At 50.9% G+C, this 259,314-nt stretch overlaps 2 protein-coding genes across 2 annotated transcripts; both read right to left on the bottom strand.

Moving 5' to 3' along the window:
• Positions 1 to 761: 761 nt before the first annotated feature.
• LOC123844460 (uncharacterized) lies at positions 762 to 172,272 on the bottom strand. Its single transcript, XM_064592561.1, has 68 exons — positions 164,329 to 172,272; positions 154,290 to 161,726; positions 150,792 to 150,845; positions 149,475 to 149,635; positions 144,645 to 144,715; positions 142,758 to 142,923; positions 142,538 to 142,672; positions 141,728 to 141,908; positions 139,605 to 139,735; positions 134,152 to 134,255; positions 131,782 to 131,947; positions 127,929 to 128,114; positions 127,644 to 127,796; positions 126,079 to 126,223; positions 123,855 to 124,013; positions 123,197 to 123,321; positions 119,905 to 120,099; positions 116,748 to 116,903; positions 115,925 to 116,109; positions 114,809 to 114,991; positions 113,648 to 113,739; positions 112,028 to 112,191; positions 109,673 to 109,832; positions 109,471 to 109,550; positions 105,245 to 105,431; positions 104,294 to 104,449; positions 103,796 to 103,929; positions 102,488 to 102,646; positions 96,814 to 96,994; positions 92,346 to 92,557; positions 90,464 to 90,652; positions 89,893 to 90,032; positions 88,748 to 88,910; positions 88,549 to 88,635; positions 85,450 to 85,587; positions 85,239 to 85,358; positions 84,074 to 84,166; positions 75,109 to 75,326; positions 73,101 to 73,294; positions 63,874 to 64,182; positions 62,893 to 63,122; positions 62,647 to 62,808; positions 61,677 to 61,754; positions 50,905 to 51,112; positions 47,947 to 48,113; positions 46,696 to 46,808; positions 46,281 to 46,362; positions 42,884 to 43,021; positions 41,154 to 41,316; positions 39,026 to 39,153; positions 38,321 to 38,461; positions 36,660 to 36,773; positions 36,435 to 36,563; positions 35,588 to 35,749; positions 33,374 to 33,538; positions 30,998 to 31,166; positions 30,394 to 30,578; positions 30,073 to 30,165; positions 29,696 to 29,894; positions 28,419 to 28,558; positions 28,241 to 28,338; positions 25,160 to 25,341; positions 23,447 to 23,652; positions 23,118 to 23,295; positions 22,303 to 22,412; positions 22,020 to 22,133; positions 21,725 to 21,866; positions 762 to 1,895 (listed from the first exon to the last, which is right to left on the bottom strand). The coding sequence occupies exons 2-68, from the start codon at positions 154,384 to 154,386 to the stop codon at positions 1,753 to 1,755; spliced, it is 10,068 nt and encodes a 3,355-aa protein (XP_064448631.1). The 5' UTR covers positions 154,387 to 161,726; positions 164,329 to 172,272; the 3' UTR covers positions 762 to 1,752.
• Positions 172,273 to 172,666: 394 nt separating this feature from the next.
• On the bottom strand, positions 172,667 to 201,263 carry LITAF (lipopolysaccharide induced TNF factor). The gene is made up of 4 exons (XM_045874981.3): positions 201,180 to 201,263; positions 180,852 to 181,076; positions 178,052 to 178,208; positions 172,667 to 174,272 (listed from the first exon to the last, which is right to left on the bottom strand). Exons 2-4 carry the CDS (start codon positions 181,069 to 181,071, stop codon positions 174,164 to 174,166), a joined length of 486 nt encoding a protein of 161 aa, XP_045730937.1. The 5' UTR covers positions 181,072 to 181,076; positions 201,180 to 201,263; the 3' UTR covers positions 172,667 to 174,163.
• Between the last annotated feature and the right edge of the window lie 58,051 nt (positions 201,264 to 259,314).

The following is a 259,314-nucleotide window of genomic DNA, read 5'->3' on the forward strand; positions in this document are numbered from 1 at the left end:
TTCATTTTTAATTCTTGTTTCTTTCTGTGCTTCAGTCTGGATAACTACCATTGACCTATCTTCAAATTCACCAATTGCTCTCTTGGGCTGTGTCCAGTCTGTGGTTAAAATCCTCTGATAGGGGCGCCTGGGTGGCTCAGTCAATAAACGTCTGCCTTCGGCTCAGGTCATGATCCTGGGGTCCTGGGATCGAGCCCCGCATCGGGCTCCCTGCTCAGTGGGGAGTCTGCTTCTCCCTCTCCACTCCCCCTGCTTATGTTCCCTCTCTCACTGTCTCTCTCTCTGTCAAATAAATAAATAAATAAAAATCCTCTGATAGATTTTTCATTTCAGATATTTGTATTTTTTCAATTCTAAAACTTCTATTTGGTTCTTTCCTAGAGTTTCCATTTTTCTCTTAAATTTCCATCTTTTCATCCATTGTCCCGTTTTACCTCCAAATTCTTTAACATATTTTTCAGGTCTTTGCCTATTCCAGCATCTGGGTCATGTGTGGATCTGCTTTTATTAATTGTGTTTTCCTGTTTCACACAGCTAGTAAATTTGGATTGTATGTTGAACATTGTGGGTGACATGTTCTAAAGATTCTGGATTATATTATCTTCCTCTAAAGAATGTTGCTTTTTTTTTTTTTAAGATTTTATTTATTTGTGAGAAAAAGAGCATGAGTGGGGAGGAGAGGGAGAAGCAGGCTCCCTGCTGAGCAGGGAGCTGGATGCGGGGCTCAATCCCAGGACCCTGGGATCATGACCTGAGCTGAAGGCAGACGCTTAAGCAACTGAGCCACCCAGGCACCCCAAGAATGTTGAGTCTTGTTCTTGCAGACAGTTAAATTGACTGACTAATCACCTTGAACGTATCAAGGCTTGGTTTCAGCTTTGTTAGAATGGGTCTATTTGAAATCCCACCTCCTCCTCTCCCAAGTTCTAGCATATGACCCCTACTCCTAGGGTATGCTCTAAACTCTTAAGGCCTGGCTTTTTTGGGGGTGTCAACTGAAAGCCTCGGATGATTAATCAGAATCTTTCCCCCTAGGGTTGGAATTGTATGACCTCTAATATTTCTGTTCAGTTTACTTACCGTCCCCCCAACACACACATCCAAGCTGTTTTCCACTAGACCTCAGAGTCTCGTTCTGCACATACACAGCTTAGGATCTGGCCAAGGATCTGAGGTGAGCCTCTATGCAGATTTCTGGGGCTCCCTCTGTGTGGCTCCTTCCTCTCCTGTGCTTGCCCTGCAAGTCTTAGGTGCTCTAGCATCTTTGAACTCTGATCTCTCTTACTTCCAGTTAACAAGACCACTGATCTCTGTTTGGGCTCTACATCCCTGCTTAGTGTCAATTCTTTTTCTCCTTTCTAAAGAAAGCCATGGTGAACATGGACTTCATCTCAAGTACTTTTCTTCTCAAGATCTGCAGCTCTGTGCTGCACTCTCCAATTCCTACAGATGATTATTTTGTGTATTCTGCTTAGTTTCAGAGTTGTTTAAGATGGGAGTGGTAATAATCCACTGAGGCTGGCTTGCAGACTTTTAAAACTTTTTATTAGATCATAAAACATATATATTCTGGATTTCTGGGGTTTGAGTCCTGCTTAGAAAGGACTTTCCTACCAAGAGATGGTTAAAAGTTTCTTTGGGTTTTCTTCTAGTACTTTAACAGTTTGATTTTTTTTTTTTTTATGTTTAAATCTCTGACTCATCCGTAATTCATTTGGATGAAAGAAAAAGGTAGAGGGGCACCTGGGTGGCTCAGTCGTTAAGCATCTGCCTTCGGCTCAGGTCATGGTCCCAGGGTCCTGGGATTGAGCCCCGCATCGGGCTCCCTGCTCGGCGGGAAGCCTGCTTCTCCTTCTCCCACTTCCCCTGCTTGTGTTCCCTCTCTCGCTGTGTCTCTGTCAAATAAATAAATAAAATCTTAAAAAAAAAAAAAAAAAGGAAAGAAAAAGGTAGAGGGGTCTAACAGTGTTTTTCCCAGATGCTACCAAGTCATTCTAATACCAGTAACTAGAGAGCACTTCCCTCCACTGATTTGAAATGAATTCTTTCCTTATATGTTAAATTCCTGAATGTATTATGTGTATTTTTCACTTCTGTTCCATTGATACATTTTATATACCTTTTCATACATATATTTGTTGGTATGAAATTGTTTTAATTACTATAGGATCATAATCTGTTTTAGTACCTAATAGTGTTAGTTGTTCTTTTATTCTTTCAGAAATTTTCTGGTTATTGTTGTTGTTTTTAAAAATTTCATGAACTTTAGAATCAGCTCATGTAGTTGAAAAATTATGTGTGGGCACATAGATCCCAGTGGGGTATTGTCGTTGAGATCATATTTACATGTTACATTTAAGAAGTTGCTTTTTTAGTGGCTTTATTTTTATACCTTCAAAATCACCCATTTTAAGTGTACACTTCAGTGATGTTTAGCGAATTTATAGAATTGTGCAGCTATCCCTGTGGTCCAGTTTTAGAACACTCCACCCCAAGAAGAGCACATGTGCCATTTGCTGTCCCTCCCTATTCCCCCCGCCAGCCCCAGGCAGCCGCCCTCCCACTTTCTGCCTTTACTAGTTTTCCTTTTCGGGACATTTCATGTAAATGCAGTCCCACAACCTGTGGTCTGCAGCATCTGGCTTCTTTCACCCAGCCTACTGTGTTCGAGATTCGTCTCTCTTGTAGTGGGTACCAGTAATTCCTTTTCACCTCTGAGCAGCCTTCCATAGCCCAGACACACCACACCTTGTCTGTTCATTCATTGCAGTTCGTGGGTGCTCGTGCACATCTTCATTTCTCTCGAGTAGCAACCTAGGAGAATTGCTGAGCCGTATGGCAAAAGAGTGTGTAACCTTTTAAGAAATTGCCAACCTGTCTTCCTTCCAGAGTGGGCACGTCATCTCACACCCCCACCACGTGTGAGGGCTCCAGTTGCACATCCTCCCCGACACTCAATATTGACAGTTACACCTTTCTCACATTGAGTTTTTTCTAGATAAGAACATATGCAGTACAGCTTTCTTTACATTTGAAGCCTTTTTTCTCCTCCAGGGGCTTTAAACAGATCGCTCCATCTGGATTGTATACATTCCAGTGCATTTGTTTCTGGCAGTTTTCTTTTTATGGAGTGGGGGTTGCTGTTGGAAACGGGACATTTTCTTTTGTTAACTTGTCCAACTGCTTACTGTTTGTACATAGGAAGGCTAGGTATTTGGGTACGTTGCTTCGATACCCTATCCCTTAGTGAAATCTCTTTCTGTCTGCCACATTTTTCCATTTCTTCTTTTGGACTCTCCAAAGTAAACACAGTTATTTCTCTCCTTTCTTTCTCCTCAAATTTCTTTTTTTTCCCCCCTCTTAACTACTTTCATCAGTTAGAATCATCCAAACAAAATAGTAGTGATAGGGGGCATTCTTTAGTTCCAGAGTCTCATGGAAACTTCTCTTGCTTCCAACCATTACAGATGATGCTGATTTTTGGCTTGATGGATGTGTGAGTCTATGTGTGTAATTTTATCATGTTAAGAAAGCATCCTTCTTTCTAATTTGATAAGAGATTTTGTTATAAATGGTAAATTTTGTCAAATGCCTTTCAGCATCTATGATGAGCATGATTTATCTCCTTTAATACATTAATATAAAGTAAATTAAAAGATGTCCTTATCATACTGTACAAGTCTCACTCGGTTCTGGTGATTTCTCCCTTTAATGATCATGGTGGATTTTATTTGCTAATACTTTATTTGGGATTTTTGCTTTGATTTTTATGTAAGTGAAGTTCATCTGTGGTTTTCCTTTATTGTGCTGTAATTGTTGGCTTTCTATATAATGTCCCTGATAAAAAACTTGGAAGTGTTTCTTCCTCCTCTAGTCCCTGGGTCAATTTATTTTTTATTTTTTTATTTTTTTAAAAGATTTTATTTATTTGCCAGAGAGAGAGAGAGAGAGAGGGAGAGCACAAGCAGGGGGAGTGGCAGGCAGAGGGAGAAGCAGGCTCCCTGCTGAGCAAGGAGGACCCCAGGATCATTACCCTAGCTGAAGGCAGACACTCCATGACTGAGCCACCCAGGTGCCTGCCCTGGGTCAATTTAAATGGCATTGAGATTAGCATTCCTAAAGGTTGACTTTACGTTGGTTCCTTCACCTGGGAAAGGATCCATGCCTGAGGTTTCTCCCTTCCCCTCCCACCACGGGGCTTCAGGAATGGTGGTATCTCTGCAACAACCTTCCCAAGTTTCTTCTGGTATAGCTCTTTTCCCTTTTTGGTATGTTGGGGAGGAAAAGATTTCCTCTACCTTTCACAGATTCTTCTGGCTGGTCTAAGAATTAAATTGACATGAGACAGATTAACAGGAGGAAACCAAATTTAATTTTATATGTATGGGAATCCACAGGAATACACAGGAGAGGTTCAAAGACAGAAAGGAAAAATGAGGTTTATATGCTGTCCTGAGCTAAGAGACGGGATGGGGGTCTGGGGCTTCAAAGGGGGAGGAGGGCATTGGCAGGGCAATAAGAAGAGCAGATGTTTGGTAATGAGATGTTTGCCCTGCCATACAGATGAATCATGCAGATAAACTTTATCTCTGGTAATAGCCCTTAGTCTGGGAAAGACTCCTCAGTTTGGATTCTTCTGGGTACTTAGGGAGGGGCAACATTCTCTTGAGCTTGCAGGGTCTCAACTGCTTTCAGCGCAAAATAGTTCATGTGCCAAAGTTGCACATTTTGTGGAGACTTGTTCTGAACCCCTTCAGGTTCTTGTTGGTACTTCCCCACCCCACCCCACCCCACCCCCCGCCCTCAGAAAATCTGTCTCCTCTAGGCCTTCAAATTTGCTTGCCTAGACTGTGGCCTCGACAGCCCCTTCTTGTCTTGATTAGCTTAAACCCCCTTCCCCACGACCAAATAAAATAAGTCTTAAGTTGACTTAAAGTTACCATTTTTCTCTTAATTTTTGAAAAGTTTTACATTCAGAAAATGCTACATTCTTCCAAGTTGTTCTTGGAGAAATAGACTAAGATATACATCATCTCCCAGAGCCCCTGGGGCAACAGGAAGTCACTGGAAAGCGTCCTCTGCATTCAGCAGCCAAGCATCGGCTCCACTCCTCCCCTGAGGGTGGAAATGCTGGCCAGAGAGCTTCAATATGACCTCACTTCTACCTCCTTCCCTGTCTTTAAAGAATAATCCATAACTGAGGTTAGGTAATAAAAGCTCACATGGCTTTCCCCAAGATGTGTGTTGACTGGGTCAGTTTCCTCCTTACTTAGACAGTGGTCAAACATAAGCAGTTTTCCCTCGCCCCCTTTTGTTGTAAAACTCAGGCTTCACTCAAACCATCTCATGGAGACTAGATCTGTGAAAAAAAGAAAAAAAATGTATTGATACTTGCTCTTTATATGCTTTAATTTGGTCGGAAGCCCCACAGATGGCAAGAACGGGACTGACAGGGGAAGGGTAGCAGAAGGTGCCACCTGAAAATATGCCCCATGGGGATAAGGATTTGAGGCGCTGGGAAGAAGCAGACTCAGGAAAAGCTCTCCACCCTTCCCCTATTTGTCTAGAGCAGTACTAAATTTATAAAGATTTCTCCCTCCCCTACCTACCTGGAAGGGCACAGGTTAATCCCTGGAGAGAACTCGAGTCCCTTAGCATCACCAGACGGATCTGCATAACAAAGCCGGCTAAAGACTAGCCTTAACCACCATTAGTTTCCCAGTATATCTATCTTCCCTCAATGTTCTGCCTCTAGAAGCTCGAAGTCCTTCTGCTTTGACTTATCTCTTCTCTAAAAATGTGTTGTTCTTTTGTTAACTCTCTCTTTCCTCTCTCTCTCTGTTACTCATGTGAGTGTTCCCATGTGCATGCTTGATGCACATGCTAATAAACTTCTGTTTTCCTCTTGCCAGTCTGTCTCTTGTCAGCATAATTGACAGGACCCCAGCCACAGAACCCAAGATGGGTAGAGCAAAAACATTTTTTCCCTCCCCTACAGAAGCTTCCTCCAAGAAACGACCTGCATGTTATTCTCCCTGAAGACAGAAAGCAGCTTCAAGTAGGAAGGGGTCACCTGCCTCCTCCGTCCTCTTCCTCACCCTCCTCTGTCTCCACCTTCCCCTTCTCCCTCTAGGCTTCTGTCCCTATAAACAGGTACCACTCATGGCTACCCCCAACCCGTCTGATTTCAGAAACAAAAAAATTCCCTTGAGCCTGTATTTCCTTCCTACTATTTTTTTCTACTATAGTAAAATGCACATAACCTAAAATTTACCATTTTTAAGTCTCTCATCCAGCAGCATCAGACACATTCACAATGTTGTACAATCACCCCCACCATACATTTCCATAATGTTTTCATCTTCCCTGAGACTCTATACTCATTAAATACTATCTTTCCATTCTGCTCTCCCTTTCAATTTTTTTTTTTAAAGATTTTATTTATTTATTTGAGACAGAGAGAATGAGAGAGAGCACATGAGAGGGGGGAGGGTCAGAGGGAGAAGCAGGCTCCCTGCCGAGCAGGGAGCCCGATGCGGGACTCGATCCAGGGACTCCAGGATCATGACCTGAGCCGAAGGCAGTCGCTTAACCAACTGAGCCACCCAGGCGCCCTCCCTTTCAATTTTTAAAAATCTCTGGGACAAACAGCATCATACCAATTATAAAAGGCATCTTTATTTTTTTTAAGTTTATTTTTCTTTCTAAATAATTTTTTTTTTTTTAAACAGGCTCCACGCTGGGCGTGAAGCCCAACACGGGGCTTAAACCCATGACCCTGACATCAAGACCTGAGTCAAGATCAAGAGTCCTATACTTAACCGACTGAGCCACCCAGGTGCCCCTAAAGTTTATTTTTCCTTTTAATGATCTCTATACCCAATGTGGGGCTCAAACTCCCGACCCTGAGATCAAGAGTCACATTTAGAGAAAGGGAGAGAGGAAGCATGTGGGGTGCGGGCAGGGCCAGAGCGGGAGAGAGAATCTCTAGCAGGCTCCACACCCCACTTGATCTGGACCCTGAAATCATGACCTGAGCCGAAACCCAGAGTCAGACGTTTAACTGACTGAACCACACGGGCACTCCCAAAAGGAATTTTTAAAAGAAAAAACTATCGCCTACAGTGTGATCACTCTTCCTATATGAGCTGTTTCCATTTTCCTATATTCCCTACCGGTTCTTGTCCATATGTGGTCATTCTCAGTGCAGATTTTTATGCAGTCTTGTCTTCCGCTTCACTTAGAGGCTAATCTTTTTTTCATGTTAATATATTGCCTCATGTTGGACTTGACAAATGAGTTCAAGATAGTGTATCAAATTAATAGACCACAACTTTAAAAAATCATTTCCCTGTTAGCGGTCTGTAATTTTTCATCATTTTGAATAATGAAGTTATTTTGAAATTCTTGCGAATCATTCCTATTTCCCCTCCCTCCCTGGTTTTGGATAAAGTCCCAGGAGTGGGGCTTATTAGGTCAAAGGAATGAATGGTTTTAAAAAGACGTTTAAACCCACTCCTGAGGTACTAATTCAAACTGCCAGTTACAGAATTTGAGGGCTCTGGTTTTGCCCACAGCCTCACCAGTTCTGGGTATTATTACTTAAATACCTACTCTGCAGCGTAATAAAACTATCATTGTTACTTTCATTTGTATTTGGTTACCAGTAAAATTAAATTTTCTGCCTAATGTTTACCCCTTAGCTGTATTTCTCTTCTTTTGCCTGTTCTCTCCTTTACCAAGTCACTCCATGGAGACTGGATTTTTAAAAATTTTATTTGGGGGCGCCTGGGTGGCTCAGTTGGTTAAGCGGCTGCCTTCGGCTCAGGTCATGATCCCAGGATCCTGGGATCAAGCCCCGCATCGGGCTCCCTGCTCGGCAGGGAGCCTGCTTCTCCTTCTCCCTCTGCCTGCCTCTTTGCCTACTTGTTCTCTCTCTCTCTGTCAAATAAATAAATAAAATCTTAAAAAAAAAATTTTATTTGTACCTGCTCTTTATATGCTGTAGAACTGTTAATAGGTATTTTCAATGGAATCATTCCCTGTCCCATCCATTTTTGTCTAAATTCTGCATATGTGCATGCACACCCAGCCATACACTCCAAATTGCAAAGTGTTGGTGTCGTCAAATCTGCCTTGAGAAAGGAGAACTGAGCTTCCCCTTTGGGGTCTGGGCACATGCCCAGCCTACTGCTGTCTTCCTGGTAAGTGCTTGGTTGGGGACAGAGCGTGGGAGGCAGGTTGGGAACCTTCTGCAGTTTCCTGTCTGGACCAGAAATCACCGATCCTTTGAACAGATCTAGAAACTGAGATCGTGTGGTTATAAATCAACTGCGCATCAACCTCTGAACTGCTCAGCCTCTGCCCAGCCCCCCTCCAACATTCCAGTGATTTGCTTTCCACTATGAACAGTCTCGTTCCTTCCTTTTCTTCCTGGGCCAAGTTCCCTGCAACAAGGCCTAGCATAGTGCGCCTGACGGTTGTGGGTGCATTTCTGATCATGTGTGACATGGCTCATCGGGCATTTTACTGTGCAGTAAGGAAAAATGAATAAGCACTACGGATGTGTCTTGGCACAGGGCGAATGTGCACTTGACTCTTCCTGTCAATGGTAGACTATATAGAGCACAGCTCTTGCAAATGTAGGAGGTGGTGGCTGATGCTAGCCGCCTTGAGGGTCCAACGGGCCCAGATCAGTGCCAGCCTAGCCATCGGCTGGTTGGATGACCTCGTGTAAGTCCGCTGGGCTCTCTGAGCCTGCTTCTTCCATTACATGGGGTCATACATGCCTCACTGGGCTACTGTAAGGTCTAAGAAAAGATCAAACATCTTTCAAAGAGTAGTGCCTGGACTCTGGGGTCTTTCGGTAACCCATGACAGTATAGCCCACACTCAACAACTCAGAGCGCCCCTCCCCTGCCACGTCCCTCCAGCGTGTGGGAATGCACTGGGCTGGCCCCATTCACTCCATCTTCAGAAAACTCTCAAACTCTCTATAGAGTTCCTTCTAAACTTTATTGAGCATATGCTGTGTGCTGGGGATTTATGTGTGGGGAGGCCTGGGCAACTGAATCTGGCATCTCATATTCTGGTCGACCCATTCCTGGTGTCTGATGCTTTGCCCTTTGTTCCAGAATCGGGACCTTAGGACTCTGGGTACAGAGAGCTTGGGGGGGCGGTGCTCCTACTGGTGGGCAGATTTCACAGCCACCCAAGCCTCCTCTATCATTCCAGTGGATGATTAGCCCCATCAATCCAGTGTTTGTGTTAAGGGATTCTGCCAGATTTATTTTTCAGTATAAAATTTAAGGGACAAGTCTGCCTTCCCAAAGAAAGTGAACAGCTTTGAAGGCTGTATCCTTGGGGCCTGGGTGCCCCTAGCAGGTGTTTGTGAAAACCAGCCCCTCAAAAAGGAGGCCCTCTCAAGTGCCCCCCAAAACAATTCAGTTCCAGATTCAGTATCTACCCTAAAGAGGGACACTCTCCCACCAGGCCTATGATGAAGGAATTGGGGACCATCAGTCCACTTCAAGGAGCCTCATGTCTTAAGGGAGATGCTGTAGAGGGCAGGGAAAGCCAATCCCGAGCTAGGAAGACCCCAGGGCAGGCCAGGCTCACACAGTGGAGGCCTCAGACTTAGCAGCTGAGCAAGAGAAAAAACCTCTTGCACAAGAACAGTTGCTGGAATGGAGGTCCATCTGCAGAGGTGGGCCCAGGAGGCCAGGCTATCTCCTAGAGAGCAGTGCAGGTATAAAGGAAGGTAGAGAATCCTCCCGACCAGTTGTGAACTTCATTGTCCCCAGTAGTATTTTGAAATCCTCGACTCCAAGCTCTCCTTTGCCGTATGTGGAGCAAGTGTGATCCCTGAACCTCCTGGCGTTTCATGCTGGTGTTTCTGTCCCAGCCAGGAATCCTGGCCTTGCTGAGGAGCTGGGATTGGTGGGAGAAGGTGAAGGAGTCTGAAATCTTTGGCCGCCTGGTGCTGGCTTAGGCACAATCTCAAACTGGAAAGAGAAGAGAAGGCCGTGCTGTGCGCCCAGAGGATGGGGAGCTCTTTTGGCAGTCCCCAGCAGCATCAGGCCCAGGGGAACCCTCATTAAAAGGACCTCTCCCCCTTTGGAAAAGAGCAGGAGGTATGGTCAGGTGGTTCCCTACACCTGCGATGCAGAGAACCAAGACATGGTGTGCCCCCAACCTCGACGCCACCCTGGGGTTCCCAGCCTAGGGAGAGGGCTGAACTCCAGCACCCAAGGCTTTGGGAGCACGGGGGATGCACCCAACCCAAAGTGGGGGTGAAGGGAAGTTCAGGGGGGTCATGCCTGAGTTGACTCCTGAAGGATAAAGAGAGGATATCCAGGTCACCAAAGCAGCAGGGACATTCAGGTGGATCTAGAGTATCTGGTGACCTCTGGGTGGTTTCCCTCCACTTTCAGAGCAATCCAGCCTCACCCCTGGAATCTGTGGCTCACACCAAAGTATGGATCTCTTCAACTTAGAAGTGACGGACCCTGGGCGCCCTCCCTAGGCAAGTCGCCATTAGCAGGTGAGTTTATAAGTTGTTCTTTCAGATCTCTTGTCCTTAATTGTTTTCTGGTCTAGGCGGGATGGGGTTGACAAGAGTGTGCAGTAGAAGCAGAGATAGCGTATCTTTTCTGGCTGCTGACTTCACACGGCTTCTGATGTGTCCCCACCCAACCGTGATGGAAAAGTCTAGACACCAAACATGTCACAGCATCTGCTTCTGAGGTGGGGAGGGGGGGGTTCCTGCCTATTGGTCATGGGTTGAATTTCTTAAAAAATGAAATATGAACGTTAAAGAATTCTATTCAATGCCTTTTCTGTCCTCTACAGAGATTATATTTTTGGTTCTTTTCCAGATGAGATATACTTTTAAGATATTTTCTAGCTTTCTGCCAAAATGTTCAGTCTGTTTCAGATAAACCCAGTTATAAATTCCCACGTGTTTGGGTGTCCGTCTGTCTGTGCCGGTTCTTGCTCTTAGAATTCTGGCTCCTTAAATGTGTTCATTTTTTTTATAGTTACCTCACTTAGAAGTACAGCGCTTATTGGTGTATCACCATGCCTAGCATGGAGTGGGTGCTCCGTAAACGTTCTTTAACTTAAAAAATTTTAATTACCACGTATAAGTGCACAGGAAAGCGCTCTTTAGGACATTCATAGTGTTGTGCGACCATCGCCACCATTCACCTCCAGAACTTTTTTTTTTCATCCTGCAAACCTGAAACTCTGTCCCCGTTAAGCAACGGCCCCCATTCCCCCCTCCACCAGCAGTGGGAGACTTTGTCTCCATGATTTTGATTATTCTAGGTGCCTCCCAAAAGTAGATTCATGCAGTATTGGTCTCTTTGTGACTGGCTTCCTTCATTTAGCATAATGTCCTCAGGGTTCGCCCATATGTAACAAGTGTCAGAATGTCTTTCCTTTTTAAGGATAATGTTGCATTGTATGTATCACCCATTGGCTTATCCATTCATCTGTGATGGACTTTTGGGTTGCTTGTACCTTTAAGCTATTGTGAATAAAGCTGCTACAAATATGGAGGTACCAAAATCTGTTAGAGTCCGTACTTTCAATTCCTTTGGGTATATACCCAGAAGTGGAGTTGCTAGATCATATGGTGATTCTATGTTTAATTTTTTGAGGAACCATCATAATGTTTTCCAGAGTGGGTGCATCTTTTTTTTTTTTTTTGGCATGTCCACCAAGAGTACACAAAGGTTCCAATTTCTCCACATCCTTGCTAACACTTATTTCCTTTTTTTTTTTTTTAATATAGTAGCCATACTAATGGGTGTGAGGTGATAGGTCATTGTGGTTTTGATTCACATTTCCCTGACGATGAGTGATATTGAGCATCTTCGCACATGCTTGTCAGCTGTCTGGATGTCTTCTTTGGAGAAATGTCTATTTGGGTCCTTTGACCATTTTTTCCTAACATTTTTCAGTTTATTTTTAGTAATCTCCAATGTGGGTTTAAACTCATGACCCCAAGATCAAGAGTCACATGCTCCTCCTTTGACCATTTTTTAATGAAGTTGTTTTGTTGGTGGTGAGTTTGCAGGAGTTCTCTATATATTCGGAATATTTACCCCTCATCAGATAAAATTTGCAAATATTTTCTCCCATTCCATAAGTTGCCTTTATACTTTGTTGATTGTGTCATTTTGTGCACAGAAGTGTTCAATTCTGATGAAGTCCAATTTGTCTGTCTTCTTTAGATGACTGTGCCCTTGGTGCCAAATTCAGTGTCGTGAAACTTTCCCCCTGTTTTCTGAGGGCTTTATAGTTTCAGTTTTTATATTTAGGCATTTGATCCATTTTGAGCAAATGTTTGTATGGGGTATAAAGGAAGGGTCCAACTTCATCCTTTTGGATGTCGACACCCATCCCCGCCCCCTGCCCTGCCTCCCCACTATTTGATGGAAAGATTGTGCTTTGTCCATTGAATGGTCTTGACACTCTCGCCAAAAATCACAAGAGTTTCCTTCTGGGCTCTCTATTCTATTCCATCGGTCTGTATACCTTTGTGTTAATACCATACTGCTTTGATTACTGTAGCTTTGTTATAAGTTTGAAACCAGGAAGTAGAAGACCTCTAACTTTGCTCTTTTTCAAGATTGCTTTGGCTATTTGGGGGCCCTTGAGAGTCCATATGATTTTTAGGATGGATTTTTAAAAAAGATTTTATTGATTTGACATAGAGACAGACAGCGAGAGAGGGAACACAAGCAGGGGGAGTAGGAGAGGGGGAAGCAGGCTTCCTGCTGAGCAGGGAGCCCAATGTGGGGCTCGATCCCAGGACCCCGGGATCATGACCTGAGCCAAAGGCAGACACTTAATGACTGAGCCACCCAGGTGCCCCAATTGCTTTTTTAAATTTCTGTAAAAAAGGGCTATTGGGATTTTGATGGTGATTCCTTTAAGTATTGACCTCCTAATGAGTAGTTTTGACATCCTAATGAGTAGTATTGACATCCTAATGACACTAAGTATTCCAATCTATTAACACGGGATATTTTTCCATTTATTTCTATCTTCTTTAATTTCTTTCAGCGATGTTTTATAGTTTGCAGTGTACAGGTCTTGCAGCTCCTTGGTTAAGTTTATTCCCAAGTATTTTATGTCTTTTAATAAGATGGTAAATGGAATTTATTCTCCTAATTTCCTTTTGGTTAGTGTATAGAAATGCAACCAGTTTTTGTGTGAATTTTGTATTCTGCAACTTTGCCAAATTTATTAGTTGTAATAGAGTGTATGTCTGTATAATCTTTAGGGTTTTCTGCAGGTACATAGGTTTTATATATATTTATATGTTCATTTTGTCCAAGAACAGAGATAATGTCTTCCTTTCCAATTTGGATGCCTTTTTTTTTTTTCTTGCCTAATTGTTCTGGCTAGCACTCCTAGTAGTATATTTAATAGAAGAGGCCAATATAGACATCCCTGTCTTACCCTGATCTCAGAGTAAAAGCTTTCAGTCTTTTACCATTGGATATGTTATCTGTGGGCTTGTCATGTGTGCCTTTTATTAGTTGAAATTTCCTTCTAGTCTGTTTTTTGAGTGTTTTTATCATGAAAGGATATTGAATTTTTGTTCAAATGTTTTCTTTGCATCAACTGAGACAAGCATGTGGTTTTTGTCTTTCATTCTGGTAATGTGTTATATTCTATCAAATGATTTTCCTATGTTGACCCGTCCTTGCATTTCAGGAATAAATCCCACTTGGTTGTGGTGTATAATCCTTCTAATACACTCTTGAATTCTGTTTGTTAGTACTCTTTTCTTTTCTTTAGGATTTTGCATCTATATTCTTCAGGGATATTGGTCTGTAGTTTGTTTCTTGAAGTGTTTTTCTCTGGCTTTGGTATAGAGGGAATGCTGGCCTCATAGAGTAGATTTGGACATGTTCCCTCTTCAATTTTTTGTAAGAGTTTGAGGAGGATAGCTTTTCATTCTTTAAATGCTTGATAGAATCCACTAGTGAAGCCATCCGGTCCTGGGCTGGTTTTGGGGGTTTTTTTTGTTTTGTTTTTTTTTCCTTTGTGAGGAGGTTTTTAGTTACTGTTTCAATCCTCTCACTAGTTACAGGGCTGTTCAGATTTCTATTCCTTCATGATTCAGTCCTGGCAAGTTAGAGGTTTCTAGGAATTTATCCATTTCATTTAGGTTGTCCAATTTGTTATACAATTGTTCATAGTACTCCTAAAATCCTTTTTATTTTTGTAAAAATTGGCTGCAATGTCCTCTATTTCATTTCTGATTTTAGGTGAATCCTCTTTTTTTTTTTTTTTTTTTAAGATTTTATTTATTTATTTGAGACAGAGAGAATGAGAGAGAGAGAGCACATGAGAGGGGGGAGGGTCAGAGGCAGAAGCAGGCTCCCTGCCGAGCAGGGAGCCCGATGCGGGACTCGATCCCGGGACTCCAGGATCATGACCTGAGCCGAAGGCAGTCGCTTAACCAACTGAGCCACCCAGGCGCCCTCTTTTTTTTTTTTTAATTAGCCATTCTAGCTAAGTTTTCTCAGTTTTATTGATCTTTTAAAAAAAATTTTCTCTTTATTCACTATTTCATTTATCTCTGAATCTTTGTGATTTCCTTCTGCTAGTTTTGGGTTCACTTTTTTTAATTCATTAAGGTGTAAAGTTAGGTTGTTGATCTGAGATCTTTTTTCATGTAAGTATTTATAGGAAAAGAATGTAAACTTCCTTCTTGGCACTGCTTTCTCTAAATACCATGGTTTTGGCATGTTTTTTTTTCCCCCCATTTCATCATACTTTCAAGATACTTGCTCATTTACCTTGTGATTTATTTGACCCATTGGTCAAGAGTGTTGTTTAATTTTGCACAGTTTTTGATTTCCCAATTTTACACTTGCTATTGATTTCTAAGTTTCTAGGAATTTCATTCTTTTGTGATTGGAAAGATAGATTGTATGATCTCAGTTTTCAAAAATTTATTAAGACTTATTTTTGGGGGGCGCCTGGGTGGCTCAGTTGGTTAAGCATCTGCCTTCAGCTCAGGTCATGATCTCAGGGTCCTGGGATTAAGCCTCACATCAGACTCCCTGCTCAGCAGGGAGCCTGCTTCTCCCTCTCCCTCTGCTGCTCCCCCTGCTTGTGCTCTCTCTGTCAAATGAATAAATAAAATCTTTTGAAAAAAGACTTATTTTGTGGTGTAGCATATGGTGTATTCTGGAGAATTTCTATGTGCACTTGAGAAAAATATATATCCTGCTGTTGTTGGGTGGAGTGCTGTATGTTTGTTAGATCCAATTGATCTGTAGTGTTCAAATTGTCTATTCCCTTAATGATCATCTTTCTGGTTGTTCTATCCATGGTTGAAAGTGGGTGGGTGGGTTGGGAGGGTTTAAGGTCTCAATGTGGAACTATCTTTAAAAAAAATAAATTATTTATTTGAGAGAGAGAGAGAGCATGATTGGGGAAGAGGGGCAGAAGGAGAAGCAGACTCCCCACTGAGTGGGGAGCCTGATGTGGTGCTCAATCCCAGGACCCTGAGATCATGACCTGAGCCAAAGGCAGATGCTTAACCAACTGAGCTACCCAGGCGCCCTCAATGCAGAACTATGTTTTTCTCCCTTCAATTCCGTCCATGTTTGCTTCAGATATTTAGAAGCTCTGATGTCTGGTGCATATATACTTATAATTGTTCTTCTTGGTGAATGGACCCTTTTATCATTACATAATGTCCTTTCCTGTCCCTTGTAACGGTTTTTTTTTTTCTTTTTTTTTTAATCTTAAAATGAAGTTTTAATTTTACAAATAGTTTATTGAAAATAAAGACAAGCTTTTCAGAATAATCTGAAATAATTCAGAATATGCTGGTGCCACATTTTCTCTAATTGGATCCTCTATAATAAGTTAATTATATATTAATTCGGATTGTTTCATCATCATCACCAAACTGATACTTATTTCCTTGTTTGGATTAGTACTTTTTTTTTTTATTCTTATGTTAATCCCCATACATTACATCATTAGTTTTAGATGAAGTGTTCCATGATTCATTGTTTGTGCATAACACCCAGTGCTCCATGCAGAATGTGCCCTCCTCAATACCCACCACCAGGCTAATCCATCCTCCCACCCCCCTCCCCTCTAGAACCCTCAGTTTGTTTTTCAGAGTCCATTGTCTCTCATGGTTCGTCTACCCCTCCGATTTCCCCCGCTTCATTCTTCCCCTCCCGCTACCTTCTTCTTCTTTTTTTTTCCTTAACATATATTGCATTATTTGTTTCAGAGGTACAGTTCTGAGATTCAACAGTCTTGCACAATTCACAGCGCTTACCAGAGCACATACCCTCCCCAGTGTCTATCACCCAGTCACCCCATCCCTCCCACCCCACCCCCCACTCCAGCAACCCTCAGTTTGTTTCCGCAATTAAGAATTCCTCATATCAGTGAGATCATATGATACATGTCTTTCTCTGTTTGACTTATTTCACTCAACATAATACCCTCCAGCAGTTCCATCCCCGTCGTTGCAAATGTCAAGATCTCATTCCTTTTGATGGCTGCATAATATTCCATTGTATATATATATACCACATCTTCTTTATCCATTCATCTGTCAATGGACATCTTGGCTCTTTCCATAATTTGGCTATTGTGGACATTGCTGCTATAAACATTGGGGTGCACATACCCCTTCAGATCACTACATTTGTACCTTTGGGGTAAATACCCAGTAGTGCAATTGCTGGGTCATACGGTAGCTCTATTTTCAACTTTTTGAGGAACCTGTTTACTGTTTTCCAGAGTGGCTGCACCAGCTTGCATTCCCACCAACAGTGTAGGAGGGTTCCCCTTTCTCCGCATCTCCGCCAACATCTGTCATTTCCCGACTTGTTAATTTTAGCCATTCTGACTGGTGTGAGGTGGTATCTCATTGAGGTTTTGATTTGGATTTCCCTGATGCCGAGGGATGTTGAGCACTTTTTCATGTGTCTGTTGGCCATTTGGATGTCTTCTTTGGAAAAATGTCTGTTCATGTCTTCTGCCCATTTCTTGATTGGATTCTTTGTTCTTTGGGTGTTGAGTTTGATAAGTTCTTTATAGATTTTGGATACTAGCCCTTTATCTGATATGTCATTTGCAAATATCTTCTCCCATTCTGTCGGTTGTCTTTTGGTTTTGTTGACTGTTTCCTTTGCTGTGCAAAAGCTTCTTATCTTGATGAAGTCCCAATAGTTCATTTTTGCCCTTGTTTCCCTTGCCTTTGGCGATGTTTCTAGGAAGAAGTTGCCGTGGCTGAGGTCGAAGAGGTTGCTGCCTGTGTTCTCCTCTAGGATTTTGATGGACTCCTGTCTCACATTTAGGTCTTTCATCCATTTGAGTCTATTTTTGTGTGTGGTATAAGGAAATGGTCAAGTTTCATTCTTCTGCATGTGGCTGTCCAATTTTCCCAACACCATTTGTTGAAGAGACTTTTTTCCATTGGACATTCTTTTCTGCTATGTCAAAGATTAGTTGACCATAGAGTTGAGGGTCCATTTCTGGGCTCTCCATTCTGTTCCATTGATTTATGTGTCTGTTTTTGTGCCAGTACCATACTGTCTTGATGATGACAGCTTTGTCATAGAGCTTAAAGCCTGGAATTGTGATGCCACCAGCTTTGCTTTTCTTTTTCAACATTCCTCTGGCTATTCAGGATCTTTTCTGGTTCCATACAAATTTTAGGATTATTTGTTCCATTTCTTTGAAAAAAGTTTATGGTATTTTGATAGGGATTGCATTAAATGTGTAGATTGCTCTAGGTAGCATTGACATCTTCACAATATTGTTGGATCCTATTGGCTAGTATTTTGGTGAGAATTTTTGCATCCATGTTCATCAGGGATATTGGTCTGTAATTCTCCTTTTTGATGGGGTCTTTGTCTGATTTTGGGATCAAGGTAATGCTGGCCTCATAAAATGAGTTTGGAAGTTTTCCTTCCATTTCTATTTTTTGGAACAGTTTCAGAAGATTAGGTATTAATTCTTCTTTAAATGTTAGGTAGAATTCCCCTGGGAAGCCATCTGGCCCTGGGCTCTTGTTTGTTGGGAGATTTTTGATGAGTGCTTCAATTTCCTTAGTGGTTATGGGTCTGTTCAGGTTTTCTATTTCTTCCAGGTTCAGTTTTGGTAGTTTATACATCTCTAGGAATGCATCCATTTCTTCCAGATTATCTAATTTGCTGGCATATAGTTGCTCATAATATGTTCTTATAATTGTTTGTATTTCTTTGGTGTTGGTTGTGATCTCTCCTCTTTCCTTCATGATTTTTTTTTTTTAAGATTTTATTTGACGGAGAGAAACACAGCGAGAGAGGGAACACAAGCAGGGGTAGTGGGAGAGGGAGAAGCAGGCTTCCCGCTGAGCAGGGAGCCTGATGTGGGGCTCGATCCCAGGACCCTGGGACCATGACCTGAGCCAAAGGCAGACACTTAACAAATGAGCCACCCAGGCGCCCCTCCTTCATGATTTTATTTGGGTCATTTTTCTTTTTGATAAATCTGGCCAGGGGTTTATCTATCTTATTCTTTCAAAGAACAAGCTCCTAGTTTCGTTGATCTGTTCTACTGTTCTTGTGGTTTCTATTTCATTGATTTCTGCTCTGATCTTTATTATTTCTCTTCTCCTGCTGGGTTTAGGCTTGATTTGCTGTTCTTTCTACAGCTCCTTTAGGTGTAGGGTTAGGTTGTGTATTTGAGACCTTTCTTGTTTCTTGAGAAAGGCTTGATTGCCATATACTTTCCTCTCAGGACTGTCTCTGCTGTATCCCAAAGATTTTGAACAGTTGTGTTTTCATTTTCATTTGTTTCCATGAATTTTTAAAATTCTTCTTTAATTTCCTGGTTGACCCATTCATTCTTTAGTAGGATGCTCTTTAGCCTCCATGTATTTGAGTTCTTTCTGATTTTCCTCTTGTGATTGAGTTCTAGTTTCAAAGCATTGTGGTCCGAAAATATGCAGGGGATGATCCCAATCTTTTGGTACCAGTTGAGACTTGATTTGTGACCTAAGATGTGATCTATTCTGGAGAATGTTCCATGGGCACTAGAGAAGAATGTGTATTCTGTTGCTTTGGGATGGAATGTTCTGAATATATCTGTGAAGTCCATCTGGTCCAGTGTGTCATTTAAAGTCTTTATTTCCTTGTTGATCTTTTGCTTAGATGATCTGTCCATTTTGGTGAGGGGGGTGTTAAAGTCCCCTACTATTACTGTATTGCTGTCAATGTGTTTCTTTGATTTTGTTAATTGGTTTATAAAATTGGCTGCTCCCAAGTTAGGGGCATAGATATTTACAATTGTTAGATCTTCTTGTTGGAATGACTCAGTATGATATAGTGTCCTTCCTCATCTCTTATTATAGTCTTTGGTTTAAAATCTAATTTGTCTGATATAAGGATTGCCACCCCAGCTTTGGGTGGCAATCCATTTTTTTTTTTTTCTGTTAAATTTGAGTTTACCTAGGGCGCCTGGGTGGCTCAGTTGGTTGGGCGACTGCCTTCAGCTCAGGTCATGATCCTGGAGTCCCGGGAGCGAGTCCCGCATGGGGCTCCCTGCTCAGCGGGGGGTCTGCTTCTCCCTCTGACCCTCTTCCCTCTTGTGCTGTCTCTCATTCTCTCTCTCAAATAAATAAATAAATAAAATCTTTAAAAAAAAAATTTGAGTTTACCTATTCTAGATAAGAGTCCTTTGTCAGATATGTGGGTTTGTAAGTATTTATCTTTCCGTTCTCTTAAAGAAGGTCTTTCACAGAACAAAAAAATTTTAATCTTGAAATCTATTTTTTGGTGTGCTACTCACTTCACTCAGCTTTGCCTGATGTCTTTCAGAGGTACATTTCAACCTGTAGGTTCAGTTGATTGAATGGCTAGGAAATGATTTAAACACTCTTTCTCAAATCAATCTGGCCAGATTGTACTTAACCTACGTCTTGAAATTTATCAGCAAAGGTGTTGAATGACTTTTCAAAATCTCTACTGGATCTGTAGTTTTGACTTCTTTTTCATTTCTTCCTATTTCATTAATTACTCTTTAATTTCTCCCTCCTGCTTCCTCTGGTTCACACGGAGGATCAGCCAACACTTACTGTAATGAATGGGAATTAGACTTGGCAGTCGTTGCCAACACTCTACTGTTGCAGCACAAAAACAGCCATGGATGCATGTGAATAAATGTGTGGGGCTCTCTTCCTTGAGTGAGTCTCCATCAGTGGGAAAGATGGTTTCAGATAGCGCAGTGCTAAAAATCTGTTTCACCTTTAACATTAAATCATAGTTAAGCTGGGTATAAAATCTAACGTGACAGTTGTTCTCTTAATGCTTTAAAGGTGTATATTCTACCATCTTCGGTCCTTGCTGGTGGGAGATTGGTTGTCTACTTGTTCCTTGAAAGATCACTTCTTTGCCACTCTGATGTGTCTTAATCGGGGTTGATTGACAGTATCTGGGATACCTTGTGCTTCTGGAATCTGAGGAGTTCCAGTTCTCAACCTCTTTATTTTCCCATTCTGAAATTTCTGTGAGACTCTCTCATATTTTCCAGTTCATTAATTTTTTCAATATTTTATTTATCTTTAGAGAGAGTACATGTGGGGGGAAAGAGAATGTTAAGTGGGCTCCATGCTCAGTGTGGAGCCTGACATTGGGCTTGATGCTGTGACCCTGAGATCATGACCTGAGCTGAACTCAAGAGTCAGATGCTTAACCCACTGAGCTACCCAGGCACCCCAAATCTGGTAAGTTTTAAATTTCAGTTAATATATGTATTTAATAGTTTCAAATTCTAGTATCTTTCTTTGACCAGATTCTACTCCGGTTCTGTGGAAATCTCAGTGAGGACCTGACATTGGGGTGGGGGGGCTTCTGTCTCTGCCTTGGCCAGGCCTAGCAAGAATTCTGCTAGGTCAATTTAGCCAGAATAATAGGTTACCTTGCCATCAGCCAGGGTTCCTCTGATCAGTCTGGGCTGCCTCCAGCAAGAGTCCTGGCAGGTCGGGTTAGCCAGAACTTCACCATCCCTGATGGTTCCTCTTGGTAATTTTCCATCCACAGACGCCCCCCCCCCCCCCCCCCCCCGCTCCTTGGCTGTCAGTCCCCACTTTTCCCTGTTGTAATCAGAGCCTGATCTCTCTCCCCTGTATGGCCAAACCCCATTGCAGTGGTCCCTATACCACTGTGATAGTCCCCCTGAATACAGCCTGCCTGCCTGGTCTTTTCCAAGCATCATGAGTAATCTTTCCTTTAACAGAGGTCCTTTTCCTGTTGTTTGGGGCAGTCGCTGACTTCCAGCCCTGTGCAGTGGAGCTTCAGCTGTGGGAATCATGCACAACAGTGGTTGACCCAGGGCTTTCCGGACATTGGAGAGAGTGTACATTCAAACCCCTGAAGAGCAGATCTGTGGTTATACATTTTCAGGAGGTGAGTTTATAGTTGTCTATGGTATTGTCTCCTGTGTCAGAGGTCCCAGGGCTCATCAGCCTTGGCTTGGGCAGGGGGAGGCTTTGGGCCTCTTTTTTCTAAGTACTCCTTTGCACAGAACTTTGTTTTGACTCTTAGCTCCTGCCAGGTGGACAGGCACTCGGTTGTCATATAATGAACTAAGTAAGAGAAAGGAACTAGTTTTCCCTCTGGGAGGGAAGGCAGGGGTCAGCCAGGTAGGGGTGAGCTGGATGGCTGGCGGGGTGGCTTACCGCACTGCGGAGGAGGGTCCAGGGGCACGAAGCCCCGGGCACACAAGTGGATGTAGGCGGCCGCCAGGTTACAGGCAGGGTGGAGCTCCTGGGTGCCACAGGTGTCCTGGATGCACAGGCTGAGGAATGGCGTGGGGTCCACCTGAAATCCAGCACCCACAGTCACGGTCCTTGTGCGTTATAGCCTTGCGAGTAGCACAGGGGAGGGGCAGAGGCAAGATAGGGGTCAATTTGGGTCCCTTGGTCTATCTGCTGCATGGCTTCTGCTGGGGTCCAGACCCAGCCTCACACTCACCACCCTGAAGCAGTTCCCCAGGCAGGAACGGGGGTCCTGGAAGAAGGCCCAGCAGGTGGGGCTCCAGCCTGGGCACTCCTGAGTTTTCTCCATGGCCCTGCAGTCGCCACCCACCTAGTGAGACAAAGCCCAGACTCAGGCCTGCCGCCTGGACCTCCTCCTTCTTGGGCAGCTTGGACAGAGAAGCTGTCTGCAGAGTACACATGCCCCAAGCCAATCTCTACCCACACAGCCCCCGGGACACACGACCCCCCAAAGGAGGAGGGCTGGCGCACCAGCTCACCTGCCAGGCGAGGGCGAGCTCCTCCAGGCTCTGGGCCGCTGTGCCATCCGGCAACATCAGCTCATTGCCCGCCTCATTGTCATTGGTACCCAGAAGGCCAGCAGACACCCCTGTGCAGAAAGGGGGCCAGGTGAGAGCCTGTCTGGGCCCAGGTTCCAGGAATGCCCGAACCCTCCACACCCGACGCCCACACCACCTCCTGGGCTCTAGGCCTTCATCAGAGGGAGAGGAGAAGGGAGCAAAGCATTTGTGTCCCTTTTGGGACCCTCCCCATGCCCACCGTCCTCATCTCAAGTGGCCTGGGCCGACGGGAGAGCTGTTCTGGGGCCACCCTGAACCCGGAGTCGATGTCCCAGAAAGGAGGTAGAAAATGGGTCAGAGAGCCCCGGGCTTAAATCCGGGCTGTGAGAATGGTGGCCCGTACATGAGCTTCAGTGAGGTCATCCAAACCATAGCCAACAATGGGGAGGAGAAGGGGAGGAGGCGGCGACCGGGGTATTACAGCTGCAGAGACAAGGCCAGTGGGCACCGAGCCGAGCAGGATCTGTCCACCTGCAGTGGGGACGGTCCGAGCACTGCCATGACCCAGCAGGGAGACATGGCCTTGGACCTCCTTCCCATCCTGAGCCCTTCAGACTGTTCTCCTGCCTGCTCAGCTTGTAAGCCCCAAAGATCAACGGCAGCCTGAGGGAGTCCCTGGGCATCCTGCCCCCAGTGTCCCGAGGACCCCAAGAGTGCCCCTGGCTGGGGATCTGCCAGCCTCTGCAAGGCCGACCCCACTGGCTCGGAGGCTGCTAGCTGGGACCCAGACCCACCATGGAGCCAGAGGCCCAGAGTCAGGCTGCAGAGACCGGCTCGGACATCACAGGTGACGGAGATGCCGTCCTCACTGGTCAGCTTGATCCTGGGGACATCCCTCCTCATCTTGGCAGGAGGCAGATCGACGTGCAGACAGCTCTCCATAGGCGAGGAGGAATCATACAGCCTGTATGTCTGGGGGCCAGACATGGGCTGAGCAGACAGGTGGCAGGCAACGTGGGGCACCAGGTGGGAAGGGTCTGGGGCCCAGGACATGGGCGTGTGGATGTGACAGGAACGTGTCATCCTTCTGGGCCCCCTGCCCCTCCCACTCTCGCATGCTCACCTTCAGGCTCGGGTAGAGCACCAGGGTGGTACGGTTCAGCTCCACGGACAGGGATGGGAGCCCCGAGTGGTCCCGGTTCAGTGTCAGTGAGAACGTGTCGTGGGCAAAGTCCTTGGCCAGCAGCAGACGGCCACAGTGGACACCCAGGCTCCACACCTGGCCATCAAAGGTCACCACATACCTGGCCCCGGCCACCACAGCATGGTCTGGGAAGAAGAAAGCCCAGGGCAGGTAAGATGGCTCTGCCCGCTCTGCCCGCTGCCCTGGGGGCCCTGAGCGCAGGGGGTACTCCAGGGCATCCAGAGCCTTTCTGGCCTGTGACCCCTTGGGCAGCCTACATGGGGGGGTCTATCCCCAGCTCTTCTCCACCATCTCCAGCCAAGTCGACAATAAAAAGAAAGGACTGATACAGGATTCCTTTCATACGAAGTGTCCAGAGTAGGCAAATCCATGGAGCCAGGAGGTAGACAGGTGAGAGCCAAGGACAGAGGGTGACAGCTAAGGGACAGAGGACGCTTGTGAGGTCATGAAAATGCTCTACAACTGACGGCAGTGGGAGATGTGAACCTCTGAATATATTCAAAGCCGCTGAATTATATGCTTGAACTAAACAGTGTGGTATGCGAATTGGGGGTCAATGAAGCTATTGAAAAATAATCACTATAAAAAACACACAAAAGTATGACCAAAGGCTCCATCTAATGCAAGGAAGGTACCATGGGGGCCTGGCTCTGCCCTCCTCCAGGTGGGCAGAAGATGGAGACAGGGACAGTGTGCCCCACCGGGCCAGTTCGGCTGCTGAGCAGCGACTTGGGCTAGAAGTGGGGGGGCACTAGGGGACACATACCCAGGCCAGGGGGCTGCTGGCCCAGCCAGCCTCACGAGGAGGGTCCTGCATGCCCCTTCATCAGCCATCAGAGCTCAAGGTCACGGGCCAGCCCAAGGCCACATAAGTACGGAACTCCAAGGCCAACTTCAACCTCACCGTGCTGCCTAGCAGAGAAAGTACCCCTGACCCTAGGAGGGCGACCGCTTGCCCCGAACCTCAGCCTTCCCACGTGGGCGGTACGAACCACACTGACACACCAGGCCTACCAGGCCCTGAGTGCCACACCTGCCTGTGGGCTTGAGGCCCACCCCAGCGCCAAGGAATTCGGCTCACAAACCACACGTGCCTGTCACCCAGAGGAGTGCGCCAGGGTGCCACCTCCAGTGCACAGAGGGGAAACCAAGTCCCAGAGAGGGGGGGAGACTCGCCCGGGCCACACTCGGGCACGAGCTGGATGCACACTCCCACGGGGCCCCGAGCCCCTGGAGCCACATCCGGTCTTGGCACAGCCCGTGGTGGCCGGCCCTGCCTGACCACGAGTCTGGACTCCATTAGCCGCCTTCCGGCTCCAGCTGGAGGTCTGCCTTTTGCGCCTCCAGCACCAACAAGGGGGAGGGAGCTGGCCTCGAGCCCCAAGCAGCTTGGCCCACTTCTGGGTTGGGCCCCAGACTCAGGCTTTCCTATGCTGGACGAAAGCCCGGATCTGCAGCCCGGTCCTCGTCCGCTATGACCTGGGACAGTCCAGTAACCTCTGGGCCCTGCGGTACTGGGCTCAGGTCCCGGGGGCCACCCAGGACCAGGCCCCTGTCTGCCCCTGCCACGCCCTGCTGCCCCATCCCACAGGGTTCAGGGCTTCCCGGGGAGGAGGGTGGCCCGAGACTCACAGTCGTGGGGGCTCTCCAGCAGGCGACGCTGGAGCCGGTAGTACTCGGCCCACACATTGGTCCTGGACAGCTCGCCGAGCGGCTGCAGCAGCTTCTCCACCACGTAGCCGGTCACCCGGGCCACAGCCAGGGGCTCGTTCCCCGCCGGCAGCAGGGGCAAAGTCACCCGCACCGAACAGTTCCTGGAAGGAGCACAGAGGTGGAGGAGGGTCCAGGCTCAGGGCAGACACAGCGGCCTCACTGGAAGGACACAGATGTCTGGGCTCCTGCCAGAGGGGGGGGGACGTACGTGCTGCCCCCCAGGGCCTTGGGTCAGGTCTATGTGAACCCTGAGAATGGGCCGGCCCACATCTAGGGCTCCTGGAGGTGGGGTGGACAAAGGCAGCAAACGCATCGGAGAAAGGGGAGGTCGGAGCCAAAGGGGACCTTGGGAGTTCGACCATCAAGGGAGGACCCTGAAGCTTTCTCAGGGCGGAAAACAGGGGTCACGTCGACTTTGTGGGGTCTGAAGGAGCAGAGAGGTCTCAGCACACGTTGGGCTTGGAGGAGATGAGGAATAGTTCATGCCCTCGACTGCGGGTGGAGGTAGGTGCCGGGGGTGGGGGAGGACATTTACCTCCCCCAGGAGGCCCGGAGGACCTGCAGCGGTGGGGCTGGAAGTGGTCTCAGAGGCCTCCCTGCCCCCCACACCCCTTCCTCAGCACAAGCACCCAGTGCTGACCCCTTGCCAGGACCTCCCCCGGGCAGGAGCCCCCTAACCGCACCAGTCAGCCCCTACCTTTGCAAACAGCCCCGACTAGTACATTCCTCTGCACACCAGCTGACACCGTGCCCCCTTGGCAGCTTCCCTCGGCCAGCCCACGTTGTGACAGCACCGAGAGCCCTGGTGGCCTGAGCACCACCCGAGGCACCGAGCACTGATCCAAGGTTGCCCAAGTCAGAGCTGGATTCAAGCCCAAGCATTCCCCCAGTCCCCACGCGCTGTGAGGTCGCTTGGCTGGGGCCGCTGCCATTCCGAGCCCCGCCCCCCCCCACTGCTGATGGGGCCCCAGCCTGGGAGGGGGAGGGGCGCACACACCCCAGAGCCCAGGCCTGTCTCTGAGGCTGGTTCTGCAGCCCCATCCGGTCCAGTCCCCTCTCTGACAACTCCCAGACTGTTGTACGGCCCAGACCTCAAAATAGCAGTTCCTACTGGCCGTTTCTAACTGCGTGTCCTCATGGCTTCTCAAGCTCAACGCGTCCAGAATGGCGCCTGACCATCCCCGCTCCTGCCACACACACTGAATAAAGGCCCCCGAAGACCTCCAAGTGCCTGGGCCCTAGGACTACGGGAACTGATGTGGCCAAAGGCACTTTGCGGGTGTGCCTAAGTGAAGGATTCTGGGATGGATTATCCGGGTGAGCTCATGTCGTCAGAAAAAGGGCAGGAGGAGGGTCAGAGAGACAAGATAGAAGGACAGAGTCTGGAGAGAAAGTGATGCTGTGGCTTTCAGCTTTGAAGGCGGAGGAAGGGTCTCTGAGCCAAGGAGCGCTGGTGCTCCTAGAGGCTGGAAAAGATAAAGGGGGTGGGTTCTCCCCTGGCGCCTCCCTGGGAGCCAGCCCGGCTGACACGTTGGCTGAGGCCACTGAAACGGATTTCCCAGACTTCGGACCTCCAGAACGACACGAGAATAAATCTGTGTTGTTTGAAGTCACTAAATGTGTGGGTCAAGGGGCTATGGAAGCAAGAGGAAACTGATAAAGCCCCCATCTGCCTGCCACCAGTCCCTCCTGCCATTTGCAAGGCCAAAAACCTCGGTGCCACCTGTTCCAACACCTAAGCCAATCTGTCAGCAAATCTCCAGGCTTGACCTTACAACACGTCCAGAATCTAAATACCTCGCGGCCCTTCCATGGCTCCCGAGTCTCACCCAGACACCCACAACCGAGGGCCACTCCTTACTGGGCTCCGCACTGCCATCCACACCACGCCCCTGCCCCCAGCCAAGTCTCACCACCAGGGCCAGAGGGATCTTTTTATTTTTTTTATTTATTTTTTGACAGAGACAGCGCGAGAGGGAACACAAGCAGGGGGAGTGGGAGAGGGAGCAGCAGGCTTCCCACGGAGCAGGGAGCCCGAAGCGGGGCTCGATCCCAGGACCCTGGGATCCTGACCTGAGCCGAAGGCAGACGCTAAACGGCTGAGCCACCCAGGTGCCCCCAGAGGGATCTTTTTAAATGGGATATACATCATGTCTTTTCTCAGCTCGAAACCTTTTGTGGGTTCCCATCACAGAGTAGAAATTAATGTCCTCACAAAGGCTCCAGGCCACCTGGATGCCCCTCAACCCTCAGGCTCTTGTAGCCTCCACTCCAGCCCCACTGGTTTCCTCCATACTCCTCCAGCAGGCCAGGCACACTCCCACCCCTGGGTCTTTGCACTGGCTGTGGCCTCTGCCTGAAACTCTTCCCATGATGCCCACAGGGCCCCCTCCCCCAGCTCCTTCCAGCCCTTGTGCAAATGCCACCTTCTCAAAGAAGCAGACCATGGCTTCAGCATGCCAAGGGTGCCCCCCACCCCACTTGTCCTGCCTGTTCTTCTCCAGCATTTACCACCCGATATACCAAAGCACAGGCTAGGAAACTATTGTCTCATGGGCGAGATCCAGCCCGTGTCCAGTTTCTGGAGGGCCTGCAAGGTAAGAGGGGCTCTTCTGTTTTTAAAGGATTATTGAAAAACAAAGGGAAGATGAAGGGAAAGACCACTGAGCCTACAAAGCCTGAAAACTTTTACCCTGAGGCCCCTCTGGAGGAAAGTGTGGCCGAGTACGGTGTAGATAACCTAGCTCTTTGTTCAGTGTGAGGATGGGGATGGGTCTCATTCACTGCTGTATCCATAGAACCTAAAACAGCTCTCACCCGGAGAACCTGTTCATCCAATACCCGTGGAATGAAGAATAAACCTCAACTTAACAGATGAGGACTGAAAATGCCCCCCTGGCAGGGTCGTCCTAAGGAATACACGAGACCAAGGGTGCTGTAGCCTGGGGCCCGGCCTGGGGCAGGGAGGCAGAGAAGGACGGTCCCTGGTCCCCAAGGTACCTGGCTGAGAAGCTGTACAGGGCCAGCAAGGGCTTGCAGAGCCTCCGCAGGGCCTGGGACAAAGTGGATTCGGCCCAAGACAGCATCTGGCGGGCGGCCTGCAGGGGGCGGGCGGGGAGAGCCATCAGGGTTCACCCCACCTGGCAGGCCCGCGTCCCACCCCCTCGCCCCACCTCACCAGCTCCATGGCTGCCCCGATGGGCCTGGGCCCCAGGGCCCGCCACAGCCGCACGGCCTCCTCAGCCCGCTCCCGCCACACCTCGTCCAGGGGCTGTGGGGTCACCTCCAGGTAGGCATCCTTCAGTGTGGCCAGGGGCCCTGCAACAGGTGGCCGCCACCCACCGTGAGCCCCCTCCCCATCCCCCACCCGGAGTCCTGACCTCAGGCCAGATGCCACTGCCTGCAGCCCAGACCCCGGCAGGGGGACCGGCCCCCTTGATGACCCAGGCCTCCAGGAAACAGGGCCTGTTCCAGGGAATAAGGTGGCGGCACGAGGGACTGCAGGGAAAGAGCCAGCCCGGCAGGCCCGAGACTTCCCCTCTGCAAGGCCTGTTCCCAAGGTCGGCCCTGGGCTGGCATGTGGGAGCCCGGATGGGAGGAGGGTTGCCACCACTCCCAGAACCGAAAAGAGGGCCTCGCTCTGCCCAAACCATTTGCAGGGACAAATGGCTTGTGCCCAACACCCCCTTTCCTCCGGTGAGTCCGGAATGGTGGTATGTGCCAGGGGAGGCTTCCTCCAGGACCAGCCCCCTAAGAAAACCCTCGGAGCAGGACCTCTAACGAGCTTCCCTGGCAGACCAGTGGTGGTCACCATGTGACGCTGGGGGAATTGAAGGCGTCCTGGGTGACCTCCCCAGGAGAAGATTCTGGAAGCTTGTGCCTGGTTTCCCTCCCTCACTCGGGCCTGGGCCCCTGTGCCGCTTCCCTTTGCTGATCTTGCTCTGTGTGCTTTCGCTGTAACAAATCCTAGCTGTGAGCAGGAAAATATTCCGAGAACTGAGCCCTAGCGAGCCACGGAAGCTGGGGGTGACCCAGAGACAGAAGCAGGGTGGGAGAGAAGGGCCAGCTATCGGCCCTGGTGCTCGTGTGGAGAGGCCTGAAGTTCCCAGCATCACTCGGAGGATGCTTGGGGCAGCGGCGACTTAGTAACCAGGACAGAAGCCTGAACCACACGGCCACGCTGGTGCTGATCACAGAACCAGAAATAGGCTCTGGGATCTTCCAGCACTGGGCCTAATAGAAATAAAGCTGTAGGCCCAAAAGAAATCAGGCAGGGACTGGAAAAAAAAAAAAAATAGACCAGCAGTCCACAAAGAACCAAGGCAGCGGGCATGAGGGATGTTAGCTTGGAGAGCTGCAGGGATGGAGGCAGCAGAGTGAACACGAAGGCTGCAGGCCCATGAGGCCCCGCAGGCCGGGAGGGCTCTGGGGTTGGGCCCTCACTCGTGCACTCACGTTCCAGCTCGTTCCGCAGCTGCTCCAGCCCCACCCGTAGTCTCTCCAGGTAGGGGGGCAAGTGGTGTATCAGCGCCTGCCTGGCCTGGCCCCATGGCGCAGCCACCGCCCGGCCACTCGCCACCACGGCTCCCAGTCCCCCGTGGGACAACTGCAGGAGGGGGCCCACCATGCTGTCCAGGGTGCCCGCCGGCCGCACCTGGGCAGGGAAATCGAGGCAAGATCGGTGTGAGGGTCTGGGGCACCCGGCACTCCAGAAGATCCTCACGCCTGGTGAGTGGAGGGCACAGGATGGGCCGGGGGAAGGGGGGGGCATCTCCACACAGCACCTCCCCTTCTCGAAGTGTGTCCCCGACCCCCTGGTGCAGTCTACCCACCAGGCGCCGGAACCTTTCCACGTAGGCATCCAAGCCTCGGATCTTCTTCTCTAGCTGGGCTCCCACCTGGGCCCCGATGGCTGCCATCCTGGACTGTGGGCACAGAGGGACAGGCTGGGGACTCCGGGGAGGGGGGTGCTTCCTGGGACTGGGGTGGACAGGAGGTTCTCGGTGCCGGCCATGGAGCCCCAGGATATGTTTGCATGCTACGGGGCTGCCTCTGGTTTTCTGGGCCTTGTTGGACCCAAAAGGCTCGCAGCCCCAGCACCGTGGTCTGGGCCCCAGGGAAAACAGCATCCCCCACCCCTGGGGCCGCCTCACCTCCACGCTGCCCAGCAGGGTTCCCGGACAGCCGTGTGCCTCCAGGCGAAGACTCTGGTTGGCAGCCTGCAGGCTCAGGCGTCCCAGGGGCTGCACGGGCTGCCCGCCGTCCTGGAGCAGGGCCTCCACCTCAGCCGTTTGCCTGTGGGCACATGCCCGCAGCACCACGCTCTCCTCTCGGCTCCCTGGGGCCAGGAAGGGTCCTGCTGTTGCCCCCGGGACTTGCCTGGCTGCCACCCGGCTGTCCACACCTCCTCCTCTCCACGGAGAGCTTCCTGTTAGCCCCAGGCCCTAGCGTTTGCAGGCCTGGAAGCGTACCACCCAAATCCGCTTCCCGACCCCCTGAGGCCTGGGCTCCTTCTCATCCCCCAGCCCATACCCACCTCCCATCTGCCCACCTGGACCCTTCTCCCAACCTCTCCTGACATCACAGCCCATACAGGTGGCTGCAGGGGGCTCACTGTCTCCTCCGAGCTGAGGGCGCCACGAAGTCCAAACCGGGTTCCCTGACTCCTCAACTCTCAACACCCCGATCTCTGTCCTCTCTGGGGCCCAGGTGGGCCCCGCCCCAGCCATCTGAGCAGTCCTCGCTGTCTCAACTCACCTTCCTCATGGGTCACAGCGGCCTGGAGGCAGCTCGGGGCCCGGGACACCGACAGCCTCACTTTCTCGTCCCCATTGTCCACAATTCCCTCTAGCTGGATGCTGGCCCGAGAAGCCGAGGTGGAGACCCGGCCCTGCAGGCCGAGCTGCTGAGCCTTGGCGCTGAGGATCTGCAAACAGGAGAGCAGAGAGCAGAGTGGGGCCTGGTCCCCCCGCTCTTGCTAGCCCCGGGCCCAAGGAGAGAAAAGGCAGCGCCCACCTCCTGCCCCACATCTCCCGGGGCACTGGGACCCCCACGTACAACCCCACAAGGTTCACTATCCCTGCCAACTGCAGAAAGTACCTACTAAATCCACATCTGGGGGCCTGATAAGCCAGGGGCACCCGCCATCCCCATGGCTTAAACATCGCCGACGCCAGGCCTCACCCCGGCGCCGCTGTCTTAACTGATCCGGGTGGCCCTGGGCCTTGACATTTTTGCCGTCCCTGGTGCCCAGCTGTTTCTACCTGCCGTGCTTTCTGTAATTTCAGGAGAAACACGGCAAATGCCTCAGCACGTTCAAGGAGCTGTTGTGGGGAGCACGGGGCACACAGTCCCCGAGCACTTTGTCGCGACCCTTGCAGACACCCAGCCTTGCAGGAGGGGGACTCGGGACAGGTGAGCTCTGAATGGACAATGGGGCTGGAGGTCACAGAAGGTACCCTGGAGGACCCCCTGCAAGGGGAGGCCTGTTGGGGGGAGGGGAGCCACCTCTGGCCGTGACTCAGCTGCCCCATGTTCGAGTCCAGATGCTGCTACCAATGAGCCGTACCACCCTGAATAAGTGCGTTGCCCTGTCTGTGCCTCGGTTTCCAGTTCTGTCAAATGACACAGGACGGTGGCCTTCGAACTTCCGCAGGAATCGGAATTACTGTGTGTGTGTGTTACAGGAGGGTGCCTTATGGGGTGAATGTGTTCCTCAAAAAGGCGCGTGGAAGTTCGAACCCTAGTTCCGATTATTCGGAAATAAGGTCTCTGCAGATGTGGTTGTCCTGGATTCAGGTGGGCCCTAAATGCAATGACCCATAGCCTTGGGAGACAGCCGTGTGAAGACCCAGAGGTTGGAATGACACGGCCATAAGCCAAGGAGCGCCCAGGCCTGCCGGTGACCCCCAGAAGCAGGAAGAGTCACGGGGGGACAGTGCCCTAGAGCTTCTGCTGGGCGTGCGGACTTGCTGACACCCTGATTTCAGACTTCTAGCCTCTAGCACTGTGAAAGGAAAAAAATCCTGTTATGTTCCAGCACTGCGCTGGGGGTCCTCCGTTCGGCAGCCCTAGGAATCTAATTCAGGGGGCTCACTACACATGTTCCAGAAAATCCATCCTCAAGGTTTCCAAGTGGGTGGGGTGCAGCCCAGAGAGCCTTCTGAAATTTCACAGTGTCATGAGGACCAAACAAGGCTGGGAAAGACCTCTCTCCACTGCATGGACCCCCACATGGGGCAGGGGGCCCACTCCCAGGCCGGCAGGCCTTGGGGCACTGGGATTACAGACGCGGGAGCAGCTGGGGGCCTGGCTGGCAGGTGGGGAAACGAAGCGGTCAGCCCCGGGCAGCCTTGGAGAGCAAAGCTCTTTTGATACCACCATGCCACCATGCAGGGCAACAGGCCGAGCGACCTCCAGAAGCAGAAGAGCCATCCCCGTCCAGCTCCGGATGCTGGAAGGAAACCTCACGAGCACCTACTATGTGCAAACAGCTCTGCAAATGAGGTGGGATTTGTTCCCATTGGACAGAGGAGACAACTGAGGTCAGAAGAAGGAAAGTCACGAAGTCAGGGGCACTTGGCCAGGGGGACGCGGAGGTGGGCAGATGGTAACAGTGATGGGGCACCTACTGTGTGCCTATTTTAAAGGGGGCAGAGGGAAGGGGTGCCCGGAACCCTACCCGCAGCCTTGCGAAATATGTCCGCTCCCCACTTACAGATGAGGAGGCAGGGCTCAGCGAGGGCCCTTCCCAAGATCACTCGGCCGGTGGGGACAGAGAAGGCATCGAGCCCAGCTCTGCGCCCTCCTACCTTCCTGGGCTGCTGGGAGAATCGGTAATACTGAGTGGCTGCCTTGTCGCAGGCACTGCTCTAAGTGATCTGCACGTAGTAACATATTTAATCCTCGCGGCATGAATCCCACGGGAGCTAGGGTAGGTGCTAGGGTAGGTGCAGCGATTACTCCCCACTTTGCAGGGGAGGAAGCCAGGCAGCGTGCCAGCCTGCGGTTCTGACAGTGACCACCAGGTGGCAGGGCCATCCAGGCGGTGGTGGCCTCGCAGGCCAGAGCTGGAGGAAGGGCATCCTCCTGGGGGTGGGGGGAGGTGCAGGCAGCCCCGACCTGGCCACCCACCTCCAGCTCCCCGGAGAAGTCTGGTGCCCGAGGCTTGCTGTGGTTGCGGAGGGTCAGGCTGAGGTGCAGGCCATGGTCTGGGTCCGGGGCGAGGCCCATCTGGCAGCGGGAATCCAGCAGGAGCCCATTGTGGCCCAGGGTGTGCTCCCCAGAGACTGAGAGAGCCTGGAACGAGAGGGTGGGTGTCAGCGGTCAGGGAGGCACAGGGGCTGCAACTTCCTCTCCCCACCATGCCCGGGCCTGGTCCAGACCCCCGGGGCTGTCGCAAGAGCCTGTTGGGTCTCCCTTCTAGTTCAGCCCATGGTCCCTCCTCCACTCAGGAGCCAGACTGACAGTGAAAAATGCAAATCGGACATGATCCCCTTGCTCAAAACTCTCCGCCTCCCCGTTGTACTAAGAAAAGCTGGTTGCCTGACATGGCCCACAAGTCAGCATTATCTTCTTAACCTCACCTCCTTGCTCTCTAAAGGCTGCCCTCTGTTCCTCCAATACCCTCAGCATGCTCCGCCACAGGGCCTTTGCACTGGCTGTTCCCTGTGCAGAGCTCGCATTTGTCAGTGGGGCCCCCTGCAATCCCCCGTCCCCTCTCCCTGCGTCATTCCTTCAGGGCATTCATCATGCCTCAGTACATATGATGCATCTTTTTTTTTTTTTTAAGATTTTATTTATTCATTTGAGACAGAGATAGAGATAGAGAAAGCATGAGCAGGGAGAGAGGCAGAGGGAGGGGGAGAAGCAGGCTCCTCACTGAGCCAGGAACCTGATGCGGGGTTCAATCCCAGGACCCTGGGACCATGACCTGAGCCGAAGGCAGACGCTTAACGACTGAGCCACCCAGGCGTATCATGCATCTTGTTTAACTTTTTCCACCCACTGGAAAGTGAGCTCCAAGGGGTGGGGCACCCAGTCTGTCCCCTTCACCTTCCTTGTCCCTGCACCTAGGAGAGGGCCCTGCATTAAGTAAAACCCACAAATGCTTTCTGAACGAATGGATGAATGGGGTTGGCAACCTGGCTCAAGAGCCAAATTTGGCTCACTGCTTGTTCTTGTTAATAAATATGCATCAGAAGATGGCCACACCCATGAGTTTACATATAACCTACGACAGCAGAGTTGAGTGATGGTAACAGAGATCATATGGCTTGAACAGCTAAAATATGGGGCACCTGGGTGGCTCAGTCGTTAAGCGTCTGCCTTCGGCTCAGGTCATGATCCCCGGGGCATGGGATCGAGCCCCGCATCGGGCTCCCTGCTCAGGCGGGAAGCCTGCTTCTCCCTCTCCCTCTGCCTGCCACTCCCCCAGCTTGTGCGCACTCTCTGTGTGTCAAATAAATAAAGTCTTAAAAAAAAAAAAAAGAAAAGCTAAAATATTTGCTATCTGACCCTTTACAGAAAATCTCTGACCCTGGGATAGATGGATAGTTGGGGAAATGGATGGATGGATAGGAGGGTGGGTGAGTAGGTAGATGGGTAGGTGAGTAGGTGGGTGGCTGGGTAGATGGACAGATGGACTGACAGGAGGGTGGGGAGTAGGTGGGTGGGTGGATGGATGGATGGATGGATGGGAGGGTGGGTGAGTAGGTGGCTGGATGGATGGGAAAGTGGGTGAGTAGGTGGATGGGTGGGTGAATGGATGGGAGGGTGGGTGAGTAGGTGGATGGGTGGGTTTATGGATGGATGGATGGGGGGATGGATGGACAGAAGGGTGGGGAGTACATGGGTGGATAGATGAGAAGGTGGGTGAGTAGGTGGCTGGGTGGGTGGATGGGTGGATGGATGGACAGATGGATGGACAGAAGGGTGGGGAGTAGGTGGGTGGATGGATGGGAGGGTTGGTAGGTAGGAGGAAGAACCAATCAACCAGCTAACAAACCCAGGAAGAATGTTTTGGGAAAGGGGTCCCAATACCTCACCTCCAACAACGATGCAGCTGAGCACCTTTCATTTACGTGTAAAGCTCTCTTCCTGTGTCACATCTCATATCTCACAGTCACCCTACATGCTGAAGCCTACTGCCTCTTCTGTTCCTCAGATGGAACCCTGGACTTTGAGAGGGTCGACCCACCCTGCCTGGGATCACCCCACCGGCAGATGGCAGAGCGGTGATGTGGGCACCCAGCTCCCTCGCTTACACCCCTGCGCTCTGTGGATGCTGTCCTCTCTCCTCACCCTCCCTCCATGGGTGCCCGGGCCCCCTCCCCGGGACAGACTCACCCTGGGCAGGTCACAGAGCCCCAGGTGCAGGGAATGGTGCAGCCGGTGGGTATAGTCGGTCCCCACTTCCCCCTGGAAGCTCTGCGTGGTGCAGGAGCCAGTGAAGATGTGCTGCAGCATGGCCTCGGCGTGGATCCTGTCCGCCTGCGATGGCCAATGCCTCTGGCAGGAGAGGGCACCGTGAGGCAGGGGCTCATCCCATGAGAGGGGAGAGGGGCCAAGGCCAGCTGCAGATGGGAGACCTCACGAGAGAGGGTCAGGTGCTGGAAGCCCCATCATGAGAGCTCCAGTCGGCCACAACAGTGATTTATACGCTGGGCGGATGTTTGTGGGGAGCACCGGGGGCCTGAGTTTAAAGGGTCCCAGAGCCCAGGGTGCGAGACCCCAGGAGGAACAAGGTTGGCTTTCAGGGCCATTTCTCCCCATTTCTCTGTGGTCCGGTCCCTGTCCCAGGCTCTGCAGAACAGTGCTCAGCCCCAACCGCAGCCCCGGGTGGGCAGTGATGCCAGGAAGACTCCAAACTGACGCCTCCAGGAACCTGATCTCCCCCTGCCCCCAAAAGCCCTCTGGTGTCACCAGCTTCTTCCCTCGTCTGGCTCCGAGTGCTCACCTCATGCTGGGCACCTTGCTTCCCTCATCCCCCCAGAGCTGTCACTATACCCCAGTCAGGGAACCCATTTTACAGATGAGAACACCAAGGCTCACAGTGGAGAAATGAGTTTCTCACCATCCTCCAGCACAGCTAGCGTTGGCACAAGACCCCATGGCCTCAGAGCCAGGCACTTTGTACAGCAGGTGTGGCCCCCCTGCGGGTGACCTGCCTGGGACCCGGCTTTCTAGGCCTCACCTCATATGTCAGGTTCTGCTGCACCCGGCGCCGGTCCCAGGACAGATCGAGCTGCTCGCTGAACACAGCCGGGGTCTGTGTTACGGCCCCACAGGCCCGGAGGGCACTCAGGCCCCAATTTTCCTGGAGCTGACAAGAAGATGGAATATGGGACTGGGAGCCAGCACAAGGGCCCAGAGTTAGGGAGAGCCCCGTGCTTGGCTTGGCAGTCCCGCCAGCGCATACCTGCCCCGGGGAGGCAGCCAGGCAGCCATCCCAGATGGTATTGAACTCCGAGGACCTGTTGGTCCAGGTGAGGTGCAAGGTCACGGGTTGCCCTCTGTCCCAGGCCAACTGGACCTGCAAGGAGATGGAGGGTGGTGGAGGGGAGGGCCAGAGGAGAGGCTGATGCTCTCCATCTGTGTGCGTGCAGGGGATGGAGAAGGGAGTGGGAGGAGTGGGAAAGGTAGAGTGCGGAGGGTGGAGCCCCCCACTGCAGGGGACGAAGGAGGGGAGCTGGAGACCCTGTCCTCCCTCCTGCCCGCATCTGCAGGTGCTCAGAGCCATGCCCAGCCCGGGAGACCGGAAGTATTTAGATGGAAGACGCCTCATTCCCAATACCCAAGCCTTGCTGTCTCCAAAGCCAGAAGGAAATCCGTGCTGCTCACTCAGGGCCTCTGGGGCTGCTGGGGACTGAACCGTGAGCCCCACGCCCCTGTTGTGCTGTGGAAGCCCTCATCCCCAGGGATGGTATTAGGAGGCAGGGCTGACGGGAAGGGACTAGGTGTTGATGAGGTCATGGGGTGAGCCTCAAGATGTGATTAGCGCCCCTATGAGAAGAGACCCCAGAGAGCTCTCTCCCCGGCAGGTGAGGACGCAGGAGACTGCGAGCCAGCAAGAGAGCGCTCACCAGAACCGGACAGGTTGGCGCCTTCATCTCGGACTTCTAGCCTCTAGAAAGGGGAGGAATACGTGTTTCTGTTTTAAGCAAAGGGCACCTAGCCACACAGCCGCAGTGTTCTGTGATGGCAGCCCGAGCCGACGAAGGCAGGGGCCCTCAGCTGATCTCCTCTCCCCAGTGCCTGCCCCACCACTTACTCTGTTCCAGCCTAACCGCCTCTGGCTCTTCCTGAAGCTCGCCAGCCTGTTCCTACCTCAGGGCCTTTGCACGCGCTCTTCCTGCCCTCCCACCCCCACCCCAGAATGCTATTCCTCCAGTTTGTCACGAGCTGGCTCCCTCTCATCCGGAGGTCCTCAGGGGACAAGCCACTTCCCCCAGGAGGCCCTCCCTGGCCACCGCATCTGATTAGCCTCTGTCTCCGCCTCCTCTCCGCTTTCTTCCCGGGGCTTATCACAACTCTCCATTTGTTCTTCATTCGTTGGCTTGAATTTTAGCCAGGCTCTCTGTTTGGCCTGGCACAGATGGTCTACTCTTGATACACACTGGCCTTCTGGCTTCCATTTCACAGCTGAGAACACCGAGGCTCAGGGAGGGTCCAGGAGCGACCCGAGGCCACCCGGCTAGGTGAGGAGCCCAGCTGCCCTGTGTGGACCCTCTGCAGCTCCCGACTCAGCGGACCAGTGTATAAATGAGGAGTCAGACATGCGCGTAAGCTCTCGCCCTGCCAAAGTGCGAGCTCTTTAGATGCAGGCCTGTGTGCTTCGAACATGGCCTGACGTGCAGTAGGTGCTTAATAAGGTATCGATGAAGGAATGAACGAATGAAGGACCCTTCGGGGTGCAAACTTCAGGAATCTGTGACTCTGTTAGAGTCCTTCCCAACGGGAGACAAGCAGAACCTTCTTCCCCTGCACGCAGTACCCAGGTCGTGGGCTGTGGGCTCAGCCATGCAGTTCCCCAACCCCCAGACGCCCCCACCGTGGGCACCTCAGATGCTCCCCACTCACCTGCCCGCTCTGCTGGCCACCTCTGCCCTCAGCCAGGCCGCTGGCCTCCATGTGCCACCAGGAGAGGTTGAAGGGGTGAGCCAGGGCCAGGCGGGCGGCCAGCCTGCCCTTCCCCAGCTGCAGAGAGGACGAGACCACCACCTGGGGAGGGGGACAGGCTGAGCCGGAGGCCTTGCCCACAGGGGCAGCCCCCTCCCCACCCTGCACAGATGCCTTCCAGGGCAAGGGCATGAGGGCAGCGGGCTCTGAGCACACAGCCCCATTGTGGGGGGGGCCCTTGGAGAGACGCAGCCCATTCTGCAGAGGGCAATGTTGAGGCTTGGAGGAGAGCAGACAGGGACAGTGTATGACAGAGACAGGACTGAGGACAGAGGGGCTGGAGGCCTTCATAGGTTAGAACACCAGCCCTGCTTTCCACTAAGCTCTGTGACTCCGGGCAAGTCGCTGTACCTCTCTGGGCTTCGATTTCATCATGTGAAAGCAGGGCTGAGGTGCCCTCAGCAGGTGTCAGCCAGAGGCATTCCTGTTGTGGCTCAGGTGCTGCCGGGACCCGATTCTGCCCCCCACCGGCTCCTGGGGACGGGGACCCGCCAGGCCGGCCCTGGTGAGGCTCCTCGGGCTCGGGCAGGCCTGGGCCCCGACTATCCCGCCCAGGATCCAGGGCCGGTGGAGTTCCCGGGGTCTCCTTCCGGCCCTGACACCTACCTGGTCCTTGCCATCCCAGCCCACGACCAGGTCGTCCCGGTGTTCCCGTGGTGAGTGCTCGCAGGACAGGCGGAGGCTGCCGCGCGGCGGTGGGGACAGGGACAGGGACAGCGGGTGGCTGAGCTCTGCTGGGCGGGGACACAGGGAGGGGCGGGCACGTGAGGGGAGCACGAGGGCTCAGGGGGATCTCAGCGGACACAGCCGCCAGCTCGGGCAGGTGGCCCCGTGCTCGGGTCATCTGCACAAAATTCAGGAGCTCTGCCCTCACTCGGCCACCACACCACTCAGCGCGGTTCCCGCGCTGTCCCCGTGAGAGCCCCAAGTCTCCACTCCCCACCTCCTCAAGGAGACCCTGCGCCTCCTGCGTCGAGAGGCGGAATCCATCCCCGTGGCCCCTGAACCTGGGCTGGCCTGGGACTTGCTAAGAGAATGTGGTGAGGGTGAGGCCACCGGATCCCAGCGCAGGCCTGAAGAGGCCTCCGCGCCCGCTCGCCCTCTGGGGACCCCCGCCCAGCCACCGAGGGAGTGAAGCCAGGCTGGCCGCCAGCGGGCCCCGGAACGAGCCGGACAGCCCAGCCGACATCAGCAGCACGTGCCCGCCAGCCCGAGTTCCCGGACATTCGTCACACAGCAAGAGCTGCCCCCTCCACCTCCCAGCCAACGTCTCGTACCGCTGTGACCTCCCTCACGCTGCGGGTGCCCGGTGCCCCGGTGACTGCCCCTCACCCACCCGGGCCACACTCTGCTGCCCTCCGCTCTCCCTTTGTCCCGGACTGTGACACAGGTGGCCGTCCCCACAGCTGAGGCCTCACAGCGGACAGTCTCCGTGCCTCCAGGGTCCCCTCTCTTGTCCCCCACGTGGAGTCCAGCTGCCCTGACCTCGTGCTTCGCCTGACCCCAGCTCCTGAGGCCACCAGTTGGTCCTGTCTTCCCGGACCCCTGGGCAGGAGTCCAGCTGAGACTCCCCGGTAGACAGGGGCCACCTTGGTGACCTCAGAACTCTCAGGAAGGGGCCCCACTTGTCCCTATGCAGGTTCCTGGGAGCTGCGCCCAGAGATGGTGACACCAGCTGCGTCTCGAGGTGCCACGGGGTCATCGGTCCAGGGAACACTGACCCACTTCCGTGCACCTCACCCTCAGCACCGTAACCCTCATTCCTTCCACCCTCTGACCCCCCAAGTCCCACGCTCCTTAACCACAGAGCAGGGCCCTCGGGCTGCTCAGCGCCCCCACAAACCCCGTGCATGCACAGGCTCGCTGCCCTGGTGTGCTGAGGGGCCACACGTCTCCTCTGCCTTGTATGGGGGACACCATCCGACCACCCAGCAAGCTGTGCCCCCGGGAGCGGGGTCTGCACTGTGTCTCCCACGTGGCAGACAGCAGGACAGGCTCTGCTCTGTGTAAAGGGGACTCGCCATACAGAAACTGACAGTCCTTGTGATGGCACAGCCCCTCCCAGGGCCACCTGTTTCCTGGACGGCCTCAGGGGACATGGGTGCCATCCGTGGGGCTGCTAGGGGACAGCACTCACTGCCCCTGCCGACCGTCAGCCTCCGCTCTGAAACCGCCGGGGCAGCTTGGGGTTGCCCCATCTAACACACTTCCTGTCTTCTCACACTCAGGATAGCCCTAACTCCCGACTGGGGGACCGGGACCCTCAGCCCTCCCGCCTGTCTCCTCTCCTCACCCCCGCTTCAGGGCACTCCGGCCACAGTGGCCTCGCTGCTGTGGTTCTACCACCCCAGCCTCGTCCCACCTCTGGGCCTTTGCACCTGCTTTTCTTTTTGCCTGCAATGCCCCTCCTCAGATCCCCGCCACAGCCAGTTCTTTCTCATCATTCAGGGCTCAGCGTGGACGTTACCTCCTCAGACACGCCTTCCTCCCCTACCCCACCTAAAGGAGCCCCGAACCCTCAGTCAAACCCTTCCCACTCTCAGAAACACTAATGTGATTTTCTCCATGTTCACATTCCTGCTCACTGCCTCTCCCCCTGAGGGCAGGGACCTGGGGCCATCTTACTTCCGGATGGATCCCCAGGGCCTGGAACAGCGCCTGGGATAAGCAGTTGTTCAAAGATGGTTCACTGAGCCCACAGGCCACCCCCACCAGTGACCTCTCGGACACTCACCCTGGAGGCTGAGGTTCCCAGCGGGCCTGCGGAAGGGCCCGGAGAGGCTCCCGTTAAGGACTGCCTCCTGGTCATCCCACAAAACTGTCTGGTGCAGGGTGTGGGTCCCACGGGCTCTCTCGTACAAGGTCTGCAGGACCAGCTCCCTAGGAAGGACGCTGAACTGGAAGAGAAAGACAGCTCTGGGTCACTGGGGAACCTGGCCCTAACTCCTGCTTGGGGTAGGAAAGAAGAGGCACTTTCAGAAGAGGAAAGACAGGGAACATCTGTGGGGCATAAACAGTTTACTGGGCTGTCAGATTCATCGGGAAGTCATAAAGCCAAAGGCTCCCCAATGTGAGGGAGGGGTGTGGGGCACAGGTATGGCCCTGTGAAAAGATCACCACCTCTCAGCTGCGCTTCCAAGCTGTGTGGCCTTGGGCCGGTTTCCTAACTTCTCTGAGCTCAGTTTCCCCCGTCTATAAGTCTATACGAGCGGATGAGAAGAACAGCGCTAATCTCTGAGATAATGCGAGGGTGTGTCTGCCCAGGGCTGACCTGTGGGCAGTGCCTTGTGGGAGCTGCTGTGGTCAGGAGTAGGGTTTCTCAAACATGTGCTGAGCAGGCATTAGGATCCAGACCCAGGGCTGAGCGATGGGATACAGAGATAACCAAGGCTGGTCGTGGCTCTTCAGGGGCTCCCGGCGGATGGGGAGACATCACAGAGACAAAAAATGATGGGACAAGGGGACAAATGTAGCATGAAAGATACTCAAGAGGCAAAGGAACACAGAGAAAGAAGTTGGTGGACAACGCAAGGAAGGGCATTCTAGGCAGAAGGAATGGCCTGTGCAAAGGCTCAGAGAAGGAGACTCTCCCCTTAGGTGGGTGCCCCCATTGGAAGGTGGCTCAAGGGCCCTGCAGGGGGACTTGCTGGGAGGAGGGGGGAGTTTACTCTTGAATGTCTTACTGCCCCACCTTGACGCAAGACACCATTGTTTCTTGCCCTGCTAAGCCCAGGGTCTTCCTCACTGGTGTTTCTGCTACCCCCTGTAGGTCACTCCCCATATAGCAGCTGGAGGGATCCGAAATCATCATTTGGATCACGTCCTCAAAAGGCTTCCAATTTCAGAGAACGAAATCCAAACTCCTCCCTGTGGCTTGTCCTGCCCTATGATCGGACCCCCATGATCTCCTACTCACCCGCTCTGCTCTAGCCCAGCGGCCATGCCTCAAACGGGCCAACTCGTTCCTGCCCCAGGCCCTTTGCACATGTTGTTCCCTCAGCCTGCAATGCCCTTTCACCAGATTTTCAAATGGCCAACACTTGCCTGTCATCTGCGGCTAGCTCAGATGTCACCTTTTTTGTGAGGCCTTCCTGGCCACCTAAAGAGCTCCCCAACCACACACCCACTCCTATGACTCCATTTTCTTTTCTCTCTAGAATGTATCCATCTAGGAATGTTCTCTTATTTATCTGTGTGATTTTCTCTCCACCAGATGAGAGGAAGGACCCACCAGTCCTGTCCCAGGCAATATCCTCAGCTTCTTGAGTGGTGCCTGTCCTGGGCCCTAGTAGGGGCTGAACAAATACTGTGGGGGGAGAAGGGGGGGAGGGACACTGAGAGCAGCTGAGAATCCATTCCAGCACACTTCACCCACTTCACAGCCCCTCACAAATCCCTCTTTTCTCCCAGAACCGCCGCACCCCCACCCCCACCCACAGCCCGCCCTGGCCACCCTCCACGCACCTGGGGGAAGGTCTGTTCCAGCCTGATGATGCTGGTGACCTTGGCCTTTGCAGTCACCAGGCTGGTGCCCACGTGGAAATGATGCTCCTCCACCGCCAAGAAAATCATGCTCTCGGCCTCATGCTCCGAGTACTGTAGCTGGGTCAGAAGAAAAGCAGGTGAGAGATTTTCTCCTTGGTCTCTGATGGAATATTCCAATAGATCCTGGCTCCAGGCTGTAGGCTCTGGCCCCAGACACCCACAGGCTTCCTGGACGGTTTGAAATCTGGTGAAACGAGGGTCCTGAGCCTCGATTTAAGCCATCAGCGGTGCCCATGACAGCCACCTCCCCCTGTCCTTCATGCTGTCACACTGACTTGAAAACTGCTAATGGCCTGGGGCCATCAGGCAAGAATTCCAGCTGCATTACCATAGTGGACAGCAGGGGGCAGTCTAGTGCAAGGAACAAAGCACAGGTTGGGCCATCAAACAGATGCCCATTTGGCTCTCTTGTCACATGGGGTGGATGACCTCTGGCTAGCTCCTCAACCACCTAAGTCTCTGCTTTCCAACCTGATAAATTGGGATGATGACACTTTATTAATGTGTTGATGTGAAAATTTTATGAAATAATGTGCTATCTTCCAGACTGGCTATGTGACAGAATCACTTAGGACACTAGCTACACATAAAGATTCTGGGTCCCTATCTACTACAGCTTGTAAAAACAGAACCTCTGGGAACAGGATGGAGAAACTGATTTTTTTTTTTAAGATTTTATTTATTTATTTGACAGAGAGAGACATAGCGAGAGAGGGAACACAAGCAGGGGGAGTAGGAGAGGGAGAAGCAGGCTTCCTGTGGAGCAGGGAGCCCATTGTGGGGCTCAATCCCAGGACCCTGGGATCACGACCTGAGCCGAAGGCAGACGCTTAACGACTGAGCCACCCAGGCGCCCCCGAAACTGATATTTTTAAAGAACTCCGCAGATTAGTTTGACCTCAGTCAAAACATTCAACCTGAATCTTGAACAGTGTCTGACAAATCCAAATGGAGGATTTTTGCAAAATAATTGCCTGGACATTTCAAAATTGTCAATATATGACTTTTTCTTAAAGGTGATTAAGGATGGGGACACCTGGGTCTCTGATGGAATATTCCAGTAGATCCTGGCTCCAGGCTGTAGGTTCTGGCCGAGTCGGTTAAGTGTCTGCCTCTTGATTTTGGCTCAGGTCATGATCTCAGGTTCGTGATCTAAGTTGTGAGATCAAGCCCCATATCAGGCTCTGTACTCAGCTTGAAGTCTGCTTGAGATTCTCCCTCTCCCTCTGCCCCTCCTCCCTGCACGCGCACACGCACGTGCACACACACACACACACACACACACTCTCTCTCTCTCTCTCTCAAATAAATAAATCTTTTTTTAAAAAGGTGGTTAAAGACAATGAGATGCTTAGGGGAAAGCATATCAACATCTCCAACTTACTTTGAAATGCGTCAAAAATACAGATGGATGGAGAGCTATCTGATAAAGCAAGTGGAGTGGAATAGGAGTGAGAAAACCGAGGCAGTGGGTATGTGGATGTTCACTATAAAATTGTTTTAATTTTCCAGGGTCTAAAAAGTTTAATAATGAAATATTGGGGGGAAAACAGGTACAGTGTGGGAGAAGAATTTCTAAATCAAGGGTCTGCTTTAGCCCAAATTCGGCCCACCACTTGCTTTTGTAAATAAAGTTTTATTGTAACACAGCCATGCCCATTTAGTTACACACTGGCTACGGCTGCTTTTTTGTTACAGTGGCAACACTGAGCAGTTACAACAGAGATCATCTTGGGTTTCAAGGCTAAAATATTTACCATCTGGCTCTTTATAGTACAAGTTCGCAGACCTCTGTTCTAGATTAAGTCACTTAAGATATAGGGCAACTAAGTACTCTGGGTGATCCTGGAGTGTGTCCTGGGTTTAAAACAAACTGAAAACAAACAAAAAATTCAGCTTGAAAGAACATTATTGGGGCAACTGGGAAATTTTATTATGGACCATATATTAAATAACAGTATGACTACATCATGTTAAATTTCCTGAATTTTGAAATTATGCTGCGTTGTATAAGAAAATAGCCTTGTCATCAGAACCACTCGCTGAAGTATTTTTTTTTTTAAGATTTCACTTATTTATTTGAGAGAGAGAACACGAGAGGGGGGATGGTCAGAGGGAGAAGCAGACTCCCTGCCGAGCAGGGAGCCCGATGCGGGACTCGATCCAGGGACTCCAGGATCATGATCTGAGCCGAAGGAAGTCGCTTAACCAACTGAGCCACCCAGGTGCCCCTCACTGAAGTATTTTGGAGTAAAGAGGTATGTGTCCAGAAACCTGTCCATATCATCTCTTAATGATAAAGAAAATGTACCCGTGCACATTCGTGAATATAGAAATATATATGACATGTAAGTATGGGGAGAAAGTTGTGGCAGGTTATTAACAACTGGGGAATGTTCACTGTCCTAAAATAACTTTTCTATAGGTTGGAAACTATTCAAAATAAAGATTGGGGGGAAACGAAGAGGTCCCTGAATGTGCAGTCGGCAGCAAAGCTTGGGGAACACTAGAATGGTGTGGGAACGTGCTAGGGCAGGGCCTGGCACACAGTAGGTGCTCTGTGAACAAAGGCAGTCCAGGCCTGGGCAGGGAGGGCAGTTAACAAAACTGTGTGGCTAGTGGGATAACCAAGCAACTAGTTGGCAAATGGAACAATCAGTCACTCATTCATTAGTCAACATCTTTCACTGAGCACCTACTATGTGCTGGGCCCTGGGCCGGGTGCTGGGCATTCCTGATTTGGGGAAGAGGGGCAGACAGGGAAACAGGTCATGGTAATGGAGGAAGGGGGGCAGTGCCAGCCTGGGCCTGCCATCTACCCCCCACCCAGGACCCCCAAATGCTACATGCAGGCCAGATGCATGACTGGGGGCTGTCCTGGGGGTTCCGGGGGGGAGAGGATTCGCGGACAAGGGCGGGAAGACATGCAGAGACCCTGGGCCATGGGCAGAAGCTGGGGCACCTGGGAGGCGGCACTGGTTCAGCTCAAAGGGCTATGCCATGTGATCTGGCTGCTGGGAGCATGCCAGGCCGGGTGAGGTGGCGCCAGGCGCCAGGCACGGGGCGGGCCGGCCTCCCCCGCTCCCCGGGGTCTTGTGGGCCCAGCTGGGGGCTGCGGGCCTGGCCCAGGAATGTTAAGCCTGGGGATGTTTGAGAAAGCCGGAGCCAGGGATTTCCGAGGGCAGCCCAGCGGGGCCTGCGCACAGACGGGGATGTGTGAGCGCTCCCCGGCGGGGCCCGGCCCGCATGGCCCCCGCCCGCCTCGGGCAGGGCATCTGGAACCAGTTAGGGCTCAGGGGCGGCCGGGCACAGTTACCTTGGCTGAGGCTGAGGCTCTGCTGGGGCAGCGGCCCAGGAGGATGGGGAGGCGGTGCCGGCCGGAGACCTGAAGCTCTTTGCTGGAAGGAGAGAGAGGGCCTGAGGCCTGGGTTGTACCATTTATTAATTTGTATTTGAGGCCTAGGATACATTTCGTTTGCCAGACCAAGAAATGCTCGTCCAGGTCCTGCCCCCAAAGGTCAAGGTTACTTAATTAGCTGTGTGACCTTGGGCGAGTTACTTTGTTTCGCTGCACCTTCCTTCCCACATCCGTGCAGTGGGGCTGTAGGGGGGCTTGGGGGGGGGCTGGGGGTTGGAGGTCAGTGCACAGCAGGGGCTCCGCTGATGTCTCCCTCACCCACCCTTCTCTTCTCGGGGGGAGGGGGCCCCCAGAGCTACAGAGAACCCCTCACCGGAGCGCCTGGCTCTGGCCACACATGTCAAGGACCAGGCTGGCTTGAGAATCACAGGTGAGCTGTAGGGAAGAGCACATCTGTTCCTCTGCCCACAGCTTCTGGAACACGAGCTGAGGAAGGAGCAGGCTGTGAGGTGTGGGGAGTGAAGGGGCCCGGGGACCCTCCCAGGCCTCACTCTGCAGCTTCCCCCCGGCAGCCCGGATTGCACCCCACCAGACCCGCACCCCAGACATCAGCAAAGAATGAGCTCCCCCACATCTCCCCACCACCGGACCAAGGCTAGGAAAAGGGGGTTTAGAGGAGGTCAGGGAGAGCGGGAAACGAGCCTGCTGGGTCGTGGGGACAGTGACAAGGACTCGCTGCGTGAGGGGTGACTGGGCCTCTGGGAATGGCCTCTCCTCACGGCAGAGTGGAGTGTGGGCAGGGCAGTGCTGGTAACCCGAAACAAGAGGTTGTGAATAAAGCTTCCAGAAGGTGTCCTGACTAGGCGACCTTGCACCAAGTGACAGTGACCAGGGCCTGGCCCCATTCAGGGGGCCACAACAGATTGCCCTTCTCGGAGGTGGGAGGGCATCATGGGAAAGGGCCCGGGTACCAGCCTGAGTCCCTTTTGCTGCCTCCTTGCTACGTGACCTTGGGCCGGTGACACGCATGCTCGCGTGTGACCCACAGACGGTGAAAAAGCACCCCGAGTGTGTTCACAGTGTGAACGCTCTCCATCCTCCCAAACCCCGTATTATCGGGACAGTTATCAGCCCCATTTCGTGAGCAGACTGAGGAATCTGCCCGAGGCCCCACAGACAGAGTCAGAGCTGGGATCTGGCGTCCAGAGCTGGGATTCATAAGAGCTAGGCCACCTGCTCCTCGTGGGGTGCTAGGAGGAGGAACTGAATCAGGGCACAGAAAGCCCCCAGGTCGGCACTGAGCACGGAGCAGGGGCTCCACCAACTAAGCTGGGCTTTGGCCCGAGTGGACAAGCAGGAGGGCGGCGAGCACGCAGGGCGGGGAGCTGGAACCCGGGCCGTGCCCACAGCCCGCGGCCGGGACTACAGAGATGGCTCGGCAGACGCTGCGGACAGCTGTTAGCATCACCAACAGCCTCTACAAACTGTGAAGTGCCCAAGAGACACAGCGCAAGAGCATCTATCCGTCATGCATAGTAGGTCCCCGGCACGCTGGGGAACTGGATGGAGTGGACGGAATTAGCGGGGAGCCCAGCCTGGCCTGGGGGGCCCACCCACTCCTCACCTGGCTGGTCAAGGGCAGGCCCAGCCTCTGGAGAGCAGGGGCCGTGTGGCTGGCGTTCACCGCCAGCTCCAGGGAGCCATTTGTCGGCCAGGACACCAGGCCTGCCACGTCCACGCTGACGCCACCATCCCCTCCGTGGAGGGCCACGCTGGCTCGGGTCTGGGTCTCTAGGGGCAGAGAAGGGCAGAGGCTGCTGGGGACTCGGTTCACCTCCCTGTGCATGTGGGATCAACGCCAGGCAAGGCGTTCCCTTCTCTGAGCCCCTGGGACTTCAATGGTCAGGCGGCGCGGTCCCCCTCGATGATCCTGGCCTGGCCACCTCCTCTTCCCAGGGTTGCTGCTGAGGCGACACCTCTGAGTGCCCACCTCAAGTACCTCCCGACCCTTCCTTCTCCCTCCCTGGGGACGGTCAGCCCGTGACGGCAGGGCCTTTAGTCTGTTCCCTGCTATGTTCCCAGCACTTGGCACAGCTCTGGACACACCGCAGGGAGTGAGGAAACGGATGAATGAATACTTCTCTCCAGGTTTATCAAACATCCGAACAATACCAAATGATACTGACCTGCAGCCCACCTGGCCCAGGCTGGAGGTTCACCACCCATCCCGCCCACCGGGGAACCTCCAGGGCCCTGCCGCCTAGCCGACCACACCTCCACGTGGCGGACAGGTAAAAACCCTCCAGGAAAGGTGATTCTAGGAGCTTTGTTCTTCTTATTTTTGGACTTAAATCCCCCTTGCTACAGTAGGAAACAGTTCTCCAGGGTAAAGAGGTGAAGCCTAGCCTGTGTCAGAGGCCAGGTTCCCTGGGAGGGGGGGGGGCGGGGAGGAGGGGTACAGCTCACAGCTCCGGACGGTTACACCTGGCCCAGCACCATCACCTGCCATTTGGGCCCATCGGGGCGGGTGGTGGTCTAAGCCTCGATTTCCTCATCAATAAAGAGGGCACAGCCTGCCCACCTTGAGTGACGTTGCCAAGGTGAACAGAGATAACACATCTGCGAACACCTGCCCATCGGGCATACACATCCCAGGAAATGTTCTCTTTCCTTCCCTGAGCAGTGTTCAACCACATACACCTGCTGTGCGTGGGGCCCGAGGAGGAGGGGACACACATTGAAGGGGGCCCCCAGTCTCCATGCCTGGGGATGTTTCAGACTGTCAGGGACACCAAGAATGTTGGAAAGGGACACTAAGAAAATGCCCCCCAAGGGGCTGGGACAGCCAACCGTGGGCAGCAGTGTGGAAGTGAGACATCTCCCTGGCTGCAGGTGACCACACCAGACCTCTCAGGGCCAGGAACTGGGTCATCCTTTACCCACCCATCATTTACCCATCATGTCCCCAATAAGCCCTTCCTCAGAGCAGTCTGTAAAGTCAGTCCCCCTGGCTGATCCAGGTTCCCACTCAGCCCTCAGGGGGCTGAAGGCCAAGGATGGAAAAGTTTGAGGCCAGGAGATGATCCAAGTGACAAGGGATTCCCCCAGAGGTCCTGATCTCTGCATTCTACACAAGGGTCAGAGGGTGCCTCTGGAGTCATAATGCCTGGATTCAGGTCCTGATCTCATCGTTCAATGGCTCTGTGGCCTGGGATAAGTGACTCAACCTCTCTGAGCTTCCATTTCTCCCCTGCAGAATGGGGACAGTTACTAACCCCTACCTCATAGATTCATGAATTCATTCAACAGATGTTTAATTGAATACCTACTATACTCCACTCTGCAAACAGGCAAAAATCATCCCTGTCCTTGTGGAGTGTACATTCTAGTGTGGGGTGGGCAGAAGACAGGTAATGAGAAATGGAGGTACTGAGTAAGTAAAGTCACATTATGTGTTAGAGCAACCAAGCCAGGAACAGGGATGGGGGGAGCCCGAGGGGTGTGGGGGTACCAATAAATAGGGTGGGAGCGGAAGGCCTCACTGAGAAGATGACGTTTGAAAAATATCTGAAGGCGGCGAGGGATTGAGGCAAGCAGATGTACAGGGGAACAGCCTGTGCAAAGGTCCTGAGGCAGGAGCCAGCCTGATGTGTTTGAAGACTAGCAAGGAGTGAAATAAGCAGGGGCTAGAAGATGGGGTCAGAGAACTGAGGGTGTGGATCCCGGGATCCTGAGGGCTCAGAAGTCCCACTACGGGCTTTGAACTTCCCTTGGTGTGAATGGATGGCTGAGCAGATTGACTGAGCTCCTGTGTATGGAGAGCTTGCCTGGTATGCAGTAAGCCCTCCATCAACTCTGGCTCTCATTACCTTCCCGCTCCATTAGAGGTTAAACTGTTTATCCCTAAAAATTATGTTGAAGCCTAACCGCTAGTTCCTATGAATGTGACCTTATTTGGAAATGGGGTCCCTGCAGAGATCAGGTTGAGATGCGGCCTTGCTGAAGTAGGGAGGGCCCTAATCCAATGACTGGGGACCTTATAAGAAGAGAAGACGGGGGCGCCTGGGTGGCTCAGTTGGTTAAGCGACTGCCTTCGGCTCAGGTCATGATCCTGGAGTCCCGGGATGGAGTCCCGCATCGGGCTCCCTGCTCGGCAGGGAGTCTGCTTCTCCCTCTGACCCTCCCCCCTCTCGTGTACTCCCTCTCTCTCATTCGCTCTCTCTCAAATAAAAATAAATAAAATCTTAAAAAAAAAAAAAAAAAAAAGAAGAGAAGACGGACAGACACAGAGGCAGAGATCAGAGGGATGCGGCCACAAGCCAAGGATCAGCTGGGGCCTCTGGGAGCTGGAAGAAGCAAGGAAGGATTCTCCCCATAGAGTCTTCGGCAGGAGCATGGCCCTGCAGACACCCGGCCTCCAGGACTGTTAGAGATTATACATCTTCGGCAAGCCTAGACAAGGAATACAGGCTGCCCCTGGAATCAGGCCTTCAAGGGCAAGGATGTTCCGAGACTGGTGAGCAGGCTCCGGGGTGGGGGGAGCTAGCCCTCCGGTCCGGGGGCCGTGCCCTGGGCGCCTTACCGTGTGTCTGCAGCTTGGCGCTCAGGCGGGCCTTGCCCGGGAGCCCGGCCTGCAACAGGCTCACGCTGTTGTGCTCACTCCAGGCAGCGAGCTGCAGGTGCCCAGCACGGCGATAACAGCTCACGGAGTAGTTCAGGGAGGTGGGCCCTGCCGAGATGCGTCCAGAATGCTCAAAGCTGGAGCCGCCGCTGGGAACGTCCACAGAAGCCTGGAATGACACAGAATGACACAGAAGCCTGGAATGACAGACCCATAGTGCTGCGGTGGGGGGGCGGGGGGGAGCCGAGACCCCGTTGCAGGAGCCAGTTTAAGGAAGAACAAGGTTACATGCGCTGTGTTGCTGGGTGGGGCGTGCTGGCCCCAGAGTGGCTGCCTATAGCTATGGGGTTTCCATCTGGGGTGGGGAGAAAGTTCTGGAATGAGAGAAGGGTGGCACACCATTGTGAATGGACTAAGCGCCCTGGATCTTTAAACACTTTAAAATACTTAAAATGGTAATTCTTCTATGTATTATACCACAATAAAAAAGTTGGCAAAATATACGTAACTTTGGAAGATTTTTTCTTTTTCTTTTTTTTTTTAAAGATTTTATTTATTTATTTGAGAGAGAGAGAATGAGAGCGAGCACAAGAGGGGGGAGGGTCAGAGGGAGAAGCAGACTCCCTGCCGAGCAGGGAGCCCGATGCGGGACTCGATCCCGGGACTCCAGGATCATGACCTGAGCCAAAGGCAGTCGCTTAACCAACTGAGCCACCCAGGCGCCCCCTTTGGAAGATTTTCGACAGGGCATGAGCTCTCTAAGTCCCCCAGCAACCCACCCAACCCATTTCAGCTCTCCGCCTGGCCCCCGAAGGCTTTGCGTTTGCGACCTCTGCACCCCATCCGGGCACGCAGCATAAAGCCCCCTGCTGCGTGACGTCAGCCACTTTGTAAAAGCAGGAAGAGTTGCCCCAGCCTTCAGTGATGCTGGCTGAGCACCTACTACGTGCCAGGCCCAGTTCTGCACCTAGAGATGCAGTCCTGCACGAAACACAGGCATGCGGAGCCCGTGCAGCCCGGACGCCAGCTGTGGGAGACCAGACCAGGACGAGGCAGAAGGCATCGTGGGCCCGGTGATGGGAAGATGATGGAAAAGAGAAAGCGATCAGGGAGGGTGTGAGATTTTAAGAAATACCCAGGCGTAGGTATATACGTCTCTGTCCCCAGTTCCTGCTCATACTTGGTTTGTGATCCCCGTTCCCAACACAGAGCTCCCACCCTTGCGAGCTCCCCAGTGAGTGGGGGAGAGGAGCATCTTACATGGAGCTCCTAAATCCCTTAGAATTTCCTGGGCGAGACAAGCGCCTTTTGTTCTACTGAGGTGACTCTCGGTGGGCTCCCCAGAAAGACCAAGCCCTGGTGAGAAACTGGAGCCTTCAGCCCCGGCCCCCATCCTCAGGGAGGGGAGGAGGGGCTGCAGAGTGAGTTAACGATCCACCATGCTCATGGGATGAAGCCTCCATGAAAATCCCTCAACTGTGAGGCTCTGGGGCTCTGGGGTGGGCTGAACACATCCATGTGCAGGGAAGGGGGCGCCGGCAAATTGGTTGTGGGTGGGTTGGCGGGGGTAGTCCCCATCCAGCTGGTCCCAGAAGTACTCTGAGTGGCAGAGGAGAAACAAGGGCATCTTTACAGAGGGTCCCAGGGGGTGAGCTCAGAGAGGGGACAGGACCAGATCTCTGCACGAGGCTTTCTGGGGCCAGGCTGGCGTCTGAGGAACTCAAATGGATGTGGAGGGGCTCTGGGTAGAGACCCAAGGAGGCAGGGGTGGAAGGCGGGGGCCCAGCTAGGTGGCTGGACCCCAGGTGTGACCTCAGGTGGCCTGGAGCAGGTGACAAAGCTACAGGTGGGGAGAAGGGGTCGGGCTCCAGCAACATCTGTGGAAGGCGGGGTCTGGTGTGTGTGAATGAAACAGGGATGGAGGACGACACCGAGGGTTTTGCCTGCGCTGCTGGGGGGGATGAGGGGAAATGGGAGGGGCAGGGGACCAGGCCCCAAGTGGGGATACACAAGCAGTTGGATCTGCAGGTCTGGGGCCCAGGGGAGGGAGCAATGGGGAGCTTCACTGAATGGATGGTACCCAAGTGAGCCACTGGCGCAGCCCGTCCAGGGAGAGAGCGTGTGGAGGCGGCTAAAAAGGGGGTCGAGGACAAGCACTGGGTCCGCAGGGAGGCTTTGGAAAAGGAGAATGTGCAACCATCCCAGGGCCGTGGTTGGGCTAGGGAAAGGAGCGAAAGGAGCGTTATCCCCAGTTTCCAGAGGAGGAGACTGAGGCTCCGAGGAGGTCTGAACCTTATTCCACTACCCCCTTGACTCCACCATCCTTCCAAGAATGTTTGTTGAATGCATGCATGCACGCACGCACGGATTTCCATTACCACTGGCGCTCGCCGAGGCTGACCTGCAGGCCCAGCTTGTCCTCCACCCACAGCGTCCGCAGCACGGGGATGTTGTGCTCGAGGGTGTAGTCCAGGGAGATGTGCTCTGGCTGCTGAGTGAACATCAGCTCCTCGGACACCTGCCGGCGTGGACGACTGAGACCCGGGCCTTGGGCTGGGCTGTCCCACAACCCCCAAGACCCCCCAGCTCCCAGAGGCCCCACTCGCAGAACTGCACACCTGTCTGCCGTCCAGTGCGACCTGCAGGGAGCGTCTGTAGCTGGGTCCATGGCTCTCGGTGGCCAGCCCCAGCAGCACCCGGGCGGGGAGGCCCGAGGGGCTGGGCTGGGCCGGGCCATGTATGAGCAACATCTCCACCTCCTGCTGGCTCTGCAGAGCAGTAAGAGAAACAAAAACTCAGTGCCTGGGAGGTGGCCAGGCTTGCCCACAGAGGGGAACATAAACCGCTCAGAATTAAATCAAGCCTCCTGTCTCCCCCTCCCTGTTGCCAACTGCACCGTAGAAAAACAGGAGAATTTCCAGCAAATGCAGTGAGTGCATTTGGGATGCCTGATAGAAAGTAAGCGGCAAGCACAAAATTCACTGGGGAGGAGCCCAGGAAAAGAACCTCAGAAAGAAAGTCTTCGGCGAGGTACAGGGAGGGACCCACAGAATGTTTGAGAAGGACACGCCTTGCAGGTTGGGTTGCAGCAGGAAGGAAAAACACCTGGCCCCGAGACAAATAAAAACTCCCGAGACATTCAGATAATGCTCACAGAATGACGTGCAGAATGACTTGCAAGGTTGCTCCACACACTTAAGTGATGGTTAGTGACTCTCCCAGGGAGCTCTGGGAAGGCCAGCGAGTTCACATGAAATCAAGCAGGCAGAGCTGAACCTACACACACCCTCTGATCTAGCGATTCCACTCGGTGCGTGTTCATTCAAACACATGCAAGCGTGCTTGAGGCAGCGCTATTTGTAAGAGGCAAAACCCAGACACTTACATCCCTAAGAATTGAAAGCAGGGTCTTGAGAAGGTATCTGCGTGACCGTGCTCATAGAAGCGCTACTCACAATAGCAACCTGAGCATCGGCTGACGGATGATGGTATTACTCAGCCTTAAGGAAGGACATTCTGACACCTGCTACAACATGGATGAACCTTGAGGACATGACACTCAGCGAAAGAAGCCAGTCACAAAAAGATCCTGTGTGATTTCACCTGTAGGAGGTACCTTGAGTAGTCAAACCCAAAGAGACAGAAAGTAGAAGGGGGGTTGCCAGGGGCTGGGGGGAGCAGGGAATGGGGAGTTACTGTGTCATGGGGATAGAGTTTCAGTTTTGCAATGTGAAGAGAGTCCCAGAGATGGATGGTGGGGAGGGTTGCACAAGAACGTGAATATTCAGAAGACTAATGAACTCTATACTTACAAATAGTTAAGACGGTAAATTAAAAAAAATTTTTTTTTAGGTATTTATTTGTCAGAGAGAGAGCGCACAAGCAGGGGGAGTGGGAGAGGGAGAAGCAGGCTTCCTGCTGAGCAGGGAGCCCAATGCGGGGCTCGATCCCAAGACCTGATCATGACCCAAGCCGAAGGCAGACACTTAACTGACGAAGCCACCCAGGCATCCCAAGATGGTAAATTTTATATTTTACCACAATAAAAATTTTTAAAACAAAATAAAAACAGGTACATGATTAATTCATAAGATGTACAGTAAAAGGATGACACCACCCAAAAGCTAATTGGTAGAACAGACAGATGATTTATAATATATGCGCACTGTGGAATACTATACAGCAATGAGGTACGTTTGGCAACAAGCCATGCAACCTCACAAACATAATGGGTTGTTGTTTTAAGATGTGCTTCTTTATTTGAGGGGAGGAAGGAAGAGGAGAGGGAGAGAAAGTCTTAAGCAGACTCCACGCTGAGCGCAGAGCCCGACGCGAGGCTCGATCTCACCATCCCGAGATCACGACCTGAGCTGAAACCAAGAGTCAGAGGCTTAACCGGCTGAGCCCCCCAGGCGCCCCACACAATGTTTATTTGTGTTTAATTTTAATTTGTTTAATAAATTTGTGTTTAATTAATGTTTGACAAGAGAAGGGAGCTGTGAAAAGGAACACGCTGTGTGCTTCTACAGACGTGACAGTCAAGAACGTGCGTGGGGACTCCTGGGCCTGGCTGGTGAGTGGAAGGGGGCCAGAGGGGGGCTTCTAGGGTTCTGGTCACATTCCGTGCTTTGAGGTAGGTGGTGTTTGGTTTGCGAAAATTTCACCAAGCTGAGCATTTTTCATCTCTGCACCCTCCTTATAGTATTTATGTTGCACTTCGATAAAACTTTTTTTTTTTAAGCAAACAAGCAAGAGAAAAGCGGGGGACCGAGGGGCTTCTTCTTGGAAGCCTCATTCTCCACGTATGGGTCCTGAGCTCCCATCTCCCGGGGCCTCTTTGGAGCTAGGAGAGTGCCTGGTGCTTCTCCTCGGGCCTCAGCACCCCTTCCCTGGCCGCCCCAGGCACCCCGACGCCCGTGCCCTCACCTCTGTAGCCTTGAGGATGAGCAGCCCTTGCAGTGTACTATTGTCGACGGCGACCAGAACCCAGGTGTCCACAGCCACAGGGTTCACGGCCACGGTCCCGGAGCTGTTGACTCGGCCTGGGACCCCCAGGGCCTGGAGGGGTTTAAAGAGACACGAAAGCAGGGCGCCTGGGTGGCTCAGATGGTTAAGCGTCTGCCTTTGGCTCAGGTCATGATCCCGGGGTCCTGGGATCAAGTCCCGCATCGGGCTACCTGCTAGGCGGGGAGCCTGCTTCTCCCTCTGCCTCTGCCTCTCTCTCTCTCTCTCTGACTCTCATGAATAAATAAAACATATAATAAAATAAAAGAAAAAAAGAAAAGAAAAAAGAGGCACGAAAGCAGGGCTCTTGACCAGGACAGGGTTCAAAGTGGGCATCAGGGGTCCCATGGCCTCTCCCTTGAACTGTCCACCCAATGGGGCATGAATGTCTTTCTAGGAGAGGGTTTGTGACTTTGATCACGTTCTCAAAGTGCCCGAGGGCCCCCTGTTGGTAGCTCTCTGCTATTTCCTGAACTTCCCCTCCTGCCTCCCCGCCCTCCCCGAATCCCCAGGGATCCGATTTTGGCAGCCAGGAGAACCCGGTCTTGTGAACCAACCTGCCCAAGAGTCTCGAAACCAGCAGAGCTGGAAATCCTCCCCCTTCTCGGCTCTCCCCCTCCCCGGGCAAACCCAGACATCTGCTCCCAACACACACAGGAACCCTCCAGAAAACTGACAGCAAGGCTGGTACACAGAACATCTTTTGGCTCCTCACCTTAGCGCCTGGCAGAAGGAGCACCCTGCTCCCCCACCCCCTCTCTCAAACCCCCATACCCCAACTTCCACCCAGTCCTCTCTCTCAGCCTCTACAAAGGATCCTGAATCTGAGTGCCCTCCCACCTCATGTGCTTTTCATAAAGCAGGAGTCCGCGAACGATGGCCCACGGGCCAAATCCAGCCCACCACCTGCTGTGATAAAGCTTTATTGGAACACAGTCACGCCCGTTTGTGTATATATTGTTTATATGGTGTTTCGGGCTATAACCACGGGGCTGAGTAGTTACAACAGGGCTGCACAGTCTGCAAAGCTGAAGATATTTACTCTCTGGACTTTTAGAGAAATGGTTTGCTGACCCTGGTCCTAGCAAACGCCCTTACCTCTCTGGCTCTGCCTCAGGGCCTTTGCACTGGCCCTGCCTAGAAGGCTCTTTCCCTAGATTTCCACACGGCTCCTCCTTCCTCTCCTTCAAGTCTCTGCTCAAATGTCATCTTGTCTCTAGGGACAATCTTGACCGACTTATAAAAAATTGCAGTATCTGTCCTGTCATTCATCCCCCATTCCCACTTTCTGCCTCCCCGTAGTCCTTATCACTAGGTAGTAGAGTCTGCCCTTCACTGATGTATGCCGGGGATTGCCTGTCTCCCCCAGGCAGGCATTTACCGCTGCTTGGTTCATGGCTGTATTTCCAGGGCACAGAGTGGGCTCAATAAGTATTTGATGAGTCCCTTCTTCTGGGGTTCAGTCAATCCCCCTTGTTTCTCCAGTGGTTGAAAAGAAGGCCCCTGCCCTGCCCCCTCGAGACCCTGAGGCCCACTCCCCCCCCACACCGAAGTGCCACCTACCTGCAGAGCCTCGCAGGAGCTCTGGGTGAGCACCTGCCACTGTAGCCCACGGTCCAGGTGCAGCTCACCACTGCCCTGCAGCTCACAGGCCCCCACCTGTAGCTCCAGACCCAGCCGGTGCCCGGCCTCCCACCCAAGCTGGACAGTCAGCAAGGCCTCCGGGGGGACGGCCCGCAATGCGGGCAGCGCGTGACTTAGCTTCACTTGGAGTATGGCCTCGGACTGGTGCACGGCCGCTGCCAAGGTCAGGGAGGCGGTCTGGCCGGCCCATGCGAGGGCCCCGGATGCCTCTGCTTCCCCACCTGCGGCCTGCAGGGAGCCAATGAGCTCTGTCCCTGCTGGGAGGCCCAGGCCCTGCCAGACCAGAGGGGGTTCAGAGAGAGGTCCCAGGTCAGGAGCGAACCCGATTCTCCATCAGCCACCCTCTAATCCCTCCAGCCCCCAGCCCCCCAATCTGTGCTTCCCTTGCTCCCCCCACCCCATGCAGATAACAACAAAACAGCAGTAATCACAAAACACAGCTATCCAGTGTAGAAACTCAGTACCCCCACAGCCTCATGCTAAGTGCTCTGCAGGAACCACCTCTCTTCAGCCTGTTCCCAGCCCTGAGCTGGGTAGTCACTGTCCCCGTGTGACAGATGGGGATACTGAGGCTCAAAGAGGCAAAGCGCATGCCCAGGGTACCAGGGGGTACCAGCAGAGCTGAGGTCTGTACCTGATCTATCTGTGCCTCTAATCTAGGCCGTCCAATAGGATAGTCGCTAACGACGTGGGGCTGTTTCCATTTAAATTAAAAGGAAGTAAAAGGAGAAACTCAGTTTCTCGGTTGCACTGGTGAGCACCATGCTCAGTAGCTACATGTGGTTACTGGCTACTGTCTTGGACTCAAAGGAAGAACTTTCCTTCATCCTAGAGCTCGAGTCGGTGGGCCTCCCATGATGCTTTACGCTCTCACGGCTCAGTCGGGTCATTTAATAGCAGCAGGCATCTGCGAGTGCTCGGGATGCGGAGGGGACCAGACCCCATCCCTACCCCTAGGAAGCTCCATCGGGAGGGGGAGAGACAAGGGGACAGGCAGGGTGGCCTGTCCCCTTCAGATGAGGACGCCAGTCCTGTCTGACTCAGTGTCCCCCTTTCTTGAGACTTGGGTTCCCCTCCCCCAAACATCACAGGACACTTCTCAGACCATCTCTTGGCCCGGATAAAGCCCAGGCTGTGGTCTCATAACCAACACGTGCCTGTCCCCACCCTCAGAAGAGGTGAGTGCCCCTCATTGCCTTTCTGCACTCAGAATTTCCCTGAAAAGACAAATTCATAAATTCCAAGTCTGTGGTCCTTCTGTTGCACAGCGCTGAGTGACCCTTCTCTCTCTCGGCCTCGATTTTCCCGTCCGCCAAACGGGAATACGAGACTAGAGAGGAACCGAGTGTTGGAGAGAGGATCTGGGAAATAGCGACTGGGGTCTCGGGAAGCGCCTGGAGGAGGGAGCCAGCCAGGCCCAGGCCGCACACTGCCAGGGGCTCTGGAGGCCCCTCCGGCTGCCCTGTTAGCCGCCATACCCACCTCCAGCAGCGGGCAGCCGGGCTCGCTGGCCAGTGTCCATGCGCTCTGGTTCCCAGCGCGCTGCTCCAGCATGCCCCGCAGCCGGCATGGCCCCAGCTGGACGTCCAGGGAGCTGCGGGCGGCAGGGTGGGGCTGGATGGCCAGGCTGATGGCGCTGCTGGGTGGCAGGCCCAGGCGGCCCAGCGGGGGCAGGGAGTGGGCCAGGCGCCCGATGACCGAGGTCTGGGGCCCACAGGTGCGGGCCAACTGCAGGTGGGCATCCCCACGGTCACTGCGGAGGCCCGTGGCCAGACTGACGTTGCAGGGGCCCCAGCTCAGGCGGCCCTCGGAGTGCAGGGCCTGCGGAATGCCCGTCACCTGGAATATGGAGAAGTGGCTGGATTTAAGGGCAGCTTCAGAAGCCAAGGTCGGGGAGCTGGGGACGGGCCTGGCTGGGAAGAGGGTGGTGTCACCCTATGGCCTCAACTCCACTGGCACCTCCCTCTGCGAAGTGGCCGATACCCTGGGTACCCCACTGACAGTCGTGGGCTCCAGTTCTGGCTCCAACACTGACTCTATCTTTCTGAACCTGAAACCTCAGTTTATCCATCTGGGAAATGGGGGTTGATCACAGCAACCTGTCACTGGGAGATGTCAATGAGCTAATACTTGGGACTTGCTGGCCAGAGCCAGGCACCGGAAAGCACCGGCTATTGGAAATTCAGCATCGATATCAACGATCGTTGGTTGGAGGGCAGAGAGCCTAACTTGTCCCACGGGGGCTGACAACACGCCCCGCATGGAGGCACTGACCCAAGATGGGAACGAGAGGGGAGGGATGGGGTTAATTCCACTCTGATCTCCCAACTTCCCTGGGCCCCAGACCCTGGGACTAGGGACACAAGCAGCTCCTTCCGAGAAGGGGTGAGGATTCGGGGAGCATGTCTGAGAAGCCTCAGCATACAGTGCTCACAAAAGTCAGCTGTTACTTCTTAATGTTCTCCTGATTACTCCCAGACCCTGAATCCTGGGGGCAGGATTAGCAAGATCAGGAGAAAAGAATCAGCTTGAGCTCCAGAAAGGAAGACAACCAGGGGGGCCCCTTTGTGAAAAGGGAGAAAATTAAGTTTGGGTTCCATTTTTGGCTCAAAGCTTTGTAGTCAATGCATCCCCCAAAGTCAGGATGGAAGTTTCTCATGCTGAGTGCAGAGCTGGGTATACAGTAAGAAGTTAATAATATAGAGGGGGGCAGGAGCCCTGCCAGGCCCCTGCACTGCCGGGTGGGGAGGGGGCTTACCTCCAGCAGAGGACAGCGATTCACCAGGGACAGGGTCCAGTTGGTGTGAGTGGTGTTGACCTCAGCACCAACATCCCCACGAGCGGTCAGGGTGCACTGGCCCAGGGCCACCTCCAGCCTGGCCCTGGGGGGTTCATGCCCCCCCACAGACAGCTGGATGTGGTTGTCGGGGGCAACCCCCAGAGCCTGAAGGGGGGGCCATGCGTGCTGGAGGCTGGCATCCAGATGGGTATGGCGGTGGCCGCAGGCTGCGTGGACGTGGGCCCGGGCGAACGTGTCCCCAGAAGATACCTGAGCCGCCAGGCTGGCCGTGCGGGTGTGGACCAGGAGGGAGCCATTCAAGGACAACACAGCCAGATTCTGCCCCCGAGAAAGGCACGGTGAGGCCGAGCAGGTGTCCCTACAACACCCCACCAAGTAGTGGTTCACTCTCTACCTGGCCTGGGTGGTCAAGGGAACCCCCAACCGCTGGGCCACCCACAAACCCAGTGAACAAGCTCTAGTCCTGCCCATGTGCTTCTCTCTGAAGAGCTGAAAATGGCGACAAGTCACGTGTCCTCTCAGAGCATTTCAGGGTCCCTGATGTCCCCCTCCCCATAGGCCTGGATTTGCTGAGCTGCTCTAGAACTGAGGAACGCCTTGATTTCTAGCTCTTTCCCAGCATTCCAGACCACAGCTATCTGAGGGAAGGGCTATCCATTCACCGCTCCCGTCCCAACCCTTCTCCAGTTACTCTTTCTAGCAACCCCCTCCCCCACGTGTGTGCCATGCCTGCCCCTCCCAATTCCATGTGCCCTGACTCTTCAATTTCATGGAGCGGAGAGAGGCAGCCCCTCTGTCCAGCCCGTTGAAACCTTTTCAGTCCTGACCCTCCTATTCTCCTAGTTAACCCTCCCACCATTTAGGCCCCAGTGTGACCCAGCTCCTGTGGGGGACGCTAGCACACGGCCAGGCTAGGATGGCAGGCCTCAGGAGCAGAACACCTCTGTCCTCCTCCTCCAGGCAGTCCTCTGGGCTACGCCCCCCTCCACTGCCATCAGGCCACAGAGCTCAGCCAGGCCAGGCCTGCAACCAGCTGCCCACTCAGTTGCCTGCAGAGCAGCACTGACAAGGTCTGCAGGCAGCCCTGTGGTTGCCCCATGTCTAGTACACCCCAGGTCCAGGAGCCACAGGACCTGCCAGAGCTCAGGGAGGTCTCCCTGTCACGATCTGCCTGTGACAGAGAGGAACCACTGTTCACTTGTGCCCCGGCCCAGGAGAGTTGGAGCTACCTACGCTGGACCACCATCTGCCACCACTGTCCCGCCTGTAACAGAGACCCATGTACCTCGAGAGGCTGCCTGGCGAAGTCCCCCCAGCACAGCCCTGACAGCTGGGCAGGCGAGGCGTCTCTAACACAGCTGACCTGCGGAGACCAGCAGGGCGGGGAGGGGGACCTGCTGACGGCCACTGTGGGGAACGTAGCAACGGGAGGCCTCTTCCCCCAACCTAGAGCCCACATGGAGCGCACACAGCCGGCTCAACCCCACCTCCCTTTGTGGAAAATAACCCCCCAAAGAGAAGTCCAGAAGCCCGAGCGCTAACCCACAGCATCCTCATCAAACCGAGGGAACCAGAGCTCATGTCCTCACGGGGCCTGTGTGTGCCAGGTCCTAACTGGTTCTAGGAACTGTTAGCAGTCGCTTTTTGCAGATTAGGACACTGAGGCACAGAAAGAGTGAGCACCTTGCCTGAAGTCACGCAACCGGTCAGTGAGGAGGTAGCCTGGCTGCAGCACGCGGGGTGCCCGAATCGCTCGGCCCACCTCCCACACACTGCAGAGGGTGCGGCCGGCCGAGCGCCAGCGCACACGGGGCTTCCTGCTTTTCATTCTGGAGACTAACGCAAGAGTCAGCTGCGCTCGCCCTTCCTTCTGCAGTGTCGGAAGTTCCTCCAGGGGAGGTACCCAGAGGACGAGTGGACAGCCAGGGTGTGGGCAGTTTTAACTTTACTAGGTGGGGGGGTGATAGGACAGGTGGAGGAGAAGACGAGTGGACAGAAGAAAGAGGACGAGATACAGGCAGGATGGCAAGGATGGAAGGGACGGTGAACGGAAGGGAGAGTGGGAAGTTGGGAGGGAAGATGGGGGCTCAGGGGAGAGGTCAACGTGGCAGGGGAGGGGCCAGGCTGGGTGGGAGGGGTCTAGCCGGCCGGGTGGCAGGGGCGCAGTGGCAGGAGCCGCTGGGTGGGGTGACCCCCACCCGCGAAGCTGGAGAGACAGAGGCAGCTGGGGTGCACTCGCGGGGTGGGTCACTCACCCTGAGCCACGCGGGCACGGTGCCCAGCAGCGCCGAGAGGCCGTGGTGCAGCTCCAGGGCCAGCCCGTGGTGGCCGCGCTGTCGCCTCGCCTCCAGGGCCACGCGGAGCTGCTCGCTGTCCACGCTCGCCGTCAGCCCGGCCGCCACGCGGTGTCCTGTGCTCTGGGCAGAAGCGAAGCTGTGGGTGTCCCTCGGACCCGCTACTCCCCCCGCCCCGTGCCCAGCCCCCCACCCACCGCCCCCTACCTGGAAGTGACCTTGGCTGTCCATGGAGAAGGGGAGGCCCCAGCGCCTGAGGCTGGACACCGTGTGGGCCAGGCTGGCGCGGAGCCTGCTGCCCGGGGCGCCGGGGGCCGGGCCGTCTAGGCCGAGGGCAGCGTCCAGCTGACCCCACGCACTCCGCAGTGCCAGGCTCGCAGAGAGGTTGGAAGCCCCGTGGGTGTGTGACAAGAGCATCTCTGCCTCCGAGGGGAGTCCTGGGAGCAAAGGGAACCACAGAGATGGCTGAGCCCAGTCTGCACTCCACGGGAGCCCTAAGCGGGCAGGGGGTGGGTGGCTGTGAGCCCACCTTCTCTCTGCAGGGTCGGCAGGCCTTGAGGCAAACTCCAGCCTCTCAGGTCCCACTTCCCCCAATATACCTGAGCAAAGCATATGAAAGTGTCAACGTGAAACCATATCCGATCCTCAGCAGTGATGATTTCACCAGGTACCCACACTCACGAGTGAGAAGGTCAGGTGTCCCCTTCTCATTTCTAAGCCCCCCAGGGACAGGGACTGGCTCTCACAGAGCAGGAGGGGAATGGGGCAGGGGACGGGGGTCTGATCTTTCGCTCTCCCCTAGCTGCTGCACCTTTGGGCCCCGCCAGGCCTTACTGAAATGTCCCCAAGAAGCTGGGTGTCCTATTTCCTATCTGTGGTACAGTAGCATATCGTGGAGGCCCCACTAGACCAGCTTCCAAGACTGAGAAGCTGGAGGGGAGGTGGTGTGGTGGGGGGCCCTGGGGGAGGGGGTGGCAGCAGGGGCTCTCTGCCACTGGGTTTGGAAGCATGTCAGTACTCAGGAACTACAACTATCTCTGTATTGTGTGTTCTGGATGAAGAACAGATGCCGGCAGGGGAAGGAAATAGAGCTGGAAGCTGGAGGCTCCTTTCTCTCCCCCCTCCCTTGGCTTCAGGAACTGGGAGCCCTTGGGGAGGAAGGCATGCGGCCCTGTCCGCCCCTCCTACCTGCCTCACTCAAGGTGCTGATGTTGTGGCTCAGGCTGGCTGAGAGCTGGCGGTGCCCAGGGCCCCAGGTGCAGACCCCGCCCAGAGCCAGGCTGGCCGTGTGGGCTCGGAGGCGGGCCTGGCCCCCGAGGCTCCCTGGCTGGGCCTGCAGTCGCCCTCTCAGCCAAAGCTCTCTTGGCAAGGCCTGGCTGCTCTTCTGGGGAAGGATGCCGGTCACACTGTGCACGCTGGTGCTGTTCCCTGCCTTCTCATGCTTGTCCCGCAGGAGGAAGCCCAGCACAGCTGAGTCAGCAGTGATCCTGATGGTTCCTGCAGAGGATGGCAGAGAAGGTGTCCAGAGCAGGGGGTCAGCCCAGGGGACTGGGCTGCTCTGGGCAGGAGGGAAAAGGATTCTAGGGTAGAAAGCTCCTAGATCCATGATGTAATTCTAACTCTTGTCAGGGTGTGGGGCACATCTGGGAAATGGACCAAATTAAACCAGCTCCCTCCTGGGATGCTCTGAGGACCAAGCAAGCTAATTCATAAACAAAAGGGCTTGGGGTGGGGGGGGCAGGGGGGAAGCAGCATGCCTAACAAGGGGTGTCCGTTAATACCGGTGCTCAATTCCTGCTCAAGAGAGTCACAGACCATAGTGATAGAATGGCCCCATTATACAGATAACAAAACTGAGACCCAGGAAGACTTGAGGGATCCAACCTGGAATTCTAGGGACAGAAATATTGCTCAGAGGTCTCATCCATCCAGAGAAGAAGATTCTACACATTTGGGCGAATCCATGCCCATATATAACTCACGCAATAGGGAAATTCTCGCTCGTATCAGAACCATTTCAATCTCCTGCCCTGACCAGTTTCTTTCAGAGCCTCGGTGTGGTCCAACTGCCCTTATACCTCCCCTCCTATCATTCAAGGTCAGACTCGTGGGTTACCACCTCCATGAAGGAGGCCCTTGTGTACCCCTGGGCTGCTTTAAACCCCCTTGTTCTGTGCTTCCAGACAAAGAACTCATGCAAATCTCAATCACAGAGTACAGAGCACTTTCCACACCGACAGAGTTTCTCGCAGAACCTTGCGATCATCTTTTTACAAATTCCTTACATTGTAGGGCCCTATGTCACCATATCCTCTAAGATACTAACCAGTTAATCATGGATAACCAGAGTAAGATTTCACTAGACTATTAAGAAGCGAAAATGATAGGGCGCCTGGGTGGCTCAGTCGGTGAAGTGTCTGCCTTCGGCTCAGGTCATGATCCCAGGGTCCTGGGATCGAGCCCCGCATCGGGCTCCCTGCTCAGCGGGAAGCCTGCTTCTCCCCCTCCCACTCCCCCTGCTTGTGTTCCCTCTCTCGCTGTGTCTCTCTCTGTCAAATAAATAAATAAAATCTTTAAAAAAAAAAAGAAGCAAAAATGAAATATTGTTGGATGGGACAACATAGAGTCTAGGAATAGACCCACACACATGGTTGATTGATATTTGACAAAGGTACAAAGATAATTCAGCAGGGAAAGGATGGTCTTTGTAATAAATGTGCTGAAATGATTGAAAATCCACAAGTAAAAAAATGAACTTGATCGGGCGCCTGGGTGGCTCAGTCGTTAAGCATCTGCCTTCGGCTCAGGTCATGATCCCAGGGTCCTGGGATCGAGTCCCATATCGGGCTCCCTGCTCGGCAGGAAGCCTGCTTCTCGCTCTCCCACTCCCCCTGCTTGTGTTCCTGCTCTCGCTATCTCTCTGTCAAATAAATAAATAAAATCTTTAAAAAAAAAATGAACTTGATCTTTACGCAATCATACATCCAAATTAATTCAAAATTAACCACAAGCCCAAATTTCAAAACGTAAAACCATAAAACTTCCAAGACGTGGCCTCAGATTTAGTAAATAGAGATGTCTTATATGACGGCAAAAGTGTTATTCATTAAAAAAAATAATCAATTGGACTTGATCAAATTTAAAAGCTCCGCTGTTCAAAAGACTCCAGTGAAAGAATATAAAGCCACAGATTGGGAGAAGATATTTTCAAAACACACATCTTACACAGGATTTGTGTAAATAATTCCCAAATTCAGTTTGGGAATTCAAGAAAACAACTCTAGTTTTTAAGTGGGGAAATGTTTGAAGAGACACTTTGCTCAGGAAAATTTAAAAGTAGTATATAAGCCTCTGAAAAGATGTTCAACATAATTAGTCCTGAGGAAAACACAAATTTAAACCAAAATGGGATTCAATTATAAATCACAACTGAAAACCCCGAAATCAAAAATCGACAACACCAATTGCTAGCAAGGATGCAGCGCAACAAGGATTCTCACCACGCTGGTGGGAATGTGAAATGGTCTGGCAGTTTCCTATAGATTTCAACATATATTTGCTGTACAATCCCGCAATCCTGCTCCTAGGTATTTACTCAAGAGAAATGAAATCATAGACTCCCACAAAAACCTGTAGGCTAATCATTATAGCAGCTTTATTCATAACTGGAAAATACTGAAAACCACCCAAATGTCCTTCAACTGTGAGTGGATAATTTGCAGTATCTCCACACCATGGAATACTACTCAGCAATAAAAAGGAATAAACTATGGGTATGTGTCACAACTTGGATGCGTGTCGACCACATTATGTTGGGCAAAAGATACCACACTCAAAAGTTTACATACTGTATGTTCTCATTGATGTCACATTATAGAAAAGCCAAAACTATGGGGATGGACAACAGCTCAGTGGTTGCCAGGGATGAGAGTGGGAGAGAGACTGACTACAGTGGGTGGCAAGAAGAGACTTTGGGGGGAGATGATACAGATGGAACTGTATCAAGACCGTGTTGGTAGCTACACAACTGTATGAATTTATCAGAACATAAAGGGTTTTTTCCTATATGTAAATTATACTCCAAGAAATTATACCTCAATCATTGCCTTCAAAAATGAAGTAATATGTGTTAAGTGTTAAAGGATGAAAGAGAGACCATCAGTGTAACTCAAAGTAAAGTTGACAAGAAGAGTTCTCTGTGACATTTTTTTATTTGAATGGGCTTAAATTTTTTTTTAGAGTTTTTATTTTTTATTTGACAGAGAGAGAGAGAGAGTACAGCAGGGGGAGTGGCAGGCAGAGGGAGAGGGAAAAGTAGGCTCCCTGCTCGTGGGGCTCAATCCCAGAACCCTGGGATCATGACCTGAGCCAAAGACAGACACTTAACCATCTGAGCCACCCAGGCGCCCCAGGTTTAATTTTTTCAAACCTTTGTTATTTTATCATGAAATTTGGTTTGGGCACATTTTAGCCAATTTGGGAGTAGGAGGGTTGGTGCTAATGTTACTACCAGACCAGAGAATGGCATCCAGCTCTTGGGGCAAGAGCAGAGTCTTTAGGTTCTGAAACACTGGGCCCTGGAGAGATGTCCAGCTAGGGTGCTGCGGTCAAGGATGCGTGGGCAAAGGGTCCCTTTTTGTGTAATCCTGGCTTTGGGAACATTGTTAATGTTTCACATAATCAAAAAACAAATACATAAAATCAGTAAGGATAGGGGAAAACTTAAAAATGGAATACAAACAGAAACCAGTGAATCCAACTGTATTTCAAATGATTAACAGAATCACATGGGAGTGGGTAGGGGGATTAATCCTAACGAACTTTTGAACACAGTGTTTGGATTTATGCCTTCAACAACTACTTGGATGAATCTCAACCACATTACATTCAGGCCAAAGACAAAAGGAACTCTAATCAAATACTGAATTCTAGTTAATAAAGTTTACTTTCACAGAGGTATAGGCTAATAACTCTGAAACTACTTTCTATGTATTCTTGGGCTGAACAAATAAGTAAACATGTTATGGATAATCAGAGCCAGGTTTCTTTCTGTTGGAGAAGGGAATAAAAAATATGAAAATGGAAAACAGTGAGAATGAGCTTTTTGAGGATAGACTGAAACTGAGGACATCAGTGTGAACTAATGGTTTTAAACTTATCTATCTGTAGACAGATATAGAAGAGTGTGTGTGTGTGTGTGTGTGTGTGTGTGTGTGTACGCTTCCATTTTCTAGATCCATCCATTGAGAAGGCCCGGGACTGATAGTCCAGTAGGAATAAACATACCTAGCACCCAGATCTTAATTTCTACATACTATTTTGCACTGAAAGGAACCAAGGATCCTTGAGAAATGGATTATTTCACGTCACAGAAAATATGAAATGAGACTGAAACATCTTTTTGGTCATAAAGGAAGGAAGTGGTCAGAGAATATAGGAACATGTCAAAAAGACATGGGAGGAGTTCCATTTCTATTAATGGTGGGGGAGCTTAACTGGACCAATGCTCCCAAGATGGTAACTGTAAAGTCGAGGCAAAATTAATAAACAACTATCTGAAGTGATAGGAGAGTGACCACAAATAGGCAGACCCTGGATTGGAGTTAACACTTGGAGGAAATGACGAGTGCTAAATGATTTGCATGTGTTTACTCTTTTTTGGTGCCATGAAGGTGGACAACATTCAGACAGCAATCTGTAGTCTAACTGATGCAAAAGTCTGAGAACAGAGTTCAAAGTAACAACAACAAATGGAAAGTAAAGTGGGGAATTCTGGAGAAAGACACCCAGGGGAAACCCTAAATTCTACTTATAAACTCTGTTCAAATCTTTGCTGATTCCTGAACTTCACAAGGGTGGAACAGACTCCAAGCAGTCCAGCAAAAATAAGACAACTGATTTCAGCTGCATCCTCCCAGAGAGGAGAGAGTTTGGATTCTGAGCCTAGCTGCCAGCTAAAATAAGAGAAAAACCAGAAACAGCAAACAAACAGAAACACTGTTTAGAGAAATAAAAAAGAATTGAGAGTCTCTACATTATTCAGAATGTCCAGAATACAATCTCAAATTCCTAGACGTACAAAGAAACAGGACAAGGATTTTAGCAGACAAGGATTTTACAACAGTTCTTATAACTATGCTCAAGAACATAAGGAAAATATTCTTGTATTGAATGAACAGATAGGAAATCCCAGTTCTAAAATGGAAATCATTTTTGAAAAACCCTGATGGTACTCAGCATCAGGGAAATACAAATCAAAACCACAATGAGATATCACCTCACACCTGTCAGAATGGCTAAAATTAACAAGTCAGGAAACAACAGATGTTGGCGAGGATGCAGAGAATGAGAAAACCTCTTACACTGTTGGTGGGAATGCAAGCTGATGCAGTCACTCTGGAATACAGTATGGAGATTCCTCAAAAAGTTAAAAATAGAGCTACTCTATGGCCCAGAAATTGCACTACTAGGTATTTACCCCAAAGATACAAATGTAGTGATCTGAAGGGGCACCTGCACCCCAGTGTTTATAGCAGCAATGTCCACAATAGGCAAACTATGGAAAGAGCCCCGAAGTCCAACAACAGATGGATAAAGAAGATGTGGTATATATATACAATGGAATATTACTCATCCATCAAAAAAATGAAATCTTGCCATTTGCAATGAAATAGATGGAACTAGAGGGTATTATGTTAAGTGAAATAAGTCAATCAGAGAAAGACAATTATTATATGATTTCACTGATATGTGGAATTTAAGAAACAAAACAGAGAAGCGTAGGGGAAGGGAGGGAAAAATAAAACAAGATGAAATGAGAGAGGGAAACAGACCATTAGAGACTCATAATCACAGGAAACAAACTGAGGGTTGCTGAAGGAATGGGGGATATATGGGTGATGGACATTAAGGAGGGCATTGGGTGTTATAGAAGACTGATGAGTCACTGAACTCTACCTCTGAAACTAATAATACACTATATGTTAATTAATTGAATTTAAATAAAGTTTTAAAAAAAAGAAAAACCCTGATGGAGATTCTAGAACAAAAAATACAAAATCTGAGATTAAAAAAAGGATTGAATAGTCCAAAAATTTTTATTGGGTGGTATTTGGAGAAGACAGAAGAAAAAGTGAGTGAGCTGGAAGACAAATCAATAGACATCTGAAGAAAGAAAAAGACAAAAAACATCAAGGGAACCTCAGAGACCTGTGGAACAGTATCAAAAGTTCTAAAACTTATCAACTGGAAATCCCAAGCAGGAGAGGAAAGAGAAAATGGGACAGAAAAAATATCTCAAGAAATAATTTTCCCAAAGTGAAAATTTTCTAAATGTGTTAAGATATATGCACATACAAAATACCCTTTGAGAGTGAAGGCAAACATAACATTTTCAGACAAATCAAAATGAAGGGGATTCACTGATAGTTAGCCTGCCTGCCAAGAAATGCTAAAGGTGGTTCTTTAAAATGACAGGAAATGATACCAGAAAAAAGTTTTGATCTTTAGGAAAGAAGGAAGAACATCAAAAATGATGAATATGTATGCAAAAATATGAAAGACCACTTTATTCCTCTTAACTGTTTTCAAATCAATATGACTAAAGCAAAAATTATTATATTGTATTGGAGGTTTATAGTGTATGTAGATCTAACACAGAGGGCAACTATAGCAGAAAGGAAGGGGGGATGAAAGTCTAGGTTCTTACAATTAATGTGAAATGCTTCAATACAAATGCTAAGTGGAACATTAAATAATATCAAGGAACAGAAGCTTAAGGAGCAATAGATAAATTAAAACTGAGTTCTAATTTTTTCATTGATCCAAAAGCAGGCAAGAAAAGAAGACTAGAGGAACAAAAAATATATTGGGAAAACAGAAAATAGAAAAATATATGTAAATCCAATTATATCTATAATCACATTAAACATCAATCAACTAACTAGTATAATTAAAAGGCAGAGATTGTCAGACTAGACATAAAAGCAAAATCCAACTGTATGTGGTCTACAAGAAATTTAAATATAAAGAAACAAATATGTTTGAAGAAAAAAGGTGGCAAAATACACACAATGTAAATGCCAATAAAAAAGCAAGAGTAGCTACATTAATATCAGACAAAACAGACTCCAAAGAGTCATATAAGACACAGCACATTTCACAATAATTGGGTTGATTCATCAAGAAAGTGTAACAATCATAAATGCTCATATACCTAATACCAGCTTGTCAACATACATGAAGCAAAAATGGACAGAATAAAAGGAAGAAATAGAGACATCCACAATCACAGCTGGAGAGGTTAATACCCCTCTCTCATTAACTACTACAATTACAAGACAAAAAGAAAATCACTAAGGATATATATCAGGACAGCACAACCAAACATTTGACCTAACTGACCTTTATAGAACATTACACCCAACAACAGCAGAATACAAATTCTTTTTCAATGCATAACATATGTTCACAGATAGACTATATACTGGCTTGTAAAACAAGTCACAACAAAATTTAAAAAACTGACCCACTGACCACAATGAGAATAAATATCAAGAAGCTATCTAGAAAATTTTCAAATATTTGGAAATTAAGCAATATACTTCTAAATAACCCATGGGTCAAAGAAGAAATCACAAGAGAAATCCAAAAATATTTCAAAATAAATAGTAATGGAAATAACACGACATCCAAATTTGTGGGAAGCAGTTCACAGAATACTGAGAGGCAAATATACAGTTTTATATGCTTATATTAGGAAAGAAAAAAGGTCTAAAAATCAACGGCTTGAAGGTCCACCTTAATAAACTAGAGTAAATCCAAATTAAGGGTAAGAAAGGAAATAACAGAGATAAGAGCTGGAATCAAAGAAATTGGAAAGAGACAACTAGAGAGAAAACAAAACCCAATGCTGGCTGACAAGATCAACAAAACTGATGAAATCCTAACTAGACCAAAGGAACAGAGAGAAGCACAAAGTAACAACTATCAGGAAGGAGAGCAGGCCAGCACTATAGATCCCATATACATTAAAAGAATATAACAGATATAATGAACAACTTTATGCCAATAAATTTGACAACTTAGTTGAAATGAACAAATACCCTGAAAAGTTTAACTTACGAACTGACACATGATGAAATAGAAAACCTCAATACCTCTATATCAATGCATGTTCCAAAAAACTTTTCCACAAAGAGCACTCCAGGTGGCTTTGCAGGTAGAGTCCATCAGACACTTAAGGGAGCATGAGCACCAATCTTACACAAACTCTTGGAAAATAAAAGAGGAGGAAATGCTCTTCAACCTGTTTTTTGAGGTCAGAATATGAAGGAAAAAAAAAAAACGGGAGAAATCCAGCAGACACTGTGTTAATCAAGTGATCAAAGCTAATATCACCAATACTGGGATGTACTAACCTCAGGTACCTCTGAATTTGATGGTGCCTTACTACTTTGGCTTCCTTGAAAGTAGTCATGAGGAAGCATGAGACCAACCCCCAAATAAGGGATGGTCTACAAAATGACTGCCCCGTACTCTTCAAAAAGTAAATATCATGAAAGGGAAAGAAATACTCTCAATTTTCTGATTTTGATAGCTGCACTGTAGAATGTAGGAAAATATCTTTTATTTTATTTTTAAAAATTTTATTTCTTTATTTGAAAGAGAGAGAGAGAGCATGAGCCAGGGGAGCGGTAGAGGGAGAGGGAGAAGCAGGCTCCCCGCTGAGTGGACAGCCAGACTCAAGGCTCGATCCCTGAGATCATGACCTGAGCTGAAGCCAGATGCTTAAGCGACTGAGCCACCCAGGCACCCCGAGAGTTATCTTTATTTTTAAGAAATAAATACTGCACTATTTAGGGGTAAAGAACTATCATGTCTGCAACTTAGGAAAACATAGTTCAGGAATAAAATGTATTTTCATACACAAATAAAAATAGTACATACACAAATATATGTGTATATATAGAGACAGAAAGAGATAAGGAAGAAGAATGATAAAGCAATGTGGTAAAATGTCAGTAACTGATGGAGCTGGGCCCATGGGATTCTTTGTAAAGTTCTTGCTACTTTTCTCTAAGTCTGAAATTACATCAGAATTAAAAGTATTAGAAAAAATATGCTTGGGAAACACTGCCTCTAATTCTTCCTCCTGGGTTTTTCCAATACCCATTAGTACATTAAAGGCTCTGACAAGTCTTGCATAAGAAGCCAGTTTGGTATTTTGTTAGAAGATTCACTTTGTCAGAACGGGTATTTGTTTCTGACAAAGAGGTATCATCAATGTGTGAGATACTGAAACAGACTATCAGTGGACTTGAAAACATGCAGGATTTAATCTACTCTGTGGTTCCACAGAAAATGCTTGCCCAAGAACCCCACTGCCCCTGCCCTGTGGTGTTCCCCAGGCTCACCCTCTCTGAGTGTCTCCTTCTGCTTCAGCATGCCCTTGAGGGTCAGGAGGCGGGGCACAGCTGTCCAACAAGCCACCGTGTGCTGGACTTGGCACTGCAGGGTCAGGACCTGGCCTCCCCTCTTCTCCATGGAAGCCTTGAGGAGAAGCTGTGCTGTGTTCTGGTCCACCAGCACCTTATAAAACAGCCAAACCCTAGGAAGGAACGTGATGGGGATAAGGTACAAACTTATCCCCACAGACAGGAGGTGGGTCCCTGAACCCCACTGTCCAGACCCATCATAGAACTGCTTTTACTGGCTCTCAGCCCACAGGGATGCAGTGTAATAGGGGTTAAGATCATGGGCTTTGGGGTCAGCCAAACTTGGGTTTGAATCCCAGTGCTGCTACTCACTAACTGTGGCCTTGGACAAGGACATAAGCTCTCTGAGCCCTAGTTTCTTCTTCTGTAAAGTGGGGGATAAAATAGAACCACTGATTGAGTGGATATTGCTGATAAGTTATCAATGCATCATATGATGATGAGCGATGAGAAAATAAAGAGCTTCAACAAGGCTGGTATTAAACGTCCTGGAGAATTGGGGAAGAGGACATGGTCCCTATCATCCACCCAGATGTTCTTCATAGGACACCATGGGAGACACCTCCCTTGAGGATCAACACCAGAAACAAGATCAGCCATGCCTTCTTTGGTGCATACTTACACAGGTGTGAGTGTGTATGTGTTTCCCCATAGCCTTTGAAAATAACGCCACTGGTTGGTTTCTCTTTTTTCATTGACTACTAGGAGGCTCAGAGCCAAATTTTAAGCTGAGCTCTAAAAAATGTACAGGACCTCATGACATGCATTTTGTTTCCTAAAGCCACTTTGAGCACCTTCCTATTTTCCCCATTTTTCTTTTCCCTTCACGCTCATTTCCTCATGTGTTTTGAAAAATCTAGAACAAAAGTTGGCAACCTATACATCTGTGGGCCAAAATCAGCCCACTGCCTGTTTTGTAAATAAAGTTTTATTGAGACAGCCACGCCCATTCACGTGCATGTCATCTCAGGTGTCTCTGGGCTACAACAGCAGAGTCGTTGCCACGGAGACTGTATGGCCCATAGATTCAAAAATACTTACAAACTGGCCCTTTGCCTGAAAGGTTGTCAATTCCTGACCTAGAACAATACAGGTTTTTATAATCTGCCTCAAACCCTTGAAAGACTGGAGACAATGCTGGACATTCGGACAGATGGATGAATCCATGGATGGACAGCTCTAGGTGGTAATTCTGGGGATGGGGTTATCTAGAACCATACCCAGAGCCTTGGGTCTCCTCAAATTCACAAAAGCCAATGCTGGGACTCCGCGGGAAACAGGGCACTAACATTCAAGGGAGATCTGACCTGTGCCAGAATGAGTCATACTCCGAGGGCCAGTGACAATGGCAGCTAGGCAGTGAACATCCTCGCTGGCCAGGCCCTGGTGGGGCATGCACGTGTGCCACTCCAGGAACCCGAGGACAACCCCAAGAAGCAGGGGGAGAGACTCAGGCACAGGAGGGCACAGTGGCTGGCCCAAAGTCCCAGAGGCTGAGCTGGGGTTTGAACCCGGGCAGCTGGCTCCATGGCCCAGGACCCTGATGGCCATATCGTAGGGGATAAACCCCCATGTGAAGATACAGTCCGAGGTGAAGGACTGTACCAACTTACTCCCTGTGACTATCTCTAGAGACTCCTGTTTTATGCTTTATACTTTATTGTCATCTTTCAAGTCATCTACAACAAATGCAGTCATTACTAAGAAAGAAAAGAAAAAAGAATGACGAGGAAAACTGAATGCCTCCTTCTTCCTTTCCCTCCATGGCTTAAAATCAAGAACGGCCAGAGTAGGGGTGATTTAGACCTGGTCCCCGAGTCATGGAAAAGGGCACCTCTCTGAACGAAGATTTCCCATCTCCCAGGACACGAGCCCTCTGCCCTTGGAGGCCCTTCCCCCGCCCCGCACGGCCCCTGGGGACCCTCACCTGGCTGGGGCCACCTTGCTGGACAGCTGCAGCTGAATGGCCAGGGGGGCGCTGAGGACTGCTTGGTGGAGGAGGACGCTCATGTCCCAGCCCCGGCTGCGTCTCTGGGTGTCCTGGCTGGTGTTGGCCTCCAGCAGAACCAGCTCCCGGCTGGACGTGTGCACAGACAGGGAGCCACTGAGGCTGTGGTCTTTGTATCGTTGGGCAGCCACCTGCACCTGAGGGGAGGCAGGAGAGGGCTTAGAAGTGGAGGGATTACTGGAAGGGTCTGTGGGAACCAGCTACGTGGGAGAGCCCTTCCTCCAGGAAGCCTTCCCGAGCCTCTCCAGCTCTGAGAACCACCAAGCCCCACAGACAGCAAGCACACAGGAAGAGAGGAGGCAGAGGGAACAGTGGTGGACTGCCTTCCCTGACCCCAGCTCCTGGCCCAGGGACAGAGTCTTACCTTGTCCTTCCCAGCATGTGTGAAATGGGAATTTCCATCTTACAGATTGGGAGACTGAAACCCAAAGAGAGTCACATATTTAATATGGGCCTGCATGGGCTCTAAAACTCATGCTTGTGCCTGAAGGGAACAGTGGGGGGGCAAGGAGCAGAAGACCCCTGGGCCACTCAGTTACAGAAAAGGATGCCCCCAACAGTCCCCCCCCCCAGGGTCCAGAAGACCCCCAGAAGCTCTGGGACTCAAAGGGGAAGGTGTCTGGTGCACAAGGAGGAGCCATACTGGGGGCCAGGCTTGGTCAGGCCCCCAGGGGTGGGGGTGGAGCAGGGAGGCCTGCTCCTCCACCAACTTTGCAGAACCTGAAGTCCCTTTCCTCATCGGAGCCTCAGTTTCCCCATCTATAGGGCAGAAGTTGCTCCAGCCCTAGGATGTACATTGCAGTCAAGTGGGAAACTTTTTTTTTTTTTTAAAGATTTTATTTATTTATTTGAGACAGAGAGAATGAGAGACAGAGAGCATGAGAGGGAGGAGGGTCAGAGGGAGAAGCAGACTCCCTGCCGAGCAGGGAGCCCGATGCGGAACTCGATCCCAGGACTCCAGGATCATGACCTGAGCCGAAGGCAGTCGCTTAACCAACTGAGCCACCCAGGCGCCCAAGTGGGAAACTTTTAAAAGCATGCCTTATCCCTCCAAAGAGGAGGTGATGAACTGGTCCATCCACACAAGGGAATATTACTTAGTGATAAAAAGAGTTCTCAAGCCACAAAAAAGACTTGAAAAATCCTTAAATGCATCTTACTCAGTGAAAGTGGCCAGCCTGAAAAGGCTACATAGTGGTTCAGTGGTAGCCAGGGGTTAAGGGTAGAAGGGATCCGTAGGTGGAACATGGGGGATTTTTAGGGCAGTAAAACTCTTCTCTGTAATACAGTAAATATGCGTGTATGATATTCTGCGTCTGGCAAAACCCATAGAACTATACACCCCCAAGAGTGAACCTGGATGTAAACTATGGACTTTGGTTAATAATAATATATTAATATCAGCTTGCCTGTTGGAATGTACTACACTAATGTAAGATGTTCGTAGGAGGGAACACAGAGTGGGTCGGGGGGTGGGGACATTACATGGGAACTCTCCATACTTTCTCTGCAACTTTTCTGGAAACCTAAAACTGCTCTGAAATATTAAGTTTATTAGTTTTTTTTAAAGTATGCCTGGGACCCCCTGACCAATCAATTCAGCATCTCCAGGCTGGGGTCCAGGTATGTTCTAAAACCTCCATAAGTGATTCCAACGTGGCTTGGGCTGAGAACTTTTAGGATACACCCGTGTTTTCCTCCAACTGGCCTCTGTGGGCCTGAGGACCCCCAAAGAACATGCATTCTCAACACGGGTAATATTGCCCCCAAATGCAAAACCTGGTTTGTTGGGGGTGTATTAAAAAAAAAAAAAAACTTCTTGTGTGCAAATCACAGATGTGCATACAGCACACAAATACAGGATGTCTATGGGGTTAAAACTTCATAGAGGGGGTGTATGGTATGTGCTGGCTGGCTGGTTTGTGCAAGCATACCCCGAATGACCCTGCTAATCACTGTCTTGAGAATGTATGGATGCTGTGCTCCCTCTATATTCCCATCAAGCAGGATACATAGAAAAAACATGTTCCGCATCCAAGGTCATGGGCTCTGGCGGTGGCCAACCTCGAGCATCTCCTTCGTAACAAAGAATGTCCACATGGCACGTCTTGATCTCCTTGGAGCGCTGGTCATGCAAGGAGGGAGAGGCTACGGATATTTGCTGAGCCAGTTGCTGCACTATAAAATTTGCTGCACGTAGATCCCAGCAACGGATGTTTTCTCCAGTCTGCTACTCCTGGCCTCCCTGTATGTAAGTGCCCCCAAGAAACCTCTGTTTTGATTGCTGTCTCCAGGTCATTTCTTCAGTCTCACTGGGCCATCACCCACCCTTGGCTTAGAGTCTGCCAGGGATCAGCTGCATAACTGGTGAGCTAGCCAGGAAGCTGGAGAAAACCCCATGAGTGCGGAGGTGTTGGAAAGGGGAAAAGGGAAATCTGTGGGGGAAATGCCAACTTGGCCAGGGACCTCTGTGTGGGGGGGAGTGGCCCATAGGTCAGATGCTTGTGGACCACTGCATGAGTACGGGATGCCCCAAAAATGCCAGCAAGTCTAATGCACTTGTTGGAGAAAGTGCATGCTGTGCAGGGAAGGGAAACGAGAGCATGATAGTAAGTTAGAGACCTCAACGCACCGTTTCGCAAAGCCAGAAGGGCACAGGATGCCACTGATTAAGATCCAGGCACTTGACTACTAGGTATTTACCCAAAAGATACAAAAATACTAATTTGGGGATGCCTGAGTGGCTCAGTTGGTGAAGCGTCTGCCTTCGGCTCAGATCATGATCCCAGGGTCCTGGGATCGAGCCCCGCGTCGAGCTCCTTGCTCAATGGGGAGTCTGCTTCTCCCTCTGCCGGCTGCTCCCCCTGCTTGTGCTCGTGCTCTCTCTCTCTTGCAAATAAATAAATAAATCTTTAAAAAAATACTAATTCGAAGGGACATATGCACCCCAATGTTTATAACAGCATTATCTACAACAGCCAAATTATGGAAAGAGCCCAAATGTCCATCAACTGATGAATGGATAAAGAAAATGTGGTATGTATACACAATGGAATATGACTCATGCATCAAAAAGAATGAAATCTTGTCATTTGCAATGACATGGATGGAGCTCCAGAGGATTAGGCTAAGCGAAACAAGTCAATCAGAGAAAGGCAAATACCATATGATTTCACTCATATGTGGAATTTAAGAAACAAAACACATGAACTTAGGGGGGTTAAAAAGAGAGACAAACCAAGAAACAGACTCTTAACTCTAGAGAACACACTGATGGTCACCAGAGGGAGGGGCCGGGGGGGGACAGGTGATGGGGATTAAGGAGCGCACTTGTGATGAGCCCTGGGTTATGTGGAATTATTAAATCACTATGTTGTACACCTGAAACTAACATTACACTGAATTTTAACTGAAATTTAAATATAAACTTGGAAAAGAAAAAAAAGATCCAGGAACTTGTAATAAAGCCTGATTAGGACATTAAGAGGTAGAATCTCTAAAAAGCGGTAAATCAGCCAATCAATCTAGTGATAACTGATGAGGAAACAGACAAAATTTTCCATGTTTTCTAACCCCTACTACAAAGAAAAATGTTAAATAGCAATTATCCTCCTAACTCTTAGGAGAAAAATTAGCATCCTTTCTCTGTCCCTTAAAGTTGTAAATCTTGTCATGTCTTTATAATATGAACACCCCAGGAAATAACCAAAACATCGCCTGCAGAGACTGAAGAAAAAAGAGGGGGGGGAGGCTCTTTAAAATACAGACTGCTGGAAATAATAAGGAAAGCCACACTCTGTCTGTAGGAAAGGCAGGAGATGAGTAAGAAAGGTTTCAGAATGAGAATACATTTTGGTTAAGGGAAAAGAAAACAATTTTTTCCTGAAATGACACTGGTTGTTTAGAGAGAGGGAAGCTTAGGACAAAATCTAGATGAAAAAAGAAAGTTGTAGAAGTTTCGGGAAGGAGAATCTTCAGGAAAGAATTTTATGTGTGGTTAGGGCTAAGATAGAAGGAGTACGTTTGAAAAGTACACCAGTGTAACATTAGAATTTGATTTATCCCTCTGTTAAAAAGACAAAGTTTTCTTGGATATTTGGTCTGCTATTGATTAAAAAAAAAAAGTCAACAAATTTTTTTTTAATCTGCCCAGAAGAACAACGTTTCTACGTTTCACCTTTACCGGGCTGATAAGAAACTCTCATTAGATTTTTAACCACGGCCCTTTTTTTTTTGAGTCTTTGGTAGTTGGCAGAGTTACTGTTTTACTTTGATGCTTTGGCAAAAAGCGTTCCTGCAAAAGTGCTCGTTTTCCAGGAAATTCATCGGAAGGCCTTTGACAAGTAGGAGTTTCTGGGAACAAAGATCAATTTGCCTTCATGTAGGAGGGACAAGGATAAACCTTCCAAGTGGTCCCCCAGGGCCACCTGCGTAGTGTCACACCATGTCACAGGATAGCAACGGCACCGATGAGTACCACCAGGTTTCTGGTCGTGGTTATGGTAAGGAGCTGAGTTGCACTGCAGCCTTTTAGAACAGCATGCCCCACAGCAGGAGAAGACGCGGCTAAGCGGATCCCAGGGACCGTTCCCACTCTGCATCCTATATGGGCTAAGGGACACACTCCAAAAGCCCGAGTCAGACAGTGCCCAGACCATGCCTACTTGCAACAATGCGGTACCTTGACAGACAGCCCCTAGTGCGGAAGAACACTCCACTCGCCGCCCGGTGACTTAGGTCATCCTGAAGGACAGCCATTAACGGAGGCAGCGGAGCCCCGGCCGGTGCCGTCCTCTGGGCCGGAAGGAGACGGACCAATCCCTGAGCATGTGCGGTACCTGATGGGTCCAACCCTCCACAGAGAGGCTCCAGCAGGGACCACAGTAGTCAATGGGCCGAGCCTCAAGCAGCATGGATGGTACGGCTCTGTGAGCCTGTTCCTGCTGATCCTTTTTTTTTTTTTTTTAATGATTTCATTTTTTTAAAGGTTTTATTTATTTATTTGCGAGAGAGCGAGAGAGTAAGAGAAAGAACATGGGTGGGGGGAGGGGCAGAGGGAGAAGCAGACTCCCCACTGAGCAGGGAGACCAACATGGGACTTGATCCCATGACCCTGGGATTGTGACCTGAGTCGAAGGCAGAAGCTTAACCTGAGCCACCCAGGATCCCCTTTAACAATTTTATTTTTAAGTAATCTCTACACCCAACGTGGGGCTCGAACTTACAATCCCGAGAGATCAAGAGTCATGTGCTCTACCGACTGGGCCAGCCAGGCACCCCCTGACCCCACTGTTCTGTGCACAGACAGCTGAGAGCGGGGCAGCCTACAGAGGACTGACCCTGTGGCTGCCCCAGCAGGAGGCACAGGACGGCACGGGGACCGGGCACGCACTCTGGGGCAACGACATACGGAAGGACATACTCTGATGCCTAAGAGGTACGAATATCACCGTTTACCACGTAGATGCACACACAGCACACACCCCAGCCAGAAATCAACAGGGTAATGAGTTGGCCTGCGTCCACCTCCTGGAAGATGTGCCAACAGAAGACATCGCCACCTGGCTCGCCGAGAAGATGAGACATCCAGAACAACAGTCCTGGTGGGCCACTGCTAAGAACTGGGGGTCTACCACTGTGTTACAAAGACATCGCATCCACCTGCCAACAACGCCCAACCTGTGCTGGGAATGACCGTGACCTTTGCCAAGAGACACTGGACAGGTAGCAAGGGGGCAGGTCGACTGCATGGGTCCCTTGCCTCTCTCTGGAGGCTGCCGTTCTGCTCGGATGCGTGTGGACACTTGATGCAGGACGCCTGCAAGCTCGCCCCAGTAAGCATGCTACCCAGTGAGGCCACCATCGGTGGCCTAGAACAGCTGTGCGCAGCTCGCGGGGCGCCCACTGACAGCCACCAAGGCCCCCACTTTGCAGGACGTGAAGTGCAGGAGGGAGCCGAAGCTCAAGACACCCACTGGCATTTCCCCGTACCATCCCCTCCTGCTGCAGCTGGACTGATGCAGGGCACGGATGCACTGCGGCAACAGATGTGATGACAAACCCATCCACCGGCCCTTTGGACACACCACCGGTCAACAGCTCTGTGGACATTAAATGACCATGTACGTTTCAACCGTCCCAGGGCCTATACCCTCCTCACTCACGGACCTGACTTAGAATACAAGCAGACACAGCATGCAGGAAGGATGTTCTCTGCTGCAGGTGGGGACACAAGGTAACCTTTAATGCCCGGACACAAGATCTACCTCCACGGGAAGATATAATTAAATGACCCTGGAAATGGCAGACAAGTCCACCATGGTTTGGAGTTTGGGTCCCAGGGGGGAAGGGACAGAAGGAGACCTATCCACCACCCATTTCTCCACCCCATTCCACCAAAAACAATGGAGGCACACAACCCGGGCCTCATATAAAAAGGGACGCTATCCTAATTGCCTCATGAGGCATCGTTAGGCAGAGGTTCACCCCACTGCGTACCAGAGCGGGGACAAGTCGTGTTGGCAAACATAACCTCAGCCAGGGGTGGTGGCATCTCACGCGTTCAGTTAGACAATCATGACTTGCCTTTTCTGGTGCCTACTCAACAGCGTACTTCTCCCCCTTAGATTGTGCAGGGGAACCTGTTCGCTGATTGGGCAAACCTTGGCTCCTATACAGAATAAGACCGCCTGCTGGGTGGGTCGTGAACCCCCGCAATCAGCAACTGCGGGCCTTGCCTGGTGAATCCAAAGTGCCAATCTCAGCCCTTGGAAACGCCTCTACGCTTAGGAAAACCCCTCTTTGCCCATCTCTGGCCTGACACGTGTTCCCAGGGTGTATGGGCTCCCCCTCCTGGGAAGACACAAAGAAGAAAGTTTTCCAGCTGATACAGGAGCAGATAAATAAGACTCTGCCAATGGGATATACTATTTGGGATGGCCTGGTACGGTCCTAGGTACAAATTATGCAAGTGGCCCCATTGTGCAGACAACAGGACCACAAATGCTATAGGTCATGACATCGGGTAGATACCCACACAACGAGGCGATCACACTGTACTCATGACCACTGGTATCTGGCTAGGGAGACAACACACATCTGTTCCCACAGGTGCTTTCCCCTCTCCCTGGGAATGTACAGATGCTGTGCTCCCTCTATATTCCCATCAGGCAGGATATGTAGAAAAAACATGTTCGGCGTTCAAGGTCAGGGGCTCTAGGGGCGGCCAACCGGGTGCACCTCCTTGATAACAAAGAATGCCCGGATAACAGGCCTTGATCTCCTTGGAGCGCTGGCCGTGCGAGGAGGGGAAGGACTACACATAGTTGCCAGGCAAGTTGCTACAGTATCAAAGTTTGCTGCCTGTGGCTCCAGCAGCGGATGCTTTGCGGGGGGCTACAAGAGGGGGGGCAGAGGCTGACAAGGCTAAGCTCCCCAGCCCCACTTCACCCACAGAGCTAAGGTGAACAAAGGGTCCTGCTGTTTTAGAAAGTAATGATAGGGGCATCTGGGTGGCTCAGTCCGTGAAGCATCTGCCTTCGGCTCAAGTCATGATCCCGGGGTCCTGGGATCGAGTCCTGCTTGGGGCTCCCTGCTCAGCGGGAAGCCTGCTTCTCCCTCTGCCTCTGCCCCTCCCCCTGCTTGTGCGCTCGCTCTCTCTAAAACAAATATATAAATAAAATCTTTTTTTAAAAAAGTGATGATAAAGTCTGAGCCCTTGAGATGACCCAGCATCCAGGTTTTCAGTACATCTGCCCCGTGATAAGCACAGCCAGGGGCATCAGGCTCCCATCCAGGATCCTCCACCTACACGCTCAGTAACTATGTACAAGTCATGTCACCACTCTCTGTGTCAGATTCTCATCTGCAGAATGCTACCAGAGCAGTGTCATGGGGCATCCACGAGATGAGCCACGCAAAGTGTTGCGAACAGAGCCTGGCACGTGGTCAACACTCCAGAGGCATCAGCTCCTAACACCATCGATTAGAGTGATGGCACACCCTCAGATCTGGGATGCCAGGGGCCCTGAGATGCACCGTGATTTTATGGACACCCCCCGCCCCCGCCATGAAAGTGAAAAAGCTGGTAACAAAACAACAAACCGGTGGGAATTTGAAGACATCCTGATTTCAGAGCTGTTGACCGGTGAAAACAGGTGCCTCTGAGGAGGACCAGTTTCCATAATCGAAAGCTCTTCTCAGGCTCCTTTAGAGTTCCCGAAGCCACCAGCACATGGCTGAGCACATGGTAGGCATTTAAAAATTGCTGTCAAGTTCTGGGCCTCATCCCAGGTGGGACTACCCGTCTATGCCTCCAAGTCCCCAGTCCGCTAATTCCTGTGTACAGCACACGAGGCTTGTTCGGTGAAGCAGCTAACATGTGGGGTTTTCTAAGCACCCAGCGCTGGGGCAGCAGAGCACAGCCCTCCTGCCTGGCCCCCCTTTCCTGCCCTTTATTTCCTTGTACAGTTAAACCCTTCAGTGTTTCCACCCCACACTGGGCAAAACACTCCGAGGTCAAAAAAGGATCAGACGGTTTCTCCCAAATACAGAAGAGGGTTGAGAGGACAATTCTGCCTCTCTCCGTTTTCAAGGGTGAACTGTGATCCTTCTATCCCCTCCCCCCCATCCAGGGAGCTCAAACTCCTTCTGGCCTGGACAATCACTTCCAAATGATGGATTTGGAAACCTCCCTGCCATCTGTTCTTGATTCTTGGGCTGGCTGTCTGGCTAAGCCCAACATCCTGGTGTGGCCTCCCCTACCCCACACCCGGGCCTCTATCCTCCCTTCCTTCCGCCCCATCTCCCAGCAAGTTGTCTGCTTCACTCAGAGACAGTACTTGGCAGGCAACTTGAGGTCATCCCAGAGGGACCACATCTGTACCTGTAAGTCTGGAGGAAATGTTGGTCTGTGGGGATGTCTGAGCTGGAGGAGGAACGCCAAGTGGGAGTCAGATCTGTTCAGCTGGACCGAGACCTGTTGACAGGGTGGGGGGTGGAGGAGGAGGGTCAGAGGGAGCAGAGGAGGGAGATGCAGAACTCCAGAAGGTAGCTGGCTGGGCACTCGAAGAGCAACAGGTCATCCCAGAGTATGCCCACAGCCCAAGCCAAGAGCACATGCCAGAAACCACCTTCTGTGATGCTTCTTAGCCCCAATCTTACTCAGGCTGCGTTACTTGGAAGCATGAGAAGTGAGGCCCCAGACATGGAGCTGGGAAGATAACTCTGGGACCTCGGTGCCCCTGTGTCCCCTGCCACGGCGTCTGCTCCTGTCTCCCATGTTCACGGCTGCATTCTATTTGACCCTGACCATGAAGCGGACACTTGACTACTAGCTTTATAACTGTCACCTCATGTAATCCCCACCCCAGCTCTCACAGGCTGGTATCACTATCCCCATTTCACAGCAAGAAAACCGATATTCAGTGGGGTTGAATAATTTACCCAAGGTCGCACAGTCAATCAGCAGTGGAGCTAAGATTTGGACTTGAAAGCTCCCTGGAGATGGAGACAGAGAGAGAAACCGTCGCCCAGGCAACCCCAGTACATAGTGCAGAGCCCGGCATGTGGCAGAGACACAATCCGTGTATGGAACAAGCAAATATATACCTATAGCAGCTCTACTATATATGGTCACCAAGCTGCATTTTCTTTCCCTCCTGGACACACTGCTAAGACTACATTTCCCAGCCCCCCTTGCAGCTGGGTAGGATCATGTAATGAGTTCTGGCCAATGGAATGTGAGCAGGAGTGGCCTGCCCCCCCTTAAGGGGCCGGCCCAAGAAAACCTCCTGCATGATTCCCACTGTCCCCGTCCCCCTGTACAAATGTTAGCAAAGCCACAGAACCACACTGCACTGTGACAGGACTGGGCAGTAAACCTTCACAGGCAAGCAGGCTTTTATTACAACAGCCAATGCATCCTGAGTCATCCCACGCTCACTGCCACGGCCATCCCGCCCCCTCTTCAGCCACCGCACAGGGACACCAGCCCTCTGACCCGAACACCTCCCCTCCCTCAGCGAGGAGGTGGAGCTGAGCCATCTGACCTGGGATGTGATGTTGTGGTTGATGGTGGCCCTTGTGTCCAGGCTGCAGTCAAATGCTCCCCGGGGACCCCGTCTGAAGACGACGTCCCCACCCAAACGCAGGGCCTGGGGGAGCCTCAGCTGGAAAGAAACAGTACCACTTACTCTCTCCAACAGCTGAGGTCCACTCAGAGGCTGCAAACCAGTGTTCGCCCAACCTGGGGACAGGTACCTGGGAGGCGTGAGCTGCGTCCAGGGCCAGGCTGTGCCAGATTTCCCCACGCTGAGATCGGTCACGGTGCAGACCCTTTAAGTGCAGCACGACTTTCTGGTTGACTTTCAAAGTGGCCTCGACCTCCCTGTTCTGAGCCTGGGTGAGCAAGAACCAGTGGCACTGAGAGAGAGGACTTCCCATCTCCAAGTACCTGCAGAAGCCAGCCTTAGAATCCACCAGGTAGAAGAAAACGGCCCCAAGATGGATGGGTTAAAGCTATCCACACTATCCACACACAGGGCAGGAAGTGGGGACAGGTGCACGCGGGTCTTTCAAACAGGGATGCTAAAGTAGGGTTAATGGCATGGGCTTGAGGGGTCAAATCTGAGGACCTGTCTCACTCCAAGGGAGCGCCCTGGTATTAGTCTGTTTTGTTCAATGCGGTATGTCTCATACTTAACACAGGTCTTGGCACATGGCAACTGTTCAATAAATACCTGGAAGGGTGCAGAATCACTCGTGATCGCCTGCAACCCCAAGGCCAAAGCCAGGCTGAAGTGAAAGAATGTTGAATTCATAGTGTGGCAGGAAGGATAATACCCTCCCTCCCAAAGATGCCCACGTCTCGATCCCTGGAACCTATAAATACGTTACCTTACATGGCAAAAGGGACTTTGCAGTTAAGAATCTTCAGATGGGAAGATTATCCTGGATCAGCTGGTGGGCCCAAGGTAATGATAAGCGTTCTTTTAAGAGGGAGGCAGAAGGGTCAGAGAGAGAGAGAAGATGCTACTCCTGCTGGGTTTGAAGATGGAGAAAGGGACCATGACCCAAGAGAACTGGTGGCTTTTAGTAGCTAGAAAAGGCAAGGAAATGGATTCTCTTCTGGAGCCTCCCAAAGGAATGTAACTCTGGCAACACCTGATTTTAGCCAAGTGAAACCCATTTTGGATTTCTTATCTCCAGATCACGTAAGGTGAGTTGCATTGTCTTAAGCCACCAAGTTCATGGTACTGTGATATAACAGCCACAAGATACTAACACACATGGTTCATCACGTATTCTCTCAGCAACTTTGTAGCCTCCCCCACATGCCAAGCCCACAGGAGCAGGGTACACCATCTGTTCCGATCTGTGCTGATGGGGACGTTAAAAATGTCTTGCTGCGGAATTTTATCGTTGGTGTACAACTTTAGAAGAATCCGTGGCTTTATTTTAGAAACAAGATGGAAGAGGGATAAATAAAAGCCCAAGAGGAGAAAAATAAATGTGTGTCATTAAACAAAGACAGGGTTTTTTGAAAGAACAGAAAGCCAAATTCAACTCCGTTGACTTGGGGTCAAGGGTCCCGGTTGACTTGGTTCTCGCCTCTTGTCCGCAGGTGGGATTTTAGGTCCCGTGTGTCCAATCTTCTGATTTCTTTTTAATTAGAAGCAGAAATCTGGGTTTTACCCCGAATCTTCTGATTTTAAATGTGGACAATGTTTTTAAAAATGTGAAGTGCGAAGCAGGCCAAACAAAACACATCTGCAGGCTGGACCTGGCCAATGGCGCCATTCTGCAATCTCCGGTTTGAAAAAAAACACTCAACACCATGGGGAGGTTTTTCTGCAGGTGTGTTGGGCTGCCATTCTGTCCTTTGTTTCGTCTCAGGAGCTCCAAGGACTCTGGCTACCAAGCTCTGAGAGCCATCCACAGCCCTGTTTAACTGGTGGGGCAGATGGGGACCCTCGAAGAAGAGGTCTCAGTGCTCAACAGCTGGCCCCCCTTCACCCTCCTTCAGCAGACCTTTGTATCTCCCACCAGGGAGAAACCCCCACTAACTTCTTCATCCAGGGCTTGACACGTAGTAGGTGCTCAATAAATGCTTGGGGAGAATGGGGCTGGAGAACAGAAAACCCAGGCAAAAATCGTTACTATCTGCTCCTTCTCGGAAAAAGGTTGTCGCCTGTTGCTCTGGGTCAGGTGCACAACAGACTCTCAATAACTCGGGGGTGACAACGATTCAATGAGCGCGGATGATGATGCGCCAGGCCCTGCAGCTCTGATGGTAAACAGAGGCGTACCTTGGAGATATCACGGGTTCGGTTCCAGACCGCCCCGGAAACCAGTGAGCAAGTCTGGCAACAAGCGAGTCAGATGAAATTCTTGCTTTCCCAGTGCGCATACCAGTTATGTTTACACTGTCGTCAATGCAGGAGCATTACGACTAAAGAAAAAAAGTACATACCTTCATCTAAAGAATCCTCATTGCAAAAAAATGCTAACCGTCGTCTGAGCTTTCAGCCAGTTGTAATCACAGATCACAGATCACCATAACCAATGGGATAATAATGAAAAAGTGAAATATTGCCCAAGTCACCAAAATGGAACATGGAGACAGAGTGAGCAAATGCTGTTGGAAAAATGGTACCAACAGCCTTGCTGGATGCAGGGTTGCCACAAGCCTTCAATTTGTATTTAAAAAAATGCAATATCTGCAAAGTGTAATGAAATAAAGTGCCATGACGTGAGGTATGCAGACACAGTATCAATCACGGATCTTATGGACTAGCAGGGGGAACAGTGATTGGTCAGAGAATCACGCCAAAATAGGACTGAGATTTGCGGGAAGTGCTAGAAACAGAAGTGTGGGGTGTGCAGGACACGTAACCAGGGGATGGGAGGTGGTCTGGGGGCCACGAAAAGCTTCCTGGAAGAGAGGACGTGTGAGCTGAACCCTCAGCAGTGAGTACAAGGGAAGGAGGCAAAGCTGAAGGAGTGACAGCTCCAGGCACAGAACACACAAAGGTCCTGGGGCAGGAAAGAGCTGGGTGAGGAACCAAAAGGAGGCTGAGTGAAAGGTGGCAGCAGAAGGGACAGAGTGGTCTCAGGTGGCCTGCAGGGTCAGTAAGACCAGAGGGGCACGGCCAGGGTCTTCGTCCAGAGAGAAGGAGTGGCATGATTCTGCCGGCATACTGGAAAGCCCCCTCTAGCCGTCAGGTAGCCTAGAACAGTGGGGACAGAGTGGAACAGAAAACCCAGGCCAGAGAGCATTCTGCTCGTCCAGTTCAGAGGAGATGGCAGCTTGGATCGGGGACCGCTGGGGTGCCCAGTCCCCGGGCTCTGCTCACTTACGGCGTGCTGGCTCCAAGCAACGGCGCACCCCTCCACGTTCCTGGGGATGGCCTTGCCGTCGTATGGGTGGGTCAGGCCTGCGCAGACCTAGGAGGGAAGGGCACACACGCGCACGCACATACAGAGATGGCTCAGCGGCAGACGGGGGCCTCCCCCTGCTCCCAGGCCCCTCCCCAGCTGCGCCCCGGAGCCCACTCACGTAGGGGTGTCCGGCCTGGTAGCCCAGGACTACGGTCTGCAGGGTCTCCTCTTGGCCATTCAGGACGAGCCTAGTTTCCAGGGAGCATCGCTGGTGTTGCCTATCCGCTGTGAAGCTCTCCTGCAGGAGGAGGCTCTGCGGGATGGGCAGAGGCAAGGTGTGCCTGGCATGGAGAAGGGAGAGTGGGCCAAAGGCATTAAAGCTTCTGGCAGGGTCAGGGGACAACTGGGCCCCAGGAGCTCAGACTGGGCCTGTCACAAGCTTGCAGGGTTAAGACCGTCACAGAGAGGAGAACATCAGGACACACATCAGCCCTGCTTCTCACCAATCTATGTCCATTCACCATGTCGCCATGCCCTCGTAAAAACCCAGTGACCTGGGCACGGCGGGGGTCATTACCAGCCCCTGGCAACAGAGACCCAAGGACAGGCAGCAGCTGGGGTCTGTTACCTTGGGCACTGACTTCTCTGTGCCTCAGTTTTCCCATCTGGGAAATGGGGGCTCAAATACTAGCCCCCGACCTCAATCCCAACCATGGTTGGGATCATAGGAGATAATGTCTGTACAGTGAATGCAAGCTCCCTGAGGGCAGGAGTTCTGTCCTTTTTATTCCCTGTTTTCCCAGAAAAGTGCATCACGGCACATAGGAGGTGCTCAATGAACACAAATGAAATGAACGAAGGAACGAGGTCTGTGCAGATAACAGCCCCTGTTACGTCGTGGTTATTGCTGTTTTTATAGAAGATGACTAAGGCCAGGCAGCTGGTCTGGACACAGGCTGGAGCTGAGGCTAGGTCTGCTGATTCCCCCACCCACCCACCCCCTTACACCCCCAGACCACAAGAACAACCTTTCCAACCAGCTGTGCCTCTAGGAACTAGAAAGATTCCCCAGAGCAGCTTTCAGGCTGGGGTGAGGACAGACTTCTGCTCCCAGATTTCTTAGCATCCTCATGGAAGGGGGCTAGCTGTGCAGGGACTTCTGAGGGAGGCAGGCGGATTGTCTCTGAGCTCTGGGCTCCACCTGGGCCCCGTGGAGCAGCGTGGGCCTCCCAGGTAGCACAGCTTACCCTGCCCCCCCAGGACCCTCCATGCTGCAGACCCTCCTGGCAGATGCTGCACATAAGGGGAAGGGGCCGCACGGACCTGAGGAGGAAGGTCCCCCGCTTCTGGTACCAGCTCCTGTCCCGCATCACCTCCTCCAGCTTGCCCTCCAACTCCAGGCCCCGAGGCTGGCCCCTGGTGCTGGTCACCAGGGCCATCAGCGACACGTGGGTCTTCTGGGGCTGTAACAAGGACCGGACTAATGGAGAGAGATGCCCCAGCGGGGGCCTGGCTCCTTAAACATGGTGCCCAGGGGTCCAAGGGGCAGCTCCCCCTGCCCGCCCATCACCTCGGGAGTGACCACCTGAGAAGAGGTTGTTGAACAGGACCGCAGCCTCACCCCAGAGCAGACTCCAAGATCGCATGGGCGCACCGCCATGCCTGGACCTCCCCAGGTGCCCAGTGGGGAATGGTCTCGGGCTTCTGGCTCCATGAGGCGGAGCTTTGCTCCAGGGTCTGCGCTAATACGGCTGGGGTCCATTTTACAGATAAAGAAACTGAGCTCAGGAAGGCCCAAGGTCATAGGCTGAGCACTAAATGCTTTCCCATCCCAGGTGAGGGATTTGGGGGTCTCTCAACAGCGGAGCCTCCAGCATGGGCCGCCTGGACCCACCTGCTCCATGTGCCTGTAGGCGGCCGTTAGGTTCATCTCCTGCAGGGGGCCCTTCAACCAGCAGTGAAGTATCTTAAGGTCTTGGCTGTTCTCTGCGTGGATCTCGCTCCACACTGCGGCACTCCAGGCTGATTCTACTTCACTCCGGCTGCGGAAGAGGCTCTGGGCCAACGTTGTCACCGTGGATACCTACGGCGAGGCAGGGGAGGGCGACCAAAGCCTTTGCACACCCTATGCACTCCCCCTGGGATGCCCTTTCTCCCCATTCCCCCTTGGGGAACTCCTACTCATCCTTCAAAACCCCTCCGACACCATCTCTGTGAGGCCTTTCCCGATGGGTCCAGGCAGAAATTGCTGTTCCCTACAGGGTCTTGAGGAAAGAGGACAAACTTCCCTCCATCCCTCAGCCCTGAGCAGAGAGAGAATCTGAAGTATCGGTTATGAGAGAAGATAACTCCCTTCCCCCTCTCTCCTCTTTGGCTCGGAAAGGGAGTATGATCTCACTGGGCCACTATTATTAGCAGGCAGGGTCTCTGTGTCCCGAGGGGCACACACCCACAGGTGGCCTTCTCTTCCTGCACCATTGCTATGGTCTTCAGAGCCCTGGGAAGAGCTGGGGGAGTCTCTGAGGTCGACAAGTGGTGCCCGAACAGGGACCTGAAGCCCCCGTTGAGGAGTGATCGGGGACCTGGGGTGGCAAAGGAACAGGGGAGGTAAAGCACCATAGTTCTGTGCAGGGCTGTGCACCCCAGCCCACTGCCCCTGGCACAAGCCCCATCAGGAATAGCACGGGGCCGTACCCCCTTGGCCACGACCCCTGTTCACACGGCTCAGGGCCTCCCAAGTGGAGGTGATGGGGTCAAAATGGGGTTTAGGCATGACTGAGGCCCCTGCCACATACTAGAACTCCATAACACCTTGTCCCATAGGTCACTGACCTTGGGTCTCCCCCCAGAACCTACAGGACCCCCATCGCCAGCTTACCATTTCAGGGAAGGGCCCCTCCTCCTACCCAGCTGTTTGGGCCAAAACCTTGGGGCCATTCAGGTCTTGTCTTGCGCTCCCTCCCACTGCCCATCCACCAGCAAATCTGTCAGCAAATCTATCGGTTCCACCTGCAAACTAGTTCCAGAATCTAGACACCTGCTACACCTGCTACCATCTCTGCTGCCAAACACCCCGCCCCCCCGCCCCGCCCAGGACAGGCCACTGTCGGGCCCCTGGCTGGGGTGTCTGCAGGAGCTGGTTAGCTGACCCCACCCTGCTACCACTCAGCCCCTGCCTCAGAGGGACTCTGCTGTCCCGAGGTGGGCCCACAGAGCTGCCTCTTTCTGGGTCCAAGTCAGGCCCGGACCTCCTGCTGTGTCCCACTTGTCATCCCAACACAGGAAGAGGCTATGTGCCAGGCTCCCTCGGGGGACACCTGGGGCATCTTTCACGGGTTGGTTTTCTTCCCAACTGTTATGCTTCAGAGATCAAACAGGTGCAAAGAAGCATATTCAATTACACACAGCAGCTGGTATGAAACTGACCTACGACCTTAAAGTTTTCATTCTGGTTTTTGGCAAAGGCCTGATGTCTACTTGTTTCCGAGTACCCTTCAACCTGCTTTCATGTTTTAACCTATCAGCGGCTAAGCAAGACTACGGGAAACTGAGATGGAGGGGGTGGGGCGGTCCACTCTCCCAAATTCACTTGGCAACTAATTCTGAAGACTATAAATGCTGGGCCATCCAAACTGCCCACATCTGTGACCTGGTATCAGGCTTGGGTGCTGTTCTCCCTCTGCATGCAAGAAGTTCTGGATGGCAGGGAACCAGGTTCCTGGGCCATGAGTCCAATGGCAGGGAGGGGAGCAGAGGACGTAACCGAGCATGCGCACCCGGAGGTAAGTGGTAGCCGGGGTGTAGATGTGGATCTTGCCCTCCCTGTCAAGGCCCTGTTTCCTGTAGGCCACGTTCATCACCAGGTTCTTGAGGGTCCAGGCCTTGCCCAGTGTCAGCTCCAGGACAGCCTGGAACATGGGTCGGCGTGACCAGTCCAGCCTGTGAGCCACGGAGACCATCAGCCATGGACTATCCATGTTCAAGGCTCCTGCAAGAGGTAGAGAGGGAGAAGCAGGTACGACCAATATGAAGAGAGCTACTGGCAGATACCAAGAGGTCCCCGTAGCCTCATCACAGCCCCTGCGGGCATGTCTCAGAACTGAGGATGACTGGGATGGGACAGGAGGGAACTTTACAGAATGCTGTTCATGTTCTGAGTCTTGACAGGGGCGACACCGGTGTGCGCACCTGTCAAAACGCATTAAATGGTACCCTGGAGTGCATTCCACTCTAGTTAAGGCGTGAAATGTACAGAGGTCTACTGCTTACTTCGACCTGCACCAACAAATAACTCGGATGGTAAGGGGGGTAGATATGGGGGGGTAAAATGTTAACGGTGGAATCTTGGGCTGAAAGTATGTTGGTGTTAACGATACAATCCATTGCACTTTTCTGTAGGTTTGACAAGTTTTCATAGAGACATGGTGGGCAAAAGAAATGCATGAAGAAGTTGGAGAGACGGCACAGGTGTGTGATAATAAAGGTAATAAAGAACGTGGCCTTTACTTTCCAAGCTGTAACCTCTTTAAGCTTGTGCTGCCATCATCTATGAAATGGATACAGTAAGATTGCTCACTGGGTACTGGGACAGAGGAAGCACTCATTAAGAAGAGTAAATACTGGGGCGCTTGTGTGGCTCAGTGGGTTAAGCATCTGCCTTCAGCTCAGATCATGATCCCAGGGTCCTGGGATCGAGCCCCTCATCGGGCTCCCTGCTCCGCGGGGAGTCTGCTTCTCCCTCTCCCTCTGCCTTCTCCCTCCTGCTCATGTGCTCTCTCTCCCTCTCAAATAAATAAATAAAATCTTTAAAAAAAAAAAAAAAGGAAGAGTCATCACTCTCACCACCATCATCAAAAAGGTGACATTCAATATAACCTTTTGCCTGTCCATGATTCACTGAAAGCAGGTCTCGTATTTTGTCATGAATAGCCTAATCCATTCAAGGACTAATTCAGCCAGTATTGCTCGGGACACTGGGGATGCGCAGTAAACAAGCAGGCACAGCTCCTGCCATCATGGAACTAGCAGTCCAGAGGCCGTGGATGGCAGGAGGGACAGATCTTGAACAAATAAACATATAACGAGACCTAAGTAAAAAATGCTGAGTGCCATGGAGGAAAATAAAGGGGGGGGGGGTTGATGAGGATCGGCCCAGGACAGCTAAGGTTCCCATGAGAAAGTGACAGTTGAGCAGAGACCTAAATGAAAAGCAGTGGGAGTCTGTCAAAGGGGAGAGCGACCTCCCACCTGCTGGTGATTTACTGTCTGGGCAAACTGAGGCAGAGAAGCCTGGATGTAGGGAAACGAGACACAATGAGGACAGAGGGTGAGCTGCCCATGTGAGAACAGGGAGATGCTGAAGAGAATAGCCCAGGGCCCTGCCCCGCTGCACACGTCCCACAGGCATGGGAAAACTGCTCCGTGAAAGAACAGAATGAAAAAGAAAGATCCACAGATACAAACCCCAGGGCTCCCCATTCAACTGCTTGACAGAGAAGCCCATCAAAGTGTACCCCCCAAACACATGTAGAGCTTCTTCCAAATAAGCTCTGAGTGGCCAGTCCTTAAACACAGCACATACCTAAGTCTTGCCTGACATTTGAGGCAATTCAGAAAAAAAGTTAAGAGAAACTCAAGGAGAACAGATCAAAGTCCCCCAGTTCTGTAACGTATCCGCTCAGAGAAGTAAGAAGAGTTGTGTTCGCAGAGCAGGACACTATAAGAAAAGAACTCTTGGGAACAAAAAAGAGCTCTTGGAAATACAAGATAGCCAAAATTAAAATGTAGTAGAAGGGCTGGCAGATGGAGTTAAGGAAATAGGTCCTCAAAACAGAACAAAAAAAGATAAGGAGATGGAACCAAGGAGAGAAAAGAAAGAAAATTAGAGGCTCAGTTTCTGAGGACCAACATCTGACCAACAGGAATTCCAGAAGCCAGAAAGAAGGAGATTATCAAAGAAACTGTACAAGCACATTACCCAGACCCAAATGACGTTTCCAAGTTGAAAGGGTCTAAGTGAAGTGCCCAGTACAATGGATGAAAGTCACTGTACACCAGGGCACATCATAATAAGATCTGAAGACACTCGGAATACAAAGAAGTTCCTAAAAGCTTCCAGAGAGTGAGAAAGTGGGCACATACAAAGGATGATGGCCCAGAAATAGCATCCTATTTGAAATGACACTGGAGCGATGTCCTCAAAATCCAAAGAGGAAAACTAAAATTCTCTACTTGGCCAAATTACCCAGGTACAATGAAGACAATTTAAACATTCAGGGGTGCAAAATGTTTACATCCCATTATGGGTTGAATTGTGTCTCTCAAAAATATACAAAATCCCAACCCCCCGGTATATCCCAGAATGTGACCTTATTTGGGAAATGAGGTCATCACAGATATAAGTAGTTATGATGAGGTCATACTAGAGTAGGGTGGGCCCTAAAACCAATAGGACTGGTGTCCTTTTAAGAAGAGGGAAGGGGCGCCTGGGTGGCTCAGTCGGTTAAGTGTCTGCCTTCGGCTCAGGTCGTGATCCCGGGGTCCTGGGATCGAGCCCCACATCAGGCTCCCTGCTCAGCGGGAAGCCTGTTTCTCCCACTCCCAGTCCCCCTGCTTGTGTTCCCTCTCTCGCTGTCTCCCTCTCTCTCTCTGTGTCAAATACATAAATAAATAATTAAAAAAAAAAAAAAAGAAGAGGGAAGTCTAAACACAGACACACACATACCAGGAGAAAGCCAAGTGACAACAGAGACAGAGATGAGAGCAATGTCACTATGTGCCAAGGAACCCCAAGTAGCAACGGCCACCATCAGGAGCTAGGAAAAGGCAGGGAAGAATTCTATCCAGGTTACAGAGGGAGCATGGCCCTGACGACACCTTGAACTCAGAATTCTAGTCTCTAGAACTGGTGAGAGAATACATTTCTGTTGTTTTAAGCTACTCAGTTTGTGGTCATTTGTTAAACCAGCCCTAGGACACTAATACACTTCTCTCAGGAAGCTGCTGGAAGATGTGCTCCATCAAAACAAAAGAGTAAACCAAGAAAGACGACCACATGAGTGCAAGAAACAGGGCTGTGACCCAGAGAAGTGGAAGGAATTCCCAGGATGACAGGGAAGGGATGCCCCAGAACCAAAGCTGTGCAACCGGTCTACATTGGAGCAGAAAGACAGAGGATCCAGGAAGAAGGTCTCCAAGAAACATATAAGAACTAATTGAAACTGATACATAATCTGATGTGTCTGACCATCTGGAAAAAGTTTTGTACTTACACTAAAAATTCTGGGAATAATTATAAAGAGGAAAATAGAAAACTGGTCAAACGGGAAAAAGACAATTATAACTCCAGGAAAAACATAAAATTAGAATCATAGTATACCATGTATCTCAGCTATGAAGGACACATACAGAGTCACAATTAAGTAAATATTGAATATTCACTGACCAACTCTTTTAGGGGGATGAAGGGAAATAGATATCTGAAAAGGGTTTAAGAGTTAAATTCTCATCCTCTCTGGTTAGAAATATATGGAGAAGGCCTAAAAAAGAAAAATCAAGAAATAACAGTATAATTATAGTGTTTTAAGAGCCAAAGAGCTTAACAAGAAAGAGCTAACACAGTTTACAGTGGTTGCTGTTTTAAGCAAAACTTGGGATAGGAAGACATGAAGCAGAGGATTACTGTATTTATTATACACTAGCTTTAAAAAATAAACTTTAAAAGAATTATTTCAGGTACGTACATGAGTAGAGAACATAATATGATGAGCCCCTATGTAATACTCACCACCTTCAACAATTACCAACTCATAGTTTCTACTTTACTTTTCAACCTATGTATTACTGCAGTAAAAATAAAATTAATTCAAGGATAAACTATGGCAAATCCATTTCTTAAAAGCGAGAGAGTGTTCTGGGGAGAAGAAACAGCAACTGCAAAGGCCCTGAGGTATGTTTGGAGAAATGGAAAAGAGGCCAGTGGGGCTGCAGGATAATGGGCAACAGGTAAACTGGGGTAAGAGAAGCCTGGAGAATCAGGCAAGGGACAGTCATGTAGAGCTCTGTTGATGAGGGGAAGGAATCAGGATATAATTGTAAGTGTCATGGGACACATTAAAGGTCTGAGTCTTGACATCCAGACCAACACAAAGGAAAGGTTACTCCAGGTAATGGGCACAGTCCGGGCAAAGGCCCGGGGTCCAGAGATCTTAACTCCTAGCCGAAGAGTCTAGAGATGACACTCACCTTCCCACTTCCGCAGGGTAGCTCGAGACGTGTCCTTCCACTGCAGGCCTGCCACAAAGGGCAGCTGCCCGTTGTACTGCACCTTCAGGTATGTGCTGCTCTCCACGTGTGGCTGGCGAAGGCTTGAGTGATACAGCTGCATACGGAAATCCACCTGCCTCTCAGGCACCTGCAGCACAAACTGGAGGAGACCCGTGCTCAAGATGCTAATCCGATGACTCCACTCCCAACCTAGCACATTCCACCGGCTCACCACGACAGCCAGGGGTTGGACTGAGTTCCCTGGTTATCAGGAACTGCCCAGCCCACTCCCAAAGAAACCCTGTGCCCATTAGCAGTCGCTCCCTGTTGCCCCCTGGGAACCATGAATCTACTTTCTGTTACTATGGATTTGCCTATTCTGGACATTTCGTATAAGTGGAATCATATAATACGTGGCCTTCTGCGTCTGGCTTCTTTCACTTAGCATGATGATTTCAAGACTCATGCATGGTGTATTATAGCATGTATCAGAACTTTATTCCTTTTTATTGCTGAACAATATTCTATTGTATGGATAAATCCTATTTTATTTATCCATTCATTGTTGAAGAGCATTTGTGTTGTTTCTCCTTTTTGGCTATTATGAATAATACTCTATAACTATTCCATACAGGTTTGTGTGAACACAGGTTTTCAATTCTCTCTAGTTCCTAGGAGTAGAATTGTTACATCATTTGGGAACTCTGTTCTTAACATTTTAAAGATACGCCAAACTGTTTTTCCATACTATCATACCATTTGGTGATTCCAACCAGTATACGAGAGGTCTAACATCTCCATATTCTCACCAACACTTAAGTGTCTTTTTTGTTTTTACCCTTGCTCGTGGGTTTGTAGTACTATCTCACTGTGATTCTGATTTCCCTAATCACACTGAGCATCGTTCCATGTGCTTATTGACCACGTGTATACCTTTTGTGAAGAAATATCTATTCAAATCCCTTGTCTTTTTCTTGTTGAGTTGTAAGAGTTATCTATATATTTGGGGGGAAAAATCCCTTATCAGACATAAAACTTGTAGATGTTTTCTTCCATCCTGTGGGTTACTTCTCTTTCTCGATGGAGTCTTTGGAAGCATAAACTTTTTAAATTTTGATGAAGCCCAATGTATCAGTTTTTGTTGTTGTTAATACACTTTTAGTGTCAAAGCTCAGAAACCCTTGCCTATTCTAAGGTTGTAAAGATTCACTTTTATGTTTTCTTCCAAGAGTTTTATAGTTCTTCAATTTAGGTCTACGATTTGGTTTGCATTAGTTTTTATATATGGTATTAGGTAAGCGTCCAACTTCATTCTTTTTGCACATGGATATCCAGTGGTACCAGCACTCATTGGTGAAAAGACTATTCTTTCCCCTCTTCAGTGGTCTTGGCAGTCTTGTCAAAAATCAACCGACTGTAAATATAAGGCTTTACTTCAGGACTCCCAATTCTACTCCATTGGTCTGTCTGTCTACCCTTACACCACTACCATACTACCTTAGTTACCAGAGCTTTGTAGTAAGTTTTGAAATTGGAAAGAATGAGTTCTCCAACTTTGTCCTTCTTTTTCAAGGTGGTTTGGGCTATTCTGTGTCCCTTGCAATTCCATATGAATTTTAGGATCAGCTTGTCAATTTCAGCAAAAAGAGATCACGTGGTTTTGGATAGGCATAGATAGGGACTATCAAATCTGTAGATGAATTTAGGAAATGTTGCATCTTAAGATTCGTTTTACGATCCAAGAACATGGGATGTCTTCCCATTTATTTCAGCTTTCCTTAATTTCTTTCAACAACGTTTTGTGGTTTTCAGAGTATTAGTTTTACTTTCTTTTGTTACGTTGGTGCTGAAGTATTTGTCCTTTTTTTGACACTATTGCAAATGGAATTCTTAATTTAATTTTCACAGTTTTCATCGCTAGTGTAGAGAAATACAACTGACTTTCGTATATTTATCTTGTCTGCTGCAACTTCGAGGAACTCATTTATTAGGTCTAATAGATCTTTTCATGGATTCATTAGGGTCTTCTACATATAACAGTGCCATCTGTGAGCAGAAATAGTTTTACTTCTTCCTTTCCAATCTGGATGCATTTCATTTTTTTTTTCTTGCCTAACTGCCCCGGCTAAAACCTCCAGTACAATGTTGAAGAGAGGTGGTGAGAGCAGACATCCTAGCTTCTTCCTGATCTTAGAGGGAAAGCAGTTAGGCTTTTACCATTAAGTTTGATGCTGGCGGTGGATTTTTCATTGATGGCCTTTATCAGGTTGAGGAAGTGCTCTTCCATTGCTAATTGTGTGTTTTTATCATGAAAGGGTATGGGGTTTTGCCAAATACTTTTTCTGCCTCTCTTCAGATGATCATGTGGTTTCCATCCTTCACTCCATGAATATGGTATATTACCTTGATTGATTTTTCAAATGTGAAACCAACCTTGAATTCTGGGGATAAAGCCCCTTTGGTCATGTTGTGTAATTCTATTTATATATTGCTGAATTCAGTTTGGTAGTGTTTTCTTGAGGATTTTGTATCTGTATTTATAAGAGGTCTTTCGTTTTTCTTTTCTCATGATGTCCTGGTCTGGTCTGGGCATCAGGATGATACTGGCCTCATAGAATGAACTGGGAAGTCTTTTCCCCTCTTGACTAATCATTTAGTAAATTATTTTCTAGTCAATTAATTCTGGCACAATCCAGTCCAGCCAAGAGGTTAAGAGCCTAAGGTATGCAATGAAGCCTACTGGAATTTCAATTCCAATCCTGCCACATAATAGCTGTGAGACCCCAGACAAGTCTGTTTACGCAATTTCTCCTCGGCAGAATGAGGATAGTGGTTACTTCACAAGGGTTAAATGAAATAATACAAACAACACATCTGAAACATAGCCTGGCAATAATAAGTGGCTCAGCACTGCTCACTTTGCCCTTCCCTCTTCTGTTCACTGTCAGCTTCTTAAGGATAAATAGTATCTTACGCATGTCTCCCCAGAACCTAGCATGGTGTCTGCCACATTTGAGAAGGCTTGCAGAAACAAGCACTCTTTTAATCTCTTCACTAAAATTTTTGGGACCAGATGCTTTCCAGAAATAAGAAATTTCCACAATTTAGAATAGTAACATAACACATGTACTGCAATTATATAAAGAACTCCTACCAATCAAGTCAAAATTCTAGTTTTTTTCAAATGTCAATACAAAAATGCCATCCCCAGAAAGGGTAATGCAATGGTAGAAAAAATACAGAAAAGGTGGTGCTCAGCATTATTAAGTGGTCGGGGAAATGCAAATTCAAACGAGATATCCTTTCCATCCAGATCAGCAAAGTTTTTCAAATGTTAAAAGTCAAGTATTGGTCGGAGTATGGAAATTGCTCCTTGTGGACATGGCTGGAGGGAAGGGTGATCGGTTCGAACATTTTGGAGGGCAAACTGTCACAAGACAGCAAATTAAAAATAGGCAAATTCCAAAACCCAGAAATTATGTATTATGACGTATGCCCCAGAGACTCTGGCACACATGTACCCAGGGATGGGTGCCCAAGGATGTTCAGGCTTGCATCACCAGAAACCACAAGCATGCAATGGCCAAATAAGATGGAACATAGCTACGGATGGAGCATGATGCAGGAGTTTAAAAGAATAGAGTAGATCTCTACAAAGTAACAAGAAAGTCCAACACCCATAGCTGAAGGATGCACACAGCAAGACTCACCAAACAAAACCAAGTGCCTGTGACCGGCACATAGAGCAAAGGAACAGAAAGAGATCTCCCTCCCAGCACCCTAGAATGTAACTGCTCTTTCTTCCAGGTAACTGAGGAGGGGGCCGGGATGGAAGACAGAGACTGAGAAAGGAATTTTAGCTTTATTTCAAGTGTGACTTTTTTTTCACAAGGAGAATTTATTCAGACAGTATTGGTATTTAAAAGCAATTTAGTACTTGGGAATAAAGTTAACCAAGGAGGCCAAAGACTTTACAAAATGTTTTTGGAAGTTACAAAATGTTACTGGAAGAAATTAAAGATGCAACTACATGGAAAGATGTCCTGTGTTCGTAGATGGAAAGACTAAATATTGGTAAGATGTCAGTACTCCCCAGAGCATCCTATAGATCGAACCCGATCCCTATTAAAATCACAATGGCATTTTCGTGTGTGTGGCAGAAACTGAAAAATCCGTCTTAAAATTCAGATGGGATCTCAAGGGACCCTGAACAGCCCAAACAATCTTGAAAAAGAGCACAAAGTTGGAGGTCTCACAAAGCTACAGTAATCAAAACAGTATGGCAGGGACACACAGACAGACATACAGACCAATGGAATAGAATAGGGCCCCCCCCCAAATAAACTCTCACATTTGTGATCAAGTCATTTTTCCACAAGCATGACAAGCACACTCCACGGGGGAAAGCACAGTCTGTCCGACACACAGTGCTGGGACCAGTGGATATCCACATGCAAGAGAATGCAGCTGGACGCTCACCTCACACCACGCACAAAAACTAATTCAAAATGGATCAAAGACCTAAATGTTAAGAGCTGAAACTAGAAGACGTTTAGAAGAAAGCATAGAGGGAAAACTATTGGATGTGGCGAGGATTTCCTAGATAGGACACTCAAAACCCAGGCCACAAAAGTAAAAAGAGACCAATCAGACCACCTGCACAGGTAAAACTTTTATGGACCAAAGGATGCTGTCAAAGAATGGAAAAGGCAATGGGTGGAATGAGAGAACATATCTGCAAACTATGTATCTGATCAGTAGTTAATATCCAGAATGTATCAAGAACTCTAACAATGCAGTAACAACAAAGCAAACAACCTGACTCAAAAATGGGCCGAGGACTTAAATAGACATTTCTCCAAAGAAGATAAACCAACGGCTGACAGGGGTGTGGAAAAGATCTCAACATCACTCAGCGTTAGGGAAATGCCCATCAAAACCACAATGGGGTACTCCCTCACCCCCATTAGCATGGCTACCATCCAAAACAACAGGAAATAGCAAGTGTCAGGGAGAGTGGGGAGTAGGGGGTTATTCCTGAACGGGGACAGAGTTTCACGCTTACAAGATGAAAAAGTTCTGGGGACAGGTGATGGGGACGGCCGCACAACACTGTGAACGTAACTAATGACACCGAACCATACACCTAAAAATGGCAGAAATGGTCAATTTTAGGTTATATGTATTTTACCACAACTAAAAAAATTTTTAAACAATTTAAAGACAAACACACTTAGTGTGTGCCTTACAAGAGCCCATCGCCTATTCAGTGGCTAAGCACTCACATATATTTTACTTACCAGAAACAGATAACCCTCTGGTAAAACCTGAAAGTGAAGCCGTTTCCCAAATGCACGTATAGTTGGAAATCTGTGCTTCCCAAGCCCCCTTGCAGACAACCCATTGCAAATATCCTTGCAGATGAGCGTCCCTCCCCCACCCACCCCTGCACGCCGTGCAGATATTACACTCTTAAGACTCCCCCAGGGACACGGGGACTAGAGGTGGGAAAGGGGTAAGGGCGCTAAGCTGAGTTTTAGCCTGCAGCATCCTTGCAACCAAGCCTGAAGGGACATGTGGGGGGCCAGGGATGGGGGGGATGCTCAGCTGCCATGCCACCATGCAAGTTAAAGCTCTGCAAGGTTGGGCTCACCTCCATGAAGTAATTGCTCAGGGCTGGACCCGAGTCGTTCTGGAAGGTCTGGCTGATGCGGAGCTTCCTCTTATTGCTGCTTTCATTCCAGCGCATCCCGTAGCTGGCCTCCAGTTGTGAGTGCAGGGAGCCCAAGCCCTCCTCGTGCCGCAGCTGAACCTGGGGACACACCGCACCAGGGAGATCCCCGAGAAAGCCTTGTCTGCCCTGTCCCCAGGCCTCCTTGCCACCACCCACCCTGGGGGAGGCAAGCTTGCTTCTCCGGGAAGACAGTTCTGTAGGAGAATGGTCTTTGCATTGATTTTGATTTTGCAGGACAGCGCATCTGAATATGGTTCACCTACCTGACTGGGCTGTTGGTACCCCTTAAATGCTGAGCCTGAGGCGAGTGGCTCATGGGCCTCACCCTGGTCCATGCCCCAATAAGGGGCTGAAAGAGCCAGCTGCCGTGGGAAAATGGCTCCAACCCCACGGCTCTCTGCCCCCTACTCTCCCACAGTGGCCTCTGGCTCCCTGGATAGACTCGAAGCGGACCAGGGTTTTACACCTGCCATCCTGTGGCCCTCTCCTATCTCCGAACCACAGGTCAAGGCAATATGGGCTCATTCATTTATTCCTTCACTGAACACATCTTTCCCGAGTACCAAGTAATATGATGCCCAGCACCAGACATCAGATACCCAAGAATAAAGAATCAAGAAGACCCTGCACTCACGGGGGCAAGAATCCAGGGGGAGAGGCAAACGTGAACTAAGTAAATTAAACAAAGGCACAGCTGCTTGCTTCTCCCTTTTGCTCACCCTGCCAGCCACTCTGGTGAACTGTGAGATCCTGACCTTCCATTTCTCCCTCCTGTCCCAGGACCTTTGCACTTGCCATTCCCCCTGTGTGCAGCATGCTTCCATAGGAACAGAACTGTTGCATGCTTTCATTTTCCGCTTACAATTTCTTTTTTCTGAAGACTTCCCCATTGCCCCATTCAAACCAGACTGCCTGTCCTGTTTGCTCAGCCTCTGCCCTACCACCCACATCACTTACGGCTCTCTTGGTTTGGTCTGTCTCTCTCTCTCTCTCTGCCCCTGCCCAGCAATGGGATGGCACAGACCAACTGTTGCCATGCACACAAGTCTCCCCCGAGTGGTACACATACAGCAGGTGTTCAATAAAGACCAACGGAACCAACGCACAGAAGCCTGAGACCAAAGCTCCGATTCCAGCTCCGTTCCCATACGTGACCTTGAGCAAACCCTTCTCTGTGAGGATGAGCTCCCAGCTCTCTCCAGACCCCTGCCCAGCCAGGGCACCCACCTTGTGGCTGAGTGCTGGGGCCTGCGTGCAGTGGAGCTCATGGTCCAGCTCCAGCTCATAGGTCACCTCTGAGCCACTATGCGCCCGCAGCTTCTGGATGGTGCTGCACTCCTGGGCCAGCCGCCTCGCCTGACCTGTGCAGGGCAACCCAGAGACACCTGCCCGTCCTCGGCCAGCAGCCCTCCATCCCCATTCCAGGGAGAGGAGCATCCAGCCTGGTCTCAGCCACCCCCCACCCCTGCTCCGATCTGCTCCACTTAATGTCACTCATTGGAACCTATGGAGGGAGAGGTTTTAAAAGACAGTCTTATGTTCCCCCAAACACACACACAGCTTTTTTTTTTTTTTAACTGCAGGTGTTCAGTGGCTAAGGAAGAGTGTGGTGAGGGCAAGACAAGGTGACAAGGTGGCACCTTGGCCCTCAGAGCCAGAGCCCTGGAGATGCTGCGGGTCCTGCCCCCTCCCACCTTGCCCCCAGCCTGGCATGCGGCGCCGTACCCAGAAGGCCGTACTTGATCCTCAGGGAGCTGGTCCAGAGGCGGCTGTGCCTCTGTAGGAGGCCCACGAGGTGCAGTCCCACGAAACCGGGCACAGAGAGCTCGCCGCCCAGGGCCACCACCTGCAGCCCATCCTCCACCGCCTTCTCCAGCAGCACTGCGTGGGGGGTAGGCGGTGAGAGGGGCAGGTGTGGAGTGGTCGTGGCCCACACCCCGGGACTGACACCCCACCCCAGCACCAGGCAAGGCAAGGAAATGGGAACTGCCCAGGGGGCCCGGGGATGGGGGGTCCTGGTGGAACCCGTGCCCGAGTCTCTGCCAAGGAACCTTGGTGTCCGAGTGCTCACAGTGTTACTTGGTGGCCACTGTCGGTGGCCCAAAAGTCACTTTTGTGGGTTCAGGCCAAAACGTTTAAATAAAGTAGAACAAAACAAGATAGAACAGAAGGGAAATGAGTGCCTTCTAGGCCATCTGGTAAACCTCACCTTCTGAAAGTTGCTCCTGCCACATGGACATTCAGCCAGGTCACACAGGTATAGCAGGGCCCGCGACAATACCCAAAGTGCCCACACTAGGTGGCCAGCAGCCCCAGCCCCTGACATCGTTCCCTTGGAATCTCCCAGAACACCCCACAAGGAGCATAGCTAGGGGGCCACACCCCAGCTCTAGTGTCCGGGCGGGCATCTGCCAGACCGGCCAGGCTCAGGCCAGGCGATGTGTTTAAGGTTTAAACTGTGCCCTGTGCAACTTAGGCAGTCAGTGTTGGGGGGTGCCTCTGGGGGACCAAAGGGAAGTTGTGAGCAGATATGGAGCCTGGATTTTTCCCTGGGGTGGGATGTTAATACAGCCAGGTAGAGGGGACAGAGACTCCATGTGGGCTACTCAGCCCTCCCCCTCCAGTAGCCTTGCCCACTGAAAAGAGGGAGTGGCAGCAGGGGGTCCCCCTTCCTACCTGACAGGTGGGCCTGGTCGCTCAGCAGGTTGCTCAGTGACACGGAGAAGGCCAACTTGCTGCCGGTCTGCTGGCTGAGGTTCCCCATGAGGACCACAGGACTCCCTGCTGTCACGAGTTTCACCTCCAGCTGGACCTCACACCGCTGGGCCTCGCCCCCAGCTGCTGGCCACAGGTCACTCCGGCCCTGAAAAGACCCCAGCATCACCTGGGGGCGGTGGGGGGGCTCGGCCAGCGGGCCTGGCTCTGCCCATAAGAACGGAGACTGGACAGAGGACAGAGCTTAACTAATGGCCTTCTTGGCTGGTCCTTCTCCAATTTCTTCAACTTGACCTTTTTCAAAGTAGGTAGTCCCTGTTATAAGTTCAGATGTAAACGTGAAGGACACCCCCCGCCCCTCTCGTCAGCCAGCTCTGGGCCAGTTCTCTCTGCAGAATATTCTGGGATCTGACCACGTGGGCCATCAGCACCTGTGTCACCCCCACATCCTCGTCCCGGCTGTCCCGGCTCCCCCCACCCCCGGGGCCCTGATGTCTGTTCCCCACCAGAGTGACCCCTTTGAGACACATAGGATCATACACACTCGTCTACCTCAGGGTAAAAGTCAAAGTCCTTGCAAAGGCCAACAAGGCTGAGACTTTCTCTGGAAGTGAGCAGTGCAGACCTGGCCGAAGGGACTGCCCGTGGGAGGATACTGGCAGGCAGGACACACGGACAGCCCAAAACACACGCTACACATCACGGTGCTGGAGATTTTCTGGAGAACCCATAAGCGACTGCAACTGTCATCGCTGACTGCCGCTGCCAACTGTAGACCAATCCAACAGACCTCTCTGCTAACTGCCTGCTGATGCACTCACCCCAAAGATGTAAAACTGACCCCACCATTCCCAGACTGTCCACTATTTTAGGCACTCTCGAAATCCCGTTTTTGCCTTTGTTTCTTGGCAGTCACGATTTGCTCTCTTCTGATTCCTCTTTTGGAAGGCCTTACGTGATCTATCCCCCCATCTTTCTGTCCCCTCTCCTATTCTGCTCCAAACACATGAGCCTGAGACTGTGCTATTAACCCTCTGGGCAAATTATCACCTCAGGACCTTTGCACATGCTGCATCCTTTACCCGAAATCCTTTCCCCCAAAGAACCCATGGCTCTCTTCTGCACATCCTCTCCATCAGGCTTCCTTTCCCATCCTATTTAAAACCGAAGCCAACCCCCAGACCCTTCTCACATAACCTCAGACCCCTGTGCCCAGCTCAAAGATTTCCTTTTCCTACAGCACATATACCCACCTATCACCATACAATTTGCTCATTTATTTCATTTATTGTCTCTCCCATTACAGCGTAAGCTCCAAGAGGAGAAAATTGTCTCTTTCACTGAGCTCTCTTCCCAGTACCTGGCACACTCTAGGTACTAGATAAATAGTTGAAAAAAAAAAAAAACGAAGACACTGAAAAATATAGGTTTCAATCCCGTCCTTAGTCTCCCCATCTCCCTCAGGGGCAGCCACTGTGCCCAGCTTCTTGTGCATCCTCCAGAAAGCTGGGGCTCTAAGAGGAAGGCGTTCTCAGAATCCCTGACATTTGGTCTTCCCTGCACCTGGGGAAGGAAGGACGTATACGACTGTGTGTGTGTGTATGTGTGTGCATGTTCATGTGCATTCAGGCACATGTGTGCACAGAAGCATAGACTTATAAGCTCCCTCCTGCTTTTCACAAAAACAGATGTAGGCTCTCCATTCTGCCCTGCTTCTCTCACTTTAAGGGGTGTCTTGGTGATGGTTTTACATTGTCAATATCAGAGGCTGCCTGGCGTTAGCCAAGTGCAGCCCATGAAGAGAATGATTATGGAATATTTCATCCAAACCAGGCCCCTTAGCAGGTGAAGAGTGCACTAGTCACATTGAGCCAGGTTGACGGGAAACCGGGGCTCCCCGGACAGCCTGGGACTTCCCTGCACACCGGGAGGAAGCACTGAAAGCCACACGCTCCCGCACGCCATTCCTAAGCCTCACAGGCTTTGAGCTGGGTTGAACCCAGATCTGCTGCTTTGTATTTCCAAGCTGCTCTGCCTGGGTGTCTTCATCTCATACGGGCTTGCTGAGAGGACTGAAGGTGGGCCTCTGAGCCCAAGGCTATCCATGCCCCCCTGAGAACAGGCTTTGGAAATTTCCAGAACCCCGCTGTTCCCACTGCTGTCATGCATCTGAGGCAGCTGAAACTGGAAGGTGTCTAAAAGCAAATGTTTGCAGGCTGCAGACAGCCCTCTGGAGAGCGGCGGGAAGGTCTGCCGGAAAATGGAAGCAATTAGCACTTGGGCATTTAGCAAACAACCAGAGGAGGCTGGCGGGCTCCTGGGAGTTTGGCAATGATCTGTAGCCTCAGGAGTCAAGCAGCTGGGGCTTTAGGAGGAAGGCGCTCTCCCCAGACACTTGGTGTTCTCCCCACCCAGGGGAAGGAAGTGGATCTGAGGGTGGAGAGTGTGTTTGTGCAGCAAAATCCCAGCCCTGGCTGTGGAGTCTCAAAGGCAGACCTGAGAAGCCCCCGGAGACCCAGGTGGACAGGCCAGACCCAACGCCACCGGTGCCTGGATGTCCTGCTTGGTGGGAGCAAGGCTAAAACTGCCGTTTTCATCCAGACCAGGTTGAACATCAGATGGGAGGGCTGAAGCCTCTCTCCAGCAGGGCAGACAGACAGACACAAAACTTGCACACAATTGTAGGGACCTCAACAGCCCCGCTGAGTCCCATCCAGGGACCCCTGGTGAAGAACCTTCAAAAGTAGCTTCTAAGAGAAAAATGCATGCACCCTTTGCTCTGGGAATTCCACTGCTAAGAATGTCCCTCTGAGAAGAGTCACACACACTAAAACCAAACAGTGGTTGGCTCTGGGGGAGAGTTTTCAATCTAGATCTATGCTGACCAACAGACCTTTCTGCAAGGATGGAAACGTTCTTGGCAAGTGGTTAGTGCCACTGGGGAATGGCGTGTTTCTCTTTAATCCTTATTTAAATAGCCACGTGCTCTACTATTCGGGTGGGACACTCGGTTCTATACCTTTTCATATCCTTTGAACTTAATTATTTAAACGTATCACTTATTTTTTTTAACGCAATAAAATTTAAGTTGTACTCGCAATTTGTGTTGTCACAAAAAGTTTGTCAAGGTAGATTTTCAAGTAGGGAAAAAAGTGCCAACAAAGAAAAGGTTGTGATCTTTTCGTGTAAAACAAATACCCACAAAAAACAAAACTCAAAAGTAAAAGGTATGTCAAATCTATAGCATCATGGGTTGTATCATGTCCCCTCAAAAGATGTTGAAGACCTAACCCCTAGTATCTATGAATGGGACCTTATTTGGAAATAGGGTCTTTGCAAATGATCAAGACGAGACAAGGTTGTGGGGGCGCCTGGATGGCTCAGTCGTTAAGCGTCTGCCTTCGGCTTGGGTCATGATCCCAGGGTCCTGGGATCGAGCCCCGCATCAGGATCCTTGCTCGGCGGGGAGCCTGCTTCTCCCTCTCCCACTCCCCCTGCTTGTGTTCCTGCTCTTGCTATCTCTCTCTCTGTCAAATAAATAAATAAATAATCTTAAAAAAAAGACAAGGTTGTGAAGGTGGGTCCTGGTCCGGTATGACTGGTGTCCTTAAAGAAACAGGCAATCTGGACCCAGAAAGAGGAAGACAATGTGAAGACATAGGGAAAAGATGCTAGAGGCCAAGGAACGCCCGAGGCACACAACAGTGTCTCCCTCCCCGCCTCCCAAGGAACCACCCCTGCCAACACCTTGATTTGGGACTTCTGGCCTCCAGGGCTGTGCAGGAGAAATTTCTGGTGTTTCAGCCACCCAATTTGGGGTACTCTGTTAGAGCAGCCCCGAGGTACTAACACAGATTACGTGGGACATACACAGCCATTTCTTCTGGAAAATTGGGGAGTACTGTGCTTTAACTTGCCCGTTTCCACTGAGTTTCATGCATGCTCCTGTATTACTAATATCGTCAATTTTTCACCTAAATGGTAGTGAGGTTCGAGCCCACTTTTTCCTTCTTTATACATTTCTGAGCACCAAGAGGTCACAAATGTTACGGTAGGAGGAAGGGTAAGAACCACTAACACACCAATAGTGATGTTGACTATTTTAAGCAGGGACCGTGGGACTGAGGCTGAAAGAGGCTGGAAGGTGGCAGGTGCCACCACAGGAGGCCTGAGGATATGCGACAAACCTTAATGTAGTAGACGTCCCTGTCATCCAGTATCAGCTCCAGGTGACCCACCCGGGCACTCTGAAGAGTCTCAATCTTTCCTGGGGAACAAAACAAGAGTTAAGGACCAGGGTTTAACCTCCGCCCGTCTTCCCCACGGGACGACCTCCCACCAGGTTTCTTATCTCTGAGCCCCAGCGGCCGTGAAGGGGACACTCGTTACCATCCAGCTGCATTTTCTTCTTGGGATGTAGAAGCTTGAGCCGGAGCTTCCCCTGGGGCAAGCTGTACCTGATGTCCACCCCAACATCCCTGGGCACCTCTGACTTGGGGGTGCCCATGAAGAGGTGAATCAAAGCTTCCTGAGGGAGCCAGCTGTCCTTCTGAAAACAGAGCAGACTTCTCAGTCTCGAGAACCTCATCAGCTCCAAAAGTTCTCCCTCTTCCCAGGAGAAGACCCTCAGCCCCACCATTCAAAAACGTGAGGTCTTAGGCTCCTCCTTGGCCTCACAAGACAAGAACCAAACCGGGAATTTGGAGATCTCAGGCAGTACCTGGAGAAGAGCAAAGCCCTGTAGGACAACTCAGGACCACATCTACAGGGTCTCATTTTGTCCGGCAAATAGCCTGGGGAGACGCAAGGCATGGCATGCACCACGGGCACCCTGCAGAGACCCCCTCGGAACCCTTAGCCAGCTCTGCGTGCCTATGTCTCAGCCTTCGCATGCTTTGCTGGTAACACCTGGCACCTGGGCCTCCAGAACATTGCCCTTCTCTGTGTTTCACAGGAGTAAAAACTAGCCCAGCTCCTCAGCCTCAAGGGGACCACACTCTGAGACGTAACCTATGCTCCAGGGCCACCCCCGCCCCGGGATTGGGCAGAGGCTGCCACTTCACCTGACATCACCCCCCCCAACTCAGTTCTTCCCCTTCCTTATCCTAACTTCTCCACCCTCTTATACTGGGCCCTCCTGGAGACTTTTCTTAACCAATCACTTTTACCCAAATCCTTAGCTCAGGTCCGCTTCAAGGAAAACACAGCCTAAGACACAAGCCCCCTTTAAGACCCTGCATTGATGAGCATTCTTACACCACCAGGAAAGGTTCACTGCTCTGTGCGAGGCTAGTTGTAGGCACAGGGAGTGCGACTGAGCGTTAGATGCACAAATATGTGAACCCTCATGGCACCTACATCCTAGAGGGGAAGCACAGAACCACCAGACGCAACTGTAGATAGCATAGCACCTGGGGATGGGTACTCTGCTAATAAACTCAGTGGGAGTAAGGGGTCAGACAGGGTAGTCAGGGAAGGCTGCCTCTGAGGAGGTGGTATTTCAGAAAGCGAAGGAAGCGAGAGAGAGAGCCAAGGGGGTGTCTGGGAAAGTGTTCCAAGCAGAGGAAACAGCCAGTGCAAAGGTCCTGGAGCAGCAATGTGCTTGGCATTAAAAAAAAAAAAAAAAAGACATCAGTGTGTGGAGAGCGGTAAGCCTCGTAAAGAATCAGGAGACGGGGAGGACAGCCCAGCAGGTCAGGGTGTCCAGCTCCTACTCAGAGTGATAGAAGCCACCGGAGAACTCGGAGCAGAGGTGGGACAAGATCCTTTTAGGATTTAGGAAGACCTGTCTGGCTGCTGGGGGACAACAGATGGCAAGGAGAGGAGCAGAAACTGGGAGATCAGATAGGAGGGTGTCGAATGCCCGTTCTGTGCCAGATGCTGAGGACACAGGAGTGAGAAACACAGGTGCTAAAGCTCTTCCTGGGAAGTGAGTGACCAGGAGGGAAGACTGATAGTCAAGCAGCTTTAAGTAACAAACATAAGAGGAGCGCCTGGGTGGCTCAGTTGGTTAAGCGACTGCCTTCGGCTCAGGTCATGATCCTGGAGTCCCAGGATCGAGTCCTGCATCGGGCTCCCTGCTCTGCAGGGAGTCTACTTCTCCCTCTGACCCTCCCCCCTCTCCTGCTCTCTCTCTCTCATTCTCTCTCTCAAATAAATAAATAAAATCTTTAAAAAAAAAAAACAAACATAAGAGTGATCAGGGCGCCTGGGTGGTTCAGTCGGTTAAGCCTCTGACTCTTAATTTCGGCTCAGGTCATGATCTCAGAGTTGTGAGATTGAGCCCTGCATCGGGCTCCATGCTGGGCATCAAGCCTGGTTAAGAATCTCTCCCTCTGCCCCCACCCCTTCTCTCTCTCCTGCTCTAAAACAAAACAAAACAAAAACAAAAAACCCCAAAAACAAAAACACATAAAAGTGATCTAAAGGGAAAAAACATGGTCCTATTAGAGCAAGTAACAAAAAAACATGACCACTTTGGGATAATCAAGGCAGGCTTCCCTGAGCAGCAGACTCCTGAACTGAGATTTGAAGACTGATTCAGACTTAACAAGTCACAGAGCCAGAGCCAGAGGATGGGCATGTGCAAGGGTCCTGAGGCAGGAAGGAGACCACAGCAGGACCCACCCAGCCCAACAGCTCCAGAGAGGAGCCCCACATCCGTATGAGGCTGATGCCAGAGTAGAAGACCTAGGGAGACCCACAGCTCAGCTGGGAAAGAAGGGGCCATTCCACAGGGCCTACCCGGGAATGGAAGGTATAGGCAGCTTCCAGCAGATACTGTCGGAGGCCCCGGTCCTTCTTCGTCAGTGTCACAGCCACGAACACAGGCGCCGAGAGCAGGTAGGGCTGACCAGCTGCCGGCCAGGTGACTTCTGTACATAGCTGCCAGCCCCAGGTGTGGGATGCTGTGGAGAAAGCGGGGCGGGCCGCTCTGGTCAGCAGAGAGCCAGAGAATTCCAGGCGGGAAGAGTGTGGACCAGAGTCCCTCAACCCCCGCACCACTGACATTCTGGGCTGGATAAGGCTTTGTGGTGGGAGCCGTCCTGTAGGATGGTGAGCCGCTCTGCTCCACTCACTGCAGGTCAGTAGCCACCCCAACAACAGTTAGGAGAACCCAAATGTCTCCACACATGGCCAAATGGCCCCTGTAGGGGGGCAGGTAAAACCACCTCTGCTTGAGGACCACTGGTGTAGACTTTAAGAGCATGAGTGTATAGAATGCAGGCTCCAGAGTAAGACCACCTGGGTCCAAATTCCAGCTCTGCCACTTGCCAGCTGTGTGACCTTGGGCAGATTGCTTAACATCTCTGTGCCTCAGTGCTGCTCATCTGTAAACTGGGATGGGTAACAGTTCCTGCCTCAAGGTGTAGCTGTGAGGACTGACACGTCCGACGTGTTTAGGACGGTGCCCCAACTAAAGGAGTCCATTCATTGAGAGCGGCCCCTCCTCGACCTTACTCAAAAAAATGACCCGCAGGACCCACCACGGTTTGGTGTATTTCCTTCCCAATCTCGTGTCAATTTTGTTGCCTTTCCCCCGACGTTACTATCAAAGAATTTTCTAGTGTTATCAAAATATCTCCTTCACTATGGGGTTTTAAAGTTACAGGATATCTCAGGGGGTTCACTAAACTAGAAGTTGGAGAATTTTTCTTCTATCCGTGGCCAGACAGTAAATATCTGAGGCTTCGCTAATCACAGGATCCGTCGCAACCACTCAGCTCTGCTGTTGACTGTCGAGAGCAGGCAAAGACGTTAGGTAAACAAATGGGCATGGCCATGTGCCAATAAAACTTTATTTCTGGCCATTGTAACATCAATTTCACAAATTTTTCACATATGAAATATTCTTTGATGACTTTCCAACCATCTGAAAATGTAACAACCTGTTGCAAGCTCATGTAATGAGCCATTCACCTATGACTGTGCCCTTGTAAATAACAATGCAGTGAACATCTTTGTGCACAGCGCATTTTTTTTTTTTTTTAGATTTTATTTATTTGAGAGAGAGAGACAGAGATAGTGAGATAGAGAGCACAAGTGGGGAGGAGAGGGAGAAGCGGGCTCCCCACAGAGCAGGGAGCCTGATGCGGGGCTCGATCCCAGGACCCTGGGATCATGACCTGAGCCGAAGGCAGACACTTAACCGACTGAGCCACCCAGGCACCCTGTGCACAGCGCATTTTAAAATGATTTTGGTTTATTTTCATAGGGTAAAGTGCTAGAAGCAGAATCAAAGAATTAAGGAATATAAATACTTTTAGGGCAGAAGAGCAACTCCAGCATTTGGAGCTGGCACTGCTCCCCTCGGCTCCCAGACGCCCAACCTGGGACAGCAAAGGCAAAGACCCCATGGCCTACCTTTCTTGTCCGTACAGGATTGGGCCTCAGAAGGGCGGTGGACATTCCCGAGGCTCCTCACGTCATCCCCGGTGACGAGATACAGCTTAGAGCTGGGTGAGGAAAGAGGAACGTCCCAGACAAGTCATTTTCATTGATTCATTGGACAAATATGGCTTGAGCTGCCACAGTTTGGTGCTGGGGCGAATTCCACCACGAACAGGATGGGCCTTTGGGGAACTCACCCACAGCACTCGGTGACAAGTGCCACGACAAACCTGAATGGGGGTGGCACAGGGTCTGTCTTGGGGACAGGGCAAGGCCTCCTTTACCTGGGGGGGGAGGGGAGTCTCTGCAGAGGGTAACACGTGCAGAGACTCAAAGGATAAGAAGGAGCCAGCATTCTAGACAGAGGGAACAGCAGGTGCAAAGGTCCTGTGGTGGGAATAAAGTGGTCTCTTTAGGAGAACAAAAAGAAGGGTGGTTCAAGGGGGTTAGGGTGGAGGGAGAGGGAGTGAGTGAAGGGCAGGAGGTAGTGGAAGGAAACAGGTGAGAGGTGGGCAGGACCCCTATGAGGAGGGACAATCACGAAGACCTGGGTTATCCTAGAAACAAGTAGAGGGTTTTAAAGAGGTGGGGGGGGGGCAGGGAGTGACATGATTTGACATTTTAAAGGACCCCACTGGCTGCTGCTGGGAGAAGGGCCTAGAGGACAGCAAGAGGACAGAGTGCCCCTGGCTAGGGTGGGACAACAGAGACAAAGCAGGTGTGACTGAGGGCAGCCTGGCTTCACTCTTATTTCATCTGAAATAACTCATTCTCCAACTCTCACCTTTCTGGGAGGCTGGGAACAACCAAGAGGGACCCCTGTAAAGAGCTGGGGAATACGGGAGGTCCCCCCTCCAACTCTCAGCCACCCCACAGTCCCTGTCACAGACACTCCCCCACTGACACACACACACACACACACACACACTTATATGCACAGACACACGAGGTCACATATACTCATACAAAGCTCACGCTCACACATGGGCGATCATGCACATATCTCACAGATACACACACTCACAGACACACGTGCACAAGCCCTCGGGCCACACCCACGCCCGCACCCGCCCTCACCCTCGCTTGCACACGCACGCTCACACTGGCTCCCTCTCACGTGTGCAGGACGCCCACCTGAAGCTGAGCAGCTCCACGGCCTCCTCGGGAGTGTTCAGATGCACCTTGAGGTCCCGGCCCTTCCTCGCGTGGATCCCACCATCCAGGCTGGCGGTGCCACGGATGCCGGTCACCCACCTCAGCCCGGCTTGGCCCAGGGCGCCCACCGCGCCCATCTGCACCGAGACCTGGAGCAGGGCACTGAGGGGAGAGCCGCGCGCTGGCTGCAGCCTGCAGGCCCAGGGGCCGCACACACGGCACCCCCATGCTCACCGCCCCGGCCGCTCTCGGCTGTTCTCCGCAGGCCCGAGCCAGTCCCGAGTCACCGCGGACCACGCCCTCCAGCGCACCAGCCATGCCATCCGGTCCATCCGACCTCGCCATCATCGGCCTGAACTTACAGACGCAGACACAGGCTGGGAGCAGCGAAACCACCTGCTCGGGTCCCCTGGCCGGGATGGGGGCGGCAGGGCTGGGACCGGGGGCTGCCTGAGCCCCAGCCGGGGTCTTCGTGCCAAAGAGCAGCCAGCATAGGGTGCCCACGCTCCCCACATCGGACCCAGAAACCACAGCCTGGCCAACTGAGTGGGGGACAGTCGCCCAGCAGGCCCCGGACCCGCCCCATTAGACGGAGCCCTGAACCCACTCTGCCCACGCTGGGTGGCCTGGAGCCTGTTTTCTCAGCCACTCATGGGAATACGAGGAGTGTCTGCCTCATCGGTAGTTATGCGGGTAAGAAGGAGTCACAGCCTGTTCATCTTAAATGGTCCTCCCTCCCTCCCTCCTCCCCTCCCCTCGGAGGCCAAGTGGAACAGAGGGAAGCATGGCTCGTGGCAAGACACTAGAGTCCCAGCTGCCTGGCACTGCTGTGCATCTTGGGCACAGGATGTCACTTCACTGAGCCTCAGTCTTCTCACCTGTCAAGTGGGCACAGCTGCCTAGCATCTCCTCACAGTCTCTTGGCACAAAAAACACTCAATCAAAGGATGGATGGTACCACGGTACCATGGATGGTCTGCAGAGCAGGAATCCCCTCCAGCCCGTGCTGACGGCCCAGCTCCCTGTGGCCCTCTGTAGGGGGAGGCCCCCGCCCACCCACCTCCCTCCTCCAGCTCCAAGAAGCCAGCCAGCTACCTGGGCTTGATGTAGCCATGCACAGAGAAATCCAGATGCTGCTGGAAGTCGGCAGTCCCTCGGACTCGGACGCTGATGGCGGCCGAGACATTGAGGCTCAGCCGGGCTGGAAGGCCGGATATGGTAGGAAAGGTGAGCTCTTGCACTGCCAGGTTCAGCCTCCGGGTCACCTGTACCTCCTGCCCCTGCGGCCAGAGAACTGTCATGACGCAGGTGACAGCCCCTGGCGTGGGCCAGGCGCGCACTGAGCACACACAACCTTATTTGATCCTCACACCGGGGTGGTTGGAGAGGAAGGGAAAGCGTCATTATGCCCTGTTTCTAGATGAGAAAACGGAGCCCACAGATGACATCACCTGGCCAAACCTACGTAGGTAGAAACAGGTAGAGCGGAGTTCAAACCCAGGCAGTTTACTGCGGAAAAAGGTCAGAGGTCAGGGATCCAGGGTGAGTCAGGTAAGGAGGAATGTGGGCCTTGCCCACGATGCAGAGCACTGAGTACGTGCCAGGTGCATTTTAAAGGCTTTGTTGCATTTTTACTGCATTAGCTCATTTAACACAACAGCCCCATAAAGTAGCTGCTTTTATTGCTACCATTATTGTTATGCTATCATGCCCATTTCATAGACACACAAACCGAGGCCATGACAAGTTAATGCTCCCAAGGAGGTAAGAAGTGGAGCCGCGGGTTGAACTTGGGCAGCCTGGCTCGAAATACCATGGTCTTAAGTGTGAAACGTTCTTTAGTACTTTCCCCCCAAAGCATCAAAGGAAACAATATGGGGCCAGCAGGGTGGGGAGGGGCCGAGCCCAGCCTGAGTACCTTCAGGAGCTTGACTGATAGCTCGGCCAGGTTCAAGGACTGGCGTGTCACGTGGCTCCCCAGGACGCCACAGTTCATGAAGCTCAGCTCGTGCCCGAACACCTTCACACTCAGCTCACACTGCAGCGCCCGCCGCTCCGTGCGCCTCTGGGCCACCTGAGGTAGAGCCCAGACCGGTGACCAGAAGCAGGTCTGGTGCCTGGACACAGGTGGGGGCCCGGGGGAGCAGAAGGCAAGGGCAAGGGCTTTTGGTGTCTGGAACATGGCTTGCAAAACTCATGGCCCTCAGGCAGAATCCACGGATGTGTTTTCTTTGGTCTGCACGCTACTGCCCAAATGCCCAGGGCAGTGTGTGTGGGTGTGCGTGTTCTCATCAACATCTTATTTGGGAATATTCTTAGATTTACAGAAAAGTTGCAAAGATGGTACAGAGAGCTCCCGCACACCCCTCGCTCTGTCTCTATCGGCAGCATCTTTCCTGGCCAGGGCACAGGGAAAGCAAAGAAGCCAGCAAGGACATGTACTATTAACAAAACTCCAGACATTCAGATTTCACGTTTCCCCATTCCAATTCTCCCTCTGTTCCAGGAGCCAATCCAGGGACCACACTGCATTAACGTGTCCTGTCTCTCCTGTCTCCTCTGGTCTGTGACCATTTGTCCTTCTTCGTATTTTTCACAGTGCGTATTTTTAAAGATTTTATTTATTTATTGGAGAGACAGAGAAAGCACGAGCAGTGGGGAGGGGTAGAGGGAGAGGCAGACTCCCCACTGAACGGGGAGCCCAACACGGGGCTTGATCCCAGGACCCCAAGATCAGGACCCAAGCCGAAGGCAGATGGTTCCACCAACTGAGCCACCTAGGAGTCCCTCACAGTGCATATTTTTTAAAATTTGAATTTGTGGGCACCTGGGTGGCTCAGTCGTTAAGCGTCTGCCTTTGGTTCAGGTCATGGTCCCAGGGTCCTGGGATCAAGCCCCGCATCAGACTCCCTGCTCCGCGGGAAGCCTGCTTCTCCCTCTCCCACACCCCTGCCTGTGTTCCCTCTCTCACTGTGTCTCTCACTGTTAAATAAATACATAAAATCTTTTTTAAAAATAATATACAATAAAATTTGAATTTGTTTCCAATGTTTAATAATTAGGTGACTACATATAAAATCCAGATTGTCTGGCTTCTCGAAAAAGAGAAGTACTGGCCTGCCTTCCCCACCACCACAAGGGGCAGCAAGAAACCAGAGCTGGATGGTGGCTGCCACATGCATTTCCCACCGGCCACAGTCCCCACCGCTCCCTATTGCCCCTCCAACACTGAGACCAAGCACTGTCACCGCTATTGCTGTGCTTGTGCTAAATATATCTTGGGATAGGACTCTCCATTCCAGGTGTGAAAATAACAGACAAAAAGGATGCAGATTCTAAAAAAAAGTCTTCAGACCCCGCCCACCACCTCATTCTCGTTGCTGGCCAGCCCCAGCTCTAGCCCAAGAGGCTTTAAGGGCACAGACCATGTCCTGACCATCTTTGTGGACTTGGGCCTATGGGTTCACACCTGACGATTGGTAAAGGTGTGAACACGTCAGCAAATGCCCTGCCACTCTCCTCGATCCCCCTCAGATGTACATAGCAATGACTTCTTACAAGAGTCAAAGGATGCCAACAGGGCGCCTGGGTGGCTCAGTTGGTTAAGCGACTGCCTTCGGCTCAGGTCATGATCCTGGAGTCCCGGGATCGAGTCCCGCATCGGGCTCCCTGCTCAGCAGGGAGTCTGCTTCTCCCTCTGACCCTCCTCCCTCTCATGCTCTCTGTCTCTCATTCTCTCTCTCTCAAATAAATAAATAAAATCTTTAAAAAATAAATAAATAAATAAATAAATAAATAAATAAATAAAAATTAAAAAAAAAAAAAAAAAAAGGATGCCAACAACCTAAACGTCCATCAATGGAAGAATAATCACGTAAAATAGAACTCCCCACCCAGAGAATGGATATTCAAGGACCCCACGACCCACTAACTCCATTCCTGGGCATATGCCCAGCCGAAACGCATACACGCCTTCACCAGAAAGACATGTGCAAGAATATTCATAGGGCTACCTGCTATAAGCCAGAAACTGGAAATTATCCAAAAGTCCACCAAAAGTAGGACGGACAAAGAAATTCTGGTATGTTCATACCATGGAATGCTGCATAGCAGGGAGCATGAACAAAGCAGGAATATAGACAGCCGCATAGATGGATCGTCACCAACAAAATTTAAGCCAAAGAAGCCAGACACACACGAACAAAACGACACGAGTAGCATCATTCACACTCGCCAAAAGGTGGAAACAACACGAATGTCCATCAGCAGGTGAGTGGATAAACACAATGGAGTCTATCCATACCATGGAATGTTATTCAGTCCTCCAGAGGGGTGGAGGACCGATCCACGCTACACGGATGAGTCTCAAAACATCATGCTCAGTGAGAGACACCGGACACAACAGGTCACATGTTGTCTGATTCCATTTATATGAAATATCCAGAACAGGTCAATCCATAGAGACCCAAAGCAGATTAGTGGTTGCCAGGGGCTGGGGGAGGACAGGATGGGGACTGACTGTTAATGGGGACAGGGTCTCCTTTGGGGTGATGAGAATGTTTTAGAATTAGATAGAAGTGGTGGTTGCTCATCATTATGAATGTGCATACATATGTCCAAACTTATCAAACTGTATACTTCAAACTCACACTGCTTATTAAAAGTAGACCATACCTCTACAAAGCTGATTTTTACAAAGTAGAACTAAATCAGTGCAGTTAGGAGGCAGATTAGTGATCATCCTTGGTTGGGGTGGGTAGACTAGAAGAGGGAGGGGCAGGGGGCCTCTGGGGTGCTGATAATGGTCGGGGCATTGATTATAAGGAGGCGTTCTGTTGGTGGAAATGCACTTAGCACTTGGACGCTTTTCTAATTGTCTGTGATGCTTTGATCAATACGTTCTCACGATAAGGCAGGTGACTACTCAGCTCTGGACCAGCTACTTGTTTCTATGAGCACCGGGGGGAGGGAGGGCGGGCAGGGTCAGAGTTGATTAATGCCTGAGTCCTCAGGCCAAAAGCTCAGGCTGGTGAGGGGTGGGAGCAGGGTGGGTGCAGGTACCCCCCTCCTCTTACCTTCTGCTGCAGGTCTCTCATCTTTCTGGACCTTTCTCCTGGACAGTCAGGGCTGGCTGCCTGTGGTGTGGGCCCTGCTTCTGGCTCTGGGGATTTCTCTGGCTGGGCCTCTCTCTCCTCTTCCTGCCCCCAGAATGACTTCCAGCCAAACAGCCTGTGGACGATTTTCTCTGCATTTTCCAGCCGGAGGCCAAGCTGGGAAGAAAAGCCAGGGCTCACTGAGGAGCAGCTCGGTCCCATGGGTGATCCAAAGCTGCAGAGCTGGGGACTCAAAGTGCGGGGAGGGGGTAGCAGGCTTGGGCAGGGTACTCTGGGCTCCCCAGGGTCCACCTGGGCCCAAACAAAGGGGCACCACCTTTTCAGATCATCAAGTTCCACATTTGCTGAGCAAATGTTGCACAGCAAAAATCTTTACTGATTCTTTAGGGCCTGGTTCACATGTCACCACCTCTGGGAAGTCTTCCCTGAATTCCCATATCCCTCCCTTCCCACATTCCCCACCCCCAGACCAAATCTATCACTCCTTCCTCTGAGAGACCAGCACAAAACTTCTAGGTCACACTCAGATGCTATAATCTGTGTGTCTCCCTTGCAAGATCCCGAGCTCCCTGAGAGCAGGGACCCATGTCTCATTCACTAGGCATGCTGAAGGCCTGGTGGATGGGTCATTTGGTGTTGATTTGACTGGGCTGAGGGATGCTGAGATATTTCATCTCACATAATTGTGGGTGTTTCTGTGCGTGTTTCTGGATGAATTTAACATTTTTTTAGATTTATTTATTTTAGAAAGAGAGAGAGAGAGAGCGGGGGAGGGGGGTGGGGGAAAGGGAGAGAGAATCTTAAGCAGACTCCATGCTGAGCGCAGAGCCTGACGCGGGGCTCAATCCCACAACTGCGAGTTCACGACCTGAGCCAAAACCAAGAGTTTGATGCTTAACTGACTGAGCCACCCTGACACCCCTGAATTTAACATTTAAGATTTTTTTTTTTTATTAGACAGAGAGAGTACAAGCAGGGGGAGTGGCAGGCAGAGGGAGAGGGAGAAGCAGGCTCCCTGCTCAGCAGGGAGCCGACATGGGGCTCGATCCCAAGACCCCGGGATCATGACCTGAGCTGAAGGCAGACGCTTAACCGTCTGAGCCACCCAGGCGCCCCTAACATTTAAATCAATAAACTGAGTCAGGCAGAGTGCCCTCCATAATATAGGTGGGCCACATCCAATCAGTCGAAGGCATGAATCAAACAAAAGGCAGACTCTCCCCCAACCACAGGGTAATTCCTCCTGACTGTCTCTGAGCTGGGACATCACCTTTTTTCCTGCCTTCAGCCTAAACTGAAATGTCAGGTCTTTCCAGGTCTCAGACCTCAGACTGAAACTATACTCTTGGCTCTCAGTCCTTCAGACTCAGACTCAGATTCAAACTATACCATCAGCTTTCCTGGTCTCCAGCTTGCTGACCACAGATCTTGGAACCTGTCAGTCTCCATAATTGTATGAGCCAATTCCTTACAATAAATCTCTTTCTAGATATAATACACGTTACTGGTTCTCTTTCTCTGGAGACCCTGAATAATACACCTGGCCTGGTTGGTTCTCAAAATTTGATGGATAAATGAATGAGTCCTTTCTGTCCCTCCTTCCTCCCATCTGCCCAGCCATCCAGGCATTTGTTCAGTCACTCTTTGATCCTTCCCATCCAACTGTCCATCCATCCATCTATCCATCTACCCATCCATCTGTCCATCCATCCGTCCATCCATCTGTCCATCCATCCGTCCATCCATCCATCCATCTGTCCATCCATCCGTCCATCCATCTGTCCATCCGTCCATCCATCCATCCATCTATCCATCCATCCATCCATCCATCCGTCTATCCATCTGTCCATCCATCCATCCATCCGTCTGTCCATCCATCCATCCATCCATCCTTTTATCCTTCCAGCCACCTTCCCTTCTTTCCATCTATTGTGCTTTCCATTGTTCCTCCCAGATATCTCCAAGAGCATTTGTACAGAAATCACCAGGCACCCAGATGGCAATGTTTGGACAAGCTCCCTGTTCTCCAAAAATTAGAAGGGCTCAGGACAGGGCACAGAGCACCCTCTCTTGGACAAGCCACAGGGGCCTGGGGGAAGGAGATGGAAGGGCGCCAAGGTAACCCACTACTCTTAAGTTTGCTGGACATAGGACCTCACAGATATTCCCTCTTCTGTTGCTGCACCCCACAATCCATTCTCCACACAACAGCCAGAATGTTCAAATCATGTCACATCACTCTCTAGCTTAAAACCCTTCCATGATGTGCCCCTGCTTCTCTCTGCCCTCCCTGATCTACTTCTGCTCTTTTGACACATCAAGTCCTTTCTTGTCTCAGGACCTTGGCACATTCTTGTGCCCCTGCCTGGAAGGCTCTGACCACAGCTCTTCACTAGGCTGCTCATGGTCCTTCAGGTGGCAGCTCAAACTTCACCTTCCTGAACACAATACTTAAAGTTGCTATTGTTTTATCCGTGTGTTTACTAATTTTTTATCTGTCTACCTCTCTGGGCAGAGATCACGTCTCTCTGGTTGATTGTCATATTCTCAGAGCCCAGCATAGCACATGGCACAGTCAGGTTAGAAAACAGATATTTGTGCAATGGATGACAGGTGGGTGGGTAGATAAATGTGGATATATGGATGGATGGATGGATGGATGGATGTGGCAGAGGGTAGATGGAGAGAGGGGTATAATGGCACATTAATGAATAGATAGAGGAGATGGGTGGATGGATGGAAGGAAGGAAGGAAGGAAGGAAGGAAGGAAGGAAGGAAGGAAGGACAGATGTATAGATGATATAGGGGTGGATATGTGGATAGATGCGTGAGTGGGTGGGTACATAGCAGTGTATGGATGACTAGGAGAACAGATGAAGAGATGTAGGGGTGAGAGGCTGATGGAGAAATGGGTGGGAGGCTACATAAATGGATGGGTGAGAGGGATGGATGGATGACGCATGAAGGTAGAGGGATATATAGCTGTATGGCTGGGTGGGTGGCTGGCTGACTGAGAGAATAGGTGAATGGATAAGTGAGAGGGCAGATGGAGAGATGAGTGGGAAGGTACAGAGATGAATGAGATAAAAGAGATGGATGTGTTGGTAGATGGATGGAAGGAGCTGGGGGTACAAGATGGAGGAGTGGATCAATACAGACAAGAGGCGATACATGGAAAGATGGATGGATGGGATCATTTCTGGCCCTGAGTCTAGAAGAGGCCCCAAGAGCTACAGCAGCCCCCTCCCCTTACCTCCAGGAGGTTGAAGGCATGACCTAGGGCGTGGATGGTCAGGTTAGTCATGGCAGAACGGGGGAGAAAGGAGGCTGGAGAAAAGAGAAGGGTCCCCTCCAGGTTGGCTCCCAGGCTGCCAGACACTAGGAGGAGAGAGAGAGGATCAGTACACTCCCCACCCCTCACAGAGCAGGGTCTGGCCACTGAGGCACCATAGTCTGAGACAGCGCAAGATGTGGTGCGTGCTCTCCAGCAGGACACGTGCCTCAGCCGTAAGCCTCACCAAGGGCATAGGGAAGGCCAGAAGGGTCACAAATATACCCACACCTGCTGACACACAGAGAGGGGGCAGCCAGAGCACCCCCTCTCCACCCCCAGACCTCCGGAGCTGCCAAGGTAGTTTAGGTGACTAAGCTAGAACAGGGTGCTTCTCAAGGCTCTGTTTCATTGTGATAAGGAGGTGACAGCCTCAGCTTGGTGCTAATCTCCTTGTAACACAGGGGAAAAAGTTCTCCAATTCATAGGCAGGCAACAGAATCAATGCCAATTTACATATAAAGAGATGACATTTGGGAAAGAGTGTCTTTGATCCACGTGTCCTCAAGGGTTAGAGTTCCCAGGTCCCCAGGGCTTTGTGGCCCCAGAGCAGGAAAGCGGCTGCCCAGGATGGCCATACCTGAGCGGAACGTGACATCAGAATAGGACGAGTGTTTCCAGGCCTCCGGCTGGAACTCCCGACTCAGGATGTCCTCAGGGAGGGCCTCCTGGAGAGCTTGCTTCAGGGGGTCGCTGGTCTCCAGCAGCTGCATCAGGTGACTCCACACAAAGGAGCCCACTGGAGTCCCGCCACAGTCAGCAGGGAGGGGAAGGAAGAGGAGGGAGGGGAAGGATGAACCTGGAGCTGACACAGCCCAGAGAAAAGAGCCCCCGATCCCCTATCCTGAGTCCTGCTATTTCCACATGCCAGGGGCTTCCCAGGAGCTTAGTTATCCATGTTTTCTTTCCAGAAATAGTGGCAAACAGCAGTTCCTTAATGGAACTTGGAAATCTGGCCTGTGCACAGCATTCTGACATGCCTTCCTGAAGGGAAAAGGAGGCATTGTGGGAAAAGCTCTGGCTTGACAGTCAGACCCCAGTCTGAATCTCAGTTCCACCACTCATAAGCTACGTGACCTCAGGCTCGTTACTCTCCCTCCCCTTGGCTTAGTTTCCTCATTTGTAAAATGAAATAACAGCCCATCTCCCAGGGCTGTTTGTGCAGAGAAGTCAAGAGGAAGCCAAAGAACTGAGTATCTTTCAGGGTTGGGAAAGGGATGACATGCAATTCATGATGGGGACCCTCTCAGGCTCTCTGGAGGAGTAAAAATCAAATGAGAGCAGTAATGGGAGAGTCCAACAAGGGATATTAGAGTCTAACTGGGAACCCTGAATCCTCTTGGTTGTCCCAGGCTCTCAGAATGCCCACCAGGGAGCTTCTAGAACAATCCACCAAGGAACAGAGTGGAGTCTGCCTCTTGTTCCCATTGGGTAACACACAGGCTTGGTACCCCAGGGCCTTCATCGAGGCTGAGCCCTTTGGCTGATCCCCTGGTGATGGGGCTTGGCTCAGTGGCTTCTCCCCCCATCCCACACATATCTCATCCCATCCCTGAAACCGCCAACAAACAGTTGCATCTTCCAGCAGTACCATTTCTTTAGAAGGTAATTCAGCAGTATCACAGACTTTTAAATGTGTGCACCCTGTAACTTGGCTATCTGTCCTCTGGGAAATTATTCTATGGCTAGATGAGCACAAGGTCCCAAAGATGGATGTGCAGAGAGGTTCATTTTGCTGGTTGTTTCTCTTGGCAAAAACCCAGAAATGACCAAAATGCCCATCAGTGGGGACTGGTAAAATGGATTATGGTGCAAGCTCCTAGTAGGATATTATGAAGCAGTGATAAGAGTCCACATGCCCTGATGTGGAAAGAGCCCCCAGAAACAACAAAGGCAAAAAGCAAGGAGCACAACAGCAAGTATAACATGATCCTGAGTTGATACTGTTTAGGAGATACATGGACATACTCGACCATACACTCCAAGTTCTGTTGGGATATAGAAGAGAACTGTTCACAGTGAATGCCTTCAGGAAATGGGATTTGAAGGCCAAGGGAAGAAGAAGGTAGGCTTTAGTTTTCCATTTCTACTTTCCTGTCTGCTTTGAAACTTTAAATGGCCACACATACAGCACTTAAAATGTTCTAAAAGTCTTTGTGTTTTGACTCAGTTTATGCTCCCTTTATGAGGGAGGTAGTATTATCATCCCCACTTCACAGATGTAGAAACAGAGGCTCAGAAAGGTTTGTGACTTGTCCAAAGGCACACAGGTAGGAAGTGACTGAGCTGGGATTTGAACCCAGGCTGTTGGGCTCTAGGCACTCAATTCACTGTCCGTCATGGAAAAGATTTTTGAAAATCAGCTGAACTTATTTTTTGAAGTTTCACTTTTAGGTTTAGGAACTATGGCCAGAGGCCCCTGTTTAAAGGAACCTCTCTGACCCCAGAAGGGATCTGTGACTCGCAGATACCATCCCTCCTCAGTCTTGGGTCTCCCTTCCAGGTACTAGGTCATGAACTGTCCAGAGCTACAAGGGAAGCCAGTGACTCCCATCCCTTTTTAGAGATGAGGAAACGGAGGACCAGAGAGGACAAGCAACTTGTCCAAGGTTGTCCAACTGCCATACATGTGAGGTGGGGGCACACAAGGCCACTTGGCCAGGTGGTGTGGCAAGAGAAGGAAAACAGGAAGCAGTTAGGAGAGCACCTGAGGGGCGGAGGAGGAGGATGCTCCCAAAACCCTGCACCCACCAGGAGACTCTGGGCCAGCCCCAGCACCCCTTCCCCCAGCTGCCACTGCTCACCCTGGGTGGACCGCTCTGCTGCCTGGGTCCGCCGCACCTGTGCAAACACCTCCTCACCAGGGCATCTCATCAGGGCCAGGTAGGCGTTGATGCGGATCTCAGCATCCTCCTCTGGGTTTTGGTACAGACGGGAGAGCGCGGATCGCTGGCTTGGGTAGAGCGAAAGCCATCACCTGGGGTCCATCTACCACCACCCCCCTCCACCCAGGAGCACGACATCCCCCGAGCTGCTCTGGCTCAGCAGGTGGCCCTGCTGCCTGGTGCCAGCTCTCACAAAGTCACAAAGTCTCCACTGCAGGAGGCCTCCCCTACACGCTCCCCTGCGGGCGGGTTGTGGGAGGTGGTAGGGCCACCACCGCTAAGCCCACCCTCCCCCAGCCCCAGTCCAGAGGCTCGCCAATTTCCACAGGTCCCAAAGGTAAATAGATGGGTATGGCTGCATTCCAATAAAAATTTATAAAAATAGCTCTGTGCCTGACACACAGGAGATATTTCCTAAAGTGCTTGGCTTACCCTGGCCCCCTCCCAAAGCAAGCCACCTCCCTCACCCTGTGCCCTGGTTTCCTTCATAGCACAGCCACCCACCCACATCCACTCTTACAGAACTATTTACTGAGCACCTACTATGTGCCTGGCAAGGAGCTAGGTGCTTGCTAGGTGACGGGAGCCACCTGAAGCTTACGTTCTAGTGCAGGAAGACTGACAGCAAACAAGGATAAGATGTGAAATATAGAACACATGAGGTGCTACATACTAAAGAGGGAAAAATTAAGTGGGGTTGCAATTTCAGGTGAAATAGCCAAGGAGGACCCCACGGTGAAAGTGGGTTTTAAACAAAGACCTGTAGGACGTGAAGAAGCGAAGCCTGGGGATGTCCAGGGGAAGAGCATCCCAGGAAGGGGGAACAGCACATCCAAAGGGCCTGTGGCAGAAGTGGGCCTGGAGTGTTTGAGGAACAACAGGCAGGTCGGTGTGGCTGGAGAGCAGTGGGGAGTGAGGGAAGTAGGAGATGACGCCATGGGGTGCTAAGCGGGCCCGTGGTCAGAGCACATAGGCCCTGCTCGGTTGCTGTAAAGACTTTGGTTTTGACTCACAACGAGAGGGGAGCTACTGGTCCAAGGGTCAGCAAACTTTCTGGCGAAGGGACAGATGGTAAATTTTTCTGGCTTTGTGGGCCACACGGTCTCTCCTGCCACTGCTCAACTCTGCAGCGATAGCAAGACGGCAGCCGGAGACAACACACAGATGAGCCGGCAGCAAGCGAGGATGGGGCCCGTGGTCCAGAGCTTGCCGCCCCCTGAACAAGAGGGTTTGCAGCACAGGATGCCTTCTGTATGGTCTATAATCATACACTTGTTTGTGTGTTTATTGGACAAGCATCTGCCTCCCACCAGGCACAGGCTCCATGAGGACAGAGCCCTGGACACGTATTCACACCAGGGCCCAGCACGTGCTCAGTAAACATGTGATGAATGAATGACCAAACAGAGAGGAATTAACAAACGGTGGTTCAAGACCCACTGCCACCCCATCATCACCCCAGCCGATGACACTCAGGAGCTCACGTCTGCAGAGCAGGGGACCCTCCGGAAGGCCTGGATGGCCCCCAGCCGGACCTCAAGGGGGCAGCTCCTCTGGGATGCACAGGTGCTCAGTGTGGGGGTAAGAGCTGTGACCGCCAGGCCTGCGTTGCCAATCGCCTTCAGCACGAGCTGGAGCTGAAACGAGATTGTGGTGGGGCCTTGAGGCCTGGTGGGGGTGCTCGCCCCACCCACCCGCGCAGCCTAGGGCTCCCCTGCGTGGGTCAGGCCCCACCAAGGGGCTGCGCCCGGGATGCCGCTTGTCCTCACCTGCTCAGCGTCCGACGGCTCCTGGAAGGTGCAGTTGGCACCCAAGGCCTCTCCCAGGATCCTCACGAGGGAGCCGACGCCAGGCAGGTGTTCACAGGGCCCATCCAGGGAGGCACAGAGGTTGTGCGCCAGGGCCGAGATACCAAGGAAGGCACTGGGGCTAGTCCCCGAGGTCTGCAGGAGTGGCTGGGGACAGAAACCGGCCCCCACCCGAGCCGAGAAGGCTGGTGAGTGGTCCTTCACAGGCCTCGCCACGTACAGATGGGCCCCCACCCTGGCTGCACACAGATTCCTAAAAAGCCAGAGGCCTGGGCCCCCCACCCTGCCTTCCCCCAGCAACACCCAAGATTCTCTGGGCTTAGACATGCATGCTTTTAAGTCCTCCAGCGGGCAAAGACCAGGGCTGCTGCCGAAGGCCCTCTACTACACAGGACAGCCCCCACGATGGAGAAGTGCCCACTCCCACCGTCAACAGTGCTGAGGCTGAGAACTCCTGGGCTCGGTCACCAGTTTGGAAGAGCGAGGTGGGGGTGGTGAGGTCGTCTGAGCAGAACGCGGTGGAATAGCCAGAGGTGTTAGGGTAAGTGGTTAGCAAGCATGCCACCCACCCACCCAATCAGGGGAAAACGCGAGTCCTCACGTGTGGCGTTTGCCAGTTTCCGCGGTGTAAACGCTCCCACCACGTGCTCTCCGCTGACTCACTGCAGCGGGGCGGCAAAAACCGAGCAGGGCGCTGGGGCCACGGGGCAGGTGCCCGCACACGGCCAGCATGCCGAAGCCCAAGGGCAGGGATGCGGTGCAGGAACAGAATTGGGAAGTCAGTCTCTATTACTTTCGCACGTGTGAACTCATCTGGGTGGTATGTGTGAGCGTGTGTATTCCCAGATGGGTGTGCACGTGCATCCCAGCACACACGTATATCCTGGTGCGCGCGTCCCAGTGCACGTGGATGCACATGCTTGAGAGGGTCCAAGTGTGTGTGTGTGCACGTGCCAACATCAGTGTGTGCCTTGTGTGTATACATGCGTATACATGTGCGTCCTAATGTGTGTATGTGTGCACCCAATGTATCCTGGGGTGCATGTCCCCACTTGTCCCTGTGAGTATCCTGGGGGGGGTGTACATATATGATATGTCTGGGTGTGGACATCTACACGTTCAGGTATGTGTGCGTACGTCTTGGGTGTATGTCTCCATACGTCTCAGCGTGCGGGTGTGTGTGGCTCCGTATGGCCTCAGGTGAGTGTCCTCAGGGCATGTGAGTCTGTGTGTGTGTTTTCTTCACGAAAGGAAGGGGGTGTGTGGCTTGGAAAAGCACATCCACCGTTCTTCTAGATTGGGCAAATGAAAACAAACGCTCCCAGTTTTCTGCATACAGGGGAGGGAGCGCGGCGGTTATGAAAAGTGCAGAGAAGCCACTCAAGCACGCGGGAGGAGGGTTCCCGCCTGCCGGAGGCCCCCGCCTCCTCCAGTCCTGTGGACGGTAAGCGGGGTGGACTCGGGCCCTCCTGGGACCCGGATGGAGCCAGGGGCACAGCGGAGCGCTGTGGGGAAGGCTGGGCGGCTGGAGCCCCTGGGCTCACCTCCCCGGGACCCGCAGGACCAGGCTCAGGCCAGGGCTCCGGGAGCAGCCCGGACAGTAATGACCCTGTTGGCTGGATGGCTGCCCGGGGGGCTGCCCCGAACTGTCAGCCTTCCTTGACTTCACAGGAATCAGAACACCAGCTCCTAAAGCAAAAATCTCTCACTTAGGAAAGCTTTGGTTATGCTTCAGTGAAAACAAGTCTGCTTAACATGTTCTCACTCGCTTTTTTGATGTTTAAAGATGAAAAGATAAAATTACCCCCAAGTCTGGGACCCTCCTACAACCGATTTCCCTTTTCCACTGGACTTGAACGCTCACTCATGCTGCCCCAAACCAACCTTCCCCAAAAGGCCAAACCACAAAGCTGGTAGAAAACGAAACAAAAACAGGAAGTGACAGCACGCTGGGGAGGTGAAGCGCTAGCTCAGACAGACGGCTAGGCTGCATTTCCCAAACCAGAACCTTCTAACTCCAGCTCTTCAAGAGACACCATTCAGAGAAGAAATGGCAAAGAGGTAGAACGCCGCCCAGAAATGGAACAGAGTCCGCACACGCACGCGCATGCACATGCACGCACAGCATTGACGCGTATCACAGAGAAAACGCGAGAAAGAAGCCGGACTCCAGGGGCACGTTGAGTTCACAGTGTGAAGGTCAAGAGCAGGCAAAACTGAGTGATGGCCAAAAAAGGTCAGCATCCCCGTGACCTTTGGGGTCACGGATGGAGAGGGGCATGAAAAGTGGGGGGAAGCAGGAAATGTCCTCCAATCTTCTTCTAGGAGTGGTTGCGCGGGTGTAAAACCATCAAACGGAACACTTTAGCACAGTCTCCTTATTGTGTAGTTTAATGTGTAATTTAAAACACGCCCTCCCCCCTGCAATGGGGTACCCTGGTTGGGACTGTGCAACAGACAGGACATTGTGGGGAAAGTGGTGGGATCTGAACAGCTGGGGTTTGGTCAATAACAACATACTAATGTCAGTTTCTCAGATGTGACAAATACATCCCGGTGACGTTGTATGTTAACATTGGGGACCCTGAGCCACGGACACACAGGAACTCTGTATGAGCTTTGCAACTCTTCTGAACACCTAAAATCACTCCACAATAAAAAGTATATTAAAATACTCTCTTGCCTGCCTCCCATCTCCCTCCTCCACCCCTCTCTTCGCCCCTCCCTCTTTTCCCTGGCCCCTCATCCCTTCCTCTCCCCACCCGTCAGGCTGCAAAAAGTAAGCACGCACCCCCGGCCCAGGCCCTGCACGCGCCCAGCACATGTGCATCCTTGTGGACCGGACAAGACAACGAGCAAACCCGTCCAGAGAGGTGCCAGTTCTGGTCTGGAGGACAGGTGAGGCAGGTGACAAAGATCCTGGGCTCTGTGAGCCGAGGGACGCTGCCAGCTCTGCTCACTGCATATCCCTGACAAGGGGTCACAGCATTGACACCTGCTGCATGCATGACATTTGGCACACATCACAACTCCTTCATCTACAGAGTCTCCCTACGCATTGCCCCCACCCCATGATGGGGAAACTGAGGCACAGAAAAGTTTAGTGCCTGGCTGGAGATCATCATGGTAAGGGATAGAGCTGGGATCCGAATCTGGGTCACCCCTGCTCCCTGCTGGTGTCCTTTAAATCCTTGCCCACTACCAGCCTGGCCCAGCAGGGTGAGGGGTGACAAGTGATGGTGCCCCCAGGACAAGTGAGGACACACACCCTGTGGAGAAAGAGGGGACCAGCTGCCCCACCTCAGGCAAGCTGCCAGCCTCCTGGGACCTCACTTTCCGGCCATCTGGGCGCCATCAAAGCACCTACCTCCCAGAGGCTTCATCAGGGTTAACTAAGACCCCCGGGTTGTTACAAACCCTCGGCCCACCTTCACACATGCTTCTTGGTTTCAAGACTCAGTAGACATATTTGTCTACAATAACAAGAGCCGCTCTCATTTAAAGTGCTCAGACTCTGGGAGAATCGATTTACGCGCATCACCCTGTGTCTTACCACCAGCCCACGAGGGAGGTACTTGTTCTATCCCCGTCTTCCAGATCAGAAAACAGGCTCAGAGAGGTTAGGTCACTTGCTCAGAATCACACAGCTGGGGGGGGAACACTGTTGAGACTCGAACCCAAGATCTCTCTGGTCTGTCCCCACGGGTACCAGGAGGGGTTGGTACAAGGCCCCGACAGAAGGACACCCTGTGTCCAATCAGCAGCCAATTGGGGGAAGGATGAGGGGGGGCCGGGTGGGGGAACAGGGGCTCACCAGCAGCGTGTGGACCATGGCATCCGTGGGCTGTGGGACAAGGGCCAGCGACCAGAGCCACGCCTCCATCTCGTCCACCTCCACCTCCCCGGACACGATGAGGTCCTTCATGAGGCCCACACAGGGCTCGGTGCCACAGGAGGGCAGGGCATCCACCAGCGGCTGCCTGAGATCGAGAGACACCGAGGGATGTCACAGAGGTGGCCCACATCTGCCGCGCGCCTTCCAGGCCTCACGTCGAGGCTGACTCCAGTCATGTGGGGAACACTTTGAGGCCCCAGGAAATGCGATGGGCACGTGTCCAGGATCACACACCTTGGAAGGGGCCAAGGCGGGCCTGGGGCCTTGGCTTTTAGGGTCCACAGGGACAAGAGCAGCCCAGTCCAAACCCTGGCAGGTCTGCCCCCCACCAGGAAACAGCGGCTTCATGCAACACGAGTCTAGCCCACTTGCAAAAAGCTGCCACAATCACCAAGGAGCAAGCACCCCTGCCATCCAACAGGAACCAACAGCCAACAGGTTGCCACTCGTGTTCTCTGCCCAAGGTCACCATCAGGATTCTTCTTTTCTTTTTTGAGATTGCAGAAAGGTTCAGAAGCTCAGAAAAGATTTTTAACTTTTATGCAATGGTGGCTCTGAGTAGGGACGTGACCGAATGGGAGGAGGGTCCCCAGGGCACAGCAGAAATGGGAGGCACCGTGTGCCAGCAGGGTGCACAGCTGTGGGTGGACAGGGTCCCCCACCACCCTGATGAGTGACACCCGCGACGGCAGAGGACCTGACACCCCACCCGACCCATATGCCCACTCTCTGCTGTAAACGGTCTCTGGCCTCAGTTTGCTCATCTGGAAAATGGGAATGCTGATGAATGAGGCTGCCCCGACATGCCCAGGAGTCCTTGGGAACACAGACGTCACTTCATCTGAGTAACAACCTACCTGTTCTTCCCACCTCCCACCCTTGCAACTCCTCTTTTCCCTATAGATGTGGGCCCTGGGAAACCACACCTGGCCAGAAGTGGAGGCGGCAGGAGAAGCAAGAGAATTTCAAGAGGATCCATCTTGTCAGAAACTCCTAGATTTGGGATGGGTCTCCCGCCTCCCTGACTCCCAACATCTACATGGGCACGGGAGACACGGGCTTCTAGGAAAATCCAGAACAGCAAACAGGGTATATGTCACCGCAGAAACAGGCAGTTCCTCCCGAAGACCCCAGGCCCTTGCCTACACCAGACATAATTTAAAATGGTGCCTCAGTCAAACATCACTTCTATTTAAGCCCATAGGTACTGGATGAAGAAGCCCAGACCACCTGGGTTCAAATCCCAACTCTGCTGTGTGATTTTGGGCCAGTTTCCTAACTCCTCTGTGCCTTGGATTTCTTCTGCAAACATAAAGTAGGAAATACAATAAAGCCACCTACCCTACGGGGGTCCTTGTGGGGGTTAAATGAGGGAATACAGGGGTATCCGACTCTTGATTTCAGCTCAGGTCATGCTCTCAGGGTCATGAGATCAAGCCCCGCATTGGGCTCCGTGCTCAGCATGAAGCCTGCCTAAGATTCTCTCTCTCCCTCTCCTTCTGCACTTCCCCCTCCCCCCAAAACACTCTCTCTCTCAAATAAATAATCTTTAAAAAAATAAAAATAATTGAGAGAATACAGAGAGAAGGCTTCAGAAGGTGACTATGCATTAGCCATTTGGTTTTGCAGTCATTCAGTTAGACATTTGGTAATGCTCATTTTGCAGGGGTTTTTTTTCCTTTTCATATCTTGGAGCTGCTAACCCTTTAGAGATCTTTTCGAAAGCCTTTGAGAAAGTCCCAGACGTCTGGATCTCAGGGGCCTGGAGAGCGGCTGGACTTTGGGAAGGAGCCCCACGCTTCCCCCCCTGCACAGCCCCGAGTTCACAGAGCTCCTCGGAGACCCCCCTTGGCACCCGGGGTCTCTATACACCCCCTTGCTGGCCCCACATCAGTAGGATCCAGGTGGTGGGATCCCAGCCTGGCCGGCACCCCCACTCACAGGCAGAGGGGTACCCAAGGCACATTGGAATGCTAATTCCAGCTCTCAGCAAGAGGGTCCCAGTCTGGGGAGAGAACAAAGCCTGTATTTATTCTGCCAGGCCCTTCAGCTTTAGTCCCAAGAGGGCTCGGCCCGTGGGAACCTCCAAGCTCCCCGCTTAATCACCTTCTTGGCAGCCATCCCCAGACTGAAGGACAAGTCAATATCCCAGGGATGAGAGGAAAGGAGATATCACCATCCATCCCTCAGTGGGGACATGGGACAGTGTCAAGACCAGCCAGCCCCCACCCCCACCCCCAGGACCGCCAGCCAGCTCCTGCCCCCCCTCCCCCGCAGAAAGGTCCTTACCAGTTGTCCCGGCATTTAAAGGAAGACTGTTGCCAGAGTGCCATCAGCTCATCTGGGGAGAGGCCCTGGAGCTCGGACACCAGCGTCAGGAACAGTTCTGCGGCCTGGGAATCAGGGTGGGGGGGCAGCATGAGAGACCGGGCAACCCGGGGGAGGAGGGGAGCCCCAGGCTCATCTCAGCCATTCCCCTGCCTTCAGGCAGGACTGCAAAGAAAGTGGGAAATGCATTAGCATCTTCCACCTAAGGTGTCCTGAGACCCAATGGAATGCAGCCACATGTCTGGGCTCCTCTCCAGGGAATCCCTGGAACATGGGCTGGGCCATTTTTATTCTTTAACAAGCATTTATTAGGTACCTATTATGTGTCGGCCCTGCACTAGGGACACGGTGGGGAGAAAAACAGACATGCTATCTTCATTTGTGGGCTTTACGCTCTGATAAAAGCTCAGTAAGTGTTCACCATGACCACGATCTAGTTGTTCTAAGGAGTCTTAGCAGATTTCATATAGTGAGGTGGCAATCTTTTCTAATATTTTAAGTGAAAAAAATACAATAAACAAGAAAAAGAAATACAAGAACGTTTTTTCAGAATTACGAGCAGAGATGGCTAAGAACGGTTTTGCAGGTTCTGTCCCTTGTCTGCAGGCCTGACCAGCACAGCTGCTGAGGGTCCAAATACACCCAAGGAAATAAAGAACTGTATTCAGAGCACGCACTCCCTAGGTTTCAGGAGATACATGGCTTGGTCCTCGCTCTCTGCTGGCAGCTCCCACGCTTTACCCAGGCTTGGCCAAGGCCAGGAATGAGCCCCCCCGACACATCCGGCCAGCCAGGGGGTCTGCTGGGGCTGGGAGCGGCGTGCCTAGCCTCGGGCCTCCCGTGCTGTGAGTGGTGGGGACCCAGTTCCCATGCACACAGCTTGTTTCAGCAAGACACAGGCTGCAAACCAGGCCCCTCACTGGCCAGCTCAGCCCACTCACCTCTCTGCCAGCATGCCTGCCTCCACCCCAGGGTCCACGCAGCATTCCCATAACATGTCTTCTCTTGGCAGAGCCGGTGGCTACCCTAAGCTCTGCCTTTGTTCCCTTGTGCAGAACACCCAAGCCAGGCCCTTGTTGGGGGGTGACTGCCACCATCACGGCTGGCCCTGACTGCTGTCGGCCTTAAAGACTCTCTGTCCCCGCAGCTTGGGCCAGCTACCCTGGGGCCTCTTGATTCCAGGCCTGCTGCCTGCCTTCTGGATGGGTCAGATCTGTTTCCTTCCAGCTTTCCCCAGCAGAACCCAAGATTCTCTGGGCTTAGACACGCATGCTTTTATGTCTTCCAGCAAGGATGCACACCGCTGTGCCTGGCTGGGCAGGCATCTTCCCACCTGGGGGGGGGGAGGGGGGGCAGGTGTCCACCCGGGTGTGCTCCTCCTCCTCCAGGCAGGCCTCCAGCCCCAAGTGTTGGCATCAGGACTAGCTTTCCAGAGCCAGGCATGGCAGGAAGGATCTCGGCAGCTCATTCCGGTTTCCCCTCCAGCAGGGAGAGAAGGGAGAAGCCTATCCACTAAGAACAAGGACACACAATACTACCACCACCACCAACCCCAGTCACTTTGTACAGAGTGTGTGCCAGGCACTATTCTAGGCCATGTGCATGCATCATCCCATTTGACCTTCACAACGCCCTATGGGGAGCAGCTGTCACTGTCCCCACTTAACAGAGAAGATTCGCGACTCTCTGAGCACCTAAGTCAGGTGTTAGTAGTCTCAGCCCTGAGTCAAGAACTGAACCCAAGCCACTTAGCTCCTAAACCCACACTCTTAACCAGTGTCTTCCGGGCTGGCGGGGCGTGGGGGTGTTTGGGGGGAATGACAAAACAAACAAAAAGAAAACACCCAAAAAAACACAAGAAAAAGGAAAGCCCTGATCTGTAGCACCTGCTGATTTCCAGGGTGCCACGACTCCCGCTGTGGCCCCTCTCCAGCTGTCCGTGTGCTGGCACGGCATGCAGACTCGGGAAGAGCCGCACGGACGCACCAGAGCACATCCGATTTCCACGACAGCAGGTGCAAACGACCTTGAGAGTGGAGGTCCCGGGCAGGCGACGGTTTTGAGTACTCACCACCTTTGTTTCTAACGGGACTTATTTCTAACCCAATCGATAATAATGGCTGCATTTAGCAACCAGCCTGCTGGATTCCCACCATCAGCTCTGATACACCACGGTCTACACAGTCTCTCAAACCCTTGGCTGTATACAATCGGTGTTTTAATAAAGACCCGAGACTTGGGCTCCTTATTCCTAGAATACCAGACAGTAACCGTGAGCTGTGCCCTCTCCCTGGCATCCTCCCTGCTTCTCTTCGGGCCTCCCCCCGCATAGCCCACTGATGCTCGTGGCTACGCAGCCCGCTGCCCCCCACATCGAAGCTCCTGGGCCCCTCTGCGGAGGGTCAAGCTGGGGAATTTGCTCTCAACTGAACAGACTCCTGGTTTTGTTTCCAGATCGAAAAACGAATCTTGTCTCCTGCCCACCAATAATGGGGAGGGGCAAGGGCATTCCACGCTGCAGCCAGGGAGGTCGGTCCCCTGAGCAACCAAGGGGGGTGCCCTCAGCCCTCCGGGAGGCCGAGGAGCTGCTTGGTGTGCACTGAGGCATCCCTGAAAAGCCATTTTCAGGAACAAGGTCCTCAGCAACTCACCCCCAGCCCGGGGGACGTCCCCAGTGGGAACAATTCACTTCCTTTCTCAAGCTATAAATACAGAGCAGCTGTCCTGTGCCCTCTGGGGCCGGTGCTGCCAATCTCCGGGAGGGAAGGGGCAGGCCTGCGGCAGGGGGTCAGAGCGTGCTCTGGGGGCCAGACGAGAGGAAGCGGGCCTGTCCTGGGGCTTCCCAGTGTGTCAGGAGGTTCAGCAAATAAAGCGGCTGTTCTCAAAGGGGGATACCGGGCACCACCTAGAGATGCTTTCGGTGGTCACAACGGGGGAAGGGGTGCTGCTAACATCCTACAATGCACAGGACGACCCCCACAATAAAGAATGATCTGGCCCAAGGGGCCAGTCGTGTCAAGGTAGGAACCCTGCTGTGGGGTCAGGCTGCCTGGCTTGACAGTTGGCCCGGTCACTTACTGGCTGGAGGACCACCTTGTGAGGCAGATGGCCCCTTTCCTTTGGGCTGCTCTCTGACTCCCGCAAAAGCCCCAAGTGAGGCCCATGGATCAGCAAGCTGGGAGCCCGGCTCCCACTTCCCGAAATAGTGAAGACCCAGCTGCAGGTGTCTCCGCTATATATCCATACGTACACAAAATGTACAGTGTCTGTGTGTGCATGCAATATGCACTCAGTATATACATATATAATATAGTCTGTGTATTCTATACCTTTTACTATATATTTAATATGTAGTCAATAAATACAATCAACATAGTCTCCCTACATATTCAATATATTATGAAAAATATATATTTTCTCAGTGTTTTTCTGATTCTGATCCTTCTCTCCCCCACCTCCCACCTGCCCCCCAGCCCACCGTCCTTCATGTCATGTCTCCCCGCGTTACTGCAATAGCCTCTTAGCTGGGCTCCCAGCCTCCCACCTGGCCCTCAGTCTGTTCTGCAGCCCTGGTCAGTGTGTGAGCGTTAAAACACACATCAGATTGTGACCTCCCTCCTCTGCACAATACCCTCCAAGTCTCCCCACTACCCCGAGAAAAAGTGATCTGTGTGCTCTGCCAAAGGCCCCCTCTTGCGCCTCCCCACCAGGCTCCAGCCAAACCAGCCCCCCTGCCACTCAGCCTTGAACTCCCCCAGCAGCAGCTCCCGCCCTGGAGTGTATGTGCTCTGCCCCCGCCCCCAACTCTTGCCCTACATCCACACAGCCCACTCTGCAGGTCCTTCAGACCCCTGCTCAAGGTCACCTCCCCAGGAAGGCCTCCCAGGCCATCCATCATTTCAAATTGCAGCCCATGCCAGAGCCTCCTTGCCCCTCCCCCTCTTCCCCTGCTCTACCTGTCCCCCAAGCCCTCGGGGCCCAGCATATTTGGTTCACAGGTATGTGGGTGTCCCCACTCAAGCACTCCAGGCACTCCTGAAGCCGAGCAGGACACAGGGGTCTGCTCATCTCAGCCCCACCCCTGGATATGAAGGCCAACCCACCCCCGCCTGGATGCTTCTGGCCCAGTCTCCACAAACTCCCGAAGAAATGCTTCACCTCACCAAGGCAGGGCACCCAGGAGGGCCTTTGGTGCAAAGAATTCCAGCCTAAGGGTGCTCCTGGCTCTGAGGGCTATGGCTGGCTGGTCACTGGCCTCCCAACATCATCCTGTACCCTACTCTGCCAGAGAAACAGAGACACCCAGAGCTGCGCACCCAGATGCCAGTTCCCAGCCCACACCTGCCAGGTCAGAATATCGAGGCTCGGGGTCTGGGCACCTGTGTATTTGAGAAGCCCCCACGCCCAAGTGCTGCCAGGAAAGCTGAGCTTTGGAGGGCGAGGGTGTGCCTGGAACACTCGGCACCATGCTTACGGCTGGAGACGGGGCCCCAGTTCTGCTCATCCCCTGAATGACCGATTTCGGTTTCCCAAATCCTGGGTCCTGGGTAAGCAGCCAATGAAACGGGTATTATCCGGAATAAACAAACAAGGATAGTGTGAGCCCTCCCAGGCTGTTACGGGACCAGAGGAAAAACACCCCTTTCTGTTCTTCTCAGCACACAGGCACTGGGGCCTAAGTCAGAAAAATCCCCCTATCTCTCACACCTTCCAGGAGAAGCCCTGGCTTCCACGCTAAGTCAGCAGCAACTCTGAGATGGGGCAGAATCGTCGCTGCGGTGGAAGTCGTCCAAACTGTCACTGGTGGGGGCACCCAGAGCTGTGAATGGTAGGGATGGTGGGACAAAGATCGCTATGTGCCTGGAACATTCTAGAAATCATCCTGACCATGAGACCCTGTGGGAGCCGGCCCCACTGGTCCTCACTGTCCAACTCCAGCGAGGCTGGGCGGCCTGCTCCCCAGACCTATCCTCAGGGCTCAGACTCCAGACTTTGCTCCTTTCCAAGCTCTTTTCAGAGCTCCTTCCCCCTAGATTTCAAAGAGACCACCCCAGGTCTCAACTCCAGTGTCTTCTGCTTGAGACCCCTAGTCTGAAGTGGTTACTCAGCCACATCCCTACTGCGTTCAGAATGCCAGCCTGAGAGCCCAACAGGAGATGAAAGAAAGGCCTCCTCTTTGCTCATCTCCTACCTGTATTGGGGCACAAGTTTTGGCACACACCAGCTAGATCTCTTCCCCTTCTTTTGCTTTTGTAACCAGGAACAGCTGTGCAGTGCACAACCTGCGCAACTGTACGTAGCAGCCCTGATCCTGAACATCTAGGAGGATAGACCATAAAGGATTTGGCAAAAAAGAACAGGGTGTCTCAGGGACCCAGGCCAGATTCTGGCTTAGGGCTGGAGAAAGCACTTACCTCAAAGCTCGTGGTCTGAGCCAGGCACAGTTTCCTCAGTGATGCGGCCACTGTGACCACCGTAGCCTGAGACTGTGTTTCCTCCCATTCGTACAACAGGCTGCTTGGAGTTACATCTCCATCGTCCGGATCTGATATGGGAAGCGCTAGATGGGGAGGACCATATGGGGGAACGCCAGAATAAGAAGGAGGTCCCATGAGAGCCGCCCCCAACCCTACCAATGCTTCCTTCTGTATGTTTCCAACAAGGGGTGTGGGGGTGTGGCGGTGGGTACATGCACAAGGAAAATCATGGCAGCATTGTTGCTATCAGCAAAAGATGGGAAAGAAACAACCTTTATACCCATCTGTGAGCAATAGTCAAATAGGCTACCTCCAAAGCCCTCTTCGGATTGAGAGAGAAAACACGAAAAGTCCATCCACTCAATCAAAGATTAATCAGAAATAAAAAGGTCGGACACCAGCTACAATGTGGACAAACCTTGAAACATACTAAGTGAAAGGAGCTAGTCCTAGAAGGTTACATACTATATGATTCTATCTACCTGGTATGTCCAGATTGGGCAAATCCAGTGGTTGCCCGGGGCTCGGGGAGACAGGGGGTGATGACAGACGGGTGTGAAATTTGTGGAGTCACGAAAACGTTGCAAAATTGGTTGCCATGGTAGGTGTATGACTCTGTGACTATACTAGAAGCCATCGAATTGTTCACTTTAAATGGACTAACAGTACAGCACACAAATTAAAATTTTTTTAATTTAAAAATAAAAATAAAACCATGTACGGGGCGCCTGGGTATCTCAGTCGGTTGAGCGTCCAACTCTTGGTTTCGGCTCAGGTCATGATCTCAGGGTGATGAGATCGAGCCTCACGTGGGGCTCTGTGCTCAGCATGGAATCTGCTTGAGATTCCCTCTCTCTCCCTCTTCCCCTCCCCCCTGCTCACACACTCTCTGTCTCTTTCTCAAAATAAATAAATCTTTAGGGGCGCCTGGGTGGCTCAGTCAGCTAAGCATCTGCCTTTGGCTCAGGTGATGATCCCGAGGTCCTGGGATTGAGCCCCACATCGGGGTCCTTGCTCAGTGGGGAGCCTGCTTCTCCCTCTCCCACTCCCCCTGCTTGTGTTCCCTCTCTGTCTGTCAAATAAATAAATAAAAGCTTTAAGAAATAAATTTTAAAAAATCTTTAAAAAAAACCAAAACCACTTGTATCTTAGTGAAGATCCAACTAGACACAACTAGATGCCCCGTCACGGCTAGCAAGGTGCCTGAGGGAGAGCTCAGGAGGCAGGTCAGGCTGGGATCTCAGCCAGTGTTCCATAGAGCCAGAGAGGATGCTGGGAAGCCGCAGGGCTCTGGTCCCACCTGCCAGGTTCTCCCAAAGGTGGAGCAGTGAGCCTGGGCTCAGAAGCACAGGGCTCCCAGCCAGGGCTACAGAACAGAGCTGGGGGCTCGAGTCTTGGCTCTGCCCCTCTCTAGCCATGTGACTTCAGACAAGTCCTCTTATCCCTTGGAGGCACAGTTCCTTATTTGAAAATGTAACCAATAACAGTACCTTCCTAATGGGCTCATAATAAAAACCAAATTAAATAATCCACATAAAACACTCAGCACAGCTCCTGGCCCAAGTAAATCCTTCCCAAGTGTTAGCAGTAAGAAGCATTTTTATTATGCAGAGAAACAGTTTTCAATCATGAAAAATCATCTTTTTCCCTCAGATGCATGCCTTGCTTCTTTCTTTCCATGCAAAATTGGAGGAGAGAGTCAAGCTCCAGGGAATTTCATGTGTTGGCAGAGACTTTCCAGAAAACCAGGAAAGCTGAGTCAGCTTGCCCCCCAAAATGGTCAGGTCATCAGATGGAAGGTAGAATTCTCTCACAAAAGCAGGGAACCACAAGATTCTATCTCCACTGAAAACACCCTGGGAGAAGGTCAAGACCAAGCCTGAGCCAGCTGAGCCAGCAGAAACTTCTAGAGAAAGAGACTGACTCTCCTGATGATAGCCATTTTCAGAAACGGTTCAAGACAGCCAGGGACAGAGGGATAGAGCCTAGGCCTGCTTAAGCCCCCCACCAAAGGAGGTCTCAAGGCTCCTCTGAGGGTCCTCATATCCACGCTTGGTCACCTGTGACGGCCGGATCCAGGGACATCTCACGCAGCAGGGTGAGCGAGGAAAGCGTCTGCATCTGCACCCCACTTGCCTTCTCAGAGAGGGGCCGCACGGTGTCCAGCTCCGTGCAAGAGGCCACACTCAGCACGCCAGCCTGGAAACTCTGGAAGCAGGTCAGGTGGGAGGCCAGGCCAGCCTGCTGGACCACAGGGGCGGGGAGAGGCAGGGGCTCAGGGGAGGCCCAGGCTGTGAAGGAACCTAGCTGATGGGGCCCCTGGAGGGCTGGAGGGAGTGCGGTGGGAAGCACTGGGGGCTTCAACACGGGACCTCAGTACCCTCCCCCCAACCTGGGTTGTAGTACCCACAGCCCAAGCAAAGGATGACGGGGGCAGGGCGAGCACAAGGGAAGCAAGAAAGTCCCAGGAACAGGTCATGAAACCTCAGTTGGAAAATGAAAAACAGCAGAGGTAGCTGCATGGGATGCCAGATATCAAGACTTTGTCTAATAGTAGTTACGGGCACCGAGGATCACCTCTTATCCTTCCCCAGAAAGGTGCTATTTACAAAACACGTTCTCTGCAGGGAGCTGTGGACAGGAGGGGAGGAGAAGAAGTGGGGGGCCAGGCAGCAGAGAGGAGCTGTGGGGAAGGGAGAAGGGAGGACGAAGGGGGAGGAGAGATGGAGGAGGGGTGGGAGCAGAGGAGTTTGGAGGGAAGCAGAGAGAAAGGGACTGATGGTGTAGACGGGACAGGGAGCAGTTGAAGAGGGAGGAGGGGAAGGAAGATGGGACTGGGGGAGCGGACGGGAGGACCTGGGGGCACTTACCTCCTCCCAGGGCAGGGCCTGGGAGCGCAGGGAGGAGCGCACTCTGCGCAGGGAGCAACGGGCCAGGTCCTTGGTCTTGCGCAGCCCCGCACCATGTGGCTGGTACGTGGTGGGACACCTGCCCAGGACGTCCACCTGGGCGGGCGGGACCCCATCAGCCCCATGTCAGCCCCCTGTCAGCCCCCTGCCCCCACCCCCTCCAGGCTCCCCCCGGCCTCACCTCTTCGAGGGTCTGGGGGCCGTGGGCATCCGGGCGCCCCTGCAGGAGGCTCAGCACCGCGCGCTTCACGTTCAGCGCCCAGCGAGGCTCTGCGCGGCGGGGACACAGGCGGGCCACGCGCCCTGCCTGCAGGATGAAGCGCAGCGGGTGGCGGCCCAGGGCAGCGCTGGGGACAGGCAGGCGGGAGTCAGGCAGAGGCCCTCCAAGGCACCAGGCCACCTCTTCACTGTGGGGGCCATGGTATCCCTGCTCCTCCTGCTCTAGGTCGGCCCGCCAAGGAAGCCCCCCCAACCCCCCGCATCTTCCCAAATAGCCTTGCTTCCCTCTTCAGCTGGGTTCCCCAGCAACTTCTGAATCAAACACAAGGGGCAGCCAACTCTTTGCTCAAAGCTGCCCGCGGACTTATTAACACTTGCCCCAAAAGTACCTGTGTGTGCCCAGCCTCAGATAATAGAAAACTGCACTTCCAAGACCTTTCTGAACTCCAAAGATTCTCATTTTCCCAGCCCACCGGGGAGGTACCTAGCATCCCCCCCCCCCCCCACACACACACCCACACCCCCACACCCACATTACAGAGGAGGAAATGGAAGCTCAGGACCAGAATGTGACTTGTTCGGGACAGCAGCTGGGATTCGAACCCAGGCAGGTGGGCTCCAGTGTCATGGGTCTCAAACTGCCCCCCAACCCCAGGACTTGAGACTCCATCACTGTGCAGATGAGGAAAAGAGGCCCAGAGAGGGGGAGCTACTCGGGGGGATCATACAGCAAGTTAGGGAGGAGCTGGGACCAGAATTCGGCCCAATGCTCATCCGGCCACCCCTCATCTGGCCGAAAGGAGCCTGTGTCCTGCATCTGCCAGGTGAGGGGATGAGAGGGGGGAGGTGATGGGTGGTGAAGTCCCCACAGTTGTGTGTGGGGACAGAACAGAGCCAAACTTGAGCAGTGAGCCAGCAGGGCAGAATTTTGAGGGACAGAAGTGTCCCTACTTGTACCTCCCCGGGAGGTCACTGCCCCTTCTCCAGCTCCAACTGGAGACCCCCTGGGTCTCAGGCCTGGCCCTAGAGAAATGCTAATGGTGCCCGCCCCTTCCAGAATAGCAAATGTCAGTCTGGCCTCAAGGATCTGACAACCCCCAGCCCTCTGACTTAGCATTTCTGATGAGGAGCCCAAGGACAATAGCCCACACTGCTCCCGTGGAGGAGACCACCCTAAGCCTTTCAGGGGGATCCATCTGCCCCTCGGCAGCATCCCCCATCCCTGCACCCCAGCACAAAGGCTTTATTTTTTTAAACAAATGAATTTGCAATAAAAAAGGAAGAGGAATCTGCAGAGATGGGCTTGTCTTCAGTCTGGCGGGTGGACTGAGCTTTGAGGCCACGGAGGCCACTGTCAGGGAGTCCTGGGAAACAAGCCGGAGAGAGAATTCCAGGCTTGGCCAGGTCACAAAGGGAGGCTTAGCTTGGGACAGGAAAGGCCATGGGTCTCTAAGAAAACCCCCATCTCAGCAGAGACAGGGAAGAGAGGGGTGGGCTTTAACGGAATACACCCAGTGTCTTCCAGAATGCACTCAAGGAAAATGCCCGGAGAGTGCTTGGCAAACATAAAATCTAGACATGCTGGGAGTGATGGGCAGGGAAATAGGAGGTGAGTTCCGTCCACCAGGTAAGGGAAGGCCACCCGAGGCTACTCAGAGTTGCTCAAGGATCCTACATCAGTCCTCATCAGTGATCTGGTCTGGGTACCTACAAGGTCAAAACCTAAGGCGGGGTTGGGGGGGGTCATTCTTCCAATCTAACTTGGTGCATCCAGCACCTGGCAGCTGTGGGGAGGAGGGTACGGGACTCGCATGTCTGGTCCCATGAGGAGCAAGGCCTAGTGTCTTACCTCAAGTTCTCCGAGTCCTTCAGAACTGCCACCTTGGACCCCAGGATAGATGTCACCTGGAAATCTTGGAGCTGAAGCAGAAAGCACCCGTGAGTCAGTGACCTCTCCTGGGGTACCCCAGAACCTCACCAGTACCCCCCACACAAAGCAGTTCTGGGGCCCAGCATGATACTTGGCCCCATGTGGGAGGCAGGCAGAAAGATCCTTCCCTTGAGCAGAAGGTTCTATTTCTAGGTGGTGGATGCCAAATATCTCCAAGGGGTAAATAGTTAAAGCAACCAGGACCTACCGCTCGCTGATAAATGTTCAGAAAGTTCTCACTAGTTTCTCATTTTGCCCAAAAGGCCCTGGAAGTTTGGGTAAAAGATTCATACAGCTATCCAGTAAAAATAGGTTAGGATTGCAAAGCAAACAAACAAACAAAAAAAAGACTTTGCCCACCATGAATAAAACACTTGGATGTCCCAAAAGCACCGTGGGCGTATGCATGCATACGTGTGCATGTGTTTGTGCGCGTGCATGTGTGCGCGCATGTGTGTGCGCGCGCATGCGTACTTATTGCCAAAGAAGATGGACTCCCTAAAGATGAAAAATAAGACCACCCCTAAAAACTGCCTCCCTAACACGACCGATACCACTTTTAAAAGAACAGACTCTTCCTAGAGCAGTTTTAGATTGATAGCAATATTGAGAAGAATGTACAGCGATTTCCCACATACCTCATATATATTCATACCCACATCCCACATCCTCCCCCATTTCCAACATCCCCAGCAGCATGGCACAATTTGTTACAATCAGTGAACCCGCACAAACACATCGTCATCACCCGAAGCCCATAGTTTACACCAGCGGTCACTCTTGGTGGTGTGCACTCTATGGGTTTGCACACACGTACCGTGACACGTATCCACCATTATGTACCATACAGAACGGTTTCCCTGCCCTTGGATTTCACTTTTTCAAAGTGGCTCATCTTCACTCACCTTGTCTAAAACCTATTTCCTCGCTCTCCTGAAAACCAGCCCCGCTCCCCCAGCAGAAGGTCTGTCATCTCCCCAGTCACCCAGGCTTGAAATGTCGGGGTGAAATCCAGTCCCCCTTGGCACCAAAAGGCTGTCCGGGACAGTGGATCCCTCAGCCACGGAAATGATAAACACTTATTGACTGACCACTTGCTTGAAATGCCACCCATTATAACTGCATTCCATATGCTCTAAATTGTCCATAGAGTCATGGAAGATAGTTTTGCAAACCCACTGAACTTAAAAATACTTAACTTAAAATTACTTAAAAATGGTTAAAGAGGGGGCACCTGGGTGACTCAGTTGGTGAAGCATCTGACTCGATTTCAGCTCAGGTCATGATCTCAGGGTTGTGAGACTGAGCCCCACAACGGACTCCCCGATCAGCAGGGAGTCTACTTCTCTCTCTCTCGCCCACTTTCCCTCTGCCCCTCCCCCCTCTAAAATAAATAAGTAAATCTTTAAACAAATATATTTTTTAAAAATGAAGATCTGATAGATGCTATGATGTGGATAAACCTTGAGAACATTATACTAAGTGAAAGAACCCAGGCACAGAAGTTTACATATTGGGCACCTGGGTGGCTCAGTCGGTTAAGTGACTGCCTTCAGCTCAGGTCATGATCCCAGGGTCCTGGGATTTAGTCCTGCATCAGGCTTCTTGCTCTGTGGGGAGCCTGCTTCTCCCTCTCCCACTCCCCCTGCTTGTGTTCCCTCTCTCGCCGTGTCTCTCTCTGTCAAAAAAAAAAAAAAAAAAAAGTTTACATATTGACTGTGATAAGTGAATCCACTTCTTGGAGTACCTCACTAGCAAATTCCTAGAGGCAGGAAGTAGAATAGAGATCCAGGGGGCTGGTGGGGAGGAGGGAAGGGGTGTTATTGTGTAAGGGGGAAAGCACTTCTGTTTGGGATGATGAACAATCATCTGGAGACAATAGTCGTAATTGTGTATGTAATTTGTACATATGTACACATTTATGTAACATTGTAAATGCATTTGTTGCCACTGAATTATACACTTAAAATAGTTATTAAAATAGTTAATAAAATAGTAGGGGCGCCTGGGTGGCTCAGTCAGTTAAGTGTCTGACTCTTGATCTCAGCTCAGGTCTTGATCTCCGGGTTGTGAGTTCAAGCCCTGCATTGGGCTCCATGCTGGGCATGGAGCCTACTTAAAAAAATTAATTTAATTAAATAGTAAACCTTATGATATATATTTTACCACAATTAAAAAAAAAATTATGGGCGCCTGGGTGGCTCAGTCAGTTAAGCGTTTACCTTTGGCTCAGGTCATGATCTCGGGGTCCTGGGATCGAGCCCTGTGTCAGGCTCACTCCTCAGCGGAGAGTCTGCTTGTCCCTCTCCCTCTTCCCCTCCCTACTGCTAATTCTCTCTCACTCTCTCTCTCAAATAAATAAATATCTTTAAAAAAAGAATAAAGAGAAGCCAGACACGCAAGAGAAAGAATATCCTGCCTAATGCCATCAGGGAAAAGTCCAAAGGCAGGCAAAACTCATCCATGGTATTAGAACTCAGGGGGCCTTTGGAAAAGTGACCAGAAGGGAGAATGGGGGAGGTTGGGGGGGGGGGGGCGTTTCATCTCATGATCTGGTGGTGAGTACACACACATGTTCTGTTTGTGAAAATTCATTTTTCTGAAAACTTATTTTCACACTTTAACTGATTGCCTCTTGAGTGGCTTTAACTTTCCGTTTTTGCCAAAAATCTTTGATGTAAGCCAGTTTTTTCTATTCTTTTTTTTTTTTTTTTTAGATTTTTTTATTTATTTATTTGACAGAGAGAGACACAGCGAGAGAGGGAACACAAGTAGGGGGAGTGGGAGAGGGAGAAGCAGGCTTCCCGCAGAGCAGGGAGCCCGATGCGGGGCTCGATCCCAGGACCCTGGGATCATGACCTGAGCCGAAGGCAGACGCTTAACGACTGAGCCACCCAGGCGCCCCAGTTTTTTCTATTCTTGACAACATTGGACATTATCTTTTTTTTTTATTATTTCTTAGAGAGTGCAGAAGGGGGAGGTGCAGAAAGAGAGAGAGAATCTTAAGCAGCCTCCATGTCCAGTGTGGAGCCCAACAAAGGCTCCATCCCACGACCCTGAGATCCTGACCTGAGCCGAAATCAAGAGTCAGACGCTCAACCGACTGAGTAGCCAGGGTTCCATCAACTTTTTTTTTTAATGCTAAAAATAAAGCAACTGACTCATTCAGTTTGCAACACACCATTTGCTTTGTGAAAACTAGCCCTGTAGAGGGACGCCTGGGTGGCTCAGTCGGTTGGGCGTCTGCCTTCAGTTCAGGTCATGATCCCAGGGTCCTGGGATCGAGTCCCACATTGGGCACCTTGCTCGGCGGGGCGCCTGCTTCTCCCTCTGCCTGTCTCTCTCTCTGATAAATAAAATCTTAAAAAAAAAAAAAAAAAACTAGCCCTGTAGAAAAAAAAACAAATGCTGTTGGTATTTTGATGGACATGAGCAGACAAAGACTCCACCGAAGAGGCAGGTCTGAGCCAAACAGACATTTTGGATGGTTTAAGAATTCAGAGGCAGGGGTGCCCGGGTGGCTCAGTCGGTTAAGCGTCTGCCTTCGGCTCAGTTCATGATCTCAGGGTCCTGGGATCCAGCCCCACATCGGACTCCCTGCTCAGAGGGGAGTCTGTCCCTCTCCCCTCCCCACTTGTGTGCTCTCTTGCTTGCTCTCTCTCATAAATAAAATCTTTAAAAAAATAAAGAATTCGGAGGCAGCTCAGAGCCACCCCGTAAAAGACCCCATCCTGTGATCTACATGAAACATTAAAAAAAAATTTTTTTTTTTTTTTGAGAAACTCTTGTCAGCAAGCACTCCAGCCAGTTCAAAAATGCTTCTTAATGGGGCGCCTGGGTGGCTCAGTCGTTGGGCGTCTGCCTTCAGCTCAGGTCATGATCCCGGGGTCCTGGGATCGAGCCCCACATCGGGCTCCCTGCTCCGCGGGAAATCTGCTTCTCCCTCTCCCACTCCCCCGCTTGTGTTCCCTCTTTCGCTGTGTCTCTCTCTGTCAAATAAATAAATACAATCTTTTGAAAGAAAAAAAAATGCTTCTTAAGCATGAGGGAAGACTCCAGTGAAACCAAGAGGCCATTTATGCAGGGTGGAAGGGTCTGTCCAGGAAACAGAGGAGAATCATCAGGAAGGAGATAGGAAAGAATAGGCAGGCACTTCCACTTGCAAGAACACAAGGGAACTCTGGGGAAAATCTTGATAAAAGGAAATCTATGACCACCAAGTATAGCTCATAATTCTGCCTCAACTGAACCCAGAATAAATACCACCCCACGCCGCCTTACCATTTGCCTTTAACCCGAGCCATGGACCCAGGCACAGCAAGGCCCAGTGTCCAATATAAAGTTGCCCAGGGCAGGCCTGGGGGCCCCATCCAGGCCTTGGATATCCACTCCAGTGTGTTCATTTGTCTACAAGGCTCTTGACTTGGTTTGGCTTTGTTCACTCCTGGGACCTGCAGGTTCCCGAGCTTTGACCCTCTTTCCTACCAAAGACACAGCTTGTCCCCATCCCATGGCTCTACTTGTTCCAAGGAATACCCTTACTCTTTTTTTTTTAAACACTGCTATTCCCCCACTGGGCACCTCCTATAACCAAAATGACATGTGCCCATGTCACCCCCTGGAGTCCTGACTTGTTGATTTTTGAGATTCCTCAGAAATCTCCTCTTTATTGCAAAGCTGGGAGTCTGTGGCTTCCCCTGGGCCTTCCCCAGCATCACTGTGACCTCTCTGTTACCCAAAGACACTCACCCATAAGGCCATCTGGCACGGGCCAAGCACATCAACGATGGCCAAGCCTTGGAGGCCAAGGCCACTTCCTTCCACTGGGTCTCCCTGCAGGCCAGTACTGGTGTTGGTAGAAAAGTGATAGGTGTATCTGGTGCCCACAGGGAGGTGGGGATCAGCTGACCCTGGAGAGCAGACAGAGGGCACAGTGTCACCTTGACAACCCATCACCCTCTGGGACCCAACTGCATGGAGACTATTTGGACATCCTGTTCCCACCTCCCTCCCTCTATCTGGGCCATGAGCTGCCTGCTCCTGGTGCAGGGGAAGGCTGGGGGGCTACACACTCCTATGAGGGTCAAGAAGAAAATTACAATATTAATAGTTAGTGCTTAGTAAACCGGTGTTCTCAGATGCTAAGGCCCCCTTCTAAGAGCTTTATATGTCATCTTTGGCCTCTACCCACTTGATGGGACACCCAGTTGCCATAACCAAAACTATCTCTAGACATCGCAAAATATCCCTGAGAGGTACCATCATCCTGGTTCAGAACTAATGATCTACACTTACGTGAACCCATTTAGGCCTCTTACCCAACTTTGAGGTGGGTGCTCTTAGTTTCCCCATTTTACAGAGGTAGAAACGGAGGCCCAGAGAGGTTAACTAACTCACCCAAGGTCACACAGCTGGGATGCCAACCTTGGAAGTCTGACTCCTCACCTTGAGGACTATAGCGTGTGCGAGGAAGGTGTTGCCCTGATCCCTTATGGGGGCAGAACTGTCAAGCTGACGGGACTCAGGAGCACTGAGGTGGCGGAAAGGGCTGATTTAGGGAGCAGACAGCTCTGTACTTTTCTAACCCTCTATTTAGGCCAGGGGACAGATTGCAAAACTGTGACACCCCACCCTTCTCTGGGGCTTGCAAGTGAATTAACATGTTCATGTGCTCAAACAGAGCCACGCCTTTCACTCCCAGGATGCTTCTCTCCCTCCAAAGAATTTGCCCTGAGGTTCTTTCATCTACTCCACCTCAAAATGCAAATAGAATCACCCAGCACAGATGTTTATTCCACCTGGGGACCACAAGGTATGAGGCCAAAGCCCATGGGCGCTTTACCTTGGGTGTGTTGTTTGCTTCTCTAACTGCTGATGACCAGATGGCTTTTCCAGAACTGGCCTCGCTCCACCCAACCGGCCTCCCCTGGGAACGGGGATATGCCCTTCGAGGCTGTCCTGAATCACACCCAGCAGCTGGTCAGCCTTGTTCCCACAACCACCCCCACCCCATCCTGTCTCCTGGTCACCAGAGGTGTGATAAGGTCTCCTGGGAGACTTACTCACCTGTGCACGCCATCATGCAGGAGGCCGCCTGTCTCACCAGCGAATCTGGAATTTCTGAAATCACAGATCAGATGGAACGAGCGCAAGGCCAGAGGAAGGAGAGGCTCAACCCATGGGCTACTGACCTACTTGTGAATGGGACGGTTAAGGGTTCAAGGGGATAAGAGAGAACGCCAGCTCTCCTGTCTCCCATAGGGCTGGGAGTGACCTCCCCAGCCCTTACCCAACCTGATCTTCCCCATCTTGCTTGCCCACACCACTGTCCCGATTGCTTAAGCTGGTGACCTGGGAGTCATCTGTACTTCTACTCCTTTCCCTTATTGCCACCCCAAATCCAGTACATCAGCACGCTCTGCCAATTCCATCGACAAATGCAGGTCTCCCTCCCTCCCTCCATCTCTCCATCCCTCCCTCCTCCCCTCCCTCCCTCCATCTCTCCATCTTTCCCTCCCCTCCCCTCCCCCCCATCTCTCTCTCCATCTTTTCAAACTGCCTCCCTCTTCTCCTCCCTCCCTCCTGTGTGTCTCCATCTCCCTGGCCATCACTCTAGACAAAGCCGCACCTTCTCTTGCCTAGATGATGGAAGTAGCCTCCTAACTATTCCCCCATGTCCACAATTCATCGTCCACAGCTAGAGTCATCTTAAAAACCTAAACCTGATCCCATCACTCCTGGTTTAATAGCTCCTCAGTCTCCTGCCCACCACTCCCGAGCCACATGCACTCATAAGGACATCCTGACCACGAGAGCTGGCCTTACTCTGCCCTCTGGCCACATCTCATCCTGCCCTCACCCTCCAGCCACACTGGCTCTTCTTCAGCTCAAGGCCTCTGCACATGCTGTTCCCTCCTGCCCGAACACTCTTCCTTCTGCTCTTCACACCCCCGGCTCCTTCAGGTCTCGCCCCAGTAGGGCCCTCCCTGACCACTACGAACCAACAAAGCCAGACCAAGGGGCTGCAGCAGTGAATGCTGGACCCTAGCGCTGCTCCCTGGTGGGTCTCAGGACACCTCATCCCCACCCCCACCACCTTCTCAGCTGCAGAAGACAACCACAGCATGAACAGCCTGGGCTCCCGACCTCCTTAGACCTCCTTAGCCCCTACCTTGGGCCACTGAGGTCCCTCTGCAGGGAACCTCCCAGCCCCCCTCCCCAGCAGCTCTCCCTCTGCCCATCCCAGCCTGAGGCCTTCCCACTTCCACCTTCTGTCATTCTCATTTATCCTTCCTTTCAGCCACTTGCCTGCATATTTCTGGCCATCATTGGCCCTCCTGGGACAGCCTCAGCCAGGTAGCCATCCATCTGCAGCCATTTTCATACAACGGCTTTTCAGTAATACCATTTCTATCCTCAAAACCACCCCACCAGGGGCGCCTGGGTGGCTCAGTCATTAAGTCATTAAGTCGACCTGCCTTTGGCTCAGGTCAGGATCCCAGGGTCCTGGGATCGAGCCCCGAATCAGGCTCCCTGCTTGGCAGGAAGCCTCCTTCTTCCTCTCCCACTCCCCCTGCTTGTGTTCCCTCTCTTGCTGTGTCTCTCTCTGTCAAGTAAATAAATAAAATCTTAAAAAAAAAAACAAAACCACCCCACTATGCCCCAAATGCTAACCATTACCCACGCCAGCCTGTTCAATCCCTTGAAAGACAAAGCACTTCCCCCAAACAGGGGAAAGTGCATTTTACACCATTTTGTATAGACCCTTTGCAACAAAAGAACATGGTAGGATGTTCCCACCTCCCAAATGTTGTGTCTCATCTAACAAAATGCTCTTTGCATTCAAGTAGAGTATCGATGGATAAAACTACATTTCAAAGACATTTAACTCAATGGATTTTCCCTCCCAATTTTCCTCCAACTCTTTGACAATATGTACTCTGGGCACCAAATTAAACCTGTTTATGTATAATCATTAATTTATGCATAATAATTAAACTCCAGATTGGGCACAGATCCAGCATTCTGCTTGCTTGCTCATCCAACAACCTGCTTTACCCACCAGCTACTCTGCAAAGCAGCCGAGCCCACAAGCCCCCATCCACCATGAGCTCCAGAAACGAGATGCGTGCAAAGAACATTAGTGCTCAAACTGAGTCTTATTCCCTTCCACTTCTCAAGCACTTAAAAAAAATATTTAAATTAAAAATAAGTTTCAAAATGATTCAATAATCATACTCAAAAGATCAACAAAGGAGGGGGGGGGACACGGAGTCTTGGGAGGTAAGAAATCTTCCCATAGGATCCTATTCATTTCTAGGGAGAGATCTGAAAGGGACTGAAATTGAGGTTATCTCTACAGCCTAGAAATGAAATCAGGACTCATTTCAGCTTTCTCAGATGTCAGTTCTGGTCCCTGTTGATTCATTTATCCAGCACAGATTTACTGAGTACTTACTGTGCACCAGGCAAATAAGTGCTAAAAATGTAGCCAAAAAACCCAAAAAACGAAAACAGCTGTAATCTGACCTGCACCATCCAGGGCAATAGACAGATGCCAGCCACGTGTGGCTATCGGGCATCTGAAATGTGGCTGGTGTTATGGAGGAGCTTTTCATTTTGTAATTTGTTAACATAATTTTTTTGTTATTCATTTAATTTTAAATTAAAAACCGATACTAAAGTCAGCCACTGGAAAATTTAAGTACGTTTAGAACAACTTAGTATACAAAATTCCTTTTTCAACTCTAAATCTTAGGAAATCGAAACACACATTAAGTATTTGCAATGAAAATTTAGTATCCAAACTGGAATATGGGGGCACCTGGCTGGCTCACTTGGTAGCGTGCACGATTCCTGCTCTCGGGGTTGTAAGTTCGAGCCCCACATTGGGTGTAGAGATGACTTAAAAATAAAATCTTAAAAAAATTGAAATACACTCCCAGTATAAAATACACACTGGATCTCAGAGAACGGAAAATAAATCTCATTAATACTTTTTTACATTGATTACATTTTCTAATGAGATTTTGGCTATACTGGGTCCAGTAAAATATATTCTTAAAATTAATGTCACCCGTTCCTTTTTAACATTTTTTAAACATGGCTGCTAGAAACTTTCAAATTACACATTGGCCCCCATTCTGTTTTATTGGATAGAGCTGCCCTAGACCCTTCTGCAGTAAACAGACAACACATAAAAGCTCATTTCACCCAGTTACCCTGCATCAGAGAGCTACTTAGTATCTTCAAGCTCACCACCTCATATACCCCGGCAGACAGCTAAGCATCCCCGCACACGGGCTCAAGAGTCCAAGGTCAGCATTTCATCGCTCGGGGTTACAGATCTGGTCTCGGGTTTCAGAGGATGTTGGTGGAAGACAGGAGCAAGAAATGAGGGATCCACCCGTAAGCTCGCTCTCCTTTTCCCCATGAAAGGCCAAACCAAGGGAGGCAGAGGAACAGGTGAACAGGCATCTAGCTGCTAAAATACTGTCCCAGGTGGATGAGTTGCTGGCCCAGCTCCGCCCCAGAGAGAACCAGCACCACGCCAGCTTTACTTACTCCCCGAAGTCACTGCCACCAGAGCCCAGAGCAGGACCAGACCGAGGAGCCCCATGGGCACCAGCATCGCCACCAGCCCAAGGGAGCCCCACACCATCAGCCTCTCTGATGGCACAGAGCACCCTGAAAGGAATTTTCTTTCCCAAAGAGGCGGGCTCAGCCTGGATCAACTCTCCATTCCCAGGGCTGATGGGGAGGGGGAGGAGGGGGCTTCCAGAGCAAAGATCCAGCCAATCAGAAGCGTCCGATAAAGTTCTTAGCACTCTACCCAGGAGGAGGGGTGGGGGGGCTTCTGACCAATGAGGGGGAAAATCCCTTTTCAGTATAGAGGAAAGAAAGGTTTGCCTCTTCAAGCCTTGTAAATGGAGCTCTCGGGGCAGAAGGCAAACATGGCCATGGTTTGATTTCTTTTTCTTTTAACGGGGTCTAATCAAATTTACCATTTTATCCATTTTTAAATGGTACTTTGGTGGCACTGAGTGCATTCACAATGTCGTGAAACCATCATCACCGTTAGGTCGGGCTTGTCTGTCCCACTGCTCTGGGTAGGCGAAGCCAGGCCTTAGCCATGGCTTGTCACCAAACAGGACAGCTGCAGGGTCTCTCAGAGCTCAGGCCCAAGGCCTCCCTCCTTGACACATTAGGACCAGCAGTTAAGAAGAGGGGGGAGGGGCGCCTGGGTGACTCAGTCGTTAAGCGTCTGCCTTCGGGTCAGGTCATGATCCCAGGGTCCTGGGATCGAGCCCCCGCATCGGGCTCCTTGCTCAGCAGGAAGCCTGCTTCTCCCTCTCCCTCTGCTGCTCCCCCTGCTTCTGCTCTCTCTCTGCTAGATAAATAAAATCTTAAAAGGGCGCCTGGGTGGCTCAGATGGTTAAGCCATCTGCCTTCGGCTCAGGTCATGATCTCAGGGTCCTGTGATCGAGTCCCGCATCAGGCTCCCTGCTTCTTGGGAACCTGCTTCTCCCTCTGCCTCTCTCTCTCGCTCTGTCTCTCATGAATAAATAAATAAAATCTTTAAAAAAAAAAAAAGAGGGGGAGGTCTGCTCAGCTGTGCTCTGTGGCCTTTCCCAGACCCCACCTCCTCTTCCTCAGCTCAAACTGACCTCCACCCGCACCTTTGGTTTTAGGCTCCAGGCAGCCAACCTCCTAGGCCACCACCTCCTTCAGCCCTGCGGGCCCAGCACCTCTTCATTGGCACCTACCTCCCACAATAAATCTGCTTTTTATAAACTACTTTATTACGATATAATACAGATCCAACAATTCTCCCATTGAAAGTGCACAACCCAGTGGTTTTCGGCCCAACCAGAGTCGTGCAACCATCACCACACACAATTTTAGAACGTTTTCATCACCACGAAAGGAAACCCCATCACCAGGAGCCTCCTCATTCCCTGCCACCCCAGTCCCTGATTACCACTGATCTGCGTTCAGTCTCCATGGATTTGCCTACTGTGGACATTTCACAGGAATGGAATCATTTGCTATGTGGCCTTTAGTGACTGGTCTCCTTCACCAAGTGTCCTGTTTTCCAGGCTCACGTGCCATGTAGCAGGCTGTCCCCGTTTCCCTCCTTTTTGTGGCTGTGTACTATTCCACAGGACGGATAAACCACAGATTGCTTATTCATTCATCCCCTGATGGACAGTGAAGTGTACATTCAATGTTACTTTCTTAGAGTTAAACTGAGACACAGTTGACTGGTTGACACATGATGTTTTCGGGAAACCATCCATTATACTCTTATACTTGGTCCACTTTCTTCTCCTATTTTGAAACCAGGAATTTTGCCGGCTCAAACGTGTTCACTGGCCCCCAACCTGTAGGGCTGAAGGTTGAAAAGTCCCCGTACAGCTGCCTGGAGGCCCACAACGTGTTCTGGGTGGTGCCAAATGCTATAAAGAAAAGAAGAAAATACATCGAACGGGCAGGCCCATAGGAGCTAAAATCCCAGTGGGGAAATGGGATGGATGCACACATAGATGTGAAGCGTACCAAGGAGAGCCTTACTTCTGAGAAAGGAATGGTTTTTATGCCAGAGGATCACTGGGAGTTTATGAAGGAGAGATTGCCTTGAAACCTCAAAAACAAAACAAAACAAAACAACAGATAATAATGCTATTAGAAAATTGTATACTTGGGTGCCTGGGTGGCTCAGATGGTTAAGCGTCTGCCTTCGGCTCAGGTCATGATCCCAGGGTCCTGGGATCGAGTCCCACATCGGGCTCCTGGCTCAGCGGGGAGCCTGCTTCTCCCTCTGACCCTCTCCCCTCTCATGCTGTTTCTCGCTCGCTCGCTCTCTAAAAAATAAATAAAATCTTAAAAAAAAAAAAAAAAGAAAATTGTATACTTGCAACTAGTAGATAAGAGAGTCCTAGAGACCTAATACACAGTACAGTGATCACAGACCAGAAAACTGGATTATAAACATTAAACTTGCTAAGAGATTAGATCTGAGTTGCCCCCCATACTAGAAGAAATGATGGCTACGGGACACCACAGTGGTGTTAGCTAATGCTACAATGGTAATCATGTTGCAATATAAATATCAAGTCAAGACGTTGTGTACCTCCAACTTATACATTGTTGTGTGTCAAATAAATCTCAATTTAAAAAAATCGTATCAGGCACGGGGCAAAGCCCTCACTGAATATTAACTCATTCAGTCAAACCTCCCCCTCACCCCACCACCAAAAACCACCAGTGAGGTGCAACTAATATCCTAGGGTACAGACAAGGAAGTGGGGCACAGAGAGGTTAAGTCATTTGTCCCAAGTCACACAGCTGGACTCCCCCTGGCTCCAGAGTCTCCTCTCCCTCAACTCTGCAGCTTAGCTCAATGGTTATCACTTCTTGCATCTTCTCCAGGAGACTCTGGTCTCTGTCCACAGTCCTAGAATCCTCCCCTGTTCACGGTCAGGAATTTGAGAGAAAACCCTGCCATGTTTCACATGGTGGTTCCCAGTCAACACAGCACATTCTAGGCCTGGAAAATCAGAACCACGGTGGGGGCGTGGGTGGGGATGACTCCCTCCAGACCATTCTGTTGACTAGCTGAATGTGCCATCACCCTATTCTACCGGAGCTGGCCAGAGTAAGGCTCCCTGCATCTCTGATCCCACTTCTCCTTGTTTCTATCATTACTGGACAAAAAGCTGATGAACCTGCTGGACAGAGCACCAGGACTCAAGGACTTGATTTGAAGAAAGACCCTCCTAGACAAGCCTTCCCAGCCCCTCATGCTCCCACCAAAATTAAGTCCAGCTTCCTCCTTGAAAAAAGATGGCAGGGCTGGGCTTGCCAATAACTGGGGATTGAGCTCCCAGTTCTGAATTAAGGCAGAGGATAAATTAAGGCCTATTGCACCCAAGTCAGACTTATGAAAATTAACCAGCCTCCATGTTAATCCATCAAAAGATGGCATTATTTTGCATAGGTAGGGCAAGAGATATCCCATTCTAGAGAACTAACCAGTAGGGGGCGCAATGAGCTCTTCTTACTTGGGTAGAGCATTTCACAAAAGATCTTGTCCTTAATGAACCACACCAGCCATATTTTTTAAGACCTCATTTTTTAGAGCAGTTTTAGATTCATAGCAAAATTGAGAAGAAGGCATAGATATTTCCCATATACCCGCTGTCCCCACACATGCAGAGCCTCCCCTGTTATCAAATGATCCCAGCACAGTGGGACATTTGATGCAATTGAAGAACCTACATTGACACATTGTTACCATCCAAAGTTCATACTTTGCCTTAGGGTTCACTCTTGGGGCTGTACATTCTGTGGGTTTGGACACATGTATAATGATCTATATCTCCCACCATAGTAGCATACAAAGTATTTCACTGCCATAAAAATCCTCCGCAAGTCACCTATTCATTCTTCCCTCTCCCAGTCCCTGGAAATCACTGACCTCTTTATTGTCTCCATACTTTTGTCTTTTCCAGAATGTCATATACATAGCATGTACATACACATCGCATGTAGCCTTCTCACGTTGGCTTCTTTTACTCAGGAATATGCATTTAAATTTCCTCCCATCTTTTCATGGCTGGATAGGTCATTTCTCTTTAGAACAGAGTAATATTTCATTGCCTGGATGTACCATGTTTATTTATCCATCCACCTACTGAAGGACACCCTGGTTGCTTCCAAGTTTGGGCAGTTATGGATAATGCTGCTATAAACATCTGTGTTCAGAGCTTTGTGTGCACATAAGTTTGTTTGTTTTTTTAAGTAGGCTCTATGCTCAACGTGGGGGTTGAACTCACGACCCCAAGATCAAGAGTCACATGTTCTACCGACTGAGCCAGCCTGGCGCCCTTGTGTGAACATAAGTTCTTAACTCCTCTGTGCAAACAGTGAAGAGCATGATTGCTGGGTCACATGGTAAGAGTATATTTAGTTTTCTAAGAAACCACCAATTGTCTTTGAAGGTGGCTGCAGCATTTTACATTCCCACTGGCAACGTGTGAGAGTTCCTGTTGCTCCACATCCTCACTAGCATTTGATGTTGTCAGGGTTTCAGATCTTAGCCATTCAAATAGGTATAAATAGGCATAAAGTAAAATTCATTATTTTAATTTGCATTTCCCAGATGACATATAATATAGAGTATCTTTTCATGCACTTATTTGCCATCCATAGATCTTTATAAGGTGTCTGTTAGGGTCTTTTGCATATATATTTAGTTCTATTTCTTTCAGCAGAGTTTTATAGTTTTCCTCGTGTATATCTTACACATATTTTGTTAGGTTTATACCTAGGTTTTCATTTGGGAGATACCACTAGAAATGGTATTTTTATTTCCAAATTCCACTTGCTTGTTGCTAATAGATAGGAAGGCAATTGACTTTTGTATATGAACCTTGTATCCTGAAACTTTACTATAATAGCTTAATAGTTCTAACAGTCTTTTAGTTGATTCTTTCAGATTTTATACATAGATGGTCAGGTCATCTGGGAAGAAAAACAATTTTATTTCTTCCTTTCCAATCTGTATATCTTATATTACCTTTTCTTGTCCTATTGCATTAGCTAGAACTTCCAGAACAATGTTGAAAAGGAGTGGTGAGAGGGAACATCCCTCCCTTATTTCTGATCTCAGTGGGAAAGCTTCTAGATTCTCACTATTAAGTGTGATGTTAACTGTAGATTTTTTGATAGATATTCTTTAACAAGTTGAGGAATTTCCCTTCTATTTCTGGTTGACTGAGAGTTTTTGTCATGAATGGGTATTGGATTTTGTCAAATGCTTTTCCTGCATCTACTGATAATAATCATGTGATTTTTCTTCTTTAGTCTGTGTGATGTGATGATTACATTAATTGATTTTCAAATGTTGAGCCAACCTTGTATACTTGGGATAAATCCCACTTGGTTGTGGTGTATAATTCCTTTTATACATTGTTGGATTCGATTTGCTAATATTTTGTTGAGGATTTTTGCATCTATGTTCATGAAAGATACTGGTCTGTGGTTTGTTTTTTGTTTGGGTTTTCTGTTTTGTTTCTGTGTTTGTCTGACTTCAGTAATGGATTAATGCTGGCCTCACAGAGTTAGGAAGTATTCCCTCTGCTTCTATGTTTTGAAAAAGATTATAGAGAACTGGTACCATTTCTTCCTTAAATGTTTGGTAGAGTTCAGTTCACCAGCAAACCCATCTGGGCTGCTTTGTTTTGGAAGATTAATTACTGATTTGAAGGCTAATTAATGATTGGTTAATTATTGATTCCCTTAATAGATACAGGCCTATTCAAATCGTCTCTTCCTTCTTATATGAGTATTGGCAGATTGTACATTTCAAGGAATTGGCCCATTTCGTCTAGGTTATCAAATTTGTGGGTTTAGAGTGACTAATATTCCTTTACTATTCTTTTAATGTCCACAGGATCTATGGTGATGCATTCTCTTTCATTTCTGATATTAATAATTCGTATCCTTTCTCTCTTTTTCTTAGTTAACCTGGCTCTAGGCTTGTAAATTTTATTTATCTTTTCAAAGAACCAGCTTTTGATTTTGTGGACTCTGATATACTTTTTCAATTTCATTGGTTTCTGCTCTAATTTTTAGATTTCTTCTGCTTTCTTTGATTTGCTCTTCTTTTTCTAGTTTCCTAAGGTGGAAACTTAGATAACTGATTGTAGATCTTTCTGCTTATCTAATGTGTGCATTCAATGCTATAAATTTCCCTGTAAGCACTGCTTTTGCTGAGTCCCACAAATTTTGGTTAAGTTGTGCTGTCATTTTCATTTACTTTGAAATACTTTTTAGTTTCTCTGGAGATTTCTTCTTTGCCCCATATGTTATGTAGAAGTGTATTGTTTAATCTCCAAGTATTTTGGGATTTCCCTGCTATCTATTATTAGTCTCCAGTTTAATTTCATTATAATCTCAGAGCTGGCATCATATGATTTCTATTTTTTGCCGTATCTTTTATCTTTGAAATAAAGCCTGCTCCCTGTTGACTAGTGAGTTTGGAAAAGCTGGGGTGGGGTGGGGAACGCTAGCTCATCTCTTTACTTGCACAGTTAGTGTGAGCTTAGAAAAGTCACATGACCTCTCTGGATTTCTTTATTCATTGGCATAATAAAGGCGTTGGAAATTATTGGTCTAGTGTGTTCTGGCTCCATATTGTGTTCAAGTGGAGAACAGAGGGACAAGGAAAAAAAAAAGTACACACAGGAGTTACTATGTGATAAAAATAGCACCACGAACAGTTGGAGAGAAAGATTATTCAATAAATGAACCAGGTATATATATGATCACCCTGTTCACAGAAAACAACACATCAATAGATTTTCATCCAGCTAAAAGAGACTCAGGGGTGCCTGGCTGACTCAGTCAGCAGAACATGCAACTCTTGATCTCAGGGTTCTGAGTTCGAGCCCCATGTTGGGTGTAGAGATCACTTAAAAATCTTAAAAAAAAAAAAAAAAGAAGTCTAAGGTGGATCTCACTGGGCTAAAATCAAGGTGTTGGCAGGGCTGATTTCTTCTGGAAGCTGAGTGGAAAGAACCCATTTTCTTGCCTTTTCCAGCTTCTGGAGGTTTCCTACACTCATTGGCTTATGGTTCCTGTCCCCATCTTAAAGATTATCCAAGATAATCTCCCCCAACTCAAGGTCCTTACATTCATCATCTGCAAAGTCCCTTTTGTCATATAAGTAACATTCACAGGGTCTGGGGATCAGAATGTGAACATATTTAGGGGGCCATACTCACCTCGACACATTGGGCACACCCAGATAATCCAGGATAGTCTCTCTATTTGAAGGTCTGTCAACCTTATCCTATCTGCAAAATCCCTCTAGCCTTGTACTGTAACATCAAGATTCCAGGGGACTTTGTGTGGACATCAGTGACCACCGTGCTCTCCATATTTCCACCATCAAGAAAGCAAGATGCAGAGCGCTACAGGTTTTAAGTCATCATCCTGTGTTGAAAGATCGAAGCAAGAGAGAAAATAAATGTGTTTGCTTGTTAATGTGTAGAACACTGTGGGCAAGAACCTGCCAGGAACTGGTAACCGTGGTTTTGTCTGGGGGAGGGGACTGGGGGGGACTGGGTTGGGGAGCCAGAGGTGTGAGGAAGAGTCCATTCTTACTGCACCATTTCAATTTTGCTATGAGGCATAGAATGCTTATTCAAAAATTAACTGTTTGGGGCACCTGGGTGGCTCAGTCGGTTAAGCGTCTGCCTTTGGCTCAGGTCATAATCCCAGGATCTGAGGAATCAAGCCCCACACTGGGCTCTCTACTCAGCAGGGAGCCTGCCTCTCCCTCTCCCTGCCCCTCCCCCTGCTTGCACTCTCTCTGTCAAATAAATAAATAAAATCTTTTTTAAAAAATTTAACTGTTTATGGGGGCGCCTGGCTGGCTCAGTTGAAAGAGCATGCGACTCTTGATCTTGGGGCTGTGGGTTTGAGCCCCATGTTGGGTGCAGAGATCAAAAGATAAACTTTAAAAAATATTCTAAAAGACATTATTGGGAACATTTAAGAACTTTTAACTGTTTATGAGTGAAAGGCCAAGAAGTCTGCATGTAATACTGCAGCTAGTGAAGAATGAGGGAAAAAAACCCACAAAAGGCATTTGGATGTTTTACAGGAAAGAGGGAAGGCAGGTAAGCACCAGGGATGCAAAACTCTAAACAACAGTGTAATAATGTCAAGGGCAAAGACCATCCTTCCCTCTGTATCCCTCATTGCGGGGTCAGTTGTGATGAGAAATCAGCTCTTCTGAGCTGCTATGCAGGCATGAGACCAAGGACAACCCAGCTCACACGCAGTATCTGCACATTTAAGATGAGAACCCCAGCTTAGGATTCCCGCCCCAAGTTCCCACCCTGCGTTCCCCGGGCGGCGGCGGGGGGCGGGGCACCTTTTACGATAACAACTTAGAGTTGAGCACTTGAAAAGTCAGGGTCCTCCACCCTACCGCCTTGTAAGTCACAGGTGCAGACTACCCTGCTCTCCATCCCCTGCTCCCTCATAACCTGGAGCAGAGGACTGCCCGTCCCCCGACTCACTGGGGCCCCACCCCATTTCTTTCCATAATAAATCTTGCGACCCTACTTCCTTTGTGCAGGTGTATTGAAACTACATCTTCAATGAAAATGACCCTGTAGGTTTCACTTCCCCGAGGTGGGGTCTCTGATGCGTAGAGAACCACCTGCCCACGGAAACCGCGTGGGTGGCTGGCCCCTCCTCTTTCAGCGGGTCGGCTTGTCCTGCCTACTGTTCATTTCACACACCAGCTGCAGGCCTCCCAATACAGGCTCCGATTCACAAATCGAAGACCAAGGACCCATTCCCGCGGCTCTCGGGTGTGGAGCATCGGGTTAAAGCAACCAGCCTAAAATGACCCCTTAACCCTTCAATCACTCAATGTGATGGGGTAAGTGGGACGCCCTCCTGTTCCTCTCCCCCCACCCCCGCCCCGGGGGAATGGGGCGCCCACTGAGGTTCAGGTGGATCAGCCCGGACGTGGGGAGTCTTCTCGCCATTGGGAGATTCCCAAACAAAAGGCTGTGGTTGTTTTATGGACCCTGAGTTGGAGGGAGATGGGGAAAGAGTGGGAAGCAGTGAGCCCTGCAGTCAGCCTGAGAAATCACACACAGGGTCTTCAGCAGGGGCTGGCCTCCTCAGCATCCTTATCGAGGGTCTGCTGGAGCAAGATAGTTCCCTGCCCGCACCTGGTCCAGGAGCGGGGCAGCCATACCGCCAGTTTGCCCAGGACCGCCCCCACTCACACCTGCCGCCTCGTACAACCATCAACAGCAACCCCGTTCATCCTCGAAAGTTCCTACCTTGGTTTGCCACAATAATAATAAAAAAAAAAAAAAAAAGAAAAATCTTCAAAGAACACAGAGTAAAACTGTCTAACAAGCCATCATTTTACTAACAAATAGCACACAGCTGATTCTTTTTTGAACGGCGGATACAGCAAGTAGCCATTTCACAACCATGAATTTCGTAGCAAAAGGTTGCCATTGATGGAGAAACAAAATGCGGTCGATCCGCACAGCAGAAGCCTTCCTGACACCTGCTACAACATGGATGAAACTCGGAGACATTATGCTAAGTGAAAAAAAAAAAAAAAAAAAAAGCCAGACACAGAAAACCACACACTGTATGAAATACCCAGAAGGAGCAAACCCACAGAGATGAAGTAGATTAGTAGGGGCTTAGGGCTGGTGGGGGTTTGGGGAGAGATGGGGGGTTGGCAACTGTAAGGTACGGGGTCTGTTTTTGGGGTGATGAAAATGTTGTAAAATTGATTATGGGGATAGTTGCAAAATTCTATGAATGAATATACCCCCAAAAAACCCCATAGATCGTACACTTAAAATGGGTGGATTCTATCTCCATAAAATAAAGCTATTGCCCCCTCCCCGCAATAAAGCTCTGACCCTGAAACCCTTTGTCCGCGGCTGTCTACAGAGGAGATTCCACAGGGGAGTCTGAACACTTCTGGGTTCAGAAGCCTGCCTCTCCCAGCCCCTTCTCCCCCACTTTTCCCCACTCAGACACTCACCAGCCACCTCGCCACCAGTTGCTGAGGCCTGCAAGGTAATCAATGAGCTCCTATGAGGACTAGAACCCACATCCAAGCGTGTATTCATTCCTGCTTCCAGGGAATGGGCTCCGTTAATCACGACCCAAGGAAGAAACACCTCGCCTGAGGTCCGTCAATGCCAGAGAGACGCTCTCATGATGGCTTTGCAGGCGGGGGAGGAAGGCGGCCACTCACACCTGGCAGCAGGTGGTGGAAAGGAGACCCAGGCGGTCAGTTCTTGTGGTTGAGTCTCACCTGCTTGGCTCTTCTGATCCTGCTCATCTAAGCTGAACGCTGCCTGGTCCTAATTAAGACTGACTGCTTGGTGCTGAGCATGTGTCTTGAGAAGTTCCCTAGCTTAACCCTGATAGGCCAAGAGAGCCGGCCCCTGCCATATTCCAGCATGTCCTGGCATGTACCTGCACTTTCTGGAATGTTCCATAGCCTTCCCCTGGACCCGCCTATTCCCCAGCACAGACTTTTAGAGCCAGGAGGATCAGCCTGCCTCTTTTTCGAGAGGAGAGGAACTTGGCCCAGGGAAGTTTAAATGACTTGCCCCAACTACAATGCAGGCTGTAGGTGACTCAGGCACAGTTTTTTTTTTTTTTTTTTTAGATTTTATTTATTTATTTGAGAGAGAGAGAATGAGAGAGAGAGAGAGCATGAGAGGGAGGAGGGTCAGAGGGAGAAGCAGACGCCTCGCCGAGCAAGGAGCCCGATGCGGGACTCGATTCAGGGACTCCAGGATCATGACCTGAGCCGAAGGCAGTCGCCCAACCAACTGAGCCACCCAGGCGCCCTCAGGCACAGTTCTTGATGGAACTGCTGCTTTCAGTTCTTTTTCCTTCTGAAGGTCAGCAAGCCTGGACTGCCCCCTTCCCCTGCACTGTCCTGGTTCCAAAGACGGTAGTACGGAGGACATGCCCTCAAATTCTACCCTTTGCTTTACCAATATTATTTAATTACATGTTATACTCTTACTATTCTCGTTAATGGTTACAACCTCATTTAGATAGCCCTTTTTTAAGATTTTATTTATTTATTTATTTATTTATTTATTTATTTATTTATTTATTTATTTATTTATTTATGAGAGAAAGAGAGTGAGCAGGGGGAAGAGCAGAGGGAGAGGGACAAACACACCCCCTGCTGAGTGCAGAACCCACCACAGGGCTCGATCCCACGACCCTAAGATCACGACCTGAGCTGAAATCAAGAGCCGAACACAACCGACTGAGCCACCCAGGTGCCCCGGGATACCCCTTCTGATTTACCCTGTACGTACAATTCACTCTGGCCCCATTTTACTGGCTGTCACAGTAAATCACACATGTGGGCGCATTTTGCATGAGGGTAAAACTCACCTGGCCTACAACGAAGCATTTTCAAGTGAACAATTCAGTGGCATTTAATATATTCACAGTGTTGCACGACCACCGCTTCTGTCTAGTTCAAGACCTTTTCATCCATCCCAGAGGAGACCCCGTACCCGCAAGGCAGCCACAGCCCCCTCTCTCCGGACGTGGGCAGCCAGCAAGCTGCTTTGTCTCTGTGCATTTATCTACTCTGGAGAGCTCGTGCAGACGGAGTCCTACCACCGTGGGCTTTGTGCCTCACTCTTTCACCGGCCATCGTGTTTTCAAGCTTCATCCACGTCATAGCATTTATCAGTGCCTTCTTACGGAAATGCGCATATTTTAAAACGACATGCTTGGGTCAATGAGAAACACACCAACTCCCAAACAGAGGAGATGGTGCTTTGATCCAGGTACTTAGCACCGGGGTCAATGGGTGGTTTTGTCCCCTGAGGGACATTTAGCAATGTCTAGAGGCATTTTTGGTTATCACAACTGGGGCATGTGCTGTGGGCATCTGATGAGTGGAGGCCATGGATGCTGCCCCGCCCCCTTCAGTGCATGGGACAGCCCCCCGCCCCCCAACAAGGGATGATCTGGACCAGGCTTCCAAGAGTGTCTGTCCTCAGTTCCTCACCTGATCTGATCCCACGTTGCAGTATGTCCCAAACTCAGTTGTCGTTAGGAACCACGCATGCTTTTTTTTTTTTTAAAGATTTTATTTGTTTATTTATTTGAGTGAGTGAGCGAGCTGGGAGAGGGGCAGAGGTAGAGAGAGAATTTCAAGCAGATTCCCCACTGAGTGAGGAGCCCGACACGGGGCTCTATCTCACGACCCTGAGATCATGACCTGAGCCAAAATCAAGAGTCGGATGCTTAACCAACTGAACCACCCAGGCGCCCCAGAAACCACCCATGGTTTTTTAAAAAATACATACTCCTGAGCCCCTCCCGGGCCTTCTGAATCTGAATCTCCAGGCAAAAGGCCCAGGGATCTGTAGTTTGGCAAGCATGAGGTGAATTTCAGGACCAGAAGTCTCTCTGTTATGGATTGTTCAGTGGTCCCTCGTAAATCACTTGGTCTGTGCCTCCATTACTCTATCTGTAAAATGGGGATGAAGTTTTTCCTTTCCATCTGGAAGCATTCTTGGCAGGATTGGTGAAGACAATATGCAAAGAAGCGTTAGTACACAAGATAACCTTATAACATGCAAGGCAATCCTAAAATGATAACGTTCTTGTTTAAAATCCCAGGAGCAGGGCACCTGGGTGGCTCAGTCGTTAAGCGTCTGCCTTCAGCTCAGGTCATGATTCCAGGGTCCTGGGATCCTGCATCAGGATCCCTGCTCAGTGGGGAGTCTGCTTCTCCCTCTGACTCTGCCCCTCCCCATGCTCATGAGCACGCTCACACTCACTCTCTCTCTCTCTCAAATAAATAAATAAGAACAAGGAGCCTGCGTCTCTGTCTGCTGCTGTGTCCCTGGACCATGCTACAAGTCCAGGAAGCACTCCTTGAAGGAAAGAGGCACAATCGAGTCCGTCACATCAATGATAGAGCTTTGAAATGAAAACCAAACCCCAGACCAGGCTCTGCAACTTGGGGGCACACGGGAGCCCCATGCAGACATCCCTGGGCTCCTCCCTCCATAAAAATATATTCAAAAGTGTATTTTGGGGTGCCTGGGTGGCTCAGTCAGTTAAGTGTCCGACTCTTGGTTTTGGCCCAGGTCATGATCTCAGGGTCGTGAGATCGAGCCCCACGTCGTTGAGCTCCTCCCTCAGAGAGGAGTCTGCTTGTCCCTCTCCCTCTTCTCCTCCCCCTGTGCTCACTCTCTCTCTCTCTCAAATAAATAAAATCTTTTATTTTTTATTTATTTATTTATTTTTTAAAGATTTTATTTATTTGACAGAGAGAGACACAGCGAGAGAGGGAACACAAGCAGGGGGGGTGGGAGAGGGAGAAGCAGGCCTCCCGCGGAGCAGGGAGCCCAATGCGGGGCTCGATCCTAGGACCCTGGGATCATGACCCAAGCCGAAGGCAGACGCTTAACGACTGAGCCACCCAGGCGCCCCTTTTTAAAACCTTTTAAACAGTTAAAAAATTAATTAATTTTAAAAAGCAATAAAGCAGGGGAAAGTTAACCAGTGCAACCACAAAGAAAGGCTCTCAGTGATATGGGGAAAGAATCCTGTAATTCCATGGTCCAGATGCCAACTGACAAACATGCCATGATCACACACACACACACGCAGGAGGTCACTGCTGTGCTAACAGCTTCGGGTTTGAGAATGTGCAGAAAGGCGAGACCCCAACGCACAACCTCCCCACCAGCCTCATGATGAGGATTTTTTTTCTACCACTTTAATTTCAAACATGAACAAGAAATGTAAAATAGAGTTTCTAGAACTCTCCTAAGATGCTGTGTGTGTTCTTACCATCTATGCCCTCTCCTCTCTCAGCCTGGGACACCCTGGGAACAAAACGACAGAAACATCCCCACTGGACGTTCCCACAGTGTCCTTACCGGGGACGGCAAAGTCTGCTTGGGTGACGCGGCTTCAGGAGGGGGTCCCCACCGTCAGGGGCAGACACCTAGGAGAACTATGCAGCCCTGCGGGCAGATGTCCCACTTCTACCAACCAGAGGCAGGTGGGCAGAGCCACACCCCACCAGAATCTACCACTTACTGGAAGCCAGCCCTGCACTTCCTGCTTATCAACAGGAAATCAGGAGACAAGAGCTAGAGGAAAGGATTAGGTTTCAAGGAGGGCTGCTCTTCCAAAGAAAATGGGAGGAATCCAGTGATTCCACCCAGAGAGGGAGAGACAGCAAATTAAGTCGCACAGAGCAGCAAACAAACTTTCAGACTCCTCTGCCATAAGCTGCCTCCTACCAAGGAGAAAACACCAGAAGGACTTGCTCCCCTAGAGGATGAGGCGCCCTTCCCCACACATGCCGTCACTGCCCAGCCCTGTCTCCCCACCCTTCTCCCTCCTGGCTTGTAACAGTTTGTAATGTTAGGTTTATTTGCTGTCTCTCTCTCCCCTTCTATTGTCAATGCCACAAGGGAGGGGACAGCGTCCCCCTTCACTGCTGTACCCCAAGCCGGGCATACAGGTAAATAAGTTTGCACCTGAGGACTCTATTTTGGAGTCCGTAGCACCTTCCCAAAAGAGGGTCCACACAGAGGGCTGAGACGCGGCACCCACCCCTCCTCACTTTTCAGGCTCAGTAAGAGCCCCAGAAGGATTGAAGAGGGTTCCGATCAGCCCAGGAATCGAGGCGGGCCAGCCTGGGGGGCAACCAAACCCAGCTCTGTGGCCACCAGGCTGCCCCAAATGGCTCTTGTTGCGGGAGATGACCAAGTTCTCCATGCCAGCTCAGTTCGCAAAGGGGATCACTTGCTAGAGGGGGCTTTGCAATAGGAAACACGTGTTTAAGAAGCAGCAGGGAGGGGCGCCTGGGGGGCTCAGTCGTTGAGCGTCTGCCTTCGGCTCAGGCCATGATCCCGGGGTCCTGGGATCGAGCCCCACATCGGGCTCCTGCTTCTCCCTCTCCTTCTGCTCCCCCTGCTTGTGCTCTCTCGCTCTGTCCAATAAAATCTAAAAAAACAAAGACCGGCCTTTTCCAACCTTGTAGAGGTTAGCCCCTTGTTGCGATTTAAGTTAAATTAAAACCACTCTCGGGCGCCTGGGTGGCTCAGTCGTTAAGCATCTGCCTTCGGCTCAGGTCGTGATCCCGGGGTCCTGGGATCGAGCCCCGCATCGGGCTCCCTGCTCCGCGGGGAGCCTGCTTCTCCCTCTCCCACTCCCCCTGCTTGTGTTCCTTCTCTCGATGTGTCTCTCTCTGTCAAATAAATAAATAAAATCTTTAAAAAAATAAAATAAAAAGAAGCAGCGGGGAGGTTCTTCAAAAGTTAAACCGAATTGTCGTATGGCTCAGCAATTCCACTCACAGGTAGATACTCAGGAAAACCGAAAACAGACGTCCACGCGAAAACCCGCAAGCCAACGTGAACGGCAGCTTCCGCTGTTCATAACAGCCCAAACAAACTGTGGAGTGGGGTGTCCACACCGAGGGATACTTTCCAGCCACTAAAAGGGAGGAAGCACTGAGACCTGCTACAACATGGATGAACCTCAAAAACAAAAACAGGTTGCATCAAAGTAGCCGGACACGAAAGGCCACAGATCAGAGGATGGCATTTACATGAAATACGCAAACTAGGTAAATCCAGAGAAACAGAAGGCACAGGGGAGGCCGCCAGGTGCCCGGGGAGGAGGCAAAGGGGCATGACTGCTTCACGGGGGTGCAATTTTATGCGGGGGGGGGGGGGCGATGAGAATGTGCAGAATTTGGCAGGGGTGAGGGTTGCACAGCACCTCGAACATTCCAAACGACATGGCATGCGACACTTTCGTGGCAGGTGAATTTTAGCTTAAAAAACAGAAGCCCCCAGACCTGTTGGCAGGGCCGTGCGGGGCCCACTGCTCAGTCTTCCCAGGCAGAGCGGTGTTTGGTACCCCAGCTGCACGACCAGGCAGGAGTCAATCAGGGATAACACGAAGACCAGAGGTGGCAGATCGGAGGCTCCCAGAGGTCGCCCCTAGCACTCACTTTGCACTGTGATCCCTACACACATGCACGACTATACACACGCAGGTTCACAAACAACACTGTGCTCTGCGTTGCTCCGTCACACTCGCTGCACGCACCGTGAGGCTGATGCTGCCTAATTGGGAAACGGTGCACGAGAGCTTTAGACCCACTCGAACGTGTGGCACGTCCGCACCACGGAACACTATTCAGCACCCAAAACAGATGAGCTCTCAAGCCATGAGGAGACAGGGAGGAACCTTACGTGTGTAACGCCAAGGGAAGGGTGCCAATCCGAAGAGGCTGCATCCTGGATGATTCCAACTCTGGAACATTCTGGAAAAAGCCAAACTGTGGAGACAGTAAAAGGATTAGTGGTTGCCAGGGGCTAAGGGGGAGGGAGGGATGGACAGACAGAGCGCAGAGCAGTGAAACTAGTCTGGAGGATACTTTAATGGTAGACACATGTCATCACACCTTTGTCCAAACCCATAGAAGGTATGCCACCAGGAGTGAATTAACCCTGATGGAAACTATGGACTTTGGGTGTTAATGGGTCCGTGCAAGTTCATCAGTCGTAACAAATGTCCCCTCTAGTGGGGGGAGGCTGTGCATATGTGGGGAACAGGGGATGCCTGGGAAATCTCTGTACTTCCTACTCAGATCTGCTGTGAACCTAAAACTGATCTCAAATAGCTTCTTTAAAAGGGAAATAAACGTACTTAAATGCGTGAACATTTTCCTAATACTGAGATTAGTCACAAAAGTTAAATGTGCTAGCTGGTATCCTTGGCTGTGAACTGGGGTTTTGTGTGTGTGTGTGTGTGTGTGTGTTGTGTGTGTGTTTTAATCTGAGCCTTAGAATCTTGTTTCTTTCAAATTCTTAAGACTGGGGAAAAAAAACAAAAAACAAAAAACAAACAAAAAAAAACCCCTCCTGGTTTCTCTCTTTCATCGCCTTGCTGGATCTACTTACAATTCTCCCATGCACCTATGAAAAACAGACAGCTCATTGTAAACATTTGAGTCATAAATGCAGGAGATAACTTTAATAGGATCCAAAATGGAAATCAGAATTTTGGAAGTAAAATTCCAACGTCTCCATTTACTCCTAATAGAGATCTTTGAGCCCAGAATATCAGAGGATTTTAACATCCTGAACATGAGAGGCTGTTGCTGGGGAGAAAAGCGAGGCCAAGCTGTGTGAGTGTATGAAGCCACATTTATGAATAGCTCAGTGCCCAACAGAAGTGCTCACAGTAGCAACTGGGAAGCCGACTGTCCTAGAGAAAACATTTTCATGGGTAGCGCTGTGGTCAGCCAGGAACCAGTCATGTGCTTCTAGTTGGCTTAAATAGAAGCTATAACTAACTGAATGCTTTTTGTTAACAAGACACACACCCCACACTTTTGCAGAAACCCACCTCTCCTAGACGGACTAACAGCAGGTTAAGACAGACAGCCATTGGGGGCTTGAAATTGGCAGAATCCTACTTTGAGGTCTAAGCAGATATAGGGCTCTTCCATCAATTGAATGTGATTCCGTGTTAACAAACTTAACTCTGACGTCCCCGATGCCAGAGGCCAAACAAGAGCCTTTTAATTTGTAACCATATATGAGTAAGCCCACACTCCGCACAATACAAGGCAATGACAGATGGAGGCTTCCTACTCCAGGCATCTGACATTATTTTTAGTCCCACAGAGTGTATGTTTTATGGTCCTTGAAATAGGGCTCTTGTTTTGTAGACTCTGCATATATAATTAATAACAGCTTGAGACAATTTATATACCCCCATCTGAGCAAAACCGCTGAATATGCACAGCCCTCATTTTGTCAAACGAAAGGAAAACACACGCTCAAGATCGGGTGAGCGGCAATTTTTTCAGGACTGTTGAAGTTAAAGAGTTTAAACGACAACGTCGGCCACACCAAGAGGACATGATTGTCCTGTGCCTTCCGGAATGAAGCGTTATCACCAGGTAGGAGAAGGGTGGATGACAGTCATATTCCCGGCAGAGTTAACAATGCCCCCCTTCTCGCATCTCACAAATGCCCCGATCAATTAACAAAGCATGTTTTGTTTGGAGAATGAATGAGGACAGCTTTCTTCTGTGCATTTTATTAAAACTTGAAAGCTATGCCTTATGCCATAGATAATGCCTCGTGAGCTCCAACAGCCTAACGTCCAAATCGGACTCGCTAGCCATCCACCCAACTCACCATCGGTCATCTTGACATGGAGGGATATTCAGCGAGTCTGACGTTTTTATCATGAAGGGTTTTCTACCATCATGGAACAAATAAAGGTTCTTTGTATCAGTGGCTGGAAACGCAACACAAGACCTTTCTTCACACCGTAAGAACTGATAAATAGTTCACTGAGTGAACCAAAGACTTTATTTTTTCAAAAGCAGATAACACCAAAGTACTATGTAGTATCCGTATTTGTTGCAAAAATAATTACTGGAACTATCAAAACATCGAATGAATAAGCTGGATCACTGGTTACAGCTATAATTTTTGGCCAATATACAGATTTTCGTTCCAGGTCTAGGCTTGATTTCTACATATTATTATTCACATGCATTCCCTGTGCCTATTTATTATCAAAACGGGGACTCTCAAGAAAGTCGAGCCCAGCTTTATCTTGATTTCGGAGATGACGCAGCGCTAACCGAGAACTCTGGCTTGTTGATTGAGTCCTAGAAATCATGTCTTCTGATGTCCTACAACAAATTCTATTTCTGAAAAATAAAATCAGAATTTAGATTCCTTTGAAGCGTCAGGTCCCCAAGCTCTCCAGCACCATGGTACCCAGATGTGCTCACCCTGTGCATTCCTCTGTCTCTCTAAACACACCACTGGGTTTCCCAAAGAGGTCCCCCTTGAAGAGTCCCATTACAGATGTTTTTAAGAACTGCACTAAACCCAAGTAGAGGCAGTGGATAAAAGGATAAAATTATCCATTGCTTTTTCTGTTAAGGACCAAAAAAAAAAAAAAGAATGCATTGATCACTAGGAAGTGGTAGCAATCATATGGTTAAGAAAAATGGTTCTATATTTCAAAATGAAGACGAAAAGGAAGTCAGAAAAAACGGTTGTTAAGACAAACAATTCCTCTAGAAGAAAAAAAGCCCTTCCCCGGAAGGGGCTGAGGATCTGGTGCCGAGAATGGAGTTGGGGGGCGGGGGGCAGGTCCGCGGTAAGAGCCAGCCCTGCATCTCCAGCTCACATGTAGGACCTCGTGGGTGGGAATAGCTCCCCCTGGCACTTAAAAAAGGAATGAAGAAAGTAAAGTGAATTTGTGTGCTAATGAAAAGCCCACAGTGGCAGGCTCTGAGAGCCAAGCCCTTCGCCGACGAGGCAAAGATTTTTGTCACCAGAAATGGGAACAGGTGGACGGACGCAGGCACTAAAGGCGGGGTCGGCCGTATTCGGGCCAGAACAGTCTCGAAAAATAAGGCAACCTGTGGCTTCTCAGCTTGAGACCTCCCCCCAGAAAGGCCCACGGAGGCAAGAAGTGAAGTCAGCCGATGGCCAATCGCCAGAAGATATTCCGATGGGGCAACAGTCAGGTGGGGTGACTTGGCGACACGGTAGGCGGGAACCAGCACTCGAGGTGAATGTCTTTGCATGTCCTGTGCACACCTCCAAGCAGCAATCTCTGGGGTTCTGGAGGAGGTGTGTTACTTTTGCGATATTTTTTTCCCCCAAAAGAAGACACGAAGGTGAAGCCCCTGGAGAGATGCGGCTACCGAGGCGGGACCCCCCCCCACACACACACACCAGGGGCGGGACGGGGTGAGAGGCGGAGAGCGCTTCCGGCAGCATGCGGTGCCCTGCACGTCGGGCCGAGTCCTACAAGCGCTTGTAGGTGCCCAGGAGAGCTTTGCAGTTGGGACAGTAGTGGTCCACGTCCTGCAGGGCATCCACACAGAAGGGGATGAAGCAGCAACCCGCTATGCACCTGGAGGACAAAAACAGACACAGAGCGTGTCACCCTCTGTCACAGTTGTGGATGGTGGCCACCGAAAAGATAGGTCGGCCGTCCTAAGCCCACAGGAACTCTGGTTGTGACCGTCCTTAGGACCAGGGTCTTTGCAGGTGTCATGAATGATCTCAAGATGGGATCGTCCTGGAAGATCCAGGGGGGCTCCCTCAACTCAAAGACTGATGTCCTTACAAGAAGAGGAGGGGATACACAGAAAGACAGGGGGGGATAAAGGCCACGTGACGATGCAGGCAGAGACTGAAGTCTTGCAGCCACGAGCCAAGGACCCTAGAGTCTCCACCCGAGCGAGCACAGCACCTTGACCGTGGACTTGTGTTGCAGCTTCCAAAATTGTGAGAGAATAGATTTTTTTTTTTTTTTAAAGATTTTATTTATTTACAGACACAGCGAGAGAGGGAACACAAGCAGGGGGGAGTGGGAGAGGGAGAAGCAGCCTCCCCGCCGAGCAGGGAGCCCGATGCGGGACTCGATCCTGGGACTCCAGGATCATGACCTGAGCCGAAGGCAGACGCTTAACCATCTGAGCCACCCAGGCGCCCGAGAATAGATTTGTATCGTTTGAAGGCACCACGTTTGTGGTTCTCTGTCCCGGCAACGAATACAGCAACCCACACCGAGCCTGTTCTCTCGAGACGGACCGTCCCGGGGGTATTTTCAGCTCTTGGGGCATGCCAGCGTCTTTCAGTCTTAGACTGGGGTCAGTGACCTTCTTGTGTCAAGGGCCAGATGGTACATATTTTAGGCTACACAGACCTCGTTCTGCCAAACCCGCCACAGATAATCTGTAAACAGTGTGGTACGTTCCCATTGAACTAAAATGGGCTGGATTTGGCCCCAGGGTTGTAGTTTGCTAACCCCGGTGTCTAGACTGATTATTCTTCCATATGGAGAGAGCGCTTCTTACGGTAACCACCAAACAAAATTCCCCAAATAACATCTCTTAATGTACATAATCCATTATCTGTGCACCCAGGCAGGAGTTTCAGACAGCCTGTGGTAGAATAAGAAATAGATCTGGTCTCTCTCCCCAGTTCCTGGCAATTAGCTCCAAAAGTCTGGGAATGTCCTGAGTGACCGGAGTGAGTGCCTTCCGTTATTCAAAACAAGCCCCTTTCAATCACACCTGATTTTATGCTAATAAGGCAACCAGGGCAGGGTCCCTGCCTTAGGATAGGGCTGGTCACCAGAAAGATGCTTGGTTCGTGGTTCCAAGGTTAGAAGTTTCAGCCCCAGCCACAGACCTCAGGGAGGGGACAGGCGCTGGGGTCAGGTTATAAAAACACTTGAACAACTATATTTGGAGTGCTTCAGGATTGGTAACCGCATCCTCGTGCCAAGAGAGCGGGTAACACCCCAGGTCCACAGGGACACAAGCTCTTGCACTGGGGACCCTTCTTGACCTCGTCCTCTGTCCCTCTTCATCAAGCTGTTGCTCATGTGTGTCCTTCATGATAAACTGGTAAATGTAAATAAAGTGCCTTCCTGAGTTCTGTGAGCTGCTCTAGCAAATTAGCAAACTGGAAGAAAGGATGGTAGGACCCTCAATTTATAGCTGGTTGTCAGAAATCCGGGTGGCCTGAGGCTTGTGACTCAGATCTCTACTGGGGGGCAGTCTAGGGCACTGGGTCCTTAAGCCGTGGGCTCTGCACTAACTCCAAGTAGTGTCAGAACTGAATGGAATCACCAGACACCCAGCTGCTGTTGGAGAGCTAGACGGTATCAGAAAACACCCCCACAGCCTTACAACCAATGTTGGTCCAAATTTAGTTAAAAATCAACATTTTATAACGCAAGCATGGGGAATATAATCCATAACACTGTCATAACTTGACAGGGCGACAGATGGTTAACAAGACCTATCATGGTGATTTTATAATGTATAAAAATATCGAATCACTATCTTCTAGGTCTGAAACTGATATACTATTGTATGTCAATTATGATTCAATTAAAAAAAAACAAAAAAACAAGTTACAGGAAGACAATGATTTACATAAAGGAGAAACAGGATACAGCCTGATGAGGAAACAACCTCATGCAAAAAACTTCCTCCTATTGCCTAAGTTTACCCAAATTCAAGTAAGGGTGCCTCAGTGCATTAGCACTAAACCTTACCGCACGCTTACGAATACAGAGCTCCGAACTGTGGGACACACATATTCTTATTTTATCCTCAACAACCCCCCTGGGCGGGAGCATTACTACCTCCAGTTTTCAGAGGAGGGAACTGGAGCACAGAGAGGTGAAGTCACTTGCCCACAGTCACACAGCAGTGAGAGGTAGGACTTGAACCCACAACGCCATGTGAAGGGAAGAAAAGGAGGGAGGGACAGAAAAGCTGCCTCGATTTGAGAGCTAGATCAGCAGAGGCTGACATTCAAGAGTTCTCATCCTGTCTTTCCCTGGTTTCTAAGATTAAAAAAAAAAAAAATGCATTTTAATAAAATGCCCAAGGACGATGAGCTTTTATTTCACATTTTTGGTCCAGGGACTGAAGAGGTCAGCCTTCACTGCAGTCCCGTGGGCAGGACAGGGAATCCAGTGCCAAGAAACCTGTCTGCTCTCCTTTCTACCCCCACTGAACATGTGTCCTCAAGGAAGCTAAGCTCTCCGGGGCTTTGCACCTCCCTTCGAAATGAAGAAGAGAAATATCATTCCTTCTTAGGCTAAGCCACAAACAGGAACAAGCCAGTTGTGCGAGAGGCCAGGGCTCCTAAAAGAGAAACGCACAGACACTGTTTCCTTCAAGGGAGAAAACAGAGCCAGGAATAAGGCCTTTATCTGTTTGGGGAAAAATAAATAAATAAATAAACTGTGCTTCCTCAAATTTCTCCCAGAACAAAAACTATGATCTCTTTCAGTATAATACCCTTGGGGCAGACATAAAGACACACTTTCCCTGTGTAGACCATGGGAAAAATACTCGGGGTCCTAAAAGGATAAGAAATGTTGAAGAGAGGACTGTGAAGTATTTTAATGTGCAAGTTGTTCAAAGCTTCTCTCACAGTCGGGCAAACATTATTATTTAGGTCGTGAAATTCTTCAAGAAAAAGAAAGAAAGAAAGAAAAAGACATTCCTCAGAATGTTGATTTTTTTTTTAAAGATTTTATTTATTTATTTGAGAGAGAATGAGAGAGAGCCAGTACATGAGAGGGAGGAGGATTAGAGGGAGAAGCAGACTCCCTGCTGAGCAGGGAGCCTGATGCGGGACTCGATCCAGGGACTCCAGGATCATGACCTGAGCCGAAGGCAGTCGCTTAACCGACTGAGCCATCCAGGCGCCCTCTCTTGTGACATTTAAATGAATTAGTTTATGGAAAGTACTCAGGACAGGGCCTGGCACATATTAAGTGCCCATCACATATGAGCTGTTTTTTTTTTTTTTTTTTTTTAAAGATTTTATTTATTTATTTGAGACAGAGAGGATGAGAGACAGAGAGCATGAGAGGGAGGAGGGTCAGAGGGAGAAGCAGACTCCCTGCCGAGCAAGGAGCCTGATGCGGGACTCGATCCCGGGACTCCAGGATCATGACCTGAGCCGAAGGCAGTCGCTCAACCAACTGAGCCACCCAGGCGCCCAGAATGTTGATTTTTAACTACGACCGATGCCGGGGCTGCTGTGCTTGCCCTACACGCAGGGAGTGGTCTGAGCGGCACAGACGTGCTGCGGTGGAGAAATCCTGCAAGAGAGGAACTAGGAGGAGCCTGGGGGCCGAGTGGGCCCCGGACTTACCCCAGCAGGCACAGGCTCCCGCAGGAGAGCCAGGTGAGGGCGCCGGCGTTATAGGACAGCTGAGTCACGATCACCTTGTTGCAGGAAGGACAGTACATCTGGACCGGACGGTCGAAAAAGGAGACAGGCCGCTGCACGTACACGGTCTGCACAGCAACTGCGGGAACAGGTAGGGGCGATCGGTGAATGGGGAAAGCATCCATCAGACAACCGGGGGGGGGGGGCCTGGTCTCCACGGGGGGGGCTGGCCCACCCACCGTTCATGAGAGCCAAACGGGGGGAGCCACCCAAGTGTCCACGGGTGAGCGAACGGATAAGCATGATGGGGGCTGGCCAGACAGTGGCGTCTCGCTCGGCCTCAAAAAGACATTCTGCCCCATGTTATAACATGGCCGAACCTTCGGGACAGGACACTGAGGGACGTAAGCCAGCCACGGGACACACACAGCAGGATTTCACGTATATGAGGCACCCGGATCATCCAATTCACAGACAGAGAAAAGACGGTGGACGCCAGGGGCTGGGAGAGGGGCAGGGGGTAACGGGGAGCTGCTGTTTGGCATGTATAGAATTTCCATGATTACAAGATTTAAAAAGTTCTAGAAAGGGGAGGGGGTTGGGAGGATGGGTTAGCCCGGTGATGGGTATTAAAGAGGGCCCGTTCTGCATGGAGCACTGGGTGTTAATACGCAAACAATGAATCATGGAACACTACATCAAAAACTGATGATGTAATGTATGGTGGTTAACATGACAATAAAAAAAGTAAAAAAAAAGTTCTAGAAAGGGATGGTGGTGATGATTGCACAACAATGTGAATGTGCTTGTTAATGCCACTCAACTGTACCCCAAGAGACGCTTCCGGTGATCAATTTGACGCGACGTGTATTTTACCAAAACAGTGGCAGATTTCCAGCATTATCATTTGGGGCGCTCTCCACGCCCCCGACCTCCCCCGCCATGTGAGATGGGGAGAAGTTCCTGGAGCTGGGATTTGGCTCAGCATGACCAGGCTTTCGAACCCACTGACCACGGAATCGGGTGGGGAGTTTACTGCTGATGCAGGTTCCTTCCCCCCCGGGCCCCCACCCCCCCGGCCAGGACATGAGGAGTCAGCAGGTCCAGGGCAAGGTCCCCAGAAGGCTCTTTCAGCAACCTGTGTGGTTCCACGAAGGTGGTTTGCAGATGGTAACTCCAGAAACAGTGATATGACGGGGTTTTAGCCTCAATTTTCTTCATCCATAGATTAGTGGTTGCCAGGGGCAGGGGGGAAGGGGTTTCTTTCTGGGGTGGTGGAAAGAGTCTGGAATGAGTGCTGATGTTTGCACAACTCTGTAACTATACTGACCACACCGAATCAGGCACCTTGAAAGACTAAACTCCAGGGGATGGGAATTATATCTCCGTAATGCTTTTATTTTTAAAAATGGAAGTAATAGGGTTGTTGCCAGGATTCCATAACATAAGGATAGTAAAGCAGCTCACAGTCCAGGTCATGGCGAACCCTCGATTACACAGTTCGTTCATTTCACATGGGGCTCTTGACTAAGTCCAACGCCCAGTGATAAGGCTGGTATTTACTGAGCCCGGGGACGCTGGCCCAGGCTTTGCAAGGAGTCTGGGAATCGAGCTGACACATGAAATGAGTACATAAAATCGTGCTAAAAAGAGAAAACGATAAGAAAAACTCGTACAGGCGTTCACAGCCACCAGAGGAGAGCCCGGAGTGATATAAATCGTGAAGTCCTTAGCATTCAGAATGTTTTTGGGTTTTGGCAAAGTTGTTTGAGCTCGTATTTCTGTCCAAGTGACTTCCTTCTGTTCCTTTCTGTGGTGCTGGAATGCCATTTCTATAATCTATGTGTTAGGGGAAATTCATTGTTGTCCAAGCCAACAGGACTTAATACTCCTAGAAAGACTCTCCTTCCAGAAAAGCAGTATTTAAGCATACTTGACCACTCACATATAAACTGTATTAAAGTCTTTTTTTTTTTTTGGTGCAATAAATTATTGATCAGAGCATGATCAGTCTCAAGTCACCTTGTTCTCTTCTATCTGAAGGGTCAAAGTTACTTGAACACGACGACAATAGCTCACTTTTATCAAAGGATTACTCATAGAACTTTATTTCATCTGAACAACCCACTGATGGAGGCACTTGATGAACCCTATTTTATAGGTGGGGAAACTGAGGCACCAGGCGGTCAGGCGAACCCAGGCAGTCTGACTCACGGGCCTACTCTCTGAGCTGGCGATTCCTCCCTCCTCAGCTGCTGGGGATGCTGAATAAGCTACGCACCTGGGCACACCTGGGCGGCAGGAAGTCCCAAGGGGCAAGGCCACAAAGAAGTTGCCGGAAGGCAGGGAAGCGACGCAGGCGTGGGCTGGGCCACTGTCTGCTCACCAGCTCCTAACTCCTGGCTGTTTCTTCTCCCCCCACCCTCACTGCAGCCCTGGCCTCAGCAGGAAGGGTGGGGGCCCTTAAAAGCCCACTCCCATTCCCCAGTTTCTCTGGGATTATTGGTGGGCCTCTGTGGTTAGCACAAAGGGTCGCTTTGCGGCTGACTTGGGAGAGCTCATAAACTGCTTTGTTAGGGAAAAGATGCGAGCCCCCGAGGCGTGGAACCCAGAAGACCAGATGGGACACATTCCAGGACGAGGGGTCTAGCTGGACTGACCGGCACTTGGCTTAGACCCTTAAGCAGACGTGCTTCCGTGGCTCCCCTGATTCTCGCAGAGTTCCCAAGGCCAGGGTGGAGGGCCAAGGAGAAGTAAGGGGGGCATGAGAGGTGGCACGTACTTGCATTGGCGTTGGGGCCGGGCATTGGCTGCGTGTAGTAGGCAGGCGGATTCATGCCCTTGCCGTCCGGGCCGGTCACCAGCCCTGTGGTCGGCCCCGGCACAAGGGCAGGAGGCATGGGGAAGTAACTGTTGACGGCCACTGTCTCGTCGTAGGATGGGGGTGCAGTTGGCACCGAGGAAGGCCCGGCGGCCGCCTGGTAAGATCCTGGAACAGACATTTCACCTAAAGCAAAACCAGAAGACACGGGATCAGAAATGCGAGTGACACCCCCCTCTCCCTCTCCCTTTTCCACCCGAATCTTCCAATTTCTACCGGACAAACAGAAAACATGAAGACAAGGCTTGTGTGCAGCCTTGTCAAAAGCCAGAAAGGGAGCTAATGTCCCTCCCAGACCCAAGAATGATCACCCTAACAAGGGATTCCCTAAATGAAGCTAAAAGGTAAATACTTACAACCCCAAATCATCAAAACCTAGAAAAATGCCATGGGCACACATCACCCCACTTAAAGCAGAAGCTTTTCTTCTTCACACTTCAAAAGGACCAAGTAACAATGGCCTGCCTTTCACCTGGAGCATTGTCTGCTTCTTTTTAACCACTGTGGTTTTTACTAAAAGCATTTTAGGGGCGCCTGGGTGGCTCAGTCGTTAAGCGTCTGCCTTCGGCTCAGGTCATGATCCCGGGATCCTGGCATTGAGCCCCTCACCGGGCTCCCTGCTCCACGGGAAGCCTGCTTCTCCCTCTCCCACTCCCCCTGCTTGTGTTCCCTCTCTCGCTGTGTCTCTGTCAAATAAATAAATAAAATCTTTAAAAAATAAAAAAAATAAAAGCATTTTAGATGCCGGAAAAGACAAAGGCATTCAAACTCAACCACAGACTAGGAAGGCAGAGACGGACACACGGTGTGATGCCATTTACATCCAGAAGCAGGCAGAATGAGTCACGGGCCAGAAGTCAAGTCGGGGAAGCGGTTGTTCCTGGAGGGGTGGGGAGTGGAGGCTGGAAGGGGGGGTGCGGGGGTCTTCTAAGGGGCCGCTCCTGTGCTTTTTCTTCACCTGGGGGCGGTCACATGGTATGCACACTACATGAACATCCAAGTGGTACAATTACGATGTGTGCACTTTTCTATTTGTATGTTATAGTTTTAAAAAGTAAACACACACACACACGCACGCACACGCTGGCTCCCATTTGGAGAAAGGAGTATCAGAGCCAGGCACATATTTATTTCCTTTTGTGAGGGCAAAGAAAGGGTCCCCCCCACTCCCGCTCCTGCCCCCCCACTCCCCCTCCAACCCCCCCCCCTGGTGGGGGCAGAGCTGATGCCCGCCTAGAATTACGTGGCGGTACCCAGGGTGTGTTCCTGTTGCAGCCCTGCGCACGGCGGCCCCAGCCCCGGGGGCGGCTGGAAGACACAGTGCGGCCCTTGTGTCACCGTGTTTTTCTAAAGGGGCAGGGCTCCTGCAGCCTCAGAAGATCCATTCAAACCTGCCTCAGGAGAAATGGGGAAATGAGCTCCCAGGGCGGCGTGCCACGGTCCTGCCGCCTCTTCCCCCCCACACTCTGCCTCATCTTTGGGAACCCATGGGAAGCGGAGGCAGCAATTAATTCTGCTGCGGGGAGAAGGGGAGACTCCTTCGAGGAAGCTCTCTGTCTTTAAGCAGAGACGGAAAGAGATTTCTCTGGGGGAGGAGAGGACAGGGGATTTCGGAGGGGAAAGAGAAGCATGGGAAAGTGGACACATGTCAAAGAGAGTCAATAAATAAAGCTAGACAGGTTGGGGCCGGGTTGTAGGAAATCTGAAAGCCCTATGGAGGTGTTTGGGATTTACTGTATAAGTCTGCCCGCTGCAACCTTGTGGAAGAATGGAAATGTTCTCCATCTGGGCTGTCCGATACAGTTGCCCAGCAGCACCCCCCCCCACACACACACAACACTCAGCCACTGGCATTCAGTGCGGCCTCTGGGACCCAGGAATTGAATTTTTACATTGTATTTCAAGGTTACATGATTTAAAATTTAAAATCCAGGGGAGCCTGGATGGCTCAGTCGGTTAAGCGTCCGACTCTCGATTTCGGCTCAGGTCATGGTCTCAGGGTCGTGAGATCCCACCTGACGTTGGGCTCTGCACTCAGCACGGCGTCTGCTTAAGATTCTCTCCCTCTCTCTCTGCCCCTTGGCCCCACTCGCATACTCTCTCCCTCTCTCTTAAAAAAAAAAAATAAATTAAACAAATCTAATACACCATGCAATTACTGGAAAATTCCATAAGCTTACAGAAACTTAAGTTTTCCCACCTTTCCGAGGGGCAACTTGGCTATGTGAATCTACTTTTCCAACAGCGAACGTCATGGGCTCTGAATCTAGATCAAACGTTTCTGACAAAATACTAGCATCCAATTTGGGATATGACGTCAACATAAAATACACCCTGGATTTTGAGAAATTGTAAAACATTCACATGAAATATTCCATTCGTAATTTTTTTATACTGGCAATGATAACATTTTAGATAAGTGAAGTTAAGTAAAACGCATTGTTGCAATTCCTTTCACCCGTTTTTGTATTTTTTAAAAACATGGCTACTAAGAAATGTTTAAACTACCCACGTGGCTCACACTTTCCTGCTTCTACAGGACGGCAGAACAATGGAACACAGGGAGTCATGGAAGGTTACAGAGAAGAGGAAAGGTCCATCCCTAGAAAGCATAGATGAAGCAGCTCTGTCGGAGCAAGAGGCAAACCTTGGAAGGGCCCTGAGTGTTGGGGGGGGGGATGGTGGGTGGGGGCCACATCCAAGTCTGCGGGGACAGTTAATCAGGAGGAAGGCAGAAGGGGAGCTGACGAGATCGCAGGGCATCTTTGTGCAAACGGGTCCCGGGTATAAAAATGAGAAAACGATTGTGCACAGTGGTTATACAATGTTGTCAGTTTCCTCTGACAGATGGGAACAGAAAAGCAGAAGGAAGAAGGGAGGTAGCCCCAGGACACTTCTTCACCAGGCTCACCCCCCGAAGCTAGCTGATGTTCCTTCCCCAGGAACACCGCCCCTCCCACCCCCGCCCCCAGCTGCCGCTTCTGGCCCCACCAGACTCCGGGTGGGGGCCGGCCGCCTCCCTTGGTGCGCTGGAGGAGCCGCACGTCAAGGACTCGCTGTCCCTTCCTGTCTCAGGAAAGGCAGACCCCCAGCTGCCTACACAATTTATTATGAAAACTGACTCACAGCAGAAAACCGCAGGGGCCGAAAACACCGGGGCGGACAGAGGGCCTAAAATAGTACGGTGTGCAGCGGACAGCTTTGGGAGGGGGAAGGAGATCTTGGAGTGCCCCGAATTGTGCAGGAAAAAAGAGCCTGGGGCAAACCGCTGGGAAACAAGGACTCAACTCGGAAGCCGAATCCCTCCCCTTCAGAACCACTGCTCCCTCCTCCAAAAGTGACCCAAGGCAGCTGAGTCTGTTGTCCAGAGCGGACATGAGGTGCTGGGGGGACGGGGGGGCTCCTTTCCTCTCAAGGAAGGAAAGGCCTGCGCTTCTGGAAATCAAGGCCGGCCTGCTTAGCGCACGGGCATCCTGGTCTCGTGGCTGCAGCCTAGTTTCTGAACTTGAGGACCCTGCCTCTCGGGAACATTGATTTTGTCCCAAACAGCCTCGTAAACAACGCTTAGGATGCTGAAAAGGAACAAGAGCGGCGGGCTAAGGGAGTGAAAACAAAACAAAACCCGTAAGCAGCTGGTTTGAAGGCTTTTCTAAATAAATTCCACAGCCTCCCTTCCCCAGGCCCCAGGCCAGGAAATGCCACTTCGCTCATTCCTCCTGCTCTTTCTTCTCCCCACACTCCCCCCCCGCACCCACCCCCGCGCCCATTTCAACTGGGCTTCCCCAGGGGGGCAGGGGGCCCAGCTAGCCACCCACCGCGCCGCCCCCTCCGGGGAGGGTCTGCTCTACCTGCCACCACCTCCTGGTCCTTGCCCCCCAAGGCGGAACTCTTCAAGGGGGGCAAAGAGTCCCCCTCCCTCCCACCCCCACCCCCACAGATATGCACGCACACACACACACACACACAGATACAGATGCACCTACAGGTACACACACACACAGTCCACTGTCCCCAGAGAACCCTTGTCCCTCCAGATCAGGCCACCGATGTGCTGAGGTGTGAGCACAATTCCATCTAATACCTGTGTGCTCCTTTTCCTGGGACAAAGAGGAAAGCATCTTGGAGTTCAGCAGAAGAGCAAAGCCATAGTTTTGCCACCGAAAAGCGCGGCCTCGAGCGCCCCTTCTGTGGCCCTGGGCGGTTGGCTGGGACAGCCAGGTTGTCATAGTTACAGGGAGCCTCCAGCGGAGGAATAAAGGAGCCAATGAGGGGGTCTCCTTCCTCCCTCCCCTCCTTGTTTAACTTTGTTATTAGGCCCCTGAGAGTAGTTTTTCTTGACTGCCCGTTTAAAAGAACTCGTTAAAGGCGATTCTCCATCCACCTTCCCCCACGCATCCCCACAGAGATGAAGGAAATGCTGCTCATCAGGGTTGGGGAGCTCCGTGTTCCCCACCTCAGAATGGCTCTGCCATGACTTCCAAATCCACAGGGAGGCATTCCAAACTCACCGTTCAAATCAGAAAATGTGACCAGGGCAGCCCCACAGGCCCTACACCCCGGAGACCGTGCTCAGCCCAATACCCTGCAGCTACCATCCTGAATCTGTGAAGACTTAGGGAACTGGGGGCCCTGCGTCTCCATGCTGCGCTGAGGCCCCAGGTCATGAAGCCCAGGGTGACCAAAGGCCACAGGAAAGGAGGCATGCCTAATGCACAGAGAAGCATTTCTAATACAAGAAGGGCTGGAGGCGGACCTGGAAATTGGCCTACGACCAGCCGCAGGATCCTGGCCCCCACTTTCTCACCTGTCAATGTGCCACTTGGAATTTTGGGGCCCCTAGCTGAAAACTCCCTTTGTTCCAAGTCTCCACGATTTCCTCAGTGAGAGATTCTCTTTTTTTTCCACATTTTTTCTTTAATCCACTTTTTAATTATTATTGTTATGTTAATCACCATACATTACGTCATTAGTTTTTGATGTAGTGTTCCATGATTCATTGTTTGCATATAACACCCAGTGCTCCATGCAGAACGTGCCCTCTTTAATACCCATCACCAGGCTAACCCATCCTCCCACCCCCCTCCCCTCTAGAACCCTCAGTTTGTTTTTCAGAGTCCATAGTCTCTCATGGTTCGAGAGATTCTCTCTTAAATGGGCAGTGAGGGGTATAAGGATATTTAATCCTGGGCTTACGGGACTGAATCCCAGGAGTAGCTTCACTCATCAAACCTGGGTACAGAACAGGATTTCTCTGTCTTGTTTTCATTATAGCTGCCTCCACCCCCCCACCCTTGCCCCCAAGGAGAAAAATAAAATTATATTTAAATTTAATTAATTAATTTAAATATAATTTAATTTCTGCCTAACAAGAGAAAACAAAATACTAAGAAATAAGATTTCGTTGGATAGGGTTGAGTTTTGGAGGGCCACACACTACTGTAATATCTAAGACTTGTTTTTTCTTTCTTTTTTTTTTTAAACCTCGCCCCTCCCCCAAAACTGACTTCCACTCCTCTGGGTCCCCGCTGAGAGAATGGGGGAGAGAGGTGTGGAATGAGGTATTTGGGTGCCAATGAATTTCTTAAATCACTGATATTTGTTCCTTCAGTATTTCCAAAATGTGTCTCCTCTTTGTTTGCCATTATAAATGCAACTGTCTGAACAAATTTTAACCTTTTACTGACTGAGGTCTGAGGTCCCTTACATCTGTATATTCTTTTCCAACCATGCTCAGCTCTCTCACGATTTAACCTAATGAGCCACAACCAAGGGAGATGGGCAGGGTGAAGGTGACCAGCCCGGGGAGCCCTCCCCTCTGCCTAATGGGGCCAAGCAGGATGGGACTGGCTGGGGTCACTCCTCTGAGTCTTGAATCTGCATCGAATCTGCTGGATTCTCACATAGGAAGAAACTGAAGGGTGCTAAGGGTACCAGATAACCAGGCTGTTTAAACCATACCTCAGAATCTCTGAGTCCAGAGGTCCTGGTCTGAGCAAAATCCTATCCCCGTCAACTACTCCCCGCCCCCACCCCAGGTTCACAGCTGCATTAAGATGAACCATAACGGGCTCTTACTTTGCAGCACCAGGCTCTGTAATTCACATCCTCACGCGTGTCATCCCATGTGGTCCTCACACCGCTGAGCGGATTATTGTTATCATTATCCTAACTCACACAGGGAGAAACTGGGGCCCAGAGAGGTTAAGCTGCGTGTCCAAAGTCACAAAGATGGAGGAGGCATGGCTAGGGTTTGCACCTACATCCGGTGGACTCCGGGCTGCTTTTGACCTCACCGAACATCTCCGAGGCCAGGAGATGCAGATACAATCAACAGCCTTGTTTTGCACACCTTACCCCCAAATGAAACGTGAAAATACGGGAGCAACACGCTGGAACGCCTTTCTCTCTCTCTGCCTCTCTTACGCGTGTAAAAAGATGCATGTCCTGCAGACTCTCACGGCACACACTCAAGACAGGGAGAAAAAATACCTATTATGGATTCCAACTAATTTTGTCACTGATGACTTTGTGAATTAAAACAATCTGTTTCTTGGGGTGCCTGGATGGCTCAGTGGGTTAAGCAACCAACTCTTGGTTTCGTTCGGCTCAGGTCATGATCTCTGGGTCCTGCGATCGAGCCCTGTGTTCAGCGGGGAGTCTGCTTGGGATTCTCTCTCTCCCTCTGCCACCCCCCCGCCAAAATAAATGAATCTTTAAAAAAACGATAAACAAAAACGATCTGCTTCTCTAATAAGGATCAGGGGGCCAGGACCTTAGTATCAACCAAAGGTAGACAGCCACACACAAAGCTCTTCCTTCTCGTTCTGGAGGAAAGACACACAGAAGGGGAAGATCCCAGAACCTCCCAGAGATATAACGTGGGCACGAAGCTGCATATTTAAGGGACCTCATAGTGCCAGGCGTCTCCGCCACCTGCTGTTAACACCTGGGGTGGGAAAGGCAAAGGCCCCTTGCTAGTGGAGTCTCAGAGCAGCTCAGCCTCAGCCTTTTAAATATTGCTCTGTTGAAAGAGAAGCAAAGTGTCCTCAAAATGCTGGAGAGAAGTCACACTGTCAGGCCCGGCGATCCTCACATCCTGAGCTGATATTAATGAACGGGGCCTGAGACCTCGGGACACTGGAACAATCCCAGAGAGGCCTCGCTTTCAGCAACAGATCTGCTCCTAAAACGTTCAGCCTGAACAGTCTCAGAATTCCCTGGAACACCCGAGTCGGGGCTGCTATTCTGGGCATTTCCCATTGCTCTGAGGATCATCTTCCCCGTTCTGTGCCCGCACAGATGTGCTTTCGGGCTTTACCAAGCCAAGCCCAGCAGCGCTCTCTGCCCGGAATCCTCAATTCCCGGGGAAGGGTCTGCCCCTCTGGGAGGTCTGGAGACAGCTGGCAGACTTGCCTTACCACCACTGCACAGTTGGCCCCAAGAGATCTCCAGGCGAATCTCGAAAACGTGATGCTGTGGGGAGGGAAGACCACATAGGGTATGAGTCCATTTCCTTGAAACGCCCGAAACAGGTGCATCCAGACACAGAAGGTCAGCAGTCGGTGCTGGCCAGCGGCCGGAGGGAGGGTGTGGAGAGGAAATGGGGGGCTGTTAAGTGGGGTGATGAAAATGCTCTGGAACTAGATTGAGGTGGTGTTTGCACAACACTGGGAACGTGCTACACACCACTGACCTGTATACTCTGAAATGGTGAGTTTTATGCTATGTGAGCTTCACCTCAATCACAAAGGGGGAAAATAAAGGCATTGCGAGAAATCTCCAGTCTGTGTCACAAGCCAAGGCCGGCAATTTGAGCCTCCAAACTCTACTAGACTTAGTTCAGCCCATCCTGGGGCCCCATTTACCTAAGCCCAAAATCTCTGGGGTCTTTCTGACATGCCCAGTGCCCCCAAGACAAGAATGACTGAAGATCCTGGGTTGCCCGGGATGGAGGGGGTTCCCAGGGCACCATGAACCCCTACTCCTACCCCACCTCCCACGTCACCACCCACTACACTGCACGTCTGTGATGCGTCCACAGCCCGGCTTAGATGTCCCCGGACACGTCCCAGGCATGCTCTTTCCACTGCCCTTGGTGTCCTTCCTTCCCGATGGGCTGCAAATTCCTCTCACCTGTCCTATCCCCGCTTGTGCATCACCTCCCCCAAGAAGCGATCTCAGGGGAGAATTAATCCCCGCTTGAACCTCTCTACACAGTGCAGAGATCAAGGGCACAGGGTCTGTAGCCAGACTGCCTCTGGTCAGATGGCATGCCTCATGGCATGACTTTGGTGCCTCGGTTATCCCACCCATAAAATGGAGAGACACTGGTAGTGTCTTAGGGCTCTTGGGAGGATTCAATGAGTCCCCTTGTGAAAAGCACCCAGAGCAATGAGGGGCACAGAAGCAGTGAGTATGTGTTAGCTGTGACCAAGACGTGTTTCTCCACCGAACTTGTCACAGAGCACTTTTCTTTACTTGTCTGGCTTCAGGATCAGTCTGTGGGCCCGATTGAAATTTATTAAAATCCACATCCCTAGCACCTACAACTAGGCTCAAAATACCATGGGTACTTTACAGAGTGACCCACCAGGATGGAGGGGCTTCCCTAGATATGGGATTTGGGGGCTCACCCCAGACAACCCAGGACACGCTGGTCACCGTGACACTTCCAACAACAAATGTGGGTAGAACACCAGACCCATCTTGGATGGCATCAAGATCTGGAAGCAGACATAAACGGGAGGGTCTTCCCCTAACACCTCAATTTAGAAGCTGAGAACGTTTCTGCAGGAAGATGTTTATACAATGACAAGCCTCAGGAACATACGGTCTCCTGGTTCAGCTCAAGGTAATAGGAGTATTTGGCCTAAGTGTCACCAAACATGCTCCAGAACTAGAATCACTTAATTGGGTCTGAAATCCTTCATTTCCTCCAGGATTTCTGAGAAGAGTGGTATTTCTCAACAGGGCACCCCGGGATGTCACGGCAGGAGATCGAGTCAAGATATGGGTGGGTAAGGGAAATGTTTAGGTGTGCAAACATGAACAAGACAGAATGAGAAAGAAAAAAAAAAAACCCACAATCTCTGAACCTCAAGATGGGCTCTCTCTACTCCTCGATGCAAGTTTCTGACGCTGTTGGTATCCCCACTCTGCGGAAGGGGCTCCTGGTTCTGGCTGGGGTTACCCAAGAGAGTGAGGGGTTCATCCTGCGACAGGATCGTCCATTCAAAATGCGGACTCATGAGCAGGCTCCTCACTGCCGTCACCCCAAACTCAGAAACACCTGCCCCTCCACGTTCGTTACCTGGTCCTTGGTGTGGCTCTCGAGCCCCTTGACCCACATGGATGGTGTGTCATCCATTCTCCAGAAATGGCAGTCTGTCCTTTTCTCATGGTGTCAAGAAAACTCAGAGGCTCTAACTATCCTGTACCCCAAGATGCCAGAAACATCAGCAACTCCTGCTGCCAGGTGTGGACAGAAAAGGGGGGGACACAGTTCGCACCTGCGCTGGCATCTCCATCCTCAGTGCCTCTTTATAACTGGCAGGGGTGGAAGGGGTACTCTTGGCAGATGAGGGACTCAAGGCGTCAGTCATTTTTTCTGCCCACTCCCATCCCTTTTTTTTTTTAGATTTTATTTATTTGAGAGAGAGCGAGAGAGAGAGCAAGAGAGCACACAAACAGGGGGAGGGGTAGAAGGAGAGGGAGAAGCATACTCCCCGCGGAGCAGGGAGCCCGATGCGGGGCTCGATCCCAGGACCCTGGGATCATGACCCGAGCCGAAGGCAGACGCTTAACCGGCTGAGCCCCCTGGGCACCCCTCCCATTCTGATGAGATGACCAACAGGCAGCCCCCAAAGCAAAGAAGCACAGAGAGATGATGCCTGATGCTGAGAGGTCTCGTTGGGCAATGGTAGAAGACACGACTGGCTTCACTGCAGAATCCAAACAGGAGCTGAGCTGATGGGGAATCAGAGGCCACGGCCACCACCGAGCTCGGGGATGGTACCAGGTGGGCCTGGTGGGTTTCCAGAAACCCCTGCATGCACGCCCCGGTCATTTACAAGAGTGGGTAGGCACCACCCATGTCTCAGGGGTCACTAGGAATGGCTCAGATTACGGCCTGGCCTGCTGAAGACCCACTGATGATCACGAGACAAGAGAAGACACGGAAGGATGGGAGCAGGCAGGGCACGGAAAGGGAAATGGAAGAGCTCAAAAGAAAGTCAAGGTGATGGAATGTATTTTAAGATGATGGAATCTAGAGGCAGGTCGAATTGTTTAAGAACAGAAAGTCTGGAACTAATAAGCTCCCTTGGTTCAAAGGCCCAACTCTGCCACTTCTAGGCTGTGTGAACTTGGGAGAGTTGCTCGACTTCTATGTGCCTTGGTGTCCTCATCTGGAAAATGGGCTAATAGTAGCCATACCTCAGAGGGGGGCAAGTGGATATGCTCAGAACCCTGGGCACGTGCTAATGACCTGCAGGGAAGCAGACAAGGACCAGGGAGGGGATCACTTGCCCACAGTGGCCCAGAGGTTTCACTGCCAAGATCCAAGCACAGACCCCACTGCACCCCGTGCTCCGGTTCTGGGGCCATGACCCACCCAAAATAGCGCCCCCTAGAGTAGTCCACATCCTAATCCCCAGAACGTGTGAGTGCGTGAGCGTGGTGCCTTAAACAGCTCTGCTTCAGTTAAGAGATAAGGGGACCGTCCCGAGTTCCTGGTGGGCCCAATGTCACCACAGGCTCCTCATAAGAGGGAGGCAGGAGGGCCTCAGAAAAGAGGAGGTGCTCCCCTACCGGCTTTGAAACCGGAGCAAGAAGATGCAAGCCAAGAAACACAGGTGCCCCTGGAAGCCAGGAAAGGCCGAGAGATGGTTTTTCCCCCAGAGCCTCCAGAAGGAACGTGACACCTTGATTTTAACCCAGGGACACCCATTTTGGACTTCTGACCTCCAGACCCAGGAGATAACGGACTTGTGTGACTTGAGCCGCTGAGCTTGTGGTCATTGGTTGTCCTCCCTCCCACGTGGGGCCCCCACGCCTCTGCCCCCTGCAGACCCGACTCCCTCAACCTCCCATCCGAAATACCCAGGCCCGTCTGCCTGCCCTCAATCCAGAAGGAGCCCTTCTCTGGCTCAAACTTCATTTAACCGTGTTGAGTGTGGCCAGCTGGGCATGCCCTGCCATCTCCCCGGGGACTCTGGCCCAATACTGTCCCCCACCTGCCAATCCCACCTCTCAGCTGGCTCCCTCCTAAGAGCTCTATGACGGCTCAAATCCTTCCTTATCAAAATGTAAAAAGAAATACCCCTCTTCCCTCAGCATGGGTGCTCAGCCCCTCTGGCTCCCTGCTTTTCTTCCCCATCCCCAGGTTCACTACCCCCACCCCCACTGGCCTCATTCCTCCCTCAGCCATGACCCCACTAAGCCCACTTTCTATTTCTTGTTCTCCTCTCCCCAGGCTGGAGGGTCTTCCTCTCATTTGGCCCAGCCCTGCACCTCTGTATTCTTCAGGGGGTGCTCCTTCCCCACCAGCCCTCCCTCAAAAAGGCTCCCAGGGACTCAGGGGTCTGCACCCACTCCTCAACCACACACTCAAGCTGACCCTGGGTCATCACAAGCAAAAAGACGCTCATCTCGCTCGAGGAAAGGCAGGTAAAATGGCACAGAGACAGAGTCAAGCTTAGTATCAGTGAGAAGTCACATGGACACCATGCACCTGCTGATATGATGGGGTGAAAAGTGCACTTCGGCTCTGTGGTCTTCCTCCCCCAAACCCTCGACCTCAGGCTCATCATGAGAATAACATCAGACAAACCCAGACTCTCTACAGAGGACCGGGAGAGTACTCCTCAAAACTGCCAAGGTCACAGAAAATAAGGAAAGTCTGAGAAACTGTCACAAACCAGAAGAGAATGGGACAAAACTAAATACAATGTAGCATCCTGGATTAGATCCTGGAACAGAGTCCAGTAGAATAAAAGTTCTTCCTCTGAGTTCAAATAGTCTGGAATTGGTTAAGAGTCCGGGACACCAATGTCAGTTTCATAGTCGTGACAAACACACCCTGATGACCCTAGACGTTTACAGTGGGGGAAACTGGATGGGAAAACTTCTGTGCTAACTTTGCAACTTTTCTGTAAATATGCAATGAAAGCATCTTCCAAAATGTAACGTGCATGGGTCCATTGACCCAGCAGTTCCTCTTCTAGGTATTTATAGTCACGCTATCCCATGCATGGGTGAAGTGACAAATGATGAGCACACAAGGGTATCGCCTATCTATCTATCGGCAGGGGACGGGGCAGATCCGTGATGGCCCATCCAGGCCAAGGGAATAGTACACAACCATCAAAACAGAACAAACAAGAGTTTTATGTGTGGAAATGCATTTCTTTTTTTTTTTTAAATTCCTAGAGATTCTTTTTTTTTTTAATTTTTATTATTTATTTGAGAGAGAGAGAATGAGAGACAGAGCATGAGAGGGAGGAGGGTCAGAGGGAGGAGCAGACTCCCCGCTGAGCAGGGAGCCCGATGCGGGACTCGATCCCGGGACTCCAGGATCATGACCTGAGCTGAAGGCAGTGGCTTAACCAACTGAGCCACCCAGGCGCCCCGGAAATGCATTTCTTAGATGCACTGAAAAAATGCATGAAAAAAGCCCCAACAGTGTTCATAGCAGGCCATCATTTGGGTATAAGAAAGAAGGATATATATATCACCTTATAGAATATGCATAAAATGTCTCCAAAAGGATATATAAGAAACTAGTAACAGCGGCTGTCTATGAGCAGGGGAGGGGGCAGACTGGGAGATGCAGTGGGAAGGACACTCTTCACTTACACTCTGCTGATCTTTTGTATACTGAGCCATTAGCAATAAAAAATTAAATTAAGAAGAAATTCAATAAAATAGATTTATTAAATACAGCTTATTAAATTTATATGACTCAGTATTTATTAATCATAACATATTTACAATTAAATGACATAAATTAAAAATGAACCTGTATCTGCCCTCCCCAGCCCAGCCTCCCATGTACTCCCACCTGTGGGTGAAATGACATCATCACAGCCCTTTGTCCCTTGAACCATCTCACGTTGCTGCTCAGCACCTGGCCCTTAGCCCCTCCCTGAGTGTTTGCAGAGTGATTAAAGCTTCTGATTACTTCTGTTTAGTGAGATGTGTAAACGATTATTCTCACTACATCATCCCCAAATTTGTACCAACAGTGTCCTATTTACCAAAATAAAGTTCTTCTCTTTGAATTTTGTGCTATGACCCATTTTTCATGCAGGGGCTTCTGAAGGCTGGTGGTTTATATGGGACTGGGGAGACATGGACTCTCCCTCACCGGCCTTAAGGAATCCCTCTGGGGAGGCAAAGTCAATCAACATGGGGGAGGTATGGGAACAGACCAAAAGGGGAAACTGAGTCTAGATTCTAAGGCAAGTGGAGGGTCTAGAGGGGACACAGGCAAGGGCAGGTCAGGGGTGGGGGGAACAGCATGGCTGGACGCACAGAAACAGGCACACCTGTGTCCTATGGGGAGGCGAATGGCAGCTGGCCAGGAGGGTGGGGTGGGATCACAGGAGCCTTCCCACCACCAAGGGCCTCCCTGGCCCAGGCGAGGTGCATGCCAGGCTGAACCTTTCAGGGAGGGACCCCACACAAGGGTTCTGCTTAATTAACTAGCAGCCCAAGAGCAACTTGAAAACCCCCCTTAAAATATTCAACTCCTGCCAAGACAGAGAGTTAGATTCTAAAAATAAGCCTCAAAACGTAGAACACCAGGAGAAACCAACCGAGGCAGAAGCCTCACAGCAACGCCCATCAGTGTAAACACACATCAGAGGCCCAATGGCCCATAGCCAAGGGGGTCCCTCTCCCCGCATCATGTCTGAACTCCAGCCTCGTAACTTCTGCTACTGCTTTATTCTGACTGGAAGCTTCCTGCAGCATCCCTCCCCAAAAAGTATCTGAACTATTTTCTAATATCAATCCCATATTTCTCCCTGCTTCCTTAAAGTCTACAAAAAATAAGAAGATGGCGCCTGGGTCGGCATCTGGTGGTTCTGTGCTATCCCAGACTGCGGAAGGTCCAGACTGGGGCTGCTGGTTAACTAAACACCCCTGCCTTTACTGTGCCAAAGCCTCTCAGCATGCAAAACCAGCACCCACTGTGTAAGAACTCTATGCAAAGAGCTCCTGGTTTCCTTGGGTGCCTTCTATGAGTAAGGGAAACACGTTTGGGCGTCTGCCTTGATGATAAATACCTGTGTTACTTGGAAGTCTTCTATTTGCTTATTTCCTCAATTCTGGCTATATTCCAGTTGACTGCAGGGATTATAACTGTCATGTCTTTGAAAATTATGGGAAACATCCGCCTCGCCTTTAGCAAGATTTCAGGTGAGAACGGGGTGGTAAACGTTACCTACTGAGTTCTCTTAAAGCCTGCCCCCATGCCCCTGGCCGAGCCTACACAATCCAGCCCTCTACAACATACACCTTCCTTGTGCATCCTAATTGCATCCTGTCTGCAAGTTAGATTCTGTCTCCCTAACTGGACCACATTACACCTCCCCAGGGCAAGGGCTGGGTTCTACACTTCTCCCGGGTCCCCACGGGGCTTTGGGAGAGCTATGCCCACACTACATCCTTGTAGAACTGAGATTTTACAAACATACACAGCACATATACCCCATATACGATGACAATATCTATCGTGCAAGCATTTTATAAGTCGTATTTTTTAAATACAGAAGACAAATCTTCCTTACAGAATTCCAAATGGTGTGTGTCGATACCCCTCCCTCCAGGGGGTGGAGCTTAGTCTCTCCACCCCTTTGCTGGGGTGGGCTGGATTGAGTATCTTGCTATTAAGGGACAGTCTACAAAAAGACAAAGACAGGAACTCAACAATGGGCAAACCTGGCAACCACCACCTCAACCTAATGAAGAAGGTTCAGATTATTAGCAATGTCTTGTGGATATCAGGTACCCCCTGGTGTCATGAGAAAGGCATTTCACCTCCATGCCAATTCTTCCCCTGCCCATAAGAAAAACAGCAGACAAACCCAATCTGAGGGAAATTCTACAAAATCTCTGACCGGTACGCCTCAAGAAGTCATGGAAACAAGACTGAGACATTGTGAGACCAGAGGATGCTGGGAAAAGGTGTTAAAATGCCATGTGGTACCCAGGATGGAAACTTGGTACAGACAAAGGGAGTCAGGGGCGCCTGGGTGGCTCAGTTGGTTGAGTGACTGACTGCCTTCGGCTCAGGTCATGATCCCAGGATCCTGGGATTGAGCCCCGCATCGGGCTCCCTGCTTGGCAGGAGGCCTGCTTCTCCCTCTCCCACTCCCCCTGCTTGTGTTACCTCTCTCACTGTCTCTCTCTCTCTCTCTGTCAATTAAATAAATAAATAAAATCTTAAAAAAAAAAAAAAAAGAAAAAGGAAGTCAGGGGGAAAACGGGTGAGCTCCAAAATAGAATCTGGAGTTTTGTTAATGGCGAGGCACCAATGTCAGTTCCTTGGTTTGAGGGTACTGTGGGGATGACGCGCAACAGTGTTAACAACAGAAACTCCCTGTGCTGGCTACAACTTTCCTGCAAACTTAAAACTAAACTATAAGGTGAACGAGGGCAGGCAGGTCTCACCCAAAGACATTCAAGTTCAATTTTAAAACACAAAAAAATTTTTAAAGGTGTTGTTGTTGTTGTTTTTTAAGAAAGCATTTTTTTTAAGGGTATTTTGGTTAAATGCAAAAGATGAAGTGAAGCCAGTTTCTGTGACCAGGGTTTCTAATTATTTCTAATTGGAGAGATTAAAGAGAAAAAAAGAAAGAAAAAGATATCCCCAAATGTAAGCAATGTACAGGCCTTGAGGTTTAAGGAATCTCCAAAACCCCTCCCAGCTGGATGCACAAGGATGCCTGGCCTAGGATCTGTACCCCTCCCTTAAAACATGGATTTCAAAACTCTCACAATGGTTTTAAACACATGTGGGTGATAAACTCTTCTAAAAATACATCAGATCAACACAGAAAAGGGCAAGGCCTTCAGGGAGAAGATAAAGCAGCTTTTTCACCACCAACTTAATCCTCCTTCTTAAAATCAGTTCTTTCAAGGAGAGAAAAGGAAGATTATTCACTTCTACTCCCTGCCCCCACCCTCCAGCCCCAGAGAAGCAACCCAGAGACCAGCTCCCAATATTGGAATATTCACATCACTGAAATGACCCTAGGGGAAAAGGGATTCCTTCAGCAAAAAAAGAAAAAGGGGGGGGGGGGCTGCAAAGGGCATTCCTGCAAATTGTCCCTGACGCCTAAGAAAACAGCCCTGTTTGTACACAAGGTGGAGAACCAGCTGGGAAGGCCAAAAAGATCTGGTCTTTTGCGATCTCTGGAGAAAAATGCTCTTTCAGTAATGTGAACATAAGTGAAACCTGATTATAAAAACTCTAAGGAACTATCTAGCTTGTACATGTATTAAATCAAATATTGTTCAAAATTCTTAAACTAAGGGCCACTAGCTAGCAAACTTGAAAATACAAAGATACTGCAATGCTGTTTTTGTTATAATGGAATTTAACTTGCCCACGGTTCCAGAAAATGTCCCAGGCGAATGGTGCTTTCTAAACTCTAAATTAGTAAGGAGGAAGAATTTAGACAAAAGTGGAAAATGGGATCTCCAGCCCTCTTCGGGAAAGGAAGTGAGAAAATACTACGACAGCTCTTGGGCTAGCTGCCCTCAAACAAATTCAAATTTGGTATACCTCAGTAAAAACACCGAAGCTCATAGGAAATATTTCAGAGAAATTATTTTCAAATACCATCTTCTGAATTCTGTCTGTTTCCACAGGGTGACATGTCCCACAAATCAAAGATAAAGTTACCACAGTCTGAGAGCCAGGTTCAAAGATGGCATAAGTACAAATTACAGTGATTTGCGGGACAGAAAATCCTTCCACTGGGGAGGTGGGCTGCTCCCCCCGAATCAGAGAGGGAGACTTCCCTCTGGATTCCTGGTGAAACCACATCCGCAAGTTTCCACAGGAATGATGGGTTTTGATGAAGCGGCACAATGAGAACATTAACAGGACTGCATCGGGATACAAAATTGTATGTACCCAGATTGTAGCTTCGGATAAACAGGCACCATGATAAAAGATCAAGCCGCGGAACCAACAAGGAAAGCTGATGCTAGCTGTTTGGTTCACAGGCTGAGATTATGCCCGACCTTCTTTACCTTCCATGCTTTCTGCAATAGTGTTATTTTTTATATAACTTTCAAAAAACATCAATGCATCACCTACAAATAACCTCCCCAGACTCAAGGTTAAGGCAAGGCAATGCTGAGCTCTTAAATTTACTCCAGGAACACTGTCAATTCTAAAGGTCCATGAGCTAAGTAGCTGAAATTCTCCATTTTCTCTCAAGTTAACACCTATAAAGAAGAAAGTAATAAAGGAGGGAGTGCCTCGGACTTTTAGGATCCCAGTGAATGAACTTCCGACCTACTACAGGTGAGCAGAGAACCACTACACAAACACCCTCAATATTTCCTTTCTTCTGTTTTTTTGTTTTTTTTTTTTAAGATTTTATTTTTAAGTAATCTCTCCACCCAACATGGGACTCGAACTCACAACCTTGGGATCCTGAGTTGCACGCTATACTGACTGAGCCAGCCAGGCAGTCCTCTGTCCGTGTCTTAAATCCTATGAAATTACACACGGTCCTACTGAAATAATCTGCACCCAAGGGACAACTACATTAGCCAAGGAAGCGTTCACAGCAGCCCAGAACAGCAACAGAGGCTCAAACAGTAAGAAGAAATTGCGGGGACCTACGAAAGCACCACTTTGAGCATAAATAACAATTTTAATGTTAAGAAAACACCAATTGAGTTCAGAACAGACCAGTGCAGGCCAACTGGGCACCAAAGACACCATAAACACGTCTGTACTAGAGAAAGGCAGAGTTAAGGAGGTCTGTTTGCCTGATGAGATGGACCACCTCTCCCACTGGGCTGTTTTCATTGCAGTAAAAGCAAAAAGAAATACAGAACAACACGTAATGCCAAGGTTCTAGGACTTCCTCTTATGAGTCTCCTGTCTTCCACCATCACTGTAGCTCTGGGTTGATTCATCTTTGGTGGAAGAATTTTAAGTCCCAGGTGGGCACTGGTCCATTCTTAGAGTGGTATTAATACACACCTCCAATCAGTGTGGGTGGTTAACAGCAGGAGTATATACTGCTGATCTCCTTGAAAATTAACTTAGCCTGGAAATGCCTTCTGGCTCCTTCCCTCCCCGCGGCTTCCCTTTTATGGTCCAACCCTTGTCTTGTCTGTGCCTCCTCTGAAGCTTTGCAGAGACCCTTCTGCTCCTTTGGAATGCTGCTCACCATGTCTACATGCCCCTTCTGCCACATAAACTCAGGCCTCGGCTTTGCTACTAAACCCACTGTGGCTATCCTGGCTCCTCGCTCACACCTCCCTCCTCTCCACTCCCCTCAAGCTCTTTCCACGAATTAGAGAACACTGACTTTTTTGCCTGCATGTGTTTCCACTTTCGACCCACAGCATAAACCCCTCAGGGCCTGGAGCCATTTCTCCTGTGTCCTTTAAAGGGCAAGGGTAGCACTTTGTTTCCCCACAGCCAGCCCATAAAAGGGACTGAAGGAGCAAAGGGAGGTATACTCACCAAACTATCTAGTATTTTAGAGACCTCAGAAATTGATCCTCTGTCTCAGATCGATCACCCAGTCACTTCATCCGCAAAAACATTACAAAGATATTTTCCAAATGTGAATAAGAGCATCTATTATCAATGCCTTAAAGTAAGAGGAAAACAGTAAAGAGGGAAGATGGGCCTCCCGCCTAGAAGAGCTACAATTAATGTTTCTTAGAGAGGCTGGTGCACATTCAGATCCCAGACAAAGGCTGGCTTAGAGGTAAGCCAAGTGCAGCAGGAGATGTTATTCCATGCCAGGTAGAACAAGTCATCTGCTCTCTGGATTCTGATCCAACTGTGACAAAACCAAACACGGTGGTGGAGTCCCAGACACCAGCTCATGCCTCTCTTTACAATGGCATCCAGGTTAGTCCCATTTTAAAAGAACCACCCTGAAAAGGCTGGGGGTGGGGTCAGGAAGGTAAGTGAGGCAGTCAAGCATACACTAATGCAAACCACGTCCTTCCTTACAAGGGCCCCAGGGGAACCTCAGGGCCAACCTGCCTTCCAGGCAGCCCCTGAACCAGCACCAGCCCACCAGGTCAAAGGGAGGGATTTATCCCTCTTGGGAAGACTGGTGGGAGAGTCTAACCTGATGGGTTAAGAAGGGAAGGCCTGTGGCTTCCAGAAACTGGGTTTCCCAAACACCAAAGGTCAGTCCAACAGGTAATGACATCAGCCCCATGAATCAGAAGCATAAAGGTGACGAGAAAACTAGTGAAGGTCCAACTGGCCTGATCCCTGGAATGTACCGCCCCTTCCAGAATATGCCCATTTCCCCAACCCCTGACCTTGACCAGGAGGTGCAGACACAACACCCACCCCACTGCCCAGATGCATACTGACCTGGAGAACAGAGGGGAGGAGGCCACCTGCCAGGCTTGGCGGGGGAGGGGGGATGTCCACCTCTGCCACAGGTTCCCCAGCCGGTGCCACCCGCATCCAGGCGGCACCGGCAGTGGGCGGGTCTGGACCGACCCCTGCACTCACCCGGTGCCCACCTTAACCCGCGGAGAGGGGATCTAGCCAGGGCCAAGGCTCCCTTCGCGCTCTGTCCGGATTTTCACCTCTCGGGGGCTCCCTAGCCTTCCCCCCCCGCCGCCCCGCGGTGTCCACAAAGGCACCCGCTGAGGGTGGCGGGGCGAAAAGCGAAGATAACAGCGCGGCCCTTAGAAGCCGAATTTCTGGGGCCGGCGTCCGGAAATTCTTTCGGACTACCCCAGAACGGGCGACGGGCCCACTCGCGGGAGCAGGGCCGGAACCCAGCCCGTGCCCCGGCTCCGGCGGGCCCCGCGCGGCACATCTCGGCGGGACCCCTACGCCCTCCAGCCCGCCTCGACTCCCGGGGCCCGCCGGGGTCCCCGCCGCCGCGACCGGCGCGAGCACTGGCCCCGGGCTCGGGAGCAGCCGAAGCCGGGAGACCCGCGGCACCGCGCCGCCGAGACCCCCACCAGCGCCCGCGCCCGCGCTGCACTCACCGCCGTCCGCGCCACCAGTAGAGCCGGGAGGTCTGAGCGCGCGGCGCTGGGGAGCCGCGGGGCCGGGCCGGGGGCGGGGGCCGAGGGGCGGGGCGAGGCCGGGGGCGGGGCGAGGCCGGGGGCGGGGGCCGGGGGCGGGGGCGGCTCCGGCTTCCGGCTCTCGCTTCGCCGCGGTCTGCCTCGACTCGAGTGCTGGCCCACCCGGCCCAGGACCCTGCCCGAGGTTGTCCACCCTCCGCGTCCTGTCCGTCCGTCCCCTCCGTCCGTCGGAACACCGCCAGAGTACACCCCGACCCCGTTCACTCCCGGGAGCCCCTAGCTTCAGCCCAGGCCCCTCGCTCTGACCTCGGAGGCCCCCAGTCGCCCCATCCTCAGTCTCCCCTTGGGGATTCTGCCCCTGCACGTCGGTCCCATCCCCTCCTGATTTCCGCCCCCTGCTCTCCCCACTCCCGTAGGTACCCCAACCCTGGCATTCCTTCCCCACCCTCAGACAACGCAGACCATCAACCTCCAGTCCCAGATCCAAGGTTCCCTGCCCTTCGTAGGGCGGCCCTTCTCTCCCCAGTACTCAAGTCTGTACGTTCAGATGCGTCCAGACAGCCCGAAATATTCCGTGTGCCTTTGGGCAAGTCACCCACTCTCTCTGGGCCTCAGCTTCCTGTCTGTAAAATGGGCATGACTGTACCTGTCTCAAAAATTCTACGAAGAATTCACCGAGATAATGCAGGCAAAGGGCTTAGCACAGATTGAGTGTTTATCTTACTACTTCCTATGCCCCCAGGGTGGTCCACAGCCCCTAGGTACTTTGTCATTCCATCAGTAAAAGCTCTGGAAATCAGTATCTCCTGTTTCAACATCCACTCAGTCCTCTGCCCCTAAATGGGTACCGCCTGCCTATCTGATAAGAGCCTTGTCTGCCTGCTCAAGTAATAGCAGCTGCCCTGATCCAGCATGGGCCCTCTGAGAAGTCATCACAAGGCATTAAGGAGCTGGTGTGGTTTTCAAAGTACAGAGTCCTGGAGATGCCAGGAACCCTAATGTGGCCATCTAGAGAAATGCCACTTGGGTGGAAAGCCTATGAGCCACTTGAGGGATTCACAGACCTGGATCCTACTGGATCCTAGAACTCCTCCAGTGATAGAACCCCCTGCCTTTTGCACAGAGACCCCAGAGACACTGAGACTCAGAGAGAGGGACTTGCCCAAAGTCCCACAGCAAACTGTCCCCTCCGTCCTTGTCCAAAGCTCTTACCACCTTTCACCCTGTGCACCCAGCCATTATCAGCCATGGACTCAACTGGAGGAGGGGGTTTCAAAGTCCCCATGAGAAAAAGCCGATGTTATTAGGGAGGCCAATCTTTTATTTTAGAATGATAGAGGAAGCTGGATTATGCCCAACCTCTGCCATTCTCCATTCTCAAGGTGGGCAAAAAGACCTGTTGTCCTGACATGAACCCAGAGCATCACAGACTGCCACTAGGAAGACACAAGGCCTAGAGAAACTCAGAGCAAAATGTTTAGGAAACGTGTGAATGCCTTCCTCCCTGCCTCCTTCCCTCTCCTTCCCTCCTGCCTGCCCACCTGCCTTCCCCTTCCCCTTTCTTTCCTTTTCCTTTCTGTAGGGGGAGAAGTAATTGCACACCTGAATTTACTGCTGTCTTTTACTTGTGCTACCACGTTTTTATTTGTTTTTCTCCCCGCAACTGCTGAGCACACCCAGAGCCAGCTTTGTTTTTTTCCTATATCCTGAACACTTAACTGAACACTTAACTGCGCCTGTGAGTTGGCGATTATTTATGTGACTGTTTTTTTAATCCCTGAGAAACCACAGAGATTGAATTTCCAACCCAAGGCCTCAGAGAAGGGAAGGAAAGCAAACCTGGCACGTGATCATCTAATTAGATATTAAAAAAGCATTTGACAAAATCTAACACCTTTTCATGAGAAAAACACTCAACAAAGTCAGAATAGAAGGAAACTTTCCACAAGCTGATAAAGAACATCTACTGCTCACATCCCCCATGGTCAAAGACTGGATGTTCCCCCCGCCCCCCCCCCAAGGTCAGGAACAAGTAAGAACGTCTGCTTTTGCCACTTCTATCCAGGACAAAGGTTCTAGCCAGGACAATTCCACAAGATATAAAAAGCATCCAGATTGGAAAGGAAGAAGTAAAACTGTCTCTGCTCCCCAACAACATAATCTTATATAGAGAAAATCTTAAGGAACCCACACACAAAAAAACTATCAGTGCTAATAAACAAGTTCAGCAAGGTGGCAGGATTCTAGATCAACATACAAAAATCAGTTGCATTTCTCTACACTAGCAAGGAATGGCACAAAAATAAGATTCAGAAAATAATTTAAGGAAGTTTGACTTGTACATTGAAGACTACAAAATATTGCTTAAGAAATTAAAGACCTAAATAAATGGAAAGATATTCACGTAGTATATCAGTCAGAGTTCTATCAGAGAAATGGCACTGGAAGGAGATGATAGATAGATGATAGATAGATAGATAGATAGATAGATAGATAGATAGATAGATAGATAGAATGGATAGATAGATGATAGATGATAGAATGGATAGATAGAATGGATAGATAGATGATAGATAATAGGTAGATAGATAGAATGGATAGATAGATAATAGATAGATAGATAGATAGATAGATAGATAGATAGATAGATGATAGGATGGATAGTTAGACAGGATAGGATGGATTGAGAGAAAGAGTGCTAGGAAGAGAGAGAGAGATGAAGCCCTCAGGGAGAAGCTCTGCTCCACAGGTATAATTCTTCCTCTGGGAAACTTCAGTTTTGCTCTTAAGGTCTTGTAACTGATTGGATGAGGCCCAAATTACCAAAATAATCTCTTTACTTAAAGTCAACTTGTTGTAGAAGTTAACCCCATCTAAAAATACCTTCATAGCGACACCTAGATTAGTGTTTACTTGAATTACTGACTACTATAGCCTGGCCAAGTTGACACATAAAACTAACCATCACGGGCATGACTCCCCAAACTGATGTACAGATTAGTGTGCTCTCTATCAAAATCCCAACTGCCTTTTTGGCAGAAACAGACAAACAAATGTCCCACTCTGGTGGGGAATGCTGATAACAGGGGAGGCTATGCATGCCTGGGTTGCCAGGGGGATAGGGGTGTGGGAAATCTCTGTACCTTCCTCTCAATTCTGCTGTAAACTTAAAACTGCCTTTTTTTTTTTTTAAGATTTATTTATTTGAGAGAGAAAGAGCGAGCACGAGTGGGAAGGGCAGAGGGAGAGGGAGAGAGAATCTCAAGCAGACTCCACACTGAGCATGGAGCCGATGTGGGGTTCGATCTAACAACCCTGAGATCACAACCTGAGCTGAAACCAAGAGTCAGATGCTCAACCGACTGCGCCACCCCAGCGCCCCCTTAAAACTGCTTTTAAAAAATAGTCTCTTCTACAAAATGTTCTGGAGCTGGGTGGTGGTGACAGTTGCACATTGCAAATGTACTTAATGCCACCAAACTGTCCCCTGAAAAATGGTTGAAATGGTAAATTTTAATGTATATTTTCCCATAAGAAATAAAACTAAGTTAAAAATAGTCAGAGGACTTGAGTAGACGTTTCTGCAAAAAAGATATACAAACGGCCAAGAATCACATGAAAAAATGCTCCCTATCATTAGTCATCGGGGAAATGCAAATCAAAACCACAATGAGAGATACCGCTTCATACCCGCTGGGTTGGTCATAAAAATTTTTTTTTCTCAATGGAAAATAACAAGTACTGGGACGGACGTGAAGAAACTGAAACTCTCACACGTTGCTGGTGGCCATGCAAAACGGTACAGCTGCTGCCCAAGCCCTAAATATATACACAAAGCGATTAGAAACAGGTATTCAAACAAAAATAGAGAGAGGAATGTTCATAGCAGCAACATTCACGCCAGTCAATAGGTGGAAATGACCCAGATGTCCGTCAACCCATAAATGGATACAAGAAATGTTGTGTCTCCATATGATGGAATGTCATTTGGGCATAAAATGGAAAGAAGTACTAGCACGTGCTACCAGGTGGATGGAAACATTATGTTTGAAAACATTATGCTCATTGAAAGAAGCCAGACAGAAAAGGTGTCCCATATCATATGGTTCCATTTGTGTGAAATTTCGAGAACAGACAATTCTACGCAGACACAGGACTGATTAGTGGTGGCCCTGGGGCCCGAAGGAACAGTGAGCGACTTCTAATGGGTATGAGGTTTCTCTTAGGGTGTGTTATGAATGTTCTGGAAGGTGATCATGGGAGTGGTTGCACAATATTTTGAATGTACTAAATGCCACAGAATCATAGGGTTCAGAATAGTTGAAATGTTAAATTTTATATATGTGAATTTTATCTCAAAAAAAAAGGGGGGCATCTGGGTGGTTCAGTCGGTTAAGCGTCTGCCTTTGGCTCAGGTCATGATCCTGGGGTCCTGAGATGGAGCCCCGTGGTGGGCTCACTGCTCAGCAGGGAGTCTGCTTCTTCCTCTCTGCCCCTCCCCCTGCTTATGCTCTCTCTCTCCCATGTAAATAAATAAAATCCTTAAAAAAAAAAAAAGAAATTAAACCAGGCATCCTGTGTATGCCCTGTTAGGACACAGCAAAAGGTGGGGGGGCTTCATGGCTTTTCACGACATCCATGACTGTTTCTGTTCCCACCAAAGACTTTGCTGTTGTGTTCTAACCCAAAAAGGCTCAGCACGAGATCTGGGAAGTGAACACATGTGCACCCACATCCCTGGAATCACACAAACAGGACAGAAAGGGAGAACCACCCTCAAATGCCCTCCAGAACATCAGAAATTACAGCAGCTGGGGGAGAAAAACGAGTTGTCTAGAAGAATGCAGATCATCCTGGTTTTTTTTCTTAAAAGGGGGGGAAAATGCACACACACACACCTGGGAAAATGCCTTTGCACTTTCTTGAGGATAAAGAACACCACAAACTGTAGTCTCTGAATAATGAGACTGTGTCCTTTCACTCCCCTCCATTTATCTGACATTTACAGGACACATACAAATTGCTTGTTTAAAATAATGAATCTTGGGGCGCCTGGGTGGCTCAGTCGTTAAGCGTCTGCCTTCGGCTCAGGTCAGGATCCCAGGGTCCTGGGATCGAGCCCCGCATCGGGCTCCCTGCTCAGAGGGAAGCCTGCTTCTCCCTCTCCCCCTCACCCTGCTTGTGTTCCCTCTCTTGCTGTGTCTCTCTCTGTTAAATAAATAAATAAAATCTTAAAAAAAATAAAATAAAATTATGAATCTTCAGAGAAGGAACTCAGTCCCCAGAAACAGCCTCCACGGACTAGTCTGTGCTACTCCTAACAACAAATTCTGGTACCTAATGTTTCCATAATACCTCCTCCGTTTGCAAAACACAGTTCCTGCACACATCACACGACTCCTCCTCCAAGAAGCCCTGTGGAGCAGAGAGTCTTACTGCTGAGCCAGGCAGATGGGGAAACTGAGGCCAGGGGAATCCTGTGCCCACATCCTGGCCTGGACAAGCCCTTTGTTTCTGCTGCCAAGAGATGGAACCAAAATGGGGTGAGCTGGGGGGGGGCGAGGGGGCATGGAGAGCGGCCTTGGGAGAGCTACCCGATGTAGCAAATCAAAACACAAGATGCCTGGTTAAATATGAATTTTAGACAAACAGCCAGTGATTGTTTAGTGTACGTATGTCCCAAATACTGCAGAATTATAATGTATTCCCAATACTGCACTGGACATACTTAAGACTAACAACAAAGAAAAATCACTCCTGGGGCGCCTGGGTGGCTCAGTCGTTAAGCGTCTACCTTCGGCTCAGGTCATGATCCCAGGGTCCTGGGATCGAGCCCTGCATCGGGCTCCCTGCTCAGCGGAAAGCCTGCTCCTCCCTCTCCCACTCCCCCTGCTTGTGTTCCCTCTCTCGCTGTGTCTCTCTCTGTCAAATAAATAAAATCTTTAAAAAAAGAAAAAAGAAAAATCATTCCTTGTTTGTCTAAAACTCACATCTACCTGGATGTTCTCCATTCTATCTGGCAACGCTACCTGCCCGGTCTGCTGGGGCCAGAGCAGGGGGCCCAGGTCAGCAGGCAGTCCCTGGTCTCTGTTCGTGAGCGGGGGCACCTGCAGCCAGTGCCCGGATGGAGGCCCAGGTGAGCTGTCATTACGTGGGTCAGCCTCTCCTTCCCTGGGGGGCTCTGTAGGAGGCTGTACTGGAGGGAAAGGCTCTGAGCTTCTACGGCCCAGAAGGTCTAGGTGATCTGGAAGGCTCTAAGCTCCAAGAACCTCTCCACAGCATGGCGCTAAACACAAGACTGACCCCAAAGGCCGCCGCTCCCATTACCAGCTGTGTGACCTTTGGCACCTTGCATAAACCTCTCTGGGCCTCGACTGCTGCATCTGTCAAGCGGAAGTGATAATGCTTTGTCATAGGGTTTGGGGACAGCAGCGCCTGGTGCGCCACGTGACTGTGGGTTACAGAAGTATGACGCTGGGATTTCCGTTCCACCTACCCGTGTGCAACCCCCACCGCCCCACCCCTCCAGTCCAGGGCTGTGGAATGGATGTGTGTCTGTCCAGGGCTTCCCATTCCGCTTTCAAAGGGACCTCCTCCTCTGGGGCTTTCTGCCGGGCACACCATTGCTGGCCTGTTTCTGCGTTCTCTGGCATTTGAACCTGAACGCCAGTGTTGGTCCACCAGATCCGGGGCGCCTGACACCAGCTGCAGAACTTGCTTCTGGGCTGGTTTTCCCACCAGCCAGAAGGAGAAGTGCAGGCTGGGGCTGTGCTTGTGGGCCCAGGGAAGCCTGGAATTGCCCCACCTCCAGAGGCCCTGAACAGGGCTTGCGGGTGGGGGGTAGGTGGTCAGGCCCCTCCACTCAGAGGAAACGGTCGGTGATGACTTCAATTCTGGCAGGAGGCCTAGGCCAAAGTTCCCTTTGGCTCCTTCCCAGCAGCAAGACCTCAGCTGGCCCCTGCCTCCAGACTCCCCCGGTTTCTCGGCTGTTCTGCCAGTTCCCCGTGTGGCCATGACAGGGAGAAAAAATCACGAAGGGAGGCAGTATGGCACCTTGCCTGGCACGGAGCGAGGCTGCTACTAGGGTGTCGCTATTGTTCTGAAGCTCTCCTTCCATCAGGAACAAAAACCTGTAAGGCCTAGGAGCATGCTTCCATTTGTTTCTGGAATCACAGTCTTGATCTGCGGGCAGCAAGCCACGGCCCAGTGATGAGAAAATGGTCCCACTCAAACAAATGAACTCTGGACACAAGTCACCAACCCCCCCCCAACCTGAGCTCCTGACTCAGTTTCCTCACAATCTAGAGAGGTGTCAGGGCCCTCCCTAAGGCCTCCAGAAGTCTAGATGATCGAAGCCCCGTTCTTCTCTGCACTTATCTCCAAACACCTTGACCTCACTCACCCCTCTCCAGCCACACTGGCTTCCCTGCTGTCTTAGCACAGTCCTGCCTCAGGGCCTTTGCACTGGCTGTCCCCTCTTTAAAACATTATTAGTGAGGAAGCAATCAAGACCCAAGGTTTTGCCACCTGTGTCAGACCCTTGAAACTAAGGTAGGACTACGAATAAATTCTGATGTTAACTGCTCGAATTCTCATTCTAATTCACTGCAGCCAGGGGTCCCCATCCCGAATCGCGTGCACGTGTGCGTGGAGCCAGCTTTTCCCACCTGCAAACCGGTAGGCCATGTCGCACAACACGAGAGCCCTAAGGCCCCTGGCCAGAAAGGTCCAATGGCGTAGGAAAGCTGTGGAATCAGGGCTGCGGAGGGTCCCCTCCTCCAAAGCCCTCCAGTGACAAAAGAGGAAGCGAAGGAGGAGAAAGGAGAAGTGAATCTGGGGCCTGCCTCATTTCTTACACCCATACAGGTACTTCCCAGCGTCATGAGCAGGTTTCGAACGAAACAGAAGTGAAGTCCTGTGTAGTCATGGAATGCAGGGCGCCCCGCGGGGAGCAATCAGTCCTCCTGCACCCCCACCCCTCAAGCACCCCTCAGTGAGCCCCTCTCCAGACCATTCCCGGCTGCCTTTGAGGTGGCTGAGAGGTGCTCCCTTGTGGACCTGGGGGTTCCACCCTGGGATCTCACTGCACAGATGTCCTTGCAGCTGTGTGCACACATGGGACGTCCCACAGAACCTCGCTGGTGACAGTCCAGGGCGTAGACAATGCAAATGGCTACTGAGAAGGGGCTGGACAAACACATCATGAAAAGTCACTGCAGACAGTTCTCTGCCGCCATTAAAGGAAGAAGAAGTGGTCCCAGCCCTCAATGTCCAGTTCCAGAGATGGGGCTGTGAAACCCTCAAGTGGGAAAGGCAAGTTGTAAAGCAGGGAGGAAGGGGGGCAGTCAGTAGGGGATGGACAGCTGATCTTGAACGTGAACACCTACAGCCTCTGTTTTCCGGAACGCCCCAGCCAGCAGTGGGACGTGAAGCCATACGGCTGGGTTATGACCAGCCGCCCTGTCTTTTAAACAGAATGGAATGGGATGGAATGGGATAGGACAGACAGGATAGACAGGACAGACAGGACAGGATAGGATAAGAGAGACAACCCCAGACAGCAGCATTTCTTATAATAAGCAGCAATGCATAAAATTTCTAGGTAGCTTTCTGTCAGCGTCCGCATATACGGCATTACAATGCAAAATCTATTTTGGGGGGCGCCTGGGTGGCTCAGTCGTTAAGCGTCTGCCTTCGGCTCAGGTCATGGTCCCAGGGTCCTGGGATCGAGCCCCGCATCGGGCTCCCTGCTCCGCGGGAAGCCTGCTTCTCCCTCTCCCACTCCCATTGCTTGTGTTCCCTCTCTCACTGCCTCTCTCTGTCAAATAAAAAATAAAATCTTTAAAAAAAAAAAAATCTATTTTTTCACTGGGGCTTGGAGCTAAAAAAAAAAAAAAAGTCTGAAAAGCCTTGATACGGAAAATAAATAAATAAATAAAAGAAAGAAAGGACCCAAACATCTGAAGGTGGCCCTCTGACGGGGGGGGGGGGGGGGGGATGGGCAGGAGCTTTCTTTTCTATAATTCTGTACTTTCTTTTTAACAATGAACATGAATTGCTTTTGCAATAAAATAAAGAGCTTTCAAAACCTTTTAGAAAGAAGCAAATGTGCCTGCCTCAGTCTCCAGGAAAGAGGCCGGGTGGTTTGAGCTGCACACAAGTGTGAAAAAGGGCAAATCCCTGTCCGGAGGGGTGCTGCCTCCCGGGGGGAATTCAAGAGCCTCCCTGGGTTTTTCCACTCGTCCTTCTCTTCCCTTCCAGAAAGCCACAGGATCCTCCAAAAAAGAAACCCGCCTTAAGATGCCAGACCTCATTTTCTTTTTTCTTTTTTTTTTTAAAGATTTTATTTATTTATTTGACAGAGAAAGAGACACAGCGAGAGAGGGAACACAAGCAGGGAGAGTGGGAGAGGGAGAAGCAGGCTTCCCGCAGAGCAGGGAGCCCGATGCGGGGCTCGATCCCAGGACCCTGGGATGATGCGTGGATAAAGAGCCCTCTTGACTCCCTTTTAAAAAATGCCTACTTATGAATCCACCAAGGCTTACAACACGCGGGGCGCGCCCAATGATTTCCTATTATAAATGTCGCTGCAGTAGATACCGCTAGGCACGTGGCCTTTCTTTTCTTTCTTTTTTTTTAAGGATGAATTCCTTCAGGCAAATTCCCAGAAGTGTGATCACTGGAAAGTGTAGACCTTTCCGGGCCCTCGAAACACTCTGCCAAACAGCTTTCCGAAAGAGCTAGGACTCATACCTTTTCAAAGAGCTGACGCTGGGGTGGTTGGGCCAGCCCCATCTCTGTCCCCTGAAGTGAGCCATCGGTGACGCAGGTGCCCATGTCAAGGAGCCGCAGTAATGCGGGAAAGAGCATCCTCCTCTCTGAGTGGGGCCCCAAGGACTCTGGAGGGTGGCGAGAGCATCCCTGCCTGGCCTCCCGCCGTGGAAGCCTCTCAAAGCCAGCGCTGGGAGGTGGGCATCTTTTCTCAGTGGGCTGTCACATGGGCCATGGACCCCAACCATCAGTAGGTTGTGACCATGAAGAATGTGGCCCGGAGCATGTTATGCTGGGTGTCTCCATCTGTTTCGGCTGCTAGGACAGAATACCATAGATGGGGTGGTTTGGAAGCAACACAGATTTATTTCTCATGGTTCCCGAGGCTGGGAGGCAACCATCTTCTCTGTCATCACCTCCCCGAAGCCCCACCTCCTAACACCATCATGATGGGGGTTAGGTTTCAACATGTGAATTTGGGTGGACACAAACATTTGGTCCATAGCACTGGGTATATGCTGAACACAGAGGACAAGGGCCGGCAGGTGTTGAGATGGGGCATATGGACAGCTGGGGACACAGCTTGGTGCTGGCTTTGCCTCCAGGGACTCCCATGAACCTCCACGAGGTCTGGGGTTCTCGTCGCTAAAGCTTGCAGGCAGGCTCCTGCAGGAGAAGGGCCAGCAAGAAGGAAAGGAGGTTGGCAGGCACTTTCTGGGCACCCCTTGCCCACCCCAACCCCCGCGCTCCAGTGCATGCACCTGGGACCGCCGCCCAGTTAGAATCAACACAAAACTCCCACCATGGCCGTTGACTCGGACCCCTACTTCTGGCTCCCCATTTTCTCCTTAGGGCCTTGCTCACGCAGGGTGTGTAATTAGCCACTTAGTTAAGGGATTGCATTTTTGCTAAACTCACCAAGCACTATTACAGCATCTACTGATCTCATCCGTGCCCCCCCCCCACATCCTCTCCACCACTTGGTTTTTTTTTTTTAAGATTTTGTTTACTTATTTGAGATAGAGTGAAAGCCAGAGAGATCACAGAGGGAGAGGGAGAAGCAGGCTCCCCACTGAGCAGGTGCCCGATGCGGGGCTCAATCCCACGACCCCGAGATCATGACCTGAGCCGAAGGCAGACGCTTAACTGACTGAGCCACCCAGGCGCCTCTGGATTTCTTTTTTTTAATAAACTTGTTTTGGGGAATCATTTTAGTTTTACGGACTGCATTATGTCGAAGCAAATTCCTGACATCATCACATTTCATCTGTAAACACATTCGTGTGAGTCTTTAAAAGATGAGGATTTTTTTTTAAATATATAACTGCAAAACGACGACGTGCTAAAAAAAAAAAAATGAACACATTTCTGAATTCCATCCAGTGTCATCCAGTCTGGGTTTACATTTCCCCAGCTGTCTCATAAACATTTTTAAAAGAATCTGGTATATTTGAAACAGGATCCTGTTGATTATGTCTCCCGGCCCTGACACTCAGCTGGTCTGGGACGTAGTAGGTGCTCCATAAGTCCTTGCCGGGTGAACGAATAAGGCTAAAGAATTTTCAGAAGACAGCTTACATCTTCAGAGTAGTTCTCAAGCTGGGCAACGTGGATGTTCATATCTCACCCTGACAGCCATGCTGAGAGGTACTTTGGTTGTCCCATTTGACAGAGGACACGCCTGAGGCACAGAGAGGTGAAAGGACCTGGCCAAGGCCACACAGCAAGGAGGTGATGCCTGAATGAACAGGTAAAGAGGGTGTGGGAAACTAGCTCACTGTGCTCGGTGCTCCCCGTTCCCCAGCAACAGCCCTCAGTCTGCAGTTGAGGCTGTGTTGGGCCGGCCTCACCCACTCCCAACTGCTCCCCCACAGCATGAAGACAGACAGACGTGTGGCACAGTTTCCAAGGCCAGGAGTCAATCCCTCTTGCAGACAGACACCCATGTGGTCACCCTTGGCTTCATCGGCACCCTGCTGAGGAATGCCTGACCTGCTTTCTCTCCTCCAGGAAGGAGAAAGAAAGGAATCTGAGGCTGCCCTGTCCCCGTTTGGTCATGCAACAGATATGCAGTGATCATTACAAGATGCCAGGCACTATGGCAAGCCCTGGAGAACAAGAAATGGCCAAGCCCAAGTTTGAGTCCAGTGGGGAGACAGGACGTAAATCAGACTACCAAATGCATTTATAATGGTCAATGGGAAAAGGGCATAGAGGAAGGACATGAGGTTCTAGGTGCGTCAGGGTGGAGCGGTCAGTGAGGGCTTCCTGGAAGAGGTGAGGCCAAGACTGATGAATGTAAACTCCTGAAGCTAGTGGCTGAGTCCTCTTATTATTTATTTTGAACAATTCCAATTAACAAAGTACTTGTAGCAATAATAATTATGAACAAGAATTGCAATGCCAACAATTACTGGCTTATGTGGTTTTGTGTGTTTGTTTATGTACGGCATCTCCTTTAATCTCTACAATAACCCAACGAGTAGAGATTGTTGTAAACCTCATTTTATAGAAGAGAAAGCTGGGGCTCAGAAAGGTGAAGGAATTTAGCTGAGTCACAGAACTCAGTGGGTGGTGAAGCTGGAATTTGAACCCAGGCCGGCTGGATCATGGAATGCCTGATGGATTGCTGGCTGAACCCAGGCCTAGGGCCCCATGGAATCCTGTCAAGTTGTCTCCCTTCTCCACCCGCGACCCTAGGTCCGTTACAAGGTGACTTTGGAGTCACAGGCACTAAAAGCACGCAGAGCCCAGAAGGATCTGAAATCTACTATAGCTCTGAAATCTAGTAGTGCCTGTTACCGTCATCATTCTGAACTGCCTGAAGCACAGACTCTGCTTTCTGCCAATAGGTCGGGAAAGTAAACAACCGTACTCAGGTCAGGCACTTGAAAAAGGGCTGCGTTTGCTGAGCTGGCCTCAGCCTTATGTCACAGGCCTGCTCTAGAGACTGTGACATTTGCTATTGCGTAGGGTAGTCGTCGAGGACAGTGTCAGCTTTAGTACATTGCTGTGGGCCCTGGATAAAGGGCAGATAAGAGAAAAGCCTTGAGTTCTTCAGACCCGGGAAAGCCAGGTTTCCCTTGAGCTCTTAATTTGTCTTCAACTTTGGAATGGTAAGCATTGTGATTATTTCCCTTTTTGCTCTGGCCACTAGGAACCTCAGATCAAATGTACCTTCCAGTTCTGGAAGCAGTAGTGTGCTTTAACATGGGTATTGTTTTATTTTCCTTTCCTCCTATTTTTTTTTTTAATGACAGTTTCCTCCTTTTAAAAAATCTCATTGTTGGGCGCCTAGGTGGCTCAGTTGGTTAAGCGACTGCCCTTGGCTCAGGTCATGATCCTGGAGTCCCAGGATCGAGTCCTGCATCGGGCTCCCTGCTCGGCAGGGAGTCTGCTTCTCCCTCTGACCCTCCCCCCTCTCATGCTCTCTCTATCTCATTCTCTCTCAAATGAATAAATAAAATCTTAAAAAAAAAAATCTCATTGTTTTTGTTGTGATCTTTGTTAGTTACTTCTAATCCATTTTGACAAGGGGCAAGGTTATAAATAAAATACATACAGGAATTTATTCCAGGGATGAAAGGATGGTTCAACATCCACAAATCAATCAACATGATATTCCACATTACAAAATGAAAGATAAAAATCGTATGATCATCTCAACAGATGCAGAAAAAGCATTTGACAAAATTCAATATCCATTTATGATAAAAAAAAAAAAACTCTCAACAAAATGGGTATGAACAGAACATATGTCAACATAATAAAGGCTGTGTATGACAAGCCCACAGCTAGTATCATACTCAACAGTGAGAAGCTGAAAGCTTTGTCTGTTAAGATCAGGAATGAGACAAGGATGTCCACTCTAACCATGTTTATTCAACATAGTATTGGAAATGCTAGCCATAGCAATTAGGTGCGCAAAAGAAATAAAAGATATCCAACTTGGAAAGGAAGAAGTAAAACTGTCACTAGCTGTAGACTATGATTTTATACATAGAAAACACTAAAGACCACACACACACAAAAAACGGTTAGAACTAATAAATTCGGAAAAGTTATAAATTCAGTACAAAGTCAACACACAAAAATCAATTGCATTTTTATATACTAACGACAACCTATTAGGAAGAGAAATTAAGGGAACAATCCCATTTATAATTGCATCAAAAAGAATAAAATACCTAGGAATAAATATACCCGAAGAGATGAAAGACCTGTACACCGAAAACTGTAAGACACTGATGAAAGAAATTGAAAATACAAATAAAACAGAAAGATAGATATTCTATGCTTCTAGATTGGAAGAATTAATGTTGTCAAAATGTTCATACTATCCAAAGCAATCTACAGATTCAATGCAATCCCTATCAAAATTCCAGTGGCATTTTTCACAGAAATAGAACAAACAATCCTAAAATTTGTACAGAATCACCAAAGATCCCAAAGAGTCAAAGCAATCTTGAGAAGAACAAAGCTGGAGGCATCATGCTCCCTGATTTCAAACTACGCTACAATGTTATAGTAATCAAGAGCGTGGTACAGGCGTAAAGAGACACATAGATGGAAGGAGCAGAACAGCGAACCCAGAAATCAACCCCTGCGTATATGGTCAATTAATTTATGACAAAGGAGGCAAAAATATACAGTGGGTAAAGGGCAGTTTCTTCAATAAATGGTGTTGAGAAAACTGGACAGCAACATGCAAAGGATGAAACTGGACCACTTTCTTACACCACACACAAAAATTAACTCAAAATGGATTAACAGCTTAACTGTAAGACCTGAAACCATAAAACTCCTAGAAGAAAACATAGGTGGTGGGCTCCCTGACATCACTCTGGGTGGTGATTTTTCTGGAGCTGACTCCAAAGGCAAGGAAAACAAAAGCAAAACTAAGCAAATGGGACCACATCAAACTAAAAGGCTTCTGCACAAAAAAATAAAAAATAAATCAACAAAATGAAAAGGCAGCCTACTGAATGGGAGAAATTATTTCCTAACCATATACCCAATATCCGAAAAGAAAGAATTCATAAAACTCAATAACAAAAAAACCAAACAATCCAACTTTAAAATGGGCAGAGGATCGGAATAGACATTTCTTTCCAAGGAGGACATCCAGACGGCCAACAGACACATGAAAAGATGTTCAACATCACTCGTCAGGGAAATGCTAATCAAAACCACAATGAGCTATCGCTTCATACCTGTCAGAATGGCTAGTATCAAAAAGACAAGAGATAATAGGTATTTGTAAGAATGTGGAGAAAAGGGACTACTCACGCACCGCTGGTGGGAACACAAACTGGTACAGCCGCTTTGGAAAACAGTATGGAAGCTCCTCAAAAGGTTAAAACTCGGGGGGCGCCTGGGTGGCTCAGTTGGTTAAGCGACTGCCTTCGGCTCAGGTCATGATCCTGGAGTCCCGGGATCGAGTCCCGCATCGGGCTCCCTGCTCAGCAGGGAGTCTGCTTCTCCCTCTGACCCTCCCCCCTGTCATGTGCTCTCTCTCTCTCTCTCTCATTCTCTCTCTCAAATAAATAAAATCTAAAAAAAATTAAAAAAAAAAAAAAGGTTAAAACTCGGGGTACCTGGGTGGCTCAGTCGGTTAAGCATCTGCCTTCAGCTCAGGTCATGATCTCAGGGTCCTGGGACCGAGTCACGAATCAGGCTCCCTGTTCAGTGGGAAGTCTGCTTCTCCCTCTGCCTCTGCCCACCACTCTTGCTTGTGCTGTCAAATAAATAAATAAAATCTTTAAAAAAAAAAAAATTAGAGCTACCATCTGATCCAGCAATTCCACCTCTGGGTTTTTATCCAAAGAAAACAAAAACACTAATTTGGAAAGATTATCTGCGTCCTCATGTTCACTGCAGCGTTATTCACAAGAGACAAGACATGGAAGCAACCTAAGTGTCCATCGATGGGTGAATGGATAAAGAAGATGTGGTACAGATATACGACGGAATACTATTCAGCCATAACAACGAATGAAGTCCTGCCATTTGCAACAATATGGATGGCCCTTGAGGGCGTGATGCTAACTCCGACAGAGAAAGAGAAATACCATATGATTTCACTTCCACTTGTAATCTAAACAACTGGACAAACAAATAAAAACAAATTGGGTGCCTGGGTGGCTCAGTCGGTTAAGCGGCTGCCTTCAGCTCAGGTCATGATCCCCAGGTCCTGGGATTGAGCCCCACATCGGGCTCCCTGTTCAGCAGGGGAGCCTGCTTCTCCCTCTCCCTCTGCCTGCCGCTTCCCCTGCACGTTCTGATGTGGTGCTCTTTCTCTCTCTGTCAAATAAATTAAAATCTTAAAAAAAAAAAAAAGCAAAACTCATAGATACGGAGAACAGATTGCTGGTTGTTGGTGGAGGTGCTGGGGGTGAGGATGGCAAAATGGATGAAGGGGATCAAGAGATGTTACTTCTGGTTATAAAATAAACAAGTCCTAAGAATGTGATGTCCAGCATCAATCATGTCGTGGCACGTATCTGAAAGCTGCTAAGAGAACAGATCCTGAAAGTTGTCATCAAAAGAAGAAAAGGGTTTCGTAACTGGATAGTGACAGTAATTAGATTCATTGTGGTGATCATTTCACAACATATACAAATATCGAACCAATCCATTATAACCTGAAACTAACGTAATGTTCTATGTCAATTATACTTCAGTAGAAAAATGTTAATAGGTGAATAAATACACACAGGAAAAATGAGTAACGATACTATCTATTAGATCAGAGTTTCTCAACCTTGGCGCTGTTGGTATTTGGGGAGGAGCATTGTTGGGGGCCGTCCTGTTCTGGACGATGTTTAGTAGCGGCCCTGGCTTCTACCCACCGGATGCCAATGGCACCCTCACCCCACTGTGACAACTGAAGAGGTCCATTGCCAAATGTCCCTGAGCAGTAAACTTGCACGTGGTGAAGAACATGTGCTCTAGCCCAAGCTCCTCCAAGGCAGGCTGAGGGTGTTTTAGGACAGCAACCAGGGCCTGGGGTGGGGGTGGGGGCTGGGACTTGGCGGGGTGAGAATCCCCCCCACTGCAGAGACAAAGACACGCTCACCCCAATGCCACATCGCCTGTCTCCGGGCTGCCAGCACGCTGAGCTCTTGCCCATGTCAGTCCTCACGGCGGCCCCATGGGGTCAGAATGAGGTCCTCATTTCACAGAGAAAGGCACTGGGGTCCAGAGAGGCTGAGCGAGTGTCCCAATATCACACAGCAAGAGGATGACAGGGCAAAGGATGCAGAAGCAGAGCAACCTCCCCGTCTCTTGCGGAAGCTGAGAAGAACAGAGAGTGACCCCTGCAAGGAAAGGGAGGTGAGCTGGAGCCTGACACATCAGTCAGACCCGACCGGGCAGGGGGACCCCAGGCAGGGAAATCCCAGCATGAGGAAGGCCCACAGGTAGGCACTGGAACAGCTTTCTTATGATGGGGGGGAGGATCCTGAGATCCCCTATTAGCAGCCCTATTCACAGTAATCGACAGGTGGCAACAACCCAAATGTCCATCAACAGACAAATGCACAAATATGAGGTCCATCCACGTCGTGGAATATCATCCGGTCATAAAAGGAGTAACGTCTGACGCACGTTCTGATGTGGATGAGCCTTGAAAACATGATGCTCAGTGAAAGCTTTGTCTGGAGGTTCTAGCAGCGGGGGAGCACAGCTACTCGAAGAATGGTCCTCCTTTCTCAGGGAAGGTCATGCTCTTGCACAGAGCACGCAGCCTCAGGAGGGACGCACGTGGGGCAGTGAGGGAGGAAGGGGACGCCTGCCCAGGCAGCCGGATCAACCGAATCAACCCCGGTGATCAGTGGGGTGATGGATGTCCCAGCCAGATCGCCCTCACATCTGAAAACATGATCTCCGTGAAAGAAGCCGCACACAAGAGGCCACGTTTTGTACGATTCCATGCATAAGCCATGTCCCGGAGAGGCAGATCCACAGGGACAGTGAGCAGATGAGTCATTGCCAGGGGCTGGGGGAGCAGGGGAGGTGATAGCTAAGAGGTAAGGGTTTCTTTTCAAGATGATGAGAACATGCTAAAACTCAGGGTGGGGATGACTGCAGAACTCCAGATACTGAAAACCACTGACGGGACTGTACACTTGAGATGGGGAATCGTATGGTATGGGAATGAGATCTCAAAAAAGCTGTTTTTTAAACAACAACAACAAAAGACTCAGGTGGGTGGGTGACTCTCAAGGCTGAGGATTCAGGCTTCAGTGTTGGCTGTGACCCTGCCTTGCCGCGTGACCATGGACACCTCATCTTCCAGAGCCTCAGCTTCCTTATCTGTAAAATGGGCACAATGGTCACCCATCCACTATGGCTGAAGGAAGAGAAGATGAAGGAGACGCTTGCAGCTGGAGCCTGCCATACAAGTGCTTCATAGACATTAGCCACTAGATAGTAGACTCTGGATGTGCATCTTCCTATCCGCTTCTCCCTTGAACTCCAGAAGCCTCGAGAACATCCGTTCCAGGAATGAGGCAATTCCTTGAAATCTGAAAAGACCACTCAGGCTTTCCTGGCTTGGGAAGGGAATAATAGCCTTCCAGTGTTGTCCAAGCTCTGGATCCTAAAATCAAGCCAGCCTTCTTTCCCCAGACCCAGAGGCCCTCGTCCATCATTTCTAGTTTCGAGATACCAGATGACCTCAGCAATGTGCAAAGGGATCCTCACCACCACCGCCACTGGGGGCCGTTGAATCCAGGTCCCCCACCCCCATCCCCACTGCTCCTGGTAGCTTTGGGGGAACCGCAGGAAAGGCGAAGAGACGCTGGCACTGACCCTGCAAAATAATCCAGTGCGGGTGGGATGGGGTGGTTGGGGGAACCCTACAAAGAAGCAAGTGTGCGAGGAGCCCGTCTATGTACAATGGCCCCTCAGAAACCTGTCCCCGGGGAAAACAGAGGATCTCTATTGGCATGGCCTAAGAAAGAAATGTCTGTATTCTTCTAGGACCTGCCCCCACAGGCTCCAGGCCAAGAATGTGCGGCACAGCATCTTATTAAGTTTCTAAAATTATGCCTAGGTTGGGGGGGGTTGGCCAGGCTGAGGAGCGGGAAAGGATGTGGTGGGCGGGCAGGCGGGCAGGAAATCTTTAATCCGGCTCTTTGCACACGCTGGGCAGCGGGAAGGGAGTGCCCCTCCAGCAGATGTCAGTTCGGCCCTGAGAATCAAAAGCCCTTCTGTGCACAGCCTGGGCACTCAACTGTTTTTAAACACTGCTACAGGCCTTCCCAGATTGCCCACGTTTTCCTTGGATGGAGGGAGTTGGGGCAAGGGGATGGTGGTCCTTGGGCAGCCCAATTTAAGGAGCAAATGAGAGAAAGAAAGCTCCTGGTGGTTTAAGTCTAGACATGGGAAAGGGGCTGCTGTATAGGGTTGTGCAGGTTGTGCATTGCACAACTGCAAAGGGTCGTATTTTCAAATATGGAGTTGCACTGTGTACAACCTGTACAACTGTTCAAGGTGGCCCATGATGTACCGGAAGGAGGAACAGCTGGCTCGTGTGGCCAGGGTCTCACTCTTGGATGGAGTTGGGAGGATGTGAATTGGTGGCCAGTTTGTATGTCAGGGACAAACCAAGACCTCATCACAATGTCAATCCAGATGGAAACACTTTGACACCCCTCCCCACCCAGTACACACAAATAACTAAATCTAAGGGGGAGGGGGAGGAAGGAAAAGCCAAGGGGGTAGGAGCCTCAAAATTTGTGGGCCGTCTTACCTCCCAGATATGGTTACCAGAAAAACACAGAATAGTCAGTTAAATTTGACTGTTGAATAAACAATGAATAATTTTTGCTAGCATACGTACGTCCCAAATAATTCATGGGATATTTTTACATTAAAAATGATCTGTTGTTTATCTGACATTCAAATTTAGCTGGACATTCTCTGTTTTTATTTGTTAAATCTAGCAACCCTACCTTCAGAAGACATGCCTATAAAGACTTTTTACCACCCACCACTGCCTAGAAATAGCTATTTAAGCAGCAGCTAATTAGAGCATGTCCCCCCAAGCCTTTTTGGCTGCCCTGTGGTAGGCAGGATAGAGGAATGCAAGCAGCCTTCCCCCGCCCCCCTGCCCAAACAAGTGACATGCGGTGGCCTTCTGCCCCCCATGGAGGCTCTGAGATCACCACCTGGCCTGGCGAATAGGTTTATCAGAATGTAGGTGCCCAGAGTGGCCACATGACCCTGGGGAGGATGGAAACACAGCCTCAGAGCCTGAGGATCTCAAGGCACTGCCCACGCCACCGAAACTGGAGGAGTGGATCTTGCACAAACAAGGCTAGCTGGGTCCAGATTTACCATCGGGCCTCTCCCGTAAGTCAGACCAGGTAGTTTCCCAGGCCTGTGATACTATGGCTTCTGGGAGTGCGGTGGCCTTGGGCTCTCATTCATCTGCACTGGGGCCACGGCTTGGGGTGGGGGTGGGGGGTGTCAGCCTAGGCGGGGAGATGCTCAGGACCCAGACAGGAGGGTTTTCTGGATGGCAGGTAGAAAAATGAGGAAGGAGAGGCGTTAGTCTCCTCCCAGGTGGTTTCCATGGGAACGGCTGGCTGACCTCTCGTGGGGCCACCTGTAGCCAGAGCACATGGCACGTGGCCAGTGGGCAGCAGAACCAACCCAGCCGGCAGGACACCTACATGCCCGGGCAACCTGGACAGAAAGATAGCCAAGGCCAGAGCATGAAAGGCCTGGATCCTGAGCCTCCGAAGAGCCCTGGGTGTCCCCACTCCCCTGCCCCAGCTCACGACCGGCTACCGACTTCCTCACCCCTGCTCCCCACCTCTCTGTCTGTCTGAGCCCCCGGGAAGGGTGGGGAGACCAGGAGGGGCTGAAATGACATGGTAGGGGTGAGTCAGCCCTCTGTGGGAGCAATTCCACCTTGCTAGACCAGAGGTGATTGGGAGCCATCAGAGCTTCCCTGTGGCTCCTGATGATGGTGGGTCCCCTCCCAGATCCCTATTCCTTGGAGAGGTACAGGGGCACGTGGTCCCTGCAAAAGCTGTCCCGTATGGGGCATAACCAGGAGGTGCCCGCTTCCCACGAGAGGGCAGCCAGTCGGGTTCTTGACTCTAGGTTATGTTTCCACTTCGGATCCCTGTGGTGGGAGAGAGGGAAGGACATTCACGTGGGCAGGAAGACCAGAGCTCCTTGCACCACCCGGGGGGACAGGCAATGCAGCCAGATGCCAGGTCCCCGGGGCTGCTTTCTCCTAATTATCTGGGTACCTCCTTCACAGACAGGTTTGTCTGCCTGTTTAGACCTGCCCCACCGCAGAGGCATCCGTGATTCACATGCTGCCAACTCCTGGAGGTCAGGGCCCCTGCTGATTCATACTGGGCTGCCGGGAGAGCCCCCAGAGGGAGAGGGCAGTCAGGGAAGGCTTCCAGGAGGAAGCAGCTCCGGGTGAAGCCATGGTTTGTTGGCAGAGGAGAGGGAAGGGCATTGTTACAGGGGAACACTGAGATCAAGGGGTGGCGCTGGTGCAGGCTCAGCAGGCAGGTAACCCCAGGGCAGTTCGGGCTGGCGGAACTAGGAACACAGTGGTGGCTAAGGGTAAGGCTGAACAGAAAGAACATCCTGGAAACCGGGAATTGGGCCTCAGCCCTGCCAAACGCTGCCGGATGTCTCTGGGCAAAGACACTTTCACTCACCGAAGCTCAGTTTCATCTCAAAGATGGGAACAGTGATGGGGACGAACATCACTGCTCTATGGGGCCCCTCAGCTCCCCGCCAGGCCCGGGGCCTGGCGCATCCACGCACAGACCCATACATCTCGTTCGTTCCCACAACATGCAAGGAAAGGGTCATCCCCGCTGTTCAGACGGGGAGGCTGAGGCTCAGGCAGGGGTCAGAAAGATGTCACAGGTGCTGAGGGGACCAGCTCCAGTAAGGATGAGACATCTTCAAGCTGAAGGAGTTTGAGAAAAGCAGAAGCATGAAGGGGTATTTGGTCTTTGCCCTGGGTTCCTGCAGAGAGCCCCTAAAACCCTTAGGATTTCCTGCATGTCAGAGGGTCTTTCGTATGCTAATAAGATGACTCCAGGCAGGGGGATCATGTGGCCGGTCAAGCCTCCCTAATAATGAAATCTCAGTAAAAACCCCTACGTGATGGGGTTTGAAGGACTTCCAGGCTGGTGAACACATCCACGTGCTCGGAGGGTGATGTAGCCCAAGTCCATGGGGACTGAGGACCCTGTGCTCGGGGCCCTTCCAGACCCCACATCCCTCTTTATCTGGGTGTTCCTCTGTCCTCTTATAATAAACTATAAGAGTGAGAATAGTCCTTTCCTGAGTTCTGTGAGTCCTTCTAGCAAATCATGGAACCCTAAGTTGGGGCAGTGGGGGGGGGGGGGAGTCATGGGCAGCCCCGAGTTTGTAGTCAGCTGGGCAGAAGGGTGGGGAGGCTGACATCTAAAGTGGGGGCCGCCAGGGGTCAGAGCCCTTAGTCTGTGGGGTCTGCCTCTACTCCGGTTACTGTCGGAATGCAAGGGTTAAAGAGCATGTTGGATGCGTTCCTCTGGGCCTTTGTTGTGTGCAGTGGGCTAAGCACAGGATGGCTTTCTTCCCAGCAAGGGACCCCGGTAATGCCCTTGCTTCCTGGTGGGTGGAGCATTTCGAGGGGACTGCCGGGGGCTGTCGTGAGGGTGGATGAGAGAGACGCGGGCTGAGAGCGGGCATAGCTCCGCGTGGTATCATCAGGGGGAAGCCAGCACCCAGGGGGCCCTAACTGCCACGTGGGGTCCACACGGCGCGTGAGAGGCCACCCGCTCAGCCCCCTGCAGGGACCAGGTCAGCAGCAGAAATAGAAGTGAGCCGAGTGTACTTAAAACCACAGGGCATCCTGAGCTACTAGTTTTCTTTTGCACTTTTGAAGGTGATGTGAACAGAGAGGGGGTGTTTCTCCTCTGTAAGAAAATCAGCCACACTGAGTATGACGACACGAGGAAGGAATCCCAAATGGCCTCCTGACAGGAGGACAGGCGATAGGGAGGGGTGGGGAGTGTGGCAAATAGAGAACAAGGCCCTGCATAAAGGGTGTGGCAGGCGCTGTGGTGGCCTTTCCAGGACACGTCGACAGCGTGTATGATGACTCCCCATCCGTGAGGTCTTTCTCTTAGGCAGACCTGCAGTGCGGGGGGAGTAAATACCCCAGATGCAGCCCCCCACCAGCAACAGACAGGAGCTGCAGGGCACCAGCCCAGTTCCCCGAGGCACGTTCTACATGGTGTCCCAGGGGTGCCCATTGGGGCCGCAGCGGGGACTACCCACCGACACCAGTAATCCCTGCCCAGCGCCACCCCCATCCTTCCCGGGACCCTCTCCCTCATCAACTGCTTTGCACCCAGGTCTCAGTGTCAGAGCCTGCTTCGGGGGCCACCGAAACTCGGGGCCAGACCCAAGTGCTGCTTAGCTGTAGCCCCTTTTTGCTGGTGGGGGGATTGCAGGCCTGGGACTGCAAGACCTTCCCATTTTTTCAAGACAAACCAGAATCCAGGGTCCCCTGTGAAACCTTCTGAGTTTGAATTGCCAGCTCAAATTAAACAATACGACACAAAATAAAACAGAGCAAAACAAAACGCATCTGTGGGCTTGCTCTGGTCCTTGACCTGCCAGTTCAAAGCGGTTGGTGGCGGGGGTGGGGAGGGGGAGGCTCAGTTCGGCGGGGGGGGGGGGGCATTTTTGGCAACCCACTCCAGCAGCCTGAGTGGGGAAGGCGGACGAGGCCCCATGATGTGCCAGGCAGCACGGCCTGTTTATGGGGCCCCAGCTGGACGCATCTGGAAGGCCCGGTGTGGCCACCATAGTGGGCCGGCTGTAGACACAGAGTAAACAATCAGCTGGAACACTTTTCCAAACACGCAGACCCCGAGCCGCCTGCGGCCTCCCCTGACTCACTGGGTGGGGAGAAATTCCAGGACCCCCTCCACCTGCGCCCCGACATCTAAGCTCAGGCCCAGGAAAAACAAACTCAGGGCAGCCCGAGCACCCGAGGAGAAGGCAGTCATGACAGTGCCACTTCTAGACCCCACACTCGTGAACTCCTTTTTAATTCTGTGCAGATGGAGGAGACAGTCTTTACAGATGTCCATCTCTCCACACTGCCCCACTTCTGTCCTCTTGCAGAGAAAACACAAAGGGTGTCTCTTGAGATTGTTTTTGCATCATTTCACATGGTTATTTAAAGCCATGGCTTTTCTGCTGCCTTTTCGGAATTTAAATGAAGAATAGAGGGTGTCAAGTGTCCAGGTGGTAATGTAAAATTTTGGTTTTACGTGCTTATTGTTCTACAACCAGCCAAACCCATCCATGCCTGTTCTAAATGGTTCAATACATTTAGTAGATTCTAAGTTGTAACTATATCCACTGGGGGGTAGGGGGTGGGGGAGAAGAGAAATTCCTGAGAGTTTACCTTTCACAGGACCTCTATAAGCCATGTATTCCTTATATATCGTTAGCTCACTGAATCCTCATTATGACCAAGTAGCTGTATAGCATTGTATCATTAAGATGTCTTTTGGTTGCAAGGGCTAGAAACTTACGTCAAAGGGAATGTATGGACTTACATAAATGGAAAGTAAGGACTTCAGGCATGGTTGGATCCAGGAGCTCAAATGCTGTCATCAGGAATCTCTCTCTCTCTCTCTCTCTCTCTCTCTCTCTCTCTCTCTCAACTCTACTCTCCTCTGTGACTGTTTCATTCTCAGGCAGTCCCTTCTCTTCTGATTGCAAAGATGATCTCCAGCAGTTCCAGGCTTCCTATCAGCCAAACAACCCCAAAAGGGGAAAAGAGAACACCTTTCTCCCAACAGTTTCAGCAAAAGGCCCATGACTGAATCTCACGGTCTGGCACGGATCATATGCCCATCCTTTGACCGATCGCTATGGTTAGAATGATAGAATTCCTGGTCACATGCCCACACCTGGAGTTTGAGAGGGTCAGCCCCACTAAAATACAGGTGATGGATGGGTAGTGACTATCCCCAAAAGGAGTGCTGGATACTGGGCATTCAAAAGTAACAGATACCTACCACAGTGAGTATGTGAGAACACTGAAGTCCATGGCCATCAGCAGAGCCATCCAAACAGTTGCACAGATCGTGCACTGCACATCTCGAGGGGGCTCCATTGACATTCTCTGTCATCGTACCTAAATATGTTTCCCATAACAAACTTCTAACGATGGCAGTTAGGTGTGTTGTGATTGAAAACATGGCCACAGTAATTTGCAATTCTTACCATCAAGAGACAGAATTGGTTTCCTCACCCCTCAAATCTGGGCTGGCCTTGTGACATGCTTTGACCCACAGAACGCAGCAGAAGTGATCCTGCAAATTTTGAGGTTAGGCCTTAGGAAGCCGGGTTTCCACCCTCACCCTCTTGGAATTCTGCCTGAGACCAGCGTGTAAGGAAATGAGCTCCCTCTGGGAGGAGGAGCAGGTCATGTGGGGGAGAGCCAAGGTACCCAGCTGCCCAGCTATGGAATGGAGGACCTGAGGAGGGGGGACAAGTGTGCTGTGTCCACCCAGTTAAGCTGGAAACCAGTTTCCCAGAACCTTCTGGGTTAGAATTTGCCAGAAGAGGAATATGCATGAGGTTTGGAGGGTGGAAGCAAAGCAGTGGATGAGACTCTATGAAGGTCAGCATGGTCAGATAAGATGACAGTGTGCCCTGGGATGACTTCCCCCCGAATCTTTGTCTGAGTCTGCTTCTGGGGGGACCGAGTCTAAGATAGGCTTCTCAGGAGACCCTGAGCTCCCCTGTCCTGAGTACTCAAGGAGCCCAGTGATGGAGCTCGGAGCAGAAGGAGGGAAAGCTTTCCTTCATTCATACAACAGTCAGCAAGCTCTTGCTTGTGTCAGCGCTGGGGACAGAAAGAGCCTAGAATGTGGGGTCAACCAAGCTGGTGCTAATCCTAGCCCCTGAGATACAGGCAAGTCACCCAAACTCTCAGAGCTTCATTTAATCCTCACAGAGGTCCCATGAGCAGGAAATGCCATGGGGTTCCATTTTTCAGATGAGGAAATGGAGGCACAGAGAGGTTGAGTGACTGCCCCAAGGTCACACTGACAACCAGGATTCCTACCTAGGGATTGACTCTAGATCCTATATTCTTAGCCACTTCCTTAAAAGTTCTGGAGACTGAGCTGACTGAGGAAAGTCCCAGAATTTAGGACATGGTATGAATTTTTCCATAATACTTGTGAGAATGATCTCATTACTTTACTTTTCTAAGTCTGATGAAATTGGGATCTGATCCTCCTCGCCAGGGGGACAGGTCTTTGCCACAGAGAAGCCTGCCTCCCTAGAGACACCCCTCCACCACCACCACAAGGCTCTGCCAGACAGCCCCGTCTACACCCCCTATGATTAGACACCCCATCCGGGTGTAGACAGCATCTCTCACCAATTTTGCCAAAACTCCCCTTCTTCCTAGCCCCACCCCAGGTTCTTGGGCTGAACTGTGCACATGACCAAGGCTGGCCATAGTGATGACTTCAGGAAGGGGCATGGGACCCAAGCTGAGCCAATGAGACTCAACCCCAAGATTGTTCCTAGAATTGTTGAAGAGAAAATCTCTATTAGGCTAGTGAGATAAAAACCTGGGGCTGAGGGGCACCATCTTGACAATAGATGGAGAGATCCCACCTGAGAATGAAGGCAACACAGAGGAAAACAGGGCCAAGAGATGGAGACAGATCCCCCATAACACTGCCCGAGCCCCTGGATTCAGCCAGGCCTGAAGCTGTTGCACACCCAACTTTCCAGGGACGCAAAACAATAGGTTCTGTTTTGGCAGAAGCTAATCTCAGTGGGATTCTGTTCTTTGCAATGGGTGAGTCCTGACGAAGGTACTAGGCTTTGTACGAATGTACCAAGGCCTCTCGGATTCTCCACTGGCCCAAGGCGAACACAGCCCTTCAGAACACAAACACATAGTTGTTCTTTGAAGGAGATTGGAGAGAGGGGGAAATACCTCTCATTCTTTGGTGATGAATCAGCAGCCAAACTAAGACCTGGTTCATTCCTCAACCAGGTTATTCTGCCTAACAACCATTACTCATCCTGGCCCCAACCAGCCCTGAGGTTGGTGTGGCCCCAGAGAACCTGCTATGCTCAGAGCCACCCCAGATTTTCCATGTTCCTGTGAAAAGAATATCTGTGCCATGGCTCCTTTCTCCTCCAGCTCAGAATCCTGGGAACTGACTGGGTCTTCTAAAGCTCCAGGAAAACACTTTAGGGAAAGTCCAGCCAAATCAACACCCAACAAATGCCTGCAATGCACCAGGGGGCCTCTGGAAATGGACGGAAATACACATCTCCATAGAAAGTGTCCAAAGAAGTCGGTCTGGCCCCTTCTTACCGAGTGGTGGGCTAGCTCAGGACCTTAGAAGCAAGGGCGGTTGGGGGGAGGGCAGCAGAGGACAGATGAAGAATGGCTTCAAAGGCGGAGCCAAGGAAGTGAGACTTTCTGGAAAGATGGAGAGCACATGGGAAGATTCTAGGCTGGGGAAATCAGACATGACCTCATCTTGGGTGAGGTCCCCTAGAAACCGAGCCTGAGATAGGGATTTGGGTGCATGCAGCTTTTTGAGGGGGAGGTTCCCAGGAGCAGCGGAATGTCATTCCCTTTGGGCTGCGGGGGGGGGGGGGGGGGGGCGGGTGAGGGGGGGGGCGGCAGCTGAGCTTTGGCAAGCCTCTCCTCACAGCTACCAGCACGCCGCGGCCTGGCAAACGGGATCTGGGCAGCTCCTTCCTTCCCTAGCGGGACCCCATAGCTGCTTTCAGGGAAGGGACTCCTCAGTTGGCTGCAGCTGGGTTGGGAAGACTTCACCAGGGACAGTGGAGCACCGTGGTCGAGCACCCTGGGTTCGAATCCTGACTCTGGGGCTACAGTGGTGTGTGGATCGCAGGATGCAGTGCAGATAAAACACGATCTTGTGTTAGATGCTCCTCCACCCAGAGCCCAGTGTGTGGTAGGCGCCCCAAAAGTCTCACCTTTGCACATATCTCTCAGTGTCCCAGGCCTGGGGGGGCTGTGATGCAAGTCTTGGAATCAGTCACCGTGCGTGCATGCGTGCATGTGTGTGTGTGTGTGTGTGTGTGTGTAGGGTCTTCCTGGGCCCTACCCAGCTCCCAAAGACACTGACTGACCTTCCTTATGCCAGGTGTTACCAGAGCCCCAGTTTTGGGGCGTCTAAACCTCTCTGTGTTGGGAGTCCTGGCTCCTCACTTCCCTTCCCAGTCGTGGTCCCTCTGGATGGAAAAGCATGGGCATGAGAATCAGGTCTGGACCATAAAGTAGGGGGTACTAACAGAAGGAACTCGGTAAGAGATGTCGGAAGTCTGGCTTTGGCCTTGAACCAGAATTACTTCAATGACCTTTAAGGCCCTGAGGATAAGCCCAGCCCCTCACAGGCCAAGCTCTTGGGGGAGACCTCTTGGGCCTCATGGCTCCCCATGACCCACCTCCTGGGCCCTGGCTGCTCGGAATACTGATGAGTCCCTACTGTTCCACACACTCCTGCTCCTGGGCCTTTGCACCTGCTGGCCTTGCTGCCTGGGATGCCTTTCCCTACCTACTCCTGGCCTACTTGTCCTCTGCTCTGGCCTCAGGCTGCCCCTGATTCCAGGAAGGCTTTCCTGACCCTGGCCGGCCTCCTTCCTGCTCCCCACCCGCCTCCCCGTCTTGTGCTTGTCGATCTCCTTGTTCAGTCGCCTCCCCAACAAGACCAAGCACCCAGAGGATACCCCTCTGGCTTGACTGCCTTCATGAAGGTGGTGCCAGAGCAGTGCGGATGCTCAGGAAACAGGTGTGGTGTGAATGAATGAAAGCCAGCGGCCAATCAGACACCACCACTAATCGTACGATGATTGTGCCAAGCACCATGCTAAGCCAATGACACCGTCCTCCAAGCCAATGTGAACCATGGTTTGTGATGGCCACACATTACAAGATACGTTTATTTATCATGTACACCCTCCCCATCAAATTAAAGTTTCCCATTGCCCCTTGACGGGTGGACAACAGGTGCCACCCGAGGGTAACAGTCCTCGCAAGGACAGCAATCCCAGCTGCTCTCCATGGACCTGGCTCAGCTGAGCAATGTCTACAGAAGTTTTGTCATCATCGACCCTGTTTTACACGTGTGGAAACTGAGGCTTAACGTGGTGAAAGTCACCTGCCTGTAGCGGGTGGTGGAATACAGACGAGGAGCAGAACTGCAGCCCAACAAGGAAGTTGGGATTGGAACAGTGTCAGGCCTGGCTGAATCCAGGTGCTCAGGCAGTGTTGTCAGGGATCTGTCTCAACCTCTTGGCCCTGCTTTCCTCTGCGTTGCCTTCACTCTCAGGGGTTCTCTCCACCTCCTGGCAAATATGGTGCCCCTCAGCCCCAATACCAGGCTGCTCCAGGCTAAGTGCACTTCAGGGCTGGCAGCAGGGGTGGCCCAGTGGGTTCCTGGGGCCGCCAGAACAAAGTTCACACTGGGCGCCCTGGAACAACAGAGACTTCCCCTTTCCCCATGCTGGAAGCTAAAAGTTTGAAATCAAGGTGTCAGCAGGGTCGTGCTCCCTCTGGAGGCCTGAGGGGTGAATCCTTGCCTCTCCCAGTGTCCAGGGGCTCCAGGGGCTCCTTGGCTTGGGGCCGCTTCCCTCCATCCGCCCAGTCGTCACGGGCACCTCTGCCTCTCTGTTGCAAATCTTCCCTCCCGCCTCCTACAGACATCAGTCACTGGGTCTAGGGCCCACCCTAAATCCAGAAGGATCTCATTTCAAGATCCTAAACTTGATGACCCCTGCAGAGACCCTGTTTCCAAATAAGGTCACATTCACAGGTCCCGGGGGTCATATCTTTTTGGGGGCGGGAGGGGTCACTCTCAACCCAGGGCAGGTGCAGTGAGAAAGCAAGGGGAAGCTGAGAAAGCCGAGAGGATGAGCAAGGGGAGGACGTGGGGGGGCCACCAGAGCTGGGCAGAGATAGAGGGCCACCAGCGTGCACTCCCTGCTGGAAAGGCCTCTGTAGAGGAGGAAGCAGCCCAGGGACGCCGAGAGGCTCCCGAAGGCCCCAGCTCAGGACAAAGAGCTGTGTCTGACTCTGTGACCCAGAGAGTCTTGTGCCACCTCCCCTGCGCCCTCTGGCCTGGTGTCCTGGCACATGGGGTCCCTTGGCCGGCCCGTCCTGGAGGAGGCCCCACAGAGTCAGGTAGAGGCAGCTGCAGGCAGGGCTCCAGGCCCAGGGGAGATGTCACCCAGACCTTGTTTTGGCTTCTGCAAACATCACCAGCCCTGCTCCCTGGGAAATCAGGGTCCAGCCCCTGCAAGTGACCAGGCTGCGCCCTCCACCCACCCCTCACCCTCGAAAAGCAAATGCCTAGAATTCCACAGGATTCCCACAGCAGAGGGAACAAAGGCTGGCTAGGGGCCTGGTGGGGTGTGGGGTGGGGGAGGGCCTGGGGGGGAGGGAGGGAGGCCTCTCAGCCCCCAGCACACAAATATGCACACACATACGTGAACCACAGAGCTGCCCACACGCATGTCTGACCGCACAGCAGGTGTTCATTTCACCCCGTGTGTACATCTTGCTGGGATGGAACGTGGGTGGACACATTCCCCGAGAGGTGCCTATCCAGGTGGAGCCTAGGGCCGACTTAGGGAAGCCAGCCTGGGTCAGATCCCATGGCTGGAATCTCAGGGGAGTCCCTCAACCTCTCTGTACCCCGGTTCCCTCTTCTGAAAATTGAGATAATAGTACCCGCCCCAATGGGTTGGCGAGAGGGTTAACTGAGTTAATACACGTGAGCGCTGGGAAGCCTGGTAAACAAGAAGCGCCATGTAAGTGCTACGGTTATGAGCATAAACCACAGGTATGCGTTAGGCTACCCACCAATACACAGAGACGCGCACAGGGGATACATGTAATCCCAGATGGAAACTTCATGCAAACAGATACACAGGGGCGCCTGGGTGGCTCAGATGGTTAAGCGTCTGCCTTCGGCTCAGGTCATGATCCCGGGGTCCTGGGATCGAGTCCAGCATCGGGCTCCCGGCTCAGCGGGGAGCCTGCTTCTCTCTCTGACCCTCTCCCCTCTCATGCTGTTTCTCTCTAGCTCGCTCTCTAAAAAATAAATAAAATCTTTAAAAAAAAAAAATTAAAAAAAACAAAACAGATACACAAAGAGACGTATGCCCCCCCCCCACTCATACACACACAGACACACACAGATGCATTCAGAATATAAGAATGCATGCACAGGTGCACATGCATGCACGCAGCCCCTCGGGCCAGCCCCCCACCTGGGTCGCTCCCTTTCCAGTGCTTCCCTTCCCCTCCCCTGCCTCCCGTGGCCAGCTGGGGACAGGACACATCTGGGTGTGGCCGTGGGGCCCGGGGAGCCTTCCCGTCCTAGCACACCTGTGTCATCTCTCCAGTTGCAACACGCCATCCCACACACGGTGGTTGCTGTCTGTCTGACCACAGACACCCCACTGCCCCCCTCCGCGCTGCCCTCCCCCCGGACAGTGGGCCCCAAAGTGAGAAATGAGGCTCCGCCGGAAACCAGAACACAAACCCAAACTGCAGCAGCTCCTCCGGCCTCCCTCCTTGGATCAGGGATCAGCATCCCCAGCGGGACCCCCTTTGGCCATCAGCGTCCCACTCCTGACCCTATGGACTGAAACCTTTTGTGTGGGGGACAACAAAGGGCGTTTCTGATCCAGGACTTGGGGCTTTTCATTCCTTCAAGGCCTGCATTGTGGGCTGCCTCCGGCATCTCCACCCTGGGGCAAGAGCAGATTCTTGGCGGCACAAAGCCCCTGGGTGTTTATGGGGGAGGCAGGAGGTAGGAGAGAGCCAGACACTGGGGCCCTCGCAGGCCAGCTCCGTCTCCTCCCTGAGCCTCATTCTGCTCATCTGCATACAGGGCAAGAAGAGCACCATCTGTTGGGCCCCAAACTGTGCCCTTCCCACACTTGGAGAAACTCCCCCGCTTATGGGTCTCAGCAGGCCGAAGCCCTGCTTCCCACTGGGAAGACTCCTGGGAAGACTCCAGGCTCCTGGCAGCCAGGACGGGGGCATGTGACCCAAGCTGGGGTATCAGGTCCACAGTGCCGGACAGAGTGGGCACTAGTCCACAAAGAAGCAGGAATGGGGTGGGGGGGGGCTCCACAGCAGGTGGCAGGGACACCCACCTTCTGGGCCAGGCCTGCAGCCCCAGGGCTGGAACCTCATCTGAAATGTTCCTCGCATAAAGGCACTTTCTAGATCATAATCGTAGCAAACGCTTACATGCCACTTCCTGTGTACTAGGCTTCCCAGTGCTTGCATACATTAACTCAGTTAACCTTCTCGACAACCCTGAGATGGGTCCTATTATCTGGATGTTCAGAAGAGGAAACTAGGCACAGAGAGGTTGAGTGACTTGCCCGAGGTTGCACAGGTGGGCTGTGTGCCCCAGCGGGATGGCTTCCCTCAGTCAGTCCAGACCATAGTCTACAGAGCTCCTAACCCTCATGGAATTTCCTGGGTGATAGGAGTGTCTTTTGTTCTAATGAGGGGACTCTTGGTGGGCTCCTGGATAGGGGTTGCTCTCCCAAAAGACCAAGTGGTGATTAGAAGGAATTTTCAGCCCCATCCTCTCTCCGCAGGGAGGGAGGTTGAGTTAATGATCCATCATGCCTACATGATGAAGCTTCTATAAAAACCCCTAAACTATAGGCTTCGGCCACCTTCCAAGGTGAACGCATCTATGTGCGGCGGGGAGGGTGGCGCACCCCAGCTCCACGGGGTCAGAAGCTCCTGCGCTCAGGACCCTCCCAGAATTCACCCTATTGTATCTCTTCATCTGGTTGTCCATAATCCATAGGTTTCCTTTATCATACCCTTTGTGATAAACTGGTAAACAGAGATGTCTCTGAGTTTTGGGAGCTGTGCCAGCAAATTATCAAACCTGGGTGGGGTGGGGTATGAAGGTCCTCAATTGCAGCCAAGTCAGACAGAAGTGGGGACACTCTGGGGCCCTAATATTTGTGACTGGTGTCTGAAGTGGGGTCGTCTTGTGGGATTGAGCCCTTAACCTGTGGGGTTAACTCCAGGGAGTCAGGGTCAGAATTGAATTAAATTAGGGGATACCCAGTTGGTGTGCGGAGAGTTGGGAGAACTGGTTGGGGGAATCCCTGCATATTTGATGTCAGACATGTTGTGAGTAGAGAAACAGCTTTCTTTTATCCTCATGGATTAAATAAGATAATACACATGATAATGCTCAGTATTTCTTCTTGGTAGCATTTGCCTTAACATGGTAATGGCAGGATTTATTTGAGCTTCATGAAATAAAAACTTAGACTAGGGGTCCCCAAATTCAGAGGATCTGTGGGTTTGGATAGGAAAAAAAATTACATTCTATTGCACTAACCTCCAACTGAAATTTAGTATACAACTTCATTTCCTAATGTAGCAACACCCACAGGCCTGTGACTCTGTCACCAACAGGAATCACAAGGGTTTTTATATCCCATGACTGTCACTGCAGTTATACTTAGCTAGCTTCTTTTGTAAGCTGTGTATTTTATTTTGCGGGGCAGGGGGGGTGCGCATTGAAAAAGATCCTGAATACTCAAGTCTAGTTACTGAAATGCATGCCCAAAACAAAAGCAAAAACAAAAGTGCCCAAGTGTTTAAGGATAGGGTACTGATGTTAGCAACTTACTTTGAAATGCATCAAAAAGATAGGAAGGCAAGATAGATGGAGAGATGGCAGGATAGAGGGATGGATGAATGGAGGAATGGATGGAGGAATGGATGATGGGTGGATGGGAGGCGGAGGGTTGGAGAGATGGAGAGACTGAAGGATGGATGGATGAATGGATGGATGGATGGATGATGGATGGATGAATGGATGGATGGATGGATGGATGGATGGATGGATGGATGGATTGATGAATGGATGGGAGATGGAGGGATGGAGAGACCAAAGGATGGATGGATGGATGGTTAGATGGAGAGGAATGGAGGGTTGATGGATGGATGGATGGTTGGATGGATGGATGGTTGGATGGAGAGATGGAAGGATGGAGGGTGGATGGATGGATGGATGGGAGATGGAGGGATTGAGGGATGGAGAGATGGAGGAACGGAGAGTTTGAAGGATGGATGGATGGGCAAGTGATAAAACAAATGTAACAAAACACAATGCAGGCGATAGGTACAGGGGTGTTTACTGGACAATTCTTTCAACTTTTCTATATGTTTGAACATTTTCACCATAAAATATTGGAGGAAAATATTCTCAAAAGAGAGGAAAAGATGACACTGAGAAAGAAAAGAACACTCAAAGTATGGGCAAAGACAGAAGATTCACCTTAAAAATCAGCTTTATCAAGTCCTCATCAAAATCAGATTACACAGAGAAGGAAAAGAACAAAAGAAGGGCAAGAACCAGACACAAAGTGCAGGTCTTAAGTCACTGTAAAATGAAGGGGGAAAAAAAAACCCAAGTTTCCCTATAAGGAAATTTCAACATCTAGAGCTGTCAATGTGGTGGCTTCTGGCGACATGTGGCCAACTGAGCCGCCAAAACACAGCTGGTCGGAACTGAGACATGCTATAAAACACACACCCGGTTTTGAAGACTTGATACAAACACAAAAACAAAAAAGGACAGAAAATACCTCAGGAATGTTTTTAAAACACTGATTACGGGCTGACATGTTACTATTTTGGGTATATCGGACTCAGTCAAATATGTTGTTGAAATTAATTTCCTCTGCTTCTTTTTCACTTTCTTAAACACAGTTACCAGAAAATTAGGCACACGTGGCCTGCATTAGTTATGTTTCTACTGGGTAAGACTGGTCCGCAGGAAGTGCCCACCGTGGAAACTCAGTTAACCAAGATACACACATTTCTCCGTGCTTGTAGATTTGTTCTTTCAGAAGCCAGCCAGATGTGTGTACCCCTGGAAGGGCATCAGCACTGCCCTCTGCTCACCTTTGAGCTGCATGGGGTTTTTTGGTTTTGTTTTCGTTTTTTTCATTTTTCTCGTGGTCAGTACCTCTGGGAAATACCCTGTCCAACTAGAGCCCAAGATATTTGGAAATAAAGTAAAATCTTTATATGGGGCCTGTGGGTTTCACCAGGCTGCCAGAGGGGGTCCTCAGGATTTGGGGACATCCCAGTTGGGTTCTCTGCCCTCCTTCCCTTTGAGGGTCACGTGGTTTCTGACCGTTTCTGACCAGATGACTGTGCCAAAGATGGTCACCATGTCCACATGAGGCACCGTGTGACAGTCGCCTGACCCTGCTGAGTGGGCAGTGGCAGAGCCCCAACAGGGGCAGGCACGAGGATTGGCACTTCTGGTCCCTGCTTCAGATTAAGGAAACTGTGGAAGGAGTCCGGCCAAAGTGACCGAGGCCCCCCCCCCCCGCCCCGCCCCGTTCCCCCTGCCGGAGCCTGGCATGCAGCTAAGTCAGGCCCCTGCACCCCCGGGCAGCAGGGATACCTGAGCTCCAGGAAGTGGGCCCGGGCTGGGCTCATTGTCGCTATTGTCGGCAACTCTTTGGGAGGCATTTCCTGGAACGGGGCCCTTTTGCTGCCCATCTGGTCAAGCTTGAGCCTTCTTCTTCCTTATTAACACAATTCGAGCAGGTTCCAAGAGCAGGCATTAGCTCATTTAGTCCCTACAGACCCTCGAGGGTCCCTATTTCACGAATAAGTAAACTGAAGCACAGAGAGGTTATGTGACTGGCCCAAAGTCACACAGCTCCGGGCCTGTATTCTGGACAACCACTCCATGCTGCCTCTTGGAGGAAGGGCCAGAAACCCAAGCACAGCACCCCAATACACAGACTCAGGGAGAACCCCATGCCGCTGTGGGCATCACCAATCACCAGTCACCCAGCCAGACACCCAGGAGGTGCCCCCAGCCACCCCAATCCTGACAACACTCAGCCCCTTTCTCCAACCCCTCCCCTCACTACCGAGGGACCTGGGCAAGCTACTTGATTTCGCTGTGCCTCAGTTTCCCCACCTTTAGAATGGGGATAAGGATAGGCCTATGTCAGTCATTATGAGGTTGAAGTGGGTTTTTTTTTAAATTAAAATACACACATATATTAATATCAGGGCTTACTGTGGTCCTTGGCACAGAGTATGCAATCAGCTCTAACTCCCTTAGTTATCGTCTGTATCCGGAGCCCAGTGCGGTGGATAGGACACCAGAGGCCCCACAGCAAATGTCTGAGAGATCCAGTCAAGTCCCTCCCCAGCAAGGGTCCCATGATGGCTTCCTCAAGAGCCCAAGGATGAAGCACAGCTCCCCAGGCTGTCTTGGGGGCCCCAGCTGATCTCCCCGCTCCCTCCTCCTGCCCACGAAGATCCCTCACCCTCCAGTGAGCGCTGACAACACAAACCCCATCCTGCCTCAGGGTCTTTGCACATGCTGCTCGGCTGCCCAGAATGTTCTTCCTCCAACACCCTGTACAGCCGGCTCCTTCCCATGCCGCAGGTTTCAACCCACGGGCAACTCCTCACGGGACCCAGCACGTGGCCCTCCTCCAGGTGTTCACAGCTGGATCCTGCCAGTTAGCCCAGTACCAGGCAGGTACACCAGCAGGTGCTCAACAAATGTTGGTGGGACAACCCCACGAATGCACAGATCGGCGAATGAACAAATGAACAAATGGGGTCCCGTCCCGATGCATGTTCTGTAGTCTGGGAAACTGAAGCTCATTTGAAGTGACTTCACAGGTCACATGCATCATGGGAGACAGAGCCAGAGTCACCTGCACAGCTGAGGTTATTACTATGAAACGTTCTGTAAGGACAAAGGGACACACACGCCATGCAGACACGGCTCTAGAAGACTTCCTCTTTGACTTGCCCCCAGCCCTCATGGGACAGGAAGTAGCATCCCAGCTGCTGAGTCACAGCCAGGGGCTAGAGCACCTCATTTCCAACCATGGCACCAGGACAGGTGTTCCAAAGCCAGCCCCGTACCCCGTCCTCAGCTCAGCTAACAGCAAGGCTGCTTACGGGAAAGACACTGCTGGGGAGGGATGAAGCAAGCAAGCTGGAGAGAGGAGAGGATTGGTTTGTGGTGCATGGTCTGGACCGACGTCCCAGGAGCCGGGGGGGGGGGGGGGCAGGACCAAGTCAGGATTCCAAGAATCGCTGGGCGCACCAGGTGCCTACACTCTGCTAGGTGCCACTTAATTCCTCACCGGCACCCCTGTGATGTGCGGAAGACAGTTATCATCACTTTACAAATGTAGAAACAGGGCTCAGAGAGGTTGAGGGCTTTGCCCATGGTCACACAGTGGGCCAGAATTCCTTCAGGGCTCGAACTCCAGAGCCTCACCCACAGCGTTCCAACTGACAGTAAACCACCCTGGCCGCCTGCCAAGGGCTTAGAACACATCACGGCCTTCAATTTTCTTACAACAAACTTACAAGATACGGGCTGTTGGTAGCTCCATTTAACAGATGTGGAATCTGAGCCTCGATAAAGGGAGACCACTTGCCCAGAATCTACATTTGGGGGCTGATAGAGGGGGGATTCGAACAGAGTAGTCTCCAGAGCCCACTCGTTCCCTCTGCACCCAACTGCATCAGTTGACTGAGCCCACCCCCCTTCTCAGACCCCGTGCAAGAAGCCAGTGTTTCTCCCACTCTCCCTGTGTCTCCTCTGGGGTCGGAGCCCGGCCCTCTGGGCTCGGGTCACCATGCCTCCTCCTCGTGTCCCTCCTGCCCCAGGCTATTTTCCAGAACCCTGGCTGTCCCAGCACGGGGATACCTGATCCCTCTGTTGACCTGTGCAGTCTCCTGCAGTGGCCCCACCTGACCCCCCAGCCCCCTGGGAGCCCCTTTTAAAGAGCGAAACAAGGCTGGGACTGATGCTGAGGGACAGACAGACAGTCTTGGACACAGAGGGGGGACCCAGCCAGGGCACCCCGAAAGCTAGGCTGAGCATGAGCAAGTAGGCAGTACACAGGTGAAATGCTGGTGCCGGCGGCGAGCAAGGCAGATACAGGAATTTACGTAACTACGGAGCGCAGAACAGGAGTAAAAATGCCCTGATTTTTCACCAGCCAAACACGGCCCCCTGGAGACCAAGTATGTCACATTTAAAGAAATACCCGCAAAACGGGCCTGGCTCAGCCAGGAGCCTCGGGATTTTTTTTTTTTTTTAACAGCTTTATCACGATACAATTCATATACCACGCAGCTCACCCCTTTAAATGCACGTCGCAATGGTGTTGAGTCTGTTCACAAAGGTGTGCAACCATCAGCACCATCAATTTTAGAACATCTTCAGCACCCCCAAAAGAAACCCTTTAGCTATCACCTCCCTATCCCTTACCCCAGCTCACTGCAGCCTTAGCAAACACTACTCCGAATCCCCAGTCTCTATGCATTTACCTATTCTGGACATTTCGTATAAATGGAGTCATGCAATTCAGGTGCTGATCCCAGAAGGGGTTGGGGCACCTGGGCAGGTAAGACAGGGTAACACCCACCCCAGGGCCCTGCTTGCCGCTCAGATGTCCTGGGGCCATAGGATTCTCCCCTCCTACCTCCAAGATGCTGCCCAGGCCTCCAGGGAAAGGTCTAGGCCAAGAGGGCAGAAGAGCCCAGAATTCCAGGCCTGTCACCAGGTTCTAACTTCTGAGATGATCAGAAAACGGGACCCCCCGGGGCACTGGCCTGTGTGCACCTCACCTGGGCACATTGGGGGTGAGCTAAAAAGCCACCCCAATCTGGGGGGAGTACCTAATCACGGTATGATCTGGACAAGAAACTATCTCTTGGTTTTCTCATCTGCAAAGTGGACTAATAATCGAACCTCCTAAGTGCTGTGAAGATTAGGCGGGTGGACGCGTATAAAACACTTAGCACGAGGCGTGGTGCACGGCAAAGGACACACAAAGGTTCCTCATTGGTGAGTATTACTGTTGCGACTGCTACCCCCAGGGTCATTGGAGCAGGATCCCCCCCACCCGCCCCAGGGGAGGTAGGGGAGGAAAGGGAGAGGGAGAGCTCTATGCTTTGGGGAAGTGAAGAATCATCGGACGGCTACTTTCTGGAAACTGCATCCCGGGGGCTGAGAAAACCAAGCTGGCGGGCAGGTCACATCTGTTGCCTATCACCGAGGAGAGTTCCGATGCTGGTGCCCACGGCATGGTGGTCTCGGAGTCACCAAGGAAAACGCAAGAGTCAAGCAGGGGATGGAACAACGCTCCAGCTTCAGCGGCAGGCTTTGGGCCCCCGTGGACCGTGGGGCCCTCCTGACAGCCGCTGGACGGCCAGTGGCCTGCACACCCCCTTCTTGTGTCACGGAACGAAGGACCCCATCTCCTCCCCGTGGGGGACAGACGTGGCAGTGGGGTTGGCCGGGTGCCATGCGACGCTTGCCCACACTGAGTCTGAGACAGGGAAAACCAGCCCACAGGAGGCGAGAAGGGGTATGTGGGGCCCAAGTCTGCAGACTGCATGCCCCAGAACAATGCCGATCAAACCCCAATATCTTCTAGAGCTGAAGGGAAATTTAGAGGCGACCTTGGTCCAGGGTTTCCCAGTATCAGCCATATGGACATCTGGGGCTGGATCGTTCCCTGCTGTGGGGGCTGTCCTGGGCACCGTGGGGTGTTTAGCGGCATCTCTGGTCTCTGCCCACTCGATGTCAACGGCACTTCCCCCTTACCCCTCACCAGTTGCGACAACCAAAAAAGTGAAATCGGTTGAGGACCACTGATCCAGATAAATCCTGTCAGATTACAGATGGGGAAATAGATGTCTAGAGAGGTTAAGGAATCAGAAGCGCTGCCCTCGTTGGGGTCCCTATGTGGCGCTGACCCCACAGTAAATGCTCTCTATAAATTATCATCCTGGATCCCTGCCACCACTCTGGGAGGAAGGCATTACCACCTCCCTTTCAGACCTCTGAAGCTGAGAGAGGTCAAGCGACTTGCCCCAGGCCACACAGCAGGAAAGCGGACATCAGAGCCAGGCGTCCCTGACTCCAAGCCAAACAGCGCCTCCTCCCACCCCCAGCCACCCGTCCACCCCTTCTGGGAGCTGAAGGTGAACTTCACTGCGGGAGTTTTGGTAAACAGGCAACAAATGCTGGCAAATTCTTCCGTCACCATCTGTTGACATGTCTATTGTCAACAGCAAACATCTGCGTGTCTCCGCTGGGATCCCATTGGCTCCTACCAGTCTCTCTGCAGTCTGTCAGGCAAGGGTGGAATGACAAGCTTCCAAGCTGATGGGCTACCCACGGCCCACATTATCCCGGGTCTGGAGGGGCAGGTGGCCCTGGTGAATAAGTGACCATCTGTTACAATAAAAGAAGCTATCAGCTGGATGCATGCTCAGGACATACTTGATTCAACACCTGAGTGCTCCAAGTGCGAAACTGAGGCCCAGAGAGGGGGAGCGCATTGCTCCAGGCTGCACAGGGAGCTGGAGCAGGGCTGGAAGGAGGATGAGCTGTGTTCGTGGCTTACGTGCTTTTCTTTAACAGCTTAATTGGAATCTCATTCACATACCAGACGATTCGCCCATTTACAGTGTATAATTCAGTGGCTTTTTGCAGAGTTGTGCAACAATCACCACCATCCACGCTAGAACATTTTCATCGCCCTTCCCAAAAATCCACACCCATTAGCAACTGCCCCCCACTCCGGTTTTCCCCCAACACCCCCTACCCCCGGCAACCACTGGCTCATTTCTGCCTTGATGGATTTGCCTCTTCTGAACATTTCCTATAAATCGTACATGATCTTTAAGGACCGGCTTCTTTCACGTAGCACTGTGATTTCAAGATTCACCTATTTTAGAGCAGGTGTAAGCACTTCATTCCTCAAAAGACCGAATAATATTCCATTGTATGGACAGACCACACTGTATCCATTCATCTGGTGATGGACATTCCTGTGGTGGCCGTTTGCGTGTTTTCTGATTAACTCCCACTGATTGAGAGCTTCCTAGGTGTCAGCCTGAGCACCTGCCTTGCAGACAGATCCCACAGCCCTATTGGAGGCAAAATGGTTCCCATCTCACATTCAGGGAAACTGAGGCTCAGAAGAGCCACAGGACCGGCTCAAGGATGCAAATCAGAGCTACTCCCAGAGGTCTCAAACTGGCCGCCTGGGGTCCACCATGGAACCTGCTGTTCGGTTTTGCCTGGAGAGTATTCCACAGTTGTTTGAATTAGCTGCCCATATTTGAAACTTGGAAGTTTGTGTGTTTTTAAAAAAACTTTCTAGCTTCTTCTGAAAAAATAAACAAACAAACAAATAAATAATAGGAATCACAAGATCTGGCCACATAGACCCTGCCTTTCTCCTTCTAGGAGGTTGGGGACAGCTGCTGAAGGCTGGTGCCATCCCCTCAGGACAAGCCTGCGCTCTCTACTACCCCCCAGCCCACCTGCCTGGTTAGGTGTGACTATCCAACCTGGCTCACCCAAGACCATCCTGGCTTTTAAAATTTTATTTTATTCTTTTAGCACTGTCCCGGTTATAACCCGAAGTCCTCGTGCCCAGGAAATCCCCTCCATCCCAGGCAAGTCGGGATAGTCGGTCACCCTGCTGGCTCTGGAGCCTTATCACCTGCCATCTCTGCCACCCAGCTCTGCCCCCCCCCTCCCCGAGCACTCTGCACTACCGAACCTCACCCCTTCCTTTGTCGGGTGGTTGCTGGTCTTGGCCCATGGTCTTTAACCATCTCTCATTCTGCCCACATCCTCCAGGGCTGATGCCAAACCCCAACTTCTCATGGGTCCTCAGCAAGATGAGAAAAATGAAGAGTCTGAATTCTTTGCTAACCTGGACTCACTCCCTGTCAACTCTCATCCTTTCTTCGGAGACAGGAGGCCTGTTGCGAACATCCTTCTTTTTCTGAAACCCTGGGAGGGGGGTAATGGCTTGGTGAGGTTTTTAATGTGCTCATTAGTGAAAATAAGAAGTTGGCAATCTCAGGGCCACCCTCAAAAATTTTCTTAATAACCTTGAAATTTTAATAGACTCAAGACTTGGAGACTGTGAGTACAGTTAAGAATGTTGCAGACTCACACCCACTTTTCCTACTATTCCGTGGGCACTGGCCCCAGGTAATGAACCAACACTGACTCACTCTTATGAACTACATACAGTCCATGCTTTATTGGGATTTCCTTAGTTTTTCCTAATGTCCCTTTGCTGTTCCAGGATCCCAGCCAGGACACCACATTACATGTAATTGTCATGCGTCCTTGGGCTCCTCTGGGCTGGGACCGTTTCTCAGACTTTCCCTATTTTGATCACCTTGACAGTTTTGAGAAGTATTCGTCATGCATTTGCAGAATGTCCCTCAATTGGGATTTGTCTGATGTCTTCCTCATGATCAGAACGGGGTCGTGCATTTGGGGAAGAAGACCACTGAGAAGAAAGACCATTTCGTCACGGTATATGTGACAAAGGATATATGCCTTCAAGATGACCTATCGCCGTTGGTGTTGTCCTTCTTACTGAGCTGATCAAGGCAAATTATTTGGAAATCTGCATAGGAGATTTACTCCTCTCCCAATTAAAAAAAAATTGTCAGCAAAGCCCTAAATTCTGGCTCTCATCATTGCAGACTCCAGCTGGCCAAATGGGGTCTGCCAGAGGAAAGAGAGCCCCCTCTGTGTGCCAGGCCTGTGCGGGGCATTTTCATTTCACACAAGAGGCTGCCTTCTGGCAAAAATGGGGCTCAGCCTCCCCAGTTTACAAGCGAGGCTCAGAGAGGTGACTACAGAGCCCCGGGGTCACACCGTGTGGGAGGCAGCTGCATGGGGTTTGAACCCACCAGCTTCCCACCTGCCTCCCCGAGGTTGTGCTTGCTAAAGCTAACTGCTGGCAAGCAGGAAGAAACCCAGGCCACGCTAGGGGGGCAATTATACCAGCCTGGATCCTCTGCCTTCTACCCATGGGGCATCATGGGTGGGGGGCTGGAACCCCACAGGTGTGTAACTTCAGAGGCCTCCCCCTGCTGCTCTCGCACCTCGAGTTAGGAAATTAAAAAGGTCAAGAGATGAGCTGCAGGACACCTCGCCTGAAGGGTGCCACGTGGCATCGCCCCTCCCCCCACTCTTTATACAGCGTGCTGGGTGCCCACCCACGGGGAGAAGCCTGGACGGTTCATTCAGGGAGGATTGGCTCCCTCCCTGGATTGTGCCCTGAGGCTCATCTCCATCATCCCCCTGCCTCCTAGCAGAGCTGGGCAGGACATCAGTGAAACCAGAAGGACTTACTCCTAAGGGCAGAGCTGGGGGTCCTGGACCCTACTCTTGACCTCTATGTGCTCCTTGGTGCCCTCAAACCTGGGAAATGCAGCTCAGGTTCCCCCACCAGAGCACCGGACTGGGGGAATCCTGCGATGCTAGTTTACCCCTTGGGAGATTCCTTCCTGCTCCCAGGCCCTCGGGGTCCTCCTTGTAAAATGGAGTAAGAGCTAACTCCCTGGGGCATGCCCTGTCCTGCCTGCCTCCCTTCCCCGCGCCCGCCGCCTGTGACAGCAGCGCCCCCTTCTGGCAGGGTGCCTCTTGGCCCTCGTGGCTCTTCCCTTGCTCTCTGCCTCCCACTGCAGGTCACTCGAGGAAGGGCAGCTCGGTTGAAACTCACCAAGAGGGAGACCAGAACCAAGTTTCCAGATTTGGGCACTCCTGGGTTCCGATCTCGGCTCTTCCACTTACTAACGGAACCTTAAATGTGCCCCTGGGGACCCCATCAAAACTTAACCCAATGCTTTGTCGTTTGTAAAATGCAATATAGCACATTCTTTATGTCTTTATTTTTGGTTGAGGCATAAAACCCTTACAGAAAAAAGGAAAGGCACACTTTTTTTTTTTTTTAAGATTTTATTTATTTATTTGACAGAGACAGAGAGAGCAGGAACACAAGCAGGGGGAGTGGGAGAGGGAGAAACAGGCCTCCTGCCGGGCAGGGAGCCCGACGTGGGACTCGATCCCAGGACCCTGGGATCATGACCTGAGCCGAAGGCAGACGCTTAATGACTGAGGCACCCAGGCGCCCGAAAGGCACACATCTTAAGTCACAGCTCAATGAGCCGGCACACGGTAGTTCACACAAGAACTGGAACACTGTCGGCATCCCAGAAAACCCCATCCTTCTCACCCCCAATCACTGCTCCCTTCCTTTCTTCTCCCCAAATATAGCCACCAGCCTAAATTCCAACACCACACGCCATGTATATTAACACCCTCCTCTCAGTTGTGATGGGGATCAGATGTGGGTCACGTGTACCGCAAACCACTGAGCATGTAGAAAAGCGCCCCATGTGTGGCTCTGGTGTCCTTTTCTCTTCCACACTCCCCACTCCTGGTCAGTGGCAGAGTCCTTTCCTCGTGGCTGTCTTTGTAGCCCACGTTGAGTGCGGAAGAATGACTGGCTAAATGGCCAGTGACCAGAACATCTGTGCCTCTCGGTGGTAACATCTGCCCAGAAAATTACCATCCCTGAGCCTTGTCCGTTGTGCATCCAAAATACCATCATTTTTGCCCACCCACCCCTGGCTCCCTGCCCGGGCTAGCTTCTCTCTCGAATTAGTGCCTCATCCTTCAAATGGCCCACGTCTCCTCTCCAGTCTACCCTCCAAACTGCAACCAGGGTTCTTTTTCTAGAACACAGATCTCATGAATCACTCCCCCGCTTGCAACACTCCATGGCTCCCTAGCACCTTCAGGATAAAGCCACACCCTGCCCAGCATTCAAAATAGTCTTACATCTGTTAGAAGGGCTATTATAAAAGGGGGGTAGGGAGACAGAGGAGAGAAATAACAAGTGTTGGCGAGGAAGTGGAGAAAAGGGGACCCTTGTGCACTGTTGGTGGGAATGCAAACTGGAGCCACTGTTATGGAAAATACTATGGAGGCTTCTCAAAAAATTAAAAACAGAACTACCATATGATCCAGCAATCCCACTTCTGGGTATTTATCCAAAGGAAATAAAACCACTACCTTGAAAAGATATCTGCACCCCCATGTTCACTGCAGTATTATTCCAACAGCCAAGACATGGAAACAACCTAAGTGTCCATCAACAGATGAATGGATAAAGAAAATGTGATATATATATCTATAGATCTATAGATATAGATAATGCCATTCCACTATATTAAAAAAAGAAAGAAACCCTGCTATTTGTGATGACATGGGGGGACCTTGAGGGCATTACACTCAGTGAGATAAGTCAGACAAAGACAAACACTGTATGATCTCACTTATATGTGGAATCTAAAAATGCTGAGCTCGTAGATGCAAAGAACAGGTTGGGGGTTGCCAGAAGCCAGGGTGGGGCAGGGAGTGAAATGGGTGAAGGTGGTCAATAGGAACAAATTTCCACTTATAAGATAAGTCAGTCCCAGGGATGTGATGTACGGCATGGTGACTCTAGTTAACAACACAGTATTGTATATTTTGAAGTCGCTAAGAGAGTAGGTCTTAAGAGTTCTCATCTTGGGGCACCCAGGTGGCTCAGTCAGTTAAGCATCCGACTCTTGATTTCAGCTCAGGTCTTGATTTCAAGGTCATGGTATCGAGCCCCACCTCAGGCTCCATGCTGAGTGTGGATCCTGCTTAGGATTCTCTCTCCTCCCTCTGCCCCTCCCCACCCCACGTGTTCTCTCTCTCTCTCTCTCTCAAAAAAAAAAGTTCTTATCTCAAGAAAAAAATGGTAACTACATGGGTGGTAATGGATGTTAACTAGACTCACTGTAGTGATCATTTTACAATATATGCCTATATAAAATCATTGTCATATACCTATCCTCTTACCCTGTGTGACTCCTGCATCTGGGCCTTTGCACATGTTGCCCCTGCTTCCTGGAAAAACTCACCTTTACTTCTGTCCACCACTTGCCTTTCGGGATACAGCTCAAATGTCCCCACTGCTGAAAAGACCTCTCCTTCCCACTCCCTGTGCTGTCCCCTGAGTGCCTGATGTTGGAGTTCATGGGCTGTTTAAAGTTGCCCTCCTGATGGGATATGAGGAAAGAGTGTCTGGGACAAGCTGTGCCCAAGGTCATCCAGCTGGGAGGCCCGTGCTGTCTCCAATCCCCCGCCACCCCATAAGCCTACCAGGGGCACCCAGCTGCTCTTCTAGCTGAGCACCAGGCAGCTTTGTCCTGGATCCGAGCTTTAGCCCTCTGCAGCCTCTCGGTCTCTCCGGTCCTCCCTGCATCCCTGCTTCCTCTGCCGTCCATCAGTGTCAGCCAGCTGTTGGCTGGAGCAGCTGCTTCCTCCACCAACCAGCCCCGCATCCATCACAGCAGCCCCAGGACTGAGCTCAGCTGCAGCCATCGGGCCCCCAGCACCCCCGCCTGGGGCTGGGGCTCCCGGCAGCCTCTCCACTTCCTCCCAGCTCTGAACCCAGCACCTCCTGACAGCAGCTGGGTAGGGGCAGGCCCGAGGAGCCAAGGAAACCCCACAGACACACCCCGCTGTTCGTAGGCAACCCCTCCCCCCCAGACATGCTGACAGAGCCCTTTGCAAGCATTGCTTCGAGGGGCCTCACAGCCACCCAGGAAATGGGAACTCTGAACCCTATTTTTCATAGCAATGACAGCGGACATCTATTGAGCACTTACTATGTGTCAGACCCTCTGCCAAGAGCACTCCCTGCCTCTGCTAATTTAATCTTTAAAAACAAAACAAAACAAAATCCCCATGAGGTTGGTTCTGTTCTCCCACCTTCTGGGTGGGAAGACTGAGGCTCTGGGAGATGCTGTGACTTGCCTCCCGCTGGGAAGTGTCAGACCCGGGATTCAAACCCAGATTGAATGACTCCAGAGCCCACACTCCTTCCACGGGTGCCCCGTGGAGCGAGGGAGGGAAAGACCCAAGGCTTGGAGGGTTTCCAGCTCAGAGAGGCATTCACCAGGAGCTCTGAGAGATGCGCATGATTTCAGTAGGCAGAGAAGCCCCGAGGGAGTGTGCTTAGCAGGGGAGGCAGCCGGAGCAAAGGTGCGGAGGTGGGAGTCAATGTCAATGTCACTCTCTCAAAGAGAGAGCATCTGAGAGACTGAAAGACACCCAGATACACACACACACACACACACACACAGTGTGAGACATGTCTGTGGGATCCGGGCATGCGTTAGCGCGACTATGTGTGCATGCACGCATACATGCGTGTGTACGTGTGTCTGTGTGTGTGCTCACTGTCAGGAAAAGTGATGAGACATTTTGAAACAGGCAAAAAAGATTACTGGGTGCCTTGCTTAGTGCACCCTTCTTGGTTATCTTGGCCTCATCTTCAAGCTGTGTGACAACTCTAAGTTGTAGCAAACTGATTGTAATGCAAATTATCCTCAGTCACAGAAATACAAATGAATTGTATCCAGCACAGATACACTTGCTTATTGCCCTGTGGATATCGACCAGCTTTGCACCTGTTTGTACATTCAGGCCAGCATTCCTGATTGCCGACACACCTGTGTGCTCCTTTAAGTTGGCTGCTACATTGTCTTAGTTCCTCCATTAATTGATGAGTTAAAGAAAATCTTTGACACATGTTCGAAGATTTTATATTTGCACGAGACTCATGAGTTGTTTTTTTTTTTAAAGATTTTATTTATTTATTTGAAAGAGAGAGAATGAGAGAGAGCACATGAGAGGGGGGAGAGTCAGAGGGAGAAGCAGACTCCCCGCCGAGCAGGGAGCCCGATGCTGGACTCGATCCCGGGACTCCAGGATCATGACCTGAGCCGAAGGCAGTTGCTTAACCAACTGAGCCACCCAGGCGCCCATGAGTTTTAACTGTGCTCATGGCCCTGCTTTCTCAGAGGCTGCAAGTCCCCTGCCCTCGTGCCCCTCACCGCCTCTGACTGCACACGGCATTCCCCTCAGGCAGGGATGCCCAGACTGACGGAGGTTCATGTGACATTAGTTGGTGCTTTCCACGTGCCCCGCTCTGGACTGAGCTATTTAACTGTCTGAGCTTGTGACATCCAATGTTCCTGTGAGGCAGGTGTCTCCTTACCCCCACTTGGCGGATGAGGAGACTGAGGCTCAGAGAGGGTGAGAAGGTCAGCTAGAGAGGAAGTGGCGAGGCCAGGCTTTGAAGCTCAGCAGCCTGACTCCTGCACATGTGCTTTCCCCCACTGTCTACAAGTGAGTGGGGTGGTGGGAACCTCCCGCCCTGACCTGAATCAGGCAGAAGGAAGTCTGGTTCTGAAGGCTCCTGTTTGCTCGTGGTGATTTTCTGTCAACATCTGGGAACTAGGCACCTGGGATTATTCTGGGTGGGAGTGAGGGGCACACTGTGGTGCCGACCACCTCCGCTCCAGCCCGACTTCCCCTCAGACTCAATCCCACAGCACGGGCCAGCGCATCCCACCTGCTCCAGCACAGAGAAGGTGGGATCCAGGACTCCTGGGAGCTGAACCCCAGCACTGGCATGCAGAACACAGAACATTATCACTCCCTGAGTACTCAATGCCATGGGCCAGCCCCATCCAGGCACCCTGTCCTCACCCCAGGGAGGCATGTCCTGCCTCATCCCCACTGGACAGAGGAGAGGACTGAGGCTCAGAGAGGTTAAGTAACTTGCCGAAGGTCACAGGGTAGAGGTGGAATTTGAACTCAGGTGAGAGTGTCTCCTAGTCCTGGGACAGATTCAGGCTGCCTTCCCCAGGCCCTCAGGGGCGGCAGTCACTGCTATCCCAGCCAGAGCCCAGAGGGGACTGCAAGGGGTGGACACTGGTCCCCCGGCCCCCACCTGCTTTCTGCCTGGGGATGTAGGCAGTTCTTTTTCTTTTTTTTTCCTAGAGAGAAAGAGGGGGTGGGGAGGAAGGGGCCAAGGGAGACGTGGAGAGAGAATCCTCAGCATGGCTCCAGGCCCAGCAGGGAGGCCAACATGGGGCTCGACCTCAGGACCCTGAGATCATGACCTGAGCTGAAATTAAGAGCTGGATTCTTAACTGACTGAGCCCCCCAGGAGCCCCTAGGCAGTCCTTTCATGGGGAGCTGGAGGTGGGCATGCCAGGTGGGCCAGACCCACCCCTGCCCCCTTCTCTGAGAACAGTGTGGGGTCACCATGACTTCCCACCCAGTCAGCTGCAACCGGAACATTGCTGCCGGAGCTGTGCCCCTCCACACTCAGCCTCTGTTCCCCCAACACCGTGATCATGCTCCCTCCACCATGCACAAGGCTAGCTCCTGTGCTAGACTATGTGGTACAAGGTCAAAAAGAACCTCCCCCCCGCCATGCTTCCTGTCTCAGCCAGTGGAACCTCCACCCACACATGTGCACAAGCCAGAGAGTGAGGAGGCCTCCTTACCACCTCCCTTTTCTCCCCTCCCCTCCACGTCCAAACCCTCACAGTGGCAGAGACTGCTGGCTGCACCCCAACCTCCACCCGCCCTTCTCCCATAGTGATAGAACCTCCAGGGTCTAGCTGGGCAAGGCCACTCAGAATTAAGACTACATCTCCCAGCCTCCCTTGTAGTTAGGGGTGGCTAAGTGATTAAATTCTGGCAAGTGGGGGGCGGCTAGGTGGCTCAGGTGGTTGAGCGTCTTTTTTTTTTTTTTTAAAGATTTCATTTATTTATTTTTGAGAGAGAGAGCAAGTGAGCACAAGTGGGGGGGGAGGGGCAGAGGAAGAAGCAGACTCCCCACTGAGCAGGGACCCTGATGTGGGACTCGATCCCAGGACCCCGAGATCATGACCTGAGCTGAAGGCAGATGCTTAACCGAATGAGCCATCCAGGCGCCTCGAGCATCTGACTCTTGATTTCAGCTCAGGTCATGATCTCGGGGTTGTGCAATTGAGCCCCACATCAGGGTCTGTGCTGGGTGGGGAGCCTCCTTGGGATTCTCTCTCTCTCCCTCTCATGCTCTCTCTCTCAAAAAAAAAAAAAAAATTCTGGCAAATGGGATGTGAGCAAAAGTGATGTGTGCAATTTCCCAGTTCTGCCCTTATAGGAAAGGGTTAAGTCCTCCTCCTTCTTCACTCCCTTACCTTCTCCTTTCCCTCCCCACTAGTTACAGTGCAGGACATGGTGTGATCTATTTGGACCATAAGAACAAGGACAAGAGCATAGGAATAGCAAAGCAACAAGACAGAAGGAGCCTGGGTCCTTGATGCCTTAGAGCAGCCAAACCAGAACCAGAACCCGTACACCAGGACTGCATGCAAGAGTGAAAAGAGGGTTCTTTCCCTCTGTTTAAACCAGTTTAAACCAGTACTTTGTGTCTCTGAAGTGGGCAGCTTGGAATCTGTACTCCACCTAATAGAATCACCACATTCTATGCATTTTACCTCCTAATTATTACCCATATTTACCTACTTCTTTTAAATCTCCACCAACTTCACCCCAGACTAAGGCATGACCCCCTCACTCCCTTCACTTTCTGAGTTCCAGCCTCATGGGCCTTCTGTCAATTACTTGGAAATATGCTCACTCCTGCCACAGGACCTTAACACATGCTACCACCTGGAACAATTTTTCTTCCTCTTGTCATCTAACCATCTATCTCCAACTTTTCCTTCAGATCTCAGCATGACCACCATTTCTTCCAGGAAGCCCTCAGTAACTGCTCTGACTAGAGCAGAGTCCCTGTTATGCACCCCCATAGCACCATGAATTCCTATGTAATACATATCACAGCCATAATTAAAAACCCCATGAAGCCCTCTCAATTTTGCTGTGAATCTAAAACTGTTCTAGAGAAAGAGTCTTAACGAAAAGTTAACCCCCCAAAATTCCATGAGATCAGGGTGCCTGGGTGGTTCAGTCAGTTAAGCATCCAACCCTTGATTTCTGCTCGGGTCATGACCTCAGGGTCATGGGATCAAGCCCTGCGCCAGGCTCCTTGCTGAATGTGGAGACTGCTTGAGAGTCTCTCTCTCCCTCTCCCTCTGTCCCTCCCCCGCACCATGCACGAGTGTTCTCTAAAAAAAAAAAAAAAAAAAAAAAGTGCACCGACCAAAATAAGAAATCATGTACACACAGGAAAGGAAACAGCCTAAACATCCACCAAGAGGAAAGTGGTTAAATAAACTGTAAACTCTGCCATATAGGAGAGAATTATTATACAGCTGCGAGAAGGGGTAGAGGCTCTCTCCTGATACTGCACTGGACTGATCTCCAGGATACAGGACTCACATGAAAAAATAAAAACAAAATCCAATCCAAAACAAAAACAAAATCCACGTAAATCCAAAAAATTAAAAATAAAAACAAAACCCTGTATGCAGGGTTTGCTATCTTCTGATTATGTCTGGGGATATATACACATTTGCTTCTTTTTTCAAAAATAAACAATGGAGACAGAAAGCATAAACTAACAAAAATAGTCACCTATGAAGGAGGGAGGCAATAAGTAAAGGAAACAGGAGTGGAAGTTAGAATTTCCTGAGTATATCTTGTTTTAGAGTTCTTTTTTTTTTTTTAAAGATTTTATTTATTTATTTGACAGAGAGAGACACAGCAAGAGAGGGAACACAAGCAGGGGGAGTGGGAGAGGAAGAAGCAGGCTTCCCGTGGAGCAGGGAGCCCGATGCAGGTCGATCCCAGAACCCTGGGATCATGACCTGAGCTGAAGGCAGACGCTTAACGACTGTGCCACCCAGGCGCCCCTTGTTTTAGAGTTCTTATTTTATAAGTGTAAACTGTTTAGAAAAGTGTAAAGCAAAGACAAAAAAAAGCAATCTCCTAAAATAAAAAGAAAAAAACCCAGCAGGAATGAATAAACCTGGCTGAAAGTCAACTTGGCAACTACATGAAGAAGGATCATTGGAAGTATCTTTAAAACAGCACTTTGATCGTACATCCCTAATGGGCTTTATCCTAAGGATTGCAGAACCACAAAGAAACAGAACCACAAGGCAATGTTCAACTGCCCTCCATCATTTTATAGGTACTAATTATATTGGTATCATTACTTTGAAACTATTAGCTTTATGTTACAAGAAAAAGATAAGAAATCATGTTAATGTGTTAGAAACCAAGATTTTCTGTGTAAGAAAAAAACAGATACAAAAACAAAATCAAATAAATTAAATGAAACCTTATAATCTTAAATGTGAATGAGTTCTCAGTTTCTCCAGCTTGAAGCCTAGATTTAATGATAACCCAGCAGCAGTGAGCACCCTGAATGTCTAGATTATAGTCCCTAATTCTCATTGATCACCAGAAGGAACAGGACTCCTGTAAGAAACAGCTGATTCCAGGTAGAAAGTATGTAAGATGATCCTGGGACATGCTATCACGCAAAAATCAAAGAAACCGTCAGAGGCTACAGAGGTGATGTCAAAAGGATGCAGGACAGGGCGCCAAGGGGCTCCCACTTAGTTGTGCTGGGCATGGTTCTAAGCATGCATTTGCAAGTATTATAAGTATTAACTCACCTCATTTTTAGTCCTTGCAACATGCCTTGTAGGAGGGTTGTATGATTGTGCTCATTTTACAGATAAGGAAACTAAGTCCCAGGGAGATTAAGTGAGCTGCCCAAGGTCATATAGTAGATAGGTGGCTGAGTGAGGATTTGAACCCAGGCTATCTGACTCTGGAGCCCATGCCTTAGTCATCTTCTCAGCTGCCTCTTTATTAATGTTAGATGTTCAGCATCAAAGTAGAAAAGGAAAATAAAGGGGCACCTGGGTGGCTCTGTCGGTCGAACATCCGACTCTTGGTTTTGACTCAGGTCAAGATCTCAGGGTCCTGGCATCAAGCCCCACATCGGCTCCGTGCTTCTCTCTCTCTCCCTCTGCCCCTGCTCGCGCTCTCTCTCTTAGATAGGTAGATAGATAGATAGATAGATAGATGATAGAAAGAAAGAAAGAAAGAAAGAAAGAAAGAAAGAAAGAAAGAAAGAAAGAAAGAAAGAAAGAAAGAAAGAAAGAAAGAAAGAAAGAACAGGAAAATAAAGCAGCTTGGAAGAGGCCAGTCGCGGGGCAGGGGAGTGGGGGGAAGGCTTCAGAACCACGGACAGCACCCCAATCATGTCCCCCTACTCATCAGTTCAGCTGTGCCTATAACCAGGGTGCTCCGGCTTGGCTTAAGGGCCAGCTGGGATGTGCTCAGCCCCTTACCTTGGTCAGCTGCACACTGAGCTGCCATCATCCCAGACTCCCTACTGGCCACTCCTCACCTCCTCCTGACCTGCTCAGGGCCATGCTGGCTCTCTCCAAGACCATCACCGAAGAGCAGGGATCACCACGTAATGCCAAGGTGCATTCTCACTACTCAGATGCGGAAACTGAGGCTCAGAGAGGTACTGCACTGACTGAGGTCAGGCTGCTGGGAAGCAGCTCATGCTGGCGTCATCCCCCTTGTTCACCCCTCTTTCCTCTTGTTGGTTAATCATCTTGGAAGGCTGAGCGCCGGTGCTGGTGGCCCATGCCGAGGAGTGAGTCACCCTCATTTTGTGTGTGTGTGTGTCACCTCCCCAGCTGCAGTTGTGAGCTGGGGAGAGGGGTCTGGGCACACGAGCTGGAGGCAAGAAGGCTGCTTCTCCCAGCAAGAAAGGAGCCTGCTATCCAAAGCCCCCTGGATGACTCCTGCCCTCCTCCGCATCCATACAGCACCCGACCAAGTCTACCTGGGCACTGTTCCCTCTTCACCAAAGCCACCACCCTGGCCCAAGCCACCATCAGCTCTGAGAAGCTGGCAGATTCCAGATATGCTGTGAAGGTGGGATTGACAGCATTGTGACAAAATGCACAAATGAATATATTTAGCTGCTGCCAACATCAGTGTGCCTCTGTTTTCTACCCAGACCTAATTTTCTTTCTTTTCAGACAACCAGTAAGGTGGCAAATCCCAGGCTCTCCACGAGGCCAGGAGGCTGGGCCAAACCCCCCCAACTCCACCCTCAACCTCCCCCCCCAAAACTTCTGCTGGAGCTTTTAAAGAGGCAGCAAATCAATGATCACAAGCAAGGGCTCCACACTGCAGTGATCAAAACATGAGGAAAGAGGGGAGAATCATTATAGCTTAAAAGGGACTTAAGAGATCTACCAGTCAGATGCAATGTACAGACCTGGTCTCCTGATGTGAACCAGCCATCATAATATAGTTAGCAGACAGTGGTGGGAAGATGTGATATTAGAGGATATTATAGAATCATTAACTTCGTGTAGGTGTGAGAATGGTAATTAAATGAAAATGTGGATATTTAAGGGTGAGTTCTTTTCACTTATAGATACAGTCTGAAGAATTTATGGATGAAATGACCTAATGATATGATTTACAGCAGGATAATCCAGCGGGGGTTGGGGGATAGGAGGGAGGGGGGGCGGGGATGGTGCTGAATCAAGGTCATCTGTAGGAAGCTGCCCTTAAAAAGAAAAAGAAAAGAAACACAGAGGAAGTTGTATCTTTCCCAAAAGCCATACCTCACATGATTGCAGTAAATGCGCTGTGTCTGGAACTGAGCCAGCCTGGCGGCACTCAGGGGAAAGCAGCGGGACCTGCCCATTGGCCCACTGGGCAGTGGTGACACCTGCTGATCGTTATACTATTATTATCCTCTTAACTTTTGTGTGTATCGGGGAAGGGGTGGGAATGAGGGTTTGGACTACATGGTGGGGTTCAAACCCCGCCTCTGACACTTCTTTGACCTTGGCCACTCATGTCGCCACTGTGTGCCTCAGTCTCCCCATCTGTCAAACGGGATGATAACATCGGCCTGATGGGGGGGTTGTTGTGAGCCACACGAGCTGACACTCAGAACAGAGCCCAGCACGTCACCGGTCAAAAAGAAATGTTAGCTCTGATTACTGCTATTAGGAAATATTTGACTGTTCACGTGGCATTTTTTACTTTTCATTTGTCCAAGCAGATCTGGATCCCCGCCCCCCCGGGTGGGGGAGGACACAGGACACCTGAGATTTTTTTTAAACAGATTGAGATGTAATTCATATACCGTGCAGTCCATCTACTTACAGTGTACAGTTTCATGGATTTTCGTGTATTCATGGAGTTATGTATCCATCACCACAATCGATTTTAGGATATTACCCAAATCAGGGCACTGCTCCAAGGAAGGTAGGGTGGTGACTCTGAGCCCTCCTATGACTTCTCTTATGGTGGATGGGATGGGCTGTGAGGACCCCCACCTCCAGGAGCTTCTGGGAGCGCGAGGCGGGGCTTGCTGACCAGCAGGACCTGCGGTGTCCCTCGGGAACACCAGGCTTGTCGACACATTGCACATACCAGAGTCACGTGAGGTGTATCTTCAGAGAGAAGTGCCCACAGACTTCAGTGCGGCTTTCTCAAGATCAGTGATAACCTGCCACAATTTAATTTCCTCCCTTTTTCTCAAGGCAGAGGGAGAGAGAACCACCACCTACGGGGTGGGTCTTAAAGCTGCCACGAGGCCCATTGAGGGGCACCAGCCCCTGGAAGAGAGGGAACAGTGAAGGAGGATTCCGAACAGCTCTGCAGTGTCTGGCTCAGCCCCTGGGGAGCGTGGGGAGACATTTCCTCTACTGGGTAAGTGAAAGGAGGGGTAGGAAAGGGGCATGAGAATCCGTAACTCCTCCCATTACAAAACCGAGACAAACCTTCGGGATGACTCTGAGCTGGGTTCAAACCCTGACTCCTACCTTCTGCGCCACGTGGCCTTGAATGAATCCTCCTGTCTGCCTGGGTCTCCTGATCCATAAAATGTGCTGGCTGTGAGGGGCTGAGGGGCTGAGGCCTGGCACGCCATAGGAGGTCCACGCATGTGGCCATCACCATGGACTTGAGTTCCCCGCTCCAGCTCAGGTCCTAGGGAAATCCCACTCTAGGGGAGGACCTGTAACAGAGGGAAAGGGGCAGTCTCTGGAAAGACCCTGGGTAGGGCTGCAACAGGGCACTATGGGTGAGGGGGTTTCCAGGCTGAAGGGGAAGGGAGATTCTGGTGGCTTAAGAGAGTGAACCACCCCCCCACCTCCAGGGTCACGGTCACAACAGCCTCCATCCTCCCCATCCCCTGGCCTCTTTGTTCCCACCTCCAGACTTGGCCCTGGCAGATCCCCTGCCTGGAATGCTCTTCTCCAGCCCACCCTCCCCCTTATTCCCCATCACATCACTTCTTAGGGCATTGAGGCCTCTCTGAAACTTATCATGCAATGACTTTATTAGCTTCCATGTTCCCTGCCGCCTCCTCCAGAATGTTAGCTCTTCCTGTTGGCAACCTGTCCCCAGGACTTGGCATGGGCCTCCTGAACAGCTGAAGGGAGCTTCTAGGGTGGGACTGGGCTGAGCAAGGGCAGGGGCTTCCTGAGAAGGAGCCCCAGGTCCCCGAGGAAGCCTGGGGACAGCAGTGGGCTCTCAGCCCAGAAGGCAGGCGAGGTTCCCTGCCCGGAGAGGGTCACCCAGCAGCGCCCGGGCAGGGCGGGGCTCAAGTCTCCTCCCAAGGGTGCCTATTTCTGGGAGGGAGAAGGGTATTGGTTCCTGGAATGTGTTTTCCCGGGGAGGGAGGGGGACAGGGTCAGCACCCGTTGTGTCCCCAGGCCCGTGGCTCTGGTCCCGGGACTCTTGTCTGGTTGGGGACTGATGGGCAGCCAGGCACTTGAGGCTTGTCAGACCTTGTTCCAGGCCTCACCCTGGGTCCTCCTGCTCCTCTCTGCAGAGCCAGTCCCCACCTGGCCCAGGGGGAAGGGAGGGGGTGGCGCTAGCTCTTGGTGAAAACTCCAAATTCATCTCTTCATCCCTGCCTCAGTCCAAGTGACTCAGGGGCTGTAGGAGCCTCCTCCCTGTTGGCCCAGCCCCTCAGATCTGTTTTCCGTAAGGGCAGACCAACATGGTATGCTTTTAACATCTGACTGGGGTCCCATCTTCCCCGGGGACGGCAAATCCTTTAGTGCCCTCGCATTTCTCTGAGGGTACAGTTCAGCCACCCTCTCTCGCCTCTGCCCCCAGCCTTCCACCCTGATCTCTGTATGTCTGCGGTGTCTCCCACATGTTCCCCTCTGCATCTTCCATGACCACTGGGCCTTTGCACCTGTCATTCCTTCGGCCTGGTTGGTTGTTCTTTCTCAGCTTTCAGATTAGGCTTAAACGTCCAGGAGACCTTCTCAGACCCCTGGCTGGGTCGCATCCCCTCCGTTACACACTCTCACGGCACCCTATTTTCCTTCAGGGACTATATGGGGTAATTATAGAACTATTTGTTTAACGTATGCCTCCCCGTAGACCACAAGTGCCCCGGGGGTGGGCACCCTCTCTTCCCTGCTTCTCCCAGGACTGCACCTGGTATCTCAAAGTTTGGGGGCAGGGGAGACATGTTCACACATACACGCAAGCACTACCTGAGGATCCACTCTTACTGGGCTGCACAGTTGGCACAGACCTGATCCCAGCCCTCCGGGGCCCGCAAAGCAGGAGCTCAGGGAGGGCTTCCCGGGCAGAGTCTTAGACCGTGGGTGGGGGGCCTGAAAGGCTGGGGAGGGGACCCGCGGGCTGTAGGAGTGGCCTGTGTGCAAAGACCAGATGGGAGAAGACAGGAGCGGCTGTGGCTACGCATACTGCAATGCAGGGAGGGAGGGAGGAGACAGAGGGACCAAGGACAGGTGGAAAGGCAGAGGCCCTAGGAGACTCGGAGCCAAGAGCCGCCTTCCTGCCTCAGCCGCTCACTTCGCTCTGGCCTCCCGGCCCGGCAGTTCAAGACCTGCTGGAGACGTGCTTGCCAGCCACAACCTCTTCCCTCGGGAGCCAGAGCGGCAGGGACAGGGCCTGTCAGGGGCCCAGCTCAGGGCAGGCGGGGGTTCCTCAGTGCATCAGGAATCAGGGAGCCCTGCGGGGCTACCAGCTCTACTCAGAAACGATTCTCAGTTTCTTGCACGCCCCTGTTGACCAGAGTTCTTCCCAAGGGTTCAGACTGCCCCTGGACCAAGCCCATGCTACATACAGATGGAGAAACTGGGGCACGGAGAGGTGGGAGTATCAGAGCTGGGATGAGGCACAGTCAGGCCTGAACCCACAGCCTGTGTGGCTTAGAGCCCAGAACAACATTCCCTGAGGAGCCCGTTCCACGGGGGCAGTCTGGTTCTGGGCAAAGCCCCTCCCTGGGTCACACAGGGCCTGTCGGGGCTCAAGATGCTCACAACAGTATCAGCTACCCATGTAAGCTACACCCTCACTGTACCTTGGAGGCAGGCACTGTGGTCATCCCGTCAGCCCATTCTAGAATTACAGGGAGCCCCTGACAGGGCAGGCACACTGCCTGGGATCCCAGCATTGGCAGAGGCCCCAAGGATGTCCTGACAGAGCCTGCTGGCTCAGAACGACCACCCCTATCCCCAAACAGG

Source organism: Mirounga angustirostris, unplaced genomic scaffold, assembly GCF_029215605.1.
Source record: "Mirounga angustirostris isolate CCGP_5_RB_7025 unplaced genomic scaffold, mMirAng1.0.hap1 SCAF_5, whole genome shotgun sequence".
In the NCBI taxonomy this organism is placed as follows: domain Eukaryota; kingdom Metazoa; phylum Chordata; class Mammalia; order Carnivora; family Phocidae; genus Mirounga; species Mirounga angustirostris.

Excerpts from the sequence above, each read along its gene's own strand:
- LOC123844460 (XM_064592561.1), bottom strand. The coding sequence starts at position 154,386 with ATGGTGTGGGGCTCCCTTGGGCTGGTGGCGATGCTGGTGCCCATGGGG. Across the intron at positions 112,192-113,647 it reads ATCCTGTACGGACAAGAAAG|CATCCCACACCTGGGGCTGG; the intron begins GTAGGCCATGGG and ends CTTTCTCCACAG. Across the intron at positions 85,588-88,548 it reads TTGCTTGGAGCCAGCACGCC|GCTCAGAACAGGGAGGTCGA; the intron begins GTAAGTGAGCAG and ends TTGCTCACCCAG.
- LITAF (XM_045874981.3), bottom strand. The coding sequence starts at position 181,071 with ATGTCTGTTCCAGGATCTTACCAGGCGGCCGCCGGGCCTTCCTCGGTG. Across the intron at positions 178,209-180,851 it reads CGGCCCCAACGCCAATGCAA|TTGCTGTGCAGACCGTGTAC; the intron begins GTACGTGCCACC and ends CTGTTCCCGCAG. Across the intron at positions 174,273-178,051 it reads GGGAGCCTGTGCCTGCTGGG|GTGCATAGCGGGTTGCTGCT; the intron begins GTAAGTCCGGGG and ends TTTGTCCTCCAG.